Source organism: Sporothrix brasiliensis (genome assembly GCF_000820605.1).
Source record: "Sporothrix brasiliensis 5110 chromosome Unknown Cont18, whole genome shotgun sequence".
Classification (NCBI taxonomy): Eukaryota; Fungi; Ascomycota; class Sordariomycetes; order Ophiostomatales; family Ophiostomataceae; genus Sporothrix; species Sporothrix brasiliensis.
The window spans coordinates 1,949,084-2,192,889 of NW_024467137.1; the positions used below are offsets into that span (position 1 = coordinate 1,949,084).

General features: G+C 54.0%; 55 protein-coding genes across 55 annotated transcripts; 30 read left to right on the forward strand and 25 right to left on the reverse strand.

The window, feature by feature from the left end:
• Positions 1-560: 560 nt before the first annotated feature.
• Positions 561-803, forward strand: SPBR_02147 (uncharacterized protein; the record flags this gene model as incomplete). Its single annotated transcript, XM_040760454.1, has 1 exon — positions 561-803. The coding sequence occupies one exon, from the start codon at positions 561-563 to the stop codon at positions 801-803; it is 243 nt and encodes an 80-aa protein (XP_040619537.1).
• A 900-nt stretch (positions 804-1,703) lies between these two features.
• On the forward strand, positions 1,704-3,137 carry SPBR_01685 (ATP-dependent RNA helicase UAP56/SUB2; the record flags this gene model as incomplete). The annotated part of the gene is made up of 3 exons (XM_040759995.1): positions 1,704-1,746; positions 1,953-2,363; positions 2,440-3,137. The coding sequence occupies 3 exons, from the start codon at positions 1,704-1,706 to the stop codon at positions 3,135-3,137; spliced, it is 1,152 nt and encodes a 383-aa protein (XP_040619538.1).
• Positions 3,138-13,193: 10,056 nt separating this feature from the next.
• SPBR_01373 (g1 s-specific cyclin) lies at positions 13,194-15,641 on the forward strand (the record flags this gene model as incomplete). The annotated part of the gene is made up of 2 exons (XM_040759684.1): positions 13,194-13,656; positions 13,795-15,641. The coding sequence occupies 2 exons, from the start codon at positions 13,194-13,196 to the stop codon at positions 15,639-15,641; spliced, it is 2,310 nt and encodes a 769-aa protein (XP_040619539.1).
• Positions 15,642-18,520: 2,879 nt separating this feature from the next.
• On the reverse strand, positions 18,521-20,454 carry SPBR_01494 (uncharacterized protein; the record flags this gene model as incomplete). The annotated part of the gene is made up of 2 exons (XM_040759804.1): positions 18,521-19,810; positions 19,894-20,454. 2 exons carry the CDS (start codon positions 20,452-20,454, stop codon positions 18,521-18,523), a joined length of 1,851 nt encoding a protein of 616 aa, XP_040619540.1.
• An 823-nt stretch (positions 20,455-21,277) lies between these two features.
• On the forward strand, positions 21,278-23,166 carry SPBR_01510 (inner membrane magnesium transporter MRS2, mitochondrial precursor; the record flags this gene model as incomplete). Its single annotated transcript, XM_040759820.1, has 2 exons — positions 21,278-22,632; positions 22,722-23,166. The coding sequence occupies 2 exons, from the start codon at positions 21,278-21,280 to the stop codon at positions 23,164-23,166; spliced, it is 1,800 nt and encodes a 599-aa protein (XP_040619541.1).
• Positions 23,167-24,381: 1,215 nt separating this feature from the next.
• On the forward strand, positions 24,382-24,742 carry SPBR_09099 (uncharacterized protein; the record flags this gene model as incomplete). The annotated part of the gene is made up of 3 exons (XM_040767225.1): positions 24,382-24,402; positions 24,475-24,582; positions 24,665-24,742. 3 exons carry the CDS (start codon positions 24,382-24,384, stop codon positions 24,740-24,742), a joined length of 207 nt encoding a protein of 68 aa, XP_040619542.1.
• A 416-nt stretch (positions 24,743-25,158) lies between these two features.
• SPBR_01288 (DNA excision repair protein ERCC-4) lies at positions 25,159-28,152 on the reverse strand (the record flags this gene model as incomplete). The annotated part of the gene is made up of 1 exon (XM_040759599.1): positions 25,159-28,152. One exon carries the CDS (start codon positions 28,150-28,152, stop codon positions 25,159-25,161), a length of 2,994 nt encoding a protein of 997 aa, XP_040619543.1.
• Positions 28,153-28,705: 553 nt separating this feature from the next.
• On the forward strand, positions 28,706-29,008 carry SPBR_02140 (uncharacterized protein; the record flags this gene model as incomplete). The annotated part of the gene is made up of 2 exons (XM_040760447.1): positions 28,706-28,765; positions 28,838-29,008. 2 exons carry the CDS (start codon positions 28,706-28,708, stop codon positions 29,006-29,008), a joined length of 231 nt encoding a protein of 76 aa, XP_040619544.1.
• Positions 29,009-30,111: 1,103 nt separating this feature from the next.
• On the forward strand, positions 30,112-32,299 carry SPBR_01422 (actin associated protein; the record flags this gene model as incomplete). Its single annotated transcript, XM_040759733.1, has 3 exons — positions 30,112-30,321; positions 30,416-32,192; positions 32,268-32,299. 3 exons carry the CDS (start codon positions 30,112-30,114, stop codon positions 32,297-32,299), a joined length of 2,019 nt encoding a protein of 672 aa, XP_040619545.1.
• Positions 32,300-32,840: 541 nt separating this feature from the next.
• SPBR_01243 (uncharacterized protein) lies at positions 32,841-36,420 on the reverse strand (the record flags this gene model as incomplete). Its single annotated transcript, XM_040759554.1, has 4 exons — positions 32,841-34,005; positions 34,079-34,340; positions 34,515-36,128; positions 36,201-36,420. The coding sequence occupies 4 exons, from the start codon at positions 36,418-36,420 to the stop codon at positions 32,841-32,843; spliced, it is 3,261 nt and encodes a 1,086-aa protein (XP_040619546.1).
• Positions 36,421-37,012: 592 nt separating this feature from the next.
• On the forward strand, positions 37,013-37,851 carry SPBR_01973 (uncharacterized protein; the record flags this gene model as incomplete). The annotated part of the gene is made up of 2 exons (XM_040760282.1): positions 37,013-37,235; positions 37,301-37,851. 2 exons carry the CDS (start codon positions 37,013-37,015, stop codon positions 37,849-37,851), a joined length of 774 nt encoding a protein of 257 aa, XP_040619547.1.
• A 528-nt stretch (positions 37,852-38,379) lies between these two features.
• On the forward strand, positions 38,380-38,792 carry SPBR_02112 (mitotic-spindle organizing protein associated with a ring of gamma-tubulin 1; the record flags this gene model as incomplete). The annotated part of the gene is made up of 3 exons (XM_040760421.1): positions 38,380-38,457; positions 38,542-38,619; positions 38,721-38,792. The coding sequence occupies 3 exons, from the start codon at positions 38,380-38,382 to the stop codon at positions 38,790-38,792; spliced, it is 228 nt and encodes a 75-aa protein (XP_040619548.1).
• A 1,214-nt stretch (positions 38,793-40,006) lies between these two features.
• Positions 40,007-42,431, reverse strand: SPBR_01378 (chy and ring finger domain protein; the record flags this gene model as incomplete). Its single annotated transcript, XM_040759689.1, has 3 exons — positions 40,007-41,026; positions 41,103-42,062; positions 42,126-42,431. The coding sequence occupies 3 exons, from the start codon at positions 42,429-42,431 to the stop codon at positions 40,007-40,009; spliced, it is 2,286 nt and encodes a 761-aa protein (XP_040619549.1).
• A 3,077-nt stretch (positions 42,432-45,508) lies between these two features.
• Positions 45,509-48,153, forward strand: SPBR_01344 (dolichyl-phosphate-mannose-protein mannosyltransferase; the record flags this gene model as incomplete). The annotated part of the gene is made up of 5 exons (XM_040759655.1): positions 45,509-45,799; positions 45,990-46,174; positions 46,253-46,344; positions 46,415-46,659; positions 46,750-48,153. The coding sequence occupies 5 exons, from the start codon at positions 45,509-45,511 to the stop codon at positions 48,151-48,153; spliced, it is 2,217 nt and encodes a 738-aa protein (XP_040619550.1).
• An 890-nt stretch (positions 48,154-49,043) lies between these two features.
• Positions 49,044-50,345, reverse strand: SPBR_01747 (uncharacterized protein; the record flags this gene model as incomplete). The annotated part of the gene is made up of 2 exons (XM_040760057.1): positions 49,044-50,070; positions 50,296-50,345. 2 exons carry the CDS (start codon positions 50,343-50,345, stop codon positions 49,044-49,046), a joined length of 1,077 nt encoding a protein of 358 aa, XP_040619551.1.
• Positions 50,346-51,955: 1,610 nt separating this feature from the next.
• SPBR_09074 (uncharacterized protein) lies at positions 51,956-54,609 on the forward strand (the record flags this gene model as incomplete). Its single annotated transcript, XM_040767200.1, has 2 exons — positions 51,956-51,968; positions 52,076-54,609. The coding sequence occupies 2 exons, from the start codon at positions 51,956-51,958 to the stop codon at positions 54,607-54,609; spliced, it is 2,547 nt and encodes an 848-aa protein (XP_040619552.1).
• Positions 54,610-56,667: 2,058 nt separating this feature from the next.
• Positions 56,668-57,654, forward strand: SPBR_01899 (uncharacterized protein; the record flags this gene model as incomplete). Its single annotated transcript, XM_040760209.1, has 2 exons — positions 56,668-56,709; positions 56,797-57,654. 2 exons carry the CDS (start codon positions 56,668-56,670, stop codon positions 57,652-57,654), a joined length of 900 nt encoding a protein of 299 aa, XP_040619553.1.
• Positions 57,655-58,005: 351 nt separating this feature from the next.
• On the reverse strand, positions 58,006-58,944 carry SPBR_01927 (uncharacterized protein; the record flags this gene model as incomplete). The annotated part of the gene is made up of 2 exons (XM_040760237.1): positions 58,006-58,193; positions 58,254-58,944. The coding sequence occupies 2 exons, from the start codon at positions 58,942-58,944 to the stop codon at positions 58,006-58,008; spliced, it is 879 nt and encodes a 292-aa protein (XP_040619554.1).
• Positions 58,945-59,449: 505 nt separating this feature from the next.
• Positions 59,450-60,940, reverse strand: SPBR_01660 (uncharacterized protein; the record flags this gene model as incomplete). Its single annotated transcript, XM_040759970.1, has 3 exons — positions 59,450-60,583; positions 60,670-60,753; positions 60,836-60,940. 3 exons carry the CDS (start codon positions 60,938-60,940, stop codon positions 59,450-59,452), a joined length of 1,323 nt encoding a protein of 440 aa, XP_040619555.1.
• A 2,178-nt stretch (positions 60,941-63,118) lies between these two features.
• SPBR_02118 (uncharacterized protein) lies at positions 63,119-63,517 on the reverse strand (the record flags this gene model as incomplete). The annotated part of the gene is made up of 1 exon (XM_040760427.1): positions 63,119-63,517. The coding sequence occupies one exon, from the start codon at positions 63,515-63,517 to the stop codon at positions 63,119-63,121; it is 399 nt and encodes a 132-aa protein (XP_040619556.1).
• Positions 63,518-68,048: 4,531 nt separating this feature from the next.
• Positions 68,049-70,175, forward strand: SPBR_01438 (long-chain acyl-CoA synthetase; the record flags this gene model as incomplete). The annotated part of the gene is made up of 1 exon (XM_040759749.1): positions 68,049-70,175. The coding sequence occupies one exon, from the start codon at positions 68,049-68,051 to the stop codon at positions 70,173-70,175; it is 2,127 nt and encodes a 708-aa protein (XP_040619557.1).
• A 2,218-nt stretch (positions 70,176-72,393) lies between these two features.
• Positions 72,394-76,963, forward strand: SPBR_01211 (uncharacterized protein; the record flags this gene model as incomplete). The annotated part of the gene is made up of 3 exons (XM_040759522.1): positions 72,394-73,197; positions 73,346-73,423; positions 73,478-76,963. The coding sequence occupies 3 exons, from the start codon at positions 72,394-72,396 to the stop codon at positions 76,961-76,963; spliced, it is 4,368 nt and encodes a 1,455-aa protein (XP_040619558.1).
• Positions 76,964-93,624: 16,661 nt separating this feature from the next.
• SPBR_01249 (H+-transporting ATPase) lies at positions 93,625-97,104 on the forward strand (the record flags this gene model as incomplete). Its single annotated transcript, XM_040759560.1, has 4 exons — positions 93,625-93,944; positions 94,038-94,128; positions 94,658-96,989; positions 97,058-97,104. The coding sequence occupies 4 exons, from the start codon at positions 93,625-93,627 to the stop codon at positions 97,102-97,104; spliced, it is 2,790 nt and encodes a 929-aa protein (XP_040619559.1).
• An 891-nt stretch (positions 97,105-97,995) lies between these two features.
• SPBR_01828 (uncharacterized protein) lies at positions 97,996-99,146 on the forward strand (the record flags this gene model as incomplete). Its single annotated transcript, XM_040760138.1, has 3 exons — positions 97,996-98,032; positions 98,109-98,819; positions 99,094-99,146. 3 exons carry the CDS (start codon positions 97,996-97,998, stop codon positions 99,144-99,146), a joined length of 801 nt encoding a protein of 266 aa, XP_040619560.1.
• A 274-nt stretch (positions 99,147-99,420) lies between these two features.
• SPBR_01799 (uncharacterized protein) lies at positions 99,421-100,623 on the forward strand (the record flags this gene model as incomplete). The annotated part of the gene is made up of 1 exon (XM_040760109.1): positions 99,421-100,623. One exon carries the CDS (start codon positions 99,421-99,423, stop codon positions 100,621-100,623), a length of 1,203 nt encoding a protein of 400 aa, XP_040619561.1.
• Positions 100,624-101,556: 933 nt separating this feature from the next.
• On the reverse strand, positions 101,557-102,634 carry SPBR_01859 (DNA replication protein YHM2; the record flags this gene model as incomplete). Its single annotated transcript, XM_040760169.1, has 2 exons — positions 101,557-102,284; positions 102,412-102,634. 2 exons carry the CDS (start codon positions 102,632-102,634, stop codon positions 101,557-101,559), a joined length of 951 nt encoding a protein of 316 aa, XP_040619562.1.
• Positions 102,635-105,776: 3,142 nt separating this feature from the next.
• On the reverse strand, positions 105,777-107,433 carry SPBR_01597 (citrate synthase; the record flags this gene model as incomplete). Its single annotated transcript, XM_040759907.1, has 3 exons — positions 105,777-107,013; positions 107,125-107,189; positions 107,314-107,433. The coding sequence occupies 3 exons, from the start codon at positions 107,431-107,433 to the stop codon at positions 105,777-105,779; spliced, it is 1,422 nt and encodes a 473-aa protein (XP_040619563.1).
• Positions 107,434-110,040: 2,607 nt separating this feature from the next.
• Positions 110,041-112,912, forward strand: SPBR_01311 (protein NRD1; the record flags this gene model as incomplete). The annotated part of the gene is made up of 4 exons (XM_040759622.1): positions 110,041-110,160; positions 110,284-110,529; positions 111,060-111,159; positions 111,240-112,912. 4 exons carry the CDS (start codon positions 110,041-110,043, stop codon positions 112,910-112,912), a joined length of 2,139 nt encoding a protein of 712 aa, XP_040619564.1.
• Positions 112,913-114,046: 1,134 nt separating this feature from the next.
• Positions 114,047-119,481, reverse strand: SPBR_01188 (membrane-tethered transcription factor; the record flags this gene model as incomplete). The annotated part of the gene is made up of 3 exons (XM_040759499.1): positions 114,047-114,313; positions 114,405-118,382; positions 118,462-119,481. 3 exons carry the CDS (start codon positions 119,479-119,481, stop codon positions 114,047-114,049), a joined length of 5,265 nt encoding a protein of 1,754 aa, XP_040619565.1.
• Positions 119,482-122,635: 3,154 nt separating this feature from the next.
• Positions 122,636-124,633, reverse strand: SPBR_01467 (uncharacterized protein; the record flags this gene model as incomplete). Its single annotated transcript, XM_040759777.1, has 2 exons — positions 122,636-124,469; positions 124,527-124,633. 2 exons carry the CDS (start codon positions 124,631-124,633, stop codon positions 122,636-122,638), a joined length of 1,941 nt encoding a protein of 646 aa, XP_040619566.1.
• A 1,435-nt stretch (positions 124,634-126,068) lies between these two features.
• SPBR_01724 (ribonuclease HI) lies at positions 126,069-127,429 on the reverse strand (the record flags this gene model as incomplete). The annotated part of the gene is made up of 3 exons (XM_040760034.1): positions 126,069-126,429; positions 126,518-127,058; positions 127,147-127,429. The coding sequence occupies 3 exons, from the start codon at positions 127,427-127,429 to the stop codon at positions 126,069-126,071; spliced, it is 1,185 nt and encodes a 394-aa protein (XP_040619567.1).
• A 2,012-nt stretch (positions 127,430-129,441) lies between these two features.
• SPBR_01525 (uncharacterized protein) lies at positions 129,442-131,299 on the reverse strand (the record flags this gene model as incomplete). Its single annotated transcript, XM_040759835.1, has 2 exons — positions 129,442-130,804; positions 130,899-131,299. The coding sequence occupies 2 exons, from the start codon at positions 131,297-131,299 to the stop codon at positions 129,442-129,444; spliced, it is 1,764 nt and encodes a 587-aa protein (XP_040619568.1).
• Positions 131,300-137,981: 6,682 nt separating this feature from the next.
• On the forward strand, positions 137,982-139,823 carry SPBR_01533 (6-phosphofructo-2-kinase; the record flags this gene model as incomplete). Its single annotated transcript, XM_040759843.1, has 3 exons — positions 137,982-138,641; positions 138,727-138,888; positions 139,092-139,823. 3 exons carry the CDS (start codon positions 137,982-137,984, stop codon positions 139,821-139,823), a joined length of 1,554 nt encoding a protein of 517 aa, XP_040619569.1.
• Positions 139,824-140,891: 1,068 nt separating this feature from the next.
• SPBR_01379 (uncharacterized protein) lies at positions 140,892-143,315 on the forward strand (the record flags this gene model as incomplete). Its single annotated transcript, XM_040759690.1, has 1 exon — positions 140,892-143,315. The coding sequence occupies one exon, from the start codon at positions 140,892-140,894 to the stop codon at positions 143,313-143,315; it is 2,424 nt and encodes an 807-aa protein (XP_040619570.1).
• Positions 143,316-143,573: 258 nt separating this feature from the next.
• SPBR_01769 (uncharacterized protein) lies at positions 143,574-144,830 on the reverse strand (the record flags this gene model as incomplete). Its single annotated transcript, XM_040760079.1, has 1 exon — positions 143,574-144,830. One exon carries the CDS (start codon positions 144,828-144,830, stop codon positions 143,574-143,576), a length of 1,257 nt encoding a protein of 418 aa, XP_040619571.1.
• A 1,250-nt stretch (positions 144,831-146,080) lies between these two features.
• Positions 146,081-148,185, reverse strand: SPBR_01442 (c6 zinc finger domain containing protein; the record flags this gene model as incomplete). The annotated part of the gene is made up of 2 exons (XM_040759753.1): positions 146,081-147,166; positions 147,271-148,185. The coding sequence occupies 2 exons, from the start codon at positions 148,183-148,185 to the stop codon at positions 146,081-146,083; spliced, it is 2,001 nt and encodes a 666-aa protein (XP_040619572.1).
• A 14,066-nt stretch (positions 148,186-162,251) lies between these two features.
• Positions 162,252-163,538, forward strand: SPBR_01753 (uncharacterized protein; the record flags this gene model as incomplete). Its single annotated transcript, XM_040760063.1, has 1 exon — positions 162,252-163,538. One exon carries the CDS (start codon positions 162,252-162,254, stop codon positions 163,536-163,538), a length of 1,287 nt encoding a protein of 428 aa, XP_040619573.1.
• Positions 163,539-164,735: 1,197 nt separating this feature from the next.
• On the reverse strand, positions 164,736-165,782 carry SPBR_01871 (aldo-keto reductase (AKR); the record flags this gene model as incomplete). Its single annotated transcript, XM_040760181.1, has 1 exon — positions 164,736-165,782. The coding sequence occupies one exon, from the start codon at positions 165,780-165,782 to the stop codon at positions 164,736-164,738; it is 1,047 nt and encodes a 348-aa protein (XP_040619574.1).
• A 746-nt stretch (positions 165,783-166,528) lies between these two features.
• On the forward strand, positions 166,529-167,831 carry SPBR_01746 (dimeric dihydrodiol dehydrogenase; the record flags this gene model as incomplete). The annotated part of the gene is made up of 2 exons (XM_040760056.1): positions 166,529-166,583; positions 166,675-167,831. The coding sequence occupies 2 exons, from the start codon at positions 166,529-166,531 to the stop codon at positions 167,829-167,831; spliced, it is 1,212 nt and encodes a 403-aa protein (XP_040619575.1).
• Positions 167,832-170,183: 2,352 nt separating this feature from the next.
• SPBR_01866 (uncharacterized protein) lies at positions 170,184-171,239 on the forward strand (the record flags this gene model as incomplete). Its single annotated transcript, XM_040760176.1, has 1 exon — positions 170,184-171,239. The coding sequence occupies one exon, from the start codon at positions 170,184-170,186 to the stop codon at positions 171,237-171,239; it is 1,056 nt and encodes a 351-aa protein (XP_040619576.1).
• A 2,011-nt stretch (positions 171,240-173,250) lies between these two features.
• On the reverse strand, positions 173,251-174,498 carry SPBR_01773 (myb DNA-binding protein domain containing protein; the record flags this gene model as incomplete). The annotated part of the gene is made up of 2 exons (XM_040760083.1): positions 173,251-174,208; positions 174,269-174,498. 2 exons carry the CDS (start codon positions 174,496-174,498, stop codon positions 173,251-173,253), a joined length of 1,188 nt encoding a protein of 395 aa, XP_040619577.1.
• A 13,657-nt stretch (positions 174,499-188,155) lies between these two features.
• On the forward strand, positions 188,156-188,989 carry SPBR_01975 (cell polarity protein; the record flags this gene model as incomplete). Its single annotated transcript, XM_040760284.1, has 1 exon — positions 188,156-188,989. One exon carries the CDS (start codon positions 188,156-188,158, stop codon positions 188,987-188,989), a length of 834 nt encoding a protein of 277 aa, XP_040619578.1.
• Positions 188,990-193,338: 4,349 nt separating this feature from the next.
• On the forward strand, positions 193,339-195,212 carry SPBR_01517 (ring finger domain protein; the record flags this gene model as incomplete). Its single annotated transcript, XM_040759827.1, has 3 exons — positions 193,339-193,599; positions 193,696-194,678; positions 194,831-195,212. 3 exons carry the CDS (start codon positions 193,339-193,341, stop codon positions 195,210-195,212), a joined length of 1,626 nt encoding a protein of 541 aa, XP_040619579.1.
• Positions 195,213-196,400: 1,188 nt separating this feature from the next.
• On the reverse strand, positions 196,401-199,376 carry SPBR_01290 (mRNA cleavage factor complex component; the record flags this gene model as incomplete). Its single annotated transcript, XM_040759601.1, has 5 exons — positions 196,401-197,346; positions 197,492-197,729; positions 197,790-198,525; positions 198,651-199,127; positions 199,209-199,376. The coding sequence occupies 5 exons, from the start codon at positions 199,374-199,376 to the stop codon at positions 196,401-196,403; spliced, it is 2,565 nt and encodes an 854-aa protein (XP_040619580.1).
• Positions 199,377-201,088: 1,712 nt separating this feature from the next.
• Positions 201,089-202,150, reverse strand: SPBR_01862 (uncharacterized protein; the record flags this gene model as incomplete). The annotated part of the gene is made up of 1 exon (XM_040760172.1): positions 201,089-202,150. The coding sequence occupies one exon, from the start codon at positions 202,148-202,150 to the stop codon at positions 201,089-201,091; it is 1,062 nt and encodes a 353-aa protein (XP_040619581.1).
• Positions 202,151-205,324: 3,174 nt separating this feature from the next.
• SPBR_02138 (serf family protein) lies at positions 205,325-205,634 on the forward strand (the record flags this gene model as incomplete). Its single annotated transcript, XM_040760445.1, has 2 exons — positions 205,325-205,387; positions 205,455-205,634. The coding sequence occupies 2 exons, from the start codon at positions 205,325-205,327 to the stop codon at positions 205,632-205,634; spliced, it is 243 nt and encodes an 80-aa protein (XP_040619582.1).
• Positions 205,635-206,601: 967 nt separating this feature from the next.
• Positions 206,602-207,836, reverse strand: SPBR_01782 (uncharacterized protein; the record flags this gene model as incomplete). The annotated part of the gene is made up of 2 exons (XM_040760092.1): positions 206,602-207,065; positions 207,131-207,836. 2 exons carry the CDS (start codon positions 207,834-207,836, stop codon positions 206,602-206,604), a joined length of 1,170 nt encoding a protein of 389 aa, XP_040619583.1.
• A 3,316-nt stretch (positions 207,837-211,152) lies between these two features.
• On the reverse strand, positions 211,153-212,646 carry SPBR_01659 (uncharacterized protein; the record flags this gene model as incomplete). The annotated part of the gene is made up of 4 exons (XM_040759969.1): positions 211,153-211,373; positions 211,880-212,007; positions 212,409-212,482; positions 212,557-212,646. 4 exons carry the CDS (start codon positions 212,644-212,646, stop codon positions 211,153-211,155), a joined length of 513 nt encoding a protein of 170 aa, XP_040619584.1.
• Positions 212,647-213,887: 1,241 nt separating this feature from the next.
• SPBR_01488 (ribitol kinase) lies at positions 213,888-215,838 on the forward strand (the record flags this gene model as incomplete). The annotated part of the gene is made up of 3 exons (XM_040759798.1): positions 213,888-213,902; positions 213,994-214,707; positions 214,798-215,838. 3 exons carry the CDS (start codon positions 213,888-213,890, stop codon positions 215,836-215,838), a joined length of 1,770 nt encoding a protein of 589 aa, XP_040619585.1.
• A 661-nt stretch (positions 215,839-216,499) lies between these two features.
• Positions 216,500-220,029, forward strand: SPBR_01246 (nuclear pore complex protein Nup93; the record flags this gene model as incomplete). The annotated part of the gene is made up of 2 exons (XM_040759557.1): positions 216,500-219,640; positions 219,709-220,029. 2 exons carry the CDS (start codon positions 216,500-216,502, stop codon positions 220,027-220,029), a joined length of 3,462 nt encoding a protein of 1,153 aa, XP_040619586.1.
• Positions 220,030-220,616: 587 nt separating this feature from the next.
• On the forward strand, positions 220,617-221,162 carry SPBR_02076 (uncharacterized protein; the record flags this gene model as incomplete). Its single annotated transcript, XM_040760385.1, has 2 exons — positions 220,617-220,920; positions 221,017-221,162. 2 exons carry the CDS (start codon positions 220,617-220,619, stop codon positions 221,160-221,162), a joined length of 450 nt encoding a protein of 149 aa, XP_040619587.1.
• A 512-nt stretch (positions 221,163-221,674) lies between these two features.
• On the forward strand, positions 221,675-222,028 carry SPBR_02132 (uncharacterized protein; the record flags this gene model as incomplete). The annotated part of the gene is made up of 2 exons (XM_040760439.1): positions 221,675-221,738; positions 221,877-222,028. The coding sequence occupies 2 exons, from the start codon at positions 221,675-221,677 to the stop codon at positions 222,026-222,028; spliced, it is 216 nt and encodes a 71-aa protein (XP_040619588.1).
• Positions 222,029-222,822: 794 nt separating this feature from the next.
• SPBR_01449 (uncharacterized protein) lies at positions 222,823-224,895 on the reverse strand (the record flags this gene model as incomplete). Its single annotated transcript, XM_040759760.1, has 1 exon — positions 222,823-224,895. One exon carries the CDS (start codon positions 224,893-224,895, stop codon positions 222,823-222,825), a length of 2,073 nt encoding a protein of 690 aa, XP_040619589.1.
• Positions 224,896-227,210: 2,315 nt separating this feature from the next.
• Positions 227,211-229,126, reverse strand: SPBR_01505 (sexual development activator; the record flags this gene model as incomplete). The annotated part of the gene is made up of 2 exons (XM_040759815.1): positions 227,211-228,874; positions 228,985-229,126. 2 exons carry the CDS (start codon positions 229,124-229,126, stop codon positions 227,211-227,213), a joined length of 1,806 nt encoding a protein of 601 aa, XP_040619590.1.
• A 12,874-nt stretch (positions 229,127-242,000) lies between these two features.
• Positions 242,001-242,909, reverse strand: SPBR_01941 (uncharacterized protein; the record flags this gene model as incomplete). The annotated part of the gene is made up of 1 exon (XM_040760251.1): positions 242,001-242,909. The coding sequence occupies one exon, from the start codon at positions 242,907-242,909 to the stop codon at positions 242,001-242,003; it is 909 nt and encodes a 302-aa protein (XP_040619591.1).
• Positions 242,910-243,806: the final 897 nt, after the last annotated feature.

Below are 243,806 nucleotides of genomic sequence, written 5' to 3' on the forward strand. Positions count from 1 at the left end.
TCGTAAGATCACGTGAAATTATCACGTGACCAAGTGGCAAAACTCAACTCGGTCTGGGCTGAACGGGGAGGAACAACTCTCCGGAAGGGGATAATTTATTTATCCGGCCCAAGCCTCCTTGTTGTCGCCCCCTTACCTTTGCGCCGCGTTGTAGCCTCTGCTCCGTCCTTGTCTTCTTGTTTTTCTGGCTCTCCCGCTTTCAGCCTTCGCTCAGTTTCTTTCTCCCTCAACAACATATCACGACTCGTTTGTTGCCACCCAACACCTTTCCTGTATTTCCATTGTCTATTTGCTTTCTGCACTGGTTTCGTCTATCTACCAACGGTTCTTTCGACTCAATTCACCTCTCTCCAGCATCTGCGTTTTGCGACAGCTGTCACATATTTCGTGTTTTGAGCTTTGTTCACCTTCAAAACAGCTTTTCGACCTTACTTGTCAACTTTCACGCCTCGCCCCCCACGACGCAGTAAACGGTTGTTTTCAGTTCCGTTTGCTCTTTTTTCGTTCACGAACACGTTGCAACTTGTATTCTCCCGTTTCTCACGCAAACAACAGCCAAGATGTCTGCCGAAGAGGACTTCATCGACTACTCGGACGACGAGCTTAACAACACCACCGCCCCCAAGAAGGCTGCTGCCGACGCCGACGCGCCGGAGTCCGCTGCCGATTCTGGTAACAACGCCACAGCCAAGAACGGCAGTTATGTCGGCATCTACTCGACCACGTTCCGTGACTTTTTGCTCAAGCCAGAGCTGATCCGCGCCACCGCCGACTGCGGTTTCGAACATCCTTCGGATGGTTAGTCCTTGCTCCTCAAGAACGAGAGGCACAATTAATATCCCAGCATTTTATTTTCTTTCTTTCTTCGCTCCACACACTTCTTTTGGCTTCCCTCATCACCCACTTCCGTTTCTTTGCGGCCGTGTTCCCCTACGAGAAAAGAGATTCGGAGCGCTCCGTCCATCGTCGCAAAGCAAAAGCAAGATACGCACAAGATCAAGAGAGAGGATTAAGGGGGGAGACTCCAAGGCACTGGATGCCATGGCACACACGAGAACGGGACGCAAGTCCCAAGTATCTAAGGAGGATCCGAGGAGAACGCGGTAATAGCTTCTCTTTCGGTGACCCGAGCAACGGACAAGCCAATGACGGTGGCCATTTGTCCAATTTGTAATCGGAACGGCCACAATCGCTCGTCGATCGGTATCTTAAGGGCTGAAATGTGCCTTTGATGACCGCGGATGCATCGGCTTCTACGTCAGGAAAAGAAGTTTCGAACCTTCGACATTTGACACAACGAGCGCGTCTACCCACTGGAGCGTGAGCCAGCGGGCGGTTCGGTTTGCTCACATGCGGAGCAGAGCGACGGTGTGGACATTGACAAGGACCTGCAGCTGGTAGGGAAAAGTCTCGTTGCGTCGCAGGCTGGTCTCGGTCGTGATGGCCGAGGCCAGCTCCACGCAACTACTTGCAGAAATGCGAACTACCGAAGACCGAACCTCCAGACTCTAGCACGGAAGCGAAACACCTACATCCTTGTCGCGCTGCTCCCTTCCCCTCCGTGAAACGAGGGTGGGTGACTCCACGCGTACATGATGTACGAGCGAACGCCAGATACAAGATTCTATCCCCGAGCACGAGAGTTCTCGGGGGAGACTTTTGTACTTGGACGGCCGCATAAACCCATCCGACCGCTGGCCCTTATGCGTTACATAAATTTGGATTCTGATGTTGGCTCCCTCGAAAGTGTTGCTGAAGGCGACCAGCACTGCCCTTTCGTCTTTGCTTCGCTGGTGGACGGACCTCTTTTCTCTCACTCTCATTTTTGTCCCCCCTCCCCCTCGATTTTCTTTTACCGATTTCGTCTACGATTTCACACAGCATCTGCGTCCAATTTGATTCCCTACTTTCAAAAACAAGCAATTCTGACATCCGAACGCCCCACTCTACAGTCCAGCAAACCTGCATTCCCCAGGCCCTTATTGGTGGTGACATCATCTGCCAGGCCAAGTCTGGTTCCGGTAAGACAGCCATTTTCGTGCTGTCTACCCTGCAGCAGATCGAGCCCGTCGACGGCGAGTGCTCGGTTCTCGTCCTGTGCCACACGCGCGAGCTGGCTTTCCAGATCCGCAACGAGTACAACCGCTTCTCCAAGTACATGCCCGAGGTCCGCACCAGCGTCTTCTACGGCGGTACCAAGGTCACCGAGGACATTGCGATTCTCCGCAGCCCGGAGACGCACCCCCACATTGTTGTCGGCACCCCCGGTCGTTTGAACGCCCTTGTTCGCGATAAGCACCTGCGTCTCGGCAGCGTCCGGATGTTCGTGCTCGACGAGTGCGACAAGATGCTGGAAGGAGTTGGTATGTTTATTCCCCTCTCTATCTCCAAGATGAACGTATTTGAAAACAAGATGTTAACCCTTCACCTGCGTTAAAGAGATGCGCCGTGATGTCCAGGACATTTTCCGCGCCACTCCCCGCCAGAAGCAGGTCATGATGTTCTCGGCCACTCTGTCCCAGGAGATCCTGCCCATCTGCCGCAAGTTCCTGCAGAATCCCACGGAGCACCTTGTTGAGGATCACGTCGAGCTGGCCCTTGACGGCGTGCGGCAGTTCCATATTTTCCTGCCGGAGGACAAGAAGATCCGCAAGCTTGTGGACATTCTTGACCAGCTGGACATCAACCAGGTCATGGTCTTCGTCAAGAGCCGTGGCCGCGCCGAGCAGCTGTCCAAGGTGCTGGAGAAGTTCAACTTCCCCACCTGCTACATCCACGGTGATATGAAGCAGGAGGAGCGTGACGCCGTTTACAAGAAGTTCAAGAAAGGCGACACCCTGCGTGTCTGCGTTGCCACTGACATTTTCGGCCGTGGTGTCGACTTTGAGCGCATCAACCTGGCCATCAACTACGACATGCCCAAGGAGGTCGCCACGTACCAGCACCGTGTCGGTCGTGCTGGTCGTTTCGGTACCAACGGCGCCGGTATTTCGTTCCTCAGCACTGAGGAGGACAAGGAGAGCTTCAAGGCTGTTGAGGAGTACTTCAAGAAGACCTTCCCTGAGTACCCCGAGGAGGGCCTTAAGCTCAAGGACGGCGGCAACACTGCTGGCGCTGAGGAGGCTGCTGCGAATTAAGTCGGCATGATGGAAGGACCAGACGCTGTAGTAGGTTGTTGAGAGTTGATGGCTCTGGGACATTGCTTTCGCAAGTGATGCTACCGAGCCTCGTCTCGATGGTCTTTTCTACGTGCGCGTCGTTTCTTTTGCGGTGCTTGATTTATGTTCGGCCCTGTTTCTGTGCCCGTTTGCTGTTTCTTCTACCCGTTGTCGCATGTGTTTTCGCTTGTATTTTTTTTTTTTTTTTTAAATTCTCTCTGTCTCTGGGTTTTTATCTCAAGTCGTGTGGAAGGCGCAAAAAAAAAACCGATTTCTCTCGGATTACGGAAGCCTAAAGAAAGTCGGTATTTTATGGTTGCTCTTAAGTTTAGCTAAGTTTTTTATTGAATTTAGTGGAAGGCCGTGCTTGGGGATTGGTATGTACGTCGTGATCTGTCATATTCCCTCGACGTTTGTATTTATCTCTTTTTTCGCCCATCATGTATGACATAGAACACAACTTGAAATTTCCTCGACCTTCCAAGATGATGGCATGTAACAAGCAACAATATGGCAGTGGCTATTTATGTGCTTGAATTAAGATGACGCCGCAAATGTAAACAGAAACACATCTCAGTGGTACTTGATAAATATTGCGTTTGTTGGGCTTCTGTGGTCTCCTGGCAAGGTGGGATCTCTAGTCTTTGTTTTGTGGTTATTAAACGTCCAGTGCAACTCACAGTTTGTTTAAATTAATCGTCAAAATATCGAAGCGTCAAAATCAAAATTTAATACTTTTATATAGCGAATCTCTCTCGACCAGAAATTCCAACCCAAAAAAAAAACCTACAAGATATACGGGTTAAAAAAACCACCACTACAACGTGACAGTCTTTCTAGATGTAGTATGCAGCTGAAAGCTCCCCGTTCGTCGATATCCACTTGGTTGGTGACAGGAAGCTGTTGACTTTGCTTACAAGGTTTAGTAGAGATAGGATAGGCGATGCCGTCTGATCTTGAATCAAAACACGGGACAGAATGTGCATCGAAGCTATTCTCATATTGTCGTCTACAAACACATTGGCTTTTCACTCCTTTATAGCTGGCCGTATTTGTATATGTGAGGCTCGCCTTGAAAGACCAGCACATTCCAACCACGATAGCCACGATATCTAGGCTTATTCGTAATGAGGCTTACCGTGTTGTCCCGGTCAGTGAAGAGAGCAGTTTTTACTTTACGAGCATATTTGTTTTATCCTCGCGTGGGACACGTTGAGACCGAATGACCATAAAGTCATGGCTGCTGTGGTAACTTACTCATGGAACTTCCTGTTTAGATACCAGTGCGCCTCTCCCATTAACTGCATTAGTGGCCCGAGTCTCTCAATGCCCCTTCCCCAGATGGTCGCACAACTCTCAAAGAACAATTCGAAGAGTAAGTATATCCTTATGAACTGAGAGTAGCTTCATCTTGTTTTACGTGGCCTGTTTGGATCATGGCAGCGAACAAAACGCGGCGACAAGGAAGACGCCGTTTCTGAAAGCCTCTCCACATTGGGCATTGACGCCCTGCATATGGAGTGCGTACGACCTGTCCTGCCCAGTAGTGCGTATTACGTGGGGACCTAGAGCGAACTTGTCAGGCGAACAATGGGGCGATCGTGGAAAACCGAGCACAGCTGTGTTTCGAATCACCAGCGAGAGGCAGCACCTGTCAACAGCGCGAGTTTCAGGGTGCCGGGCGAAATCGGGCATTGAAGGTAAACAAAGATAGTCACCGAGGGAAAAAGACTGGGGAAAAGCGGCGAGACTGATGGTGGCTGGACTTTCCTCCAAAGGTTGTTAAAATGAGTCAGCCTACGAGATATTATTTGTATTTTTGCTCCTTCCCTGACACCGGTTGTCGCGTTGTTTCGTGGCCCAGTCTCGTGATTTTGGACCCGATCTCGTGAGCGTCAGATCCTATTTTCGGCCCACGGGTTGAGATTCGCTCTGGCAGAAAGAAGAGCACCGAAGAGACCCAAAGGACGGCGAGTCATGTCATCCTGACACTCAACCCTACTCCCCATATCCGTAGTCGGCGACGGACAATCACGGCGTGCACGGATCTAGCTCACTGCGCAAAGCGTTGCGACAGAAGACCAGAAAGCACGAGAAAGAGTTAAGATTACGCTGGCGACACGAGAGTTCGGTATGGCCGTTGGCGTCACTTGCGGCTCTGGTCTCGCCTCGCGAATATTGTCTTGCTTTCTCTCTAACTTTTTCTCCTTTTTTGATTTTATCCCTGGCCTTATGGCCTCGTTTTGCCCGAAATAGGAATTCAAAACTTTTTTTTTCTTCTTCTTTTTTTTTTTTTTTCTAATAAAAAAAATCGCTTCCTCACTGCTACAGCTGCACCAATCATTTGGTGTGCGCAGTCTTCTTTGGCCGTTGCGTTGTATTCGGCCTCGGTCGCTGCCTTGTCTGGTTTTCTCACGCTATTCTGGCTGTGGCTGGCTCTGGTTGGCCCTGGCTAGAACAGTCTGGATGTGGGCTGCTCGATGGACCAGGCTGTGCTTGCCTCTGACTGACCCCCCGAGTTGCCTAATTTAGGCTCTGGAGGCCCAGGCCAGGCCCCTAGCAACCCTCCCATGCCTCACTGACCTCGATGGTGTCTTCTCCACCAAGGTTGCTGAACTCAAGGCCTGGCGCTTGTGGTTGTTCAACGGCGTGCGCGAGACACGAAACCAAAGCCAAGAATTTCTGTCATTCCGCGCGGCCTAACAAAACGAATTGGGGGGCAGTGAATTTTTTTTTGACTCATACTGTCCTTTACCTCTTTGATCCCGCAATCCCCATCTCTTCTGACCGACGTAAATGCGCCGGTCTCGTCGTCGCCGGACGTTTTCCTCATCGGGATCGCCTTTTTTCCTGCTACATTTGTGGCTTAATTCCGTTGTTTGGTGATTCGGTTGGCTGTCTGATGCTTGTCAGCCTGTGCCGTGACCCTTCCTTGTTTATGAAAACATGTGGCGTACATCGTCCTCCAAGCGGCCCGTTTTTCAGGCCTGCTGGCCCACGCGTGACGTGCAGAACATCACCTTTCACTGGTGACGACTGGTAACGCGCCGTGAACGAGCTCGAGCGATCAGGCCCCCGTGTTCAATCCTTTAAGGATCCGTGTGTGTGAACACATTCACAACTCGAGCTACTGGCTAGTAGCTGGCAAACGAAGACACCGAGCCGTCCGGTTATAACGCACAGTGAAATAAGCCATGACAGGATGTTAAATGTACTGTAAGATACATATAATTATGTGTTTATAATGGTGTAACAAGACAGTCCATAATATAATTAGCACAGTACAGGTACAGGTGTCCCCTTATTGTTTGAGCAATCTCGAATTAACGTTTCCCTCTTCCTTTCATAGGGGGTTACGAACAGCCATCATTGCCTTCTCGTCTCTGAACGCCTTGCTGTGATCTATGCTCGATTATTGTGCAAGTGGTTTTGCCTTAATTCTGTTTATCCATACCGATATAGAGTATACACCACTCTATGGCTGATTCCGCTCTTCCCGTGCGATTTTGTGTCTACCACGTGAAGAAGAGACAACAAGGAGGGAGACCGTGAACTTCATGCACAATGGCTGCTTTCCATTTCCTTCCAGAAGGAGGTGGGGACTCATGCCCGCCTATGATATAGTGTCCTGCGTGTCTGCCTAGTCTGAAATATACTCCGTCCAGCACTATCGCTTTCGTAAGACGCAACATCCGGAGCACCACGGATTGCATTGCGAACCTTGCAAGACTAAAACAATTTTGGCAATACGCGGAGGGAGACGACAAGGAGTGGACGATGGGATGCACCGTACCCAGGAGCGTCTGTAAGACGGCCAAACAATGTTGTTGCTAAAACGCGACGCTCATGTCTAGTCTCTCGCCCGGAATCAAAACGGCGTGCAGCATAGGTGGTATCTTACATTGTGTATGGTGTCCAAGACAATGGACATGAATACTGAACACAACGGACCACTGAGTAAAAGCGGGGCGGCAAATGACTCTCGACGAATCGTTCCCGATTCAGAACAATCGACCTTGTGCGCGGAAAAGAGTGACGGCTTTTGTGCAAAAAATGAAGCGGAAAAGATGGTGTGCAGGGTTTCGTGCTTTTGTGTCGAGTGGTCGTGATGGTGTGGTGGTGAGCCTTGGTGTGTATGAGACGCTACGGCAGGGCGTAGTTCGGGGGCCAACCCTGAACCCTCTGGCGACTGCGGTTGACAGCTGGCACGCTATATGGCATGAATGATGTGTTTACCGGCATGACTATTTTCTTGCCGGTGAGATTAAATTTAGACATTTTTGGGGCTTTTGACCGATAATTGTGGTGCTTTGAAGGGTTGTGATTTGATGTCTGTTCTTGAGACGAGACCACGGACCTTGATCACCAACAAGTGGAGAGCCAGAGAAAGAACCAGAGACGATATTTGAAAGTCTTTGTTGCGCTTGGCAATTGGTCGCCTGGACTCGGGGCACAGCTTTTCTCACAGTGCTGGGATGTTTTCAGCTCACTCCTTTTGTCCTTCTGTCATGTAAGGTGCGGTCATCTTGTGCAACCGACCTGTTGTTGTGGCCCCGTGGTAAGCCTAGTAGACCGGTGTCTCCTCAACCAGCTCTGGCGAAGCAAAACAAAAAAGAGTGGCGCATCATCGATCTCTATGTTGTATTTCGTACACTTTCTCAGTCTTCCCTTTTGGTATTTTTGGATATTTAGTCCAAACCTTATTTTGTTTTTGTCTCCAACGCCGGATGCCGACGCAACACTATTGCGTCTGGAAGGTGGCGAGTCCAGCTGGGACTATTGTGAAGGCTTGCGTCTAAACAGGCAGAGGCAGGGCAACCAGGCAGGACAGAGGGCTGTGAACCACACCTCTTCTGGTCGTTCACCCCCTCATTCTGTGCTACTCATGCTGTTGTTGCATTAGATGTCTGACGGGCGTATCTGTGTGTCCTACTGGATCTTCTTTTTTGTACTGTCTTGATCCTCGTTGGATTCACTCATTGCCCGGAATTAGATAGCAACGACGCACAGAATCCTGTGTGGGGCCAGGCTCACTGAGAGGACAAAGTGTGAATGGCCGCTCGCAAGGCAGCCGTAGGCGTTTGAATATGCGGATATGTCGTCTCCCGTGACATCCCTGCTGACCGACAGTTGCGCTGTTTATTTTTCGGCTTCGTGTTGTTTCAATCTTCCTTCCTTTTTCACGGTTGGCCCTTGCTGTGTTTGTTGGTCTTCATTTCACGGGTGCATATCTACCCACTCGTCCACTCTTTACACTTTGGGCACGCAGGCGTCATTTGGCCTGCAAAAAAACGGTCCCCCACCCCCTGCTTGTACTCGACCAAGAGACCCATAACAACAAGGCGAGGGCGGTCAGGCCGTGCGAGGTGTCCGATATCGACGATGCTGATGGAGACAAAACCTTAAGTGAATTAGAGACAATAAATATCATCCAAAGCCGCAGCATCCTCAAGATCCAGGTCATATGAGAATCCTCAGAGGGGATGGTAGAAATATCGGAAGCGGTGTCAACAAGGCAGCAAGGCAGCAGCTGCTGAGGAGGGGTTGTGCATCGGCAGTGCTGGACTAAGACGCTTTACAGTAAGAGGCTTTCCAGTGAAACTGAACCGATGCGAAATAAAAGGTGTGGCCCCGATTGCCGGGAGAAAAGAGACATCGGCCTAAGGAAAGAACGACTGCACGCATTCGTTCCGAAATATCACTCCTTCCTCGCCTTCACTGGTCATGCCAAAAGAGGAAGGACTGCGAAGACGGGGCATTCTTGGGCGCCGGTTTGAGCAGGAGGTGGGGCTAGGCCTGTGAAGAGGGTCCTTCTCGATGGCTCCGTTTTCTGGTCTCCAGACCGCAACATCATCTGTGTTTGTCGCTGTCGCATCGTGACGAGGCTTATTGATTCTCGGGATGGCACTGATGCGGCAGACAAAATGTTCCCGTCGCTGGTCGCCTCGTCCTCCTTCTCGCCTGTTGCTTCCATATCGCAAATAGTAACATGTGTTCCTGTGGTATTGAACACAATAAAATGCTCTCCCACCTTTTCATACCGTTGTCTGTTGAAACCCTGCCCTCCATGCTCTCCGAAAGTGGTGCTGGGCAGGCTGTTTTCGTTGGCTGTGGGAACAAGTTGCAGCAATGGGCTGCGGCCCATTGCTGCGGCAGGAGAACATGCCGCACGAGGATTGGTCTGGGCGGCCCACCGCTGGTCGTTAGGTGTTAGGTGGGCAGCGGTTTGGTGCTGGTGGTCGTCGAAACGACGCTCTTTCCTTCCTGTTTTCTGCTCCTTCCATGCGTCTGCCTGCACCTATCTGCACCTATGTGCATCTATGTGCATCTGTCTGCATCTGTCTGCATCCGCCTGCATACTCTTTGCATGTTTTCCCATAGCGCTTGCTCCGTAATTTTGGGTACGTGTTTGTTGTTCATGGCTGTTGATGTGCAAACCGTGTGGCTTGAATCGGCCAGTCGAGGTGGCCTGCGTGTTGTGGGTTGCTCTGGTTTGTCCCTCATCGTTCCTCGCATCTCACTAAAACTGGAAATTGCCCTCTCTCTCCCCTTCATCTTTCTCTTCTTTTTCTCTATTTCGTTGTTTTGCTTCTTCCGGTCCATCTTCAACAGGTTCCATCTCCTCACGCCCCGGCTTCCTCCTCGACATAAACGCAGCAATCTTTGGATTCATCAACTAGAGTTGAAACGAGAAAATCGCGACGTTCTGGGCTTCTCCAGATACTCTGTTTTTTTGTCCTCTCTTGTTAAAGATACTATTAGTTGCCTACCTATCTCGATATCGGCCACACCTTCCTGTTTTATACCCATTCACTATTCTGCTTGCCTTCGTGTTTTCTGGACAACCGTCTCAACGACAGCCTTGTCCGCCGACCTATCGATTTCTCTTTATTGATTTTTATTCGCGAGGCATTCGCTTGCACCTGCGACAAAATTATACCTCTGCCTGCTTTCGTCAGAGACGTGGCACAGAAACTCGACACTATTTGTTTACTCCACAACATAAAACAACAAAATACACGTCTCATTTTCCATCTCTCCATGGCCCGCTAGGCCCAAGTTCGTCCCGATTCTTTCGACGCCCAATCTCGTCTTGGCCGCCGAACTTGTCACCATCGTATAAACGAGAAAACAACACAAAATCCACATACAGCAGTACACCAACTGAATGAGTTCAGCACATCCCAATAGATAGCTGATCTTCTAACCATTTACGTTTTGAAAATCTAAAATCGACCCGGAAGAGTACGTTTATTTGCTTTCCTTAACAGCCATTTTCTGTCTTGTCCCATTTCTCGTCATTCCGCCGTTATCTTGCCGACTATTTTTGGTCTCCATGCTTGGTCTTCTGTTCCCCATTTTTTCCCATCGTGACTCTCCCTCCATACTCGCCTCGCCGTTCCTCAAGCACTGCCCGAATCACCTGGCGCGGCGCGATTACTCCAACTGGTATCGCTCAGACGAGGCAAATGCGTGACGAGTCTATTGCGCATTTTGTTTTCACTTCTGCAATATAGAGTGAAAGGCGGTTTTGCCCTTTCCCTTACTCGGTCTTTCCTATTGGCTTCGCCACTTGCTCATTGCGCACCTTTGGACGACCCCTACATCCCCAAATGATTTCGCCTCCGCCACCCATTTACAGCGCTCTTACCTCGCTGGATCCCCCTCCGTTCATTGCAAGTGGGATGTGCCCCAATCTCCCTGTTGCCACCTGGCACCTGGCACCTGACAGGCATTAGGTGACTCTTTTCGCCATCTCTCGGCTGGATGCGCTTCGTTGGCCTCTTCGTGACAATTCGAATTGCTCTGTTCGTCCTTGCCCTGTTGCCTTTACTCATCTGGATCCATCTTCCCTCGTGAACCGCCAGCACATTCAGCGAGACTGGTCAGTTGGGCCAGTCGCAGTCTGCCTCTCTGCCTACCTGCCCGCTCAATTGTCTAGGTTTGGCCTGTCAGCTGGCAACGACAAAGTCGAATGGATGGAAGGAACAATCTGACTCGTCGTTGCTGTTGGATTATGACCAAATCGAGTAACAGCAGCAAACTGTTTCTTTTCTGTCGTCGTTCATTCGTCTCCTCTCCTTTTGGTGTACCAAATAATTCGCACTTTCCCAAACCCAAACCGCCAGAAACACTCCCGTCGCACCCCCTCTCTAACTTCTGCCTCCTCTTCTGCCTGTATTGTCCCCCTGCCTGTTCCTGCCCTGCCTGCACTGCCTGCGGCGCCTGCCTGTTTCCCTTGTTCAACTCTGTTTGTGGGGTACTTCGCCGCCTCGCCACTCGCCCCCCAGGTTAGGCTTCCGCGCACACAAAATACGGACCCACCCAAAGTACCCTTCCATCTCTCTGACACAACGCACACACACCACGCGCACTTTCCCCCCTAATCCCTCTTCTAATTCCTTCTTGCCCCTTTACGGCGTAGTCTCTCGTTTTCTGTTGTCCTGTTCGCCTGTTCCCTGCACTCTGGAGCCACGAAAGTCATTCGCGCCACCCCCTGTTACCCACTTTTTCCTCTTTCTCTGCCACACTCGCTCTTTCCTCGTCCTTGCGACACACCCCCTCAACGCCCCCAGCCATTTCCGCTTTCCCTGTCCAGCCTCAGCCAAGGACAAGCCAACAACGCGGCGGCAATAAGCGGGTTGCTCTTTCTTTCGTTCTTCGCCACTCTCTCGCTCCCTCCTTTCCATCCAAGGGCAATTCTGTCCACACTTGGGCGAAAGAGTCATCGCAAAAACCCCATCGCAGGCCGCAAAGCGACACCACAAGACATATACTCACATCCACGCTCCTTTGCGCGCGCGTTGTTCTCTTTAGGTTTCCGGTTTTCGCTCGTCATCGTCGAACCTGTCCTTTTCGCACAACGAAAAGAGTCATAGGCCTCCTCGAAGCTCCTCTCTCCTTTTACAGTTTCGCTTTGTTTATCACGACCGACTCTCCGCTCCCTTCGTCTTGTCTTTGCTTTGGTATTCCTTTTTTGTCCACTTGTTTCCTTTTGACTCTTTCTCCATTCCCGACATATCTTCATCTTTTGCCCCTTCCCCTCCTGCTTCGCCTCCAGCAGCCGCCTTCACAGACGCATTCCAACAGGCTTCCGTCGTCTTCATTCGCATCACGACACGATCGATCGGACGACCATCAACGCAGCCCGTACCTGCAGCCATCGTGCATAACCGTCCACTTCGGATCTCGCTCGACATCAGTCCCCCCTACACCTTTGTAACTCGTTTTGTTCACCAAATCCATCAAGACATGTGTTCCTACCTGGCTCACTTGTGAACGCACGTCTTTCCAGTCTGCATTCACAAAACCTCCACGTCTTGTTTTGCCAACTCGCCCGTCTCTTGCTCCCTGGTCTCCTCTTTGTTTCTTCTCCCCCATGGTCCTTGACTTGTTCGTCGAGTCATAATTACTCACAGCCGACTATATCCATCGTCGTTGTTCCTCCCCGTTTGCCTCCTTCGTCCTAGGTTGTCTGCCTTGTCACGAAGCAGTCACCACCTCACCTTCACCTTTTCTTCATCCATCCCCCTCTCCCCTCCATCACACCCTTCCCACCTATATTATATCCTTCATCCAACGATGATCGCTGCGAGATACTCTCTTGCCCCAGTCGCTTGCCTCGTCCTGATTGTGTCGACCTTTGCCGGTCTGATTGTTCGTGAAGACTCCTCCATCTAGAGCAGTTTTCATTTATTCCTTTACTCCCCCCTTCTTCCCCGACGTCCCTTTCCACTCCGAGCGATATCCTCGACAGCCATCCGAGAGACACCGCCCGCAGAAGAGAGAACTACGAGAAAAGCGCGAGATTCAGGTTTACGAACAAATCTACGGCTCCCAACGGTTAACACTTCTCGACTCCCGGTAGCGACTGGAGGCTTTCACTTCCATGCGCCATTACTCCACCACACGTATTTCAACAACCATCACTCTTCATTACCTGAAAACACCACCAATAGCTTTCATTTCGTTACAATAATACTCTGACCCGGATCTTCTCCACCAACCGCCCCTCCCCCCACAGACTCCCTGAAGATGCAGGACGACGACGAACATGGTTCGCCTCTCGCCCTCCACCACCTCCGCCTAAGCCACGCCACTTCCACCCTTCCCTACTGTTCGACCTCGGTCGCAGCGTGTGCGTCAGCCTCGCAGTCCTCTGTTTGGTCCCATGGCTCCTCCGACTCTTTGTCGCAGAGCATTATCGACGACGTCTCGTTCGATTGTCTGTCGACGATCTCTTCACAAACATCTGTCAGCAGTCATGGCAGTGTATGCCTGAGCAGCCAGCAAGGAGCCGATGCGAAGCTTGCGGCCGCCCGTACTTGGCAGACCCAGCAGCAGCAACTCCAGCGCTTGCAGCAGCAGCAGCAGCAGACCGCCCCTGTCGCTGCCTCGCTACGGCAGCACCCGCGCCGGTCCAGCGTTGCCCCGGCCGTTGTGCCCTCTCTCCTTCGCCAGTCTGAACGCAGAACTACATTTGTTGACCATCTTGTCGGTGAGTACTTATTTGCACTTTTTTTCTTCAGTCATATACGCGATGGCCGTTTTGTTAGATGGCGTTTGTTTCTCTTTTTTGTCTCGCCGCACTCTGTTCCTGTTCTTGATTGCTTAAATTTCCCTCCCTTCTGTTCAGATGCGTCCACCCAGATCGTCCAGGCCATTTGGCCTCTGTCGTCGGTTATCGGACGTGGCGAGAGCGTCAACAGCTCGAGCAACAGCAGCTACTTGCTGCCACTGCGCACCTTCATCCAGGAGACGCTGCGCCGCTCGCGCGCCAGCTACTCTACTCTGCAGGTCGCCCTGTACTACCTTCTCCTGATCAAGCCTCGCTTGCCCAGCCACAACTTTACCATGGAGCAGTCAACCGACAGCCACGCCTGCCGCGCGTTGCAGTGTGGTCGCCGCATGTTCCTGGCCGCGCTTATTCTCGCGTCCAAGTACCTGCAGGACCGCAACTACTCGGCCCGTGCCTGGAGCAAGATCTCTGGTCTCAGCACGGCCGAGATCAACCAGAACGAGACCGCGTTCCTGCATGCTGTTAACTGGCGCCTGCACATCACCAACGAAGTCTACAACAAGTGGATCGAATGTGTCAACCGCTTTAACTCGCCGCAACTGCCTCCCTCCCCAGGCCCTGCCGTGGTCGACGGGTTCGAGCGCAAGTGCTTTGAGTTTCGTATCCTTATCCAGAAGCTGTCGCCGGATCTTGAGAACCTTGATGAGCTCTGCGGTCCGTCAACACCTGTTGTTGTTCGCCGCAGCAGCTCGTGCCAAATCGTCGGTGGTGCTCTGTCGCCCGTGTCGATGTGCTCGTCGCCCGAGGCCAGTGCCGACAGCCCGCTTCCTTCGACTGAGACCACCCCACTCGCTACGAAGTTTAGCGGTGCTATGTCTGGTGTTGTCAACAACAACGGTGTCGTCGCCCCGGCCCTGGGTCTCTTGCCTACGCCGAAGCTGGTCCCACCTCAAGCCGGTATCTTCAACTGCACCTCCGCGCCCGTTGCCTCCGCTCCCTCTGCTGCTCAGATGCTCTCTGGTAACCGCTCTTCAATGTGCTTTGCTGTTGCCCAGGCCTCGTCGGCGAGCTCTGCTCAGTTCCTCGACCGCTGGCCTCCTGCGCTGCCCACGTCGTCCACGTCGCCTGTCGGTTGCAATCTGACGCGCCGCTCCTCCCTCGCCAACTCGGTCTCCACGGCTTCGTCGCCCGAATCCATGATCTCGGACTCGTCTCTCGTCTCTCGTGCTTCTTCTGTTGCCTCGTCTTGGTCTCTGATGAATGCGCCGGGTGGCCAGCTTCCCAAGCTGGACACTCAGGCGCGGCACCGGTTTCTCAAGCACCAGATCAGCAGCAGCAGCCTACGTGAGAAAAGCTGCTTCGGTCTGAGAGCGGCGGGCAACATTCCTGCCGTGGTTCCCGAGGACTACGAGGTGAGTGACGACTGCAGCTCTGCCGTTTTCGCCTCTCCCGAGACGATGACCTACACTGGACCCGTTGGCAGTGACGCTCTCGGCGCACGCCGGTCGAGCGAGGTGGACGCGACGGATGCCGCTCGTGCCCTGGCGGATCTGCAGCAGCAGTCCTTCACCGTGGACAACGACAGCAGCAAGCCCCGTGCGGGCCTCAAGAGAAGTCGCCCCGTTTCTGGCGATGCGACTTACCTGCAGGACAATGTCCGCGACCTCCTCCGCGGAAGTCTACCCAACGACACCAGCAATTGTGGCCTCGAGGCGATGGTTGTTGGCCACCCTGCCAATGCTCAGGTTCCGCAACATCAGCTGCTGTCTGTGGCTCCTTCGGATCTGGACATCCAGGCTGCATCCCGTGCGTCTGCCCTGACTGGTAGCCGGAAGCGGTTCTGCCGCACCACGTCGGCCGACATCGCGCCGACTGCGAACACCATTTCATACGGTATGGATCTGCAGCATCCATCCATGAGTGGACTTTGTGGTCCCGGCATGTGGCAGGGAATCTTGAACTAGAAAGCCAACTGTTTCTTTGGTGGTCTTGATTTCGTTGCAAGCTTCTGAAACACCCCTTCGCCTTTCGCCTGTACAAACATTCACAAAACGCAACATTCATATATGATCACACGACCCAGGAAAGAACTAAGAACGCTCACTCTCCAGACATGGGATCCGCATAGGCGCAGAAGCATGCTTTAGAATCTTGTCGGTTCTTGTAAGGAGAGTTGGCCTCCTTTTTTTGATCCTGCTCCCGCAATGATTTGCGTTTCTGTCTTTTCTCTTGTGCCTCTACAGTTTCCTTTTTCTCCAATTTTTTGTTCCTGGGCTTGCCCAAAAAGAACCGAAAAAGCGCATTCTGCATTTGAAGGAGCGAATCCACCCAACGCGCGTTTTGTCATTCCCTATGTGGGTTTGCTTTTTGCTCCATTACTTTTTTGTTTTATTCCTCCATCCGTCCCTCGTATACCGTCTCTTACCTCTTATACCTCTACTTTCCTTTGTCTCGTTTGCTCTCATTTTTTTCACCATGCATTGTGGTCTCGGATCAGCACCACCCAAACGGACAATTTTTATGGGAACAAATTTTCGGGAGGTCAGGCTTCTTCTATTTCCAAGGGTTAATCTTATTCTTTCCTTTGTCTCTTACATTGCGTTGCTTTACTGTTTTTGTTGCCTTTGCTTATGCGTTTCTGTGGGATCGATATGGGACGTATGAACTGGGAGGGGCGGTGTTTTTACTTTATTTCCTTTCATATTCGGTGTCGAATGGGGACGATGGAGTCGGGTACGCGAGATGATGAGCGACGGCATTAGCCGATCGATGAGAGTTCCGGAGATGCCTCGCTTCCAGCCAACTACCGCCACACCTCCACGCCAATCGACCACCGGTACATACAGGTCTTTATCCCGCTTTTATCCTCGAACACTTTTGGCGGTGACGGCCTTTGGCTCGGATGACGGGAAGGGGGCTCCGAAGATCCAAGTAAGAAAGCAGGCAGCGTCGACTGTTTTTGCTTCCTGGGGACGCAAGAGAAACATGCCACAAAAGAAGCATAACAACATGCTATCTTATTGTAGATGCGCAGTCGGAACGGGAAGGAAGACAGAAGGAAAAGGGTGCAGAGGGCGGAAGAGGGCGAACAAGAGAAGGGACCGTCCATGCATGGGCTCTCGACTGTCGAAGAGCATGAGCAGCTTTGCTTAGGGACGTGAATCTCCTCATCCAAGGCTTGCTTTGCTTCAGATGGTCGCAAAAACAAAAGAGGCTCCCTCTTTCGTGTTGCTGCTGCTCTCCTTTTTCGAGATCTGCTTCGCGTTTGTACTACTACTACTACTTCTTCTATTACTTGTCTTACTTCACTGCGTTTGTTGCGTCTTTCCCACGCATAAACGTAGGTAAACAAACCGTACCAAGTCTATTTTATATTGAGTTCATAATTTCTTCTTACGTTCAGTTCCTTTTTCTTGCCTTTTGTTTATTGAGGCCATTCGAGTGGTTTGGCTTGTTGATATAGAGCTATCTTGCTGGGTGCTAACGGACAAAGTGTCTTGAGAAGTTGGATTTTTTAATTGGTCAGCAATGTCCTCTGGACGACACTATTGGCATCTTCTGACAGGGGGATGGTCAACGGCGGAAGCAAAGCGGCTCTGATCTCCGTTTTCTCGTCTTTTACAACGCAGAAACTGCCCATCAGAGGTAGGAGCTAGGCAGGCGTCTCCACAATCTCGCGATGCACTGCATGCCACGGAAGTGGGAAAGGAGCAGGCCTGGCGCTGCGCTGCCTAACACCTTCTGCACACGCCCCGTTCTGTTCCTCCCAGTCGGCTGCAAAGGGTTAGAGTTCGGCTTCAGTGCGAGTCGTGGCAGTGTTTCTACTCCAAAGAGGGGTGAGATACTGGCCGTATGGCGCAACTTGGTTGTGGATCGCGAATACAAGTCGTCCAACTCATCCTGCGTGGCGGTACGACTCACGCGAGACCAGGACTGCCTATTTCATAGACTACAGGTCACAACCTACCTAGGCATCTGTCCCATGTATACTCGAATGAGTAGTAAAGCTGTGAGTGCAGAATGGTTTTTTTTTGGGGGGGGGGGGGGGTTACGTTGTGATCGATTTCAGACAGGCAGAAGTCTTCCTAACCTGGAGGACACAATGCGCGACAATCGCGTGCTCACATCCTCCCACAGCATGATGGGACATCAACCCATGGGCAAATTTGATCTAGTGATGAGAGGGTACTCCTTGGATATATCAGTGCAACGTATGTTCACTCGCCCGTCTACAAAAAGAGAGGTTTTCACTAGAGTCAACCATCGTCCCACTGCTTGCACAAAATGTAGAAAAATGAGGTACGATGGAAAGCAGTTTGTTTCTTTCAAAGAGCACAGGATCGCTCCGTATTTCGAAGTAAATGAATCATTGTGATAGTATGCAAGGGCGTGTGAGGGCGTGCGAGGGCGTGTGGAACGTTCCCCTCACGCATTCTCCCCGCATGAGTCAACACGGCGTCATCTTCGGAGGAAGGGTGTGAAGATGGCTTTCCAATCGTGCATGGTTGGGTAATCTGTGGATCCAAAGAAACTATTGCAAAAGTATTAAACGTATTACATATTTCAGTTTTGTTGGTGCCTGTTGTGCCTGACGTCGGGTGTTTTGGGCCGACGGCCTAATAAATAAGGACCCGACTGAGCAGGCTATCGAGCGAGGCTGCAGCCTTGCGAACGCCCCCTGGTAGTCTCCACGACGTGCCTTGCAGTGCATTGCAGTATGCCAAACAACGTTCCCAAAACTAGGGTATACGACGGTATAACTAGCTGACGTTATATAAACCATATAAACCATATAAAACACTAAAATCTTCTAAAGGCCGCCAAAGTGATACCTCGCAGGAGATTAGAACTTCATGTTGAAATATTCAGGCATAATCTCAAGGAAGGACCGTTTGTTGTTTGCTGGGACGAGAAAAGCAATGCGCTGCAGAGTCAGGTATGTGAGCGACTTCCGATACGCTAAACCACCGGACACACCGCGGGCTGTCGCCATTGCAACGGCGGATTCAAAGATATGATGGGGCATCTGGCGGTAGAAGACACCCAGAGAGTAGAACAGGCCGAGGATCCCGGACACAAGCGTGTCGACGCTGTACTGGAGCCGGATGGTCCTCTCATTCGGACTAGCGCTGACGTGTTCGCAGGCGGAGACCACTTCTTCTCCCTCCTCGTAGGTATCCCATTCGTTCGGCAGTACGTCCACTTCGAGCAAGTTCTGGAAGCCCTGCAGCGTCAGCTCCCAGCTGTCGTTCCTTTGCAGCTTGCCACCAGCAAAGACAATCCATGAGAGCAAGTCAAATGTCGCACGCAAGCGATCCCGCAGAGCCTTGCGGCCCTCGCGAGTCTGGTTTTGGCTGGCCGGATAGGGCCCGCCGCCAAGCAACAGCCACTCGGGAATCTGCGTTTTCCCGAGGCTGGGGCTACGCATCAGGGCCGGCGCAACAGTCATGCGGAAACCTATGAAAGCAATGCCATCCATGGGCCGTTCGGGAGCACCCACACCACGGTCTTCAAAATAAGAGGCCAGGAGTGTAGAAGGTGTCTCATCGGGCTTCGGATCGAAGATATCTGAGACATACATGCTTTCGAGAAAGTAGAACTGGTCCATCGCAAAGCAAGCATGGGCAGATACAAGAGGCCCCGGGCTCTTCGTCTCAGGCGTCTTCACGTCCTGTTCATCTTCTTCATCGTGGCCTTGGTTGGCTTGGTTGCGACTTTCTTGCTCGCATTCGACAGCCTGTTCGTCGCAGCCGAGATCGGAATATTCATCAGAACTCCATCCCGGGCTTCGATCTTCGCCTTCATGAGAGGATTCTTCGTCATCGTCGTCGTCATCGTCGTTTAATTCCTCGTCTTCGGCACCTTCTTCGTATTCGTCTTCGCCATCATCAAGGGTCTCAGAGCCCCTATCAAGCATCCGTGTGCTGACAATGTGTTCTGTGGGATGTTCTCTGACAAGAGCATCAAAGTCGTTCATGTTGAGGACAAATTCCGCTGCAGCGTCTCGCTCTGGCTCTTCCGAAAACGGAATGGGAGTATGGAGATATTTCTTATTTCTATTCTTTTGCAGCCAGACCTGCATAGACTCGACCAAGTGGTCCATTTTCATCCAAGGGCTGTTCAAAACTGCCGTCTGGGGAAAGGGGGTTCGAACACGTTAGCCGTCACGAAAGCCCAGACAAAAGTTGAAGAACAAACAACAAAGCACTCTCTCACCATCAGGGCCGGATCGATGAGCCGGGCCTCGGCTCGTCTGGCCGCATTGTGCTTTTTCAGCGGCCGCTTGTATCGCTTCGGCGTCAAGGTCAGGTTCCACTGCGGCTCAAACGCAGCGAGCATGAGGTCACGCAGCGTGTAACGACTCGAGAGCATCCATCCAAGGCGTGGGCTGGCACGCGGAAGATTGAAGTTCATGGAGTAGAAGAAGATGCGCTCAACGACCTCGAGTGGAAACCGCTGGTCCATCGGCACCGACCTTTTGGTCCGGGCCCGACGCGCTGCATTCGAGGTTGACAGGGACGACGCACGCCCCGACGTCTTCTGCGAGGCCGGGGACGACGCCCGAGACCGCTTGAGCGGTGACGAGGGTGACGAAGACAGCGTCAACCCGGCAGTCGCAGCGGCCGTCTCCGAGTCGCTGTTCGGATGGCCCGACGACGAGGCGCTGCCATTGCTGGCATTAGAGCGGTTGCTCTTGCGCTTGCCCCGCATGCGGATCGGAGTGAGCTTCAGGGCTGACGACTGCGTCTTCTTGTGGGTGTCCATGTGGGAGTCCATTGCGAATTGTGGTGCTTTGAGGAAGGCTGACGGATGATAAATAGTGATGAAAAATGCGTGAAGCGAGGAGTTGGAAGAATTCGGAGAGATAGGAAACCTGGGCGCACGACCGTGGGCTGCGGCTTCCTTTTTAGATGACGTCCATGGTGATACGTTTCCAAAGTCACTGTACGTGAAGGGAAGGCGCATCCGGCCAACTGGTTGTTTTGCGCAGTATCTGACTCCGTGCAAGTGCCCGGATGCTGTTCTAGTATTACTCGATGCGCAGGAACTGGAGGTTGCTAATTGCCTAAACAGGGCAAGCGCGAAGCAGCACTTACTCTGCCAGCCTGTTGGGTGCTGTTATATGCTGTAGGTATTACGCTTCCATTGTGTCGTTGGTTGGTGGGGGCAGTTGGGATACACTAAGGCAAGGGCCGCCTCCAGTGGTCAGAGGAGCGTGAAAAATCTGCCAGCCGCCACCAAAGCCGCCACAACGGCGCGGGTCCTCTGTGCCTTCAGTGCCTCGGCGCCTTGGTTCGTTCCCTGTATCTTACGGAGCACAACGGCCATGGAAATCGCGCCAAATCGGAAAAAGTTGGATCGTGATAGCAAACAAGCCAGTTTCGCCTGGCCTCGACGCCAACCTACCTGTTGAGCGACCAACTGACACGACGCGAGCGACGGCTGCGACGGGATTACAAACACTAAAGAAAGCGGCCAAAGAAGAAGAGGGATCTTACAAACAGGTACCAAAAGAATATCTCGACATCCGTGCGACAGCATCGCTTTGACTTGACCACGTCGATACAGCGAGAGACACGTTGGTTCCTCGCCAGGCACAATGTTGGCGTCACCGATGCGCCTGCAGCCTGCGCCGTCGGCGGGTCTCTTACGGTTCCTGCGGCACCAGTCGGAGCTTTTGTTTGTGACCGACGGCAGCAGTCACGGCGGCAGCAACAGCAGGAAACGGCCGTCACGAGTGCCGTCGGCGAGCAGAAAGAACAGCACCACGCACTGTGTCAGTGAGACGGCTGTTCCTGTTCTGCAAGCGTCCCTCATAGACCTCGACACCCTCATCCCCAAGACGCTACGCGCACGATGGCGGCCGACGACGACGCCCGTTCCGCCCGTTCCTCGCAAGCCTTTGAACAAGACGGCGCTGTTGGCGACACCCTTTTCTACATCACAAGCCGTCCAGGCTTTCCCATGGCGGCGCTCCGACAAACGACAGAAGCGGGCCGTTGGATCGCCAGTGGCCCGTGCGTCGTGGTACGACCGGGTCATGGACTGGCACTGGGCCTGGCATTGGCGCAACAGCGGGGCCAGAGATTGCGCGGACACGCAGGTGGGCGGGAGCGCAGGCGGCCGTCGGAGTTCTCTGCTGCCGGGTGACTTGCCCGACCACGGTGCCGGGGCCGAGTTTGCGTCGGTCATGTTCAATGCGCGGCGGCTGCAGACGGCCAAGGCAGCTTTGGAGCCGCGGCTGCGGTGCACGGAGGTGGACGAGTACGGCGAGGTCATTCTCGTGGACGGCGAGTTCAAGAAGACGGAGTTGATTGCCAAGTACGGGCTGCTGCCGCGGGATCTGCGCAAGATCGACTCGTCGAACCTGCCGCACATTCTCGTGCGCCCGGCCGCCATCCTGCTCAACCTGCTGCACCTCAAGGTCCTCATCAAGGCCGACCGCGTGCTGCTGTTTGATGTCTACGGCTCCAAGACGTCGTACCCGCAGTCGGCCTTCATGTACGACCTGCAGGGCCGGCTGCAGCAAAAACAGGCACCGGGTGCGGCGGGCGGGCTGCCGTACGAGTTCCGCGCGCTGGAGGCCGTGCTGCTGTCTGTGACCTCGGAGCTGGAAGCCGACTTTGACACGGTGCGGGAGCCCATCCTGCGTATTCTGAGCGAGCTCGAGGCCGACATTACGCGCGACAAGCTGCGCGTGCTGTTGGTGTTGTCGAAAAAGGTCAGCACGTTTGAGCAAAAGGCCAAGCTGGTGCGCGATGCCATCGAAGAGCTGCTCGAGGCCGACGACGATCTGGCCGCCATGTACCTGACGGAGAAGAAGCACGACCTGTTCCGGGGCGAGGACGACCACACGGAGGTAGAGATGCTGCTGGAGTCGTACCACAAGATCTGCGACGAAGTGGCGCAAGAGGCCGGCAGCCTGGTCTCGAGCATCCGAAACACCGAAGAGATGTAAGGACGACCCTGCTAACCCCCGCTGGCTATATCCATCTGTCATCTGTCGCACCCATGACTCTTTTCACGCACACATTGCTAACCAGCCACAGTGTCCGTGCCATTCTCGATGCCAACCGCAACGCCCTGATGCTGCTCGATCTCAAGTTCAGCATCGGCACACTCGGCCTCGCCATGGGTACCTTCCTTGCGGGACTCTACGGCATGAACCTCGAGAACTTTATCGAGGAGACCAACTGGGGCTTCGGCTCCGTCACCGGCATCTCGTTTGCCTTTTCGCTGCTCGTCTGCTGGTATGGCCTTGTGAAGCTGCGCAAGGTGCAGCGCGTCAAGATGCACGGACCCTCCACCGCCAGCGGCAGTGGAGGCGCCGCCATGACCACTGCTGACTGGGCCAATTCGTTTGCAGCCCTGCCACCCGGCGTCACGTCCGCAGGCTTCGCCAATGCGCCGTTGGACGCCCGGAGCCGCGAGCGGTTGCGGCGCCTGGGCATGGTTCGCGAGGCGCTTATGCGGAAGAAGTACTATTAGAGCACACTGCACGAACCAACAACACCCCATGTCTTGTTACCACCAACCCCCTCACATATCTTACTAAATGTCTGTACGCTGTACGATAGACGGCGGCCGAGGAACGGCCCATAGCTCATAGCTTGGTCGCAAGCTAGACTCACCATTATCCAAATAGACTCCTTTCTTTTACATATGACCTCTTTCGTAATGTCCATGGTACCCTGGCATACTCTGTACGAAACACAAAGCACGGTCCCGAGCGTCCCTAGATTGCCATCGTAATTATTTCAATCGCCGATCCCTTCCTCTTTCTTGTGCCTAGTCCTTCACGTGTTCGATCCGTCTCTTGCCCTTCTGGCCCTGTGGTTACTCCACATGTTCATAGTCCGTTACCTGCAACGGCCATTATCAACCATGACGCGTGGTGAAAGTGGAATCCTCGTTGGCTCGAAATAGAAGGATGCGAAGGCGTTAAACTCTCCCATGTTTGGATAATGCCCTTCTAACCTCCGCATCAGCCTTGTCAAATGGCCAAAGGCACACGGCTGCATTCCGTCGGTGGTTGCTTGAACGGCAAAAAAGGCAAGCTTCTTGTGCCTTGATCCTGGATATGGCTGCAGTAGTGACATCACCATTCTCAACCACAGGCGCTTGATTGGGGGCATGGACAGGTCTCGCCAGCATTCGACCCCACAAATAAGGACTGGCGCATAAGAGAACCCTGCCGATTAGCGCTCATAAAAAAAAAAAAAATGGCAAAATACGACGTTGAGGAAAAAAAATGGCATGGAAGGAGCAAAGCTTCCTTTTCTTCGGGGATCCAGTGCCTTCTGCCACCCTATCGCGGGCCTTGCCTCGCGCAGGTTGGTCCGCTCCTTCCCACATCTGTGGCTGTTACCCCTGCTTGAAAGCTTTTCTTGCAGGGCGGATGACGTCACGGCTCGCTCTTTCTGTTGCAAAAGGCTCCAAATGACACGAACTGGAAAAATGAGCAGGTGCTGGGTCCCTTTGCGCCTTCCGTTGCGCGATGCAATTCAAAATAAAGCAGGAGCTCGATTTGAATAAATTCTCCGACATCTGCTCTCTCGTTGGCTTTCATCTTGTTCTCTTCTGTCTCTTCAGAATCACAACAACAAACCTTTCGCTACCACCACTTACACGAAAAATACAACAAGCACGCTACCATTGCACACACACAAACTCACACAAAACCTATACTACCAAACCGTCAACATGGGTTGTGTCCTCTCCTGTGTATGTTGACGCCGCTTCTTCGCGCTTCTTCTTGGAGTATTTAATTTTCTCTTTGCTAATGTGCCCCTATAGATCGAAGGCATTTGCCAGGCCATTGGATCCGTCCTGATAGGCATCGCTAATGCCATTGGCGCAATCATCATGTTCATTGTTGACGGTGTCATCGCCGTCTTTGATATTGTAAGTCGCCTCGCAGCCGCGTCTTTTTTTGAAACAATGGCTAGTCACAAAAGAAATGTCACGCTAACAAGCTTGTCTGCAGATTATCGGCTGCCTGACGTGCCAGGGCTGCCGCGGCCGAGGCTTGCGCAGACGACGCCGCGTCCACAGTGCGGTCTAAGGGGGCCGTGAGTCGGCTCGACGACGAATGACGAGCAACGACCGCACATCGACCTGGAACGGAACGTTGCGAAGCATTCGCCGCTCGTCTAGGGGGGAGAAGGGGGGTTGCATTTTCATTTGATCACGGACTCGGCCACTTCTTCTGTTTCTTTTTGTCTTATGTTTTTACGATGCGTTTCGACTTGTCCCACGGACCAACGACCCCCAATATTCCACAAAACCACCACATCGATACCCATCCACATATAGCTTATCTTTTTTGCATTAGTTTGCTAGATTCATCAGAAAACTGTTGCTCTGATTTAGGCGCTTCACTCTAATAAATACAACCCCACATACGCAAATCTCTGGATATCTATTTTGTGACCGAAGTGAGGATGGAAACAAAAACTACGAACGAGTATCGCGCAGCTTTTACCCAGCCTCTTCGATAATGTCCTTTTTAAAGAACTCGGAAATCTGCCGAGCCGATTCTTTACCGACTATGGGCTCGAGTTCCGGTGCGTCCATGGCTGCAATGGCCGCGATGCTTTCCGTTTCCATCACCAGTGTACGAAGATTCGCCGGTGTAACACCCGGGACGGCCGCCAGCATTTCTTGGGGCTCAAGATTGAAGGGTTGGTCGTCGGCACGTGCGTGTGGGTCGAGACCGGCACGCACGGCCGCTACCGGATCGGGCTCGGCTTCGTGCGACTTGAGCCGCTCAAAGATCTCGGCTGTCTCATAGGGCGACGACGCCCACAAAATACGCAATCGCGGGAATGCTAGCGTCAGAAGCACAATCTTGCTCTGCAAGTCGTTGGCGTTTTGTGGGTTGGGGATCACGCTCGAGCCCGACGACGACGATGAGGCCAAGTCGGCAAACGGCTCGAGCGTGAACGATTTGTTCATGTCAAACTCAATCAGCAGCATGGGATCGCGGTAGTGTTGGAACATGGTCTCGCACTGTGTGTAGAGGCGGCCGTCACGGAACGACGAGATGAGATCGCTAATGGACTTGCGCTCGACGCAGATATGGTCCGAAAGCACGTAGTCGCCCACAGTCAGCATGCACGGCACAACGGCCATGTTGCGCCCGTGCAGCAGCGAGGGCAGCGACGAACGAAACTCGCGGACATCCACAACGACGCGCGGTTGTGTCGTCGCTGCCGTGGTGAGCCGGCCGCCACCGGCAATACGTGTATTGACTGTCCGTAAAAAGGACTCCTGGGGGTCGTCCGCGTTGGAGATGTTGTGTGATGCCGTCGTTGTGAGGGTCACCGCCATGGAGGCGCGCTCCTTGATCAGTTTCGTGAACGCGTCTTTTTCACGGCGCACGGCGGAAAGGTACTTTTGCTCTTCGACGGAACCGCCATAGTACATAAAGTAGGTACGTACGCTGCGGTCGTTGTGTGACGATCGGTAGACCTCGATGCGCCGGATGAACGCCGCATCTGGCTCGTACATGATGATGTACCGCGGCTTGACTTCTTCTAGTACGTGCTCGTCCTGGTCGCCGTCGTAGGCGTGGATCACCACAAGGTCGCTCATGTCGTACATCTGATAGAAGTCGTCCATGTCTTCCAGTGGATCGGCCAACGCCGCCAGAATGTCGGCTTTTTGTTGAGCCGCTGCAATTTCCGCATCTGTATTGATGCCGCCATCAGTGCTTGTTCCCGGCGTAGACCCTGCCTCTGCGGCATGGATCTCGGCCATCAACTCAGCGACCTCGTTGGGCTTCTCAAAATACTGTGCGACGCTGCCGTTGGCGGCTCGTCCTCCAGATACGGACGCAGAGGCGATGGCCGATGCCGTGTTGGCTTGGCCCATGCCGCTGCCACCACCACGCACACGCCGACGCTTGTTGGCCGGCGCATTGCTTCGGACCGCACCCGCAGGGCGTCCCGTGCGCGGGTCGATGGCGCCGCTCAACGCCTTCTGGTTCTCTGCAAAGAGCGTCGCATTGACGTTTGCAAATTCGCTCTTCCACTTCAAATAGTTGCGCAGTTTGCGGCGCATCATAAACGCGCCTGACGGCCGGTCTTCTTCAGCGTCAAAAAATTCTTCTACTCTCGATTCGGTGCGCGGCCGCACGTGCATGGTCTGCAAGAAATCGCGCAACTGGCGGCATGTGTCAACGTCGCCGCACATGATCAGGATGGTGCCGTTGGAGTCGTCGCGTGGTACGCTTGCGTGGTACAGATCGCGGTCAATCTCCTCAAGAATATCACCCAATACGCTCCACTTGGGCTGCTCCTCGAGGACAGGGCGTAGAGTGTTGCTGCTGCTGGTGTTGTTTCCGTCAAGGCCGCTCATGCCATTGCTGCTCTTGAAATTATGCTTGCCTGTGTAGACTCGTCGCTTGGCCGTGTCAAAGATGGTCTGGGCAGCATCGAGGAAGAGCCACGGTGACTGCGACTGGCGCGTGGATCCAGGGGGCGGCGAGTGCGCCGCATGAATCGTGTCAAGGCGCTGCAAAAATGCGACTGCGTCACACTCGACGATCGACTGCAGCATGCCGCGCAGGACCGTGAGATCGCCGACAATCTGCTTGCTCTTCCAGCTGACACGGTGCCAGTTGGGGTCGAGCTGACGGCGCACCATCACGTCGAAATTCTTGAGCAGCGCGCTGTCGAGATTCCAGTCTTCCATGTCGAGGCCTGTGTTGGATTTTTTCAGCTCGTGAATGCTGACCTCGACGCACTCGAGAATCGCGTTTTGAATGTCGCGCATGCTGTCGGTCATGGCAACCTCAAACTCCACGACCTCGGCGCGCTTCTTGCCCTCGAGGGCCGTGGCAACGGTGACGTGGAACCGGGGCCAGAGGGACGCTTTCCGCAAGAACAAATTGCGCATCATGGTGGCCAGCGGTGCAAAGCCCGTTGCAAACGCCTCCGGGTTGTCTGAGAAGGCCTTGAGGAAGCCGACCTTGTTCTTCTGGCGGTAGATGCGGAGAATAAAGGCCTCCAGAGACGTGGCCACGACACGGTCCGCATGCAGCACGACCACACCCGTAATGGCGGTCGGGTTGAGCAGGCTCGTCAGCAGGTCGACAACGAGGATGCGCGACGTGACGCTGAAAATGCCGCCGGCCGCGTACATCTTCTCGCGCGCGCCGACCGTTGTAAAGTCCGTGTTGACAACGGTCAAGCCCCGCGCGCGAGGTGCCATGCTGATGGCCGCGTGCTCGGCCAATGCCTCGCCGATCCATCCATTCTCACGGTCGTCGGCATTGACAACGAGCACCAGGTTGTTGCCCGCGGCATCGTACGAGTGCAGCAGGTTGGTGACGAGGCGCATGAGGCCCAGCCCCCGTGCTAGCACGACGAGCTCATCGTCGGTGCGCAGTTCCTGAAAAAGATTCTGCTGGTACGCCAGCGGCAGCGACAACTTCACCGGCTGCGGCGCGCTCGACGAAGACGACGACATGCGGGGCGCCAGTGCTGTGTCGTCATGGCGTGGCGAGTGTGGTCTTGATGGTGTAATTCAAGGTGCGCGTGTGGGTGGCCTACCGCTTGCGTCACAGGGTGCACCCAAACAAGAATTCTGAATGCGGCAGTGCGAAGACTTGGCCAAGCTGGAAGAGCATCGATCGAGAACACGCAAGTTATGACGATTCGTGAGACAGGACTTGCTCTAGGCAGGAGGCGCAACTCGCCTTCCTCGCGAAGTCACGTGCCACTATGGAGAAATACTTTAAATGCACACGAGCAGTTTAGGCCTCCCAAACCGGCCGCACCTTCCCGTTATGATGCTCTGACAGGACCAACCCACCTGCGTAAGTGGGACGACGTCATCGTTTTCGGCAGGAGCTCGTCAGCCATATATAGATGGCAGCCTCTGTCTCTAGGCATCAAGATTCTTGTCTATAACAACAAACAAAAAAGACAAGACGCGATAGACATGAGACTTGAAGATCAGCAACAACATTGCAAACACACAAACCATCAAATACCTATCTCTACAACTGAATCCATTTACAATGTCGAACTCCTCCAACTCTGAGCCCAAGTTCTCCACGCAGGTGGAAGATCCCTCCAAGGTGAGAAAATCTGCGGCACCGGCAGACCGCTCTCGTTGCCTCATTCTATCCGCTCCTGCTAACCAACGCCAGCCCGACGCCCCCAAGCACCAGCACGGACTCTTCGAGGCGGCCAAGGACAAGTTCTCGGCCCACCAGGCCAACCCCGGCCCGGTCTTGCTGAACAGTGCTGGCGGCGTACCGCAGGAGGGCACAAAGGAGGAGAGACGGGCAAAGGCGGAGGCGCTGAACAAGGACAATTAGACGGGAGGCCACGATAGAGCCGCCAAAGACACCTATTCTTGGAACAATTGAAATCTTTCTACAGTTGAAACGTCTCCATCAACGTCGTGCGATGGCGTAATTACGTAGTTTTACAGCGGTGCTGTCCCTACTTTACAGAGGGGTGCCCCTGAGCACTGTGCCAGAGGCTCAAAGTGGCGCCAGTAAGAGCGCATGTTGGTGGCTGCCACTTCAGCTCGCGTCGCTGGGCTGTCTCGTGTGTCCGTCGCCCTTGCCTTCTATGAAACACGGAAAGAGTGGCGCAAAAGGTTGTCTTACTGATTCCGGAAACCGAATGCCGCGCAATTGAAGCAGCTACGATGGACTGTTCATGTTTTGTAGGGGCTGTTTGTTCCTCATTCCCTCGACTTCGTGCATTTGCACTTTCCTTGTCGCTAAGTGCCATCTGCCTCCTGCCTACTTTGTAGGCTACGACGAACACACTTGCACAGCTGCGGTCACCCTCACAGCCCGCTGTAGCCACAGCTCAGGCGCTTACCCAAGTGAGCGTAGCGCCAGAGGACATGGTCGTTTGTGCACCGCCCAGCGAACAGCCCAGCAGCCCAGCAAGCCCAGCAAAGGAAGGTGCCCGACAGAAGCCCAGCGAATCCGAGTGCGTAGCCAAATCTTGCCATTCATTGGCCGTTGGATTCCATCCCTCCTTCCATTTCTTCACCCTGCCTCACGCCTTCCATATCGGTCTGCCAGCCGCCCTCATTGCACGCATCGGGCTCTTTATCCCTTTTCCACTGACTCTCGTTCCCTGTTCACCCTCACGTCTTGTTTCCCAAATCGACTGCCCACGCATGCTGCTGATCTCGGCGGCCACGACCTCGAGACATTGCCGCCCGACCTAGCCAGCACGCCAGGCGCCATCCCCATTTACTGTTGCGTCGCTCGCTCCTTTACCCGTCTGCCTGCCTCATATTATCGCCCGCCTGCTCATTTGCCCAAAAGGGGCATCTCGATTTCTCGGTAGTCCGACGCCGCGTGCTGTCGAGGTCTTTCATGTTTACTGTTTTACGGTCTGATAGCAACGACCGGCCGACGCTCTTCCTCCAATTCCCCCGTCCCCCGTACCCACCATGCCGTCGGTCCTGAGCGAAGCCGACAAGGAGACCGTCAAGCGCTTCGTGCCCAAGGCAAACAACAAGATCCAAGCCGTCGCCGTCGCCAAGCTCTACATTGCCTTTCCCAACCGCCAAAAATGGACGGACACCGGTCTGCAGGGCGCTGCCGTGCTCTGCAACGACCTCGTCGGCAACACATTCTGGATTAAGATGGTGGACATCTCCGTACGTCTCCCTCGTGATCTCCCCCTATCCTTCCTCCTCCCCCTTGCATTTGCTCTCTCTCCCCTGCGTCTTCGTCTTTGGCTAACCCGTGCAGTCCGGAAACCGTGGTGTAATCTGGGACCAGGAAATCTACGACACGTGGAACTACAACCAGGACCGTGTCTTCTTCCACACCTTTGAGCTGGAGGACTGCCTCGCGGGGCTGTCTTTTGCCGATGAGAAGGAGGCCAAGCAATTCAAAAAGAAGATGGACGACCGCGAGAAGAACGCCAGCAAGGCCACGCGTGCCATGCCTTTCGGTGGCGCCGCTCCCGCAACGACAGGTGGTCACAAGCATTCGCGACTCGGCGGCATTTTCGGCGGCCACCGCCACTCATCTGCACCAACACCACCCGAATCTCCGCGGAGCTACGGACCGGGCCAAGGCTCTGGATTCGGCCACGGCCGGTCAGGTAGTATCAACAGCGGCCGCGGCCCGACGCCGCCGTCTGAGTTTGCGACTCTCGACGCCTTCGACCCCAACTGGCGCGAACACTTTGGCGACGACTTGCGGGCCAAGGGTCTCACCGACGAGTTCATACGCGACAACCAGGACTTCATCGTCGACTTCTTGCGACAACAGTCTGCACCGGCACCGGCAGCGCCAGCGCCAGCAGCATCAGCGCCTCCTCCACAAGCGGCGGCCCCGCCGCCTCCGCCACCTCCGTCGGCTGCACCCTCTACTGCAGTTGCTGCAGCAACTGCTGCTGTTGCGGCGTCTAGTGGGCCAGGCATGCGTGCACCACCACCGCCTCCTCCCGGAGGTGGTGTGAGTGGTGGTGCGGCAGCAGCCAAACGGGCAGGAGGCCAGCCGCCTCCACCACCTGCGCCTCGCCGGTATGGTGCCAAAACTGACCCAACGCCCGCCGCGCCGCCACCGCCACCCGAACCCCCCCGTGAGCCGTCCCCGCCGCGGCCCAAATACGCTGTGCCACCGGCCCTCGCCGATGCCGGTAAGTTCGCGCATTCGAGGATGCCGCCGCAACAGCAGAGCCGTCCCGTGCCAACCACACCGGGCCCCCCGCCGCCACCGCGCCCTCCAAAAACGGCCATCGACGACGACGACAACGGCAACGGTGGACGCCGGTTTGGTGTGCCTCCACCCTTCAATGGCCAGCGCAACGTTCCCCCGCCTCCAGCCAGCCGCAACTCTGGCTCCCCCGCCCCGCCCTTACCAGCACGCGAATCTGCACCACCACCAGCGCCACCACGGCCCCCAGTTGGAGGTGCCCCTCCCCTTCCGCCTTCCAACACGCGCCCTGTCCCCATGCAGCCGCCACCGCCGCCTGCTCGGAACTCTGGTCCCTCGGCGGCACCTCCACCACCACCACCTCCTCCGCCTCACCCCAACGGTGGCATGAGCGGTGTTCCTCCGCCGCCACCACCACCACCTCCTCCTCCTGCTCACCCCAACGGTGGCATGAGCGGTGTCCCACCACCACCCCCTCCACCCCCGCCTCCAGGTGGCTCTGGTGGACCTCCTCCACCTCCTCCTCCGCCGCCACCGCCTGGTGGTATGGGCGGCCCGCCTCCACCTCCTGGACCACCTCCGCCGCCGTCTGGTGGTGGACCGCCCCTGCCGAAGCCTGGCCAAGACAGGTCTGCAGTGCTGGCGGGTATCCAGAATGCAGGTGGCATTCAGGCACTGAAGAAGGTGGACAAGAGTCAGATTCGCGATCGCAGTGAAGCACAAGTGGGCGGGCGCAGTGCAGACAGCGGCCCGGCTGGTAGTGGGATGCCACCGGCTGGTGCTGGTGGCGGCGGCAACGTTGCAGGCTCGCTGGCCCTGATGGCGGAGCTGCAGAAACGCAAGGAGAAAGTCAGCAAGAGTGGTATGTTTTGTTCCCTTCCATTCGTTTTGTGCTCTCCACACAAGTACCTGTCAGACCCTTTCTAACAAAGCGCAGATAATGAAGAGTCGGACGACGAGTGGGATTAGGAGGGCCGTGTTCGTAAGCCTGGGCTTTGTGCTGAGCGTGCCATGAGATGGACCACGCCATATTGACACGCCAATAAATCTGCGCCTGTCCAGGTCTCTCGTGGCCTAGCCCCTTATTTTGGATATTGGATAGGAAAAAGTTGGGCCAGAGACGTACGAAGGAAGAAAGGCACAGATGGCCTACTGGACACATGTGTCGAACACAAAATTGCATTCATATGAACAATCGTACATTGACTGCAACGTCTTATCGAGTATGGCTTAAAGCTGAGCCATTATAACCGTTGTATTCTCAACGGATTAGTCTCGACAGCCTCGAACTGTTACGGTCTCTCATTTTTTTTCTTTTATTTTTATTGGTTTTGCTAAACAGAGAGACTTTTCCGGCTTACACGTTTTGCTTCGTGTCGGATAAAGCGACAGTTTTTCTTTCACCGTTTCTTATGAACCAATCAACTTTTTGGACGTCGGTCACTTTACTTTTCCCATGGTATTTCGTACAGTATAGTATATACATGCAATATAAGCCGGCACACTGGACTCACTTGAACCCGCGTGCCACTTTGGGCTTTTTCTTTTTCTTGGGCCGCTGACTCAACGGTCCTCCTCTGTGGATGGTAGGCTGCGACGACGGCAGCACCCGGCCCGACATTATGGTGTGGTGCATCTGGCTCTGGCTCTGGCCGGGAATGACCTGGCTCGACACGATCTGGCTTGGCAAAATCTGGCTGCTAGGCTGAATGCGCGGCACGGCGGGCGACGACATGCTGCTTCCTCCCAGACCGCCGCCTAACATCAGCAACCGGTCGCGGTCCCGCATGGCCCGTTTTTCCATCCGCCTGCGCCGCCGCTCCTGGGCCTCTTGCGCCCGGCGGCGTAACTCTTCCTCGGCCTCACCTGCCGCTCCCAAGGGCACCCACTGGAACTGCTCTGGGTCGCTGCCGAGCTGCCAGTGCGACAACAAGCGCAGCTCGCCTTCTTTGCGTGCCGGCTCCGACCGAATGGACTTGGCGTACTGACGCAAGCGTGCCACAACAGGATCTTCTTGCGCCTCCTCCATCGGCGCTTGCCCATTGCTGTCCGCCTCCGCCTCGTCGCCACCCTCGAGTGATGGTAGGATACCACCAACACCGCCGCCGCTGCCACCGCCACTGCCTCTACCGTCGTCTTGCGACGAAGACGGGAGCCAGGCTGGAATTCCGCCGCGAGCAGACGACGGTGGTTCCCGCAGCTGTGACAGCGCCGGCGACGACGGAAGAAAGTGGTTGCGGAAGCGCGACTCGGCGTCGGACCGGGGAAAGTGAGCCGAGTAGGGCGTTGAAGCGGAGCTGAGTCCGCCGTCCTCAAACCCTGGCGTGGTTCTCGCGCTGCCGGCCATGGCCATCTGGCGTGGCATAACGACCATGCTGATCTGCGAGAAGAACAGCTGCACAGTCGCAAAGGCCAAAAGACCCTGACGGCGTGCATCGGCACTGTTATGACCCTGGCCGTCACCCACCTTGTCAATCAGGCAGAGCCCTGCCATTGTGTCGTACAGGGTCGATGCGCCGCCGTTTCGGACGTCTCCTTCTGGCAACTGGTTCGAAATGGACACGCGGCTATCTTCAATCGGCCCAATCTCGACGTCTGCGAGCTGCCGCGTCCAAGAGTAATCGGTGAGATCAGCCCCGTACTCTAGGATGTAGTCGTAGTTGGAAATATTGAGCCTATCAGTGTTAGCATGATGGAGAGGACTGAAAGACAAATCCTGGTCGGTATATGATTGAGTTTCACACATACAATGTCGTGTAGGCAAAGCCTCCATGCTCAGTGGCAATGTCGAGAATCTGCCGAATAATGTCCAGCGGCGATGGGTTCTGAAACCCCCGGACCATGTCGGTCGCCTCGTAAGCCGACTTTGCAGCTTTGTCCATGTGTCTGTTCAGGAGATTGAAGAGTCGAGCCATGTTATACACCTCGACGGGTCGGCCAGAGCGGCCGCCCATGTAAGAAGCGCTCCCTGCGGCCAGTCCCCGCTGGCCATTCTGGCCGATCAAAGGACCTGTGCCGAGCAGGTGTTCTTCAATCCCATCGGAGACTACAAAACTTTTTCGAAGATATCTGGAGCCGGCCTTCCACCTCTTTTCGATCTTGCCCTGTCGTTCCGAGTGTCTCCTTTTTAAAACAGGAGGGAAAGGAGCCAACTTCACAGGCTTGGGTCCCGACGAGCTCACACAGAGAGACGACCAGAGACTCAGGTCGGCACCCAGTGTCAGTATCTGCAAAACAGTCACGCCCTTCTGTGCGTATTCGCATCCGATCGGTCCAATGTGTTTCGGGTTGGTCCCGCGTATTTGGACGGTTTTAGGGAGCAAAACCATCGTCTGCTGGCCGAGAAGGCGGGATTTTGTCTTGTCGCCATGCGGCCCAAAGGGTGGACGGGCCAGCTGAAAGACCTGTTGCTGGAATGTCGACTCCTCTCCATCCGAGGACTGCTGAAACCAGAAAACGGCTACCTCGGGGTGCTTCATAGAATATACCAGTGTGACTGCCACATCGTTGCCCTGATACGACTCGGCCTTGGCCACAGATATCTTTAACGTTTTATCGTCTGGTCCTCGCAAATGGGGGCAGGAAAGTAGGAGGAGAGGCTGCGTCAGCTTTGGCGATTTTGACGTCTTTGATAGCGTCGACGAGACTCTCGACGCTCGTGCAGCTTGAAGGGGTGAGAGGTCGAGCCAAAAGACATTGGTCGTCGTCAAGACAAAAACATGGGCCGTGTTGACTGGCGACACCTGGATATCGAGGACAATATCCACACCGATACTGTGCACTGCGTTGAACGTGCGCAAGACACCGTCCGGCTTTTCGACGGCGGTAATACTGACAGACGTTGCATTGCTGACCAGGAGCGTGTTTGACTGGGGCGCATCCTCGTCGATTTTCGGCAGCCAAAGAATTCTGTGCAGATGACCAAGATCTTGAGCGACAACCGGCGGCCCTCCAGCAGGACCATGAGAAACGGTGCCCCTTGCGTGCAAAAACGGCAGCAAACCCGTTTTGCGTGTATGTCTGCTGCCCGTGATGTTCCAAATTGTCCACTGTCCGCCCTCGTCGATAATGGCAATCTGCGGCGGATTCGTCTCGGTGGCCGGGTTGAATGCCACGTCGCAGTGGGCGCGGCCACCGGTCTTACTAGTCGGAATGCGGATAAACGGGTCCGCTGTAATGTACGTCAGGCCGCGCACATCGTCATCGCAAGCACAATGCTTATTCTGGACGGGGACGCCGTGCAGCGTCGGCTGGAAGATGATGGTCTCGGCCGCTGTCTGGACGAGAATCCACCTCAGCGGCCGCTTTGCATTGTTGTTTTTCCCATGGACGTAGTAGGTGCTGCCCGCGGTGAACTTTATCTGGTTGATCGTCAGGGCGTTGTCGCACCAGTGGCCTTCGTCCTCGGGATCGATGTTGGTCAGCCTCATTGTTGCGCTTCCGTCGGTGCTCCAGCCCCAGTCCTCCGCCTGGGCCTGCACGATGCGCAGGGCATGGCCCGACTGGCCCGTGGGCATGGCCAGTGCAGGGCGGGCGACAGGTTCGCGGCCGCTCATGTCTGTGATCTCGCCATACGAGAGAAGCGGCAGTCTTGTCCGAGGCGACTGGTAGAGCTCAGATTCCAGAGCCTCCTGGAGAAAACCGGCATACAGCGGCCCCGCCATTCCTTCCAGAGCCTCGGGGGCATCGACAAGAAGCTTGTTCAGATACGAATTTGGCGCTGTCCGGATACTAGAGGTGTCTACCGCCGTTGGCGGATACCACTGCTGGAAACGAGCAACTTCTTGAAATGTGTGCACTAGCTTTGGTGAGCAAGCGGCCCGGGGAAGACAAAAAACGAAAGCCACCAAGCCATATGGTATCAGCTTACCTGATCTGGGAAACCGGTTCGTTAGCAGCTTGCCAATGGCTGCCTTTCTGTCTTCGGCGTCGACATCGTCATCATGGCCGTTGTCGTGATTGTTGGAAGAGACATAGGTCAGACGGCCGAGGTGGCCAAACACCAAGTGATTGGCACGGTGGTCGCGTACAAGACTGGTAGGCAGGACCTTTGCACCCGCAGGCTGCCCAGGCCGGTGCCTCTCAGCCATCTGGGTGGGAGTGCGGCGTATTCACAAAAGTCTGAGGCGATAATGTCATATTTTGATGGGCTTGCGAGTCGTGGCTTGTAGCAAGTGCGTAACGAGCCGAGTGCGGTCAATATTGGTCAATTATGTGAAGCAAGTTGAGAGCACACGAGAAATGAGAAATGACACCAGTATCCAAGATTGAATGCGGGCAAAGCTGTCGTGCATGACCCGTTTCTTCAAGCCCAAAAGTCTAAGCTTCGTTTTGCTGGTGAAGTGAAGCTGGGACGCTAGACGCTGAAATGTGGGTCTACTGTCGCTGGATGCGGCAGGAAAAATAAGACGCCGCACTGCGCCTGCCAAAATCACCAGAGCGACAGGCCCTAGTCCCAAAGAAGAAATACAGTATAAACAATGGCGCGCAGCGGCAGAATCGCGAGACTCGATTTCACCGGTGCAAACTGCAAAGCAATCAACACGGCGCACGACGACACGCGACGCCCAGATATCGCGACAATTGAACGTCCTTTCCTTGCTCTCGCGGCGTTGTCAAATACAATACGACCTACAAATCGCCATACATACCGACAACAACCGCAACCCTATACCCCTCACAATGTCGACGACATTCGAGCCGTCCATGTCGACGAGCCGGCAGACGACGGCGACGACAGGGCCGTCCATGGCGGACCAGCTGCCGAGCATCGATTTTGGTTTTGATGCGCTGCGTGAGCGCATGGCACGCTTCACAGTCCGCTTCGACGGCTTCATCGAGCAGGGGCGCAAGCGGGTGCTCGAGGAGCGCAACCAGTTCCGGATGAACGTGGCAGAACTACAGGGTACGTGTTTGGAGTCTGTGGGCGGGCGACAACGAGATGCCTGCACAGAACTAACGCAATTGCAGAGGACGAACGAATGCGCAAGCGGGACGTCGAGATTGTGCAGCTCAAGTCCAACAGCCTCCAGCAGACCATGGCCAAGGAGAAACAAGAGAAGCAGGAGATGGAGGCGGCCATCGCCACGCTCGAAAGCCAACGCGACCGCCAGGAAGCCGAGCGGGACGCCCTCGCGCGCCAGGTCGCCGACACGCAGCGGGCCATCGATGCCAAGATCGCCGCCCAGCAGGCTCGCGCCCGGCAGCGCGAGGCACAGGCGCGGTTCAACGTGCCCGAACTCGACTTTTGGGTCACCAATCTGTGCCTCACCATGGAGGGCGCCGGAAACGATGACCGCCTGCGCTTCGTATACACACACATTGATGACCAGGACTGGGCGCGTGAGGCGTGGTTCGAGCTGGATACGGCGCAGCGCGACTACGCCGTACGGCACTGCCGGCCGAAACTGGAGCGCGAAAAGGTCGACCGGCTGCTCGAGCGTGTCAACGAGACGCGGGAGCTGGTGGTGCTGCTCAAAGGCATGCGGGAGCTGTTTGTCGAAGCGATGAAGTCTGTGTAGACTGGAGACGACAAGAGCGCGAGTGCAAGAGGCCAAATGGCGGCCAAAGGGCCCTCTCTGGCATAATGACATTGGAAGGGATTGGGTCACTGTACTACGGACTGGACGAACGGGCGCAGACAAGGCGTTTTTGGTTCTTTTGGATACCTCTGGTTTCATGTTTTTGTTTCTACTTTCCGGAATGTATAACGAGCCATGCAATTTCTGTGTCTTTTTCCAAACGTTGAAATCCAGCGAGGCAGATGGGTTAAAGACTCAAAGCTGACAGCCATGATTATTATTTGCTTGAAAAAAACAAGAAATGTTACTGGGATCCAAGGCGACCAGTACTCGAAGTCATACTCCCTACTTTGCGCCCTGCACGACGATGTGGGGCGCGCGTGTGTGGCAGGAAACCTCATGCGCAGCGTCGCGCCTGCCTTCTCCCCGCATCGCGCTAAAGTCAATCTCCAATCCGTTCACAACACACAACCTCAACTTTTACAACGTCCAACAAACACACAACTCCGCAACTATCTCAGCGACAACATGCCCGCCGACCACACTGAAAAACAGGCGGCCGCCCAGGCTGCCGTCGACATCCTTCACGAGATGTCCACCATCCTTGTTCGTGCCCAAGCGACGCTCTTTGCCGCCGTTTCGCCAATCCGCCGTTTCGCGCTTTTTGCTGACTGTTTTCTGCCCAAATAGAATTGCCAGCTGGACCGCCGCACGCTGTCAATCTGCATCTCCATGATCGAGAATGGCGTCAGTCCCGTTGCCCTAGCAGTATGTATTTTCCCTCGCCACCGTCTTGTCCATAAAATGAGCGTGTCCGGCACGAAAATGAGCGCGTCCAACACGCTAACTATACCGTTCCTCCACATAAGAGAGCTGTGATGAAGCTGCGCGAGACAGGCCAGCAGGTGGAACAATACATGGCGACGCAACAGAACCGATAGATTGCTGGTGACATAGTTACGACGACGAGACCGTGCCGGAATGGCGTACCGACAGCATACAATACGACGAAACGAGAACACGATTGAACGAAAACAAAACACTTCAGCATGCGCACGGGAATAAAGGCAAAATGGTCAAAGCATCAAAGACGATGGACCCCGTACTCCAACAAGACATAGACAGGGATGCCGTCGGTTCGTATATGGACTGGCGACTGGGAGCAGGAAACGCGTGCTTAAACAGGACCGTCTGTATTGACATATGGAACGGGCTTCTGGCTGCAGGCCCATGATACCGTCTGGACAGACTTCTAGGTGGCATCGCTTTGAATAAGGGACAACATGGCATGAGAGGCCGCGCTGTAGCCTGCAAGGACACATCGACATACCTGTCAACACCACGTCGCAAGCGACCGTCTTCGACGATTTCGAAGTAAATGTCTTTCAGTATGATGCAACACGAGGATAAAAGTGTGAAGATAAACAATGCATAACATTATGCTGCCACTATACGATGTAACAAATTTGAAAGACACCAGAAACAGGAAGCCCTTTCGGTTAAGCAAAAGAAACAACGAATATCCTTGTCACAATCGCATGTGTCCCATTGTCCAAGTTTGTTGAAAGCTGCAAAGAATCGTGCCTAGACAAAACAAGCATATGAAAATAGACAGAATGAAACGGCTAAAACAGGCCCGTCGGACCTCAAATTTCCTTGCTATGCATATATGTGTATCGTCTGCGTGTTTGTGCCATGCGTGAAAATACCCAAAAGTCTCGCTGTAAGCTATATATGTTCCTTGTCCCACGCGCCGTATAAATGCAGAAGCAAAACAGAACAAAAGAAGGAACAGCAAATAGAAAAACGAAAATTTTGTATCATGCCTCATGCGTCGTTGTCAAAAGTCGTGGTTTGTAGTATCCAGTCTATATCATGCAAGTACTCCATTATGTCTGCATGCATGTACCGTTGCCGAAAATGTCCAAGTGTGGTTTTGGGGAGACAAGGATGACCAAAGTGGATTTCCTTGGTTTTGTTGGGAGTCTCTTCGGTCCGAGCATGATGACAATTGTCAAAACACGACAATTCATTTTTTTCAACGAAAAATTCCCGTTCTGTATTTTGTAATCAGTTGCGTTGAGAAACGGGAGGTTGACCTTACGTACTACTGCGTCGAAGAGGTGGCACAATAGTCAACTGGGAGGGGATAACACTATCGGTGCCCAAACAGCTGGATCGGCTCCTCGTCATCATCGTCATCCTCTTCCTCGTCTTCGTCGTTGTTTTCATCTTCGTCGTCGTCGTCGTCATCGTCGTCGTCTTCATCGTCATCGTTGTCGGCGTCTGAGTCGTCCTTTTTGCCACCACCGAAATATGGACTGACTTTGCGTCTCCCCCATGATAAGGCAGCATGGCGGTCAAAAAGGCCAAGGATGTCACCGTCCTCCATGTCAGACGACTGCTGGTAGTCGTCCTCATCACCTTCCAACTGAAAGCCCTCTTCGGAGTAGCCGGGAGGTGCAGTGGCAAGAACGGGCGCCCGCGTAGGCGATGTCATAAAGGCCGGCGAGGCGGACCGGAAAGACATCAGCGGTGGGGATCTAGGATGGGCGAGGGCTATGCCGCTGTCTGGCCGTGGACTTGACGACAATGGTGTCGACGGGACAGAAGGCGCTGGTTGTAGTGCGCTGTGAGCCGCAATCCCCAGCTGGGAACCAACGGCGGTGCTGCCCTCTGTCGCTGCCTTTCCTGCCGCATCCGAGGCATCTTCGGGCGCGCTCTGGCCCGTCTCAGCAGCAGCGTTCTGCCCGTTGTGTGTTGCTGGTAGGTTGAGCAAGAGAAGCTCAACGGTGTTGTAGGAGAGGCAGACCTCGCATCGCAGGCCACCCCAGTGGTAGGTGGTGGATGTTTTTGCCTCGCAGTCGTTGCACAAAATGACAGCGCGCGTGTTGGCATATTCCTCGGGCATTGGTTGTTCTTCCAGGTGCTTGTCAAGCCGGCGGAACATGCTTTCCATGTTCTCGACGCTCTTGTTGCAGATGGGACACTTGTACGACCGCTTGATGTACTCGGCGCGGCAGTCGTCGTGGATCATGTGGCCACACTTCATTGTGACAACCTTTTTGTGCGTCGTGAAAATGTACTCGCCGCAGATGGGGCAGTCGCAGTCCATGACACCTTCTCGGCAGCGGTGCGACTCTTCTTGGTTGATTGCAATGCACGAACCACATTTCTTAGACAGATAGTTAGGAACAACAACATATACAATAAAGTAGTACGAAAAAGAAATCGACACGACATAAACATACCTTGCAGTGGAAAAAGTCCTTGCCTAGACCTTCACCGACACGGCAGATGCCGCAGTCGTTGCAGTGATAGATGCTCTTGTCCGGGTCGTCGTTCCACAGCTTGCAGATGCTGCAAAAGTAGCGGGCAGCCGACTCACCGCAGTTGGCACATACATCACCGGCTCGTTGTGCATGGCCGCAGAGCATGCATAGCATATGCTTTGTGTCACGGCGTGGCAAGACGTGTTCTTCGGCGTCATTGTGGCACAGCCGGCAGGTATACCAGCGCTCGCACGCATCACACTGCAGCTTCACATTCCGGCGGTAGTGCTCACAGCCCAGCAGCTGCCTTCCCTCCTCATCACGCGCAATTCCGTCGCCTGTCACATTCGCATCCGGTACGTAGGTCGGCCGTATATCGTCTTCGGTCAGACTAAATGTCTGCGTCTGTGGCAGTGGTGTTCCGTGGGAGTACGCAGCATGCCAAAACTTGAGGGACTCGAGCGGGCCAAATGATGCGGGCGCTTCGTCCCGGATCGAAGCTGCAGTAGCCGGGGGGCTTGATGGTGTCACAGGCCGCAGTGGAAACGCGGGTTTTCTCGAGCGCTGGTAGCTTTCCATCAACAGGCTGTGCATCATCTTCGCTTTGTCCTCTGCGGCAATGTCGCGCGACTGCACCGCCAGGATGCGCCGCCGCAAGGCCTGCATGCCGTCGTCTTCAGGCAGTTCTATATTCCCATAGAACCCCGTCGGCAGGGAGGCCGGGGTACCCATCCCAAGCGACCCTTGGCCAGCTCCACCAGTATGCTCCCCAGCCCCGTCCGCCACGTTCAGCAACCCAAAGGGGTCTTCAAGCCCGATCTCGGCTGCATTGCTGCGTCGATGCGCGTGTTGTCCTTGAGGTGCTGAGGTTGACAGTGCAGCCACGGCGGTGCCCGATCCAGACACCAGTTGGTCTTCCTGATCTTGTTCCTGCTGTGTCTGCAACGAAGTCGTACGGCTGTGTCGAAGAAATGTATTTTGAGAACGAAACGATGATGGTACCGGGCTTTCGGCAGCAGAAGTGTTCGCGGAGGGACTCGAAGTAAAGGTGCGTGCGGAAGCAAAAAGTCGTGACAGTCCAGACGGGCCTTGAGCGGTTGTCTGGCCGCCTAACGCCCCGCCAGCCTGCTGCGGCCCTTGTGACGGCCCGACAATCTCATCGTCGTCAAGTGTCGACGAATCTAGATCGGACGACCCGAGCGGCTGGTCGAGCGGCGTTTCGGGCCCCGGGGAGTTGAAGTTGGACGAGAGTCGGCGTGCTTGGCGCAAGACGGGATTAATGATGTAGTCAGGAACAAGAGAGGGCATTGGGCCAAAATAAAAAAGGAGCAGCTATGCCGATAACGATGTCTTGTTGACAACAAAAATGGTGGGGCGACTATGGCGCTGAGATGAAAACCAAAGTGGCAATATGTCGTACGTTGATGGACGAATCACAAGCCCAAAACAGACGAGACAAAAGAGGACGAGAGGTGTCTAATAAGGAGCCAAGGGTAGAGGCAGAGAGCGCAACAGAGGCATGTTTTGTTGAGAGTCACAGAGGTAGAGGTCCAACGGGAACGGGAATCGTGAGCAACGGCAGGCGATCAAATGGGACCTGCACCAGAAATGGCAGTGGCCAAAAGACGAAGGAGCAGGGATGGGGCGGACGGAACGGTGGGGGCTGTCTGGCCGTCTGTGGGGCAGGTGCGCGCGAAGTATCCGGCTGCACGTGCCCAACACTTTACGGCAGTGGCAGTTCTGTCATTCTGCTGGTGTCCCCAAGCTTTGGGCTATTTTGTTGACCCTTCAGAGGGTCTAGCCGCAAACAGCGCCAATAACAGCAGTTTGTGCTGACAATTCCAGATCTAGCCGAGACCACAACTACAATCAATCATATTGGACCAACCCCCGGATGATGGCATGGCGAGGCTATTTGCACATGAAATACAGCCGGGAAAGGGAGCACCAACCTAGACTGGCTTTCGAATCGCCTCGCGGTTTGGGGATTCCCAAACAAAGTCCTCATTCGCTGCATTCATAACGAGATATCGCTCAATTCCTCCATATGGAATGACAGTATAGGGGGATGGACACGACTGCTGGATATGATATCAAAGTAAGAATGTGCATTTTCACGGTTAATCGTGGCAAGCTTTCTGTCGATCCTCAGGCCCAGCCACATCTTAATAGAACAGATAGAGTATGTCCTTGTGCCTACCTGCAAAGAAGGGTTCAAAAGATGCATTCGAACAGCAAAATGGGTGCCAAATACAGAATAAGCCGCGGGTTAATTGGAGCCCTGACAAGGCTTACGTAGCCGACCACGTATTCCTGGCCCAAGTGCAGCCTCGACGGGAGGGCGATCAACTGTGCCGGGGTGCAGTCTCAGCAGTTTCCCCAGAGCTAGCGGCGGCAATCACGTTGCGGCCTGGGTCTGGCCGTGGTCAACAGACTTGGAAAGCTTGGCTGCCCGATTGCTTGTTCTGCCCGTCTGTGTCGTCCACTCGATGCTGCCTCGGTGATCAACACATTGCCCGTCGTTGGTTGTTGTTTGGGCGGGAAATGTATTTTTGTACGTCGTACGGGTTTCTTCCTTGTATTGTGTGTAGTTGATCGGGGATCCATCTTCAATAATGCGTGAACATATATTTTGTTTTTAGGTCATGAACGCAAAACATGAAACGGAAAGCCTTCTCGGACGATATTGTAATGTTAGTGAAGCCCGAATTACGGCGCCGATTGAACCGGACAACGCAACTAGAGCTGCGAACGCAGAAGGCTGAGCCCAGGGTGAAAGCAGCCCCTGACGCCGTCGATATTGTGTGTGTGTTTCAAAACACATCGTTCCGTTATCAGCGCGAGTTCACAGATCTTCTTTGCATGGGTGTCGTCAACAGACAAACCACGTCTCATTGCCTCTGTTCCACCGTATAATTTCGTAGTACGATACTTTATCTCGTGTGGGGGTGTTGCGTTTGAAGCAGTTTCTTAATATGTCACATTATGGCTCTTCCATGAAAACACACAACGATAAAACCCGGAATTGCTTCTCTAATATTTCGACGCCGCAATGTCGTTCGTCCCTTTTTTCCTTGTCATTGCTCCAACTGTCCCTTTTTCTGCTGCTCGATCCGGCCATGTGGATCCTGCCTAGAAACTAACACTTGTCTCTTCGCTGCGCTTCAGCTCTCCTGCAAGACCCGCATATGGTGGAAGCTTCTCACTGACTGTTGCATGTGATTGGCCTACCTAGTTCTGCAGTCCCCCAGCATCCCAGAAGTGTTGGCTGCGTTTTTGGAGCTGGCCGGGCCTGCAGCACCCCTGCCGCACACAGCCCACCGCCACGGTTTGCAGCAGACGGGTCCTGGCTGCAGGGTATCAAGCCCGGTTTCTACGCGTTGGACTGGGCACGAACGGCGCTGAAAATAGCGGCCCTGAATCGCGCTACAAGTAAGGCCAGGCACGGTTTTCGGCGTCTTTTGGCGTCTAGTTATCAGCTGTTGTGCATTGCTCTGCCGCTCCCACCAAATCCTGGTGCTCTCGCAGCCAATTCGATCAATACGAAAAGGACACCTCTGCTCATTGTCCCACCCACACAGCCGCCATCCCTTTTCCATGTTTGCTCTGCCGCGCTGGTCTACTGTTTTACGCGTGCAAACAGAGCTCCCTTCCTTCCTATTCCGTATTCCGTCGTAGACTTTCTCCAGAACTTGCCAGCATGTGGTGCTCTCGTCGCTCGCACTGCCAACCACAATTGCACACCCCCTCCCCGTCTGCCCTGTCATCACGACGCCGTTGTTGTAAATTGGTTTCGGCGTTCATAGGGACTTTATGAAATTGGTGCCTATCGCCAGAAAATCTCCTGTTCTTTCCACTGTCTTGTCTGCAACTCCCTATTTTGACATCATCAGCCCATTGCCCTTTCCTTTCTCGTGGGACTTTCAATGTCTCCTGTACGCTAGAGGAGCTCTTTCCTTCTGGACCTGTCCCTCTACCCCTTGCGCCACCCCATACCCCTGCCTCCTATTTGGCTCTATCCATAAACGTGTTTTTAACTTCATAGGCTTTTTCTCTCCTTCCCTGCCTTGTTCTGATTCTCGTCGCGAGAACCACCCCCTTTCCTTTTCCTCTCTTCTTCGTTCCCTTCACGACCATCTTGTTTCGATTCTTTCATTCGCTCATTTCTTTTTTGGTTCTCTTCTTCTTACTTCGTGTTCACACGAGGCTCTGTTGTTTCTTACCCTTCTCCATTTCTTTTCTTCCTCCCCCCTCCCCTCCCGTCGATCGCACAGCTGCGCGGAGGCCTTACCGTCCCATTTGTACTTTTCGATTCGACCTCCTCTCGACATCGTTCTCTCCGCGCCTACTAGTCACATACTCGAACGTCGTCTCTCCTCGGCACGATGGCTGGAAACAAGGCCGCTGTGGCCGCTTCCGGCGCCCAGCCCTCCAACACAGACACCCTCCGTCAACGTGCGGCGGTTGCCGACCCGTCCGTCACGACGCCCGCAGCTGTTGTCGAGACTGATAACAAGAAGAACGTGGCCAGGAAGACCCAGTCGCCCTCCATCTGGCAACTGATTGGGGATTGGGAGGTCGTCTGGGCCCCTATTATCTTCACAGCCGTCGCCCTCTTCACGCGCCTCTACAAAATTGGCCTCTCGAACATCGTCACCTGGGACGAGGCACAGCAAGTTCTCCCCATTTCGCTTCTTGTTGCTTTTCTTTCCAATTTGACGCCTGGGGCGGCATGAGAAGCGCCCATCAATATCACCTCCAATGGGTGTTCGGATGGGCCTGAACCAGAGAGGACAAGTTTGCTAACCTCTTCATTTTTTCTTGTTCCACTACAGCTTTGGCAAGTTCGGCTCTCACTACCTCCAGCGCACGTTCTACTTCGATGTGCACCCTCCTCTCGGCAAGCTTCTCGTCGGTTTGTCTGGCTACATCGCGGGCTACAATGGCACTTTTGAGTTTAAGTCGGGCGAGACTTTTCCGCCTGAGATTGACTATTGGACCATGCGTGCTTTTAATGCCATGTTTGGTATCTTCCTTGTTCCCATGGCCTAGTATGTCCAAAGTCCCCCCAGATACCTTGTTGCGCAAAGGATGATAGGTGTCTTATTTACTGACTATCCGACGCACAGCTTCACCGCCCGCGAGCTGAAGTTCTCGCGCCCTGCTGTTTGGCTCGTCACCCTCATGATTCTGTGCGAGAACAGCTACACGACCATCTCCCGTACGGCCACGCTCGCCCGTCTTCTCTCCTTGCTCATGAGCAAATCGATGGTACTAATATTGTGGCATAGGCTTCATCCTTCTTGACTCCATGCTCCTGTGCGGCACTGTGTCGACGGTCCTGTGCTGGGCCAAGTTCCACCGCACCCAAGACAAGAGCTTCAGCCCGGAGTGGTTCTTCTGGCTGACCATGACCGGTCTCAGCATCGGCTGCGTCACTAGTGTCAAGCTTGTCGGCCTCTTCGTGACCGCCATGGTTGGTCTGTACACCGCTGAGGACCTGTGGAACAAGTTTGGCGACATCAAGATCAAGCCGGTACGCCTCGCATCCACCGGACACGCAATCCATCATATGAGTCGCCATGGGCCAATATGCCAATACAGTATCTAACTAGCTTCTTTACAGACTGTCCTCGCCGCACACGTCGCTGCGCGTGTTGGAGGACTGATCGTCCTGCCCTTCCTTGTTTACCTGGCCAGCTTTTACGTCCACTTTGCTGTCCTGACCCGCACCGGCCCTGGCGATGCGCAGATGAGCTCTCTCTTCCAGGCCAACCTGGAGGGCACTGAGGTCGGCAAGAACAGCCCGCTCGAGGTTGCCTATGGTTCGCGTGTGACCTTGAAGAATATGGGCTACGGTGGTGGTCTCCTGCACTCCCACGTCCAGACCTACCCCGAGGGCTCTGGCCAGCAGCAAATCACCTGCTACCACCACAAGGATTCCAACAACGACTGGTTCTTCTACCCGACCCGCGAGGAGCCCAACTGGGAGAACGACGAGGAGCCCAAGTTCATTAGCGACAACACCGTCGTCCGCCTCATCCACGCCCAGACCGGCCGCAACTTGCACTCGCACGAGATTTCGGCTCCGGTCACCAAGGCCGACAAGGAAGTGTCCTGCTACGGCAACCTGACAGTTGGCGATGCTAAGGACTATTGGAAGATTGAGGTTCTTGACGACGTCGCATCGCGCGACCGGTCGAAGATCCGCACCCTGACGACCTCGTTCCGCCTGAAGCACACTGTCATGGGCTGCTACCTTCGCGCCGGCAACACCAACCTTCCCCAGTGGGGTTTCAGACAGATCGAGGTTACGTGCGCCAAGGACACCAGCCCGAGAGACACCTATACGCACTGGAATGTCGAGGCCCACTGGAACGAGAAGCTGCCTGCTGGCAACCCCGGCGTCTACAAGTCGCCGTTCCTTCGTGACTTTGTCCACCTGAACGTGGCTATGATGACGAGCAACAATGCTCTCGTTCCCGACCCGGACAAGCAGGACGACCTTGCCTCGCAGTGGTGGCAGTGGCCCATCCTTAACGTCGGTCTGCGTATGTGCGGCTGGGACGATAAGATCGTCAAGTACTTCCTGCTCGGCAACCCTCTTGTCTACTGGGGCTCGACGGCCGGCCTTGGTGTCTTTGCCGCTCTCGTTGCCTGGTACACCATCCGGTGGCAGCGTGGCTACACCGAGCTGTCCCAGGATGACATTGACCACATCCACTATGCCGGTATTTACCCGGTCATTGGCTGGTTCCTGCACTATCTGCCGTTCGTCATCATGGCTCGTGTCACTTATGTGCATCATTACTACCCGGCTCTGTACTTTGCGGTGCTCACGTTCGGCTTCCTGACCGACTGGTTCCTCAAGAACCGCATTGCGGCGATCCGCTACGCGGCGTTTGGTGTCCTCTACGCGGCCACGATCGGTCTCTACATCTACTTCATCCCCATCTGCTGGGGTATGGTCGGCCCCAACGCCCAGTACCGCTACATGAAGTGGTTCGACACCTGGAGAATCTCGGACTAAACGGATCACGTCGGTATCGAACCCCAGCACGCTCATCTTATTTATTATGCATCCCGGTCACAGCCAAATCAAGCAATGCCAGGCATACTCGGATTGTCTGAAACACATGAATCTTGTCCCTATGTTCAAGTGCGGCCTATGTTCAAGTGCGGTTACAGCTTATCGGCTTGTTCAATTAGGCGACTCGCTGAAGAAATAATGTCACGCCGGTATAAAGACGCACAAACACGAAAACCATCTGCTACCAAAAATGGAGACATGGATAGAGGATTAACACGTAGCTTTTAAAAAGAGACGGGGGCCTCGGGCGGGAGTTCTGGCTACATTTTTGGGATTATTTTTTTCGCGTAGGGGAAGGACGCATATTCTTCTCCTGCCTTCCAACTTTTCTTTTCCTTTATCGTCTCCCCTTTTCATTGAGCAAAAACAACAATGACGGACACACAACTCACACCCAGCACCTCTTACTGTTTACTATGTAATACAATATGATTTCATTTGTCGTTTCTTCTTTCCTTAGCTCCTGTTTTATGCCGTTTATTGCGAGCATATCGTTTTTTATTTGTTGGGTTTTTTTTAGAGAGCTTGTCGCACCCAAACAGCAGCGTCAAGTACAAAATTAACTACACATGACTCAGTACATCACACAGAGTGGCATATGCTTAGAATATAAAGTACCAGATTATAAGCGACAAGTATATGCGCAGCTTTAGCACCGAAATCTTTGATATTTGCTAAAGAGCCTATTGATAATAAAACCATGATATCGTAGTGGTACAAAACTTGTGTACAAAAGGGACAAAGTGTAAAATGTATTAAGGTCAATGCTTACAGAGCATGGAAAAGAGCAACGCTTGCATGAATATTACGATGGACTAGAAACATTCCCGTCAACAACAGCGGTTGGACTTGCCGTATGCGCCGTTGTCGAGACGCAGCGGCCGGCCCCCGCCTGCAGAGGCCGCCGCAGCCGCCGCCGCACCAGGTCCTTTGACACCCGACCGCCGGTCGTTGAGATCGTACCGCCCGGCCTGGATGTTGTGGTAAATGCGGTCGGCCACACGCAAAAAGGCGTGCTCCACGTTTTCGCCGCTCTTGGCACTCGTTTCCACGTATTCGAGCACGCCGTTGCGTCGGGCCCACTCTTCGGCCTCTTCGCGGGTCACCTGCCGCTGGTTCCCGTCGCCTTCGGCGGCCGAAGCGTCAGTCGACGCCAAATCGGCCTTGTTGCCCACGAGCACCACGACAATGTCCGGGTCGGCAATCTGGCGCAGGTCGTCGAGCCAGTCCTTGACGTGCAAGAATGTCTGCTTGCGCGAGAGGTCAAAGACGAGGAGCGCGCCGGAGGCGCCGCGAAAGTACGACCGGGTGACGGACTTGTACGTCTCCTGGCCGGCGGTGTCCCAGAGCGAGAGCTTCATGTGTTTTTGCGGCTCGGCAGGCTTGGCACGTGGCGGGTCGGGGAGGCCGCCATCGAGAGTGCTGGCTGATATTGTGGACGGGACGGGCCCGCCAGACGAGTTGAGAGAGTTGGGTGTGGATGTACCAGGTGTCGTTGCGGAGGAGGATGCAGTGGCCGCCGCTGCTGCTGCTGGCAGATACGCACGGCTATGGGGCGGCCCGACGGGCACAATGCGGCTGCCAAACTCGACGCCAATGGTGACGTCGTGGTGGGTGACAAAGCGGCCTTCGCAGAGGCGGATGGTCAAGCTGCTTTTACCACAGCCCGAGTCGCCGATGCACACGAGTTTGGCAATGTAGTCCCATTGCGGCGGTGGGGACGACGACATGGGGAGGTAGGACGACGAGGAGAGGAGGAGAAGAGTGTGTTGGTTGATCTTGGAGAGCTGAGAGAAGCTCGAGTTGGGATTCGGCGTAAGCTGCAGAAAGGCTGGGAACAACAGACGGCCGGTATCGCTGGAAAGGTAAGGGAATGTGGAGGATCTTCGCACAAAGAATGGGATGGAGTTGGTCAAAAGACGAAAACGAGAGTTGTTGGTTGCCAAGGGAAAGAGAATACACGTTAATAGAATGGTCAGGGGAGCAAAATGCGTTTGGAAACTGTTGGGAGAAGACGCCGTCGTCCCGTATCTTGGGATGGCAGAATTGGCAACTGGCAGGCGGCAGGCCGTCGCCTCTCACGTGGGCTCTAAGATGAAGCCGGCTCTCTCCCCATTGCTCGGGTGGGTCATGCTGGCAAGGTGGGTCGCCGCCTTACTTTCAGTGTGTCGCTCCTTCCCTTTCCTCCGCCGCTAGGAATGCCAGAATGCTGTCCGAATGACCCAGCGGTTTGCTAAAGTGGGGCCTGGCGTGTCTGGCGCTAGCTCTCTGGAGGCGCCGCATTTTGGTTGATTGATGTTTGATAACGCCAGCGGCCTGTGAAAGACGGCATCATTCTCGTTCTCTTTGTGTCATCCTCCCATTGTTCCGGGATCCAGATGTGGGCACGCTGGCAAGAGACACTCTCTGACACTCCCTTTTGCCTCTGATCTTATGGCTCTATGTCTCGGGTTGTGACCTCTGGCCCATATTTCGTTTCTTCTCCTTGCCCTCGTTCTTTTCAGTGCCAGAAAACGCTGCCTGCAGGCTGCCGTGCAAACCCAATAGGCAAAGCGAATGAACTGATAGAGGCACCTGGCGATATCCATGTATGTCCTATTAGGCACACGACAATTCACCAGCGGTGTAGTGGCTGATCCTCCGTCGCTCTTTCCTCCCGCGCAGAGTCATGGCCTGTGACTTCACTTTCAGCGCAATCCAGTAATGCTATCCACTGTATCGTAGGGGCCCCACAGCAGCCAGGCCGCAGCAGTGCCGTTGCACAAGTGCAGCTGGCACTGAGTCGGTCCAGAAGGAACAACGGCAACCACTCATTTCGCGGGTGGCGCTACTGCCGCCAGGGTTTCTCATGCTGTCTGCCTCATCTGGGGCCAGGCCGTCCACAATGAGCGGTGGCTGTCGATTGTGACTGCCTTTTCTTCTTTCCTTCTCGAGCCTCCTCGGTTCTGTCTCTCTTTCCGTTTTTACTCTTCCCGACCCCTTGGTATCTTTCTCTCAGTTCACTGTTATTTTGCACATTTCTATGCCTCGTTTTCTCCTTTCCAAGCTGCCAGCCTCTGACGCCTTTCCACGCAGCGTATCGCTCGCCACCACCGAAGCATTGTATCTAGAACCTCAAAGAACGGCCGGCCACCGCATCACTAGTACGGCCTCGCGCCAGGCCTACCACACTTCCGTCATCGGTGGCTGACTTGCCCTTCACTTCTGTGCGCCCTTGTTTCCAGCTTGCCAGTCCCCCATTTTCCCGACCTGCCCTTGGCCTCCTCGCACACGTCACTGCTTATTCCACGCGCAGTATTTCCGTTTAGCGATACCACTATTCTTACGCATCTGCTCCCCTCCTGGTGCTGAGGGCTCCTGCTGAGGCAGCTTCCCTTCTGAACCGCCACATACCGCAACTACACCACTTTTGTATCGCCTAATTCCAACAACCGTTGAAGCAGCACACTTTGCTGCAATAGTCTCGTGCATCTTTCACGTCGCAACCTACGTGACCTCACCATTCGACTTGGTCACAGGTCCTCTCGACTCTGTGTATGCCAATCACCGACATTATCTCTATAAGCCTCTCCTATCGCGCAACATCAACAGCTATTGAAACCTACGACCGATAACGAAAACCAACGACGCTCGAGTTTCGCCCACCGTAATTTACATCAGGGAAAAGCATCTGACACAAGATCAGGCTTCGGACGTTGGCGCTTTTCCCTGCAGGGGACGCTCTGGGGGAGGAAACGTCGCGATGTTTTCGGAATGTGAGTTGTCTCGGGGCGTTTCGGTAGTCTCGATAACGACCTACCACAAGAGAAAACGTCGGAAGCTTTGCCCTACGCAGTGACTAACTTGACGTCTCATCTATCAGATGCCTCTCGATTCCTGGCACAGTCCCAGTCACGACTGTCTAACTTCGGCCAAGCGGCCGGTGACGACACCGGCAGCAACACTGGTGGCGACACATCGAATCGGCAAGCAGGAGACTGGCCATCCCGCAACAACAGATCATATGGACGATCGTTTTTAGGTCGCGGATTCGGTGGTGGGGGTGGAGGCGGTACAGGAGCCTCGGGGAACCCATACCAGTCCTCTGGCTCACGGTTTGGCCAGCTCAACTTTGCCTCTCGGTACTCGACCGCGGCCCAGGATGCGCCTCTGTTTCACGAGGTGGAGGAGGAGGAGGAAGGCGTTGATGACGACGATGAGGTCGAGCGTGACAGAGAGGCTGCTGATCTGTATGCACTTCAGCGGTCACGACGGGTGTTCGCAGCCAGCCGGTTAGAAGAAAGCACAGGTACAGACAACGAGCTGAGTAACGCGTCACTGCGTGACAGCAAAGACGACGACGGCCGCCATCGATTGAGCAACAGCGGACGGAGAACCAGGGCAGCAGCAACCAGTAACGCACAAGACGGCGACGATGCCTTTATGTCAAACAAAACGAAGGGAGTCCGCGAGTCCAGGATACAAAGCAGCTGGAACGAGAATCGGACCTTCCACCGGCCAGGACGCGATGCCACGGCAAACGAGGAGGATTCCGGCGGCTACAATCCCGACCTCCAGGAGAGCCGCGGTAAGATGGTGGATATCGGACTGGAATCGACGATTGCAGAGAGCGAACCTCCCTTGGATCTGACTGTCGAAGCTCCCCGCGAAGACGACGACAATCCGGTACCAGCGTTTCAAAAGTTTGCAGCAGCCAAGGGCTCCGGTCGCTTTGGCTTCCGTCGGGGCTCAACGAACGAGTCCGAGCTGGGCCTTTTGCGAGACGGCGCTGGTGGTGGTGCCGACAGCGAGGCCAATTTCGGCCCTGGAGATCCTGTTAGCAGTAGCGTCTTGCAGCAGGCGGTCACAGGAGGTGCGCCCTCGTCCGACATGGAGCTGTTCCGGCACGACCCATTCTTTGCCTGGATCTACCTCATTGCCCTGGCGTCTCTATTCGCGACGTTTGTCCTCGTCTACTTACATACCTCGGGTCCTACGGGCGGCGAGAAGCAACCGTGGGGCGACACCATCTACACGACACTGCTCTCGTCAATTCACCTCCTGGCCGTTGACACCCTCGTTGCCGTCATCGTCTCCCTCGTATGGCTCGCCGCCCTCCGATCGTTCGCCCGCTACATGGTCGGCCTCATTATTGTTGCCGTCCCCGTGATCCTCATCGCCTTCAGCATATACCCTCTTGTGTCCAGCTACCAAGGCGCCAAGACGGGAAGCTCCGGTTTTCAGGACACAGTCATGCGTTGGGCGTCGATTGTGCCTGGTGTATCCGCAGTTGTCTGGCTGTATCTTGTGTGGAAGGGCCGGTCGGCTCTGCGGTCGTCCATTGACATTCTTGAGTTTTCCAGCCGCATCCTGGCGGCCAACTCTGCTCTTGTTCTTGTCGGCATGGGCTGCCTCATGCTTATTGTCTTCTGGACGTGGGCGTGGCTGGCCATGTTTACGCGGGTCTTCCTGGGCGGCTCCTTCTCCAGCAAGCTGTCTCGGTTCATCATCAGCACGTCGAGCTGGTGGCTTGGTGTTTACTTTGTGCTCATGTACATCTGGACCCTGTCTGTCATCTCGGGCGTGCAGCGTGCTACCACGGGTGCCACCGTGTCCCAGTGGTACTTCCATCGCAATGTGCAGCCTGCGCCGTCCTCCAACGAAGTCGTGTCGGCGGCCCTCCACCACGCGATGACGACCATCTTCGGCTCCATCTGCCTGTCGACGTTGCTCGCCCTCGCCGTTCGGCTCCCTCTCCTCGTGCTCCCGGTCCGGCTCGCAAACGGTCTCGGCCTATTCTTCTATTCGTTCATCCCGACGCCCATCGCCGCACTCACGAACCCCCTTACGCTTACCTATGGTGCCATCCACTCCCAAAACCTGACCGCGGCGTCGCAGGGACTTACCCAGCTAGCGTTCCTGTCACCCGAGGCACCCACCACCACTCTGACGCCGCGCATGTTCCAGGCTCGGCAACGCCGTAAGAGGTATGGCGGAGTCGGTTCGACGGCGCCACTGCTCCCCTACCGGCTGGCCAAGCTTCTGCTGCATGCCACGCGCTTCATTATGGCGACGGCTCTCGGCTTTGCCGGCTGGGTCATTACGGCGCGGCAGCTGCGCGTTGCGCTTCCCGACGGTGCCGGCGGCAGTGTCCGGGGCAGTGCGTATGCCTACGTGGTCGGCTTGGTCGCCAGTTTTATCGGCTGGGGCGTCCTCGGCGCCATGGAGGGCATTCTGAGTGGTATTGTGGATGCCGTGGTGATTTGCTACGGCAGCGAGACGCGCATGTCGAACAATGCCGGTGTTGGCGCCGGTGGCGGCGGCTACTGCATGGAGGCGGCGTACTTGTTTGGCGGCCGCGGCGACGGGGGTGTAGAAGAGGACGACTTCCACCGCACCAACCGCGAAGTGTATTAGACTAGGTGAATGGGTGTGCATTCGCGGTCTTGACTCTTCCTTTTTTTTTGTTTTCTTTTGTTTTTATTCTTTCGTCACTATATGCGCTGGCAGTTTCGGGGGCAGCATTAAGCTGGTGTTGGCCTATTGTTTATTTTGCTTTCCTTTTGGTTTTTGGTATAGCATACCTTGTTTATTATACGTTTGGTATTAGTTTTCATATGCTTCGGTCCCATAGTCAGTCAGGCTTGTGAGGCTAAAAAGGTTTCGATGAAAGTCATTAAATCATGCTCCCATGTGCTTTCTTTCGTTTTCCTTCCCGTTTCTCTCGTTTTTCTCTCAAGAGACTACTCATATAAACTTATTCTATTGAAGTTCCGTAGACTTAACCGGGTACCAAGGTTTCAATTATTTCTCATGATGGTTTCTCAGCCACGTCTCTCGACTCCACTTACGCCCTCAGGTCATCCCGAATGCCTGGATATAGCCAACGGCATGCCAAAGCCAAGCACATATAAGCATTTTTGTGTTTATTGTAAGTTGTACCTCGTTCAGTGGCCATATCTGTCTGCATCGAGTGATCCGAAAGCCGCGTGGCCATAGCTTGGCAATGTCAAACGGAGCGCTCCACAACAAAAGCATGCCAGATGTGACTGAGAGCTCATTGTGTCGAAATAACCGTAAATGTAGTCGAAAGCGTGTCTATTCAGAGGCGAAACGAATGACAAAAGATATATGTACACGACAGACGGCTGCCTCCCGACCATCCCCACACTAGGACAAGCGAGGCGCAGCAGATGGCGTTGTATTATTCCATACCCACGTAATTACCATACACGTACATTCGTACGCCGTGGGCCGCAGGCCACAGCGGAAAGCCTGGACGGACAACAGTATCCTCTGAGAGTGATCCCAACTCACTTCACATCTCTTCAGAGCTCCAAGACTCGAGCCAAGTCATTGATGAAGCCGTTTTCCAGCCAAATGGGACAGTCCGCAATCTCTTGGCGAAGACGCAACCCCCCCTCCTGGTCGTTTTTGTTTGGGTCTATCTTTGCAGCGTGAAATAAAATAAACCCCTCTCTTTTTCGATAGTTGTACTGTCTTTATTTTGCCATTTTCCTCCGTTTCTGGAATCTCATTCCTTGCGGTTACAGCAAGGGCCGCTCCATTCGCCAAAGAGAAGCCACAGTACCGTCCAATGAAGCAAGTAGTCGCCAGAGGCAACGTTCTACGCCTCCATGACATAAATACGGCGTATTTGAATGGCAAACCCATCCCAAAGGTCGATCGGGGAATACAGTGGACAATGTACTACAACGTAGCGGACGATGTACGAAATATTACTCCATAATTAGTGGGACCTTCTGTATTCACAAGGAAACTGTCGCTGCCCCTCACTCTGCGACTTTGCTCAGACACTTTGGAGTACTAAGCGGGAGGCCGTCGGCTCTTTGCCCCTCCTCGGGTGCCTCGTTCACTCTTTCCTGCTGACTTCTGCCCTCCTGCTCCAGCGTCATGAACACGCCAAAGCCCCCGCAAAGAGTAGGTTCTGTACTCGCCTTTGGTAGTGTACTGAAAAGAGGAAGCAGCAAACAATGTGTTTCCACAACCTTCCTTTGTATACTTCTAATAGGCAACTTCCCCAGCATCAAATGAGATACCGTACCTGCCTTCGGTTCAGATGAAACTAGGTGAACTAGGCCCTGCTCGGCACCAGCTGCAGTGTCTCATGCTTTAGGCGATCCCCTCCTTCTCCCGCCGATTCGCGCTTCATGTCCTAGTTGCCAAACCTTATACAAGCCCTGTATACCCTGCTTTTAGCGCTCTGTCGAAGATCTGACAGCAAGCCAACCCACCTCTGCTTCCTCGTCCCGGTTGCGCTTTCCCTCTAATGCTTTCCGTATAACTACCCGTTTTCCCCAACCATCGTCATCACCGCCTTCTTTCCTGATTTCTTTACTTTCTCCTCTTCTCTTCCTTTGCCCCTTTATTTCCTTCCCCGGCCCCAAGAGCTTCTTCGAGCTTACTTTTCTACCGTCTTCAAGTATCCGTGACATACCGTCGATTGCTCTTGATATGGCGGACTTCGACGCCCCGAGTGGGCCTCCGCCGCCAAAAGTACCTGACGGCTGGGTCGTCCGATGGAACGACCAATATAAAGAATGGTAGGGTCACCAGTTCTCTTCTAGGAATAGTGCCGCACAGCGACGCGTTTGCGCCAGTTCGCTAAAGCTGATTCATCGCAACAGGTTCTATGTCAATACGGTCACCAAAAAGTCCCAGTGGGATAAGCCCACCGCGCCCGCGACGGCTGGCGGCGACGAACCAGACGGACCTCCTCCCAGTTACTCTGCCGGCTCCGGTCCCGCCCCGTCAGACTCCAAGAAGAACCCCTTCCTTAGCCACGACAGCGACGGCGACCGGAAAGACCGCCGCTCGCCGGTTGGCCAGGAGGCCGAAGACGAGCGTCTGGCGCGCCAGCTCCAGCAGGAAGAGAACCAGCGCGCTGTGGCCGGCGGCGGCAGCCCGAACCTGTCCACCGCTGGCCCCGGTGGCAGTGTCAGCGGCGGTGACGGCCCCTCGGGCCAACGCGGTCTGCTTGGCAAGCTCTTCAACAAGAACAAGACGTCATCCTCAAATTACGGCGGCAACAACAACGGCGGCGGCGGCTACCCCGGCGAGGGCTACGGGCCCACCGGCTATGCCAACACGCCACCCCCTCCGCAACAGGGCTACGGCGGCGGATACGGCGGATATGGCGGAGGCCCCGGATATGGTGCCCCACAAGGCGGCTACTATGGCGGCGGCCCGCCTCAAGGTTACTATGGTGGCCCGCCGCAGGGCTACTACGGTGGTCCGCCGCAAGGCTACTACGGCGGCGGTGGCTACCCGCAGCAGCAGAGACCGCAGCGCCAGGGCTTAGGCACAGCCGGTGCTGCCGCGCTCGGTGTTGGTGGTGGTCTGTTGGGCGGCATGCTGCTGGGCGAGGCGATTGATGGCGGCGACGGTGGAGACGGTGGCGGAGACGATGGTGGAGGCGACGACGGTGGCGGAGACTTTTAAGACTGTGTAGCTTGGGGGCGACAACAGCACCTGTTGCCGTGACGTGATAATGGCAAGAGGGGTTTTGGAGAGCCAGGATCGTGGTCCATAATGACACGGCAGAGGAGGATGCGATGCGAACCATGCATGATACAGTTGTTCAAGTTCATTTATGCCCACCCCTTGCAGACGATCAGTCTCCATGATATGTTTTTATGATATAGTTACCAATTGCATTTTTTTTCCTTCTCATCATTATGTGTTGTTTACCCGCCTGCAAGAAAACTATTCTAATCTATCTCACCTCGTATGCAAGACATACGACATCCCAAAGTAAGTGGAAACTGCTGCGGGCCCCCGTGTCTTCTCATTTTATTTCCGAGGAGCACCGCCACCTCCCGGCTTCTTGTCGCTCTTGCCGCTGCCAGCCAAAAAGGCCGCCATGTCAAAGTTGGCGCCGGGGGGAGCCTGACGGCCGCCACCGCCGCCGCCGCCCAGAAGGCTGTTCATCGGGTTCGACTTTTGCCGCTCCTCAAACTCGGCGCGCATCTCAGGGTCCACTGTTGGATTCTGTTAGTATACGGCGCGTCAATCGTATGACTGGGGCGGAGGAAACCTACTCTGGTCCATCATGTACGGCATGCCGACCATCATGACCAGCGCCACAATCGCCATCAGAATCATCGGGTTTTTGAGCAGGCTCAGAACGTCAAACGAGCTGCGCTCCGAGTAGTACGACTTGGTCTGCAGCACGGTCGGTGCCACGAGGAACGTCGGGCCCGTGTTGGTCAGAGCCACGCCGTCGTGGGCGCCGGCGCCTCCCACCTTGACCGGCAGCACCCGCTGCACCACCTCGCCCTGGTTCGCCCAGTCGTTGCCCCGGTACGTCTCGGTGATGCGCGTCACCAGCAGGCGGGAGTCGGCCTTGGCAGCGCCTGTCGCGGCCGGGTCGGCCTCCTCTTCGACGTCCACCCGCAGCGGGCTAAAGATGTGCGTCGCGCAGTGTACCTCGCCCAAGTAGGAGCCGGCCGTCACGTTGCTAAAGACAAGCTTGCCGCCCGCCGTAATGGGCGCTGACACGTACTGGCGGCCATCGCCGGACTCAAGCGTGGCACGCGTCCAGCCGGGGATGCTCGACAGCAGCGCAACGGCAGCCGACTCCTTTTCTTGTTCTTGGACGCGGCTCGGCACGCCGATCTGGAAGGTAATGGAGGTAGACGGCGGAGGCGAGACGGCGGAAGAGGCGGAAGCGACAGCCGTCGTTGCAGCTACGAGCAGCTGAACCAGCGAAAGGGTTGAGAACGGTCGCATGGTGTCGGTTTGTTGTGCAATGGGAGGGAGGGCGTCGACAGAGAGGGAGGCGTTGATGTCGATGGATGTCCGTGACTATTCCAAAAGACATCAATTGGGAAAAGGAGAGCTTGTTCGATAGTGGCCCCTTGTTTAATGCTTACGTACTTTCTGTGTGGGGTGAGGCAACCACTGAAAGTAGCCTGTAATTACAGCACTTGAATCACTATAGCGTACACGAAACAAATGAACGCTTTGTTTGCTTCACTCTGGCAGTTGCGTCATATTAAACCCGTCGTTCTCAGCACCCAGATGGCTCACATTGTCCCAAGTTCTCCATCATTCCTAATGGAAGGGGGTATTTCTTCAAGATTTCATCTAACGGCAAACAAAGTCATAACCTAATAGCGCTGGCATGAATATTCCATCCCCTCAGCATGGCGATAAAACTCTCCCAAATACAAGCATTGGCCCGCTCTTCTTTGCACCTTTTTATATACGGCCCAAGTCTGGCTTGTCATGTGCCTTATGCTGACGCCTCAGCAGGGGCGCCAGACGCCTTCTTGAAGGCCTGCTCAAAGTCGGCAATAATGTCGTCAATGTGCTCGGTACCGACCGAGATGCGGATCAGGTCCTCAGTGACGCCCGAGGCGACGCGCTCCTTCTCCGACAGCTGCTCGTGCGTGGTGGTCCAAGGGTGGATGGCCAGGGTCTTGGAGTCGCCGACGTTGGCCAGGTTGGACACCAGCTTCAGGTTGTCGACAACGGCACTGCCGTCCTTGGCAGCCGAAGCCTTGACACCGAAGCTCAGCACACCACCGTTACCGCGCTTCAGGTACTTCGTGGCCAGCGCATGCGACGGGTGGCTCGCCAGGCCAGGGTACGAGACCCAGCTGACGTAGGGGCTCTTCTCAAGGTGCTCGGCCAGCTTCTGGGCGTTGTAGGCGTGGCGCTCGGCGCGCAGGCTCAGGGTCTCGATACCGAGGATCAGCTGCTGGGCAGCAAAGGGGTTCAGGGCCGGGCCGAAGTCGCGCAGCAGCTCAACGCGGACACGAATAGCAAACGAGATGGGGCCAAACGTCTCCCAGAACTTGAGGCCGTGGTAGCCCTCCGAAGGCTCGACGAACTGGGGGAAGCGATCGCCGTGCTTGCCCCAGTCAAACTTGCCGCTGTCAACGACAATTCCGCCAATGGTGGTGCCGTGGCCGCCGATCCACTTGGTGGCCGAGTGCAAGACAATGTCGGCACCGTGGTCAATGGGGCGCACAAAGTAGCCGCCGGCGCCAAAGGTGTTGTCGACAACGACGGGGACGCCCTTGGCGTGGGCCAGCTCGGCAATCTTCTCAAAATCGGGCACGTTGTAGCGGGGGTTGCCGATGCTCTCAATGTACACGGCCTTGGTCTTGTCATCAATGGCGGCGGCCAAGTCCTCGGGGCTGTCTCCCGTCACGAACTTGGTCTGGATGCCCAGGCGCCCGAAGGCGACCTTGAACTGGTTGTATGTGCCGCCGTATAGGTTGGAGGTGGAGACAATGTTGTCGCCGGAATGCGCCAGAGCGGCAATGGCCAGGAACTGGGCAGCCTGGCCGGAAGAGGCAGCCACGGCCGCGACACCGCCCTCAAGAGCAGCAATGCGCTTCTCGAAGACATCGACAGTCGGCTGTGCACGAGGGAGTATGTTAGCAAGCGCATGTTGTCGAGATATTCCGTGAGACCGAGCACTCCTCCAGACGACCAAAGACTCACGTTCATGATACGGCTGTAGATGTTGCCGAACTCCTTCAGGCCGAACAGCCGCGCACCGTGGGCCGAGTCATTGAAGACGTAGCTCTACCGGGAAGCAGAAGAGTTAGCTTGTAAGCCATTACGGCCGGCAAAAACCACCCGAGAGTTCCTGATGCTCGAGGCCTACCGTGGTGGCATAAATGGGCACAGCGCGCGAGTTGGTGGCCGGATCGGGCTCCTGGCCAGCATGCAGCTGGAGGGTCTCGAAGTGCTGCGACAGGTTCTCAGGCATCGTGAATGCGGGGTGGAGGGAGGTAGGCCGAAGAGGTGTCTTGGGGTGGTGGTGGAATCAAAGGTGGTGTTGGAGAGAGGAGGTGGACGAAGAAAGAGAAGAGGAAGAGAAAAGGATCTCTAAAATGTTTGGGGAAGGAAAGCTCTTTAGATTCCTTTCTTTCCTTTTCCCGCGAGTCTAAACAAAACATCCTCTGCCCATTGTGACTTCCTTTCCTCCCTCACAACCTCAGTCGCTCTTTCCCCATCCCCCTCCCCCTCTTTTTGGCACCTGTGTGTCCGCTAACGATGACCTAAGATTTCATCTTACGTTGTGCCTTTTCGGGCCAACAAAGTGCTGGCTTGCCCTGTCGCATCCCGCTTCGCCTTTTCTCTATTTTGCTGCCGTCGTTCGATTTTGCTGGCGTTTTTAGAAGTGATTTGGACTAGCAAGGTGAGTTGCGACGTCTTGTCTTTCCTAGTGCATTGCCTATTTTGGACAGCACGAGTGGGGTGACGGCAAGCACGCAATCGCAAAGCCGCGCCTCGCCGCCAATAAGAGACAGGATTTTCAACTCTTTGTGGAGTTTGGACACTCGACAGGCAGGAGCTCGCCAGATCAAAGTGCCTCAAAACCACCCAAATGCACCCAATAGTGGGCAGGAACGATGGACTTGCTAGGACCACATAGCGAACCACGACAGAAGGATGAGCAGAATTGCGGAAGACGGGGCTGATGTTTCGCCATTTTGACAACAGGTTGTCCTGTCTTGGGTGCATCTTGCACTTCAATTTCGCTTGTTATGCATTTATTTGTCTGCTGGCCTGCGATCGGCGCCCAGACAAAAGTGCGGCTATTCGATGTTCGGTCACGAAATTCGATGCTAGCCCAACGCCGCGGCGCGCCTTCCCCGTCCTCCATGCTACGGCTGTCGGCCGACCAGACCACAATCGCCGACCTAAATCGCACCTTCTCTTTTTGAAAACCTGCAATTATCCCGACTACAGATGCCTGTTGCTCGCACTTTCCTCCATTGTCGTCCAAAGTCAAGCAATTGCGACATTGAGTGCCTTCTTGCTTGGTGCACTTCTCTTCTTACACCATAATCACGGGTCGGCATGAGCCCTGCTAGCACCTGCGGAACGAACCTCCAAGAAGAACAAATATCGCAGTGCCGCACATCGTACTATGCCTCACACGTGTCAATGCTGGTAAGCCAGGGCAGGGCGCCGTTAGCAGAGAATCTGCCCGACCGTGTCTGTTTCGCGAAGTAGGTAAATATAAGAAACGAAGACGAACAAACTACTCCGGTCATGTTGCCCATTTGGAGATGTCCTACGATGCAGCAAACCGAAGACATCTTCCCCTCCATTGCCAATGTGTCCCCTCCTTCACTTACACGTAAATTCCACAGCTAGCGGTGCCGATCCCGGGCTTGGCTGGCTTAGAGCTCGTCGACTGTAAGTCATAGTTTGACCCGGACCCTGGACAGCCGGAAGGCTCCATTCAGGTTGCGCCAGCTCCCCCTGCATCGATTCAATGTGTACGACATATTTTCAACCAGGTGCCGTCAGCGGCTGGCCAATCGAGATGGGCATCTTGACTAGGCGATCTACGTAAGCGTGTGCGGAAGTGCCTTCATTGTTGTCAAAGTTGTATATTGTATAAAACGTCCAAATGTAAAGAGTCACATAACCACAAACCCAACCAAAATGGGGACATGATGAAACGATTGTATGCAACAATGACGAAACAAAATTCCTTTAACCGTCGCGCCAGACCAATTCCCTTCTCTCCGTAAGAACATATGAAAATGTCAAGTTTAAACAGTAGGTGTAAAGAAATAAAGAAAACGTGAAAGTGAGTGGTGGAAAGAGAAACTGAGAGAACCTATCTCACCCTCATCAAAGGCTGAGACATCATCTCGACGCCTTTTTCCATGCACAAATGTCGTCCCAGCCGAGCCCCAAACCCAGCACAGCTGTGGTCTTTGCAACCGAGCCCGTTTGGTTGTTGTTTTTTGGCCGGGTCTGCGCCGCCCGAGTTGTGAACCGGTCCCATCCTCGCTCTCTTCAGACAGCCCCTAGCCGCTACCAAATACGAAGGGTCGGTCGTCTTTACAATATGTCGTCGATCTTGAGGGGACGAGAGCCATTGAGAGCGCCGGAAAGCTACCGGTATATCGGATGTCCCGATTGCTTATGCCCGGCTCGCGGCATCCTTCATCTCGGCGGCGTACATGCCTTGGGTACGCGGGTTCGGCTTGCGGGCACCGCCGCGGAACTTGGCGAGGGCCATCAGCACGGCACTGGACGTCCAGGCACCGAACGAGAGCGCCGAAAAGGCCGTGGCGGCACGGGCCGAACCGCAGACGTTGCCGCGGCAAAAGAGCAGGCCGTTGAGGAAGACGGCGAGGGCAATGAAACCGCCAAAGTATAGCACGCTGTTGAGGGCATCGATGCCAATGGCCACGTACGGCATGTAGGCGCGGGGGGCAAAGCGCGAGACGCCCTCGTTGTAGGCCAGCGATAGGATTGAGATGACCGGTACGGCGACAAGGAAGTTAACCTGCGTGGGCGAGGCAGTCCGGGTGTCCATGGTGTACCAGTTGACGACTGAGAGAAGGGTAGTTAGTAAACTTTGATACGCGTATCCCGCGTTCTATTATGAAATATGCCTTCCGTCGTACAACCACAGCCATCACGACCATTCTCCTTTATAAAGAAGATTCTTCTGTCTTGGAACATATCTCCGTGGTTTTTGTATTATTTCCCCCGGATGTTGTATTATTTCCCCCGGATGTTGTATTATTTCCCCCGGATGTTGTATTATTTCCCCCGGATGTTGTATTATTTCCCCCGGATGACAACGTACCATAAGCGGAAAGACCGAGAACAATCAGAGAAAAGATGAGCTGCTGCGCGCGCAGGATGAGGACCCAGTTGAAAGCCATTGCGATAAGTGGTCGATATTTCGGTGGTGAATAAACGGTGGTGGAAGTTAAATGATATTTAAGGAGAGTCGAGAAATAAAAGACCGGCTTTTGATAAATAACAAAGTGCAACTGGTGCGCTGAAAGAGAGAAATGTAGAGAATAAATGAAGGCGTTGTCGAAATAAAAACCAAAATAGAGAGATCACAAGATCAAAAAGAGAAAGAAAAAGTACAGGAAAGAGTAAAGAAAAAAGGAAAGAAAGCAGAATGAGAATGAGGGATGGGCGACGCGGGGGAGAAAGAATAGAAAAGAACAAATGGGGAGGGCAAAGAAGCCGGGACAGAAAGACGGGATGTTGGCGGTGTCGGGGCAAGACCATCAAAACTGAGGCGTCCGCGGTCGATTGTCATGCGTTCAAAGTACCAAGATAAAGGAGAAACATGCCAGGGCTAGGACCAGACGAGGGATACTAAAACAGAATTACAAAATAAACACCCAGATACCACAACGGGGTGGGATTCGTGTGGTACGCGGCCGTGGAGTTCCCTGTCTTCTTCTCCCGTCGCTGAATTCTCTTGCTTCAGCGTACATATACAAGAACTAGCATTCTCACTCCCACAACCTGATACACGAGAGGGATTTCTCACTCGCCTGCAGTTCGAGAAAGTGAATCTCTCAAAACCCTTCCAGGGACACTTCTGGTAGCATCTCGTTCCCAAACTGCTGCTCGCATGCGGCGACGTTTGCCCTAGAATACTACTGTGCTTTGAATGCCGTACGTCGTATCCGCGCTCTGCACGGAGTACACCTTGTCATATGACTGTGCATCCGAATTTGGCCCCTCTCGTCCCTCACCAAAATGAGAAATGCTCTCAAATTAATTCACCAGTTTCAACCCTCTGCTCGCACTCTATCCTCTGCAAACTCAGTAATCTGCCTTGATCTACTTCGCCACATACTTTCATCCGGACGTGAGAAATAGAGAGGCCAAGGCAGGGGGCTCCAGATCGTCATCATGCGGCCACGCGATCTGAAGCCGACCTGAAACGCGAGGTCAGAGCCCACTCGGCAAGTTTTGGAACACGGCAGCCGCGCTTTGCAACAGTGATTGGAGGAGACAAAATTGGAGGAAAAGCTGCTCCGAAAAAGGTATACAATCTTGTGGCAAGCAAAATATAAAAATAAAAATAAAATAAAATAAAACCTTTCGTCATGACCGTGGTGATTGATTGAACATCTATTGAACCGATCACGTGATATCGATTTCACGAATTGCGACGGTGACTGACAGCCCTCCTTTCATTCGATTTGAGAAAGCCCTTGGCCAACGTTCTGTAGACCAAAAAGAAAAGCACAATGTTCTTCCGAATCTCTGACCCTCGTCATGGTAAGGCCCTTTGGTCCCCAAGACGCTCTGAAATGAAACAACGCAGAGCATCAGGCACCGTAGGCCCTGTGCTTGGTTCACTTGATTACCGGTCTCGTGCCAAGATGAAGGAAGGCGAAATAAGAACAAAAGAACGATGGCAAACCGGCGGTCGCGGCCTCAGACGTGCTCTTGCCGTATCTTGCGCCACAGCACAAAACGCCCAGAAGCTTCAGGGCAGGTCTTGGCCACTTGGCTGTTTCCTGTTGCCAGAGCCTTGCTCCACCAGGTTCCAGACTCGGATCTCAAAACTCAAAACTCAGATCTCTGCAACGATACGATGCTTGCAATAGGCTGGGGAATCAGAACACAAAGGAGTAACGAAACTTTCCTGTAAAGCGATCACCAGTTGCCGATTTATCTTCCGGTCATGACATGGCTGAGAAAACAGACAAGAAACGAGGCCGAGTGGCCAAGATGAACCCAAACAGCGGCCAGTGCGGCTTTGCACGGCACAAACAGTCTCCTCTGGCAGGCCGTTACGTACCCGACTTGGCCAAAACGTTACAAACGTCTTGGTCCTCTTCGAATTTGTTGCGAGGCCGGGAAGTTGAAAAGAGCATCTCGGGAGAAGAGAATGGTACATAGAGCTTGAAAACAATATAAAAGACGGCAAAGAAGCAAGGAATCAAGGTTCTGGGAATTGGGGAAGCAGAAAAGCAGGAGATATAAAACAAACAGAAGTCGGCTACGGAGATTTGGCCAACGTCTGGCACGTGTCTCATCACATGACAAAAGAACATGGAAATTCCGCTGTTTAATCAGAGTGCTGACAGGCGGACTGTCCTTCCAAGATGTGAATGACAGTGCGGTACTTGGCAATTGAGAAGCGAATTGCGGCAAGACACGACGCACGGCATGACTGTATCTTCACACTTCATTCGCTCAAGCCATAACAGTCCTTTTTGTTGGCTAAGTTCGTCCCGTCGAAAGATCATGATGAAGTTGTCTCGCTCTGTGCCTCGCAAGACGTGGAGCGCGTCTTGTCGGTCGGTTTGTATGTCGTATAACATACGTCATTGAGATTACTGGAACGTTTTCTTTCACATCTGTCTCTTTGTATACGGACCTGCGGAGAAAGGGTACGTGACCATTTGGGCATGGTTTGTTAACAGGCACGACTAGCTGCATATTCTGTACTCTGTGCCTTTCTCTCAGGCATTCACATGTCACCCACCAACCAATCTGCAGGGTCACAATGAGATGGATCCACATTGAGAGTCGCCGTATCTGGAATTGGGCGAACACATGCACTAGCACCGCTTTAGGCCAGATCTCCGCCACCAACAGCCTGGGGTAAGGTCTGGTGGTTTCCGCACATGCACTCTCCGCACTCCAAAGGCCTGTAGAAAAAGATTTTACGAGATTTGAAAAGGACCGCTCAGGGATTTAGACAACGTACAAAAGCCCGAAAGCGCGAGAGTTTGGGGACCGTCGCCGTTTTCGAGAACGGAGACGAGGGTCGTCCCTCGTTCCTCCCCTCCGAATTCTCCAGACATTCTCGGCAGGTGGCAACAAGGAAGACAGGATTGCGGCGACAGGCAAGAGCGAGGGACGGGTATCTGGAAAAGAGGAATCGCCGACGGACTCCATGTCAGTGAGCCAGTCAGAATCGACAGAATGCAGCGCAAGGCGGACCACTGTGGAGCAACATGTATCTTACTTGTATTGTCGCCTGTAGCGACACTAGCTGCGCAACCCCAGGTGCCGAGGGCCTCGGAATCCTCTACTGTGTACACGATCTCGCCGCCCCTTTTCTTCCCCCAAAAAATTGGAGAAACCAATCTCGACAGTGCCCAAAGCCTTCAAAATGGCACGCACAATTGTCTCCGGTGGCCGAGTCTTTTTTGTGTGGACTGTTGCGTTGTTTTCGTTTCCCGGGTCGGTCTCGGTGATTTTTGCGAATATTTATTATGGGCATCCTCGGTCTGTCCAACCAACAACACGGCAGGAAGAGACAGCAACTAGAGCTCGCAAGAGCAGACTCGACTCGTGCAGGACCCGGCGCCCTGGATCGTGCCGCTGCTGAGTAGTGGTTGCCACACTCAATCCACAACCCGTCACCACGAACCAGGTCCAGCACTCCCGCTTACAGTTCTTGGCTTGGTTGTCTCTTGTCTCGCTCGTGGACTCCTCAAATTTCGTATTGTAAGATAATTCTCCCGCGACCTGGGGCAACGAAGGCGATAGAGCGGTGGAAGTAGGAAGCAAACAGTGGTGTTCAGTTTTAAACGACGTGGGGAAAGCGAGGCATGAAAGCTAGCTGTGAATTTCCAAATGTCGTTACGCCCCGAGCCCCCGGACCTGTCAGTGGCTACTTCCTCCTTTTTTGACTTGTGCGTCGATTGCTCCTTCTTGCAAACGATTTGGCTTGTGCCTCTAGCTCCTTCCTGTCTACTCCGTACTTCTCCGCCTTCCCCCTCAGTTTCTGGGCACTCCACTTTGCCTTCATAGTCTCCTCCTCCTCCCTTTTGCTTCCTCTTCTTTTTTCTCTCTTTTAATTCTTAGTTTCCTTTCTTCTCCTCCCCTTTCTCCGGACCATCACCTTGTTCTGCTGCGACCAAACCACCCTCAATCTTTTGTCGCTCGCACGTCTTCCTTCTTTTTGCTCTTGTTCTCCCCTCACGCTCACGGCACCTCCACAGCCGTGCATAACCTCCCGCGTCTTGTCCGTCAGCAAAACTTCAGCCTCGCGCTCTCTCCACACCGTCTCACGTACCATCTCACTTCTTTTTCTTTCCGCCGTGTAATCAAACGATAACGCCGCCATGTCTCCTTCAGACGTCGCTGCCGCGATCGCGAAGCTCTCGCCGCCCCCACCTCCCGGCGCCCCGTACGCCGTCCCTGTCCCCAACAGCGCCACGCCCAACCGCTCGCCTGTGTACAGAAACTGGCGCTTCCGCGACTCGCCACTGCTCGAGACCCTCGACGCCAGCGTCGAGACCTTGCACGATGCCTTTGAGGAGTCCGTCAAGTACCGTGGCAACAAGCAGTTCCTTGGTTGGCGTCCGTGGAACCCGGCCACCAAGACATACGAGGATAAATTCGTCTGGATGACGTACAACGAAGCTGCGGAGCGCCGCAAGAACCTCGGTGCCGGTCTGGTCGAGATCCACAAGACGGCTGGCGTCACGGCCGACAAGTACCCCGTGGGCATCTGGTGCCAGAACCGCCCCGAGTGGCAGCTCACAGACCTTGCTGCCATGTCCCAAAGCCTGTTTAACGTGTCGCTCTACGACACCCTTGGCCCCGACACGAGCCAGTACATTATCAACCACTGCGAGCTCAACTGCATCGTCGCCTCGCTGACCCACATCCCTGCCCTGCTGAAGCTCGCGCCCCGTGTCCCGTCACTCAAGATTATTGTGTCGATCGACGCGCTCGACGCCGGCGAGCCCGCGGGCCTCTCCAAGGGCGCCCTGCTCGCCAACATGGCCAGCGAGCACGGCATCAAGATCTACTCGTTGGCCGAGGTGGAGGAGATCGGCCTCCGCTCGGGCCGCGCCATGCGCCCGCCCACCAAGAATGACACGACCACCATCAACTACACCTCTGGCACGACCGGCGACCCCAAGGGCGTGGTGCTGACGCACCGCAGCATGCTGGCGGCCATTTCGTGCTCGCGCGCCTCGGGCTTCATGTCCCCCAACGACACGCACATCTCGTACCTGCCGCTTGCGCATATTTACGGCCGCATGTGCGACTGGTCTGCGATTGCCATGGGCGCCCGCATTGGCTACTTCCGCGGCGACATTACCGGTCTTGTGGACGACATGAAGCTGCTGCGGCCCACGGGCTTGTTCTCGGTGCCCCGCCTGTACAACAAGTTCAACTCGGCGATCCGCACTGCGACGGTCGAGGCGGAGGGCTTCCGGGGTGCGCTCTCGCGGCGTGCCGTCGATGCCAAGCTGGCCAACATGCGCCTGCCGCCCGGCAAGGCCACAAACTACCACGCGCTGTACGACCGCATCTGGTCGCCCAAGGTGCGCAAAGCGGTCGGCCTGGACCGTGCTGTGTCGATGGTGTCGGGCAGTGCCCAGCTCGACCCGGATGTGCAGACATTCCTGCGCGCGGCGTTCGGCAACAACTTTTTGCAGGGTTTCGGTATGACGGAGACGTGCGCCGTCGGTTCCGTGCAGACGCGTGGCGACATGACGACGGGCAACATTGGCGGCCCGCAGGGCGGCTGCGAGTTCTGCATCGAGTCGGTGCCGGATCTGGAGTACACGGTGGACGACAAGCCGAACCCGCGCGGTGAGCTGCTGGTACGCGGCCCGATCCTGTTCAGCGAGTACTTCAAGAACCCCGAGGAGACGGCCCGCGTTGTGGATGCGCAGACGGGCTGGTTCCACACGGGCGACATTGTGGAGGTCAACGCGATGGGCCTGTTCAGCATCATCGACCGCAAGAAGAACGTGCTGAAGCTGGCGCAGGGCGAGTACGTGTCGCCGGAGCGGATCGAGAACGTGTACCTGGGCGCGTGCCCGCTGTTGGCGACGGCGTTTGTGCACGGCGACCCGATCGAGGCGGCCCTTGTGGCGGTGTTTGGCGTGGATCCGGAGGCCTTCGCGCCGTTTGCCAGCAAGGTGCTGGGCGGCGACAAGACCTCGATTGCGGCTACGGACCGGGAGGCGCTGAAGAAGGCGGCGCAGGATCACCGGGTGCGTGCCGCGGTGCAGGCCATCATGGACGGCATTGGCAAGAAGCACAAGTTCAACGGATTCGAAAAGGTCCGCAACGTGTACCTGGACATTGAGCCGTTCACGGTGGAGAACGATCTGCTGACGCCGACGCTCAAGCTGAAGCGTCCGCAGGCGGCGCGGGCGTTCCGCAAGGAGCTCGACCAGTTGTACGCCGAGTTGCGCGAACAGACCACGTCCAAGCCGAAGCTGTAAGGATGGCGTCTGCTGGGTCGTGGGGGTGGAAAATGGAGCGTTGTAGGCTGGGATTGATCTATATCGCTTGCGGTCGATCGTCAGCGGCGATATGTAATGTTTTTTTTTTTTTTTTCGGTGAGGGCTGAGTTCATTTTCTCATATACGTCTTTGTGTACATTTATATTGCCTTCTTGTCATTTTGGATTTATTTTGTCAGAAAAACACAAACCTATTGTGGAGTTAATTCAAATGTAAATCGCAAGTTGAAATCAAAAAGAAAATGGGAGTGACCAAGACATCAATGTTGGAACAAGGGGGAATAAATAAATAACAAACCTGAGAATAGACACATCCATCGCCAAACCTCACGCCAGACCTGCTACGATACAAACCTTGACGGTCAGGAAAGCAGAGTGGTCACAATGGTGGACAGTAACGGTACGGGTGGTAACGGCACCTGTGTCCATGATACATATCGCCCGTCCCTTTATCGTTATGCCTGACTATGGGGATCTTGTTCAAGAGAGACAAGCGGGATAAATATAAAGAGAGATAGTTGAAGATGAAAAGTTAGCGAAGAGACAGAAGCCGAAGAAGAAAAAGACAAAATAACGATGTAGACCCTGAGACACTGAAACGATCCCACGAGAGGCAGGACGTTTTTCTTATATCGTAACGACTGGTCCCTCTTGCCAAGCCCTTCGGGGTATTTCTTCCGTCTGATCTCAAATCCAGGACTCTCCCCATCACACTGGCAAACGAGCTTATATGAGTAATACGACCAAGTACGGCTTACTCCGTACGTCGTAACAGACTACCGAACCGCCGCATATTACAATACCCGTACTTTCGGCGTAAGTGTAACGTTTCGAAGGGCACATCTTCTGGGCGCTTCGTATTCCGCGTGTCGTGAGACGTTGTTCTCATAGGCCCTCGTAGGCGCTGTAATCAGCACTAGAGCCATACAGCCTGCCTTTGCGGTTGCTAGCTCTTATGTATTACTATCTCATCTGGGGCCTCCACCAATATCATCCTGTATTACCATGTCGTTCCACAATCACCCTGTATACTTGATGTTGTCTCGATTTCGTCCGAGGTGTGATACAGTCGGTTTTGAGACAAACAGTGCGCTGGCAGCGTGTGTTCGCATGTTTTTAATCACACGGTTATGGGGTATTCTAAGGCTGTTCATTAGGGGACTGGCGGTGTTGGGGAAGTTGAAGTTGGGGCCCTGTGCGTTCGATTTACAGCGTCTAGCTAGCATATCAGGCAAACCGTTTAGCGCTCAGCGGTCAATACGGTGCTAGTGTCACAATTGTTCGTCCCCTCCTCTAACATGACTTAAAGTGAAAGCGATAAAGTAAACTGGCACTTTAAGAAAAGGTCACCTGATCACATTGGCTAATTCAGACCTATTGTTTTGTCTGCTTACAGACGCTCAAACGTAAAACGAAAGTTGGACTATACTCTGGAGGTCCGGTTCGAATGGTAAAAAGTGTTCGTCCGATATGTGGCCCAGCCTTCGTTCTACTTTAACAAAAAGCAGTGTTAGAGAAGTAAACGAGAACATATATCGAAACCACCACGTTTTTTACGCCGAAATGCTCGTTGCTACCTTGTTATGTCCACTTACGACGAAAGCTTGCCAGAATTCACCTTGGCCTTAACATTTTGGGATTTCAAATTATTTCTTATTACAGGCCAATACAGCGCTAATCAAATCAAGGACCAATTACACTTAGCATCTATGCCACAAATGCAGAAGCCAAACAGACGACTTGATACGTGGATTTCCAAGTCTATCTAAGCTCTCTTTATAAATGACTTAATTCATTACAGAGCAGTCAGATATCATGGTTTTAATAATTTAATACTCTTTTTTAAATAAACCTAACCTTTAAAATACAAAACTTTACGTTAGCATTTCTCAGTTATTAAAAAGTTGTAAAATTATATATTAAATTAACGTTTGATCGGACTTTTGTTATTGCGTCCCGGTTCCACTTTAATAAGCCGGCTGCGATGGTAGCGTCTTCGAAATAATGTCGATTACGGCAGAGTACGTCGTTTTATATCACATTTACTTTACTCGAGCACCTTAATGGGTTTCCGACGTGCTTTAAACGGGCATTACTACAACTTCAGCGACACAACCTAAACGCGACAGGAGCTATATTGCGGGCGGGCCAAAACCCTCGACCCGCCCCTTGTATGAGTCGTCTGGTTGTCGTTGACAATGGCGTGGCCAAACCACGCATCAAACAGTCAACAGATTAACACCCATGGCAACATCAATGGCAACATCAATGGCAATAGCGCGGGCAATAACGCGGGCAACAGCACTGGAAAAACCAATGGCAATGGTGCCTTTCATAGCAGGCAAACCAGCGAAAGCCGCATCACCAACGGCATAGCTTTGGCCGCGGAGCTCGCTGGGTCCGCCGCCATAACCAGCCCGCCTTCCAGCCAGCTGTCTGTCGACAGCAGTTCCGGACGGCCGGCTTTCAAAAACCCGTTGGGCGCTTGGAAGTCGCCATCACCGCCGGCGAAACGTCAGAAGACGACGGGGCATACTGGGTCAGCAGCGGCAGCGGCAGCGGCAGCACCAACACCTATTTCGGCCTCGGTAGGAGTTGGAGGCGGCCTCCAGGCCCCTTCGTCACAACCATTTTCCCAGTCATCCCCTCTATCACTCCCGCCAAAGTCGCCACAGCCATTGTTGCACAAGCTAAAGAGCCCAGGCACGTTTTCGCCCGGCCAGCCGACGCCGGGCGCGACGTCAACACCGGCACGTGCCCCGGCGCAAACGCCAATACGGCCGCCAGTGCGGCCCGTGGACTCGGCGAGCACTGCGGCCAAACGACGCATCTCTGCCCCCGTCAAAGTGCGGGAAGCTGCAGAGAACAACCGGATTGTTCTCATCATTGATAGCGACGACGATGACGATGACAACGATCGTGTCGGCGCCAGAAACACAGGCCCGACTCCTGTCCCGGTTCCGGTCGTTCCTACCGCTCAGGCGAGTGCCCTGCCAAAACACGTGCGTCTCCTTTGCCCTTTGTTTGTTTGTGTTCGTCACGTTATTCACTTTATGTACTCTCGTGGTTGTCGCTCCTTCCTCGACACGTTTCCATATACCGCGTTTTGTTTGTCATCTTTCCTTTTTAACATTTACTAACGCGTCTTAGCCTTTAAACCCTCCCGTCACGCCCATACCTCTTCCTCTTTACGGCCGTCTGTCAGGCTCGCCAAGCGTAACCAAAGCGGTAGGTGCGAGGCCAAACGTCCCGCCGAGAGTTACGCCCATCGCGCCTCCCCAGTTCATAATGCACACGGCGAACGCAATTACCTCGCGGCCAAAAAGCCCATTTGAACCCACCCCTGTCAAACGACGTCCATCGGACGACAGTATCATCAACATCAACGACAGACTTCACATCACCCCCCAAGCACGGCCAGCGGCAAGCCAGGGGGCCTCTTTCCCCCCCGCAACGCCTATACTAGTGACGCCCGCGAGGCCTGTCACGACGACTGGCCCAACAACGTACGGGGCGCCAGCACCGGCCCCGCCGCCGTCTGCCATTGCAGCCTACGTCCCGTCGGACATTGCCAGCCCTGTCATCCACCGCCATGAGCCACGTTCGACGAGGAAGCCCATCGAGGAGCACCTCGAGCCGGCCGTCAACGTCGACATAACACCGGTAAAGTCGAACACGCCAATGCTAGTGTCTCGGAAGCAGTCGAAAGGCCAACGCAAAGGCCAGCAACCAAAGACGCACCAGCACTTTGTTCGCTACGCCCACCTGACTCACCGCCCCTACCTGCGCTCATCCCACCGCCGCTTCGTGGCACAAAACTACCACGAACTACCGAACCTGCTTGGCTTGCCTCTGACTACCCAACAAAGAGGACTATCCGCCGCCGCCGTCGCCGATCCTTCTCCTTTTCAGTCTCCTTCTCCATCCGTTGTCATTCACGTTGATTTCTTACCAGATGAAATCCACCATCTGCTCGACGTCGTCCGCTTCGTCCACACCAACGCCGGCATGGGCGTGGGCGTGGGCGTGGGCAGGTCGTCAAAACAATCCGTTGGCCAGAAACACTCGTCTGCGGAGCGAGAGCTGAAGAGTTTGTTGCGCCGCCAGCCACCCGAGTTTGAACAGCTCGTTGTAAACAGCACCACGCCTGCTCGCCTTCCAGGACGTAGTCAAAAGGACATCTTCAGCTTTCTGATCGATGCCCGTGCTGGCAGCATCAACTATAACGACGGTAACAGTGGAAGTGTCAGTAGCAGCGGTAGCTACAGCAGCAACAAGAGCCGAAGCAGTCTCTTCAACGCAGAGGCACTGGCTCCGGCTCTGGGCGGACCGTCCGCAATAGTCATGAAACGCAGCGACCGTGCTGCCTACTCACTACAGGAAGCACGGGCGGAGCGCGCCACAAAGCTCAATACATTCATTATGATGCGTGAAGTGGCCGGCCAGCGGCCCGTCCAAGGCCGCTCGCGCCAGCTACTCAACTTTACCAACGCAGTCCGCACCGTCCGCGAGGACGGCTTACGCCTGAGAAACGAGTGGACTAACCTCGCCGGTGACGTCACGACTGTCTCGTGGACCTCAAAAGACGCCTTCATCTGCGGCACCACCACCCACATGGACGAGCGAAACCACCAATACAACCGCCAGGGCAACCTTGCTCTGGGCTCAGTCAGCGCTGGTACCCTCCGTGGCTACCCGGACCACCGCATCGTCCGAACCCGTGCCATTACGACTTTAACAAACCCGACGAACCCGACGCAACAACAACAGTCCGGCGCCGACGATCCGTGGCTATACACCTCCGTCGTCTCGTCCGACTACGATGCCACCCACGATTTGGCCTTCACATCCGGCTTCGACAACAACGTAATCGTGTGGAAGGTGAGCAAGGACGGTACCTCCATGGCCCGCCAGGGCGTCTGGCGGCACGAGGGCAAGGTCAACTTCGTCGTTGCCTCCAGCGGTATACACTGTCTTGTGGCCACCGCCGCCGACGTCCCCGTCCAAGCCGTGCGCGTCTACCGCCTGCCTAGCGTGCAGGAGCGCATGCAAGGCAACCGCCAAATCTCCTATAAGATGTTCTCGTGCTCGCGCATCGTTGACCTCGAGGGCCGCCCCGTCCTCACCGACAAGTGGGCCTACTTCCCTGCCGCGATCCGCTGGGGTCTGTCCGAAACTACACGCCACCTGCTGCTGGTCGGCTACTCCCCCCGCGGCCTCGACATCAACGCCGAGGACGATGACATTCCTGAAGATCGCCGGAATTCGGGCGAGCTCTGTCTGTGGGACGGCCTAACAGGCGAGCCCTGGCGCATCCTCGGCGCCAGCTCCCAAAACGTCTTTGAGGTCGCCTGGCACCCCACCCAGGCCTGCTTCGTCGCCGCCACCGCGCCCACCGTGCACCAGGCTCTCGAGCAAAACGCCCGCACCCAGATCCGCATTTTCCGGCTGTCTGTCAACAGTGAGTATGGCGGGCGCGCCTACAGCGAGGTCCAGACGCTCGACTGCTACGCCGATGACATCAACGAGCTGGCCCTACGGCCCAACAGTTTTGGTTTCCTGTACGTCGCCGCCGGCTGCACCAACGGCCACACCTATGTCTGGGACACGTCGCAGGGCGACTACCCCATCTACGACCTAGGCCACGACGCGTGCATCGAAGAGCAGGCGGGCGAAAAGATCTCCGTCGAGGACACCGGCGTCAAGTTTGTTGCCTGGGGCGAGACCCCAGACCGGCTGTACACGGGCTCGTCGGACGGGGCAGTCAAAGTGTGGAACATTCGCACACATGGCGGCTCGCGACTCTCGCCGGCTGTGCGCAACCTCTTGCAGTGCCCGGCACCCGTCTCGTTTGGCGCCTTCTCGCCCGACAAGTCCAAGCTTGCCATTGGCGACGCCAGTGGCCGCGTCTCCCTCCTGTCCGTCGAAGACGGTGTGGAGGAGGACGACGAGGACGGCAGTTTCTTGAGTGACGAAGAAGAACAAGAAGACGATTTTGCTGGGACAAAGAAGACGCCCCAAGCTGCCCGTGTCAATGGTAACCTCCAGCACAGCCATCCTGCCCATCTCGCGTTCAAGCACCACCCGCCTGAAGTCATACGCCATGCGACTCCTCCGCCACCATCATCGCCTCCGCCGACCGCGGGGCAAAACCCCCTACAGCAGACACCACCATCTGCCGCCGCTATCACTTCCACTGCCACTACCACTGCCACTGCCACTGCTGCCAATGGCGATGAAGAAGACGAAAACGTTGCCATTGCGACATCCCGGGCTTTTCTGTCCTCGGGGCAACTTGTCATCGTGCCCGACCCCACCGTTGGCGCCGTCAAGGGCCCGAACTACGCCGACACCAATCTGTTTTGTACCGAGTACCACCAGGACAAACGGCCCGAGCTGCCCTTGCTGGCCGAGTACGAGCGCGTCCAGCAGGAAAACCAGCCACGCGCCAACACGTCCCCCTCCCGGCAGCGAGCCTTGCGCAGTGTCTATCCGGACGTGGCGCCTGCCACCATATTCGGTTCCTCTGCCTCCGGCGTGTCCGTCCTCGGTGCTCCAGACCCATTGCAGGCCCTGCAGCGACAAAATACCATCCGTCGTGTCCAGGTGCTGCACGCCAGAAATATAGCGTGCGACCTTGACGTCAACAGCCTGCCCGTCGAGACCCGCGAAGCCCTTGAGCTGGCGGACCGCGCCGCGCTGCTTCACATTGATGACGACGACTACGACTACGGCTTTGACTACGAAGAGGTGCCGGACACTGTTTGATGCGTGTGATGCGTGCCACGATATCGCATTCTATGTAACAATACGCCTATGCTTTTACCGTTTATATCTATACCCATTTCCGTTGCAATTCTTTCGGTTCTTTCTCTCTGTTTTGTTTTCTTGCACATAAATGATAATATGCCTTACGATAGCCATTGCATTTCGTCGATAAAAAATTCAAAAAGTGAACATCCAAAACACCTCCCGTTTTCGTCTGACAACCTTGCCTTTGTGGGGTGACAAATGACAACCCTTTCCTCGCACTGTCTTTCTTCTAACCTGTAGCCCGAGCCATTTCTTGGCCATGGTAGTCACTCTGGTAACCAGCCAACTACAGGCATGCCCTGTGAATCAAGGCAGCAGTGGTGGCTTTGCCCGTTGAAGGTAGGGGTGTACTGATGTACTGATGTACTGATGTGCTGGATGTAAGACACGCCGCAAGTTGTGCAAGCCTTGGCTGTGTGACCACGACGAACAGTGAAAGGTATGATGAGACTGACGCGATACGATGGGATCTTGGGGGGAGGAAAGGTTGTTGGCAAAGGACGTGACAAATTATCAACAGTCATCCGTACGGTTTCATGCTGTCGTTCTTCTTGGCTGCGTGACGTTTCCTCTGACGAGGGTATCCATCCCCTTGGCTGTCTCGCCGTCTCTCATTTGCTGTTGGGCGGATCGGACACGTCCCGACACGAGAGGAGGGCCTTGTCCTTGCATGGGGTAGGTGCCAAGGAATGTCATATACCTGAAATACGTTTTCGTCCCAAAACATGTGTGATCCTTTCTGGAAGCCACCTGGGAACGCTCTGGCTGCATCCGTACAATGGTCAACAACATGTCTTGCTTTACAGACAGGCTAGCAAATACGACTACCGGGGCGTCTGACGTGTAGGAAAAAGAACAACGTATCAGGCCGTCGCTTGGGTCGTGTCGGGTCGATCTCTGTCCGACTCACACGGCGGTCCTCCGGCCTGCCAGGTATTTGGCGCGACGGATTGTGCCCTCGTTGTGGCCCCACGGCCAGCGCATGTGCCCCCATGCCAAATGACCGTCGGTTCTCTTTATCAGCAGTTCTTTGCCCGTGTTGTGTAGATCGTCTATTCCGTGTGTCTATTTACAGCACATGACAAAACGGTTCGCCGTGCCCCAGCCTCTTTCCCCCCTCTTTCCCACATCTTCCCCTTTCTCCCCCTGTCTTGGCGTTGATGATTTACATCTTGGGTTGTCTTGTCCCTGACGAGCCATTGTTGTGACAAAACAAAGAAAGGGATACAAACGACAAGAGTAAGATCAATTTAGCTTCTTGTGTCGACTTGCATACGCCAAGACGATAACAAATGTAGAGGCAGAGAGGTCTCGCCCGAGTACAGATAGTACCACCGTCAGAGGGCGGAAATGCAGTCTTGGCTCGTCGATCATTTTTCTTTTCTCACTACCCAGCCTTGCCTTGCCTCGCGAGTGCCGGTCACCAATGGCGCCGGCCTGTTGAATAAAATGAAAACAACGGGGACGCAGGCACAGCCTCGTTTTGTTTTCATGGCCGTGCTCCTGCTTCGTCTTGTCTCGGTCTCCCTTATGCCCTTGCCCTTTCTTGATATTCTTTATTTTGTTCCACCTCTTATCTATGGACAGTCTGTCATTTGTGTTCTCGTTTTGTAAAACATAGACGAACGGCTTGATGTTCCGACGTCGTAGATGTCATCATTTCACGAGATCATCCCCTTCGGCCTTGGTATCTCTGTCATTCGTCTGCCAAGTCTCCGTGTTTGAGCGTCTAGACGTTCTTCTTCGTGGATAAATACACACATATATATAATGTATAATTATTTGTTTGTTTATTGTTTGTTTTTATGTGATTTTGTCGCGTTCAATATTTAAACATATTCGCAGCAAATATTTATGGCGGGATATTCTTGAAGATGACATAAAATAATCACAAAAATTAAAGGTCGATTTATAACCAAAATGCCATCAAAACCATAACTAGCTGTGTCACTGTAGATTCCCGGCGCTCCAGGATGAACATTGCGGTATGAGGTATTACACGTGTATATGAAACAACACCCGTGAACCGGAAAATCAACAGGTGATGTCCCTTTTCTTTTCTACCGTGCCGAGATTCACAACCTGTACTTCGTACGGATGGAAACGGCTGGTCCCTCCCCTTTCCTCCTCCCTTGGCCGGAGTGGTACTTCACAGTGAATATCATTTTATTTCTCCGCACAACGTACAACAGCCGGAGAAAAAAAAAGCAAGGCTGGGACTATACAATCTGACAGGCACCCTATTGGCTGCTGTGCTTTCTGACATACCCTGGTATTTCTAGCATATTATGCCGAGAAGGATACGCACGCAAAACATGGCAGCCAATATCCAATATCCCCTATTACTGGGTATTCTTGGCGACGTCCATCATTGCCTCTGTGAAGTGAGAGACAGGCGATCTGTTTAATATTTACTTCCCTCTTGTTGTGCCTGGTCACATCAATGGCACCTGGGTTAGAAGCTGCTGTCTGCTGCACACGTCCACCGACGCGTACGCTCCTGTAATTTGCTCTGTAAAGCGTTACGATACCCTGTGCGCACTTGAAATCTCACAAATATAGCACGGATGGCACCGTGCTCTCTGTATGGGTGAATGCACCACTACGTAGAACATACCGTCTTACAACAAGAGTGTTACGGGATATTCCCGCAGGGAAGGACATGGACGGACGCCAACGTGCCAATAGGTTGGTCCAGGTGTCGCATCCCTTGTCGTGAGCACGTCCTCTATGGAAATACAGAGTAACACGTCGTACACTCAGGCTCAAACCCTCGAACCGTTTCCATATGAACATCGACAGCAAAGTTGTACGTACGCTCACTCTTAGGCAGCTTATCAGGATCCTCGAGCCCCCGGTTCGTAGATAGATATTATCTTGGCACCGTTTCTCCCTTGTTTGTTTCAACTGGGTGCACGGCTCTGTTTATCATCCGCACACAGTGTTTGATCCCTCCATTCAGTTCGGATGAAAGAAGTTCTCTCTGATTTGCCCGTTGGGGAAAGGAAAAGAAAGAAGAAAACGTCCTGTGCACACAGACAACCAACAAGGCCACCGTTTCAAATGCGTGGACTTGGGCCGAGCTGATATTGGACGGCTGTTTCATGAAACAAAAATTAGTCAATAACACGGTAGTTTTACAATAGTACAACATACTTGTAGACGGTTTTCTTCCTAGCACTCCTAACCCAGTTGCAGCCCACTCCGAGTGCGCCCATGGTATGGTTACTGACCCCCTGCCTGCTTTCATTTTGCAGTCTCGCACACGTTCAGTGTTGTGTTTGCTCGAAGCTGAAAAGACGCCATGGCTAAATAAGGACAACAGAGGCTTGGCAGACGCAACCTACCGAGTTTAGGGCGGTTTTGGATCGCAAAGGTAAACAACATCCAAGCCAAGGGCACTTCCTGAGAAGACCGCCATCGTTCGATATGACGATGCGCGTTCCTCACAGACAGAGAAAGCCCAAACGAGGCAAGGCGGCTCGCTGCATTTCTCAGACATCATACCACGGGAACGTCATGTGAATGGGACCTGTCTGAGATGATGAGTGCTCATCCTAGCCATCCACAGATATCCGTAGCCATCCGTGGTCAAAACACATATTCTTGCTATCTGTAGTTACGATGTTTCATGGCTCGACTTGTCCTTATCACGTTTCGATAATGCCACTTCCAGGAATAGACGCAGTGCCACATAGTCATCAACGTCGCACGCGCTTCTTGCTTCCCTTTTCTCTTCTAACCTCCACCTCTTCGCGGCTGTCCTGATTTATTTGTTTTTCAGCCAGTCTCTTTATTACTGCCCCCCGCCGCAGTAGCTTCTGCACCTCTGAAAGGTACCCTTTGGCTCCAGCTTCAAAGCTTCGTTCCGTCCAGAGGAGCTTCGCGCAGGGAAACGACAAAGTGGAGCGACAAGACCCGGTTTCATTCTTTCCTGATGTGGCATGGCTTGGCGCGCTTTTGAATTTCGAAACATTTCGGTAAATTATTTCGTGCTTGTTTTCTTCAATACCATCGCCATTTCTGCTCGAGGACCCCGTTTTCTTTCGTAGCTTGGAAACTTGGACCTAGAGAGCAACTGCAAACCGGCCCTTTGCAGCACCGACAGTGCATAAGTATTGCGGATCTCGAGGAGATTGCTTGTGGACAGTAGGCGGAGCGCAGTTTGGAGACGCCTATTGATGACGACCTACGCGGTCCTGAGAAGCAAGAAGAAACGAGGTAGAAAAGACGTTCAAGCAGGTGACGCGAGACGCGTCAATACCACCAAGTCGCCAAGTCGCAGAGGGCCACAGTGACAAGATGCGCTGGACAAGGGTCTGTCCCCTGTCAGCTACGATGCTATGGAACGCGGTTTGATCGAAATTGACGAGAAATGATCCGCGCGCTGGCGATCGACCGCCCGTTCCTCCGCTGGTCTGAGCGTTCTTTATTTGGCTTGTGTTGTTCTCCCATTTGCCATCTTTTGTTGCACTCAATTGCCGGGGGCTTGCCAAGCAGTTTTCAATTGGACCGGGCGCATCAGGCAGTTGAATCGCAAAGTTTTGATATGGACTGAGTTTGACAGTGAAACGGAACAATTGGGCTGACGATTGTGGATTATCGACATAGCTCAGGCTGGGTTGCTCTTGCCCCGTGTGCTCCTGCCTTCTCTACGATCCGCCGTACATGCCGAAAATGGTCTTGAGAATTACGACGTGGAGAGCAAGCGAAGCGAGGCAGGCACAAGAGACGGAAAGAACGGACGTGGTTGACAGCAAAACTACAAAGTACCATGGTCCCACCAAAACGGCTCAAGAAACAGGCACAGGAGCATACTTTTATTTCGAAACAAGTCGTCCAGAGAGGCCCAATTTTCAGGACCTCTTGTCTATACTCCGTACATCGTCTGGACAAAAAAATGGTCGTGTGCCCCTACTGACCGTCCTGCACGAAGCGTTCATGTGCGGCAAAGTGAAAGCATTGCTCTTGCCGTCCCGTCTTTTCCCACCTCTGTACCCTCCCTTCTTCTTTTTGGTGCCGGTCTGGTCTTGCTGACCGCCAGAGCAGCGCCTTCCTCCCCACACGCCTGCTGCTTGGCCCATGGCCGTTCCTTCATCATCGAAAAGGAAATCCGCGCAAGCATCACGTTACTCTTTCCCTCGCTCTTTCTCCGTCTTGTCGGGTCGACGTGACCGTACGACATACAAAGCACAGCCAAGCACTGCACCACAGAAGCTAACAACAGCCGGTCTTCCCGTTTTGCTTACTAGCGCCAAACAATGATTTGGTTTTTCGTCATTTTATTTGTACAAAGTATGTTGTGTTGTTTTGTTATCGTCGCCCCACTTCCATTTGCGCCGAGGCGCCTATTGGTGCGCGCAGCTCAAACCAAAACAAGAAAGAACTCTCAAGGCGGAAAGTCCGTGGGAAGGCAAGTGCGGCAGGCGCAACGGACGGAAAGAGAGCGCTGAAAGGGAAATTGCCGAAGCACGTCTTTCGCACTGTATGCATTTTACAGGTCTTATCTGATTTTATGGGGCACACTTGCGCTGTATTTCATTACCCAGGCCCGTCAGGCTAACTGCCAGATGCGATACGGAGTACCCATAACTACTGGCGTACTCCTTAATCCCTCTCTTTCTCTCGCTGTATTTATTTGGCTGGGCTTAGTTGGCCGCTCCTAGCAGGAAGGCGCATCCTCTGAACAGGCAGGAGCGACAATCTCCATGGAAGTGTCGGCTCGCCTAGTGCCGTTTAGTCGAGTCTTTTCTCTCGGTCGTTTCTTCTTGTCGGCGCCGGCGCGCAAAACATGGCGCCTTTTGGGAATTTCTTTTCTTCCCTTTTTTTTATAAAGAAAAAACGGGGCGTCTGGGCATTCTTCTCTTCTGTTTCTCCGGGACGCTGCCCCACAAGGAGCCTTTTAACTCACTGCACCGTTTTACTGGCCGACGCCTACTTCGGTGTTCGCTCTCTTTCGCTTCGTTTTTCTCTGCCTCGTTTTCTTGTTTCTCTTCCCTTTTTTGAGCAGCATCATTTTGCCTTTTGCAGTGTAGCCACCACTTTGTACATTTTCGATGCCGCTGGACTCGGCCATACCTCGTTTTTTTATGTGGAACACTTCGGCGCACTTCTTTAGAAATCTTCAGAACTCGTCCTCTGCCTGTCGCGGTCCCGGTTCAGGGTCCTTTGTTGTCGAGAGGCACATGGTGACCCCTGCCCAGGGCATTTCCTAACTGTGTCGTTAGCGAAAGGGCCGTGTTCCGACGGGAACTACAGGTGGCGGGCTTTCTCCGTGCTCCGTTGCTGGCTCAAAATAGCGCCGCTTCCGTGACGAAGCGATTCTGTTGTGGCCATCTTCTATGAACGAGGTCGTCTTTTCCTGTTCTTCGCTCTAGATGCCGACGGCATTGACACCACAGGGTTGTCGCCTGAAATTTCAGACCTCATCATGGGCAAAAGGGAGACAACAAAACGACGCTGACTGGACACGCGAGGCATTTCCGAAATAGAAAACGTATTACTCCGTAGAAAGACTACCCTCGCAAACTCACACACTCTGGACGACGGGTTTGTAACTTCGCTGACGGGGCCTGTATCCTCTTTTTCTTTGTCCCCGTTTCGAGATGTCCTGCTATATAAGACTCCATAGCAGACTCGGTAAAATAAGGATAGGTCATAAAATGAAAAAGGAGGGACTCATACGATTTAGTTGAGGGGGCACTGAGACACGAGAAGGCACAGAAAAAAAGCTCCTGCTGCGCATTCCTGGCTGCTCAACTTGAGTCTGCCGCGTCTTCCATCTCCGACCACACGTCGTCTTCTCTGCAAGTCCTCTTTGACTGTCCACGCCTTGTCCAATCCTAAAAGACTCGTTTGTATGCGCTACATATCGACATGGGGCCATAGTATCTTACATGTACTGCCGTGCAGGTTGCATTAGACACTAACGATCGTGCACAGGGCCACAGAAAAACAGGAGTAGAGCCTTCCAAAGACCCCTACTACGAATCAGCTGCAAAATGTGTTGAGCATTTTCCGATCCATTTTACGATGCACTGTGGCAATTATACCAAAAAAGGAAGCAGCTTTGTGCATGCTATTGTACGACATCGTTAACAACGCGCTTGGTCCAACGGCAGTTTGACGCACTCATCCCAGTTCGTGATATTGGGGAGTCCAAAGTTCAAATGCATGTTTCCATGGAGATGCTTTGCTTTTTTCTGTGCTGCATATCGACATCTCCGGCGTATGAGTACGATGGCTTGACTCAAGTCACTCGTATTGATTATATTTTCGTCATGTCCGCATTATTATATCTGGGTCCGCTGCCTGTTTTGTAAACGAGATTGTCTCTGGCGTAATTCCAATCCTCGTGAGCGGATTGGCGATCATTGCAGACCCCAGGGAAAAGAACCAAATCAAATAGTACGAAATGATGATTACGAAATGTAGGTTGATTTGTATGAGTACTCCGTAGGAACCGGAGGGGCGGTAGAGCCTTGATTCGCTCGTTGACCAAGGACTGCTGCCGGTATAGAATTCACATTTGCCGTCGAAAGAATGGCGAGGCAAGGACAAGCCCGTGAACATTATTCGTTTCTCCTCGTTCGTAATTTTTCCTCTTTTTGCCTTTCGATGTAAGTAAGGCCGAACGTGAACAGTGATGGGCCGAGTCGACGGGTGCGTCTTGGGCCTCGACAAACGAAGAAGGAAATAAAGGGGGAACCACTTCGCGTCTCGCCGTCTCGCCGCTTTCCCGACCGTCCGTTCTGTTTGTTCTTTTTTCTCGGTTTATGTCTGCCAAGACTTATGGAAGCCAGCGAAGAAGCACGTTAGAACAATTTTTGGTCGATAAAGTACCAATGTATTATGGAGAATTTAGCCCAGAATAGGTAAGATACAAACGGACACTGTGAACCAACTTGACAAAGCAACATACCTCCTGATCTTGAACAACACGGGAAGGCGGTCAGCGTCGTTCGGGGTGGCGAAAGGTAAAGATCTGTTTTCTGTTTCGACGAACTGCCGGTGGCGTCTCGTTATTAGATTTTGTCGAGAGGCTGCCCCTTCCTTTTTCTGGATACGCGGCCATTTGAAGCTTCTTTTTCGACAGAGCATTTTATGTGGAATCTCCCATATGCCATGCAGCACGCCGAGTCAGGTTGAATCTGCGCTGTAGTTATACTGCTATCTCGTTTCCCTTTTATTTGTCTTGACTTTTCACTGGAGAAAAGGGAGAGGCCGGTAAACAGCAGCTTGCATCACCAAACTGCCCTGCACAAAAGAGGTTCAGCAAGGTAAAAGGCGCAATACCACAGCATCTCCGGTAAATAAAGGGGGACGCAACAAACGGCACAAGCGGCCCACCTGAGGCGATATGCAGCCCTGGGCAGTTTGCCCGTGAGTGCCGCGTCTTTCCTCGGCCGCGAACGCGTGGAAATCTAGCGTTTATCGACCGGCGGTAAGAAGAGCCTAGCGAGCCTAGCTGTAGACCCTGGGGCAGACCCTAAATGTTGACACTGACTCCTCTGGGGGGGTTCCGGGTTCCGGCACAGGTTGCAAAGGCGCTGTAAAAAGGAAAGTTTCCAATTATTATGGGCTGCGATAAACTCGCCTCGCGCTTTCCGTCCTCGGCGGCACAACATGCATTTGCGGCGACACCGAGCCCGCTATTTTGTTCCATTTTGCCGCCTGTGTGCTTCTTTCCCCTTGTAACAATCCGGCCATTGACCGCTTTTTTCCTTTCTAGGACTTTGCTTTGCACACTTCGAATTGCCATTTCTGGAAAGGGCCTGTCGATTAAATCGCCCACGGAAGTCGGAGACTAACAAGTAAGGGCGAGCGACTACCGGGTACAAATAGCTTGATGTACGAAATACTATCTCAAGATACAACTAGAAGGGAGACATGCTGGCACCCATTCTGCCAGTCCTGTCATCGTCCCCGACGGATGAGTAGCGAACATATAAGTCTGCTAGACAATGCTGTCAGCTACGTCCCTGGAGTAAGAACAGAACCGTTTGTCAGAGACAGTTCAGCGCCAGTGCTGGACCACATCGTCCATGCAACCCCCGTATAAGCCGCTTGCCTTGCAGTACCAGTACTTTATGTTGACGGCAGAGAGAGCCAGCGTTCGCCAATGTGCCTGTCCGATATGGTGTAGACGGGATTGTGCCATTGCTGGCACGTAAGTCCCTCAACTCGCTTACACGTGGTTGATACGACTCCACGTTGCCTTGTTGTTCGAGTCAGTAAGCCCAGTGTACCTTGGGTGTGTAGATGAAAACGAATCACGGCCGGTGCACTTTTTGTCCACATCGCAGTGATTCTTTGGCCACCTCTCCTTTCTGTCATGTCGCCGTGGGCAGATGCGCCTTTCCTACGAAGTATGCCAGCTTGACCGCGGTTTGGGAAAAGGAAAAGACGGATCAGCAGCACAACAGTAACTTCCGGCTTGACGTATTCATAGTGTGGCAGGCGCCAGACTGGTTTCCAGCAAAGCACTGGGCCCGGGTACGTCGGATGGCTGCATTTTGACATTGGCTGGGGCCCACTGTCAGTAACTGGCGGAGGAGAAATGAGGACATACTTCGTAGGAAAATATTAGTGGGGATGTCTGGTGAGGGAAAAGCTTTTTTTGTTTTTGCGGCTCGCCCCCTGTACGACTCAATGGGTCCGACCATTTTCCCTCACCGTATTGAGGCGATTAGCGGCTGAGGCCCATGACGTATCTCCACCAGGGGAGGAAAGTCGATGTCCACTTGCCGCAACCGGACAGTGTACTGTTTATTACGGCCACACTCCTTTCCCAGCCACCATGATTAGTTACCCCTGGTAAACGAGCTGCTGCACATCATTCTTTGCTCGATAAAATGAACGAAAATATGGGTATTCTCCGTAAAATACTGGGGTGCGGTATTGACAGAATAGACGTCGGTGGGCGAATTGTTGATTGTCTTGACGGTCTGTGGGGGGGGGTCGAATGTCTTCAGCCTTCCGCTTGTCTCTTAAAAAAAGGAAATAACAAAAAAAGGCTCACACAACGTCTGCCATTGACCAACGAACGGTCGCCGCGGGCTTCTCCTGGCTTCCATCTTCTCCAACGGCAGCAGTCCCGAGATAAATCTGGGGCCTCGCTTCGTCCCTGCTCCATTCATCCAACCCTCCATGCTCTTCTAGACACGGCTGGCCCTGGGCCTGCCCGGCGAGCTGCCCGGCCTCGTGCGCCCGGCCTCGTGCTTTCTTTTTCCTGTTTGAGAAAGTGAGCAAATGCAAGCCATGGCCAATCACCGTCATCGACTGTGTTGCTTTTCTCGTGGATCTGTTGGACTGCGTCGTTCGATCACGAGTGACCACAATGTGCATTCGCTCGCTGTATAATCTAATTTCAAGTAAAATACAGGGTAAGCCACAGATTAATAACATAAATTGATCAATATTTGAACAGACAGTTGCGGGTTTCCCCGGGTGGTCTTATATTAAAGCCGTGGTTTTGTGTTGCTTTTCAGATAATATTTTTCTCTTCAAAATGACATCGAAATTAATACATTAAAACAAAATAAAGCACAGGAAAAGAAAAAGAAAAAGAAAACAAACATCAATTCCACGGAGAACACCTCACTCGACATCCAGCCCGGTCTATTGTCGTCGACGAGTTATTTATCACTGCTCCCGGTCTGATGGAGACACATACAACGCCGTACTCGCCACAGCCCGCAAACGCCGCCCAACCCCAAAATAGACATTGACCACATGACACGGGTCTGGGGAAGGAGCGGGAGGGGAAACGTAAAAATATAAGAACCAAAGCGTTCACCGACGCCCGGCGAGCCTTTTTTGTAAATCTACGTTTTGACAGTCGTCGTTTTGCCCATAAAGCGGTGAGGGACGTGGTCGGGCAATCGTGAAAAGAATGTTGGCGTCTCCGCGTTGTCCGCCAACTACGAGTCCATAATGCCTCATGATGATGACTACCAAACGTCACGTTGCGCGTCGTACATCCAGGGTCGTCTTCGAATGCCGGAATCGGACAGGAAGGAGGCTGGGCGGCCAGCGAAACGGCCCGGCAGTGACGAATCGACCGCCGATGGACAAGGCCAGTGTAGGAGCCAAAGGGCTCTGAAGGCGAAGGTTGTACGTGTTGTACGTGAGCAAACGGCCAATCACTGGAGGCCCAGAAGACCCCATTCCCGCAAGAGTGGCGTTCCGCGGAGTTTCGAGGACGATCTGCAGACGTGCGAGAATACATGGTCAAGAACACATACGAACCAGACTGCCAGAGCCACAAGAGGAATAAAAAGCGGCACTGTGGGTTGGCAACATCAACAACCGCTCTCGGTTTTCGCGCTGTCAAGCGGGAAGCTGCAGGGACGACGGGTTCCAGCGGCCCTCAACGATTCACTACTGCAACCTAGTTTTCACTGGCCTCGCTAGCTGGAGACGGCTCCAATCTGTACGACGTATTGTTCCTCCCCAGTAATGCGGGACAGGCCACCTTGAACCCTGCAACAGGATGGGAAAGACGGCTGCAAAGATATCTTTTACCTATCTCACAACAAATCGACTTTGAAACGAGAGATATACTCAGTACAATAGTAAGATACAGTGCGGGCTGCCCCCAGCAACGCACGGCCTCACTCCCGGATCGTTTTGGCCAAGACTTTGAGAGTTGGCAGATTGTGCATCGCACTTTACGATGGAATACGATGCGAACAGATGTGTTCTTGGCAGGTCTTGGAGGATGTGGCACGTCGCAGAAAGAAAGCAAAGGTCCAGACAGCGCCTCTTTTAAGAACACGGGCGAGGCGAGCGCAAACAAGACCGAAACCATCAAAGAGAGAATGAAAACAAAAACAACCAAATAGGAATAAAAGTGAACAGAAGAACTAGCTCCTACACGATGCCAGGCCAAGAAGTCTTGGTAGAGAGTAGCAGCCATGGTGGGCCAGTCAAAGTCCGTTATCCGTGCATGCTACAATACGGGCGATGAGGACTGGGAACCTTAAACAGAGGATGAAAGCAAAGACTGGAGAGATCAGAGCAAAAAAGTGGCAGTGTGAGAAGAGAGTCAAAGCGACAAAAAGTGGAGAAAAGGGGGCGGGGAGGTTGGAAAGCAAAGCACCTGCGCGTCCGGCCGACTTTACGTGGAGGAGGGTGGAAATAAACAGGATGTGTTCGACAAAGAAGGAAAGAGAGCTACACAGCGAATCACAGGGCTCGATTGGCAGGATTTGGCTGGTGGTGTTTCCCTGTTTCTCGCGATGCCGATTTCCCATGGGGCCTGGGGACCTTGGGCCTCGTACGGAGGTTGGTCCTGCTAATTTTCTATCAATGGTCCGCGGGCCACTTTCTCGCAATACGACCACATGGAGCATGCACGATGGCTGCGATCTGTCACTCTCTCTTGCGACTTCGCATACCGCCTGCGGGCGCGATCGCCTACGAGACACGAGAGATGGAGTGGGGATTACGAATTGGGCGAGGCAGTCTCACGACCACTGCATTGCCCAGAGACGAAGACGAGGCCATCGTAGCACTGGCAAGAAACAGGGCAAGTACCACGACGGAGAGCGTGAAAGTGAGCCGACAAAGAGGAAAAAATGGCCACGGAAATCGGCCAAACCATGTACTAGAAATGTGCAGCAGCACGGCAGCGCCGAAGGTTCCGATTTACAGCCAATGACTACTCTCCGGATTCTGCCAATAATGTCTAATGGTTCCCGCCAATTAGCTGTCTGAAATGCTGTGCTTGTCAATTGTTGCGCCCCGTAAAGACACTGGAATTGCTGGACGAGACGACTCTGGCAGCACTTGCCCTCGTACTGTCCACTACGCAATTGGGCGGCAACCACTGCGATCTTTCACTGACGCAATTGGAATTGCGTGGACGTAAAATTACAGCGATGTCTGGCCGGATCAGGAAAGCGCCGCCCAGGCGCGCGAGTGCTGGTGAATCGGGCTTGGACAGGCTTGGACTTCTTAGGCGGTCGGGGGGCGGTACCGCAGACGACAACGGCAGCCTGTATTCTCCGTCGCCTATCGATTCCCTGGCGGCGATACAATCTTGCACGCCTGCATCGCCATCGAGCAACATGCATGCATCTCTTGCACATTCTCGTCCGGTACAGTTCGGGGACTGCTGGCTTTGATTTCCAGTGCCAATTCACGCAAGTGTCGTTCCTTCTCCATCTACATCGAAGCACAGGCGCTCGGCCTGTCCAGAGGCAGGAGCGACGGGGACAGTGACCGAAGCCGATAACAGCAGTGGCCCATTAAAAAAAATCGAAACACGACACATAATAAGGGCATAATAATCCAATCATAAATCCCGCAACTGGGAGACTGCAACTTGTGAGAGAAACGAGCGAGAGGACCAGCACAAAATGGGAACGGTACGAGGGTGGACCTGCGCTACCAAGTACCTGACTGATGCGAGATGAGGTCGTCTGGGGGAGAATGTGGGTGGGGCAGGTACACGGAGACTAGTTGAGATTAATGTAACTAACTCGTGCCGGCGAGCCATCCTTTTTTGTTATGGTTCTCAGTTTTGGCTGCCGGGTACGACGTAGCTTGGGAGGAACAGCGCAACAGTGCGAATCTCGAGGCTACCGCACACATACTGTAATCGCGAGGCCCCATCCTTTTACTCTTGTTAATCCTGGCGCACTCGCGAGAAAAAACGGCACGATACAAAAGAAGAAAAATCAAAACAAACCAAAATAAAGCTCGGAAAGACCAACACTGTGAGTGTGCACGTTGTGATACCTGTGCGACAACAACTACAGGCCCTGAATGTAGCCAACGTCCTGTAAGAAAAGTATGCGACACACAGCGTGAAGCCTGAGCGGTATGGGCTTGCGGACCAGATACGAGATCCAATGAAATGGACGCGTCTGCTGACAATTCTGCGCCGCGGCGCGCGGAGACAGCCAAACGTGCTTTGTTTGCATGCAACTCCACCAATGCCGGCCACTCCTGCCCGGGCGGCGGAGGTCGTACTGAAAGTTGCACCGGTCTTGATTATACAGGCGCATGTGTGCGAGCGATGCTCATACGAGGCGCCGCTTTCACAATGTATTTCGATTGCAGTTGCGCTTGCCCGCCGCTCTTCCTGGCCTCTGATCTCTTCCCGTTCCTGCTCCGTCACCGGGCCATATGCCCGTTCCTTTCAGACATTTCAGCGCCGTACACCCTTCTTGTTCCGGCGAATGCACAAAATCGTTGCTCTCAGAAGCCCTCCCCGTAAGTCTGGCCAAGTCACCGCGGTGTGTATTTGTGTTGCCTTTTCCGTCTAAAACAGATGGCAAAAGAGAGGTATACTCCGCACGCCGTATCTCAAGCGGCACTGACACACAAACCAGTGGGAACCAACACATGTCAAGCCTAATCGAGTTAGTTCTCGTGCGTGTTGTCACAGTTGGGATCGGTACAGTTGAACACAGAGCATACCTCTGCGGCAATGAAAGTACAGTGCCGTGTTCCGTGTTCCGCCCTTGGTGCTAAAAGAGTGCCGTTTAGGCCCTTCCCGTATTCTGGGACAAAGAAAAAGGATACATCGTATGAGAGGCGTTGCGACGCAGCCGAGTGAGCCCGCCCAACACTGAGAACTGAGGCGCTTCCCACGAATAGCTTGCTCTCTCCCGTGTCCGTGACATTCGCGACGATCGCCCGTCCTATTGTGATGAGTGAGCCAGGTCGGTGCACATGGCCTGGCCCAGCCCAAAACCAATCGCGCCTTTTGCCGCAGTCACAGCACGCATTTGCTGGGCGTAGATCTCCCACATTTGGCTACTTGTTGTGGCCTGTTGTGTGTATTATTATGCCCCAGGGGAGGGCAGACTATTGTTAGTATGCTCGTAGACTGATTTGTAGAATGCCAGATGGCTCAACAAGGACTGTCAAAACAAATGCCAATGCCAGAGAGAGTCGCTGTCCAGAGTCGTCCAGAGTCGCCCAGTTGCTTTTCTTTTCATTTTCTCTCGTCGCTGTCCCCTCTTCCTTTTAAAACCAGCCTCCTTCCTCTCGTTCTTCTTTGCTCTTTCTTTCAACAACGGCGAACGATATCGACTCGACTTCGACTAATTCGGTGTTCGTGAGGTGCGACATTTCCCTCTTCCCCCCCTACAGTCTCCCCCGCAACTTTCTTTTGTTCTGTTATCCCCCCTTAATATCTGCTTTCGCGTTTCCTTCGGTTTCCTCTTTAATACCTTCCGACTCCCGGTTTCCCCGGTTCGATACGCGCGGTTTCATACGATAATAAGCTTTTACTGGTAGGTGGATATGCAGCGTTTTTTTCGGAGGTTGCTCCTGGACGCAGGGCGACCGACGGCAGAGAAGCAAGCGGAGAGGGCCGGTTGAACAGCACCAGCTCCAGCACCACTACTGTCCGTCCACCACTTTGGCTGCAAGTGAGCCAGTTCGCACGATCGCTTGCGCTCGGTTCCCCAGCATCTCCTCCGTGTGGCCTCAGCGCCTGTCGAGACTCACTTTTCGAACGGGCAGGTACTCGCACAACCAGGAACCATATCATACAGTCATCCACCAACAGGACAAAACCATCAAGTGATCAAAACACGGCCCAAACCACATAATCGCTGGTTGCAAAGCACCCATGGCGCCCAAATACAGCGTCAACAAAGCACGCATTCCTCCATCCTCCGGCGCTTCCAGCGCTGTTTCCCACATATCGGAACGTCCCAATTTCGCCTGTACCCACTGGTGCTTATTAGCTCATCAAAACAGACCTCCATTTTTGGCTCTTTTCTCTCTTTGCAGTGGTCCTCTTGTCCCAGCGCCAGTGGGCTCCACTTGCTGTATCTTACACTGCACGCCTTTTACCCCCGCGTTCTTCCGGCCCTAGTGAGCCAGCCGCAAAAAAAAAAAAAAAAAAGCCCCAAAAAAATAGAATGGCCCCGAAAAGAATAGCGACCGAAAAAGGGCCAGCGCTGTCACCCCCCCAAAAAACACTCACGCCCATTACCACGCACTGTTTCCAGCACTGTGTGCCTCACACACCCCCGTCCATCGGTCCATCGTCCCTTCCCTGTATCCATGTCCCCCCCAAGGCCCGTGGCCCATGTTCCTACTTCCCTACCCTGCCAGCCTGCTCACCTTTCGCCATCCCGACATTTCGCCTTCGCCTTTTCTCTCTTCTCGTCTCTTCGTCTCTGTCGATGAGCTAGCAGTGCTAGGTTTTCCTCTCACCCCCCACACAGTAGCACTACGACTCGGAGCGCGAGCACAGAAATAACGCGCGCCGCGGTCGTTTCCACTCGTTTTCTCTTTTTCTCTTTTTCTCTAGCCTTATTATATATCCTTTACCCAGACTTTCATTTCTTCGTCTCTTTCCCTTCACCTCTCTTCTCTTCTTCTTTCTTCCCTTTTCTTTTCTTCTTCCCACACATCCCCCCATCCCTGTTTGCGTTCTCCCATCTCTCGCGCAAAAAAGCTTCATCCCGCTTCTGGGATTCCCTCCCCCCTTCCCCTTCCCCTTTTTTTAAGCCGTGGCTTGTCCTTGAGCTGCAAGACGGACGCGTCGTATTTTCGAAGCCTCCAGTTTTCTCACAATATCTCTATCATCGTATAGACAGCTCAACACCACACCCTTTTTTCTCTCCCACAACCCACCATCAACAATGGCGGAGTCAACATCTGCGGCGCCCGCGCTGCACACCGACATCCCCGGCGGTAACTTTGACGAGAAGGCCGGTGCCGGCGACGCCGCCCCTGCCGCTGCCGCTCCCCCGGTCAAGCCCAAGGTCGAGGAGGAGGAGGAAGATGAGGACATCGATGCCCTGATTGAGGACCTCGAGTCCCACGACGGCCACGGCGCCGACGAAGATGACGAAGAGGAGGAGTCCAACGTCCACGGTGGCCGCGTCATCCCCGAGGACATGCTCCAGACCGACACCCGCATTGGTCTGACGGACCACGAGGTTGTTGCTCGCCGTCGCAAGTAAGTTTCAGCCGCTGGGATTGCGCAGAACCAACATCTCGGTTTCGCACTACGTCTTTGCAAGACCCGAGTTACTGACAAGCCCCCTTTCAGGTACGGTCTGAACCAGATGAAGGAGGAGAAGGAGAACCTGATTCTCAAGTTCTTGGGCTACTTTGTTGGTCCTATCCAGTTCGTCATGGAGGTACGTTTTTTGTTCTTATTCTTTTTTTCCGTGTCGACACGCTACGTTTGTGCCTTCAAATGTCCCTTTTCATTTTTGCATGTTTTGTTATTCGCCTTCTGGTTTGTTTTGGTTGCCGATTTTCTGCGCGGTCGCATTTTTTGGGCTATCTCCAAAAATCGCGCACTACAAAAAACGGGTTTTAGCTACTCCGATTGGGGCAGCTGCATGCGCCTGCATGGCGTTGCAGCCAGTGGGAGTCCGCCAATTCCTGTTTTGCCCCCGCCTTTGCTTGGAGCTCCCCCATGTCGCTGATTGCCCTGTCCCGTGTCTGAAAGCTTGCTTATCCACTTGCTTTCCGACGCAAGGGAGGAGTGGGAGTGTGTTTGTTTCGACGGCTTGGGATGTTTCCAGCGGCAAAACATTTTTGTCGATCCAAACGCACATCCCCATCCACATGGCATCTCACCGGCATCACCGGCATCACCGGCATCACCGGTATCTCATCAACGTCCAAGGGCGAAATGCTGACAATTTTTGCTTCTCCTAGGCTGCCGCTGTCCTGGCTGCCGGTCTTGAGGACTGGGTCGATTTCGGTGTCATTATTGCCTTGCTGCTGCTCAACGCTGCTGTCGGTTTCGTTCAGGAGTTCCAGGCCGGTTCCATTGTCGACGAGCTCAAGAAGACCCTGGCCCTGAAGGCTGTTGTCCTCCGTGACGGCACCCTGAAGGAGATTGAGGCCCCCGAGGTCGTTCCCGGTGATATTCTCCAGGTTGAGGAGGGCACCATCATTCCCGCCGACGGTCGCATCGTTACCGAAGATGCTTTCCTGCAGGTTGATCAGTCCGCCATCACTGGTGAGTCTCTCGCTGTCGACAAGCACAAGAGCGACCAGTGCTACGCTTCGTCCGCCGTCAAGCGTGGTGAGGCCTTTGTCGTCGTTACTGCCACTGGTGACAACACCTTTGTCGGTCGCGCTGCCGCCCTCGTCAATGCCGCCTCGTCCGGCACCGGTCACTTCACGGAGGTGCTCAACGGCATCGGTACCGTTCTGCTGGTTCTGGTCATCTTCACCAACCTGATCGTCTGGGTGTCGTCGTTCTACCGCTCCAACCCCATTGTCACGATTCTCGAGTACACCCTGGCCATCACCATCATTGGTGTCCCCGTCGGTCTGCCCGCTGTCGTCACCACCACTATGGCTGTCGGTGCTGCCTACCTTGCTCGCAAGAAGGCCATCGTCCAGAAGCTGTCCGCCATCGAGTCCCTGGCTGGTGTCGAGATTCTGTGCTCTGACAAGACCGGTACCCTGACCAAGAACAAGCTCTCCCTGTCTGAGCCCTACACCGTCGCCGGTGTCGAGCCTGAGGACCTGATGCTCACTGCCTGCCTGGCTGCCTCGCGCAAGAAGAAGGGTATTGATGCCATTGACAAGGCTTTCCTCAAGTCCCTGCGCTACTACCCCCGTGCCAAGAGCGTTCTGTCCAAGTACAAGGTCATCAACTTCTTCCCCTTCGACCCCGTCAGCAAGAAGGTTACCGCCATTGTCGAGTCCCCCCAGGGCGAGCGCATCACCTGCGTGAAGGGTGCTCCTCTGTTCGTTCTCAAGACCGTCGAGGAGGACCACCCCATCCCCGAGGAGGTCGACCAGGCCTACAAGAACAAGGTCGCTGAGTTTGCTACCCGTGGTTTCCGTTCGCTCGGTGTTGCCCGCAAGCGTGGTGAGGGCGCCTGGGAGATCCTCGGCATTATGCCCTGCTCTGACCCCCCGCGTCACGATACCGCCCGCACCATCAACGAGGCCAAGTCCCTGGGTCTGTCCATCAAGATGCTTACTGGTGATGCCGTCGGCATTGCCCGCGAGACTTCCCGCCAGCTGGGTCTTGGTACCAACGTCTACAACGCTGAGCGCCTGGGTCTGGGCGGCGGCGGTGACATGCCCGGCTCTGAGGTTTACGATTTCGTCGAGGCTGCCGATGGTTTCGCCGAGGTGTTCCCCCAGCACAAGTACAATGTCGTCGAGATCCTGCAGCAGCGTGGCTACCTCGTTGCCATGACTGGTGACGGTGTCAACGATGCGCCCTCGCTGAAGAAGGCGGATACCGGTATTGCTGTCGAGGGTGCCTCTGACGCTGCCCGCTCCGCTGCCGACATTGTTTTCCTTGCCCCCGGTCTTGGTGCCATTATCGATGCTCTCAAGACCTCCCGCCAGATTTTCCACCGCATGTACGCCTACGTTGTCTACCGTATCGCCCTGTCCATCCACCTGGAGATCTACCTTGGTCTGTGGATTGCCATCCTCAACCGTTCGCTGAACATTGAGCTGGTCGTCTTCATTGCCATCTTCGCTGATGTTGCCACCCTTGCTATTGCCTACGACAACGCGCCCTTCTCCAAGACCCCCGTCAAGTGGAACCTTCCCAAGCTCTGGGGTATGTCCGTCCTGCTTGGTGTCGTCCTGGCTGTCGGTACCTGGATCACGGTCACGACCATGTACGCGCACGGCCCCAACGGCGGTATTGTCCAGAACTTTGGTAACCTGGATGAGGTCGTCTTCCTTGAGGTCTCCCTGACGGAGAACTGGCTGATCTTCATCACTCGTGCCAACGGTCCCTTCTGGTCGTCGATCCCCTCGTGGCAGCTGACCGGCGCCATCCTGGTCGTCGACCTGCTGGCCACCTTCTTCACCCTGTTCGGTTTCTTCCAGCACGGCCAGCAGACCTCTATTGTCGCTGTTGTCCGTATCTGGATCTTCTCTTTCGGTGTCTTCTGCATCATGGGTGGTGTTTACTACCTGCTCCAGGACAGCGTTGGTTTCGACAACCTGATGCACGGCAAGAGCCCCAAGGGCAACCAGAAGCAGCGGTCGCTCGAGGACTTTGGTATGTCGTCTTTCTCCGTTTTTCTTTCACACTTGCGTTTCTGTTCCTTGACTAACATCTTTTCCCAGTCGTGTCTCTGCAGCGTGTCTCCACCCAGCACGAGAAGTCGCAGTAAACTGCTACGCCTTCCGTGCTGGTCTAAACCACCAACACCCTGGCCACCTCTGCACCCGTTCATTTTTGTGTGGAGGTTATGGAGGCTTCCTATGTAATAAGGATCTTTCATGCTTCTTTTGTGTGTCTTGACACTAACCCCCTCGATGGGGGGACGGCATTTGCGCGAGGCTGGTCTTCACTACACACATCCCTTCCTCGTCCCCTACGGTGGGAGAATATAAATAGAGAGGATCGGAGAGCAAGGCAGAGCCCCCTACGCAGGTTGCTTATTCCCTCTTTTCGCTGAGAGCCAGTCTCTAAACACGTCAAACGTTTTTTCTTTTCTTTGTGTTATACATTTTCTGATCTGAAGAGGGAAGAGATGAGGCCCATACCCCCTGACGAGACTCTTTTAGACGGGACTAATTAATAAAATCGTAAAATTGGATGACATTCACTGCGTGATGTGTTGAAGTATGATTCGATTCTATGATTGATTACTAACTCACCTGTATTTTTACCTTGGACATTGTGTATATTAGACACTGTAATGCGCTGTCTGGATACGTGTTTCGGCGTGTGTTTTAGTGCTTTTGGAAATATCACGTGATGCTATAGACTACTGCTAAAGCCGACCGCTATATTTTGCAATATGCCAGTGTTGGCCCAGCGGTTGAGTCTTTCTCGTTCTGTTGAAAATGGCACTTGCCTTTAGACGATGTACATGGAAGGTTAAAACATATCTTGGCTCCGTCTTGGTTCGTGTTGTTCGAGACGTATTATTTCTTACGTTGTCCAAGATATAGAACCACATCCTCTGCAGAGTTCTGTTGCCGGCCGTTCGATATGACTTGAAGTGGCTCTCGACGGCCAAGACGACCAAGCGCCGCCTGCACTGTCGTCGATCACCATGCCGGCTCCCTTTGCATTTCCCGGTCACTATTGGGGTGAGTCTCGCCGATACCGAATTTTAAGTGTTTATGGCCGCTTGACATCAAAGATTGCTGACACTGACCGGCTTAGATGAGGCCAGAGGCAAATTTTTTAAGATTGAAGCAACCGGCACAGCTCCAGAGGGCGCAGCTTGGTCTCAGGAGCAGGTGCAATTTCAGCAGGTCCGGGAGAAGTACGTCGAGCAACGTCGCCGCCGGCATGAAGGCAGCGAAGGACGCTTGCATGGACGCGGGGGGAAATGGCCCAAACGGCAAAAGGGCCGACGTTTTGAAGAGTCCAAGCGTGGCGAGTCGACACGCGGGTCGCTCACGCGGCAGCCGCCAGATGCAATATACGATTTCCTTGCACGACACAGCACCGGTGATGACGAAGTCGACGATGCTGTGTATGTGGAAGAGAAGAAGCGTCTCTTTATCCGGGACCCTCTTCTTGCTCACGAGGCGGCCGTGACTGGGCTTCCTTGCAGTGCTACGGCCAGCGACGGCCGCACATTTGGTCAAACACATGCGACTACTGCAACGTCCATCTTTGCTCGCGAGTTGCAGTTCAAGGGCGCCGTACCGGTTCTAAACGAGGCCAGTGGCATGTTGATTGAGGTTGATAATTTTAACCGGTTGTCGCGACATGCGTGGGCAACTCTTGGAACCAACCCGGAGCGGAGAATGGCCCGGCCGTTCTCTGCGGCCATAGGTCAGCCTCCGGTCCTGGCTGCGACAAAAATCAGAGCGATGTACGTGCACGGCAACGAGCAACCTCCAGGCCTGGGCATTGTCTATACAGGTCAGTTTACAAAAAGAAAAAAGAATAAAAATAAGAATAAAAACGGCCCCCTGGTGCGCTTCCGTGGCTGCGTTGCTAATATCACCACAGACTATTCCACTGGCAACAATAGCACGATCAAGGGACAGTATGTCATGGTCGACGAGAACGAAAGGTGTGTTGTATATCTTGAACAGAACCGAGACCCAAGGTGCTGCTTTTAGGTGTTGCTACTAAATGTTCTTTTTTCTGATAGCGTTGTGAGTTCCTGGCCAACGCGGTCCCCGTTCGGCAGATATGCCGCGCATGAACGCACATGCCCCGAAGGCATACGGGCGACAGGTATAACGACTATTGGATTCCACGAGGCCTCTCAAAACTTGATTGTCACCTCTTGTACCCCACACCTCCAGTGGGAAGCGGAGGCTCCTGTTCTGCAGTTTTTTAAGCCGGATATCAGAGACGAAACTTCGCTCTCCGACGATGTCACCTGGCAACTCGGCCCAGACAGCCTTCCCAGTGAGTCCAGGCAACGCGCTGAGGCGGACCCTTGTACACGCCGACTTTATTTATCTCCACCATTTATTCTAACTGGGCTATTTTGTCTTTGTAACTAGATATCATGACGCCGACACGTTCACTGCCACTGAATACCAACAAACCTGTTTTCAAGATCTTTGGCAAGCGTACTGTCGATTCCGTGTACGCCTGTTCTCCGTCGCCTCGAGGCCACGATGCACTGTGCCTGGTTGGGACAGGAGATGGCTTGCGCGCCATCGACATTGAAACCGTCACACGCCTTACTGACGTTAACGTGCGCTATTTTATACCTCCTCCTGCAAATCACAATGATCGAGTACATATTCCGATAGATGGTGACGACATACGCTGCTTCCCACCAAATGGGCTGTTCATGCATCGGCAAAGACATCTGGGGACAGTCACTTCGAGCCAGAGGCGACCAGAACGATCCCAACCAAGCCTAATCACCTGCGTGGACTTTGTCAACAACCACCCGCGCCTTGCCGTGGCTGGCGGTCGCAACCCAGTGCCGTGGATTGTGGACTTGCGTGAGCCGTCGTGGCGCCCATTTGGCACGAATGCCAATGCACTCGGCAATAGCCCAAATGCTGTCGCACACATCCGCTCCGTTGGCGAATACCACGTGGTTGCTGCTGGCCTATGGGACGCCATGGTCATGTACGACTTGCGGTATTTAAAGACGCCAAGAAGCAGCAGTGGCAGGACGTCACTTGTTGACAGAAAGCGTGCCGGAAGTCCAGCTGCCGAGCCATTGTTCCGCTACTCTGACTACTACAACCACGGCCGACTCATGGGCATTGGCTTCGACGTGGACACCAATCTGGGCATTGTTGCTGCCGCGGAAGATCACAAGTCGACGGCCTCGGGACTCCAAGGCGGGCTGGGGCTCTTTTCCTTGTGGAATGGCGAGCGTCTGCACGCGCCAGGTCTCTGGCGCGTGCAACACCACCCAAGCGATATTGACCGCGTCTACAGGCCCACGCCGGACAATGTGAATCAACGGTTGAGTTTGGGCCAGAGTATTTCGATGGAGGAAACGGAGGAAGCGCGAGCGCCCTTTACAGTTGTGGGCGACAGCGACGTCCACCCTGATACTCGAGTCACACGGGGTGGTTACAAGCACACACGGCCGCACATTGCGGCCCTAAGCTTTGCTTCCCTGCCGCACGAAGGCACGAGTCTCTTTGTCGGTGTGGATGCCCGGGTCCAGAAGTACTCGATCCGTCGCGGCAGAGAGGACGTTTTTTACGGCGAGGATGAAGAAGACAAGAGGACGACATGAATGGAAAACAAAAAACGTCGATCTGGGTCGTTGTGTCTTTCTGCTTTTGTTTGGTTTCCATATACTACATGTAGAGCATAGTTTTTGCGCGGCGTATTCGGATTGTGTTTATTGGTTTTCGACTTGAGTTGACGATTGAAAGCAATTGTGTCTTGCAGGTGAAGCGGAATGATGTGATGGTTTGGTTGCGGGCTTCATCCGAGATATATTACTGGAGGCAACGGCTGGGCAGAGGGCCGATTGATGGATAGACAATATTAATGTATAATGATACCGGGTTCCAAGAAGTGTAGTGATTTGTAAAACCAAGAATATTAAACAAGTCTATAAAGTTATCAAGAATACTTTTTCTATATATCACACCGCCGTACCCTTTGGCCACCCATTTCCGTTTGGTTTTCCGGTTTGAAGCTGGTGGTGCTTTTGAACGTCAGAAACAAGTAAAAGTCTGTGATGAAATTTTCTTTCCTTTTCATAATTCTCCTCTCCTTTCCTTAGGCCCTTGGGACATTTACAGTCTTTCAGTTCCCTCTGCAAGCTGGCGATATAAAACAAGAAACACAATAGCAAAAATGGCACAAATGCTCAAAAGTCGCTGGCGCGCCTGGTATTAAACGCTGATATGGTTTTTGTTTGTGGAGGTTGGTTTGCGACACTCGCCCCGATGACTTTCTCTCCACTCATTTGCCTCGGGTATCATGTCCTCTTCATCTGTCTGTGTTTTTCTTCTCGTTTTCTCTTCGGTACGGTCGTGCCTCGCCTACGTTTTTACGTAGGTGGATGTTGTTGGATGGCGACGACTAAGGAACGTAAAAGGAGCAAAGTCAGATTGGCGTCAAAAACAAGAGATTTGTAGTGCGGCAAGTCAGGATGAGATTGTGCGCGTGGAAGAGACTCGGTGCGTGCGGCGTGTGGCGTGCGGCCCTGGGTTGCTTAGTGCTTCGCAGTGACCTTCTCACCGGTCAGCTTCTCGACGTAGGTCTTCGCCATGTCACCCATGGCCACCATGCAGATGGTCTGCCAGATGCCGAGACCAATGCGCGGGGTCAGGCCACGATACAGGCCGCGGATGCCGTTGGTGTCGTAAATGTACTTGAAGGTGTTGCCGACGGTCATCTTCTTGGGGCGGTTGGGGTCGTCCTTCTTGGACTGCATCTCGACACGGATGACCTCGATGGGCTGGTTCCAAGCAGACAGACCGCCACCCAGAGAGCTGGCCAGGATCTTCTCCCAGGCGGCCAGCTTCTCGGTTTCGTTCTTGCCGGAGACTTTGCGGATGCCCTGCTCAGCCAGACGCGACAGGCCAAAGCGCGAACCCCAGTTGGTCATCTGGCGAATGGCGACGGCGTTGACACCACGGTTGATACCGCGAATACCCTCGCGGCGGTAGATGTCCATAAACGTGGCCCAGGTGCCCTGGGTAGCCTGACCGGCGGCGGCAGCCTTGCTCTTGGTGATCTCAACCGTCTTCATGCACGTGCAGAAGCCCATGGTAGCATAGGCCTGCGCGACACCACCAGCGACGCCACCGGCAATACCACCGACGAACTCGGAGCCGCCAGCGGCGCGGGCGTAGTACTCGGCCTCGGAGGCGACGAAGAGAAGGACGGCGCCCTTGGTGGAAGCCTCAATCCATGCCCAGGGGATCAGACCTTGGTAGACTGTGAAAGGCGGGAAGAAAAAATGAGTGTCAGCGCTGACAATTGGCATGTGACACAGGGCGCGAGAGCACAGAAAACGAAGCAAATTGCGATCAAAACACAAAAGAAGAACAAAAAGAATACGTACAGCCAAGAATACCACCACGGCTCCAGATGCGGCCGATAGCAGAGGCGAAGCGGTCACCACGGTGGGCGGCCATGGTGGTCTTGGTCACCTCGAGCGGCTGGCCCAGGGTGGTGACCTCGAACAGGTTGAGGCCGGCGCCGAGAAGCAAGTTAGAGAACTTGATAGGCTTCTTCTCAAGCTTCTGCGGGGCCGCGGGAGCGGCAACAATGGATGCGGACGACATGGTGAATGTTTGAAGGGAGGGGAGAAAGCGCAAAGTTTGAAAAACGTCGAGGAAGTTGTTTCGAACAATCGTGATGTTCAAAACAAGACGGGCCTGACCAAGGCAAGAGGGCGCTTCTTTGCTAATTTGGGGGGGGGGGGGAGTAAAGTTTGGGGTAGCGGAGACGCTGCTTCTGATGCTGGTAGCGGGTCGGACTATCCTACGACCGAGGATATATGATATATGGCTAGGGAAGGAAAGCGCTGGAGAGTGGACGCGGTTGTTGGAGCTTGAGGGCTTTTTGGGCGACCCTGGGTGATTGGTGGTGAAAAAAGGCCTTGCGAATCAGGGTCAGATCGTTATCGTTCGGAATTTCGTGGGGGACGAGGGGCCGTCTCTGGGCAGTTGATGATAAGCCGAGGAAGAAACGGAGCTGCTGAGTGCTGGGGCAGAGTTCATGTTAGCGGTGTGGGGTGGACAGTAATACTCAGTAAACAGGAGAACAGGTGGTGGTGGGATAAGCCAGTGAGATGTTAGGTCGTGGCGACAGAAGGTCCGCAGGCGATATCATTAGCACGTGTCACCGAACGTCGCTGGGACCCTGCGGTGTCATCTCTTCTGATGACTAGGAACAATCCGCGGCTTCCAAGGGGCAAAGACAGGGCGACGAATTTTAGTTCCGTGGCGGAGGCCCAATCAGAAGTAACGGGGAGCACAAGAAGTAAGCTTTCTGAGCCATCAAACACGAAATCCGTAAGGATAAGCAGAGCCCAGTGCCTAAGTGGCGCTCCAAACAAGCCTCGAATGGTCCTGGTGAAGGGCTGCACTCTGAAGACCGACAATAGAATAGAGATGCGGAGGTGATCGAGCGGAGAGGGCTGTTGCGACGGAGAGATCTCTGCAATGTCCAACGGCCCCTCGCCTTGTTGGAGAAGAGAGCAGCCAGCAGACGAGCTCGGCCGTTGCGGGTAGGGCATCGCTATGGGATTCCGTTTGGCAGCCTTTGGCATGCTGCCGACGTGCTTTTGCCAACGAAGGAAAGGGAAGGGAATGAGAGGAAAACTGCCCAGAGAGTGGCTGACAAGACGGCCCAAAGAGAGAGCGACACTTACAAACTTGGAGGAGCCCAGGCGATGCTAGGTAGCTCGTGCGATGCTGTTCGAAAGGGTAATGTATGTCCGTTTCGGAAGAAGCAGATGGGGGAATTGCAAGTGTGCAGGTTGCAGGTTACGGACAGGCGCGATGTGAAGTAAGAACAGAAGGAAACCGAGAATGTTGTGAGGCTTATGGGGAAGATTGGAATGTCTGACGACTGAATAAAAGACGGTGAGACACTGGATAGAAGGGGTCGAAAAAAAGGGGGAAGGAGGCATCCCCTTTACTTTCGTTCTTTCTGTCTGGCCGAGACCGAGTGCAAAAGTCCTACAAGTTAACACGGGAAGGCGCGATCCAAAGGAGGCAACAAGCTGGCTGCGTAAATTGTTCGCTCTATTCTTTGCATTGCTCCTTCTCTTGTCTGTGTTAAGGTCTTTCCTCTTTTGATGGCAAACCGTCTCTTTTACGAATATCGCAGGGAGAAGGAACGCACTTGCCACGAATGGGACGAGCATTGTGTCACAAATTGTAAGTTTACGGTGTGAAAGATGCTGGGCGGTTGGCACAACCCAAATCGACGGCACCAGTTCAGTTGCTTGGCTGGCCCATTGGGGTAAAGACACCGAGGGTGGCCAAAAAAGCGTGGAAAAGCGTTGCTTCGTTTGTTGGGTTGCTGGACAAACTTAGCTTTACAGTGGGAAACCGGGAAAGTTCTACGTATACGTACCTTCCGTGGCTTCCCTTTTAGTGTCCCGTCTTTGGCACCTGCCCCGCCTTTTTTACCCAACAAACGTCACTTTCGAACGTACTTCGTCCTGTTCCCCAATAAAAAGTTAGGGATGCGACTGGCACGTTGTCCTCAACAGCAACGACAGCCTCGTAACTCATGTTTCCAACCCCGAAAACAGAACAGACCTGGGAATTTTGTGCACTCAAATCAGGACGGTGGCGTTGCAGTAGGCACACTGCCAAGGCGTCCATGACAAAGGTGCGACATTCGCAAGGACAGACGTGCTTCTTGTGTCTTAACTAAGTTGTAGTTGTGGATGGGCCGAGTTTGTCACCTCCATTGGCCCTGGTGTGCATTTGATCCAGCCATCAACTGCTCAAGGTTTTGTTGAGGTACCCAAAAGCTAGGGCTTTTGCTTTTGGAGCTTCATGGCGTCGCCGTACGGACTTTTCACCATTCTGTCTTGCTTGGACTTGTGGACGGCAGACCAAGACCTTCTCCGCACCCAAAAATAAAACGGCTGGCAAAGCTGCTTGTCGAATTGGCCGTGGAGTACATTGTCATTTACGGATGTATATTTGGGGTAAACTCGTTTTTTTGGGTTTGTGTGTTTTCGTCTTGCATTCCGAAGGCGCAAAGCACAAAAGCTGCAGCCCTCTCCGTGGCCTACCGTTCTTTGCGTCTTACGACTCCGGAGCGACGATCAGTTACGTGACCCCTTTGAACGGACTACTTCATATTTGTGTGTAGATTCGCAAATGATTTTAATTTGCACAGGCACTCTGAAACCTACGGCACTGGGTTCTTCTTGACGCTGCATCGTCATTGGTTCTGAGTAATAGAATGGTTGTGAAGAAAGTTGAGATTGGTAAATTCTGGGCCAGAGAAATCAATGTCCATCGGAGGGGAAACACAAAAGGTAAGAAAATGTGAGCGCGACATCCGTGAACAGGTCCCGTAGGGTATGTACTCCATACCGTCCCCTCCCGTTTCCGTCGTCCATTCATCACAAGTGTCTATTCTAGTCTAGAAAAGGAGAGGGTAAAAAATTACAATTTAAGCTTTTCCGCCCAGGTATCACCAGAACATGCCACAAAGGACATGCGCCGGCCAACAACAGACGGACCTCCCTTCGGGCACATACAAGGGGGGAGATACATGCGAAGACAGAACCCTGGGCGCACACGCGCCCGCACGCCCGCGTGTGCCACCAAATACACACAAAAACACCCCTGCATCAAACGTGGATTCTTTCCCCCGTATGATCACACCGACAATTTAAACTCGCTATTTTTTTGTGAAATATAAGCCAAAAAAAACACAAAGAGAGACAGTGCTCTACAGCTTCTTGACGAGCTCAATGTACTTCTCGGTGGAGAAGGACTTGGGGCGCTCAATGGGGGCACCGACGGCGCGGTCGATGATCAGCTGGGGCAGCACGCCCAGGGCGCGAGACACACCGAACAGGACGGTGTAGTAGCTCGACTCGGTCAGGCCGTAGTACTGCAGCAGAACACCCGAGTGGGCGTCGACGTTGGGGTAGGGGTTCTTGGTCTTGCCGTGCTCGGTCAGGACGCCGGGGGCGATCTTGTAGACCTGGCTGACCAGCTTGAACAAGGGGTCCTCGGGCATCTTGGCCAGGGCGAACTCGCGCTGGGCGGTGTAGCGGGGGTCCGTCTTGCGCAGGACGGCGTGGCCGTAGCCAGGCACGACGCGGCCGCTGTTGAGCGTCGACCACAGGTACTCGGTGATCTTGGCGTCGCTGATGTCGCCGCCAATCGACTTCTGCATCTCCTGCAGCCAGTTCAGCACCTCCTGGTTGGCCAGGCCGTGCAGGGGACCGGCCAGGCCGTTGAGGCCGGCGGCCAGGGACAAAAAGGGCGAGCTCAGGGCGCTGCCGACCAGGTGGGTGGTGTGGGCCGAGACGTTGCCGCCCTCGTGGTCGGAGTGGATGGTCAGGTACAGGCGCAGCATCTCGACAAAGTCGGCGTTGCCGCCGAAGCCGAGCTGGTTGGCAAAGTTGTAGCCGTAGTCCTTGTCCTTCTCAACAGCGGCAACCTTGGCGCCCTTGAAGACGTTCTGGTAGATGCGGGCGGCAATGGTGGGCAGCTTGGCAATCAGGTCCATCGAGTCCTCGTAGGTGTAGCCCCAGTACTCCTTCTTGTTGATGCCCTTGGCGTAGGCCTTGGCGAACGACGACGTCTGCTCGAGGGCGGTGACGGCCAGCGACAGCTGGGCCATGGGGTGCAGGTCCGTGGGGCAGCGGTCGATCAGCTCCTCGACGAACTTGGGCACATCCGAGCGGGCAGCCCACTCGGCCGACAGGTCGCGCACCTGCTGCTCGGTCGGGACCTCGCCGGTCAGCAGCAGCCAGAAGAGACCCTCAGGCAGGGGCTCGGTGCCACCGGGGGCCTTGGGGAGGACCTCACGGCACTCGGGGATGGTCTTGCCGCGGAAGCGGATACCCTCCTGGGCGTCCAGGACGGAGCCCTCCCAGACGAGGGCCTTGATGCCGCGGGCACCGCCATAGACCTGGTCGAGGGTGACCTGGTCGATGACCTTGGAGCCGCTCTCCCTAGACAGCCATTGTCAGTAGGTGTAAGTGTGTGTGTGTGTGTGTTTGCGTATAAATTTCGCGGGCTTTACAAGCATCCGGCGCGATGCGAGCGACAAAGGAGACACGTACTTGCGGAGGGCCTTGATCTCCTCGATCTTGCCGGGTAGCAGCTCGGCAAAGCGCTCCTTCAGGGTCTGTATTTTGGAATCTCGGTCAGCCGTTTTTCGTTTTCTCGCAGCCGTCGGCACCCAATTGTCACCGACGACCGGCCATGGGCACCAATGCGCCCGTCGGAACCGCCGACCATTGCCAACGTACCTGGGCCTTGGCGGAGTAGCAGCGAGCGGCGTTGAAGGCCGTGGAGCGGGCGCCGAAAGCGGAAGACGCCCGGAGGGAAGTGCGGAAAGCACTTGAGCTCAGGCGCATAGCGGAAGCCATTGTGACGGTTGTGTGTTTGTTTGTTGTGAGGGTAAAAGAGGAGGTGTTGGTTCGTGAGAGGAGGGAGGGAGGGAAAAGAGAGCAAGCTTCAAAGCAAGAGGTCGAGGGATAAAAGGGAAGCGGCAGGTTTTTAGGCCACTTTTTTTTTGTCCAGCACGGGAAAGTGCTGGAAACGCTAGGGAAAAGGGGATACTCGGAAGGTGGAGGGGCGTGAACTGTTGTGTTGTTCCTGCCAGGCCCGGGCCTGAGTAGTATAGACAGCAGGAACAAGGCAAGGAAGGGACGGCTGGCCCAGAGCGTCGTTGGGTCAAGAATCAGAAGAGAAAAAAAAAATTCAACACGAAAACACCCCCCCCCCACCTGTCGCTCATAATGAACGACACTGCAACACACAAAAAGGCCGCAAGTGTTGTAGCTCTGTCGCAGAGGTGAGTGGTAAAATAAAATAAAAATGGGGCCTGGCCTTTCCGGACTTCAGGGGACACGCTAAGGAGCAAAAGAGAGGGGCGTAAAAGTTAGCATAGGGACTGGAAAAGAGAATGACGGCGCCTGTAGCCACTGAAAAGCCATCGACGGACACTACTTTGGACGAGCAGCCGCTATGAGCGACTGTCAACACAACGGATGGCAGGAGCGAAGTAGCGAATCGCGCTGCCAGACAAAGCGCGAGCCCTATCCATCTTTCCGATTTCTTCAGTGTTTTCCGTGTTAGTCGCAGCTTCCCCGAATCCCCGGCCACGAATCCATGTGTCTTGTATCACGATGGGCTTTCCACGACTGCCCTCTCTGGACTGTCCGTGGTCAGGTGGCGCGGGAGGAAGGCGCCAGCTTCGGACCAGGGAGCGAGTTGCGGAGCATCTACGGAGCCGAGTTTGCTGTGATTGTCAAGATGGTTATTCAACTACTACCCACACACCCACTCCACCCGTATGTCCTTTCGCATGCGAGACAAGTCTTTACACTTCACGGTTCCGGGAAAACGCAACATGGCAATCAAGTACTACTACGCAAATTGCCCCTGAAAGCGCTGGCTGGCGGTCGTTATTGGAGGGCCAATAGGCCGTGTCCGCGCCATTCGGCTCGCGACAATGGCACCAGCGATGGTGAGTGTCACCGGGTAGGCATTGACGTCAGACGACTTGCAATCGTGTGTGCTGTTCTTCAAAAGTTTCTGCTGCTTTATAGCTTCTCTGCCACGCCTTCGAGAAGAGGATGCCATAAGGCAAGAGCAAGGCAACAAGCAAACCGAGCACTTCGTCGTAGTGAAGATACCCGTACTGTAGCTGGCAGTGGGTCTCTTCAGTTCCTCGCTGGCATTGCAGGCGTTATTCAACACACCCACTCGCAGGCCAGCGTTCGGCTGCGATGCGAATAGCCTCGCGAAAGCCGAGTTAGTCGCATTCGGACGTAAGGCAACGGCAAACCTAAAAGATGACTAATCGAGAAATAAAGTCACGTGATTTAACTGGCAGTCTGCCGGCATGAAAGGTTTTCTTCCCCCGCCACCTTCTCTGTTTGCTGTTGCTCAGCCCGAAAACTCTCCCTCTTCCCAAACACTTTTTTGCCATCGCCATCACGCCTCTCCGTCTTTTTCATCAACAACCATCGACAACCATCGGCAACTGTCTGCGACACTGTAATAGCGATAATTTCTACTTTGTCTTGCGTATTTAGATCCTCTCAGTGGTCATTTTGAACGTTGTCGGCCATCCGCATCGCCCTCTGTAGGCCTGCTATTTTGAGAAGCACCAGTTTTCCCCCTTTTCTTCTCCCTTTTGCCTCCCACGTTTTCACCCTCAGTATTCCATCATCACACCCATCGGTCTCTGTCATCGTTGTTGGTCTCGACATCGGCCAGAACGTCTAGAACTAAATCAGCCCGACTCAAATAACGTACCAGCGTCGACGGCCCCAGGCAACATCCGTTTTGCTCTCGTGGCCCGCGCAACTTGACGACGTAACTGGCAGCACAATTTGCTCCATAAGCCTGATCATCGCCAACGACAATCTAGCTTCTGCCACTTGTTGGCTGCTTTGACATTTTGGGCAAGCAGCTTTGGCACTGCATCTCTGTGGCCCCCGTACAATTCTAGCTGTGTTGCTTTGTACCGCTGAACAGACAAAAATTGGCCAGAGGCCAAGAGGTGCATCTTGGCGTTTTGCTACTAGCTCCGCTACAGTAAACTGCATTCTGAGGGCCTGTAACCGGGCTTGGCCAGGATCCGTGAGAAACAGGAGAAACGAGTGGCATCTGTGCACTGGCACCTCGCAGCGAACTATTTGCGCATTAGAGAGACGGGGCGTTGGACACGGCGACTTCAAAAGCCATAAATCATTGGGACAAAGAATCCCCCCGAGCGTTATTACGAAGACAAAATTCTTGAGACCTGTATCCTCGACGTCTACCGACCGAGTTGAGAAAGGCTCCCGAGGCTCAGATCGACCTCGCGTATATTCTCACCGCCAGCCGTTTGCTGCACGTATCTGCATTAGGCAGACCTGCAGACTACGGCCGGGCGTTTGACGCTGTCTGCCAACGACGACAGCCACCCCCCACGCCCACAGCTACACCTACCTTTACAGAACCCACACCCACGTCACCGAGCCATGGCATCACCAGTGGCCGAGCTCGAGGCTGGCCTGCAGGCCATGCAGGGCCTCAAGCCGCCGGGCGTCTCTGGGTCACGCATCACATCCCTGACGGCACTGTGTGTCGCCAACGTCCAGGTAATTCTATTCCAGCCGTCTTGTGTCTTATGCAGTCATGCTTATGAACGCTTTTTATGACTTTGTCTTTGCCTTGTCACCGCTCCAGTTACTGACACATACTTTTTTGTTCGTCTTGTCCAGTCCGAATCCGTCCTCATCCAAAAGCTATACACACACTTCAAGAAGACGCCGGGCACGCACAAGCTCGGCGTGCTCTATGTCGTAGATTCTGTAACCCGCAAGTGGTTGGACCAGGCCCGGCAGCAGGGCCAGGCCGTCAACGGGTCTGCCCCGGACGGCACCTATGCTGCAGGCGTGAATAGAGTAACCGAGCTGATTCCGGTGCTGATGACCGACATCCTGTCGACAGCCCCAGCTGACCAGAAGGTAAGCCCATTGAGACGTCACAGTTTTGATATTTACAACGTCGTCCATGACACAGCAAATGGACGGGGACGAGATAACAGAGAGACATGAGAAAAGACGCGACGAGGAGTAGCTTCGTCCAGTAACTGGCAAACGACCACAGAGACCACAGGGCCCGTTGCTCCGTTTGCTGCTGCCCACAGATGGCTATTGATTGCATCCTGCTGTCGAGGACAGATGGTTGCAAATGTAAACTGCATCTGCAGCTTGCCGAGACGACAAACGTACTACTTGCTGCGTTTGCTGTCGTATTCCTCTTTTTGCTCGCCATTCGTCTGGCGAGATGGCGAGATAGCTTGCCTGTTCGCACTCGCATCCCGTCTCGTGTCTCTAGTGCCGTCTCTCACGCGTATTGCATTTCGTGCGTCGTATTTTGACGTATTTTCTCACACATTTCTGTCTGCCTTTGTGCTTCGTATTTTGTTTCGCCGCTTTTGTTTTGGTCCTTTTTCCTCGTTCACATACTCACATTCGCCCGTCGTTGCGTGTAGGACAAAATCAAGAAGCTCGTCGATATCTGGGAAAAGGGCCAGACGTTCTCTCCCCAGCTGATTGAATCTTTCAAGGAGAAGCTCAATGCTTCAGCATCCAGTAGGTCGCCTCCCGTTTGCAGCTCACCACGTCCTTACCTCGTACGAGCGACGACCTAACGCATCCGTTTGCTTTTATAGATGTCTCAACGACGCCGCCGGGTAGCCCGCCTCCCAATGTCCTGACCCAAGGCGCCGCCAAACCTGCAGCGCCTGCTGGTCCTCCGGCCCTTCCACCGAACATTATGGAGACTCTCGCCAACTTGGCCAAGCAGAGCTCATCTGCCGCGGCACCGCTGCCCGCGACGGCCACGCCGCCGACACTGGCAGCTCCCTTTGGCCAGCAGCAGCAACAGCCGCCGGCTCAGCCACCACAACAGTATGGCCAGCAGCCCCCTCCTTTCCAGATGCCCCCGGCACAGCAGCAGCAACAGCAGACCCCGTTTCCGGGCCCGTATGGTGCTTCCGGCGCTCTCCCCGGTGCAACCGCCCCCAACTCCCAACTGCCGCCAGCCCTCGCCGGTTTGGCCGGCCTCATTGGCGCCGCGTCTCAGCAGCAGCCGCATCAACCACCGCCGCCACAGCCGCAGCCGCAGCCTGGCGCTGCGCCCAACGTTCAGCAGAATCTGATGTTTATCCAGGCTCTCCTGGCTCAGGGCCTTTCTCTGGACCAGATCTCGGGCATCTTGGCCCAGGTTGGTAACGGCGCACCCGCCACCGGTGGCCCTCCCTCGCTCGTCCCATCAGCTATTGCGGCCGCCGCTGCCGCTGCAGGCGCGGGCGGTGCTGCACAGGCTGCGCCGCAGTGGCCCCCAAACAACTATGGCGGGCGCTCTCCTGGCCGTGGTCGGTCTCGGTCTCGCTCGCCTGGCAGACACTGGGATGGGCGTAGTTCGCCGCGTGGACGCGACCACCATGGGCACGGCGGCGGCCGTGACTACCGTCAGCGCTCGCCTCCTGGTGGTGGTCGGCGCAGCCCGCGCAACCCCGAGCCCCCTTCGCCCGGCTCCAAGTTTGTCGAGCACGACCCGTCCCTGCCCGAGAATACGATCCGTGTGCTGAGCCGGACGCTCTTTGTTGGTGGCGTCAATATCCCGGAGTCGGAGCTGCGTGCTATTTTCACCCGCTTTGGTGACGTCCAGACCTGCATTGTCAACAAGGAGAAGCGCCACGCTTTTGTCAAGATGTACACGCGCGCTGACGCCGAGGCCGCAAAAGACGGCATGGAGCATTCCCGCGGCGCCGATGACCTCGGCCTGCGCACGCGCTGGGGCGTCGGTTTCGGCCCTCGCGACTGCAGCGATTACTCCAAGGGTGTCAGCATCATCCCGATCACGAAGCTCACCGAGGCCGACCGCAAGTGGCTCCTGACCGCCCCCTGGGGTGGCAGTGGCGGCCGCCCGATCGCTACTGGCCTCGTCGTCGAAGAGCCCGACATTGAGATTGGTGCCGGCGTATCGTCCAAAGCCATCAGCCGCCGCATGCAGACCGACCGCGGCGGCGTCAACGGCCCGCGCTCCACCCGTCGTGAGGAGGAAATGGCCAACGCTAACTCCGTGCCCATCAACCCGCGGGGTGGCCGGCGTGGTGACTACCGCGGCGATAGAAACGATCGCGGTAGTTACGACCGTCGTGGCAACGGCAGCGGTGCTGGTGACGAGCTGAACTATGGCGGCGGCGGCGGCCCGGGCGACAGCAAAATCAACAATGGCAACGGCGCGGCACCACCAGCTGGCTTTCCCTTTGGCCTGACCATGGGAGCCAACGGCATGCCTGTCTTCCCGCCTGGCTTCCAGTTCCCTGCGCCCGAGTAAACACTATTCGTTTTGCGGGGTTTCTTTTCTTTTCGTCATTCTCATTGTATTTTGCTCTCTCTCTGTTTGTGGCAGCATGACGCCCTCGTAACATGTTGAGCCTTCTGTTTTGTGTTTCGTTTTGCTTGAAGGACCGTTCAAGTTTTATCAGTGGGAGGATTGAGGAGTTTCAGTCGCTTCTCCTATAAGAGAGGACTGCATTGTACTTGTTTCTTCAACGTCATTGGTGGGAGGATTCCGGAGTACAAAATAAAATGGCATCTGGACAGAAGAGCAAGGAATATCTTGTTTATGGCGGTTGTCTGGATTTGTGGATCGCTAGCTTATTGTTTTATTTACATAATTAATTCTACGTACGAAAACTATACATGAGATTTCTCAATGTGGTCTTGACTTTACGATGTAAAGGCTTGAATTGTCCTATTACCACTATGATACTCAAAACTCGTAACGAGACCCGGATTGATTCTCATTCACACTGTCACGGGCTTTCTCACGGCAAGCAATAAATTTTCATGAAAATTCCATGGAATAAATGAGATCAACACCATGGCATGAGCTTGACTCATACAGAGTAGTTAAAGTCAAGTTTGAAGATACCAAACAGTGCATTGTACCAAGAGCACACAAGACTCGTACCAGCACAAAAAATAAAAAATAAAAAATAAAAATAAAGTGAGAAAAAGGCAACAAGCCTTTTCTTCGTTGATATTTAAAAGAATCTAGCCCGATAGAATAGTAATAATAAAAATGAAAATGAGGGCCCTGATCTTCAACCTTCTGCCTCAATACAAGAGAATAAAATAAAACCCCAAAAACAGTGCACAAAATAGAGTCGTACGTACTACATACAGCCGACGCCGCTGGGCCAAAATCAAGGGAGTTCACAAACGAAAGGTGAAAAAAAAGACAAGCAACAAAGCGTAAGAAAGTTAAAAATCAACTGCGCAAAGCAAAATCAAGACCAGGATGAGCGACCATGTAGTTATCCATTTCCCAAGAAAAAACAAGTGAAAAGATGAAGAATAGTGATGCAGTCGTGAAAGAGGAAGAATGTGTAGGCAGGGGTGATAAAACAAATATTGTAGAAATAGATCGGCAGACCTGCGGTGGAGTCGAAACATGCCAACGAGATTATACGACGATGCCGTGGATCCCTCCGAGGACGTCTTGTGCGTCATTGTTGGGAATCGCGGCCATAGCGGGAGGGTCAGGTAATATTTGCTTATCGCCAGCTACATTGTCTTTGTCTTTGTTGCTGTTGTCAACATTCGTGCTGGTAGGACGGATAGGGTTGCTGAGGCTGGTTGCGTACGGCACGTTGAAGGTGACAGATGGGAAAAAGTCCCAAGCACGGGCGCCAGAGAGCCACAGAAGCAGTACGCCGAGGAGGATCGGAATCTGTTGTTAGAATGTTAGTAGAGTGTCTAGGCTGAATAATGTAATGGCCAAGCGAAGACCCCAAAAGAGTAAAAGACATAAGAATACGTACCCAGACAGTGTACAGGAACGTGTCAGAACTCAGGCCCTTGCGCTTCTCCTTATGAACGCGCCGGAAGTTCTCTTGCTGTTCCTTGGTAATCTGGTGCTTGCGGCCGATCTGGAGAACAGGCGTCGAAGCCAGGCACTCTTCGTCGTCGTCAATCTCCCCACCGTTGTCTTCGATCTGCGTGGTGGTGGCAGTCTTGGCGGCAGCGGCCTGCTGCTTGAGTTCTTCGACTTGCTGGTTGTCGTACAGCGCTGCGCACTTAGTGTCGGCTTCAGCCTCGGCCGCTGCGGCGGCTGCCGTTGCCTGTTTCGTGTCCATAGCGCCACTATTTTGCGGGAAGATCTCCTCGTAGGCAGGTGGCGGTGCCGAGCCAGTCATGCGCGACGACAGATCCCACCAGCGGCCTTCAAATTCTTTGGTGCCCGGTGCACCACCAGCCTCCGAGTTACCTGACGAGTTGGGCCGCGAGCCCATGGCACCGCTGATGTTGATGTTCGGAACCAGCGATGAGATGCGCTGGAAAGCCGCCGAGTTGAGGTAGGCCTGGTAGTAGTCGGGCAGCGGGTTGTTGGGGATCTGCGGGATCTGGGCTATGAGCTGCTGGAAGTGTGCTGACAGCTGTTCCTTGAAGGCAGACACGGCAGCGGCCGCCGGAGATGCCAGTGCCGCGGGGACATTGTCTCCTCTGGCAGCCGCATCTGCAGCTGCATTTGACGCCGCGAGGGGGTCGGGACTTGTGTCACGGACGCCGCGTCGGCCATGGATGCTCAGAGAGCCCCGCGACATGACACGTGAGCCAGGCCGCATATCGAGCCATTCCACGTCGCCTTCTTGCTCATTACTGGCCTCGTCGTCACCAGAGGCGGCATATGACGAGGAATCCACCTCGGCACGGCTGCTGTCTTCCGAGTCGCCCGTCTCCACCTCTTCACCAGCGCCAGATGCACGGCGGCGGATCGTCGACATGCTCATGGGCTCCCACAGAGACCGTAGCGAAGCCGCGCTGTTAGTGCGGCTGTGAAGGGAGCCGCCGCTGCGCGACCGGGCGTGGCGCTCAAACCGCTTAATGGCACGAAGCACCTCGCGTGAGGCTGTGACCTCCGACGCCGTCAGGCCGGACAGCGTGCGCATCGTCGGGTCGGCACCGGCATGGATCAGGCGGCGCACAATCTCGGGCTGGTTGTTGAGGGCGGCCAGGTGCAGGGGGGTGTAGCCGCCGTTGTCACGGACATCGGGGTTGGCGCCGCGGGCGAGCAGGCCAGCCACAAACCGGTGCATACCAAGAACGCAGGCCAGGTGCAGCATGCTGTGGCCAGTGGTGCGGCGCTGCATATTCAGGCGCGTCTGGTTAGACGAGTCGTCAAGGTCGATCAGTTCCAAAACCTTGAGCAGATGCGTCTCAAAGTTGGGACCACCGGTGCTGGAAGCCAGGTCCGCCACATTGCCCGAGACGCCGCGGGTGCTGCCGGCACTACTGCCACCACTGGTTCCGCCACCGGATGTACCCCAGGTCGATGTCTCGCTGCCGATGATCCGTCGGGCCACGTCCTGCGCATCCTCAATCTTCCCAGTCATCTTCCTAGATAAGACAGTAAGAGCGGCGCGTAAAAGTTGTTGTTCGTCATCGTCAAGATACTTGAATGTGATGCGCTGCTGATTGGCAGCGAACGGCTGAGCCGAACCACGCTGGTTTGACTGGCGCAGCGTGACGGGAACATGGCCGGCAATAGACGATGGCGGCACAAGACACACCAAAGAGCTCTCACCCCAGAACGTTGTTGTCGTTGCGCGCTGGTCACCGAACATGACATCGAGACCCTGGTAGAACGAGCTTCCCAAGATTGTGACCTCGATGCCACCAGATTTGGGGCCCTCGGCCGGGATGATCTTGTGCACAACCGGCTGCGAAGTCGGTGTCGTATCGGTCTGAGGTAGCGACATAGGCAGCGAGAAAAGCCCGTTCTGGAACTGCTGGGAGAACTGTGCTTGGTTCAACTGCTGTTGTAATTGCTGCTGCTGCTGTTGGAAGAGCTGCTGCTGGAACATGTGCATGGGACCCCGGAGGCCGTTAGGGCTCGGAGCGCGACTCGGGTGGGCTGAAGTTGGTGCTGAGAACATGGGCGTCTGCGAGAGACCGATGTTGTCGAAGCTTCCCGACCGGTTGCCATTGATATACGCGGCTGTCTGGTCGGTGTGGCTGTTCGGTGTCAACGGGCCGGTTGGCATCGGATCCGCGTTCATCGGGACGATTCCAGCAAGGCTGTCAATATCGGGGTCGCCCGAGCCACCGGCACGGAGAGCCATGTCGACAGCCGCAGCCATTGTATCAGGCACAAATCCGGACGGCGGTGACAAGAACGTAGAATTGTTGGAGAATTGTGCCACCGGCGACGTAGAAGAGGCAGCATGACGGCTTCCCGAGTCGGACACGTGTTGCTGGGTGGGCTGTTGTGGTTGGGGGGACGTCTCGATACGGGTCATGGCAAGCCCCGATGGCACCTTTGCGGCGCCCGGAGCGCCAGGGACGCCAGCGCTCGACTTCCGCTTTTTGGCTGAGTGACCCTTGAGCCCATCCGGCGAGGCTGGTCTCGAGAGCGCCCGGGCCATCGCCGCTACCGAAGAAGAGGCGGCGGCAGCGGCCGCAACCGCAGCCGAGGTGTATGAGTTTGCATTGGAGCTGCTTGCCTTGTCGATTTCTGGAGCCGAGAATGTAACCGATCCGCGTTTAAGTGCAGAGGGGTCGGAGGACGACTGGGAGGTGCGATTGCTCTTGCCAGTCTTGGTAGCAGCTTTTGTGCCGGATGCGTGTGCAACTGTTGTGGCAGAAGAAGTCTTCGATGTGTCTGCAACATCGCCAGCCGAGGCATCACCGTCTACGACTGAGGGCGCTGCCGAGGCGCTTCCAGCAGATGCAGCAGTTGGTGTCTTGTGATCGTCGGTAATCATAATGGACCGCGAGATCGTCTGCGCCAAAACCTGGCCGCGGCAATCTTTCAACGTGAAGATCACCTGGAAGCCAGCTTTTTCGCCGTGGTGCCGGCAGTAACATGTAATGCGCATTGGGATGACAATGGCGGCATTTTCACTCTGCGGGCCCATGTTCGTGGCCGCCGTGGGGTGCTGCCAGTCCTTGATCTCGTTCGTGTTGAAAATAATGATGCGCCGATGCTCGTCACGGCTCCAGCCCTCATCGTCTTCTGGCTTCTTGGACTTCTTACGGTTGGCGCGTTTTCGCTCTCTCTGGATGCAGCCGCTGCAGATCCAGACTTCACCACCGTCCGCCGGACGGCAGTCGTCACCGCCCTCGCCACTGGCGTCATCACTGGGTCGCGCCTGAGGGCCATACGTAGAGGCGGCAGCACGCTCAAGGGCACGTTGCCGGTTGGCCTCGTTCGCCATGGCGCTCGTACAAACGACCATGGTGTGCAGCTCAAGTGTGTCGGGTGAGTGCTCCGGTGCATTTTTCGCGAGCAGCTTGGGTTTCGAGATGGTGTGGGGTGGTAGGTGGAGCTTTGTGACGTCCGGTGGCAAGGAGGACAGCAGAATCGTGACGGGAATCTGTGTCTCAACGCGTGACTTGTGTGGCTCAATACCGACGGAGAATCGAAGCGGTTGTCGCTGGTTGTTCAACGGTGCTGCTGCTGCTGTTGCAGCGGCCGGGCCTTGTTGGAACACTGGCATCTGTGCTGCTACGTTGTTCAGAAGCTGCTGCTGTTGAGGGACATTCCCTTGCCAACCTGACGTCGGGCTCGCGGGCATACTGTCCGGGAACAGGAAGTTGGACGCCATCTGAATCGGATCGGCGCCACCGTTTCCCAAAAATCCAAATCGAAAATCGTTGGAATCAATTGGCGACTGCGAGGATTGCATAAATGCCGTTGGCGACGGGCCCTGGCCGAAAACGAAGTTGGAGACGGGTGAAACTTCACGCGACGCGGCCGTGTTGAGGTTGTTCATAGACTGGCTTAGAGAATATTGCTGCTGCTGTGTTAGAAAGCAACCGAAGTTGTGCATGAGCAAATTCTAGACAGGGAGATAAGCGTTGGTAGCATAAACTTACCGATGCTGCCTTGTTGTGCCCCTTGCGGCGCTGTTCTGTGGCACTGTCGGTGGGCGCTTGGCCAAACATGGCCACCGCCGAAGAAAATAGCTGCGGCGTGTTGAAGGCGGGGATCGTCAGGTCGTCGGGAGTCGGGCTACTCGTTGCGCTCACGAATTCCAGAGGAGAGGGCCCGCCGCTGTACGGGCTCAAGTCCGAGCCGACGGTTGGTTCTGTCTTGAGACTGGCGCGGAGACCGGCAGCTGCTTCCTGGTTTAACGCGTCCTCGGCACCACCGAATCCTGGGGTATTCTGGATGGATTTGGGGTCGATCGTGGCAAAGCCGTCGCTCTCTGTGTTCATAGACTGGTTATGGTCGTCCTCGTCGTCGTCTTGGTCGTCGTCCAGACGCAGGTAATCTCGGAAACTCCAGTTCTGTTGTGTGCTGTCGCCAAGGTCGTCACCTGCACGCAGCCCCTCATCCGTCATCATAATGTCGTCTCCGACAGATGCTGTTTGCTGTTGGTGCAACCGCGCTGCAGGATTTGGTACTGCGGCGCCCGCGGGGCGGCTGGGGTTGGACGAGGCCTTCGTTACGGTGAAGCCCTTTGACGACCGCCCACGGCTCTTTTTTGCTGGTGTTCCGCCAGCAAGGCTGGACAAGGCCGTCAAGGATGTTTGTTTGGAAGAAGAGATATCGGAGGACGAGTCCTGGAAAGAGGACAAAAGGGACTCGGGAGAGGAGATGGATTGCTGTTGTGACAGCGCCAGCGATGGGTCGTCTGCCAAAAGCCGGTCTTTGCCGATGCCTGGTTTGCCGGAGCCGGGGCCGCCGGCGGTGGCAGAGTCGAAACCCCGAGATTTATGTGCTTGCGGATTCTGGTTCCCGCCTACTTGATGGATGTGATGAATCTGGTTGTGAGGGTTCTGGATGAAGTCGACGGTCAAGGCGGGCGGGGAATCACCCATCCACTCAGAGTGGACGGCGTAATCGCCGGGAGAGGCGGCGAGGGCTTCGAAGGACGTGTCCTGGTCAGACATGTCCTCTGATCTGACGAGGATGTACGGAGGGTCGGGAGGGGGCAGACGGCCTTCGGGTGGGCGGTCAGAGCGATATTTTGTCGCCCAGATCCCGAATCTCGACTGCTGGGTCGCAGTGCCGGCCGATCTCGCCAAAAAAGGGACACGGTGGTCCTAATTGAAACGGTACACAATTTGCCGTCCGCGCCGGGCCGTTGCAACGTGTTGAAGTTCGGATGGGCGGCGTTGTGGGCGTTCGACGGGCTGGAGACGTCAGGGGAAAATCCGTTGGGAATTTGGCGATTGCCAATGGATGACGTTGATTCTGTGCCTATCGGGGCAGAACAGCAGGGTCGTGACGGGCCCAACGATGCTGCCTGGCGGTGGGAACGTCGCCCAATTTGAAGGTGAAACGGAAAATATGGTACCTGGCTTCCGATGGCCTGTTGTGTCGTTGAGCGCTGGAGTGAACGTTTGATGTGTCGTCCCAATCGATTGCAGCCAAAGGCACAGTATTTGACTCGAATGTGGAGGAGAGAAGGAGCGAGAAGTGGGGACGGGGAAGGAGGCTGTCGAAAAAAAAGAGCGTACAAAACAAACGAGAAAAAGGCCAAGCGACGCTTAAGAAAAACAAGTGCGTTGGCAGTGTCAGAGGAGGAGGCTATTTGGAAATCCGGAGTCGTGAGAGTGAAAGAAATTTGCCCGTCGTACGTGATCCGAGTCGGGGCCTTCCTAATTTTTCGCCGTCGTCGCAATGCCGCCCAAACTGCAGGCAGTAGTAATTTTACAGCTGGTCAAGGCAGGAACGATGCTATGGCCTCGTTTCTGGACGCTGGGGAAAGAGCGAGTGGCGGAGGGGAGGAATGAACCAACGAGACATTTTTTGGGAAAGACCGCAAAGCGTGGTTAAAGAGGAAAGGGCGGTCGCGCTGAGGGTCACCGGACGGTGATTGGCCTGTCAAGCCTTGTGGGTCCATAAAAAAAGAGGCCAAGACGCCACAAGAGGGAGACTGAGGTATCTGCCCCTATTATGCTGGTGAACTAATAGTGCGGACTATGTTGACATTAGAGAACAGAGGGGGGAGGGTGTCATTGGTACGTTCACCATGCTAATATGGCATGGCTCTCGGGAAAAGGCTACGGGGTTGAACTTGCTGGTCCCAAGTCGCCCCCTCTTCTGGGCAGGCCTAATGGTAAGTTACTCCGTAAAACCAGATATTCTTTGAGGGTGGTGGCGCTGAAAAGGGTTTAGTGCTGGCGGTAAAACTGTAAAACTGGTTATGTCCCAACGCTTTTGACAGGGCCGCGTCCGCTGTCAACAGGTGACTTCTTTTCCCAGGCTGCCTACGGAACGCCCCGTGTCGTTGATGATGACCACAACCCAGTGGGGAAGGGGAAAGCCAAAGAGGGACTTGGTATGTTTGAAGAGTCGACGGTGGCCTTTTCTTATCGTGGAAGCGTGTTCAGGGCTGGCGGTGGGATCATCTGTTCATTTCGTCCTCCAACAGCGGGCTGCACGGAGGGACCTGCTCGGGACGGAAGGGAGAGGAACAATACAGAATCGGAGCAAAGAACACTTCAGAGGACAGCGTAGCTAAAACGACAAGGCAGCAGGCATGGGCACCTGTCATGATACACGTGCATGTCTTATATTTGGCATGTCGTTGCATTTTGGCACACGTACCGAGGACTCCGATGACAAAAGCCTCTCATACAGAAGAACATACGCCGATGGCATTCTTAAAAGTGGACTGAACGATGGAGGCAAATGGTTATTGGCAGTCTTGTTGTTGGCAATGTTTGGCACTTCGGTCCCGATGCGTAAGGGCTGGTCACAAGGGCGATACCAAAGGAAGTGTGTGGTATATCTCACACAAACTGCCTTTTGAACCCTCACGAAAGGCTCGAAGAATGTGAGACAATGCCCTGATGCAAGGGCACAACCAAAAACTTTTTTCAATCTCGCTTTCTTGAATCACATTGCCCAGTCGTTAGAGCATTCCAAGCTACTGTCCCTAAGGGGTTCTTCAAAAGTCGACAGGCCGCTTGGGAGGATATGCAGGGAAAAGGGTCCATCAGCAACAAAGACGCCTCAGATATCTCAGAGACACACGAAATTAAGTGCCACCGTCGACCCAGGTCATTTTTTTTACTTTTTTTTTTTTTTTTTTTTTTTTTTTTTTTTTTTCAAGAAGGCGTTTATATTAGTCAAAGAGGGCGTTGCAAACTGGCTCTGGTCCATACGGGGGCTATGACGGAGGATCGCGGCTAGATAACACGCAGACACTTCCTGCGCACCCGTTGCCTGGCTTGGAAATGCTATCTTCCGGGGCTGACTTTCGAGGTTCGCTTCGTGGTCGGCCCCTCTTTGTGAGACTATCGGACAGGACTCCGTACGACAAGGTGACGATTACTTAACATAAGATACTCTTCAGGTTGGAGAACGGAGTGGGCCAGCTTGAAAGCATGGAGTGGCCTTCTTGCAAAGTGGCTCTGTCGTTAACACCAGCATCCCCAACGTAACGCACGTCTCATGCGGGAAGAAAAGACGTGCGACACAAGCTGCAGCTCAACCACAAAACAAAACTTGGCAAATGGGGCATGGACAATTGACCCAATTGAATCGCAGACAAAGAAGATGCACCGACAATCGCCTAAAGTCCCGTAGGTTGCTTCGCCAATGTGATAGTTATCAAGACTTACGAAGGGGAATACGATAAGGCTGCTCGCTTAAAACAGGAAGGAAAGTACAGCCCGGAAGCGTGTGAGTGGTGGGAGTATTACTGTTTATAACCAAAACAATAGCTTGTAGATTGATCTCGTCTAGATGGAAAAAGTACACAAAAAAACCAAAAAGGACGAGACCCAAAGTATCTGAAGCGAAAACGACGGGAATAGAAAGATGCAAATACGACCCCGGAATAGAAAGACGATGCAGTACAAATAGAGCTTGGTCCGCAGAAAGGAGCCGCCTTGGTACTCGATGCTGATGCTTTCGCAATTAACTGACCGATGCATATCAAGACAGCCGACTTCGCCCGAAATGAGCTCTTTTTCTTCTGGCCGTTTTTACTAAACATCCCCTCGACATCCTTAATATACACATATTTGGCTTGCAGATTGTCAAGGTGAGCCGGCAAGCAACACGGACACCGGCATGTTCGCCTTTACGGAGTTACACGTAAGGCGGTTCGTCTGGAAAGCGAATGGTCCGATTCGGGGGCGGAGGAGGCGCCGCTGACAGGGCCAAGGGACGAGGCGACGGTGAGTTGGAATGGTTGTCGGTAGGCTCGCCGCCGCCGTTCTCAGGTCCCACGTACACCGGGCGCCGGATAGGGCTGCTGCTTCCACTTGAATCAACAGGGATTTCGTGAATGATGGAACCGCCAATACGGTAGATCTGCCGAGAGCCCGGATTACCACCACTCGGAAGCGAAGAGGAGCTGCCCATTATCTGCTTGTCGACATCCGTATCCCCGCTACCGCCGTTGTGCCGAGCTTGGTCGCCATTGGGCTGTACGTCGGGCAGCGCTGAAACCTGAGCATCTGCCGGCGATTCACCACCATCGGCTCCGCGAGGTTGGATAGACATAGTGTTGACACGGCTGCCAATTCGGAAGGCAGGTAGCGAGGGACCGTTCCGCACACGCCGACCGGTAAGGACCCCGTCGTTGTTGCCAAGAGACGCAGACGACGGGGACGATGGGAGGGCGCGGCTGAATGTGCGCGGTAAATAGAAACCCAGCTTGCCGAGTGGGACGCTCAGGCCGTGTACGACAATGCTGACGATCGACAAGAACCACACGACAGAAGTGGCGGTCTCCCCGAGAGTAGCAACATCGGGGCGGAGCTTAGCAGGGTTATCGGTGCCGTCATCAAGACTGCGGGGCGACAGCTTCTCGAGAAAGTCCAGCGTGATGTAAAGATAAAAGATGGCCGAAACGCCCACTGGGCCAAAGAAACCGACAAAGATGCCCTGGCGCCATTCTTGAATCTGCGGGATGTACTTGTGGATGGCCATGATCCAGGGAAGGCGACGTAGCAGCAGCATGAGAATGCCGAGCGCAACCAGGCGAGGTAGCGGCACAGGGCCGTTTAGGAACGACGACCAAGGACAAACGGCACCATACCACATGAAGATGGTCACGTTGAGCAGCATATCGATCGTCGGCTGCAGAGAATCGTCTTTCGTCTCGAGGCGGAACCAATCGTCCCAGGTAAAGATGTTGCCAGCGATGAAACAGGCCAGCACGTCGTCGCTTCCGATAAGACCGCATGTGCCGACAATGAACAGGGCCAACGAGATGGCAAAAACAAGAAAGCTCTCGCGGTCCACAAACTTACGCTGCTCTGCCCAGTGCAGCAACTCCTTTGCGACGTATCCGACCACGGCGCCATAGACGATGCTCAAAAGAATGGTGTATCCGAGCGTTTCGCCGAACCACAGGCCAATGGCTTTGCCGGCACCGCCTTCAGGCACCGGAAACTCGGGAGTCGCATCGAAACCAATGTACTGGATCAGGTACAGGGCGAAGAAGAGGAAAGGGTAGCCCAGGCCATCGTTGGCGCCAGACTCGGCGATAATGATGTGTTGGAGCTCCACGGGGACGTTTTGGTCGGCGAACCGGCCTTTGACAATAACGTTGGACAGAATTGGGTCCGTCGGGGTTGCGCACGAACCGATAGCCAGCGCGTGCAGAAACGACAGACGAGGCGTAACAAGGCCCCAGATAAGCAGGCTGGTCGCGAGCCACATGACCGTCATGATGGGGAGAAGAAGCCAGGTCAGCGGCCGCCAGTGACGCTGCAGGTACCTGCTGGGCAGCTGCACACCGGCGAGAACAAGCTGCACGCCCAACACCAGCCGCGAGAAGTAGAGGGTCGCCGAATCGAGATTGGCTTGCGAACCGGCATACTCGAGAGGCCGAATAAGATTGGCGCCCGACGGAGAGAAGGCCACGCCAGCGAGAAGGGAAATCACTACAGGCGGGTTAACGTTCAGGCCAGAACTTCACTTATAATACCTTCCCGACTCTTCGCTTGGAAAGAACCTACAAGCTTCAGACAGGTAGAACTTCTCTTTGCAGAGATAAGAGACCAGCCCAAACAAGGAAACCCATCCTCCGAGGACGCTGACCACAATGTTGAAGTCTGTCAAAGCCAAAGTCGGCATGACGATGGTAGTGGCTTCGGACGACCGGGCGTATAGATACTGTAAATGCAGTGGAAATACAGGGCAAAGATAAAGTAGGATAGACGGTGTTAAGCGTATGTCGAAGATTATGTCACGCCCGAGTCGTCCTTGCTCATGCGAATCAGCAGCAACGGCGCAAGGCCAGGAGCGGCCGGGAGAGCAGGGCCCGCGGCGAAAATTGTCGGATACCGGGGTCGGCCAGTGTGCCGACTAGGTCTTGGAGGGCGCGTGAATCGTGAAAGGTGGAGTTCGCAACCCGGAGCTGGTAGATCCGGGGTCGGAGGATTGACACCCGTGGCAAAGGAAGGCACGGGGGACACGGCTCGTGTTATTGAATCATGGGGGCGGTTGTAGACGATGGATGCGTTTTCCGCAGAAAACTCCAGAATTCCCGGTGAAGCCTCGTCTCTAGAGCGAGAGAGGCCGTTGGAGCGGGTGGTGCTTGATTCGAAGAGAAGATGATGCAAACAGGGAGCGTGGGTCACGTAATTGGGATCGAAATGCTGTCGATGTCAAGATACCAATGATGATGATAGCAACGTAACGGTCGAACCTTGCACAAGACGCAAGATATAAACACAGACGCAGAGTAGCTGCAGTGCGAAAACAGCCAGGCGAGGGGGTGGATGTGTTGCTCGACAAAGTGTGACTCTATGCAGCCGGTTGATTGGCCAGGAATTATGCTGTGATGCAGTTGGTGATCGGAGACAAAGGAAATACTTGCTGAGGGCAAACGCAAGCGCAAACGACGTCGGAGCGAGGCGCAGTCAGGATACAGATAAGACGAAGATTGGCTTCAAACGGTGACGAACGGTCTGTAGGAAGAAGAGGTTTGCAAAAGCAGGCTTTCAGCAGCAAGAAAACTTTAAGGGGGAAAGTCGGCTCTAAGTAAAAATAAGCTAATGTCAAGATACTTGGCAAGTGCACGCCTAAGAGTGGGCAGAGGGGCTCTTGCCGTCGGTTGTAAGATACAAAGTACCCTGGCCACTGCACACTAACGGAGGAGGAGTTCCACTTTTTCCGTCCACAGTCAACCCCGGGGAAGGTGCGAAGGCAAAGAGAACGACTGTCGAGGGAAGTACGATCAGCCTTGCAATTATTGTGGGAAGAGATACAGTTGCACATGGTATAGAGAATACAAAAGGCACGTAGTGTCTTGTTTGGTGATCGATTTAGCGAGTAAGATACAGGGGCATGCTCAAACGAAGCAAATTGAAAATGCAATAACGCCGGCAGCAATGCAGAATTCAAAGCAGTAATAAATACAGCTGTAGATAGGACTGGAAAGCACACGGTGTACGATGTAAAAGCAGGTCAAAACGACGTCCAACATCCAACCCAAACAAACGCCTCTCAGATAAACAACAGGTGGACCATGGTGTACAAACTCCCAACCAGCTGAGACAATGCCGGGTCATGTCTGCTGGCGTGCTCCCTGAACGGCCAGCATGTCGGCCGCCACATTTCCAGAGTCCGAACTGTGGCCCTTGACCCACCGGAACATGGTCATCGTTCCGGACTTGTCGCGGGTATCAATAAACGTCCGTACAGCCTTGATGAGGTCCTGGTTCATGACCGGATCGCCGCCGCGTGTCTTCCATCCGTTGCTTGCCCAGCTCTTGTACCACACGCTGACGCAATTGATCGAGTACGTGCTGTCGGAGAAAATACGCACCGGCTGCGTCACTGGCACCAATTGGAGGGCGCGGAGGATGGCCGTCAACTCAGCACGCTGGTTTGTCTGCATCGGGCCTTTCAGCCGTTCCGAGATGTTCCTGTACAACGAGCGGTTGGGTGAGCACAAACAAAGATCAGTCTTGCGGTTTTGTCAGATTGGCGGGTAAAATATGGCGAGTAAAATACCTCTTGTCACCGGGTCCAAAGAAAACGCCGACGCCTGCTGAGGCGCCATTCTTGCCATTGCCTAAGCTGCTGCCATCGGTGTAAATGTCCAGGACGGCTGTCGAGCTCGCAGGGGCCGCGTTGTTGCCCGGCTTCGAACGCTTTGTCGCCGGCTGCAGGATCTGTGCCGCGTCTTCTTCTTCATCGTCGTCCTCGTCCTCGTCCTCGTCCTCGTCCTCGTCTTCATCTTCGTTGCCCTCATATTGGGCATTTGCATTAGCGGCTGTGCCGCTGCCCATACCACGCATAGCCTGGCGGGTTTCCTCGTTGGCGTACATGCGGATGTAGTCCGCCGCCTCTTGTCGCGTAGGGAACTTCTTGTACTTGGGTCCCTTGGCTCCTACAATGGCCTTCGATGCCTCCGACCAGTCTGTATAGATACCGGGATATTTGCCGATCGCAACAGCGTAGAATCGCGGCTCGCCCTTGTCCTTAGCGCCGCCTTCGGGATTGAGTCCCGCAACGAACGCGGCGGCCTGTTCTCGAGTAACAAAGCTTTTGTCTGTACGAAATGGGCCGGATACGTCAGCAGTCAAGCATGGAAGAAAAAGAACAAGAGATATGGGACGAAGTGATCGGCAGCGACTCACACTGTGCTCCCTTGAAGCCAGCAATCTGGGCCTGGCATTCGTGCCATGTCAGGTAGATCCCCGGCCGTGCGCCTGCGCGGACGGCATAGAACTTTTGGGCATTCTTATCGTCCTGCTTCCGCTTCCGCCCTGCGGCAGCCTTGGGGGTGGGTGCCGTCGGCATCGAGCGCGCTGGGGCAACGATTGAGGGAATGGGGACGGGTGTCGTGGAGCCGCCGGTGATGGCAAAGGTGGAAGCGGCGGCGGTCGAGGATGCCTTGCTCTTGCGGCCCGCAGAAGGCATTCTCCGGGCAACAAGACCTCTGCCTCCAGCAGACGCAGGGCGAGCAGTAGCAGTAACAGCTGTTTGGGTGTACAGGAGGCCGATGTAGCCGGAGTGTAGCCGAGCGCGTGCGCCAGTGGTAGCCAAAGCCGCAGAGAGTGTAGGGCGGCTGCGAAACACGCTGCTAGCTGCTGCTGCCACTGTTGCTGCGTTGGTTGCTGTTTGCTGTCAGCGTCACCGTAGCTGTCGTATCTATTCGTCCGAGTGTTGAGAGCCTCGTGATGCTTGCAGCGGCAATCCAGTAAAGGGCGGCAGGACCCGAGCTGGCCAAACCCCCAAACTCGCCTGCAACAGTGAAATAGCTGAGCCGCTATGGAAATGGCGTGTAATTGGGAAAATCGCTTGTAAGAGCTTGCGTGGAACGTCGCTGTGGATCATTCGCCGTTGGCTGTCGATTTGGGCAGCTGAGGGAAGCAAGTTCGCTTCGTATTTACGTCTGGATGGATTTCGTTACTGGAATTTTTAAGCGGATATTTGCGAGGAGCCTGAAGCTATGGCGTTGGGGTTGGTCGTCTGGGTTTATCGCCTGGCTACTTTCGCCGTCATATGTCGGATCGTGGAACGAGACATGCGAAACAGAGTCGTCAAAACGCCACCGTAAATACAGAGGGAACAAGTGAAGGTAATCGCAAGGCTAGATCATGGGCAGAGCGAGAGGAGGGGGGGTTATATAAAGGATTCCATAGGATATGCCGCAAACGAAAGAAAGAGGAGAAAGCGAGTGTCTACCAAAGTAGTATAGTGACCGGGAGGGGGGGGTTTCCAAAACGAGATGGGAGGGTGGAAAGGAGGAGGAGTGGTGGTGCATGTGAGAGGAGGTGGAAGAAAATAAAAAAAAAGGGGGGGGGGTGGTTAAAACAGGCCTGGAAGCTGAAAGGGCATACTTCCTAGCCTGTCAATGGTAGGTGAGTTGATCACTAGTTGCTCATTGGTAAGGGCGGGAGGGCCAGGAGACGGATGTGGAAGGAACAAGAGAGGGGGGGGGTCCTTGCCCTGGCTTAAGGCGCTTTGCCCTGGAGGTCCATCCAAACCGTGCCCGGGCGTTGGGTGTATGTTTCCGTTCTTTCCTCCGTCTCCCACCTCGTCACCCATCACTTTTCCTTTTCCCTAACACGTCCGACATTTGCCCCCTCCTGCACACAGTCCGTGAAGCTAGTCAGAAAAGGACAAAATCTGAGCTTCATCAAGCGATGAAATCAAACGTCAAGTTCCGGTACCTGCTGTTCCGGCGCCTGAAATAGGGTGCTCATGGGGAGTTGGCAGTGCGGTTTGCCCTACCTGCTCAAACCAAAGTTCCTCAACGATATGGGTGACTACGTTCACGAGTCTAGAGTGCCTGTCAGTCTTTGTCTAGATTCTGCACGCCGCTCCATTTGTCTTATGCAGGACGCTGGATGTAGAATATCCTCACAAGTTTTGTTTTCAGTATTGTGCACGTGACACTCACATGACGATGCTCCATGTGTGGCCATCCAAAGTTTGGTCGTCTCACAGCATCCCTTGTACAATCATATCGCGTATTGGATGGATCATCATTTTTGGCACTACAAACTATGATTCAGGCATATATCATTTGATTAAAGCTTTCAGTATCTATGGCATCTCATTTCGCATCGCTTGAAAAGAATGCAGGTCATTTCTCCACAACCAACTGTCTAAACCGTACCAGCTGAACAATGACTGCCTTTTTGCCTTGAACGCCAAAACCCCCCGGATAAAGACAATTGGACTCTTCTCTTCGGATACAAAGCGTCTGATGAGACAGGGACTTAATAAAACAAAGCAGGGACCAATAACGAACGCCACTTCGCAATAAGAACATCCTTCACTTGTAAATGGTAAGCAAAGGGAAAGAAAACCAAGAGGAAATGAATGACAATTGCAGCGCAAGAACTTCGCAACAAGTAAGAAAATAGACGTCGCTCATCATAAACGCCATAGCCGGGGCTGCACCGCGGCCTCTGGCCGTGCTATTATGCATGCGTCGTGGGCGCCATGTTCAGGGGCTTGCAGGTGCAATGAGCCTCCCACTCCCAAGCCAAAAAGCTCCAGTTTAGCTCACGCCGCCAGAAGAGGCCAAGACCATGGGTGCTTCCGCCTGCGCCATCCATATCCGTGCCAGTGTGGGTATCGGTCGAATAGGGCACGTCGGGTGTCGAGCTGGGCACCAAGGTTCGGTCTTCGGCGCTGAGTCCACCGGTCAGAGGCATGCGGTTGGCAAAGACGACCTTGCCCATACGGGAATGGAGAATCGCCATCGAGCACATAGTGCAGGGCTCATGCGTGACGTAGAGCTCAAGGCCATGGCACAGATAGCCGTCCGGTGTCGGGTGTTCTTCCATAAAGACGCGTTCCTCCTCTTCCAGCAGCGGCTTATCCTTGAATACCTCAAACTCCAATCGCTGCCGATGGCCGGCGTGCCCTCGGTCACGACCGCGACTCAGCCGGTCTCGCACACGATCCTGTACTTCGTTATGCACCTGACATACGACTACGTCCTCGGTGGCTGCCGGAGGTGTTACTTCCATGCTGTCAACGCTGCTCTCGGCGTTGTGGATAACACCATTGTCGCTGGTCGGAACCACCACGGGCGGCACGGACGCACTTTTCGACGGTGGCTCGTTCTCGTTGGTGGTGGTGGTGGTGGTGGTGACGCTAGCATTGCTTGACACACTCTTTCTTCTCTGGCTCTTTTTCTCGGCGCGAACCAGCTTCTGGGCCACCATGCTGATGGCACGGAGGACAGCATGGGCCATCGGGTTGCCCGTCTTGGACGACTTGTGCTGGTGTTGCCAGCGGGCATCGCCGGCAACGGCCACCAGACGCGGTCCATCGTCTCCACGGTAGACGATACAGGCACCCATGGCTTCACCAAGGCCGGTTTCCTTTGACTTGACTGCCATTTCGTTCGCCAGGGCCATCCAGATCGGGGCGTCGTCCGCAATCTCATCGGTAGCCCGGATCACCAGGCTAGGATGTGGTCCCAGAGGGTTGTTCTTTCGGTACATGGTTGGCCAGAACTGGCTGGTCCACAAAGCGGCTTGGATTTGTGATGTTGGGGCCAGGAGCGGTACTGGGATGGATGCAATGAAGACGCCTTCTTCGAACCCGTCCACCTTGGACAATGCCTCTGCCATTTCTTTTTGCGATAGAGTGGCTTCCAGGCCCAGAAGAACATACACCCAATTCGACTTGCCTGTGTGGATCTGTTTGCTCGCAGCCGTGTCGTTCATGAACTGGGTCTTGAGGTGTGCCGGAAGATCCATAGGCTTCGCACACCGCCGCAAATGAGGCATGCCCTTAACAATTTCCTCAGGAAGCAGGTCGCGTAGGAGGCTAAATCGTAAAACGCGAGTTAGGAATGTCTATTTGGCAGACTACAAAATAACAGACAAACAAGAGACAGCCGTTGGAATGGGAATGCACCTACTTGATGACTGCACTTGTAGAGCGGATGGGCGTCCGGGTTATCAGAACTTGTCCGCACTGGTGATCGTCACGCAGCTCAAGAGTCGTTTTGAGTGGGATTAGGACGCCATCTTCAATGTGCTCCGGAATGAGGCTCTTAGTGACGGGCTCCTGGCCCTCAATAATCTCGCTCAGTTTCGCGCGGCAGTTCATTTTAGCAAGCTCAAACTTTTTGGCAGTGTCGACAACGGGCTCCGTTTGCTTTTTATGAGGTTTCGCAGTGTCTGTGTCCGCTTCAGTATCAGTCTCAGCACCGGTGCTTCCGTCTCTCTTTCGCTTCCGGCCGTCACCGGCGCCGATTCTATTCACGTCGTCGTCTCCGTGCCCCCCCTTTTCGATATGCTTGCTCTGCTTTTCCAGCATTCACAAGTCGGGGAAAGAAGAGCAGCCCAGGCAGGCGAGTCAGAGAAGCGAAGTAATGAAAGAAAGATTGAAATGGCACCTTAAAGGCAACCGACAAGAAAAAGGAAGGGAAGAAGCAGATGAGAGTTCAAAATAGCGACACCCAGTCAAGGTGGTCGGCCTGGAGATGATGGCCACACGCACGCAGTGTTCAGGATGAAGAAAGGATCGCCGAGAAAGAGTTCCTAAATCTTGGACATGGCGGTTGCCTCTTGGCTCAGACTTGTGGGATACTTTCGTGGGCCGTTGACGTTGTCGGCAGGGCCAGCTGACACAGACTAGGCGGTAACCCAAACGCTGAGGCAGCAGGTGCCAACGATGTAGTTGTAGCAGGAACCGGAAGGATCAAACTGCGTACGACGTAATTAGAGGAAAGATGAAAAGATGGTGACGAGCGTGCCTTCTTTCCGTTCCGGTATGTGATAAAATCTGGGTGGCTTCCAGTTCTAAATCTCACTGCTATCGGTGGATTTTTTTTGGCCGTGTAGAAGCGTTGACCGGGGAAATCGCAGGTCACGCCTTGTTATGTGTAAATAATGCATGAGAGAGTGCAAGAGTGGAAGGAGCGATAGTGCATGAGGTCGATTCAGTCAGGAAGGTGCGAGTGACAGAAGGCATCAAAAGGAGAAGGAGCATTCGCTGTGAACCTCGTCACAATGAATTTTTTCCGACCATTGGTAGCTTTGCGCAAAGCAGAAATAAAAGTGGGTCATATCAACCTGGCAGCAAACACAACATCCTTCCTGCGCATTCGGCGGTCGAGTAATAAGGTTGCCCTTTGTTACACACGATTTAGAATCATGATACGATATGGCGCTCATATTGGAATTGCCTTGGATGCTCTGTGGTGACTACTATCTTGAAGTTCGGTTAAATAAGAGCCGAATGAAAGTCTCAGCCTCGACCCTCTACGCTGAATTTAAGACTTACCAATTATTTTAGCGCGTGTCAACGCGAGGCTGAGGCCGTCGATCTTAGGTTGCATTTGTTCATGCGACTCATGTCTGTCGGTTTGCTCAGCAAACCTCCTTACGAGAGCCTTCCGCGTAACATAAATACTAGAGTTTCTGTGGTCTGGTAAGGCTATCTGCCTTTCACGTGCATAATTTCAAGTAGATCTTCATATTGTTGTTGAAAAAAAAATCCTCGAGTGAGCCAAGCTTCACAGTTTTGTTATCTCGGTCTCTTCTATCATTCCCCCTCTGTCTCTTTACCTGAGTATTAGGAAATGCATCCTATAAATAAAAACATCCTACTGTGGTTATGCAGCCTGGGCCAGACTCAAACCTTGTGCCTGATTTTAAAGCAACTTTCTGAGGATGTCATTCCGGGTTTGACAATTTAATATGGTACAAATTCCCGAGCTTGTCTTGGCTCCACGACGCAAGGATCTGCTGAGTGGCCTTTTCTTCCTAAGCGAGCAAAGTAATATGTCTCTTAGGCTTATGCTGAGCACTTTGTGCTACTTTGGAGGTATCCGAAGTGGGAAACCTGAGCACTCTTTTGCCAAGGGGATCTCCGGCAGACTGATACGGAGGCATGCGGCATGTTTGCAGGATGCCCAGTACATGTGCTGCAGCGCTTCGATTGTAAAAAGACTTGTGCTGCATGTTTGCAAACCTACCTTATCAGCAAAGTAAGGCGAACGGCCGTAGCATGGTGGGACCACTGCAAGGCTTGGCTGGTATCTCTTTGACATATGGGGATACCAAACCAACGGGGGCAAATGGCGAGTGGAAAAGGCCGAACTGGGATATTTATGAAATGTGATGGCGTGGGAAACAGTATGCATGGTGCCTTGCCGGTTTATGTAGCATAACTCACCAGACCTATGGCTAGCTTCGAAAAGCCCACGTTCGGGGCTACAATAAGCCAGCTATTGGCTCATGTCACCACGTATGATGCATATCTCTGTGCGACAAAATAAGTGCAGTCTGAGCGGTGCCTATCGTGAGACGCCTGCGATCTCCATCAGGCGGGCCGAGCTTTCAAAAGGGTGGTGTGTACTGTTTGTGGAACACTACACAATCTCTTGCATGATCTGCCTGTTCATGTGATTGTGGGCGCTCTTTCAGTTGGTTGGAATGCGACCTGGCTCGTCTTGTAAGCTGCAACGTGCCCCAAAAGGGCCTCTATCATTTAAACTAGAAGCGATATCCGGGCTGCCAAGCATAGTTTGTATCACTTCTTTATTCCACGCATTTGTGCAGGTGTGTTTAAATGGGGAGTTACCCAGCGTAATGTAACACAGGTAGCTCCAGAAGAGGAGTCTGACGAGCGGCGTGGGGGCACTGACCGGAACTGAATATCACGTATGGATGGAGGAGGGAGAGGCAAAGCTCATGCAATGTTCCTATCGCATTCACAGCATTCGCGTTGCCTCTCGCCAAAAGCACCTTCATGCCACCTATCACCTTCGCATCCAACACGGACATGAAAAGTTACGTCTCATTCATCACCGCCTGTCGTTCAAGGGAAAGAAAATGGGATAATGCTGAACGGATGTGTCGGAAAGCGCCCCAAAAGGCCGCACAAAACGACGAAAATATGGCTGAGGCTTGGCCGTATATACAAATGTCCCTTGTTCGCCGGTACTAAGCAGGCCATCTTGTGCTCACCTGCTGCGCGACTTCAGTTTGTTGAAAGCAGTGCGGTACAACATATATCGCCGTCTTAGATGGTGCAAACAGTCGTCACCATGATTATCCTTCTCGCCCAAGTTTAGAAGCTCGCTTGCCTGGGGCGGATCGCCAAGAATTGTAAGTTATCTTACTTCGCAATGGAAGAGGCATTTGAGGCGGGCTTCCCGGAGATCCGAGAACGAGGGCTCACTGAAGCTGTCGCGTGCTGGCGTAGGACTTTCTCCGCGCAATTCGGACAAGCGACGTTGTAACTAAGCCACCATTTGGGAAACGCGGCGCACGCCAGGGCGTCGCGACGCACCGATACAGCACTTGCCCCGAACAAAACTCCGGTGACACCTGCGGGAGCATAATGGCAGCCTGTGAGGAATAGCAACAGCTTCAGATGCAAGTGGGCTCGCGTCCCCTGTGGAACAAATACCAGCGGGTGGACTTCGATTGCCCAGTATCACTTTGTCGGTTCATCCTGATTCATAATATTGCTATTTCCCCAATCGGCAGTGGTACTTAGGTGTTATGTGGTTCCTGCTTTGTCTTCCCAGTTCTTGCCCGGGGCCACCTTCCCAACTTCGTATCTTACAGAAGGTGCAGCATTTCCTACAGCGGCAGGTCCTCTTCGCACGTTTTTAGGTACGTTGTCTCTAGACGGCGGGCGTTCTTTCCTTGACTTGGCTAGGCCAGCACCTTTCTCCTCTTTTGTGCCTTTTCTTGTCGTTTTGGGCAGTCGTTGCCCATCTCTTGCCGACCGCTTAGCCTTCCATCAAAACGAAGCCCCTCCATCTTTCACTCTGTTCTTCTTTCACACTTCCTTCCATACCTCTGTGACCTTCCTCCTTAGCGGCCCTCGCGGCCCTCGCGGCCCTAAATGTCTCGTCCAAAAAGGCGCTAGTTGATTTAGCCTTTCCCAACAAGCAGAAAAGAGCGATCGCGCCCTCCGAACTTCGCAGGTGTCTGTGAATTTTAGCCACGGAGCAAGTTGTCCCGTTGGAGCATCTGCCGCTTGTCGCTGGCAGAACCCTGAGGAGGGGGAATAGAAGAGGTTGAGACGCCAATCCTCCCCCTGTCTCCAATTCTCCGCATCACTCACCACACCTCCGGCACCACTGACGCACAGAAGCGCCGACGGACAACAGACACCGAAACAGCGAAACTGAAAGAGAGTAGTGGTCCACTCAGGGAAGCTAAAGGCATTCTACCGTCCGACGTACGTCGTATTTTTCAGTGTAAATATACTGTGTGAGCTTGGCGGGGAAACTGCCACTTCTGTCTTCTTTCGTGAAACGCCGTTCACGGCAGGTGCGAACCAAGTGGGAGGCAAGTTTCTCCAAAGCTAAATTGTGAGGTGAGGTTAAAAAAAAAAAAAAGATTAAGGGGAGCGAGCGCTTCGCATTACGGTGAAAGGACTTTTGTAATCTAGTGTGACACCCATTTCTCACGGGGCTTTTGTCAGAAGGCGTTATTTGCGAGATTGCCGCAAAGGTTGCTTCTACGCTGATTCCTGATCTTTTCTGGGCAGGTCTGCCGTCTTGCCAATATCTGCCCGTTGCTATTTCCCGTTCTGTTCTCATTGCGACGTCCGATCTTGCCTTCTTTGTCTGTTGTGTCTTGGTTTTATACTGGGCACCTTCCCTCAACCGTCCCTGCAAATTCGAAGTCACCTCTGCTGCGCAACGCTCTTGCCAAAAATTCAGAAGTCCTTCCTCGCTACCCCAACAAAACCGCCCAAAGGAGAACATGAGACACTGCGAATAACACACGCGAAACCCACGACAAAGACGACCATCAGCCGAAACCATCAGTCTCACTGCCCGACACTGAACGAAAAGAAGTGTCCAGCGGCAGAAAGACCAACAGTTGCGGTTATCCGGACTTTAATTCCTCTCTTGCCTCTTTCCGTATCCCTCTCGCATTGATCGGCCTCTGTCCTGCATACTTTCCCTTTGCGTCGCCTGGCGAAACCGGCAACCGACTTTTGGGGAAGTGGCGCACTTGCCTTTTCTCTCTTCTTTCTCTTTCCCTCCCAGTAATCAGCCAAACAGTCCTTGTCAAGGCAGGAACGAGGGTATGTATCTCGCCTTCTGTCTTTCCTTCTCAACCAACTTTGCCTGTTTTTTTTCAACCATCTTCCCTGCTGGACATCCTAATTGTCACTCCCTCTTTTTCTCTTCTTACATCATTCTCTCACGTCTTGGATTTTTATGTCCCCCCCCCCCCTGCCGCCCTCATTCGTCCCCTCTATCGCAGGCCAATCGCCTCATGCGCGAATACCAAGTACACAACTCCAATACCTAATACTAATGCTTGTCGCTTGCCCAAGCCCTTAGCACCATTTAAAACCGGCTTCCCCCCCACTGGACGTTGCATCCACTGAGCCACTGTTCCTGCCGCCCGCTCGGATCAGACTCCACTGCAAGCAGCTCTCCATTACGACCGCCCCACCCACGCCCGTGGCCTTGTGTGTCGATACGCCTCTCAGGCGCACATCACGCCCAGACAACTCAACATTCCTCCGCCACAGCGCTCTTCATTTCGCTGAATTGCACCGACTCTCCAGCACTAGCAAAAGTTCAGCGGAGACTTGCATGGACCAGTGCCAAATGCGCTCCTAACCAGTTGACAAAAAGGATTGACAAAAAAAATCTCTGGGAGACGACCAACGACGCGATAGAAAGCTAGGTCGAGCTACCACATCGACTCCAGGGCCCACGCTCCCGGCCGCTGCGGCGGCTGACGTCCCTGAACTTCCGCGGACAGTCTTTGTTCGGATTTGAGGCCAGGAGAAGGCCCATCTCTCCACCACCTAGGTGCCATCCAGTATTTCCTGTGACTCAGCCTTGGGGCGTCGCACGCTGTCTTTGCGCTGGCTCTATGGCGGCCACATTTTCAGCTCCTCCTTTTGTCTCTGACCAGACAGGCCAGAATCAGAATACAGGTTCGCAAGACCACTTTGTTTATTTCTTCTCTTCTTCTCCTAATATTCTCTCTCCCCTTCCGGTCTCCCCTTTCATTCCTCCATTTCACCAATCGACTCATCTTACGCTGTAGTTGTCCCCAACATCCATTCACAGCCCGTTTGTCCCCAACGAGCAAAGTCCTGTCGTACTCTTGGCCTTTCGTCTTACAGGGGCAGGCGCGTCTGCATCTCACTCTTGACATATAACCCACCTTGCCCGCGTCGCCTCATTGCCACAGATCTTCAAGCTACACCGCACACCTTGTACTTTCAACCACGATTCCTGCGTCGCACTTGTGCCTTTTTATCGCTTCCGAAAACCCAGTCTGCTGACTTGCGCGCCGTCGACTCTCGCTTTGTCGACTTTCAGACCAACTTCGCAGAAAACAATCCCAGCAATCCTCGCTGGCAAAGCTTGTCATGAGCACGCATCTAGCTTCAGCTACGAACTCAACTTCCTCCGCTTCCTCGTCTCCGAAACTTCGGCAAACAGAACACCCACCAATTCCTCCACCTCACGGACAAGATGGCCATCTTCTACCTCCTCCACAGGCCTCTCTCGCCCATGCGCTGAAGTCCCTGAACAACGGCACCACCGACTCGCTCCCACCACCAAGCAACATTAATGGTACCGCTGGACCTCCAACCAGCAGGCCAAACATCCCACATTATGAATCACCCTACGCACGGAGCAATGCCTCGACCGCTCCTGGGTCACCGAGAATGTATGTGCCAACAGCCTCGTTTCATGGGAACAGTCCACTTCACACCCATACCTTGTTTACGTCACCCTGTTTTTATTTCTTCCCACACACGCTGCTCGCAAAGCAAATGTTCGCACCCCTGTGGTGTTCTATTGTGCCAACTTAACGTCGACTGTGGAGTGCTTCTGGGGAGGCGTTGTAAAAAACAACCCTGCGTACGACGACCCGCACCCAGCGTTTTATTTCCTGCTGACACACTACGTCATAGTCCTCCGCTGAGACAGAACTCGGGCAGCCACACGCCGCGAGTCCGGCCACATGCGACGTCCTTGAACATCCCGGGCATGACCCGGTCCAAGGTCTCGCCCGATGGCCGCATCCCCGACCGTGATGTTGCCGCGAAGCTGGTCATCATCATGGTCGGCTTGCCTGCACGAGGTAAATCGTACATTACAAAGAAGATTCAGCGATACCTTTCATGGCAGCAGCACAACACGCGCATTTTCAACGTTGGAAATCGGAGACGCATTGCCGCCGGAGTTATGCCTCCATCTTCTTCCTCGCCCAGAGGCAGGTCGCTGCCTACCTCCCAGCACCGCCAGTCGCTCCTCAACCCTAACGGACAGGCGGATGGCCCCGTTCAGGAGGCTGCGTCGATTTTGTTAAATGGCACTCATGCTGTTCAAATCGAGGAGCCCACGACGTTCGATCTCAACGGCTCTACCGAAACTGCAGGCACTCAAGGCGACCAGCAAAACCACATGGACCAGTCCGCCAAGTTCTTTGATCCGAAAAACGAGACTGCATCCAAGATTCGGGAACAGGTCGCTCTGGAGACTCTCGACGAGCTCATTGACTATCTGCTCAACGGAAACGGATCTGTTGGTGTCTTGGATGCCACAAATAGCACCATTCATCGGCGGACGCTTTTGGTTGATCGCATCAAACAGCGGGAGCCTAAACTGAACATTCTGTTTATTGAGAGCATCTGCAACGACGAAAATGTGAGTTGTGCGAATTGTTTCCGACCAAAAAAAAAAAAAAAAAAAAAAAAATCGCAACGGACTACTAACAGTGGTACCCTTTCAGTTGTTGGAGGCAAATATGCGTCTCAAGCTCTCGGGCCCTGACTACAAGAACAAGGACCCTGTGCAGTCTCTCGAAGACTTCAAGGCCCGTGTCAAGGCCTACGAGAGTGCATACGAGCCAGTCGGTGAATACGAGGAAAAGCACGACTGGCAATACATTCAGGTAAGCCAATCATCCACAACCTATGATCTTTCGCGAAGTACCCTTCTTGACTAACACCAGTGCCACTTGCTAAATAGATCATTGATGTGGGACGAAAAATTGTCCACCACCGCCTCAGAGGCTTCTTGGCCAGCGGCATTGCGTCCTACTTGACAACGTTCAATTTGTCTCCAAGACAAATTTGGATCACAAGACACGGCCAGAGCCTGGATAATGTCGCAGGCAAGCTCGGTGGTAACTCGGATCTCACCGAACGAGGCCATTATTACGGGATGGCGCTGTACAACTTTATCACGGCAAAACGGAAAGAATGGGTCGTGGAACAGGAAACTAAAATTGCCCGCGCCTCTTTCCCACCGCAGCCTGGAGATCACACGCCCCCATATCCCGAGTTCAATCAAGACCTTGAGGAAAAGAACTTTTGCGTCTGGACGTCAATGCTGAAGCGCAGCGGAGAAACGGCCGAGTACTTTGAGGCCGACGACGATTATGATGTCAAGGCGTGGGAGATGCTCAACGAACTGAATGCTGGCACGTTCGAGGGCATGACATATGAAGAGATTGCGACAAAGCACCCGGACGAGTACGAAAAGCGTCAGCACGACAAGCTGCAATACATCTACCCAGGTGTCGGTGGCGAAGGGTATTTACAAGTCATCAACCGGCTGCGCGATATGGTTCGGGAGGTCGAACGTGTCTCAGACCACGTTTTGATTATCAGCCACCGCTCTGTGTGCCGCGTCTTGATGGCCTATTTCATGGATCTTACGCGCGAGGACATCGCGGACCTTGATGTCCCTCTGGGGATGCTTTTCGCCATTCACCCAAAGCCATATGGTATTGAGTTCCACGCGTATCGTTACAACGAGCCCCAGGGCTGGTTTGATGAGGTCCGGGACTACAAGCCACAGAAAACGCTTGACCGAAACAACTGAACTCAAGCTTGGCCCTCAAGCGACCATTTACCAGCACCGCCCCATCACGACACGCCAACCACAACGCAAACACCAAGCTTGTGCTCATCACTTGTATGAGCTATGCATTTTATGAAAACGTCCCACATAACACGACATGCTGGCAAGCAATGCTCAAATTTTGCCTTTGCTTTCCAACGTCTCTTACCTCCGTTTTAACCTATCTTGCTTTTTTTTTGCTACTTATTGCAGCCTTTTTGTTTGTTTCTTCTGTATTTGCCTTTCAAAGTTTTACCGGTGTTCTGTTAGGAGAGTTCTACGGTTATGGGGATTTTGCTTAATATTACAGCTCAAAGCTATGGACAGCAACAACACAGGCGCAAACGGCGTTCATAGGCTGTCTCAAATGCAAACGACAATACAATTTTTTGGACATCAGACATACCTAATTGTACTTCGGATTTGAAATGATTAGGAAACTTTTGGACGCCAAGTCTTGGCAGCTTGGGCCCACAGATGCATCCTGCGTATAATACTGACCAAGACTTAGACGTGGCTGGGCTTGCTAACGGCAATAACCTGAGCTCTCCAAGGCTAGTCCCGATCGGCACAACTGAGAGGCCAGCAAAAATGAGGGCCAAAGCTTAAAAACATTGAAAGAACAGGGCAACACATCTAAGCAACAAGCCAAGACCGTTCGACCATACACCGGCGTTTTTGTTCTTTTTCCTTTATAACGGGGTCTAGAAGCAGTCTCTTTTTTACATCTCTCGCCTTTTAGTTTTTTTCCATACTTCGAGGCACCCGACGGTCTTTCTTCCGACGCCATTTCCACACCAGGGCTTTCGTCTCGCATCTACGCGTTTTGCACGGCGTAGATTGCGATACGAGCGCCAAGACCAAAATTTGCCAATCCAGACTGCGGAACACGAAAAACAACAACGACAACAACAACGACAACAACAACTTCCACCGAAAAACGGCAAACGGCGCCGCTTGTCGTTGTCTTTAGCTCGAGGAACGAGTCCAATCGTAGCACAACCGCCTCCCCAGCTTCCACGAATCATTCGCCCTTCTTTCGGGCACACAATGAGCAGCGGAGACGGCCCACATGGCGACTCTTCGACGCCGTCGCCAACGTTGGGCGTAAACGCACCACCCTCGTCCCTGGCGGCCGAAGCATCGACACCAGCCGCTGCGGTTCCCGATTCCGTCCCCGCCAGTCGCACGACATCGCACAATGGCGGCGACAGGCACACGCGCCGTCGGGGGCCCAGGCCTGGACGCCGCCGCAAGCCCCAGGAGTTTCTTATGGCGGACGGGCGGCGCGTGCTGGTGGCGCTGCCCGAAGACGTGGACGCGCTGCGCGACAAGTATGCGGGCGTGATGCGTGAAGCCGCGCAGGACGGTGGCGAGGGCGCCCCGCAGGTCGAGGTGGTCGTGCATGGCTCGCAGGAACACAAGCAGTACTTGGAGGAGTGCCAGGCGCACCACCGGTCCCAGCGCGACACGCTCAGGGCCAAGTACGGGCCCGAGATGCTAGCGGAGTGGGACCGCGTCACGGCCGACTTCAACAACGTGTCGACGGAGCTCGAGAAACTGGCAGACCACTCCGCGAGCCTGGGCCACAACTTTTCCAAGTTTGGATACAGCGCGACGCTGCGGACGTTTGGCGGTGACGAGGGCCACGGCGGCGGCGGCGGTGGTGGTGGTCACGGAGGTCCAAGTGGCAGCAGCAGTCGCCGGGGCAGCGAGGTGGGCTCGAGCGCCGACAGCGTCGCCTCGGGCACGGACGACGACGACGACGACGATAGCGGCAGCGGCGGCGACGACGGTGGCAAGAGCGGCGTGCCGGTGTGGCATAACCAGAACAACGGCCAAATCATGCAGCTGTTCAAGCGGCCCATCGTCAAACAGTATTTCCACCGCGGGCTGCTCTGGCGGGCGAGCGAGGAGACGTCGGTGCAGAGTTTCGAGCTGTTCTTTGACCTGCTCTACGTCGGTATCATTGCGGTCAACGGTGACCACGCAGCTGAGTCGGCCGACGGGTTCGAGCTGCTGCGTTTCCTGGTGACGTTCTGCCTAAGCTGGAAGATCTGGAGCGACGTGACGCAGCTTGTCAGTTGGTTCTCGACCAACGACGTGGTGCAGCGCGTGGAGATTCTGTTCTTGTTTGCGTGCCTGCTGGGCGTCACGGTCAACATGGTGCAGACCTTCTACGGCTGGGGCTCCTCGGGCGAGGCGGGCAGCGCATCGACTGCTGAGCCGGCGGCCGGCGGCAGTGCTGGCGAGCACAGCCTGCTGTTCCGGCGCGAGGAACCAGCGACGGCAAGCACGAGCGAGGCCTTCTTGGCCGACACGTACCCGGCGCTGGCTGCATACTATGTGACGGCGCGGCTGTTCATGGGGCTGTACTGCTTTGTGACGGGTCTTCTCGTGCCGCTGGTGCAGGGTACAATGTTCTGCCAGGTGGCGCTGATTGTGATCGGGGCGGCGCTGTGGATTGCGAGCATCCATTTGTCGATGCCGGTGCGGCTGGCGTGCGTGTTCGTGGCACTGGCGTTTGACCTGTTTGGTGGCAGCTTCGTGGTCGGCCTCTTCCGGTACGCCAACAGCCACAGCAAAACGCGGCTGGGGCGGTACCTAACCACCAAGGTATTTGACTTTTACCCGGCGATGAACATTGAGCACAAGGTCGAGCGGACCAATGCGTTTATTTCGCTGGTGCTGGGCTACTCGGTGGTCGGGGTGCTGTACCAGAACAGCCACGGCTATGGCGTCAATGCGTTTTTGGGCAAAGCCGTGCTGGGACTGGTGCAGGCCTTCATCTTCAACTGGATCTACTTTGACATTGACTCCACCAACATCCACGTGCACGCGATCCGGCGGCGGGCCGAGACGGCGTACATTTGGCAGTACGCGCACTTGCTGTTCACGCTGGCGTTTATCCTGTCGTCGGCGGCGCTGACGCGGTTTGTGGTGGCGACGGATGTCGACAACGCGTCGCTTGACTCGCTGACGGAGATGTACCAGGCGCGGTCGTCGCCGGAGCTGTCGCTGGGGCTGCGACTGTACTACAGCACGGGTCTGGGCGTGTCACTGTTTTCCATGACGCTGATCGCGCTGTGCCACCAGCACAAGATCCCGCCGACGGCGCGACTGCCCAAGTGGGCGCGAATGGCGAACCGGCTGGCGGTGTCGGCAATCTTCTGCGCGCTGCCGGCGGCACAGACGCTGTCGTCGCTGTCGGTGATGTCGATTGCAACGGGGCTGATTGCGTGGGTGCTGATTGTGGAGATTTACGGGCAGTCGTGTGTGGGGGACCGTCTGTTTGAGACGCGGGAGGCCGGCGATTACACGGCGCGGTGCAGCCAGCGGCGGCTGCGGAAAGCGCTGCGGGACGCGGAGCGGGAGCGCCAAAAGGATGTGGAGGACGGCGGTCGCGACCAGCCGCAAATTGATGTCAATGTGCTGACACAGGGCCAAAAGCACGGCGCAATCTATATGGAGTAAGGAAGATTTTTATTTTTATTTATTTATTTATTTTTGATTATGTTTTTACTTTCTATAGTAAACAATGTAGGGGCAATTGGTATCATCTTTGGGAATATATCCCAGGTAAGTCTAAAGCGCAAAAGAGAAGTCTAATCGTACATAAGAAATAGAAAGAAATAGAACAAAAGACAAAACAAAGAAACACAGGAATTGCAACAGACATGTCCGGGTTCGTATCCCACCCCGGCCTTCCAACCCTCAAAAGGCAGCGCCAGCCTAAACGACGGCGGCGATCTCTGCTTCTCTGCGACGGTCAAGCTCCTTCTTTAACATGCTAATGCAGCTCGCGACGGCGAGAGTGACGACCATGTCGCGGTTGGTCTGGCCATCCAAGTCATGCGGCGGCGCCGTCTTGACGTCGCCAAACTCTGCTTCCTTGGCAACCGACAACCACTCGTGCAGGTCGATCTGCAGGCGACCGCCGTTGCCGGCACCGTGCTTACTGGTGCCAGGCGTGCGCAGGGCGTTGCTGCGGATCAAGCGCGCCACGGGGCGGCGGACTTCGCGGGGCTTGCCAACAGAGGTGCTGCTGCTGGCGCCGCCGCCGCCGTTGTTGTTGTTGTTGTTGATCGAACCAAAGACCTGCGTGACACGCTCGAGGATCATGAGGCTGTTGATGGTGTTGTGCTTGATGATATCCTTGTCGTTGGGCGACGCGCCATCATCGGCGGCGGCGGCGTCGATAAACTCTTGGGACAGAGCCTTGCGCTCGTCGCGGGTCGCGTAGCGCCACTCAAAGGTGCCGAGGCGCGAGCGCAGGACGCGGACGCGGTTGAAGATGGACTTGCCCGTGAACTCAAAATGGTCCCACGCGGTGGCGTCGTCGTCCACGGATAGGGAAGCGTGGTTGGGATCGAACAGGGCAATGCGCGGCGGGCGGCCCGGGCCGACCCGGTAGACGGTTGTGCTCAGGACGCGGTGCTCGCCGGTACTGCCGCTGCCGCTGCCATGCGGCGGATCGTAGCTGCCGCCGGCAACGAGCGTGCACGAGTTGGAGCTGCGTTTCTCGCGGAGCGAGATGAAGACGGGCGGCCGGCTGTACATGGCGGTGCCGTCGTCGCTGTTGACCATGTAGACGTTGATCGGATCAGGGCGCGACATCCGGGCAAAATCGGAGCTCATAGACTTGCCCTGTGTGTCGAGCTGCAGCTCCAGCGTGGGATGGAGGGCGACGCCCTCAAACGACATGCTTGGCGCGACGCTCTTGGCGCGAGCACTGGACGCGGTCCCGTCGAGCTCATCGTAGGCGGGTGGGTTGTCGCCCTGCGCGCCAATGTCGTCGCCGTTGCTGCTGTTGCTGTCGCTGTCGCTGTCGGCGTCGCCGCCGCCCGCGTGCTTCTCGTAGGGAGGCACGGTCTCGGTCTGGGCGAGAGTCGACAGAGACTCGGAGCTGCGCTTGTGGCTGCGGTGGAGGAACGAGAACCGATGACGCTTCTCGTCGCTCGCGGCGGCCGATGGGACAAGGCTGGCCATTGTGGGACGCGCGGTGGAGGATCGAGGATGTTGGGGTGGGTGCTCGATCCAAGAAATGTGAACAAGATTTTGCGGTGTAGATTGAGTGCTGTGTTGTCGTTGTATTGATGTTGTCGACAATGAATATCTCCAACTCTAAAGCCGGGGCTCACACCCTCTTTATAAGCTCGGCGGTCGACAGCCTTCTTCGTTCCATGGATCCCAGCGTCGTGGAGATCGTTGGTTCATTCGAGTCAATGCAAAAGCTTCTAGACCGTTTCGAGCACAGCAGCGCGCACTCCGACACTCAAACGGCAATGACAAACGCCCGACAGACTCGACGAAGTGCCTTTGTGCGTCCTGCCATGCTGAGACCTCCCTGCCTATCTGGGCCCAAAGCGGCGCCCATTCGACTCAGCCTTGCATGGTGCCTTGAAGCAGTGTAGAACGAACGAACGTCACAGAGCGCCCCGTGGAACCTGATTGGGTTAGTTCGGATCACTCTTTTCCTTTTCCAGCCATTGCAGGCCGTTCAATGCGAGAAATACGATTGGGGAGCAGGCTAGCCAAGTAAAATTTGTTAGTGGACGTCTCAGGACGTTATGTGGCTGTGCGGTCATCGCCACTGGGACGTCTGCGCCTCGTCAGTTAGTACGGGGTCTCGGTGTTTAGTTTTATGGCTAATGGCTGCGCTCACGATGTCCCTATGCCTCGCCAAAATGTTTAAGGCATGTCGTACTTTAACTTGTGACGAGTTCATTTTTTCAAAAAGAAAATAATAATAATAATAATAATAATAATAAAGAGGAAATCCCCTATTCTGTAAAGGAAATTATGGAGAGTTCATGCCATTCATTTTAAGAATAAGAATTGTCAACTAAATCACGAGTAAATGAACAAAAAGTACTTTTTTGGTCTTGTGAAATACATAAACGGAACATTTATATCATATTACTATTAGCCACAGTGACAAAGTCCTTATAGTTCAATTTGACTACTATCAAGATGCATCCCATACGTAGTCCACCAACAGACACGCGCTGTAGCCCGGGACTTAGATCGACGTCTGCTGGGGATCGATATCAAACTCATTTGACCGGCTTAAGCTCACACATGGGCCATTCTATACCCGTGAAGAGAGTGTTGGAGAGCGCAGGCAGTAAATCGTAACATGTTTCATTTGCGGTTATGGCCCGTCGTACATCATAGAAGCGTGCTACACATCCAAACAAAGAGATCAAACAAACGGATCAAACAATACGCCACAAAAGTTATCGCTGCTTGCCAAACGCACCCAGGTCCCGGTCCAGTTCCGACTCGACCCACATCGGCCACTTGTTGTAGGCCAGGTACTCGGGCTCCACCTGTCGGTTGAGGTGCTTCAGCCACCGGATGATGCCCGGGTCCATGGAGCCGTCCACGTCCTTGACGCCGTCGACCTCAATGGACGGCACAGGCTTCCCCGCCGACCGTCCCTCGGCGCTCTCCATCCGCGACAGAGCCGTCGACACGACCTCCTCCTTGGAGGTGATGCGCGCCATGATCTGTTTGAGCGCAATCCAGTGCGTCGCCAACAGCACAAACACCTGCTTGTCGAGGTCGATGACCTGGCGGAACTGCTCGTGCGGCAGCTGCATCCACCATGCATAGTGCCGCGTCATGGCCGAGTACGCCTCCATGGGCGACACCAGCAGCGCCTCGGCCATCTCCACCACCAGCTTCTGGTACGTCGTTGCCATGCTGTCGCCGGCGCAAAGCGGTGCAAGGTTTTGGCAGGCCGCAAGCGCCGCCATGCTCCACTGCCGGTCAATGGCCGACATGGGCTCGATCGCCGGCCGCAGCAGCTCGGCCTGGTCGTTGTTCAGCAGGTTGCGGAACATGATGCGTGCGCCCTTGAGGTACATCTGGATCGCGACCACAATGATGCCGCGGATAAACGTCATGTACTCGGCCATGCCGTCGTCGAGCGCCACCGACTGGAACGTCAGCGCAAAGCACGTCGCCATCAGCGCGTTGCCCTCCTCGAACATCGGCGTGCCGGGTGCGCTGGAGCCGCCGTGCAAGTCCCAGGGCTCGCCCGAGCTCGACCCGGACTGTCGTCGCGCCCCGCCGCCTTTCCCGCTACTCTCCTCACCCGTGCTGTGCGGCGACGCGGACCCGGAGCCGCTGCGCTCGCCCCCGGCCGGCTGTGACTGTGCGGCACCGGAATTGGGCCACTTCGGGACGGCAGCCAGCGTCCGCTTGATCGACCGGATGGCCTTGAGACGGTGGTCCATCGCGGCAGTCACGAGGCTGGGGTCGTCCCGCATGAGATCCGAAGCGGCCATGCCGAGCAGCGCGTGCATCAAATAATCGTACTGTATTGTTAGTATACGACAAAAAAAGAAAAAAAAAAAAAAAAAAAAAAAAAAAAAAAAAAAAAAAAAAAAACGAAGAAATAGAAGGGAAAATGGCAACACACCGAATGTGAAAGGCAGGGAATCTCGTGCGTCCAGAGCGAGTGGTTCCCGAGGGGGTGGTGCGGGCTGCAGTGCAGCAAAAAGTGCTGGAAGAAGCGCATGTCCTGCAGGCTGAAGAGCGGAATCTGGTGCTGTGGCTGGTGGTTGACGAGCGGCGCCACGGGGTACTCGCACTGCAGTCCCGTCTTGAGGCAGTGGCCACAGGCTGGCCGCGTCTCCTGGCACTTGATGCGGCGGCGCTTGCAGTTGAAGCAGCCACGCCGCGACTTGGTGTGACCGCGGCGCTCGAGACGTTTGTTGTGGCTGCTGTTGCTGGCGGCTTCGCTGCCGCTCAGGTTGCCCTGCATGTGGTGATGGTGCTGCTGCTGCTGCTGCTGCTGCGGCTGATGGCGGTGGTGGGCGTGGGAGTGGTTGTTGCTGGCGAGGACCAATGTCTTGCCGGTCACCGACGGTGCCGAGATGGACAAGTTCCTTGCGTCGGGCGACGTGGTTCCCGGCACCAGCGGCATGGGCGAGAGGCGGCCCGGTGTGGTGGAAGCCGTACTCGCGCTGCCGCGCGGCAACATTGTGGAGCCGGTCGATGCGGCTGCCGTTGTCGATGATGCTGACGAGCCCAGGTGGAACGCGTGGGGGGTGGAGAAGTGCATGTCTTGGTCGACGACGTCAAAGCCGCCATGGCTGTGGCTGCGCAGACCACCGTCGCCCACGGTGCCTGGTGACGGAACGATATGTTGACGTCGTAGTTGCTGGTCCCTTTGTTGCTGTTGTTGCTGCTGCTGCTGCTGTTGCTGTTGAGGGATATTGCCCATAACATCGCCTGGCGCCTGCATGAAGCCGTAAAAGTCAAAATCGGGGGCCGGAAGCTCCGCGTCGGCGGCGGCTTCCGGCTCGTCAAACATCAGGTGGCCGTAGTCCATGCTGGTTCCGGATACTGTGCGACTATGACGCGGTGGCGACACGAAGAGGTGAGGCGGCGTAGGCAACAAGGACGGAGGGGTAAGGTATGCGAAATCCATCAATAAAGGGGCTGAGGAGAGAGTGGTGTCGTTGGAGGTGAGAGGTGAGGTCCGGGACGAAGATGCTGATGGAAGGGGGAAACTCGTTGGAGAAAAGCTCGTTGGAGAATGAAGGAAGTAAGGTTGCCTTGTGGGCAGCCTCAGAGTGGGGAGGATTGGAATAAAGAAGGTCAAGATGAGGAAATGCAAAGCCAAGAGTGCGAGGTCAAAATAGACGACAAGAATGGTAAGAACGGGCAGTTGGCTGATCGGCAAGAACGTCCGTCCCACGGTGTGCACGTCTGTTCTTTCTGTTTTCGACTTGTCTTCTTTTGCCCGGGCATAAGATGGTGGGCAGGGAAGGTACGAATGTAGAATGTCGTAGCGGGCAAGAACGGCGCTACCAAAGCCGCCCTGGTGGTGGTCGAGGCTCAGGTTGGTCCGCCGTTGGGACTGGAGCCGGCGGGCACCCCTTTTCGCATGCGTTCGCGTCGCAAGGTAGCACTTCTTGGTATCTTGCCTCTGGGCACACGCTTGGATACAGCCGTGACGGAACGCCCTGCGAGAAACATTCAATGCGGGCTTGGCTAGAGTGTAGACGGTTTTTGGTGGCCTAGGTTGTGACGTCTGAGACGATACCTGGATACCTGGATACTGGATACTGGATACCTGGATAGAGCTGAAGAGAGAGTGGATTGTCAGATGTCGGCTCGAACTTGGGCACTTGAATGCTGGGAGCCGAGGACCGAAAGATGGAAAGATGGATTTATGAATGGCGACGTTGCCGGAGAGTGTCGTGAATTTTATGTCGCTCCTTCTTGTTTTATGTCGCTTCGTTCTACGCAGCGACTTCCCACACTTGTTCTCAAAATAACACAGTTGAATCGCACAGGTTGCGCTGCGCAGGGCAGGAGCGATCGCGAGCGATACACATGTGCTCAGCCTCGCCCGGGACTGATGCGGCTCGGTGTCTCCTTGGCCATGGGGTCTCCTGTCCCTTTCTCCAGCGCGCTTGAGGCCCTATAGCACCCCCTCCAAGAGCCGCACCCGAGCCCCCAAATGTGAGACGGCCCTTTGGCAGTTCGGGGGCTATGCAGGTGGGCTGGGCCTGCAGGCCGTTGGCGCACTACGACTTTAAATTAGTGGGTTCTTGCCTTTTATGTGGTTCTAGCGGGCCTATGTGGAGTGGGGACTATACAGAACTATGGTACGTCTTCTTTCGCGTCATTCTTTCAACCTTTCCTATGTCTCATTGTTCTGTGCGCGGGACGATCGTCCCTCGGGTGCTATGGTGGCACGTTTGGTTGGGTCTGGTGCTTTCTCGCTGCGCGGTTGAGATAAAAACGAAAACGCAACGTCGCAATTTCCCTGTTTTGTGCCTCGTGTTTTTGTTTCCCACGGGTGGTGACTCTTTCCGCCTATGCCTTGTCACGGTCCCTCGTCCCTTCCCTTCTCCTGAACGCCAGTGCCGGCGCGAAGGAACTTATGAGGACGACGGAAGGGAAAGGGGAAGGAAGGGGACGTCAGGGGCTCGTCGGCGGAAGGAGTCAAGGAGGAAGAAAAAGAATGTGGTAAACTGGTAACGGTTTCTCCACATTTCGTTCGTAGATACGACGTAATATTCCGTACCTCCTGCAATTTGGTGCCATTTGGTGCCATTTGGCGCATTTTCGTTCATTTTTGGTGGCTGTTTTAAGCTTATCCCAGAGACCTCCTGACACTTCTCTCATTGCATTTTTGTTTTCGCCCTCACTCACGCCCGTTTACTTCTCCTGGCTCGCCCGGGATGGCTTCCGTTGGCGTTCCCGCAGTTCCAACTCATTTCTGGCGTCTCTTCGAACATGGTTCGCCGCACCTCAGAGTCGAAGCACTGAGCGCAATGCGGCCTGGCTGATGCTTGGCATGCGCTAATTGGACGACAGGCAACATTCTCTTTACTGAGTAGCGTTTTTTGGGTCGCTTCTGGTTGTATTTCGTATTAGCTGTCGTTTTAGCTGAAGATCGGCGCTGCAAAGGGGCTGACCAGGGAAGAAGACGGTTGCCTAGGGCTGACAGAATGCAGAACCGTTGCTTCATTCTCGCCCTGTAGTGCGAAAATCTGCCTTGAAGGGAAGTTCCAGATGCCCAACACTGGGTTGCGACAGACAGAGAGAGGACAGACGTTTATCTCGCAATTGTCCCGAGTCTTTTCATTGTGTGATACATTGAGACGCAGCAAGATCTGCTGGACGCACGAGTCAAGGAAGGGGCGCTGGAGACAATGTTAAAATAGGAAGGAGGCGATGCGATGCGATGCACGATAAACGAGCAATCGGACAGGCAAGAAAGAGGCAGGAAGGGTTGCTGGCCTGCTCCTTCCTGGCCAAGGCCCAAGCAAGGCCCAGAACGAAGCCCCGTCCAAAACCCCGCAACTTGGTAGCGCATCAACCAAAATGTGACGATGCCAACGGCCACGCCGAACAACAACGTTAGTCAATCCAAGCCAGCGATGCCTCCACCCTCCACCCCTGCTCCAGCCCAAATGTACTTATCTTACCTTATCTCGACGGTGTACATGAAGGTGCTGGCAACCCTTTTCATCACACAGAAGGCAGCGAAGGCGATCGACACCGGCGCAGCACTTCGCTTCATCCCCTATTTGTTTGCGATCGCCAGATGTTTCGCACAGACTCGCACGAATGAGAGATGTCTCGATGCCCAGCACTCTTTGAGTGCTGTGTACTTCGTATGACCTCTTTGTCGGTCGGCTGTTAATACGAGTAACCTGGTCCATGCTCCAGCTTCTCCCACTGTGCCGGCCGGCAAGACCCAAAGGCCAAAGTTGGCCAACCTGGACAAGAACGCCAACGAAGACGAGCGACAACGCGCTCCCCAATGGTCGTCTCGTCCCCCCGTCCTTCATCTCCTCTCGTTCTTACTCTAGGGCCACCCCGCCGGCCGTTCTCCGCTGTATCTATAAGTGCCACATAGACCACATGCTCGCGGTAAGTTTCTAAAAACGGTACTAAGTATTTTGTACTTTTAGTTATTTCAAATACTGGTAAGATATCGTTTCGTGGAGCGCGCTCCTCGCAGCCTACAGCGGTATGCCAAGTTATCTTGCATGACAATCAACACTTCTCATCGACGACGTCTTGCTTCGGCTCCTCATATCGTCTACGGCGTACGGTTCACGAGCACGTGCCCTCACAGAATACTGATTCACGATGTTGTGTTTGTGCTTGGCCGAAACGCCCACGCTCAGGCCGGAGGAGCAGAAAACAATTAATGACGACACATTTCTTGGGCCATCCTTTTCTGCCTTACCAGGCGATTTCGGCTGACTTGGCGGAACAGCAGAGAACCAATCGAGGGCCGCCGCCAGCAGCCGCCAACAGGTACAATCCAAATGGGAAAACGAAACAGTGTGATCCATGGTCCAAGGGTTTGTTGCACCACGCATCACACCCTACCGCGACTTGAATGTTTGTCTGCGTCACCGTTTCAAGCATCTTTTGGAGTACGGAAGTGGATGCAACAGGGATCTTCGTCCTTTCTTTGCAGCACTGTGAAAGTCACTCTCTTGGATCGGCAGCTCCTGCGGTTTCCTTCCGCCCTTGCCATGAACACTGTTGGACGGCTGGCAAACATTGTCACTTCGGGTTGGGACAGCCCGACTCTTGGGTTGCGTCTGCGCGTCAAAACCTGCCTGTGCTGGCGCCCCTGTTCCACCCCTCTGACGACTCAGACCACCCTTCCGTGGTCGGCGATCTCACCTCTCGCGTTGTCGGCCCCTGTCACGCCCTTTCCCGTGGAACTTGTACGCCGCGGAGTACGGATGTTTGGACCAACAATTTTTAATCACTATCCTACCGAGCACGTTGGGTCGGCGTGTCGGCCGTTTTGATTGGACAAAAGCTAGCCATTCCCTCTCAAGGCCGACCATCTCGAACCCGAAAAAAAAAAAAAAAAAGGACCCTACGGCGTTTATTCAATGTACATGTACGCTGCAGGGGGCCCTAGAAAGGGGCAGCGTGATGATTGATCCTTGCCGTGCCCGCGAGAACAAAACAGCCAACAGGGGGAGCTGTCGAAAAGCGCGAATGTGCTCGGTATCACATCTTGGAATGGGCGAGAGTGAGAGTTGGAAGGACAGGAGCCACAAAAGCAATAAAGGAGCCCTCGAAAATCTACGGGGGGCTTCAAGAGCAGTGGAAAGGAAAATGGGAAAAAGAACGGAGCAAAGAAGAAGAAGAATCCTTCGCTTCCTGTGTGCTCTGGCTGGCTCCTTGTTGACAACTGACGTCGGCATACTGTGCCGCGTTGCCAAAGGATCGTACCTGCTTCCCTCTCTGCGATGCGCATCCATCAGTTCTTTTGTCAAGAACGATCGGGGCCCTCCGTGACCATAAATAGGTCGTGGTAGCGTGGCAGCGTGCCAGGGACATAAATAGGAGTGCCAAATGGTGAAACGGGAGAGGGCAGTGAGATTGAGAGCTGTCCAGTATCAGATGTACGGATACGCATTTTGCGAAAGGGACCCAATGTCCATGTCTCTACGCTGCGCCTCACCCATTTCCTCTTCAAATGCTGCAGATTCTTCATCATTTTGCAATATCACGATACCTACTTTGTCTTCTTTTTTTGCACTTTCGATCTCAGGTCTATCTGTGACTCGCTTTTCTGTTCTTCCTCGTGTCGTTGAATTGGATGTGCTGCGCCTTCTATCTAGCCAGCCACATACACAGAGAGAGACAAGGTATGGCGTGATTGCGTCACTTGAGGTAAATGGTATGGTTGTCTGACCACGACGAGCTCCTAGGACAATGATGTTTTGACGGGGAGACGGTCATGTCGTCTCACGTATTCGGCGAACCTGCATCACTCGATGCGTAGGCATATTGTGCTATTTTAAAACCTCGAGACTTTCTGTTCTTGGCTTTGACGCCAGAATTCAGAACATGTGCTTCTGGAACAGGTAGCCAGAGTACGATATGCTTGTTTGAGCTCGTGAATGTGCAGCAAAATTGAAGGATAGCATCCTCTGGACGGAAACAATATGAAAGCTCAAGAGCTGCTGGAGAGTTGAGACGACTCCGTGGCGTGTAGAGCGGCAGCGATCGAGTGGTTATTGTCATCGGGCGCCTAGAAAACGAAGAGCTGAGAAGAGATCTGATACCCGCGGTTTGACCCATGGTGACGTCGGGCATGGATGGCGGAAGGGCGAGACATGACTGAAGACAGAAGTGATGAGGCGAACCGACGTGACCTGGACACTGACGTTGAAGGACGTATGATGTGAATAAGAGGAGGCTCGAAGCTGTCTGTTTCCATTTTGTAGGTCGATCTTGGCATGCTCTGGATGATTATTGCTTTCTCACGATTTGGCGATGATGGCCTCTGGCGCCACTTTGCACAGGTACCTTTTGTTCTCGTGTCAGTATGACTTCCATTTGTCTACTCTTGATAGGGAATGGAATATGTAATGAACGTTACCTGCCTATGGCATGATGATGCATTAATGCTATAACGGACTGTATCGCAGCTTGTCGCATGGACAGGTTGACAATGAAGGCGTGCAGTAGATTTGTATTGCATGTTCCGACATTTCCTTGGGATGCGCTGCACTGCAGAAACGGGCGCGCTATGATTACCGTGAATGACACGCACGAGAGCAATGTTCAAACTCTCGTCTGGCAGAAGCTGGCGTGTGTTTTCTTTTCTTTTTTGTCGAGAACTTTTGTCACGAACTTGGAGTGGACCGTTGTGTTGGTCCATCTGAGGATAGATCTTCACAACAGGAGACATGTTGGGAGTATCGTCTCGTACTCTGGTCGTCTGAAAATGCAATGGCCTCGGTTCTTTTGTTTCTCGATCTAAACTTTTGTAATTAATGTTCGTACTGTCCCGAGCCAAGACGCGATATCTGCCGTTGGGGGGTACATACCACACTACAATTGCGATGCCATCTTGCAATGCAAGATATGCTCATTAGAAGGAGCTGCACACCTGTGAATGGAGAACAAACGGAGAGGAGAAGCAAAATATGAAGCTTCAGAGGCAGAGAGAGTAAAGATTTCACAGCACATAATTTTTGTTTCAAAACATAGCACAGCAGGATCCTGGATGCTGGCCTGTCATTGTATGGCCACACGCAACGAATTGAAACATTTAATCACTCTAGATAGATGATTCTGTTGTGACCTCTTCTTGTCTGTTTCCACCAGTAAACTGAGCCTTCGACTATGTCGTGTTTTATCCATGTAGGTAGAGCCACGTAGCCACGGCTCGTCGGTTGTTTGCCCTCTCATCCATCTCCGGAACAACGATCCCCTGATCTAGAGCGTCTTGCTCCTCAGAGGATATGAAGCCGGTTTTAGGGAGCTGGAATCCGGCCTTTTGACTTCCTTTCAAGCTACGCAGAGTTATTCTATATTCTTTGTCACGTCTTAATCTCATGTCCAAGAAACAGTGCCCCCCATCACGAAATAACCCATGGCGATGCCGGCTAGACATCTTGAATATAATTTATGGGGATGGGCGTGTCCCCCAAGGGTAGCTCTAGTGCCAGGCTTGACTGGATAGGGCAGTGTGTGATGCTATCATTTAACTACTGTTTGTTTGTTTACTGCGAATTCCTGGTCTGGATGGCATGGGGCTGATTTCCTGTGCGATGTAAATTGGCGGCAAGGTTCTCTCGAGACTACGAGGACGATCGACTCGTACAAAGCTCCAAATGACGACTTTCGGAACCACGCATCACCTCAAGACGACTTGTCGTGCCTATTTTCGCCCCTCGTTCATCCTGTTTTGTCCTTTGGCAACTGTGCATTGCTTTCCGCGCGCCTTTTGCTCGTCTTGTGCTTATGTACTATTGCCGCCACATAATCTTCTTTAGGTCATGGTAGACGCGAGATGGCACGTCTATACGGACAAAAGGACAGCGGAGAAAAGGGATGTGTGTTATGCGAAAATCAAGGAAAGAGAAACCCGGGGGGAATTGGACACTGTGATATTTTGCTCTCGTCCCCCGAATAAATTGACTTCTGCTCCCAGGCATACGCGGCATCAAATATCTGGCTCGCGGTCACTTAGCTGCCCAAATCCTTAACACAGGTGCGACAAGATACCTCAGCATATCGTACACTTACAATAGTGGATGGCTGCACGAATATTTGGTACTCGTTCGTCGTGGCCTCTTAATATTGACCTGTCCGGCGTCGTACGTCGAATTTTGCGGCACCCGAGCTCAGGAAGACCAAACTGTTCAGTATTTCCACGAGGGTACACGATAACTTTATCGTGGTGAAACAGAAATGCAGATGAATGTTATTCCTCCGCGCCACCTCTCTGACGTGGTCAGTTGGACACGATCCTCGCTCAAAATGCGGCTTGTCGCCAATATTCCGGTGTGTTGGAACTAACGCGGGCCCTGAGGTTCGTATTCAAAAGCCGGTTTTTGCACGTCGAATTAATCGACATGTTGTTCTACTAGATCTTCCCTCTGGCCTGCACGTCGCAATCATCCCCGTTCTTTGCCCAACCGGACTTAACACTGGCGCCTTGAACAGCTCCTCCCTGTGCTCGTATTTTGGACAAGCGTTTTATGAGGTGCAGTGGTACAGTGGCCATCCTCGTCTGGGCTTTTCGAGCCAATGCACAAAGCGCAGAGAAACACGAACTTTCTCGACATGCCGCATGCGTTCACACGGCGAAAACGTGACACGGGCAATATGCTGTCCGGCGTATTACGTCGGGCCATCCGGCTCAATTAATCCCAGCACAATATGTAGTTGCAGTGCAGCTCGGGGGTACTCGATACGACTGACAACCAATGAGCCAGCCACATCGTCTCTCCCTGTGCTTCCATCCCTGCAGCGGCCAACATTTTTTGACCTCCCCATCCCTCCTGCCTGCCTTGGCTATTTTGTGCCTCCCGTACCCGAAAATTAATCTAGTCGATGTTTTTCGTTCTATTTTCAAAATCCGGGTCTGGGGACCAAGGAAGAAGAGAAAAATAAGGACGCGCAGCTAAATCGTAGACGTCCAGAAAGCCAAAGGCCCAAAACGTAAGGAGTTCAGAATATGCCATAAATAAACACCTCGCGACGGCACTGCAAGCCCGCGAAGATCCATACTTTCCATGCTCTTGATCTCTGCTACTCTTCGTACCGTGCGAGCGGGCATTCGATGTGGTGACATATCGGTTGGTTGGTCCGGTTGGGAAGAGAGGCGCACGGCAATGGTGCAACGCCATAAACAGGTTTGGCAAAAGGGGAAAAGATGACTTTCAGTGGGCGATGTGGGCAGTGCAGTTGAGACACGGACAACTGGCCAGAAGCCAGGCCGGCCTGGACTGTTGGTGACTGCCCGTAGGGTCAGATTCAGGCAATGATAGGCAGAAGGAGGAATGGGAGATCGTCCCCGAACCCATCGGAAAGCCAAGCTTTTTCGCATCGTGGAATATGTCAATCCAGACCGTGCAGCCGCCACGGGAGACTGCCAAAAGGAGTCAGAAACGAAAGTTCAGGTAGGGTCTGGAACAGGGCACAACAACCCGTCAGAGTGGGAAGGTAATTTCGCTTGTGGTTTCAAGGTACAAATCGCAGTGAACGCGTCTGCGTAGCGGCCGAAGTGGATGACATCGTCGTGACAGTGTGAGGGGCGAGTGGAAATCGGCACTGCTTCTTGCACAAAACGCAAGGGTCGTCAGGTCGTCAGGTCGATTGGCTGCTGGCCACGACAGCGAATCTGATCTGCATTTTCACAAAAAACAACAAAATACTGACGCCAGAAGAGAGCATACGTCCGTAGAAACAGAGAAGAGAACAAAGATGAGCACGTGAAAATACGACACGAAAAAGAAACGACAAAGAGGATAAGGCCCACCGAACCAGGGGTTACATGTGCAGGGGACGTCTCAGAAAACGAACCTGCTGGCGACGAAACAGAAAAATTGTGAGGCAAGAGGGGACGGTTGACAGCATCCGTCGACCGCAGACAAAGCAACACTCCAAAGGTCAGTGGACGCAAAAAAAGGAAAGCCAAGACAGGAGTCGTGCGTCAGGGGAATGGTGCAGTTGACCAAATAGGCCAATCGGCTGCGCGACAAGAATCCGTCCGACCAAGGGTTTGCAGCTTGCTGCAAGGAACCAGGAACAAGGACCGGTGGCATAGTGATGGCTTACTCCGTACGTACACCACCGGAGAGAAAGTCAACCATGTCGAGCATGCGCAGCCACAAAGAAAGCCACTGCGAAAAGGACCGTGTTGCACGACATACTCCGTACTCCATGTAGCGAAAAGAACGCCAAAGACGGTGGACGCCAGCCCCAAGGCCGAAGGCCCGCCGCTACAGCTGCAGCCAAGAGAGGCACAGGAAAGAAAACGAAGAGGCATGCAAGCCCGTGATTTTGCTGGGTGGCTTTTTGTCGGCCTGGACTGCCCCGCCTCGATGCACCGTCGTTCTGGGTTGGCCGAAAGAAAAGCGCGCAGGCCGGGATCCGCAAACATGCACAAGGCAGCAGGGCAAAACGACGGTCTCGGCGGAGGAGGAAAAGAGGAGAAAGGAGGCAAGAGAAAAAACACCCCCTGGCATCACGCCAACAAAGACCATTCTCGCCAGGCTCTGGCTCTGGATGACAGGTTTCTAGGCTGGCCAGCCTTCACGACAGGGGTTGGGAGGATCCAGCGACCCGCTGTAGGAAGGATGACAAAGAGAAGAGAGGCAGAAAAGGAAAACAAAAAGAAGAAGAGGAGTACGACATATGCCCAGACTGTTCCTTGTTTGCGCCTCTTTGTTGTTTTCGCTGTCCGTCTCGGTGTCGATTCATATAAGAGTCTTTCTCTTTGTAGACTTCGGCATGCTCTGTCCTGCAGCTCCCATTCTGAGAATGCCACGCTCCAAAGCTCGCATATGACAAGAAAGAAGCTGCACATGCTTTTCTTCCATTTAAACTCGCCGACGTGCATCTTCATTGACGTAGTGGTACCTACGTGTGCCCGCCCTTGCAACAACGGGCCTTGTTGTTGACTTAGCCTGTACAAGTACATGTTTCGTCTGCCGCGTATAGTATGCTCATAATAGACACACCAGGTTGACGACGCCGGCCCGCCGAGCACAATCTGCGAAAGATACCTTGCCTAGCCATGTATTTTGCTATGGTCTGGGGACGCCGACGCAATCTTGAAAAACCTGCGTGGCGATAACTTGCTTGTTTGTTTTTCTCGATCTCTTGTTTGACTGCGTGTGGGTTGGCCCAGTCTGGTGATTTTGCAAATCGATTCACCAGTCCCAATCAGGCTCTGTTTGTTGGCGCGAACCTTGCGACGGTTGTCGTTACCCACGCCATCTCTTCATTTCGCTGTTATTTGCAGGAGTGTTGGTATTTCTGCAAGGGTCTTGAGCCTGGCCTCGTAAGCCGCCGCGACCTCTGATGCCGGCTTTATTTGTTGTGAGGTCTCGATGGTCGGAAATTGTAACTTGCTCTCTGCTAGGCACCGGCGTGGACGCATGCCAGTCTTTGAAGGCTGGGGTAAAGGTGCTGTGTTGTATCGAACGGGCCTGGGGCTGATGATGACCGGCCAGGGGTTTAGGTCGGTTGGAGGATGGGCTGCCCAGCCAGTCTGACCCATTGGCTTCTTGCTCGATGTTTCGTCCGAAGAAGTAGTCTTGACGAGACAGGGGAAAGGGAAATAAAGGAGCGGCGACGATGAAACAAAGAAACAACAAATCAAATCGGAACAAAGAACAAGCGCCGGAGGAAGAAGGAGAGAGGAAACAGAAAAAAGAGATGAAAAAAGCAAACACAAGATTCAGTCAGTCGGACCCTGGAACAGATCGTAGGCGGAAAACACCGAAGACCAGGGAAGCAGGAAACATAAACAAGCAGCAGAAATATCGGGCGATACTTGCGAGGCCGTTGGTAGGAAAATAGGCCCTGTTTCGCAGAAACAGCCAAAAATACTTTGTAAGCGTGAGATACTCGAAGCCAGCGCCAAGTGAAGCACGGCGGCGTGCTTCCACCACCAATCACCGACCCAGTGTCTTTCCCACCCGGCGACTCTCAAATATCTGCTGCTGCAAGACACAGACCAGTGCACAAGCTGGGCAAAATGCTGAGCATGTCGAGCCGCGCGGCATTTTCTTTTTCTCGAATCTGCACTCGGTTTTCAGTACGACATAATATTTTCCACTTCCACAAGCTGGAATTACCCCGGTCCACCGTCACGACTCTGCATCTTTTTATTCAGGCCAGCGTCGTTCATTGCCAACGACGACGCCGGCGGCCACGCTATGTACGTCGAAAAGCGGTCCAGCGACGGACCCAACTCTCGCGCCGTTGATGTCGACCGTTGGCATCACCTTTCAGCCAGTGGCCCGACTGGGTTGCAATAGCGGCACTAAAAGGTACATGTGATGGGTTAGACGACGGACGACAGGCTTCGGACAACACCAACGACAATACCATTACCTGATCGGTGCGTGTTTTTGCCGCGGGCCAAAGAAAGACAACGCCATGTGTACGTGGCGACGTGGCCCGTCGGCAGAGGTGTTCTAGGGGCTTGGCAGCATGCATGTACTTTACCAACGACGGCGATGTGTTCCAGCGCCGCTAGCTGACCGAGCAGGGGTGACGAGCCTGCGAGCCTGGCCAGCGGAGAAGTCGTGAGAATGGGGGCGGCTTGTGCTCTTCGTCTCTGCATCTGTTGTGTTTGTGTCTGCCGTTGTGGGAGTCGGTCTGTGTGAGGCGGCCCCTGAAACAGCAGAAACGCACGCTAGTAGGGGTTAATGTCAAAACGGGAAGGAAGGGCAAGTGGGGGCTGGGCAGTAAACAAAAAGGGTCATGGTACTTGATCTGTCCCTTGACAGGGCAGCAGCTGCTTGTACCTTTTCTCGTGCTGGGGCCCGCTCTGCTCTGACGGCGCTATATTTTTGCACGCCGCCCGTCACATACAGCGAGCTGACCGGCCTACGCAGTAGTGTCCTTCCCCGTCCCAAATAGCGCCGCCCAAGAACTTGCAAAACACGCTAACACTGCGACGACATTCCGGACGGGGCGCCTAACTGGGAAAGAGAGGCCAGAGCGGGTCGCCGGTGTCTTTTCGACTTTTCTGTGTCGTATTTTTCAGGTCCAGACCGACCAGTGGCTACGGATCCTAGCATGTGGAGAGCCTACCATAAGAGCCTGGGTAAAAGGATGTACAAACGTGACTCTAGGAAAGGAAGCCACTGCGCAGAGCGAAACACACTTTGGGTGTAAAAGACGCAAACGAAGTGAGCGGTGAACGCAGAGGACAGAGGTCGATTTGGGGCCCGTTGGGGCTTCCCGTTGTGGCCAGTGACATACGAGGTGCTCTTTCCTGGTTCGTGAATATCGCGATAGGGTTGTCAGAAGCCGAGAAGGTGCAAGCGGCCGGCTAATACGTGGGTTCGACGGTGATTCTAAGAACCTGTTCTTTCTGTCAATAAAGGCCGAGACGTGGCAGGTGGGGCTGGAGAATGGACGAACTTTTACGGAGTCGATAGGAAAGAAGGGACGACCAGACGTGTTTCGCCCCTCAGGGGCTTTCGGAATTGGTGTGAAGGAAAACAAACGACCATAGGACATGCCCCACTTTGGCCCGTGGTACCTGGATTGGTACCTGGATTGGTACCTGGATCGCTCTTGCCTCGACTCTTTTCCCCTGACACTACACAGAATCATCGTGGGATATTACTTTCTCAATAAACAAAGGAAGGCGGGCATGTAGAAAATGTACAAACTATTTACGGCTATTTAGACGCCCCTCACTGCGAGTACCAACATGGTCCAACACCGCAGCACATGCGGTTCTATTGACAACGTCCCTCAATTAACCGGGGACGGTGGTACCTGAACAGAAGACAGGCCCATGAGGAAAGAACAACCGTGAGGGTGCATTCGTATGGAAAGGTTGCATAACTCAGCAGAGCAGAAATAGCAGTACCACCAAGGCCCTGGCAGGCTCACCTTGGGGAAGGTACCTGAATGCGGTGCTGCCCCACAGCACTGTATCTTGCCCTGGCTGTCGTACTTCGTAAGACCACACGAACCGCACTCGCCCTTTTTGGCCAGGCTCCCTGCGCTCCTACTCTCTCCCTTTTTGGCAACAACCGTACTTCGTACAAGGTGGGGTGTGTGTTGTTTGTGCGGCCGCTCCTACTCCTTCTGGCTGGACCACGTTCCTGCATTTTCGCCGCCCTCATATTTTCTCGTCCTTTTCTCTTCGTTTCGACTTCCTTTCACTCCTTTTTTCTTCTTCTCTTTTCTTCTCTTTTTCAGTCCACACCCTGTCCTCTGTTTAACCTTTTTCTTTTCTTTCTCACACCCCCAACGCGTTCAGTCGTTGCTGTCTTTCCTTTCTCACATCCAGGTTTCGCAAGCCGTTCCGCTCTCTTTTCATATATCCTCTCTCGGTCGCCAGTCTCGACCTTTTTCGACCTTTTCTCTCCTCTCCTCCCTTCTTGCTTCTTGTCTCTTCTGCTGTGTCCTTCAGGCCAGTTCGTTGCCAAAGCAAGCATCCAGACAACAACTCACGCTCCTTTTCTCTCGGAGACCGCAACGTCGACAAGCAACCACCTCAGCACGCATCACTCTTTCTGCGTCTTTGATAGACTGCGTCTCTCTGTTCCATTCTTTTTTTCAAACGCACCGACAGGCTTCAAACCGATTCACATTCTCTTCACCTAGCTTCAGCATCAGCTTTTCCAGCATCTTGTTTTGTGTGTGTCCACGACTGGTTCAACTTGACATATTTCCACTGTTTCGATACGACACAATCTTTTTTGTTAGAACAATCATTTAACGACGCATCCGACAAAGGCCGTTCCACAACAAAGAACGACGAGACACGAAAGGATCCAGAAAGACAATAAATACAGAAGTCTGTCAATTTTATTCTCAGGGATCTACTTCAGTTTCAAGAATTCCCGTCGCCAGACTTTCTCACAACGCCAAAACTTTTCTCACGCAAAAACCCTTATCAACATGATGAACACCAAGATCGTTGCCCTCGTGGCGTCTCTTCTCGCCCAACAGGCCGTCGCGCTCAATGCCCACCGTCACGCTCACAACCAGTACCACGCCAAGAAGGCCGTTGAGTACGTGAACGATGTCGTGACTGTCACCGACTGGACCATCGTCACCGTTTACGAGGACGGCTCCCCGGCCCACACGACTACCACGGCGCCCAAGGCCATCTACAAGGGTGCTCACACGGAGAGGCTTACGTCGACTTCGACGTCTGCTAAGAAGACATCTTCGACGAAGAAGACGAGCTCCACTCATTCGACGTCTTCGTCCTCATCTTCGTCCTCTACCTCGTCCTCGTCTTCGTCTTCGTCGTCGACGTCGATTGCGACGCCGACGACTCTCGTCACCTCCACCAAGGTGTCTTCCTCGTCTACCTCGACGAGCTCGATCTCGTCTGCCAAGGTCCAGGCTGCGGCTGCTCAGGCTCAGCTCCCTACCACCAGCATTGTCGCTGCCGTTGTCCCGACGACTTCGTCAAAGTCGTCTTCTTCTGCTGCTGTCGTTCCCACCACCGTCCCGTCTTCGTCTTCCGCCGGTCGGGGTGCTCGTGGTCTTGCCTACAACTCTGGTGACCTTCTGACTCCTCTCCTGGGCTCTGGCACCAAGTGCTCGTGGTCTTACAACTGGGGTCAGATCGCCGACGTTTCGGCCCCTGAGTCTCTCGAGTTCGTGCCCATGCTCTGGAGCCCCACGCACTCTGACGGTTGGAGTGACAACGCTGCGGCTGCTATCGCCAAGGGGGCCACCAGCCTTCTGAGCTTCAACGAGTGCGATAATGTTGGCCAGTGCAACATGGACCCCGCCAGCGCTGCGTCTGCTCACATTGAATTGATGAACCCCTTCTCTGGCAAGGCGCGCATCGGCACGCCTGCCATCACCAACAGCAACATTCCGGGTGAGGGTATCGACTGGTTGAAGTCCTTTGTCTCGGCATGCAACGGCCAGTGCGCCTTCGACTTCTGCGCCGCTCACTGGTACAGCCCCCCAGACCCCTCTGACTTCCTCAACCACCTTGTGGCTGTCCATGAAGCCTGCGGCAAGCCTGTCTGGATCACCGAGTTCGCCCCTACTGGTAGCGATGAGGAGATCAGCGCTTTCCTCGCGACCGTCATGAAGGCCATGGATACTGACCCGACTTACTCTTTCGTCGAGCGCTATTCGTACTTCATGGCCGCCACTGGCTCGCTGCTGTCGTCCTCGACGACCCTCAGCTCGTACGGCTCGACTTTTGCTTACGAGTAAGCAAAAGAGGACGTCCTACAACATTATTCAAGGGTTTTCGGCTTAGGCGCGAGCGCAGGTCGCGCGGACGCATTGCCCTGGGAATGAGATTTACATTTGATACCCTTATTTCCATTCGTTGTATTCAAACTTGGGGAACCGAATCTGGATCTTCTGCGTTCTTTTGAACACTTCCCCCTCATTTGTTCAATCTTTTTCATGTTCGAATTTTCGTTTCTTTTTTTCATTTGATCAATCTATTGAGATTTTGAAAACCCTCTTTTCTCTTTCACCTTTGTCCAATTTTCTTTTTCATTTCTTTGTAAATATTTATAGAACACAACAGCTTGGTTGAACTAGGGTCCGGTCTGAAAACAACCAGTTATTCTTTTCTTTTTTCAACCCTCTTCTGCGTGGACTCGTGGATTAAAACATCAAGGCACTTTTGTAACGTTTGCACGCGAAAATGGCCATAGGGTCTTGAATCGGGTCTTGAACAATACAAACAAAACCTACCACGGACAAAATCAAGAAGTGCTCAAATCTATGTCGCAATGTGAGTGAGGCTTGAAATTTAAAGTCGCTGACAACGGCATAACGCCAATCAACATTGACGGGAGTGCCGCAATCTCGTCGATCAGAAATGTATCTACCCAGGATTCTGCGCAATATTACGAGTTTCAACTCGAATCGAAACGATCCCCATTGCGATCCCTTATTCTGAAACATGGGGGTGAGAACGTCAAAAATATTGCCCGCAAAGAAAACTACTATTTGTGTGAGTACTTGCTCGAGTTCAAAGATACATCCCTTGAGGCAAACAGGATTACTATCGACAATCTGCCCATTGTTTTCTTGGCACGCCGTTTTCGAAATTTCTCGCTGATATCCCTTTCTTGGGGCTTTGCGATTTGAAACGTCTTTGTCTGTTTTTGCTCTGGGGAACCAACAGCGTGAACCATGAACTAGTCCACACACCCAACCTGATCTACTACTAGGCAACTCACCGCCAAATACGACTTTTCAACGTCATTGTTTAAACTTAATCCTACAGTGCTACAAGACACCTTCATTGCCAACCAGTCACCCGTTTGGTGTATTTTCAGGCAGTATACGACAATACGTCGTGTCGTGGAGCCATTAAATTGTGTCGTCAAAAGCATGGGCTACATAAAAGCACAATGGTGAATCAAAACGATCTGATCAATGATCCTTGCCTCATCTCCCTCTCTCAATGGTCTCCCTCAGACGCGCCACAGCCGCCTCCCACGGCGCCTTTCCCTCTGGGCTTTGCGACCACGCCGCAACCTGTTCCAGCCCCGCCAGATCGGCCGCCATATGCGTAGCCGACGTCGTGCCGTCGAGAATCACGATAGGGCAGGCTGTATCGTCGCTGCTGCCACGACCAAGTCCAAGCGCCACCAGGCTATAAAAGGCCACCTCCGGAGCCACACCGGCTGCCGCAGCGACGGCCTGTACGCCCGAGTCAACCTGCCCATTGTGCAGCGTAGGATTTGCCGTCAGCGTCCAGAAGGACTGGTAGACGATGCGGCGGTCCGGGTGTCCGCAAAATCGCCGGAGGCCCACGTCGTAGGGGTCGGCAGAGTGGCGGTAGTTGTGGAGCCGGTTCTGCACGACCACCGGGCGGAGCGTGTCCGCCGAGACGCCCGCGGCGGCGGCCACGTCCTCGGCGACGGACAGGACCTCCTCCAGTTCCTCGAGCCCTGCGTTGCTGATCCCCAGCGAACGGATCCGGTGCGGCACGTATGTCTGCAAGACCGTCCACACGGCCAACGTGTCCTCCCGCGTGTCCATGGGCGAGTGCAGCACAAGGCAGTCGAGATAGCTCGTCTCCTTCGGGTTGTTGCTACCTGAGGCGTCCAGCTGTGGATCCGGTAGTGGAAAGGTAAAGTTTCGCAACGAGGACTCCACGGACGCGCGGACCTGGTCGGCGATGGGCGCTGCCGGGTCGTAGGGCGGCGCGTTGGGGCCCGCAAGATCCTGGCCGCCGGGTGCCGTGAACTTGGTCTGGATGTACAGATCGCTCCGCGACGCGACGACGCCGCTGGCCAGGGCGCGGCGCACGCCCTCCGCGACCAGATCCTCTCGATAGTGCCGAGGCTGAGCGGCGGTGTCGATGGCGCGGAACCCGGCCTGGATCGCCTGAAAGACGAGGTCCGCGGTGCGCTCGCGCTTCCACGCGGTGCCGTAAACGAGGCGCGGGATGCGAGTCCGGCCGCCGCGGGTCGTCACATAGCTGGCCATGTGGTTGAAGTATTGGTGCCAAAGCAACGCGGGCCTAGAGTATTGTGTACGCAGCCCTATGAGCTGGGAGTGGTGGGAACTGGTGGGTCGGCGTCTTGGACGTAGAGTTATGTGGCATCACTTGCGCGTCAGCTTTAGTTGAGATCTCGGCCAATGACGTCGTATTTAGGGCCTACGAATTGCTGCCGATATGGCATAAATGACATACAAAACGGGGAAGGTGCTTCCGGCTCCGTGGTCGATAGTGCTTTCCAATAGTTGGAGCTCTGCGCCACCCCACTCACTGCATCAATTTTTCTGTGTCTGTCTTCTGCGTAGTTGGATAGCACCGAAAGCTACGTAGCGGTAGCCTCTCTCCTCTCTACCTCTGTAGCGTCTTTGCGAATTGGTTTGTCAAGCTTAGCGTGAGTGATGTCAGTCTGAGGACAGTCCATTGGATTTTGTGGTGCCGTTGTCGCTGAATATGTAACGTTCAGAATCAGGAAAGAGGGGCAAGAGCGCCCGCATTTTGCTAGATCAAGATATACGAAGTAGCCACTGTAGGAAAGAAAAAAACGGGGGGAAATAACTTGGATGGCAGCTTCCCCACCAGCGTGCGGAGTTGCTTCTTTCGTACCTGCTTTCGTCACCATATTTAAATTCCTCGACGTCCTAATCTCCCGTTGTAAACAGGACGACTCGGAGACCACCATCCAACAACGTACCAAACGAACATCAAACGCTGACTACATCCTCATCTAAACACAATGGCTCCCTACACGCTCAAGTGGGGCATCCTGGCCACTGGCGGCATCGCTCAGAGTAAGGATCACCCAATTTCTGGGTGCTCCGCCCCTCGCCTCTTTTCTGTTCCGGGACAAGGCAATTGATTGCTGACACTGGATGCCAACAGCCTTCTCCAAGGACCTGCTGGCCGACCCGTCGGCTCGCGGCACGGACGATGTGCGCCACGAGATTGTCGCTGCCGCGTCGTCGTCCTCGGCCGCGCGTGCGGCCGAGTTCCTCAAGGAGGTCGGTGCGGGCGCCGACGCCAAGGCGTACGGCTCGTACGCCGAGCTCGTTGTCGACCCCAACGTCGACATTGTCTACGTCGCGACGCCGCACAGCCACCACTTCCAGAACACCATGCTGGCGCTCGAGGCCGGCAACAAGCATGTGCTGTGCGAGAAGGCGTTCACCGTGACGGCCGCACAGGCCCGCAAGCTGGTGGCGACGGCGCGCGCCAAGAACCTGTTCCTCATGGAGGCGGTCTGGACGCGCTACTTCCCGCTCAGTATCCAGGTCCGCGAGCTGGTCAAGTCGGGCGCCATCGGCACCGTGTACCGCGTCGTGGCCGACAATTCGTTCAACTCCAACGCCGACAGCTCGGCGGCGTCCGTTCTCACGTTTCCCGACGACAACCGCATGGTCAGCCTCGACCTGGCGGGCGGCGCGCTGCTCGACCTGGGCATCTACTCGCTGACCTGGCTCTTCCAGATCCTGTACCACCTGCAGTCGGAGGACGAGGCCAACAAGGAGGCGCCGCAGGTGGTGGCAGCGATGAACAAGTACGCACGTACCGGCGCCGATGAGTCGACGACACTGGTGCTGCAGTTCCCCGGCCACCGCAGCCAGGGCATCGGCATGACCTCGTTGCGCGTTGCCACGGGGGTGGGCTCGAAGCAGCAGAGCGCCCCGGCGATCCTGATCCAGGGCTCGGACGGCGAGATCCAGGTGCAGGGCCCGGCGTTCAAGCCTCTCGCGTACCGGGTGATTAAGAAGTCGGACGAGACGAATGCGTCCGAGGTGCCGTGGATCGACGTGCCGATTCCAGAGGACAAGCGGCCGGGTTCCAAGTGGGCTGGTCACGGCATGTTCTGGGAGGCCGACGAGGCGGCTCGGTGCCTGCGGGACGGCAAAAAGGAGAGCGCCACGCTGCCGCTGTCAGAGAGCATTGTCATCATGGAGACGATGGAGGAAGCTCTGCGGCAGGGAGGCGTCGTGTACCCTGAGTTGATCACCACGGATGTCTACGACAAGAACAGTCCACTCAACACTGGCAAGGCTTAAACCTGGTGGCGGCGACGTGCACATTACGTACATATAAGGAAGAATATACGCAAAACATTGTACAAAAACACCACTGATCGGAAAACCATATCAAACGCGACCGAGATTCGTCACCTCTGGGTATTGCGTCAAGTGTTTGCGCGAGGAACTGGAATCGAAATCCAACGTGTTCCCAGCCTTTTGCACCAGTGTCAGGGACGACATTGAAGTCGGGTACGACTGAGAGCAGGCTGGCCATCAAAAACAATGCAAAATTTCCGATCGCTGGTTCCTGCCGCTCCCGTTTCCGTTGCATTGGTATGACGAAATATTGTTTGCACGTCTGCAATATAAATACAGACTACGTCATATTCGAGCCCTGCGGCGCAGGTCATATCCATGTGCTGTGTTCTGTGATCTGCCGTCTGCGGTCTGTGTATGTCTACGTATGATATGCGTGTGAATTGTATCAGAGGTATTGCCATGTGCTGTGCCCGAAAACCAGAAACTTGCGGTTTCTGGGTCGCGCACTTGCTCTCCCGAATGTGATGGCCAGAAAAGGAAATGGCTACGAGGGAAGATATTACGCGAAGCACGAGGCACAGGGACCAGGTCAGGCCTTTCCTGCCTGCTGCATGACGTATATTTGCGACTGCGATTTGCGACGACGAAAACGAGTGGCACGGCTCCGGCAGGAAACGATCCGTCCTGTTTCAACCCCGAAACCCGGTTCTTACGTTTTGGCTGTTACTCAGCCCGTTTTCGCCCTTCCGTCTCACGTAATTCGTTCGTCACCTCCCAATTCCAAAATTGTTCGATGCGTCTTCCATAAGCCTCAATGCAAAACGTGGGTCAGCTGGCTGGGTTTCACGCTGGGAAGGTTGGAGCAAATGTGCCTTCCCGAACAACGTAATCCTAATGCATGGAAAGGAAATTTCAAAAGGTGTTCAAGGAACTGTCAACGACAGTCCTTCCTTCTCATGCCACATCGCGCTAACAACGCGATGTTCTGTGAGCACTGTACCAAAACAGAGGTGGAAACAACCACGGGAAACAGCTGTGTTTTTGGAGCCGCATACTCATTGCTTTGCGACGTCTTTCGTTTATAATCGTCTTTTTTCGACTCTTGGTCCTCTATTCCTCGTAGCACAGAACACGTCAGAGGCGTCCGCCTGAGCTGAGACACGTTTTGCGTCCCGAAAGGCGTCTTGAGCTGGCGGTGGTGGCTGTACAGAGTATGACCGTGCATGAACTGTACGAGAAATACTCTCATCTCGGAACATGTACGTCGAAGAAGAAACACGAATCTCGATCGCGGCCGCAGTTGCGTTATGCCCACTGCAATATGGCACACACAGACCGAGAACCCAAATACGAAGTATTACACTGCGATGCTGTTCTTTGGTACAGCGGCGCGCCTTCCCGCAGAAGGCCAGGCCCGCTGAGGAGCAGTGGAGGAAGGAGCATCCCGTTGGCCGTTACAAAACGCGGACACTGCGATTGGAGGGTTCCACTTTTCTCCTGCTGGGGGTCTGGAATTTATTTGGGCCCCGTTTGGGGCCTCGCCTCTCTGCTAGCGGCTTTTCACCGTCCACAGTTTACCTGGTTTTGCGTTTTGATGAAAACGGAAGCGGTTGAACGTGGCAGCGGTTATCATCGACGACGAACGACACATAGACACGAACGCCGCCAGTCCCCCTGAACACATGGATCTGATGACTGTTCGTGCATGAACACACGGACAAGGCTGTGTTATTTTGCTCGGCACAACCGATCGCAGCACGTCGCTGCTTGGAGTTGGCCTTGTTTTCGAGCTGTTTTCGCCATCTCCGAGACGAGCTGGTCCTTGCGCCCTCTCTTCTCCCCTGTTTCTCATTTCTCATTTTTCATTTATTTTGTGTCAGCAAATGCGTGGAAGCAGACATCCAAGCGACGGTCCCATTGCCTAATCGAGGCGGACGACAAACTCGCATTGACGACCGAAGAAACTGAAATCTCCGGGAACGGCCCTGGACAGGAAAAGAGGCAACGCGACCGGCGAATGTGAGGCGTTGCGAGGCTCGCTTCAAAATCATCCCAAGGATTGTGCCTAGTCGTTGTTCGTAGGCCAGAGCACGCAACCAGTAACAGGCAGGCAAAGCAAACCACGAAACGCCGGAACATCGTCACCAGGGGCTGGGAACGGACCACTCTCGAGCACGTTTTTTTATTATTATTTTATCACGCGCTGTTATTTACTATCACCACCCCATCGTCGTCACACTAAACGCACTCGACGCTCAGGCAAAACAGCTATCCTCAAGCGGCGAACCCGGCCCAGCACCAAGAATGCAACCCAGCGAAGGGGCAGGAAACAAAGGCATAGCAGAAAGTATGCGACCGTCAAACCCGGTCGATCTTGAGGCCAGCGTGGACGACGCCTCGCTTTATGAACAGACGCACGTTCACGAAGTGTACGATGCCATTGCAGACCATTTCTCAGCCACCCGCTATTCGCCCTGGCCGTTGGTAGCCCAGTTTCTTGCCCGCCAGCCGGCTGGCTCCATCGGTCTCGACGTCGGCTGTGGCAACGGCAAGTACCTGAGTGGTGCGTCCAGCGCACCGCCGCCGTCGTCATTGCCACCACCGATTCCTGGCACACCCCAGCGCTTCATCCTGGGGAGTGATCGGAGCGCCGCCCTAGCCGCGTTGGCGTACGAGAAACACGCCCACCACCGCGTAGGTGCTGATGTGCTGCTGGCCGACTCCCTGGCACTGCCCTTTCGTGACGGCTGTGCGGATTTCATCATCTGCATAGCCGTGGTGCACCACCTGTCGACGCGGAAACGGCGCCAGGCCGCTGTGAAAGAGCTGCTACGGTGTGTGCGGCAGCGAGACGTGCAGCAGGACCCGGTGCAGCAGCCAGAACCGCAGCAGCGACAGCCGCAGCCGCCGGCACCAAGTTCCACGACTCCCGGCACCCCTGCCCCCTCTTTTTTGCCCCCCTCGCCCTCCCCCACCGCACCGTCCTCGACGGCCTCCTCTGCTTCGCCCTCACTCTCAGCCTCTCGGTCCGGCCGTGTGCTCATCTACGTATGGGCCCTGGAGCAGGCGACGAGTCGACGAGGTTGGACCGCAGGCGGCGAGCAGGACCTACTTGTGCCGTGGGTCAAGACGATGCGGGATAAGAACCAGAGCAAGGTCAAGGGTAAGGGCGGCAAGAAGATGCACGAGGAGAAGGAGCAGCAGGCAGGGGTCGACAACAAAGACGAACAAGGGGTAACGACGGATCGAGAGGCCCAACAGCCCCATGTGCCGCCGACGTTCCACCGCTACTATCATCTCTACAAACAGGGCGAACTGGAGGACGACGTGGCAGCCGCTGGCGGCCACGTAGTAGCGTGCGGGTATGAAAAGGACAACTGGTGGGTGGTGGCCGATCCCTTATGACACTTGGGCTAGATGCCCCCCCCCCCCCTTTATCCTGTTCTGGTGCAGGGCATGACGGGTGGGAGTGAATGGTGGGCTGTGGTTCGTTGTTATGCCTTGGCAACAAGATTATATCACTGTGTCTCAATGCAGGACAAATGTGCAAATAAAGTGCAACCAGCCTGCATAGACCGACGGCATTGCATGGTTCTAGGAACAGGATACGAAAGCGGACGCAAAAAATAATAATAATAATAATAAAACAGCAAGGAGGCACGAGGAAGCATACGATACAACACAATAAAGACCACAGAGCAGGCGTGCGGCCGACATGGCGATATTCAAATACCGTATTATTTGTGTGCACCTGCAAACGGTCGAATAGTTATGCAGAAGCCAGGAGTTTCAGAACATGTATATTTTCACCAAAAAAGCAAATATGCTCCGTCTCGAGAACCCAACAGGACAGGACAGCAAACATATGCCTTCACACACCCCTATATCTGACTGCGATATAGCTCTCTTGTCAACAGATCAACTCGATTATTACGCTTTTTGTTGTCTACTGAGTCCCCCTTTTTTATTTGTCTTCTTTTCGTTTAGTTCCTCTTGCTCATGCATATTCCTTCATATTCTTTTTGTTTCCGCAGTAGCTGTTGTCCATTTTCTTCCTACACCGTCACTTGCTTCTTTTTTTTTTTCGCTACGGCTCGTGGTATCTTTTCATATTTTTCAGCCTTACTAGTACCTGGAGTTTAAGTGGTTGGAGAAGAGTGAGGGGGCATGGCGGCGTTCAGCTTTTGATGTTTAATGCTTTCTTTTTGGATTTTCTGTTTTACGCACATACCCTGTCCTAAACCGAACGCACGGCGCAATTTTGTCAGCTTCATCCCACCCAAAAATTTTAGTTGTGCAGAGGTGTTTTGCTAGAATGGTTGCCTGATACTCAAGACTGCATTCCTGAACTCATTTTCCCGCTCGCTGTGTTCTTTAAAAATGAAACAAGAAAACAAAAGAAAGGCGGAAAAGGGACAGACAGTCGCTCAGCTGAAAATAGCTGCAAGACAAGGCTGAATCCCAGCAGTATGCTATCATGTACGCAAGAGGAAATGAATAAACGCTCCTTGGTTTTCTTTTTTGTTATGCTCGGGATAAATCGTTATACGCTGGTCGAAAACTAAAACGAGATGTACTAGCAATGTAGACGACACGTCTCGAACAAATAATTGGAACAGCAGGGGATATAAAAAACGCTATAATAGGATGAAATGTATCGGCAGTCGTCGGCCGTCCTTCCAGGATGCCAGTATCATAATGAAAACAAAGTAGGAGAAAAACAGTAGCAAGGTTAATGCAAAGGCCGTTGGAACATAATCGTCACTTCGCCTCCAATACAGAACCACAGTACTGAGAAAGAAAGTATCTTGGCCGCTAACAAAACAACGGAAAACGAAGGGGAATAAGAAAGGAAGTCGATGAAGGTCGAGGGCAGAGAAATCAAACGCAAATAAGAACAAGACTGCAAAAGAAACAAAAAAGAAAACAAAGCAACTTAAGAAAACAATACCTGGAAATGTAGACCGCTTCTAGAGCCCGCCCCCGAACACCTATTCACACACCTGCCATGTATATGACATTCGTTTTTGTGTATGCACCCCAAATCCTGTTCGCTATCAGAAGGCCCCGACCTTTATCTTTCACCCCCCTGACTCCAGCTCATGCCCTGCTTTTGCTCTAGATAAAGATAGACAGAGTAAAAGAGAAAGGACAAAACAAAACAGCAGAAACAAATGACACTGTACTTCCTGGCGCACGCCCTTGGGCTCTGTGACGGAGAGATGATGGAAACGCACGTCTATGGCCGATTTCGCAATAAACAAAACAGACCCATGCAATTGGCCAGATGTTGCGCCTGTATCCTTGCCATATTGTTGTGGTCCCAAACGAGTTGAGATGAAAAACAAGAGACGAAACAAAAAGAAACGAGAAGGAAAAGTGAAATGAAAATCGTCAAGTCATTAATCGCTTGCTTTCACCCTCTGTGAATGCCACTGTCAGGGGGGCCTCCACCCCGGCCATCGTCGTACCGGGGCGACTGGAGGTATCGTCTGCGGTGATCGCGTGGCTCAAAGTTGGGACTAGCACGGCGCTTCCCAGCAGCCCCAGCGGACGTCGGAGGCTCCGGGCCTGGGCCAGCCCAATAGCCTCCTGTCGTATAACCGGACAAGCCATGACCAGAGCCTGGCCCGGGGCTGTCCGTATTGCTTGGAGCAGGGCTGGCTCCAAGGGAATAGGCTGGCGTGCTGTATGGGCTGACCCCAGTCGTAATCTCCGCAAAACTGGGCAACGTGCCGCTGCCGCCTGATCGTTCTTGTTGCTGCAAAGGGGGCGGTCCAACACCTGTTTGAATTGGCGGCAGTCCGGGACCCGCATGTTGTTGTTGTTGTTGTTGTGGATGGTGTTGGTGGTAATGATACATGGCGTTGGCAGGATCAGATGGCCCGCCGCCAAACGAACCACCACCACGGACTGGTGTGCCGCCTCGTTCGCGCCGCCCAGACGACCCAAAGCCGCGACCCGAGCTGCTGCTGCTCCCTCCGAAGCCGGTGACAAGGCGGTCGGCATGTATGGACATGGGTGGAGGTGGCGGTAAGGGTATTGAAGGGTTGCCACCGCTACCGCGTCCATACCGAGGTGAAGGCGCACCGCTGCTGATGCTACCCCCGGCACTGCCCGTGTCTGTTCGGAAACCGCCCTGTGAGTGGTGATGAGCGATGGCTAGCGGATGTTGCTGGTAGGACATCTGAGACGGCGACTGGTGGTGGTGTCCAGGAGTGGATGTTTCGACAGTGGTTGCCGTCAGGGAGAAAGGAGTAACACCTGCCCGCCGCGCCATGTCAGCCTCTCCTAGTTGCCAATGCATGGCCTCTGCTGCACGCCAGGGCACCTGCATCTCTTCAGCCACTTTCGCCCACATGTCGGGTTTGAATCTAAAACTCCGCGGTTAGTTCGTGTCTGTAAGCCCACAATATTCCCATTTTCCGGCTCACCTTTCGTAGAGCCTTGCCAGCTTGTTCTTCCTCTCTTCGTCCCACTCGCTCCGCCGTTCGAGATAGTTCTGGTAATGTAGTCTGCAGCTGATGGCACTGCGTCCGGGTAGCCGTTTCGAGATGTCTTCCCATTTCATGCCGCTGCCTCGCAGCTCGATGATCAATGCGTCCTCTTCTGCCGACCATTTGCTCTGCTTCTTCGCGGGGCTGTCTATTGTGTAAGGTGGCATGCTTCGCTTTGCTATTCTAGCCGCGGACAGACCTGGCCCCCCCTTCGGTGGTGCGGTTTGACCAGTAAAGGAGGGGAGTGGAGCTGGAGGAAGTGAGACTTGTACCGCTTCTGCTGTTGTCGCCGGAACTGATACTGTGAAAGGAGGAAAAGGGTGGCTTCCCGGAGCCGAGGCTGGCGACGGTGTAGACGAGACTGCGGAGGCCGACTGAAAGGACTGCGGAGGCGGAAGCGAAGAGGATCGTGGCTGGTCTTGGTTTGCTTGAAAGAGGTACTGCACAGGTAGCAGCGCAGATGGCACTTGAGACTGTTGCTGGTCTCGTTGTCGCTGTGATGGAGGCAGTGGTGTCTGCTCCTGTGTTTGCTGTGGTTCGTTCTGTTGTTGGGATGGCGACACGCGAGACTCTTTAGAGTCGGAACGTTGGAGAAGGGAAGTGATATCCACGGTGGCTGTCTCTGCTCGGGGAATGGCACTGGATGGCCGAGAACACGAGTCCTGACGATGGGGCGGCGGGCACCCGCCACCGCCTTCTGGATGATCGAGCGTGGACAAGCGCTCGTGGTCTGCGCTGCTTGCTAGGTGGAAGTTCGGACGACTCTGTCGATGTAGAGTATCAGAGTACCAAAGATGTGTATCCTTTGGTTCGTTACTGTTTCTTCCAGCCCAAAGTCTCGGCGACCTGCTCGAGCGACACTCTGGCTGGTGCTGGTGAAGCGAAAAGCCAGATAGCCTGGGCCGCTGGCTGCGTCCACCGTCGACGGCAACGTCGTCCGCTTGAAAAGATACGGCGAGAGCCAACGCGGCGGTATGCTATTATCGCTGTCTTTGTGAATATTGTCGCTGTCCGCTGCGTTGTAGTGATTTCTGACAGGCGAGACGTATTGTTTCGGATAGGCAGCCTGTCCCGCTGAACTATTTTGAGACTTCTAGAACTATGCAACTATACATAGAAGCCGTGCCGAGGGTCTCGCACGGTATAGCAGAGCCGTGTTGATGATTCGAAAGTGGAAAGAGGAGTTACGATAGAAGCTGTGCGAGTGTCTGCCGTGGTAAAGAGTGGTAATTGCTCCAGGGTCTCGACACGGCAAAATTGAATATTGAAAGTGCTGTAGTTGGGGGGGAAGGATAAGATAATTACGGGAGGGCTTTGTTAAGTATTTGTAAAGAGGGGGGAGTAATGAATGCAGTGTTTGAATTTTTAGTGAAAGGTACCCTCCGCGCTCGTCCAGTCGTGTTGGCAAAGACGGTGTACTCTATTAAGAGACGAGAATGTTGACATGGCCTCTTGATTGGTGCTGCCCTTTTAGTTTCTCTCTGCCAATCGAGAGCAATAATAGGCAACTGTTGTCGAGAGTGTTAAGACCGACTATCGTCTAGTCGTCCCCTTGATGATGTTGCTGAGAGGTACTTGTTCGATGATGTATTCGTGTAGTTTTGTTTGTGGAGGTACCAGGTAAGAGAGCGTAAGTAGTTCGAAGAGTTCGACCGAGTCGATAGCCAAGGACAAGGAGAGAAAGCTCGACGATGCAGTCGAGTGGCTTGAACAGCCAAAGGAAGAAACGGAGAAAGGACAAGAGATTGGAGAATTAAAGATTAATGTGACTTTATAATTAATGAATTTGGATATGTTAGAATTGTGAGATGACGAGAGGAGGGAGAGCAAGAATGGAAAGTAAACGGAACGCGATAATGGGCGTCTGAGAGAGTTCTTAAATTTTAAAAAGAAAAGTTTGAACTTGAAAGCCAGCAAAGTTGGGATGTTGAGGTATGTATGTCTGCGAGATGGGGAAAGGGGAGGGGGGTGGAAAAGTTTTCTTGGGATAATAAACTAGAGGGGGTGAAGGTAGCAGCCTGAGGGTGCCAGACGATCTCTGGTCATACTGTGTCGTAGGGGGGATCTTGGAAACAGTGCTGTTGAAAACTCAAATAAGTGGAAAGAGAAGAGCCACCAGATTGCGTCCTCTTGCGTTGTGTACGGAGTAGACGATGGTGTATATTTGGTACCTGGATGCCCGTTGGGCTGCTTGCCAGGGTCAGGAACAAGACCATGCAACGAAAGACAGGGGGAGGGGGTAGCTTATGGGTGCCAAGAAGGAAACAAAAGCGCGTATATGTGTCTTAAGCAGAAGAGACAGGAGAGACAATGTTTAAGCGGTCATAGATATTAGGACCTGGTAAGATTCCTTCGTCTCGAGTGCTGAGGCCATTCCCTGGCAATATGGTGCCCTATAATAGGCTCGTCTATGACTGACCTGCACTGAGAGTGTGATATGCTGGGTTGAAAAGGCAAGTGTTCAGAGGGCACAAGTACCATTGCCGAGACGTTTGTTTGCAACGGCCATTCTCGGTACTTGGACAGAATGGGCATCTTGTCGTCACACCCAGGGGGGACGGGGAGACTAGGCTGTAGTGGGATCGGGGCCTAGATAAAGTTAGGGTTCCCACTCTAGGACGAATGCCGTTTCGACCATTCACCGTTTTCGTACGATGACGTTACAGCTTGCTTCCAGGGCAAAGAGATAAACAAAGTCGTTTGTTTCAAAGAAAGCTTGCACAGTGGGAGAGACGGAATTTGACGTTGAGATCGACTTGGCAGGCTTTGGTGTACTGCCCAATTCGGCAGCCTCGCTGGCACGACTGTCTATGATATGGTCTTGTTGCTCGTAGTCAGCTCTTTTCCTCCTTGTGCTTCTATCTTGCTTTAACTGTCAAAAGAGGACGAGGCTTCGAATAATCGAGGAGGGAACTCACGGCGAAGGCGATGGCGCAAAGGAGTGGAAGGGTATTACCCATAAAACTATATGGTAGCCGAGTTAAGTGCATCGAGAACCACCATCTTAGAACCGCTAATATCCATACACCTTGCCCGAGAGCTGGACCAAAGCGTTGTCTTTCTGGAAAGCGCAATCTCCTTTTTTAGGATTTTGTCTGTGCAGCCCAACTCTTTTTGCAAGCGAATAGCTCCGAAATGGAACGCAATGGGCTTTGCCCACCATCAACAAATAATGCATTAAAAACGGTTACAAAGAACTCACTAATGAGACGATCTGTTGTAACGGTGCAAAACCAGTAGAGTAAGCAAGAAATAGCAGTAACATGAAATAAATATCATAAAACGAGTGGATTTGTATGCAGAAAAGAAAGGACAGAATGGTTGACTTTTCAATGCTGGTGTAATAACATGGACACGAAAAGGCCAAGGACTTTCGGGGCTGTAAAGAGAGCGGCCGAGCGTGCCATTGTGACTCGCTTAGGGGAGGGAAAGAGAAGCGAGAACAAAGCCCCAACATGTGGAAAGTGTGAAGTGAACAATACAAAAAAGAAACTGAAAAGAAAGTCGACGACAAACAGTAGCCACATTGGGTACTGCCGCGGCCTCAAGTACAACTGGGCCCCACACTGTTCAAAAAAAAAAAAAAAAAAAAAAAAAAAAAAAAAAAAAAAAACTAACAATGGTCGACGGACGGCGAAGGGGGTGAGGTGTGGGTGGGTAAATGGGCATGAAGGTTGGGGCAGCCACGGCGATCGGAAACCGGGGTTCTGAAGTCGAAAGCAGTGATGCCATTAAGAACGAGAGGCGGCGAGAACTCGAACAAGGTTTATGTGTGCACTTGTGTGAACAGCCCTTGGCGAGGGCAGAGGCAAACCTCCGCATCCTGTTCGCATGACTTAGAAACCTGTCCCTTGTTCATCCTTCGGCTCGGTGTCCTTGTGCTTTGGATGTGGTGTGCTTCGTACACGTGCAACTATAGTGTGCTTCGAGCAACTTTGAGGCAAGATGTACTGCTGCAGCCCAACTGAAAATACTTCTTCGATTTGGAAGAAAAGAGAAGCATGCACTTAAATGGACAAATGGTTTGGGTGCGAACAAGGACGAGACGAGGATGTGGGAATGGAAACACTAACCATGACAGGGTTCAGGGGTTCAGGGGCATTTAGGTCGAAAATCAGAGAAGGCACGGCAAGAAACTTAAGACAAATGGAACATTGCAGGAGAGCAAAAACATTGAAAAAATTGAAAAATAAAGAAAAGACAAAAAAATAAGAAAAGAAAGAAAGTCAATGCATCACGATCTTAGCAAAATTAACCGTAAACTGGCAAGGACCGCCTTAGGGGGTTGAAGTACTGGAACCCACTGTGTGCATGGATTGGAAGAGGACGGATAAAGTCATAGAGTGTAATAACCAACAGAGCACCAACAAAGCCGTCGATTGTGTATGTGCTGTATATCGGCCAAAGAGGCTGAGAGGATGCAATTGCATATCAAAGCATCAGACGCCGAAGGCTGCCGGAAGGGAGGGTGGTAGGGGTGACTGTCGACAAGGGTATGTCACTGGAAAGGACAACGCAGGGTGCATTTCTGTTGTAGCCAGTCGGACAATTCAGAAAACCAGGAACCGGGGTCCACAGTCATCTGCGAACAGACTCATACGGTTCGGCTTGCGTATGCATGTCCAATACGACATTCATACGGAGCACTGATGGGATTTGGAAGCAGAAGGGGGTCAGTCTGGGCGTCGAAAGCGACGCTGCGTGTTGAAGCAAAACAGGCACGACGCAAAAACGGGCAACATAGACCTAATGGCAAAAAAAACCGAGAGATCCACGATGTGCCGAGTGACACGTCGCAACATTGAAGGATAAAGGCAATGGTGCAACCGCTCCGAATAAAGACGAAGCAAGACGAGACGATGTCGAGAACGCCGACACAGGAAAACGATGCAGACCGGATATTGCCAGAACTTCCCAAACAGAGACGCATAAAGAACAGCAAGTCGGCAAAAGCAGCATGCGAAATAGACTCGATCTTTGTGAAAAGGCATGCAGGGGCGGGAAGGGGAAGATCTTCATTGCTACCTTTGCATTGCTGGTTCAGCTCAGTGTGAAACCGATTCGCCGAATGCCTGGATACTGGAGATACCAAGAAACCGAGATGTGTTAGGACGGGGTCACGACTCAAGAAACAGAAAGAGGCCTGAGAAGGCCTGCGAGACTCGCATCTGCATTCGCACGGCCGCTTTTGGCACAGTCGCCGTTAGACGGGTGATCTGTTCTTTCTTGGGTGGTTTTGGCTCTCGTCGCTGGGTTTGTTTTGTTGCCCTTTGCGTGTGTGCTGCTGGAAATGGGGTCGACTCCATGTGCCATGCCTGGACCAGTCCTCCCCTTTCGTGCCAGTCAGAACCATACTCGAACTTGTTGTGGTTGGCAGCCCGATTCGTCAAGTAAACAGAGGTCCTAGTACGCTGTGAAATGAGGGGGGGGGAAACAAAGAGGGATGGAGATATGGAGGTTTGGAAGCGACCTGGTCTGCGGAGAATATTGGTCCTCAAGTAAGATACGACGTCCGATGTTCGTTTTAGGAAACAGCTCGAAGAACAAAGAAGGAAAGAGGCGTGGCCGTTTTCTCCATTTAGGGAGGGAAGGAGAGAAAGCTGTTCCGTCATTGCAGTTTCCCCAACTGTTGTGGGCCTTCATGTAAGTCCCCGTGTAAGGCAAGAAGCTTCAGCCACTGATGCTCGCACCACTCCCCGGTTGAAACCAGGAAGGTAATTAAGGAAGCCGTGCTAGGGCCACGTGAGCGCCTGTGTCGTTGTTGACCTGTCCAATTTGAGATTTACGGGGCTACTCCTTCTCTTCTTGGCGAACGAACATGAACGACAAGAGGTCCCCTGGCGCATTCGTAGTGGAAGTCGCGACCAGCAGTGCTGCCATCGCGCCTTCCTCGGTCGAGTCGTTCTTGCCACTGTCACACTTGTTAATCAACGCCCGTCACTCCTCTCTTTCACGAACACCCCCATCGATCTTTCCTTCCTTCTCGGCCCATCCGGCTCCCGGCAGGTGCTGTCCTTGCATCTACCTCTTTTGACAACTTTCTGATACCCAAACTTGCCTGCCTTGGGCGGTTTCCCCTTGTCGTGAGCATGTTCGCCGGCATCCTCCTTCCGTCTGCTGTTCCTCGTACGACGTTTAATTTATTCCATTTGTCGTTCTCGTTCCTGCCTCCCCGTTACCTTGCTGCCCATCCTTCATGACTTGGCAAACTGGACAACCTCTTGTCAAATCCCTGTTCGTAGTTCGCCTTAAACTCCGCCTCATTTTGCTTCCTCATTTCATACCCGACGCCGTTAATGCCTGCACACGATCGCAAGCCACACATCTTTTCCTGCACCGCCCGAAACGCCCTTGCCAGCCTATGATTTGTATTTGCGTTGACTCTCCTGTTTATGACCTACAAGGAACTGATTCCCCTGACCAGCCCAATCACTGTTGTTTTCCCGCTCGCCTCGATTGTCGCCTCGATGCGTCGCCGTCAATCCCTGCCACCACGCGCCCACTACCGATCGTGGGCCTGGCCTCTGCCAAATTTGGATGTGAATGCGAGAAGAATTTAGCACCCGCAACGGGCCCAGGTCAACCCTGTTCCAGCCTCAAAACCCCAGCCCCAGCGCAGAAGACATGCGTTGGAAAGGCAGAACAACGCTGGAGCGAAGAACGGGACCGGGAGAAGAGTTCATTCGAAGCCACGCTAGGCAGTACGTACGTTCATGCCAAGCATAACCCTAAATCCTCGTTGGCACCATACAGAAGATGCTTTGCTCAAGGACGCAAATATGTATTTGACGAAGCCACAAGGCGACCATCGCTAACTTCCGCTAACTTCAGGTTGTTAGGCAGAGAAAATATGCCGCCTTCATCGCGTTTCAACCGCTCTCACACCAAAAGGGTGATCAACAAGGGTTACGAAATAAATGATGTGCAACTCAAATCATGGCATGTCTAGCCAGGCCACAATGCATTGAACTCTGGCACATAATGGGCAACAGGCTGCCGGCGTCCGACATGGCAGAAAGAGCAGGAAGATAGGAGCCGGGTGCCGACACATCCCAGAGGCGATTCCGTGCCTGCGTTCTGCACAGAACAGTTGCCAGTACCTTGCCCTTCCCAGGTGGTCTGCGATGCAACACGGTGAGATTGATGAACGTTGTGAACTGCTTCGAGGCGCTTGCTGATCGAACAGGGCCCGCCAGCCGAGCCAGATGTCTGTGCGTCTCCTGACCCCAGCACTTTTAGGCGTTGTTTCTTGCGCCAGAGGCTCATGCCATGGTACTCGCACTTCCGTACGATTTTCTGCGGCTGTCTTATTCTCAATCCCACATCACGCAAGGCGCGTGTGACAAAAAACGACTTTGTCCAGTCATCGGTTAACATGCTGGTTAATTCTTTTGGTTGCGGGGCTGAACCAGGCATCCATCGACTGACAATTCGCATGCCGGGCCTGAAAGAGGCACAACGTACAACAGACAACGACCAACCAAGAAATGCGGAAACCCGTTAAGGGACCAGAAAGCTGTGATGTTCGGGAGCAATGCCTACTAAAACACATGTTGCGGGAAAAGAGTAACATGAGAAAAACAATTCCATTAATCCGCCTGGTTGAACCATCAGGTCATCCATCCCTCATGCCAAGCAAAACAGCAGACCAAACCTAGCCGAACCAACACTCGACCGAATGGGAATTTTTGGTTCGCCAGTGGTCAATTGGTTCCGCCTAGTGTTTGTTTACCTGGCTTTCCATGTTTGGTGTCCTATGAATCAACCCGCGACGGAGATCCGGCACTGTGGTTGAGCACGTAAGGACGCCGGAACAAAAACATGTTTGGTTGGAAAAGTCACGAAACAATGGCGATAGGAGAGGCCGGGTCAGACGGTTATCGCTTTATTACCCTGTCGTCACTTACACGCATATGATCAGACTTTTGGTCCCTCTCTACGGCTCCTCCAGTTCAACCCAGCAAATGCGAGATATAGAAGAGGGCAAACCGGCGGTCAGGTGCGAGGTACAGTGGGTCGGCTTTCTCTCCCAAATAGCGGAAACAATCGCAGGAGCAAAATTATCTCCACGTCCTCGATACTCTCCGTTCGGCTCTCATAAGCCGTCCTCTCTGGGTACCATCTGAAGCCGACCGCCATATTGCCCGACCGCTCATTTATACCTTAGCTATAGGTTGTATGTCCTGGCAAAATTGGCGTCTTGTCCTTACACCCTCTTCTTGAGGCGGTCTAGTTTAGCGGTGACACCTGTCATTCTGCCAGCAGCTCTGCCAGCCAGTCCGGGTTGTGGCCGATGGATGACCACACTTTCCACTTTGTGCGCTCTCCTTTCGCCCCATGAACCATCATCGTCCTCGTCGAACGACAGGTTGCCTGTCTCGGAGTCCTCCGTGCCTCATTCTGTCCCAACTCGGTATTGCTCTGCGCTCTTTAATGCGAGTGATTTGGCAAGCGTCCAGATCAAAGCACCCCTCTTTTCTCGGAATAAATCTCTAGCGGTGCAACCTAATTTGTTGAAGAAACTCACATGTCTCCAAACCCTCTGCATTTAAATACGCCACCGCCTAATGGATGTTACAAGCGGCCCCCCACCTTCAGGATACGTATAGCTGCTTTGTGTTGGCAGTTGCTTCTCTGGCTTGCCCAGCACTAACTATGGCAGAATGATGAGCAGTTCACAACTCCCTTATGAACATGAACCTACACTCATGGGAAATTCCTGTGGGCCTCAGGTGACCTATGTGGAGAAAACACGGGCGTGTTGAAGTTGTTAATACTGTGCGACAGCCCAGACACAACAAGCTGAAGCCAAGAGGGCCGCCAGTGGCCACATGTGAAGGGTATGGCAATGCCCTCCCCAACAGCATAGACCATGAGTCGAGGTGAAGATTGTGGAAAAAACCTAGACCATGCAGCTCCTCCGGTTCCCAACTACCTCTGCGATTGCCACCTCCCCCTCCCTCCCCTCTCCCCCAACACTGTCTACCCTGTGTCAATATGATAGTTGGGCAAACTCACCATGACCTCCCAGTCGGTGAAAAGGTCCGGGATTGGGCGATAAAGTATGGTCATCAGCGACAGCAATTCAGGCCAAGATACACGCAAGACAGTGCACGATTCATGACTGCGTTGGTTCCCCGTCTGTGCCTGACGAGGCAAAAGTTGGTTGCCTCTCAGGTACCGACATGACGCTTTCGTTCCCCCACATCCTGGTCACTTGAGTGACAGCACATGTACATCGTATGAGTTTTTATGTATTCCAATCCGCGAACAGGCAGTTACTTAGGTAACTAATGCGGGCCTAATTGATAGGACACAACGGAGGTGTCCACATTGCACCGTCTAAGCGCCCTTCATGATCCATTTGTCGTTTTCTTTGTGTTTTTTTTGTCTCGTTTTCATTTTGTTTTCTATCTACGTCCTTTCCCTTCTAACACCACTTACATGTTTGGTGGTCTCTCTCCGTCGGGCTTCGAGCCATTTAACCAACCAACGTCGGGGCATCAGGGATTGCATCGGTTGACAAAATGGGGTTTTGTAAATATTGCATTGGTCAGCTTGAAAGCTATAGGAACAGAGCAGCACAAAATAGCTGCTGTATTATGCAAGCATGTTATTGATTACATTGTTGTGTGGCGCGGAAAGAGTGTACATTGTAACCGAGAAAACGGAGCCGAGCAAGGTGAAGCAGCAACATGAGAAAGCTAACCAGCTCGTAAAACCGCACGTCTAGTATCGTGAGGTTACGAGGTTTCAAAAAGAGACTGCTCTAGCGAGAGGCCGCGAGTGATTGGGGGTTTTATTTTATCCGCTCGGAAAGGAATATGAGACACTTGATAATACATAAAGTTCACGAAAAAGAAATAAGACGGCGAGACGATAGTACTATTGTCGGGTAAATGCCAGGCAATGAACTCCGTCTGAAAGGAAAGAAGCGAGAAACAGTGAAGATGGGACGATTGATACGAGTTCGGCTGCAACCTCGCCTGTTTCTGTTTTTAGAATAACCCGCCGGGAGCCAATACTTTAACCTTGTCCTCGACCAGGTGGCAGCAATTCTACTGTTCCTTTTATTGGTTTCTTAGAAGGTGACTGTTATTCATTTTGCTCCTACTTCCTATCCTGGGCCTTGTCTATATAAAACAAGCTGGAAATTGTGGGGACAGGCATATAAGATGAAGCAAACATAAAATAAATATGGTGATGGCGAGAACAAACGCAGCATCAAGGTACTAGGCGTGATATCTCTACCGGACGTCTGCAGTCCCCCAGTTGTCTCAAGCAAGCGAAATAAGTATGACAAGAAAGCCACCTGGGTGAATTGACATTGGAGATACCCTCCATTTGTCGTTGACACTTTTATTTTATTATCTATTCCATTCACGGGTCGAAAAGTCCACTATACGACCGCTTGGATGCTTCCCGCTGCCGGATGTTACTGTAGCAGTCGCAATGTCTTGAGTAGACGAATCACGGCGCAAAGAATGGCCAAGAAAATGAACACAAACGCAGGCGACCAGTAGGGACAGTGAGCGAGGGATTTACAACTCCATCACGGGCCGTCTGCGGGGAGGAAATGGACGATGCAGGCGATGTCCGCGAGGTGTCATAAAGTTAAAATAAGAAAGTTGCCGTGGAAATGCCGGATTTTAGCCTTTCTTTGCCGGCATCCTCCGTTGACATGCACAGCTTGACAAACATGATAGGGCCTGTTTCTATTTTATGCAATTTTCGGAACGTCTCTTGTGTGGTTTTCTTTTTTGCTTTCGTTTGTTCTGTTTTGTATACTCGGGTCAACGGAAAGCCTTTTCATTCGACCTGGACGGATGACGAAAAAATACGCACGTGTAGCATTGAAGTGCTTGCATGCTTCTTCTGTTGAGCCTGTTTATGCTTCCCCTGAAATAATCAAAGAGAGAAATCGAGCCAGGCTTTGCGACAACTTGCTTTTATTTGGTAGTTAATGGGCATACAGTGAGAGTGACTAGGAATTTATAGAACACAGCTGTGTCCATTGTAGTAAGGCTCCAAGACAAGTGAGCTTTTGAATACATGTGAACCGCAAAAAAGAAGCCAAAAATCATTTGATTCTTGGTGACACCGTTTGTCCACATAAAATGCTGTGATATATGGACAGAGGCACAGGATATCCATACGGCGGTCCGAGAAGTTCTTTATATTATTTGTTTACATCTGAGCCGTTTTCGATGGCATCACCATGCTCACCGATCCTAGTTCTGATCGCTGCTCGTTTCAATCTGCCAGCACATGTAGTCGTCGGTCAAAACAAGGAGCAGGGTTGTCAGTTCGCGGTTGTGCCCTCTATTTTGCATTCATGTTCTTTGTGTTTGCTGTCGTGCTTGGAGAGGACAAATCGACCTCGTATCGTTCTGAGATACGACCTCGCCGAGGTACCGTTCCCGCAAGGCAAACATTTTGTCTTCTCCACCTACGTACACCGAAGCAAAACATAAAGCTACCACAGCACATGTGGTGTACCAACGGCGTTGGCTTCAAAACAAAGGGTGGGGGCCACCTTTATTTTCTTGCTCTTGTGCGGGTATATCAGACCAACGTCTCTGCCAGTCCGGAAGCCATCACGAAATAGTTGTTTGTAGCTAACCGCTCCCGTTTCCGTCTCCGTCTGCGTCTCCGTTTCTGCAATGCAAATCACTTGTCATTCCGCCCGAACTGCGTCGAGGCGAGTTGCTCCTATTTAGTCTATCGTATCTCACATTCCACCATGAAGCGGTGCTCTCGGCATATACTTTACTCCACGTGGCTTGCATAGCGCAAACTCTCCTTTCCGAAGCTCACCATGTGCGCCACTCTACTTGACCACCCTTTCTGGGAAGAAAGAATGAAAAAAAAAAAAAAAACTCTCCACTACGACCTTAAAGACCAAGACAAACTGTGGATGCTGTACTACTCGGGCTCAGCTCCCCTCACGTTACGATATACGGCGCGCAATCCGCCGATTGCTGAGGGAGATACAAGTTAGCCCACGGGAGCACTGCCGGAATCTGTGCCGCGTCAGTCAGAACGTCCAAAAGAGCCATACAATATACAATACGACATGGTCCGCTTCATCATTCGTACAAGGCTGGGGTGGACACACGTTTTGATTGTACATCTTGCCTCGGGGGACGGAAGCCTTTGTTTTATATTAACTCGACTCTGTCTCTCGTATTTTTTATTTTTTATTTTTTATTTTTTATTTTTTTCGTACAGTTCAGTCCGTTTGTGGGGATTTGTTTGCACAGATCCTTTCCCAGACCAGAGTGCGTATCCCACTTGCGACCAACGAGCTGGGTTGTTCGAGGAGCTCATTCAACACCCAGTACGAAAGAAGCAGAGGTGCATCAACCTTGTCTGCTTGTGTAACCACAGCATCGAGCCACTGGAGACACACATCCCACACACGCAACGATCCTTTCTCGGCCACCCCTTCTATCCCCGTCTCGCCTAGGTTTTGTTGCGTTGTCCCTACGTGTGTACGTTCGCTGCCCTCATCTTTGTCCCCCAACCCATGCCCACTGACCCACTTGTGCAAACGCTCTTCATTTTTCAACGCATGTCTTGAACAGGGCGCACCGTGCTCAGTCTGTCATGCTACCGTATGGTCCTCTTGACTCCTCGTCCTGCCGTACATCCTGCTTCACCATTCTCTGATACATCTTACCTCCCGGATAGCCGCTATGTCGTGCATCTGCCAGGAAGCGGGCTTTGCCTTTCATGGCGGCTTTCTTTCTTTTTGCTCCCTTATTTTTCTTTTCTTTTCTTTTCCTTATTAATTTCTTAACTTTCTTTGCACTCTTTGTATCCCTAGGACTGTACACCAATGGACTGAAGTCACGAACCCAGCAACTCTGCAAGTATCGGGAAGACGTTTGCACGGCTTCGCACTCGAACAAATCCATTGTCGTCCCTTGTTGGCAGACCTCTTTTCGTCCGTCGCGGCTTTGTCCTCTGCGTTCTCACTGACTTCACCTCATTTTTGTGCAGCCACCCGGACCACGTCACCTCATCCCGTTCCCCGATCCCGTACAACATTGACCCTCTGGAACAAACGGAGAACCCTGTTCGTGCGTCACTCGATCTTTTCCTAGTACGTTTGGCCGTAGGACAGAATGTGGGACGGTTGGCCTGGCTTTCCGTTCTTGCGTTGTCAGCGTTTGAGCTAATAATAAGAGAAAAAGAACTATTTCTATTCAGAATCTTGATTCAATGGGAACGAAGCGAAGCCTGGGTTTGTTTTAACTTCTTTTATTGCAACAAAAATTCTGATCAAGAAAACAGTACTGAAAGATTAGACTTTTATTTTCACTTTACTTGCTTTCGATGAAACAGTTACAAAAGCCACTACGACCGCAATATTGCACAGATTTGTAAAATGTATAAAGTATCTATACAAGATTAAAAACTCACAATTCCACCCATTTTGTCGGCATGTCGTGAAAATATACAAAAGTACGCTGCCACTCGCAAGGCTGAGAATGGCAATTGTCTTGGGGGTGTGTGCTGGGTTGTTCCTTCCCAGCCAATCAATTGAGCCGGACTGCCTCCCCAGTTTTTATTCTGGTGCCTTCCACTTGCCCCTGACTACTCCATCCATAGTGGCGGTAGCTGCACATCGCCATCTAGCGGCTCTACAGAGGCAGCTTTTTAACCTCAAGCTTCGCCATATTACAAACCAACACTTTTCAAGTATCACGGCGCAACGTTTCAAGGCAGCCCATTGTCGTTGCACCTGTCACAGCCTGTCGATTTGACCTCTTCCACCACGTCCACCACATACACCCTACTCCACCAATACTCGTCAACATGGCCGACGTCCCGATGCTCGTCATCTCCGACACGGCATCGTCGGAGCGCCGCATCACGCCCAGCTGGACCATTTCGACGCTCAAGGCGAAGCTCGAGCACATTACGGGCGTGCCGCCGTCGGCACAGACGCTGTTTCTGGCACCGGCTGCCGTGCCGGGCGCCACCTCGTCTGCGGGCCCTGCGCAAAGAACGCCCATTGCGGCAGCGGACGAGGATGCCACACAGCTGGCCCAGTTCGCCCTGAGCCCCTATGCCGAGCTGCACGTCGTGGACACGCGCCCGCCGGGCCAGCGGCCCAACTACACCGACACGTCGGCCGTGGAAAAGTACGTGCTGCCGGCCGAGGCCTATGCCGCCAAGGCGGACAGCGTGCTGGCGTGGAAAAAGGCCCAGAAGCTCGGTCGCTTCGACCCCGATGCGCCCGAGCACGCGCGCGCGCGCATCGCCGCCTTTGCAGCCGAGGCCGAGGCGCGCGGCATTGCCGTGGGCAAGCGCTGCCGCGTGGGCGGCGACGACACGCGGCGCGGCGTGGTGCAGTACGTGGGGGACGTGCCGGAGATTGGCGCGGCGGCGGCGGCGGCCATTGTGGCGAACCCGAGCGCAAGCGAGCAGGCCGCGCTTGGCGCCGCGGGCACGTGGGTGGGCGTGGAGCTGGACGAGCCCGTGGGCGGCAAGAACGACGGCAGCATTGGCGGAACGCGGTACTGGGGCGCGGAGCCGAAAGCGGGCGCGCCGGTTCAGAAGAAGGGGGTGTTTGTGCGGCCGGAGCGCGTAGAGGTGGGCAGCGAGTTTGGCCCGCTGGACGACCTGGACGACATGGAGGAGATTTAGACGGGACATGGGAGGAGATTGGGGTGTTGGTGGGGACGTCTACAATGTATGTGCTTCCGGCGGCGCCGGGTGTTGGTGTCTGTCTCATCACCAGGGCATCAACTTTTCATGATACCATTTCTCCTTGGCTGGAAAATCCGAGAGATTGATCGCAATGGGCGCCGTTTATGTAGAAATCGATCAAAACTACGAACATCCGGTTGGTCAACACAGTACAGTATCACTTTGTCGATGGTAGAGATGGCAAACGGGTGGACGGTCGGCGAGCAACAGTACGATCGTATCCACGTCCTGGTCCTGGCTGTCGGAGAAAAAGAAAAACAGAACGTTCATCAGGGTATATCATGGCAAATCAGACAGAACGTTGCCTGTAAACATTGATCATCAACGCTGCATGGTGTCTTGCTTACTGCGACGCTTATTGTATTGGTAGTTGTTGACAGCTCAGCGATTTTGAGTCCAGAGGCAAGGAAGTGCAAGGCTGGGGGCCAGAACAGAGTGGTCTCTGACGGCGGCGCATTATTTCGGATGTTCAGAACCTTATATGTCGATGAGGGCGTAGAGACGAGAGGGTCGAGACGTCCGATCGGCAACGACAGGATGCCATGGTAGGCGGCGATGGAACGGAAACAAGATACGAGATATGGAAGCAGTCTTGGCCGGACGTATTCTGCTCTCCTCTTCTGTTTTACACTGCTACGACGCTCTGATGGACATCACTCGACACGACCAAAGACCGGGCCTATCCGGTGCAGGGATTTGATGCGCGATGCTTCCAGAACCTGGTCGACCTCTTTTTCTGCAAATCCAGCCGTCATCGTCGCCCAACGCTGGGCATGTCAAACACGAATGTTTTATGCACGCAAAGCGGCAGTCAAAGCGTCTATTCGGTTGCTGGCTGTCAGAATGGCAAGAAGAAAAAAAGCGGCGGGAAAAAAACGAAAACACGGCACGCAGCCGGTAGAGTCGTAGGCAAAGGAGGCGTACCAGGTTGTGGGCTTCATGTTTTGCTCCCTTTTGTTGGTCCTGTCGGAGCCCTATCGCCCTTGTCGCTCCCCACCTCCCCATACTTTTTGCTGCATTTGACTGCCGTCTTGCACGAGATTCAACAGGAAATACTCCTACTATGGAGCTTGTTTCTCGCCATTGGCACATCATTTTTCAGGGCTTCTTTCTCAGATTGAGATGTACTTCTTTCTCTTTATAAGTCACCCATGCAGCCATGCTCCTCGATCTGTCTCAAGCTAGTCCCTTCAGGTATCGTCTATTCTCTCGTTTCTTCTCGAAAGCCGCTGTACGGGTTGGCTGCCCTCTCTCCTTGCTGTCTTTTCATCAATCTGCTGCCCCATTTGGGGGGCAGCAGATTGAATGGCCCACCCCCCGGAAGTTTAGCATCTGAAACCGTGCACATCACGAAGCCCACTCCTACGTTGTCTCTTCCTTTCTGCATTCTTTTCCCCCTCCCGGTGGCGATCATCTAGGCGGCTCGGGGAAAACAGGGGAAAGAAATCAGGAAAGAAAGGCACATAAATCCCCCCCGAAGCACGGAAGCCCGGCAAAACGAGGCATCCAAGCGATAAGCGGCATGACAACCTCCATTCTGTGTATTGCGAATCGAGCAACTCTGGTTTCTCATCACCTTTTACCACCTCTGGTTAATCCCTGTCTGATCAATGCAGTTTCCTAGGCGCTGTGGCACCCCACGATGACGACGACAGAGACAGTGAGAGTCGCCAATTGTCTGTTTCAAAGCCTTTTCTGGGCGAGATCACACGCCCCTGTTTTTTTCTTCTTTTCTTTATTTTCTCTCTCTCCTTTACGACGTGTTGTCGCGGAGCACATGTAGCGTAGGGTGCCTTCACCCCTGCTGTCTTTCCCATGCAACCTTTTCCATGTCCATGATGAGAGTTTCTCAGATCGGTGATACCAGGAGCAGCGCTAGTACACCTGGTTGCACACACATCCATGCAGCCTCTTGTTGTACACAAAACCACGTTGACCGTTTTGCCAAGGTAATTCCCCGGCACTCGCCCTTTGACGAGGTCGGCACGCCGTATTTCTTTGTGAGATAAAACATACTCTGAACGACGACAGACTCACGAGAATCGAATGCACTCTCCACGGATGATCCGGGCAGAACATCGCACAAGACGACACCTTGACAGTCTGACCGGACGCTCACTCGTGTACTTGCTGGACAAATAGGGACATACCTTCTCGTTCAATCACGCGGCGCGACATGACACTGTGTGAGCGCACGCGACACACCGACCAAACGATCAGCGGGTGGGCTGACGGACAGCTGGCTTGTCGTTTGCCGCAAGGACGGAGAGAAACGCACGGGAAACGAAATGCCCCGACGCTTCGTTTCTCGCTCTCGTCTGTCGATTTCGCTGCTGACGTTTGTCGCCCAACGGATGTTCCCAATGCCGGGGCGACCAGGCCAAGCAAGGCTAGGTCGGGGCGCTGCGGAATCGTGGAAGCATTGGCTGGAATCATAACCGACACACGCAGCCTGTCAAGTCCCTCGCGTGTGGGTGTGGTGGTGGAAACCAAACGGAACGGGCGGAAGCCAATGTCAGCCTTTGTTGTGGCATGCTGTGTTGGGACTATGAGGAATCCCCTAATACTACGCCTTACTTCCCAAATGCGCAGCGGGCTCGCCGCACTGGCCGCTGTTAATTTGGCCCCTCCCGCAGCCGACTACCGCGTTATCGATAAGCGAGTGCGCAGAATGCACTATAAATTGACGCCGACAGGGTCTCGTATGACGCCGTACAGTTGGGTGTGTATGGAATCTTAGGGGGCGCAGCTGGGCGCTCAGAATTGTGGCCTTTCGATTGGCCCCTTGGCGCTTTCTTGTCTTGGGAAGTGGAGCCTGGGTTGGGGGTTCCTTCCCCCAGAGTGCACATTCAACGACAAAGCGGATTTCTGGCTCATGTCACCCGCTTTAACAAAGCAGAGGCGCTAAAACAGCGCAACGTCTCAGACGGCGTGTCGCAGATCGCCCAAACCCAGACTTTCGTCTTTTCTTTTCTGCTGTCTTCTTCGCTTTCTGTTGCGTTTGCCTGTGCTTTGTAGGGCGCGTGTTGGCCGCCATCATCTGTAAAACTGTGTAAAACTGTCTCAAAGAAATCCTCTAGTCGCTAGCCGGTGGCGGCAAGACCGTTGGTTCTGGCCCCGTTGGCGTGGGTCGTTCCTGCCATTCGGTGTTCCCCGCTACGAAATCGATACGACGTACTTCGTAGAGGTGAGAAGAGATAGCGGCGCATCGATTGCACTTTCCTTGTTTGTCCCCAGTGCGGAGAAGGAGACAAAGTGCGCGCGTGTGGACGACGTCTGCTCCACAACCCCCGTCGTGCCGCTCTTTCCATTCTTTGTCCCCTCTTGGCCTCTTGCCCTTGCCCTCTTGCCCTCTTGTATATCGCCATATCGTCGACCTCCGGCCTCTTTTCTGGCCTTTTCCCTCTCCCAACGCAAGTCCACGTAATCCTGCGCATCGTTGCCGACACCCCGATCGTCCGTCCTTCTCGTGCTGCTACCGACTCTTGCAACCCCCTGGTCGGCCCTGGCACGTCCACGCTTGGCGCCCTGCCTGCGTTTGTGCTTTGCGCATACTCTGTGGAGGACGATCAAGGGACTCTACCCAAGAAACTCGGATAAGCACAAAACACCCAAGCACTCGACCACTCAACCACTCAACCACAAACTCGCAGGAGCAGCAAAGGCACCGGCCACATCTGTTCTGTCATCGGCACGGGGCTATGTGACAAACCCGGTGCCTCAACTGCGCACATCTGTCCTTCCTCTCCTTCCCTTCGCCTCATCTCCCATCTGCTGTCTCTCATTACCTCATCCAGGCCCTCTGTTCCGTCTGAAGCAATTGATTCCACCCTCGATTCCAACCCCGTCGTGTGCTCTGCCCCCTGGCTGGTGCTGTCTCCACACACTCTTCTTGTCCTCTTTCTCAGTTTTCTCAAATCACTGTACTTCTCCCGCTCCGTCCCATTATTTGCGTTTTCTTTTTTTCTTTCCTTATAAGCTCGTCAAACATCTCATCCACGTCTCATCCCGCCTCCTCCCTTCTCTTTCGTTTTATAAACATAAACATCTGCAACCTATTCTCGACATAGTTCGACATCCCGACGACGTCTTGACATCTCCCCATCTCAACATCTCGACATCTCATCAACCTCAAAAAACAGACATCTATCGTTGATACTCACCAACATCTGCTCACGCGATCGAGAGGCTCCTGGTCGTAGACCCGCTCTCTCTACTCCAGCGGCGACGTCGACCGTCGTTAGCGCGGACATCCTCAACTCCCTCTCTCAAACACACTAGCCGACATGAGAGGCACATCATCAAAAATGCCCTCCTGGAAATGGTTGCTGACAGCAACCTCGGCCACTATCTCGGCCGTGGCCGCCGACATCAACTCCTCCTCTGACGCCACCATCTTCTCCATGGACTCCGTGCCCGAATGGCAACAGTCCTCAGCCATGTCCCTTCAGGTGTCCGATCCAGACGCCGACATCCTGCCAATATCATTTACAGTTGTGCCCTTAACTGCCGTTTTGGGCCTGAACCAGTCACAGGAGACGCGAGGTGTAAGTTGACCGCAACAATGACAGACGCTACCCACTGAATTTTGCACCGGGTACGGTGCGTCACACAACTCTCATACTAACAACAAATATATCTAGTCTGTGAATATCAGAGGCAGCCTGATCGAGGCCACAGAATCCAACTATGCCAACATCTCAGGGTCGAACCAAATTGCCTACCTCAACTGTGACAACACGACAAACTCATTTATCGACGCCAACCGCATATTCAACGCCCTCATGGGCAACCTGCCTGCGGCCATCCTGCTTTACAGCCAGGTCGGCAACTGCTGCGGCCTTACCGGTTCGAACCTGGCTTACCAGACCATTTTCACCATGGTGGACATGGGAGAGGCCGCCCAGGCCCTCAACATCACGAACAACGGCGACGGTGTGGCCCAGGCTTTTATCAGCGGCAATACCACATCCACAGACGGTGGAGGTGGTGGCGGCAGCGGCAGCAACTCTGCCGTCGCCATGAGCATCCTGTATAGTATTACGGGCCTCATCACCCTGCTCTTCCTCGTCATCATTGCCACCGGCGCCGTCCGCGCCCACCGCAACCCCGAGCGCTACGGCCCGCGCAGTGGATACGGCGGACGCCCGCGCCAGAGTCGCGCCAAGGGCCTGGCTCGTGCGATGCTCGAGACTCTGCCGATAGTAAAGTTTGGCGACGATACGCCCGCTAAGCCTGATCCGAGCATCGAGCTCGAAAGCTCGCCCGAATCCGTCCACAGCCGCAACCCCAATGATGTTCAGGCCCATCACCTCTCGACGATCCCCGAAGACGAAGTGTCACAGCCTAAGACCACGGGCGTGCTCGGATCTGCGCCTGGCGTGAACGCTGGGCCCGGCTCGTCTGCCGCCGTCGGCGCTGCCGCTGGTACTGCGAACGCCGCCACTGCCTCCAAGGACGTTGGCAAGGCTGCTGAGGGCGAGTATGGCGACCACCTCGGCTGCTCCATCTGCACAGAAGATTTTGAGGTCGGCGAAGACGTCCGTGTTCTGCCTTGCAACCACAAGTATCACCCTACCTGTGTCGACCCGTGGCTGATCAACGTGTCCGGCACGTGCCCACTCTGGTACGTTACTCGGCTATATTTGTCTCCCCATTCTCAAATTAAAACGCAGCCCACGCCCAAGTGTAACCTCTGTGGTGGACACCCTGTGGCTGCTGGTCTTACTTCATTGGTACATGTATACTGACACTCTATTTTTGTTTTTGTTTTTATAGTCGCCTGGATCTCCGTCCCAACGACGGCGAGACCGATGCGTCCACTGTTGACGGCGAGGCGCCCATGCCTCCGCCCCTCAATGCTGACGCCGGTGCTGCCGAGTCTCCCAACGATGCCACGGCTACCGGCAATCGCCGCCGCGCAACGCGTATCTTTGACCTCCACCGCCTTCGCCACGCCACAGGCGAGGAGCGTATCGAGGCGCTCCGCCGCTTCCGTATAGAGAACCAGGCCGAGAACAGTGCCGATGGCAGCGCCGCGGCCACTGCCAACTCGGGAAACGGCGACGAGACCAACCGCGAGAGACTAGCGAAGCGTCTTCGCGACAAGTTCCGCATCCGGACACGGGCTCAGGAGCCGAGCTCGTCGAGCAGCAACTAATTTCATAACGGGCGACGACAAGCCACCACCACCCTTAACTCTTAATACAATCTACCCTCTCTTTACCATCTCATATACCATCTCGTTTGTACGCATATCCACCTTCATACATCCGACGACGACGCCCTATACCCATCGTTTTCTTCATTGGTGTCTGCCTTAAAGACGCCTCCTTCTCATCGTAGCTATAACTCCTTGTTTTCACCTTGTTGCCTATTGTCTCTTTATAAACGGACTTCAAAATAGTTTGGCGGTGTTCTTTTGCGGGGGGTTATTTTTGCATTCTGCGCTCTGATCTCTTGTGTTTTCTGCTGCGCCGGTTATAACCACGATATATTGGGACGGTATACTCTTATTCGGGTTTTATTTTTTTTTCTTCTAAATGATGCAAATGCTATGATGCCCTTTTTTCCTTATTTCGTGCCACTCCTATATTTACAATGTGCTCCTAAAACATGCTCGACGAATCCTTGGCGCAGAAATACTTGATCCGGGCATATTTACACCCCCTTTGTTTGCTATCCTTCTTACATACTGTAGAACCTGTGGAGATTGTTAAAAAACAGAGCGCGGGGAAGAACGGCCTGTTACAAGTTTCTGGATTACGGCGTATTGTTCTAGATGTGTTCTTTGTGCGGCGGTTATTTTGGGACGAAGCCCGGCCGCGAAGAAGAGAGACGCGGGTCGCCTTTGCAGTGGCTGCTGGAAGGTTGGCCTTGTTCCAGACAATTGTCTCGAAACGGGACGAGGCAAAAGGGCGGAGATGATGGGAACAGTTGGGTAAAATAGAGACGTTTTCGGGTACAAAACCAGTCAAGATCCATGCCACGTTGTGCAATTCCAAAAATAGTTCAAAAGTCAGGTTCATATTAGCACTGTGCTTAATCTGTATGCCTTCCCCATCTTATATATATGTATGCTTTGAGTAATAAGAAATTGCATGCAATTGCAATCCCGCAAGATCTTCGTAAAGAATGACATACACAAAAAAACACAAAATGAAGAAACCCGAAAACGGGCTGACAAAAACTGAGCAAGGGAAAGAAGAACACCGGCCCATTGTTATCAGACAACGGGCAATGCAAAATAATGATCCATGGCTCGCTACGGCGCGCGCAAATTAGGACAGGAAAAAGCCGCTGCGGAATAAAATGCAACAAAAAATAGGTGTAGTAAACCGCTGACGGTTTAATACGGCAAGGCGTTAAGGTCCACCTCGGGCTCATCGCTGTTGTTGTCCTTGTGGGCACCGCCACGGTGCTTCCCACTATTGCGGCCGAACCGTCCACCGCCGCCACCGCCCTCGCCCGATGCGGAACCGCCAATGCCACCGCCGCCAATATCGGGGTCGACACGGTCCAGATCCGGTGGCCGACGGGGGTTGCTACCTCCACCCGCACCACCCATACCGCCGCGCTTCTTCTTGCGGCCACCACCGCTTGCAGCACTACCACCACGGGCTCCATTTTTGCCTCCTCGGTGGTTGCCATTGCCGTTACCGTGGAAGTTGGCGCCGTCATCGGCCTTGCGCTTTCCGAGAACTGCGTTAGGGCCATTATGTCCGTGCTGGTGGCGGTTTCGGTCGGCTGCAGGTCCTGTCGGGATGGGTTTCGTAATGACCGGCCCGTTACCGCCGGCCATCAGGGCTGAATGGGCAGCAGCAGCTGGATGGTCACGGTTGTTGTCGCTCCGCGTCGCCTCGGCGTGGCAGCTGGCATGGTAGACCCGCGAACCGATCCGGACGGCATCGATCCAGACCCACTCCTGCGCCTCATCGAGCCACTTCATCTCGAACTTCTCCTGGCAGATGGGGCAGGTCTGGTTGGTGTTGGCGCTGCCCGTAGGGACAGGGATCCATTGCAGCTTGGCACCTGCAGCACCGGCACCGCCACCAGCAGCACCAGAGCCTGCTACCCGGCCACCACTGCCACCGGCTGCACCGCTGCCGTTGGCCCCATGGTGGTCGACGCCGTCCGAGTCGATCGTCTCACGAGAGTGGATCCAGTCCGCCTGGTCGACGTACCAACTGCGGTGCTGCCCACGTTTCTCGGCTTCGACAATACGCTGGTGGACACGGAAGTGCCAGTCCATGTGAGCTGTCTTGGCTGCACGGCCAGCCTCGTCGGTACGGAATCTACGCCCGCACTGAGTGCAAGGAGGGCCAAGGTTTTCATACATCAAAGGCAGAAGGTGAGGACGGAATCTATAGAGCGCGAAGGGTCGGTTAGTAGACATTCTGCACTCAATTACAGCAACGCCTAAAGTGGGCGAGGGCTTACTGTTTAAGAGACGAGGACTGGAACGAAATTTCGTTCTGAATCTCGCGTAACGGGTCACGGGGAGCAGCGACGGCGTTGTTCCGGATGGACGCAATGATATTGGCCAAACCCGGAACATTCAGGCCAGCTGGGGGTAGAGGTGGCTGCGTCGGGGGCTGGAAAGGGGCATTCTGAGCAGGTGTCTGCTGTTGGAGGATTCCAGCTTTTCTAAGCATATCCACCAAAGCCAACGGGTTGGCTGTGTTGGTTGGGGCAGCTGGAGCAGGGGCAGGCGCCATTTGCTGCTGGGATAGCACACCTTGAAGCAGCTGTGCTAGCTGCGGTGTACTTGGAGGTACGTATGGTGCCTGTGCCTGTGGCGGCGGTGGCGGCAGCTGTTGGTGCTGCTGCTGCTGTGGTTGAGACGGCTGTTGTTGCCGCGCGGCAAGGATCGCAGCAAGCGCACCCTTCCCAAGAAGGCCGTCGATTGACATACCACCGGCAGGTGTCGGTTGTGGCGGAGGCGGCGCCGGGGTTTGTGCAGGAGGTGTAGAGCCCGCAGCTGCCATAGACCGAGCAGCGGCTAAAGCAGCCAATACGGCGGCTGGCAAGGGCGGGTTGCCACCCGGCGCAGATGCGGGTGCTCCTGCTGCTGATGCCACCGGCGGGGCCTGGAAAAGAGGATAGTTGGCTGCCGGCGGCGTCGGCGCTAAGCCGATGCCGGCCTTTAGATGGGCAGGCAAATTTACGGCGAGGGCATCAATTTGATTTCTTACTAGGACGAGCTTGTCGTGCTCGAGGCCTTGGCTCTTTAGGATGGTCTGTAGATCCAGCAGCGCCTTTAACCTCCCTGCCACGCCGACATCATACGACTTTTCTGTAAACTCTGTCTTGGTTGCCTGGATCAACCGTTCGACATCTTCATTCAGCGACTCTAAGCTTATCCTTGAAGGAGTGGCAGGAGGGGCATAAGGATTCTGGAACGGCGGTTGCTGTTGCTGTGGCTGCTGTGGTGGTGGTTGGAACGGACCGCCCGCTGTTGCGTATGCAGGCGGCTGTGGTGTTGTTTGTGTTGTTTGATTCGGTGGCTAGTTGACAGCAACAAGTGTTAGACGCTACGGACGAGTTACAACAAGCGGGAAGGACTGGTCTGTCCCGCCCCGAACTGATTTGTACTTACTGGGTGGAAGGGGTACGACTGTTGCGGCGGTTGCTGTTCTTGCGGGAGGGGCTGTTGCTGGCCGTACGGGCCTTGTGGAGGGTAGCCTGGACGGCCACTGGGTCCCGGTGGTGTTGGCGTCTCGCGATAAGGAGTGGCACTGTTTGGGCGTCCACGGCCGAGCAACTGCTGCTCGCTACGTATGTGTTCGTGCTGGGCTTGCAGCGCCGATGTTCTCGCCTTAATAAGGGCATTCTCGATCGGACGGGTGGTCTCTGGGCTGAACACAGGCCGGGGGTCGACGGATCCGGGCACTGGTTCCTTCCACGTCTTGAGCATCTCGTCCATCTTGCGTCGCGTACCATTATCGACAGAGGCGTAGGCGTCCATGAAAGTCGAATAAAGACCGCGGCCAAAGTAGATCGTGTAGGGGGTGCCAACGTTCTTGACGATGGAGTCGAGGAGGTAGAGGGCTGGCAACTTTCGTTGAGGAGCAACCTGATACGAGGATGGTTAGAATATAGAGCAGCCGGCGGCATAACAATGGGTTACATGCGACTGCAAAACAAGTCGGCGTACCTTCTTAATGTGTTCCTGAAGCACTTCCGAGATGCCGTGTGCGTACTCGGTGTTCTCCCGGGCGATGACAGTCAGCGTGGTGATCTCGACCCGCGAGTTCATCGTCAGTTCGCTGAGAGCATCCCGGAAGTCCGAGGCAACGCCCTCCGACTGGTCTTCGTACGACATGACGTTGACAAGACAAGCGCGACAGAGATGTACGTTCTTTTGTCAGCTTGGTTTTCGTTATCCCTCCCGTCCTATGCCTTTGTTTTGGTGCGTTTGCAACCTCGCAAGGTCGTGCTTAATCACGCACGGCCAGATGGGTGGCAACCGTCGTTTTTCTTGAGACCAAAGCTGTATGTGTGTTTTGCGAGACTCTTAAGCCCAGATGCAAAGCGTTTGGTTTCCACGGCTGATGGAACCAGGCCAACGGAAAGGGCCACAAGGCCAAACACAATTAGAAGCGAAAGATAGAACTCGAGCAGAATCACAAGAGTCGCCAGCATCAACGATAGCGTGTGCGAGCTCGTGTTCAGCGCGGTCTGTCTCTGGATTTCTGACCGAGCACCTGGGTCACTTTGCACTTGATGAAAAGAAACGTGGACACGGGGAAACACGATGGCCAAATCAAATGGTCAGCAGGAATACCGGTGACGCCTAGTTTCCAAGAAAACGCGCACACTCCGTCGTCTGTTCCCCACGACAGACGGCTGTCAAAGCAAGATGCAAGGACTGATGGAAAGGATGATGGAAAAGTCGAGCGTCAAATGGAATCAATACGGAGACGGTGGGCGATGCAGAAAGTTGGCGATGGAGTGTCGCGAATCAGCAAGTTGTCAAGTTGTGGTGACAAGGCGCGCGAGCCGCGAAAGACGAAAAGGGAATCGAAAAATAGCAAAAGAAAGAAAAAAGAAAAGAAGAAAACGACGGAAGGCTTTTGTTCACGAATTGACGCCCGCTGCTCGCGGCGAACGAAGACGCGCGCAAGACGACGAGCGAGAGAGAGAGATAGGAGAGAAATGAAGCAAAATCGAGGAAGAGGCTTGGATTCTTCCAGAATTGGCTCCTTGTCTCCTTCCCCTGTGTTCCCCTTCCTTCCTGTTTAATTTTTTACGAGACCTCCCTCGTTTCCTTCTCTTGCAGCCGGCTGAGCGATTTGTTTGTCCTTGATTCCTTTCGTTGACGTTGGGAAGGAACGAAACGGTGGTTGTCAAAAGGACAAAATTGGAAACAGGGAAGGAGAGAAGGGGGAAGGAAAGAAAGTGGGAGTTGCAAGGGAGGAGCGACGGAGAGCTGGCAAAATAGGAAAGCAGTGTGCCTCGTGGCGCTTTCTGGTGGCGCTTTCTGGTGGCGTCAGAATCTAAACGGTTATGTAATACAAATAGTCACGTGTTTTAAGCTGCCATTTGATAATGCAGGGTTCAGGCGCAAATAGCCGAATTAGGCATTGTTGGCCCACTAACACGAATTTGCTGGGCTTTTGCTGGGATACATAAAGTAAATTGTCACTCCTTTAGCACAATTTTTATTTTTGAAATTGTTCAATTATAAGTAAAATCCAAGTGAACATACGTATTATGGTGGACAGGAGAAATAAACCAGAAACGCCCGTCGACACGTCGACCATGCAGTCCGCGTTGCTTTGTACGGAGTAGGGTATCTCCCTGAAAGAATAAAGGTAAAAAAAGAAAGAGGTAGAAACGGGATGGACAAAGGGAAATGCATGACACCAAACGAAAGAAGATCAACAAAGGCAAAGGCACAAACGCCAGTGAACGCCCCGTGAGCCATATGTAAAGGACATTGGCAGTTGACAAAGGAAATTCTAATATGGGTGGGAAACCGAAAAAAAGAGACAGCAGACAGCAGAGGGCCGTCCTGGCCAGCAGGACAGAAACCTAGAACCGCGACATGTTGGCAACGCTGTAATGGCTGCTCATGGCAGGGTGCTGCGCCGTGGGCGGGCGGCGGATCTCGGGTATGATGGGGCTGGAGCGGTCCTCGTGGTACTCGCTGCGGGCGTCGTGATCACGGTCGTGATCGCGGTCGTTGTCATCGACAACCGTAGCGGCGTCGTTGGTGTGGCTGTAGTAGTCACCGCCTCCCATACCCACACTGGCGCCTTGGTTGGCAATACCGGCCGTCTCGTCGTCGTAGTTGCCAACAGGCAGCGGGTGACTAATCTGGATCTTCTTGCCAGCAAGACCGCCTTGGCCGTGGGCCAGAAACGGACTCTTCTTGAAGACCTGGGTCATGCGCTTGAAGCGGTTGACAGGCGGGTTATTGGCTGCCGCGCTCTCTTCGTCGCCCAGGCTGCTTCCACTGCTGCCATACGTCATCTCCTCCTTGTTGTAGCGGCGGGTGTTGCTGCGGGAGATGTTTGACGAGGTGGCGGCGTAGTAGTCGGCAGGGTTGCCGCTGCCAATACCAGAGCCAAGCTTGCCGCCGTCGGCGAGGTTGCCGTCAGCGCGGATCATGCGGGCTGTCAGGCCGGATGGGCCGTCGCGGAAGATTATGGTGGCCACAAAGTTGAAGAAGCCAAAGGTCAGCGACAGGATGCCGGCGGCCATGATGAGGCGCCACAGGGGCAGGCCTATGTTCTTGATGCTGAAGACGGGCTTGTTGAGGTTGCCGAGCATATCACAGCCGAGAACGACCATAGCGAGACCGAGCCAAAGGAAGCCGTGACGGTCAGAGAAGGCGGGCCAAGAGCGCTCAAAATAGCGCTTGAGAAAGCCCCACTGGATCTCGGTGAGAATGAGGAAGATGGCGATCGAGGAGGTGAAGACGTGGGTGATGGCGTCGAAAAAGAAGAACTGGCCGGTGACGCCCGAGATGACAATCATGACCCAGCTGGCGGCGACGATGGCGATCAGAGCGATAATATTGCAGGGACGCAGGACATTGAGAGCCCTGTAGCCAATGCCACGCAGCTTGGTGTTTCCGGAAAGGTTGAACATGGCGTCGTTTTGGAGACGTTTGTCGGTCGTGAGTGTAGAGAAGATTGGGCGTTGATGTATTGTTCTTGCTGCTGTCGTTCAGATCGGGCTAGCAGAGCTGGGGATTCGTGCGGATTGGAGGTTGATAATTGCAGTTTGAGAAAGGAAAAGGAGAGAAGAAAGAAGGAGGTGTCAAGATATAGTAAAAGAGCCAGCTTTTGCGTGAAAGTATGCAAGAGGAGTTATGTGCACCGGTCCAGATGGCAAACGACGAGAGAAGTAGGTGAACAAGAAAGCAAAGAAACGAACAGAACGATGAATCGTAAATAGAAGAGAGCAAAAAGGCCAAGAAACAAAGGCACGGGGAGGTGATAAGTGAACAATGGCTTTCTTGTCGTTTTAGGTTGACGCAGTCACCATTATCAACAAGAAATCAAAGGCGAGGCGGTGAAAGAGAGGGCGACAGGAAAAGAAAAGCACAAAAGAAATGAACCGTGGCGACAGGCAAGAAATGTTTGAAGCTGGCCAAGCGAAACAAGAAAAATGAGAGGACGAGGGTGTTTGAAGCCCTTTAATACGATCCTGCGATTGTTCGTGGACGTTGAATGTCGTTTTGTGGAGACCTTTCGGGGACGCTGTGAATGGGACGATTTGGTGGGGAAGGAACGTGGGAAGGGAAAGAGCGAGCTGCGCGCTTGCATCGAGCGCTGCTCAAACGAACTCCGGCAAACCGACGACAGCCAAAGAAACGACGAGAAAATGAGGCCAAAAAGGAGCGAAAGAAGACAACAAGCTGACGAGATTGGAAGACGAAGAGAGATTCAGGGTTGCAAAAGGGAAACAAGTTCTGTCGATGTCCTCTGTTGTCCTCGACTTGTTTCGCATTTTCAGGCCGTGCTGGCCAATGAATATTTTAACGCTGGTCAAGGCCGAACACACCTGGCCAGGGCCAGGGCCTGGAAGGACTGGCCCTCTGCTCTGAGGGCTCTGCTCTTTGATTTGTCTTACCTTTCTGTCAGTCCTGCTCGATTCCAGTTCTTCTGGTATGAATGGATCTCGCCCTCACTTTGGCGGGTGTTTGCGGCCTGAGACGAGACTGGGGGCCTTGAGGGACAAACGCCATCGTCTCGGAGAAGGAACACCTTCTTTCCTGCTCTCATTCTTCTCCTCTTCCAAATTCTGATTTTTCCTATTCCGAGCCTGGCCTCATAGTCGCGTCACTGTGTCACGCGCCGGGTACGCTTTGGGAGTCATGCCTTGCAGCATATGTAGATGCATTCGCAGTCACTGTTGCCGCCACCATCCAGTCACAGTCGTTGCGTGGATGCATAACCACAGCGCAACCTGGGTCATACGCCCCTTGCTGTCCAGTGTGTCCCTGGGTTTCTACTCTTTGTACGCGTCTCTCTATGTGTTTCTTGCCTTCAGCCGGACCAGCGACACCAACTACCTTGCCACCACAACCAGAGAGCAAGTGACGAGGCTACTGCGTGCTTCCCGGTCTTGGGATGATAGACAGAGCAGAGCGATTGACCGTCGGTGTGATCGCTGGCAAAAGGACGGGAAACATACCCTCCCATGTACGATGCCATGTAAATCGCGGTACAATTGTAGTAGTGCAAGTCCAGACGAGGCACTGCAACCGAGGATCGACTGGGAGAAGGAGCGATGGAAGGTGGCTAGGCAAGGGAAGGAGCAGGCGAGAAGCCCAACGGCCTTCGGCCTTCCACGCATGAAAACGATGCGTCGCTGTCCAATCGTCCCACGAGGAACCTGCATGCCGCTTTCTTGGCATCGGTATCAAGAGGGCGAGACGTGCGCGTGGAAGAAGTCCAAGGCTAAAATAAAAGTGTCGTGTGGAAGCAGATCGTCGCCCTCAGAGTCGTCGTTGGCGCGGCCTCGATTGGCTCCCAGGGCTGTTTACAGTGTTTCAGGTCTGTTGGGCTGTTTGGGAGGGGAAAAGTGGAGACCTTCGGTTTCGGTTTGTGTGAAGAGTGTAAAACAACAACAGCGCCAGCACACTTGGGCATAAGACTCAGCCAACGCGCCGACGTAGCCCGAATATGCGATGCAAAGCACATTGTAAGATTATGACCGCCTCTTCTTTGCGTACAGCGCATTCATGCTGTTGCTTTGCACAGCCATCCTTTCACCACCCGAAAACGTACACAAATACAAGTGACGCTTAAACTGTATGGCACCTGCCTCACTTGCCGCCATGACCGGGAAGGAAGGCGCACAGGAGCACGGAGAGAATACGAAGTAGAGGCCCGTCAAATGTGCTGCCAAACGTTACTCGGAGCCTCATCTGTTGATTCTGCTCGCTCATGGATTCTGTTCTAATCGCTTATTTACCTCATATGTCGGAAGAATAGAAGACGAAAATGGGCGCTGCATAACGTGCACGAGGCCAAAATGGAAGCGCCGAGCGCGTCTACAAGGCCGGCAGTCGGTGTCTGTACTCCACTGACATGAACAACGGCAATTCACATGTAACGTGTGTATGTCGTATCCTACAAGACGATAGGCTCACCTTGAAAGACGAGCTGGAAATTGGGCAAGGACAGAGGTATCAGGCGTTGGACATGGGCGGGCCGAACAAACAGCAGGCCGCCTGTCGAGGCCACCACCGGCGGCTATCGTCCACAGCCGCCGTCTCTTTGCTATATCGTGTCCTATTTTAGTCCGGGCCCTCGAGGACAGCTCGTGGAAAAGACGAAGCAGAATCGATGGCTTGCTGACGAGTGGTTGGCGAGCTGTCGTTGATAGAACGTTGTAAAGGACAAATGGCTCCTATCGGTTGCACGTGCCTCATTTTTAGCATATCGCTTTAGTGGCGCCAGCCCAGACATCTGCGTAGCCCGCAATGATAGAGGCCCCACCGCCTGTTGTCGCAAACCCCACCTGACCATTCTCGTTGCCTCACTGTTACGACAGTAATTAATTCGTACTCCGTACAAAAAGGCCAAAATAGCATCAACGCGGCCGGCGCCTCTCGCGCCTTTTTTCGGGCCTCGCATTTTTTGCCGCCTTTTCTCCTTCGTTACCTCTTCCTCCCTCACCTACACTTCCGTCGAGTGGACACGCGCTCGCTACGCTCACGCCCGCACACCATCGCTTAGTCCTTTATCTTTTTCGACCCCTTTCCTCTTTTTTTTCGGTTTTCGTCAGACCAACCCGACGGCCACTTTCACCATGGCTCGCGGCAACCAGCGGGACAAGGCCCGCGAGAAGAACCTCAAGGCTCAGGCCGGCCAGGTACGTTCGAGCTCAGACTACATGGGGGTGGCAGAACAGGTTTCTAACCATGGCTCTCTCGTTGCAGAAGAAGGCCAACACCAAGAGCGGCACCGAGATGCAGCGCGACCGCGACGAGCTGGCAAAGAAGATGCGTGAGAAGCAGGCAGCTGGTGAGGACTCCGTTTTTTTGTTTCCTTTTCTGGCGGCAAGCCGAGGAGGGGGTGACGTCGTTGAGGGCCGTTGGCTACTTGAAGACTCAAACTGACACACGTGTTCCCGTTTCTTAGCTGATGCTCGGAAAGCGGCCGAGGCTGGGGCCAAAAAATAACCTGGGGCGCATACGAACACGGAGCATGGGGACTCGAGGACAGGAGACGTTTGGATCGAAAGCCCGTTGTCCTTTTACTTCCGTTTTGATTGCCTCCGAATGGCCGGGCATACACGGACTCTACGGTATTGAGAGCCTGTGTATTGGGCCGCTTTGGTGGCACATCATGACGAGCTGGACATCAGGTAACGCCGGAGGACTTCGTTCTCGGTGAAGACTGCCTCGAACGCTCTTCCAAGTTCTGCTCCTAAAGCGTTCCTGACGTGACTTGGTCCTTTTTTATATGGAGTCCTGCTACCCTTTGAGGAACTTGCGTTGCGTTTGGCGTTCTTTTTTTTATATTACCTTTTTTTGTGTATATCCTCTACCGATCAACACGAACAGCGGCATGGGTGGATTGCACAAGATTTCTCTTGGTATAGACTACATATATAGCGAATCGATACGAAACTGTACACCTTCGACTTTACACTGCACTCCAAACATACTATACATCGGCGTTGCTTTGCTTTACATCTTTATCAACTTTGGGCATTGAAGAAACCGTTTTCATGTTTTTTTTTGGCTGTTGCGAAAATGGGTAAAGTTTTTTATGGAAAAAAGGTGTCCTATTAAGTCCATCCAGAAAAAAAAATACGAACCAGTCATATGTACCTTTTCATCCGGGAAACAAGCCCCATAAGGGAAGATTTTTGAGACAAAGATGAAGAGGAAAAGGGAAGAGAAAAGTCAGGGTAAGTAAAACACGAGAGGAGAAAACTGGAGAATAGAAAACAACATGAAAAAGGAGTCCAGAAACATAGCCTTTGCGGCTCTCTCACAAGCGACGAAAACAAGACGCAATGGTTGTCAAAAGGGTAACAAATGAAGACGACGCACAACACGCCTACACGTGGAGACGCATTTATGCGACCACGGCAGTCGACGGCAGGGAGCCACCGAAACCACCAAAGGCACCGACACCCTGTGCCTGGACAGCCGGGAATGAGCCAGCAGCGCACATGACAGCGCACGAGCAGGAGCCGTCAGCGTTAATACTGCCGGTGCCCGTGGTCAGACCGGTGCCGCTCGAGCCGACAGCAGCAGCCGTGTTGGTCGCAGCCGTGCCGCCCAGCGTAGCAGTCAGAGAGTCGGCGGCAGCCAAGGCCGAGGTGGTGGTGCCAGAGGCGACAGTGGTACCGCTGCCGCTACCAGCAGCAGCGCCACCAGCGGCGGCGCCGCCACCATTACCGGTAATGGCACTGCCAGTGCCAGTTCCGTTCTGGGAAATGGCCATCTGCTGGAACATGGCCTGTGTCTTTGCGGCAGTGGGGTTGATGGAGAAGGTCATGCCCTTACCGCAGTGACCTTTCTGGCGGCAGTAGAACCCTGTTTTATTGGTTAGTTCGGGTTGGAAAAAGGAGTATGCGGACAAAAGCGGGCTCAAGACATACACAGAGGAGTGTCGACCATGACCTGAAGGGCGACCTGCGGCGGTGGGTTGACAGAGTTGTTGGCGTTGGGCTGGAAACCAGAGTCCATGCCGCCGGCGAGCAGCTCGCAAGGGGTGGCAAAGGCAGACTGGGAGACGGTGTGGTTCTGGCTCAGGAACGTGAAGATGACCATGTCGCCGACATTGGCGACGATGCTGCTGGGCTCGTACGCCAGACCCTTGGGGCCACCGACTGTGACCGTGTGCGTTGCGCCAGCACCGCCAGCGACAGCCGTCGCACCAGTAGCGGTGGTTCCAGTGCCACCACCGGCAGCAGCCACAGTCGTCTCTGCCGGGGCACCAGCAACACCACCAGCACCAGCCGTCACCGTCTGTGTGACTGTCGAGACGGCGTTGATGGTAGTGGTGGGCACACCACCACCACCGTTGACCCAGATGACGACGATCTCGCTCAGGGAACCCAAGACCAAACCAGCTTCGGCGAGCAGCGCGGCGTCGGCGTTGACGACCTGGCTGCTGCCGACGCCGCCGACGCCGCCGACACTGCCGACACTGCCGACACCAGCAACATCACGAGAGGGGTGAGGTCCACCCTTGTTGTTGTTGTCGGCGTTCTTGGGATCGCGGCGGACAGGGTAGACGTTGTGGACGGCCTTTGCGAGCGCCACGGGGGCAATCGCCAAGCTTAATGCTGCGGAGAACTTCATTGTGACGGTTGACAAGAGAGAGAAGTGAGAAAAAAAGACTAGCTTTTGGCGCCGAAAAAGACTCCTCGAATATGAAATTTTCTGTTTTTGTGTCGTAGGACTTTCTCAAAAAGTTTCCTCTAGGGATTTCCGAATGGTGGTGCTTGAACGAAAGGTATAATCTGGATGTCGAGCCTGCTCGTTAATAGGACGAGAGAAGTGAAATGAACGCAGGAAAAGAAAAGAATGGAACGTCTTGTCCGAAGGTTGACAAAATTTACGAAGACGAGAAACAGGTATAAGAAACAAAAAAGAGGAAAGGAAAGAAGGAGAGAAAAGGGGAAGAAGGGAAGAAGGGAAGAGAGGAAAGAAAAGGGAAAACAAGACGAGAGAAGGGAAGGGGGAGTACATAAAAAGAAAAGTCTTGGCTTGATCCTGTCTCCGAGTTCCGTTCTCCTCTCTCTGTTTGTGTATAAGTGGAAACCCACATCCCATCCATGCACGTTATCTGGGCGTGGTATGGGAAGCTCAGAAGAGGAGACGATCCCAGGCCGGGGTGTTGCTGTGCACGGAGTATGCAGCGTTTCTTTTTACTGACCAGCTTGTTCCTCTGTTTTCTTCGAGGGTCTGTTCTTCATCGACTGCCTTTGATTCCCTGCTGGCCATCCCCTCTCCGCCACCCTCGTAAGCTCGTAAGGGGCGTAGCATACGCATCACGGAGTCGGCGGGGCTTGACGGCGGAGGGACTGAGTGCAGGAAATGGCGTGACTGGGGCGAGGAGACAAAGGGGCCGCTCTGAAGATGCGTGGCTCTCAGAGAGGGTCGTTGAGAGCTGCATCACCCCCTCGAGCCTCACCAGAATTTCGAAACAGATGGCCGTGCATCATCCGGCCAAGGGGTGTTCCCTGCCACGGTCGGGCCCAGGTGTCTCCGGACAGTATGCAAGCACGAGAGGCAGGGCTCTTGGGACGTCGTGACGAGGCTCTGCTGGAGATGCCCAGAGCTGGGAAAGGATGCAGACTCGACGGAAAATTAGAGTAATGGGTCGGAAAGGGAGGGTTGCAATGCAGGCTTGGGTTCAAACAGTGTCTGTTTCCTGGGAAGGAAGGGTCTGGAGGTCCGTGTTAGGAAGTTGCGTGTGAGAAAGCGACGGCCACTAACACAGGAAGGTGCTGGCCGCTGGCAAGAGAGCTTCGCAGGACCAGTTCCTGGGCTAGCGCGGGGGCTTGTGTTTTATGGTTGTTGTGGCAGATCTGTCTCGGATCGTGTTTTGGCATTTGTCGCTACGGGGAATGGTGACAGGGGTCAGTGTCTGGTCGGTCTGGGTCGTCCTTTCCTTTGCACCTGTCGAAAGCAGCCCGCTTCCGCTTTGGCCGTTTCCGCAGCCAAAGAGACTGGCACCAGAGACAGTTCGCTCTTTCCTACGAAATAATTGTTATGAAATACCGACTTCGTAATATCTACACAACCTAAAATAGGCAAAAATGCAAGAAGGGAGGCGCGACCGACTTGTCAAGTGTCGTCTGGACTCTGCAAGCTTCAAGGCCCTATCTTCATAAGACGGATGATGCTGAGAGATGTAGAACATGTTGTCTATTGATCATTTCTCTTGAGACAGTTCTTTTCTTTTGTTTGTTTTGTGAAATTTATTTCTTCTGCTTCTATGGACTCTGCGATGGGTCCTCTTGGAAGCCAATGGGACTGTGTCATTTGTTTAACACTCCGCATAGAAAGTCGCGGCCAGAGACAAAAGAAGCAAGAGCAAGGAGAACCGCAGCAAGGATGTATTTTCTTCTTCTTTTCTTTCTGGACTAATTATCTCAAACGAGCCCCAGGAGTTGCTGCGTATGAGTCGCATTTCTACACTTTGGGCGGATGCTGTCATCCCAAATGCGGTTGCTGGCCGGCGCTATTCGACGCTACGACCTCGCCTACCCCAGCGGGCCCTAAACTTTAGAGGCCCCTAGACTGCCCCTAATTACGGCACTTCCCACCTCCTGTAACCGCTCTGCTTCACCGGCGGCTTTGGAATACAAAATGCAAGGTAAGAAAGGCCCAATTATGAATTTTCCGTCCACCTCCTCTTTATTCCTACCTTTTTTCTTAAACAGTATTTGCCGCCTCAGCCACCCGGCAGAGACTCTTTCCAGACTGCTCTTCAAGCACTATTAACAAGCGCACAGTCCTGTCACTGTCAAGCCTGGTCTGGTCTGGTTTGGCGTTGTCTTTTTGGGCAGGGGTCCTGTCATCGCAAAACAGAAAGAAAAAAAAATAGAACATGAGGCTCCTCATCCAGTGCAACTGCATCGTCTGGTCATGAACCTTGGCCTTGCCCCTGAATGCTCCGAGTCGAGTTTTCTGTTTATGTGAAAGGAACGCTCACGATTCTTGTATGTCGTACTTTGTAATTTCCTCAGAACCTGACTCCTCTTGGCCGTTTATCTGTGAGATGGAATTATTGTTATTCTTGGCTTGACGGCATCTGGGCATTTGCAAAGGTACGAACGCATGGGAGTATGAGGACCGGAAGGCGGAGAGTTGAACACAGCGACTTTAGGGAATTCGGAAAGAAAGTAAATCTTCCAGGTGTTTGTCTTTGACAAGAGTTGCTATGTCGTACATGAGACGGAGAATAAAAAAGCAGATAAATGAAGCCTATGAGGCAAAACGTAAGGATGCTATGGAACCCGAGAATGCTGCGTACTTCCGTATGTCGCTATACGGAGTTGAAAACTGCTAGAGAACACTGAAGAGACAGCTGCTCTACAAGAAGAGCTGGAATGGTCAAAAGTTTGAATGCAAAAGACTGAAATGGAAAAGGCCCGGGCGCATCCAAATCCGCCCTCGCGTTCCGCCTCCTGGAAACAAGATGTGTATCAGGTCGCCTGTTGCGTGTGCTACTGGGATTCTGCAGGCAACAAATATTCCTTTCATTTTGTGTTCGCCCATGCCTCTCACATTTTCCTTGGCAAGGCTTGTCGTCGATCAGGAGACATGGCTGGAGTGCACCCTCCTTCCAGAGTCCGCACTCGGCGTACGCCTAGTTTGACTTGTTACTTTGTAATATGGCCGTTGCCATCTGATTCACCCGCTTTTGTTCATTGTTCCTACCATAGCATCTTTTGTTTTCTAGTTCTGGCGGGCGTGCATGTGTTTTACCAAACATCTCTGCAATTTCTTCTCGGAAGCTGGGTGCTTGTCGTGATCCGGAATTGCAGTTGCATCACAAGCGAGGGGGGGACGCAAGGCGATGCCCCATAGAGTGCCATTTTGTGATCACAGCATTGTATTTCTCTCAAGTTCGCTGGCTAGCTAGCTCCACTCGAAATTCGTCTGGTCATTGCTGCATCTCTTGGTCCTTTTCAAGGCCCACTTCGACGCCATCTGCTGCTTGTCCGGTCTGTGCTTTTTCAACTCTGTTCGATGGCTGCAGCCCTGAATGCTGTTGCTGCTGCTCCTTCACGGCTTGTTGTTGGCCCTCATATAGGCCGGTGTAGTAGCCGGCGTAGTACCAAGACATGAGCAGCTTTTTCAAACCTTCGTCCGCTTTTATAAGACCTATTAGTAGATGCGACGGGCACGGATACCGGAATAGAGAGGCGGGAAAAATGAACATACTTCCTCCCAAGACGGTTTGCGGTGGTAGGAGGGCAGAAGCTGGCGGCTGGTAATGTGCCAAGAATGTCAGCCAAAGAACTCATCAAAAGCATAAACAAAAGTAAAAAAAAAAAAAAAAAAAAAAGTAATAACAATGGGGTGGGGGCCCATAGTATCGAAACAATGAACGGTTAACAAAAAAGAAAGAAAAAATAGTAGCAGAAATGCTTGTCGTGGACCCTTTCCGCTCTCTCGTCGTCGGGATCGACGGTGGGATCGCCTTCATCCGCTCAGCACCAGACCGCTCGACTGGCTGGGCAAAAAAAAGAGGGGAATGATGAATGGAGCAGTAATGTATAAGGTTAGGTTGGACAGTACCGTGTTTGATGCAGGTGCGGCGAACGTATGGCCTTTCGTTCCAGCTGATGCTGATGCTTGCGCAGGCCTCGGGACTGATGAGGCTGCACCGCCCATCACCTCGCCCGGAACTGTGGCACCCTCGTCGTCCGCCACCATCACACCGTCCGGGCCCTGTGCTCCTTCTCGGACGGCACTGCGGGTTGTTTCAGGCTTGGCGTCCCGACTTGTTTGTGACCTGTGTTGTTTGGTTGCAGATATGTTAGCAAGGACTGTACGAAAGTAGAAAATAGGAAGTAGAAAATAGAACGAGAGAATCAAGTTAAGAGGACAATGCGGCAACAAGAAACATGTGGCGTTTTGTTTCGCCAAGGATGTGACACAGTGGCGAGAGGGAGAGAAGAAAGGAGAAAAAGTAGAGATTTAGTGGTTGGACCTCCGAGGACCGAAGATGAAACAAGTTTGGCCTTTCATTGCCACCTTTGCTCCCGCCGTCTCTCATGTGTGTGCTGGTCCAAACGGATCTCAAGATTCTTCGTAGTGCAAACAGGTTTTGTTTCTTCTAAACAACTTCTGGCCATAAAATCGCGTGACATTTGTGGTGTTCCGCTTCATGACTTTGATAATGTATCAACTTACCGCGGCGGATCATTTCCGAGAATCGCCTGCAGGTCGCCAACAGTGCCTCCACGCGCCCGGACGTCGTGGAAGATCTGAGGTGCCCAAGTCAGTGATGGTGGTCGAGACGTAGTGAGGCATATGGAGATGTGACTGATGGGCAACGCACCTTGTAATCGCCAACGACACGGTCCCACGAATTGGCGATGGCCGCGTCTTCCCACGGCGAGCTGTCTTGCGCAGGTGCAGCTCCTGTCATGGCCACAAAAAGCTGTATACGGCGCGTTGGGTGTGGCCGAGTCGTCGCGTAATGTGTGGCGTGAGTTACAAACGATGTGTGTTGTAAAGACGCGATGATGAAAGCTGTTTCGAGGCATGAGATGAGGTTGAGATGCAGGGTCCCAACGAGACGCTAGTGGACTTATTTCTTGTCTAGGCGCGCCTGCCTTCTCAGTGGACTCGGTTTCTCATAGTGGGCCGCTCTCACAAATCTGCAGCCATCCTGCCATCCAATTCACACACGACCTGCATTCATCATGTAGATCATTGAAGACTCCTCTCCTCGTTCTAGGATGATCTGAGTTGCTAGGCTGACGCTCGTTTAACAAGGATCAGACATCCTACAGCCAAGTCACCACAAAGCGCTGCCCGGAGCCAAATCTTCCAGCCATGGCCATAATCGCCGGACTTGATCCGGATGAGATACACCAGTTGGCACATTTGACCCATTTGACCAAGTGACCAAAATGCCCACAAAATCCTTTGGAGCTACCGCATGTCGTTCGCAGCAGTGCCCAGCATGCGTTCCGTAATTAAGTGTCAGTACGCAGCTGTCACCGAGCCCCGCAACAGTGCACAGTAGCCCGGAGACGGCGGCTTCTCCAGGGAGGGATTTGCGTGCTCTAGACGGGTCTGGCCAGGAAGGAGCAGCTCCAGAGCTGGCTTCGGTAGCACCTGTCCCGTTTAACCTCTGTGCCTCTCCCCTCTTCTCCTCTCTAAATCGCGGGGACGAGCAGGGAAAGCGCGATCCAGTGAGCAGACGGGTGAGGAGACGCAGAGACACGCAACCGACCCGCCGCCGCTGCCCAGCCGCTTGGGAATGAAGGAGCCGCCAAAAGGACTTGCTTCATTGAGTAGCCCCGCACGCAAGCGATGCGATAGCGGGCCCCTTCCTTATGACCACAAAGACAGGAAGGAACCATGCTACACTCTCACCCGGCGGCCGGTGTTCCGCGCTATATTTTACAGCGATGTACGAAATATGGTCATGAGGAGCGTAGTAAAATGGGGGAAGGTGCCAGGGACAAGGGACGAAGCACGGAGGCAGCGCCGTAAAAAGGACAAGAAGCGCAGGATCCTGAACGCGAGTCCTCCGTAAGCGGCGAGTACGGTGGGATTTCTATTTCCAAGAGGCACTCTGGCCCGTTGCCTTCGCTTCCATTGTGCTATTGTTCTTCCTACTCTCTTTCTCCCGTGAGGAGCATGCACAGTCGAGGCAACATGAGCGCAGGCGAGGTATGTTGAGTCTGCATCGCGCCAGATTGTGTGATTCTCTGACAGATAAGAAAGGCACACAAGCATGAATCCATACTGACCATCCCGCTAGGATTACTACATTGGCGTCGATGTCGGCACAGGATCGGCACGGGCGTGTGTGATCAACGCGGCCGGCGAGATCAAGGGCCTGGCGTCTGAGGACATCCGGCTGTGGAAGGCTTCGTACGGCATCGACGAGATTCACTATGAGCAGTCGACGACAGACATTTGGCGGCACATCTGCGGCTCCGTCCGGTCAGCCGTGGCCGAGGCAGGCATTGAGGCCGGCGCCATCCGCGGCATCGGCTTCGACGCCACGTGTTCGCTCGCCGTCTTCAGCCACGACACCGACGAGCCCATTACCGTGACCAAGTCCGGCCTGCACCAGACGTCCGGGGACGAGGATCACCGCAACATCATCCTGTGGCTCGACCACCGCGCCCTCGCCGAGACGGACGCGATCAACGCCACCGGCCACAACCTGCTGCGCTACGTCGGCGGCACCATGAACGTCGAGATGGAGATGCCCAAGGTGCTGTGGCTCAAGAACCATATGCCCGCCGATGTCTTTGCGCGCTGCAAATTCTACGACCTTGCCGATGCCTTGACGCACCTGGCCACCGGAAACGAGACCCGCAGCTTCTGCAGTACCGTGTGCAAGCAAGGCTTCGTGCCGGTCGGCGTCGACGGCAGCGTCAAGGGGTGGCAAGAAGACTTTTACCAAGCCGTCGGCCTTGGCGAGTTGGCCGAGGACAACTTTAAGCGCGTCGGCGGCGTCAACGGGGTGGTTAGCCTTCTTGGTGTTTTTTTTTTTTGTTTGTTGCTTTGCTTGCCGTCCACATGACATTTGCTAACCTCCTGGTCTCCCATGCAGAACGGCCACTATCTAAGTGCTGGCGAGCTTGTCGGCCCGCTGTCCGCCAAGGCAGCCGCTGAGCTCGGCCTGGAGGCGGGCATCGCGGTCGGCAGCGGCGTCATCGACGCATACGCCGGTTGGATCGGCACCGTCGGCGCACCCGTCGATCTGGGCGACAAGGCCAACGACGTCAGCCAGGCCTTTACGCGACTGGCCGCCGTCGCCGGAACATCGACCTGCCACCTGGCCATGTCGCGCAGCGCTGTCTTTGTCGACGGCGTCTGGGGCCCCTACCGCGACGTCATGCTGCCTGACTTTTGGATGGCCGAGGGCGGGCAGTCGGCCACGGGCGAGCTGATCCGCCACGTCGTCGAGACGCACCCGGCGTTTGCAGAGGTCAGCGCTACCAGCGCCGAGTCTCAGACGAACATCTACGAGTACCTCAACAACCGCCTACGCGCGCTCGCGTCCGAGGCTGGTAGTCCCGCCGTCGGACACCTCACGCGCCACCTCTTCTTCTACGGTGATCTCTGGGGCAACCGCTCGCCCTTGGCCGACCCGCACATGCGCGGCGCCCTCGTCGGCATGAGCAGCACCGACAACTTGGCCGACGGCCTCGCCCTGCTCTACTACGCTGCGCTCGAGTTCATCGCCTTGCAAACGCGCCAGATTGTCGACACCATGAACGCCGCCGGCCACGAGCTGCGCAGCGTCTTCATGTCCGGCAGCCAGTGCCGCAACGACCTGCTCGTCAGCCTCATCGCCACCGCGTGCGGTCTGCCCGTCGTGATCCCGCGCTACGACAACGCCGCCGTCGTGCACGGCGCGGCCATGCTGGGCGCCAAAGCTGCCAGCGGTGGCGCCGACAAGGGAGCCACCGAGCCCCTGTGGACGATCATGTCGCGCATGACCCAGGCAGGGCGCGTCGTGCATCCCTCTGGCAACGTCAGGGAGGTGAAGCTGTTGCAGGCCAAGTACGAGGTAATGCTGGATCAGCTCAAGACGCAGCGGGAGTACCGCAGCAAGGTGGACGCTGCTGTGGCGGGATGGACGAAGTGAAGGTCAAACATAAGAGAAACGCAGTCTTGGCCTTGGATACGATGTAATGAGCATGCACGTGGTAATTGTAATGTAAAAAGAAGAAAGTGAAAATGCCGAATACAGTGCTGCGGGTGAATGCCAATCGTCGCTTCCCGGTGTGAATGAACCAGCGTTTCGCTGTGCCTGAATCTGCGTTTGTTGGTTGCACTTTGCTTGACAGGGCGCTACTTCCTAATTGGCTGATGGTGGCTGCTCCTTTCTGTGGAAGGACCCACAGAAGGCAAGCACCACCCAAAGCCCAAGCAACCAGGAAGCTATGCTCAATAAATTTTAATCCAAAATAAATCCAATAAAAAACGCGAAAGCAAAGGCCATCAAAAGAGAGGCTCACCACCTCATAAAACCGACGCCTTTTGTTGCTTCAAAGGTGCAGCAGGCCACCCACCGCCCCTTCTCAACACGCAACCCCCGGACGGCCGGGCATCTCCACGACTGCAATCCTTCCTTGCATCCGTCATATAAGTGCTCGCATACTTTCGCACCCGGATTGACGCGTGTTTACCTCCTTTTCACAAGCGGCCAGCCGTCAACAAACAATATCAACGTGCAGCTTGGCCTCGACTTCCACCAACCTTATCTCCCTCCTCTCCTGCTGTCCGGCATCGGATAAACCTCCACAATGTCGCTGTTTGGCGCCCCCAAGCCCGCGGCATCGGCCCCATCGTTTGGTGGCTCCCTCTTCAGCGGGTCGACGGCCGTTGGAAGCCCTTCGACGCCAGCTGCCCTCGGCGGTTCGACTACCCCTGCAGCCGGTACAGCTCGCCCGTCTGCCTTTGGCGGCAGCGTCTGGGGCAACAAGCCGCTGGGTGCCTCGACAACCCAGGCCACAGGTGGCTTTGGTGCGTCGACAGCCACCGCCGCCGCCAGCAGCAACAACAATATCAACAGCGGCAGCCTTGCTGGCAGCATCAATAATGCCGCTCGCCCGACAACTGGTGCCTACTTCGACAGCCTGCTCGCCAAGAGCAAGAAGCGCACCGATGGCGAGGCCGACTCCATTGCCGATGGTTCAAGCTCCGACCTGCCCAGCCTGCACCTTGGCCTCGGCGACCTGCGTCAGAAGCTGCGCAAGCTTGGTCCCCGCGGTGCTCCTGGTGCCCCTGGTGCTGTTGGTGGCGCTGCGCCGCTTCAGGACGGCAAGGCACACTACGTTTTGGCCGCGTCAGGTGTCGATCCGGGTGCGGCCGTCCGGGACCTGGGAAACTTTGGCATCTTCTCGGCCTCGCGGTCGACTGCCGCGGCCGGTGGCGCAGCTTCCATTGCGCCTGGCACTGGTGGCCAGTCCGGCGTCGGTGCTGGCTTCGCCAGGGGAGCCTCGGAGGTTGACGTCGACACCTATCTGACCAACCTGCAGACGAAGACGACCCTCAGCATGATTGCCGACGGCCTCGAGCGGTCGGTGCGCGACTTTGACAGCTTCCTCGAAGACAACGTTACGTCCGAGTGGGAGGCCCAGCGCAAGCGCATCTACGAGCACTTTGGCATCAAGACGCGGGACGACGTTGTCCCCGGCACGTCGGGGACTCCGCGCTACGGCACGCCCGATATTGTTGGCGGCCCAGGCGCCAGCACAGGTGGCTTTGGCCGCCGGCGGAGCCGTCAGCAGCAGCCCACACAGCCATCCAAGGCGGGGACGACGGGCGGTGCTGGTGGCAGCGTCTTTGGCCGGTCGCGGATGAACAAGTCCGTCATTGGCTCTGCGAGCCGCATCGGCGCCCACGCCTCGGAGTTTTCCGACGTCGAGACTGCCAATGCCAGCAACAATGCGGCAAGTGGCGGCGCGGGTGCGAGCGGCCCTGGTTCGCTTGATGACCGCTACACAAGAGAGAAGCAGGGCCGGCTTGCTGAAACTGTGCACCGCCTCAACGACAGCCGCATCGAGTCTGCGCCGTTCCCCATTCTTAGCGAGATGGTTGCTGTCGAGACGAGCATTGGCGGTGACCGCCAGGCCGCGCTCGTGATCGAGGCATTCCGCGCCCTGTCGCAGATTGTCGGCGAGGACCCCGAGTCCGTCAACCAGCCACATTTGACACGCGGAGCACCAGGGCCCCGTCCACGCACATTCGCGCGGGCATACTTGGATCCTAACCCCAATAGCGCCGGGGCCGTCTCCATCCGCCAGCGCATCCTCTCTGGCGCTAACCGGTTCCTCGAGACGAAGTTTTTCCAGGAATTGGAGGGCCAGATCGCCAAGTTCCCCCAGGAGGCGAGCCTGGGCGGCCGTCCCGATGTGGTCAGCAAGATTAAGGCGTACATCCGTGTACGGGCGGCGCAGAAGATGTTGGTCCCCGATAACGTGGACTTGCAGCAGGTGCAGGGCGAGTATGTGTGGGCGGTCATCTTCTACCTCCTGCGGTCGGGCCACGTCACCGAGGCGGCGCAGTACGTCAACGACAACCAGACGCAAATCCGTGGCATCGACCGTGTGTTTGCCAGCTACATCAACAGTTACGCGTCCAGTGAAGACCGCCGCCTCAAGCGCCCCATGCAAGAGCGCTGCAACAGCGACTACAACCAGCGCGCGCGCAATGCCCCCGAGGGCTCTGTCGACCCTTTCCGCATGGCCTGCTACAAGGTCATTGGCCGCTGCGACATGGGCAACCGCAACCTCGACAATCTGCAAACGGACGTCCACGACTGGATCTGGCTGCAGTTCAACCTGGCGCGCGAGGGCGACCGCATCTCCGAGCTGGCCAACGAGACGTACGGCCTTGCCGAGCTTCAGGAGACGATCCGCGAGATCGGCCAGAAGCACTTTGCCAAGAACGCACCCGGCGTGGCCGGCGGCCCGTATGCCATGTACTTTTACCTGCAGGTGCTCGCAGGCCTGTTCGAGCCGGCCATTGCCTACCTCTACTCCTTCTCGTACATCGACGCCGTGCACTTCGCCGTGGCCCTTGAGTACTACGGCCTGTTGCGTACGCCCGACGCCAGCCTCGCCGCCGCGAACGAGTTGCTGAGCCACAGCACCCGCGGCCAGCCGCAGATCAACTTTGCGCGCATGATCGGCTACTACACGCGCGACTTCCGTGCCGCGAACGCGTCGGCGGCCGTGGACTACCTTATCCTCATCTGCCTGGGCGACGACGACGTGAACGACAAGGCGCCAGCATCTTCGTCGTCGCAGCAGGTGGCCAAGTCCAAAGAGCAGTCCGCTGCTTCTGCGCTCTGCTACGAGGCCCTCCGCGAGCTGGTCCTCGAGACCCGCGAGTTCAGCAAGCTGATCGGTGACATCCGGCCCGACGGCACGCGCATCCGTGGCCTGATCGAGGAGCGCGGCACGCTCATTGCGCTCGACCGTGAGCAGGACTTTGTCAAGGCCATCACGCTGCAAGCGGCACGTGACGCCGACGACGGCGGCCGCACCACCGATGCCGTGCTTCTGTACCATCTGGCCGGCGACTACGACACTGTCGTTGTGATTGTCAGCCGCGCGCTGAGCGAGGCTATTGCCCTCGAGATTGGCGAGGAGCCTATGCGCCTGGTGCCGGTCAAGCCGCGGGTGGACAAGGACAAGTCGGCCAGCTCGACCACGGCCGCAAGCACTCCAGCAGCGTCCCAGCAGCCCGGCAGCAGCCTGAGCCTGGCGTCCATCGATGACCCCATCGAGCTCGCCCGGACGATGATGACCATGTACGAGCGCGACAACATGTTCCGTCGCCGCATCCGCGAGGAGACCCGCATTGCCTGCGGTGTGCTTCTGCAGATGAGCGAGATCAAGGGCCTGGTTGAGGCCCGCAAATGGCCGCAGTGCCTTGATGTATGTTGCAGCGAACCCCCTCCCACTCCCACTCCTTATGAGATGAGACTGACCGCCGACCATTCCAGAAAATTCGCGACCTGGGCATTCTTCCCCTGCAGGCGGGCGGCGATCCGGGCATCATCCGCAGCTTTGCCGCCCGCTTCTCGAGTCTGGCCCAGCCGGTGGCCATCAACGTGCCCAACCTGCTCATGTGGACGATCCTGTGCTGCACGCAGCAGCGCGAGCGTCTGCTCGGTGGCCAGTTCAGCGGCAACGAGTCGGCGTCACGGCGTCTGGCCGACGATCTCAAGCAGATCTGCGTCGACCTCACAGCCTACACCAGCCAGCTGCGGTACCGCTTCCCGCCGTACCTGCACGAGGCTCTGGCCCGAGCGTCTGCTGACTAGTCGAGGAAATAGTCTGGAAAGGTGTTTTGCTGTCTTGTGGCTACTATGGGTCCAAACTGTGGTTTGTTTGGATGACGCTTTTATTTGGCTGTTTTGTTTGCATGTATTTCTGTTACTTTCCATTTTGCACAAGCTTTCTACTTTTGTTTTAGTTGGCCGCAGGAGGCTGCTTGGAACGCACCTGCCTCGCCATGGATTTAGATACAAATACGAACCGAACGATCGCAGCTTCCCTGAAGCTGGCGATAAAAGCCAGTCAGCGGCTCTTTCCTTCGAATCATAAAGCGCTCCGCCGCCCTTTCCTACCTCGTCCATCTTGCCTTGGGCTGCCTCACTCCTTCCGTCCCAGCTTCATTACGATTTGGGGACAGAATGTCAACATGAGGTGCTTCTGTCCTTTTTGGCCAAGCTCATTTCCTTGCCATCAACATCACCAAACGCCATCACTACCCCATACATTGCAACATTACAACTCTGTCATCCGTACGCCATCTATTTTTCTTCGGTCCAACTACACATACGGTGCATCGATACAATTGTTTACTAGTTACATCAGTTTCTTTCTTCCTCATTAACACCAGGCGGCCATGGCAACAAAAAGCCCCAGAGATATTCGTGCGCTGCGTCGGACGAGTCGTTTGGGGAGCAGCCACGGGAATGACGAGGGCATCACGTCGACAGTGCAGGTGAGCCCGCGGCGCACCACTGGGCAGCTCCGTTTGCCGACCCCTGCAGCGTCGACGACGAAACGCCGCGTGAAGAGGACGACGGCGGCGAGCCGGAGGTCCAAGTCCAAGAGACCGGCCAAGAGCAGTGCTAGGAACTGCACCGAGAGTGATGCGAGCCTTGATCCAAGCAGCCACGACCATGAAAGCTTTTCGCCCACAGACTGTGCGTACTGCAGCCCAACAACGGACCTTACCAGATGCCTCCACAACCGAGGCAAGCCGCGACCCCCAAAGTCACCCGGTTCTTTCCTTGGTCCAGATGTCGTCTTGCAGTCTGTCGAGACCGCCCGCAAGAACGTCGATGCTCCCATGAGTGGACGCCAAATCGGCAACGAGAAACAACGGCACAACGTCGATAATATTGTCAGCATTCTGTCCAAGACAAAGGGTACGAGAGATCATTGAAGTGGTATCTATAATTGCCCACTTGCGATGCTACCAAAGCGCTTTTATGTACTAATGACCAACGAACAACAACAGAGAAAGACCAGGCTTCCTGCATCATTTCAAAGCCTTTTGTAAACATACTACCCAAACCTGTCCCTTCGACAGATCCCCACAGCGATGTCGATGCAGAGATGGTATCTCCCTCTTGCACTTGTCTACCGAGTCATCAGGTACCTCAGCAAACGCCTAGCCACCCGGCCCTTCAGCCATCCCAGGACCCTCACGTACGCTTTGTCAATACATTCCCTGACTCATACACTTCCGGAGGTACTATCAATGCTTCCGGAAGTACGGCCAAGTGGAAAAAGAAGCTCGCTTTGTGTGAACCGCTCGTGATACCCCAGTTCCGTCCTCCGACCCCATATCCTACAATCGTGCCGGGTTCGCCCTCTTCCAACTCGCCACAGAGCCCCAGGCCAATGGCCATGCCAAGTCTTTCCAGGCACTCATACTTTCCCGACAAATCCGCCATGTCTACTACGCCGGGAGTGTTTGCCTCATCACAGCTGCAATACCCTACGCCGACAAGTCTTCGTATGCAGCACAGTTACCAACTCAAAGACTTGTCGACCTCTGTTGGAGCAAATAGTATGTACTCAGTGCCATCTTCGGCTAACACCATATCCTGGTACGGCTCTGAGAGGAGCGTCGTATCCGATGAATACCCCACAGGGCCCCAGAACACGACCATGTGGTCCGAAAATAGCGGGCAGGGCAAGCCGTTGAGCGTGCCCGAAGTCTATTTGCAGCCTCCGACGCCCATACTGCGGGCGAGAGAACTGCCAGACTATACCAAGTTTCCTCCTCCAGCGTCATTCATGTGAGGTAACGGTTGAGGCTCCTTGGTTTGTAATGGTGAGCATAGAATGTTCAGGTCAAGTTGGACGGCGTTTAGACCAGGGACAGGAGTGGTACACAGTAAGAATAGCATTCATATGCGGTCATTTTTAGATAGACAAGCACAAGAGGAAAGAACACGAGTTGTTTCGAAAGAAAGGTGACAGTCCCAGCTTGCATTCATCGTCCCCTTCTAGATAAACTTTTTAGATTAAGCAAAGCAAAGCAACAGTTTCATTCCCAAAAGCTTGAAGCATTAGACAATCATTGCTAGCCGTCCCACTCTTTGTAGTAACTCCGCCCTTTCTTTATATCTTCGCCAAAATATGATCCCAAAGTCAAGTGTGGTTGGTACTGAAATTGATCAAGAACAACAAAAACATCAGCATCAAAATTGCAAAATATGAACATCAACCTCCACGTGGCTATTTGCTATAATGCATGGCCTCGCGCTGCCTTTTCCGTCTTCCCCCATTTCATTGTTCTGCATCGTTTCTCATATCGAAATAAAAGACGTCGTCGTTTCGTATTGGCGGTAGTTGCACCAGACGTGGCTCATGATCGTGTGTCGTTCGTCAGACAATAGAAAGCAGAAACTTCATGCACAGGCAAGAAAGATCGAAGCAGAATCCAACTAGAGAAAGATAGAAACGAAAACAACAAAACAAAAACAGCAAAACAAGAACAACAAAACAAGAAGCATAGAACACAGACGAAAAACTTGCAAAATATCAAAGCAAAATGGCAAACTCCTACAAGTACCCTGCCTCTGCAAAACTGATTAGTCCTGCCAAATTGGCACCTGGTTCTCGGTGTCCTCTTCGCGGAACAAAAGACTCTTGCCGTTGATCTGGGGCTTGCTTCTAGCATTGGCTGACAACATGGGTGCCGCGGTGACCTCAACAACCTGTGCTTGCATGGGCCGCCGTACACGGACGCGCTGCGGGTAGTGGAAGCTAATAGGCGGTTCCGGGCGCTCTGTTTGCTTTCGGGGCTGCGACTGTTGCAGCTGCTTCTTTTGAGAGGACGACGGTGAGAGGGTCGTCAGAGCGGCACGCCCGTTATCACTGCTGTTTCTGAGGCCACCACCACGGCTAGCGGTGGTAGGGCTGAGTGCGTCCATAGGACGGTGGCTGTGAGTCGATGGTTCTGGGCGGAGAGTATCGTCATTCCGCTTCTCCTTTTGTGCCCGGCTGCGATCATCGTCGAGGATCATGGCATCACCGGTGGTGCGGCCTTGACGGTCCTGGTGCACTACAGCAGCCGCGGTCTGCGAGCGTCTCTTTCTCTGCGTCTCCTGAGGTGCCTCTGAACGACATCCAGAGGGCTTGACTGCAGACTTGTGGTTATAGAAGCTGCTGCGTTCCTCTTCCGAGCTAGCGGTCCGGCTTGTTTCCTTGCGCTTCTTAGACACAATACGCTTATCGCCGCCAGTAGCCACGGCTGCAGCAGCAGACACAGGGAGAGGCGGAAGAGGCTGGTGAACCCGAACAGGTGCCTGCCCAGACTTGCTCCGGGTGATCCGCGTCGTTGATGCTGCAGAGTCATATGCACTGTAGTCGAAAGAGGGCTGCTTGCAGATCGTCTCGTAGTACTCTGCTTCCGCAGCGGCAGCCGCCGCGGCAGCAGCCTTGTGCATGCTCCGAAGGCTGCGTACACTGCCGTCCTGTCCCGGTGTCGAACGGATCGAAGGCGCCTTACGCAACTTCTTGCTGATCTTCCGCGGACTGTTGCGGGTAGGCGACCCCGAGGTGACATCGGTGCTAGAGCGGACGGCAGAGCCGGTGGGCTTTTCAACTGCAGCGTCATGACGGCCGTCAACATCCTCGCCTTCATCGGCAGGAGCGCGGACACGTTTTGTACCGCGCGGTGTGAGGGTAATGGTAGCAGTGCCAGCTGGAGACGGCGCAACAGGCGACAGTGGGGTCCCGTTGATCCACGGTGCCGACTTGGGCGGCGGCGGAGGCGGTGGAGGCGGGCGGGTCGGGCATGCAGCGTGTACTTCCGTGCCAATAGGAGCACCGCTATCCGTGCCGTTGCTGGTGCCACCGCGGCTAGTAAGGCCCTGGCGCGTCGCGGGAATCGCCCGCTTGCTGAAGAACCCAGACTGCATGAGCTGCTGGTAGTTGGCCATCACCTCTTCCGGCGAAAGTCGGTCGCCACTTGGCATGTCACCAGGCAGGGTAGCCGTGGCAGGCGTTGGGCCCCTTGCTTGCATGTGGTCTTGATGCTGCTGCTGCTGCAGCTCCTGCTCCTGCTCACGCTTCTTGGCCATGTCGGCCTCGACTGTGCTGCGTGTGCGGCGGTGCAGACGCTTCGTCACGCCGTCCCAGATGGGCCCCAGGAAGCTCCGAGGGCGGCGCAGGCTGCTGCTAGTGCTCGCCGTCGTAGAACTGGTGACCGCGGTATCCGCTGTGTCTGTCGATGTTATTGAGGCAGACGTGCCTGCCGAGGCAGTGGCGCTGTTGGATGAGCGGAAAGCGGAAAGCGACGGGCGAGCCATTTGCAGGGAGCGGCGGGTGCTTGTTTGGTACTCGCGGTGGGCATACGGATCCTCTCGGCCACCGTCGCCCCGATCACGAGATCGGGAGCGCGTGCGGCTGCCACGGTCATTGCTGCCACCAATACCTCCTAGGTAGGAGACGGGCGGTGCACGACTCGCACGGTCGTTCATGGAGCCTTCGACAAACCGCGAAGTGTGCGGACGCTGTTGCTGCTGGCTCGGTCGTTGTTGTGGCTGCAGTTGTTGCAGTTGTTGCAGTTGTAGCTCATCGAGATAGCTTGCGCTGCTCGTCCCTGAAAAGGAGGACGGCCGGGGAGCCGTAACCACATCGGCCTCGGTTAGGGCGGCCATTTGTATTCAGTAAATGTATAGGAGTGTATGGGAGTGTGTGTTGAGTTCAGGATGCTCGTCAAGGTAAGGTTTTCGGGCTGGTTTTGAGTATGCTTCTTATGGTATCGTAATTTGGACGAGAAACCATAAACAATTGTTGGAGTAGTAGACAAGAGTGAAAAGGTCCTTGAACGGATTTGGAGTGTAGCTCGTCGAGATCGGCAGAACGAAGAACGAGCGAAGGAAGAGAGAAGCGCAGTAATAAAGGTTAAAAACACAGGAGACGATAGAAGAGACGGAAACGAACGCCAATGTTTATTTGGGGTTCGTTGGAGTTCGTTGTTCGCTCCTTCCCAGGTCTCCAATACCAAAACCAAATGGGGCAGGACTGGATTGCGGGTAATCTTCTTTGCTCACGGATCGCACTTTCCCTGCCTTGTTGGCGTAGCTGCCTGTCTTACGTCGCAATGTCGTCTCGTCCGTTCTTTGCGTGCAGTTTCCCTAACAGGAATGCAGGCGTGTTTGTGTGCTCGAAATGGGAAGCTGTGGCATTTCCAATTTGTTTGGCTGGCGTCAGTCCAGTTTCCTTTTCTGTCTGGTTGTTTTTGGAGGGTCTAAGCGGCGATTGTTTACTTTTGCCCCGTTTAAAGCTCAAAGCCTGCGGGCCGGGCAACGAGCAACCGCTCCTCATTCCAAAGGCCGCTAAGCATTTTTGGGGAGACGCCTGGTCTGAAACATGAGCTCCAACCTAATTTTGGCAGCGGGTTGCAGTGGCGCCGTCCAGAGGGTGCATGGGACGCGATGACCTCCACGTGACTTGAGAAATCCCACTTTACTACCGAGTTTTGAACGACGTGACAAAAGCCTGTGATTTGATGAGGGCTGTGAAATGCATGCAAGCTGCAGACGCATGGGTCTCGTTTCTTTTTGCTGTTTTCATTTCGTTTCTGACCTGCATTGCAGTGTTCATTTATTGTTGGTGTCAGTTTTCATTCAATTTCGCTGTGCACCCTTTGCAGGCGTCGGCCTCCAGAGCGAGCATGCTTTGCTTTCGTTGCCGGATCAATAACCGTCCACAACATATTTGGCGTTGTCCCTCACTTTGCTCATGCATGCACTGCTTGCAACAACTATGTGTTGGAGCTAGGATGTTCCCAGGACGAAAATCTAGCTGTGGCTCGTAGTCTAGTATGGCCGAGCCTGGTGCCGTGTAGACGATAATATTGGCGATGGTATGAGGACCGAAAAACTGCACTGAAGAATTGCTTGAGCGCAAGTCGCTTTCTATATCTGTGCAAAAAAACCAGAGCTACCCGGCTAGGAAAAAGACACATGAGCCACAGTCCGTTGTTTCTGCCGTAGTTGCCGTTGCCGTTGCCGTTGCCTTACGGCCCTCTTGCGGGAAAGCCACGACTGATACGGGGTCACACACTGTGCAGTTCTCATACATAACGCGAAAGAGCGTGTTTGGAACACATAGCCCGTAGGATATCAAATATACCAAAATAGATTCAATTGTTTATATAGCTAACCAGAACGTTCCACGAGTGTTGGAACAAAAAAATGTTGAGGAAAATTATTCACGTACAGAACTCTCCTTGTCCCCAGTTTGCATGAGACAGAAAACGAGACAGGAAAAGAAACAGTTAGGGGGATCAAGAAATCAATAAAAGCAAAAACCAATATGAAAATGAGAATTGAAATGCAAAAATTGACATAAATGGTAATGAGAGATCGCACAAGATAGGACAATGGACATACAAGTAACGACAAAAAGACAAAGCAGATCAAAAATGTTCAATACCAAGCCTAAGAAATCCTTCCCAAAACGCCGTTCAAAGAAGAAAAAAACGTGTAAGACGAAATAAAAGGCCGAAAAATAAACAAAGTTTAATCCCGAATCCAGTCTTCGAGTCTTAAAGCGCTGTTTCGCGTGTAGGGAGAATAGAACGAACAGAGACAAAAATGAAGGAACGAATGAAAATGAAAAGAAAAAAAAAAACAGCAAAAAAATAAGAAAAACATGTCTGCGGGGGTGGTGGGTGCTGTCCGTGTTCTTGTCAAAAAGCAAAAATGAGTAAGAAATCGACGCCCGAGGCCTCTCCATCCGATTTGTACAATGCCCAGAATACCAGACACCAAGACACCCTTCACCCAACCCGTGGTAATGTGGTAAATCCGTAGGATGAATCTGCATCCAAATAAGAATGTGAATGGACGCCATTGATTGGGGCCATCATCAACCACCTCGACCAAAACCAAGTAGTGCCAAGAAGGGTCACTCCAAGTTTATAATGAAATGACCAAAAGGACTCGAAATCTCTTTCCTCCTTTCTTTACCGGGTGACCTCGCCGTGTGCCGTCCAGACGGAACCGTCGGCACGCTTCCACCAGAGCTGCTCATACTCGTGCTCGCGCGGGGGCTCAACCTGCCGAGCGTGATTCTTGACAGCGGTGTTGGCTGCATATGCCTCGGCCACAGGGTCCAAGTTGTTGTACTGGCCATAAGACCGCTTCTTCTGCAAAGCTGGCGCCGACGGAGCCGACTGGCTCGCAGGTCCAGACGAATGCGCGAGAACAGGCTGTGGGAGAAGCAGCTGGCTAAGCGAGGGGACGCGGTCGCTGTTGGGAGACGTGGTGTGGTTGTGGCTGCTGGGCGGCGGCGGTGGTGGTGCTTGACGCTTCTCGTCCTGGAAGGAGATCATCTCGCTGAGAGACGGCAAAGTCAGGGTCTTGGACTCGGCAGGAGAGATCATGCGGCTGTCCGACCGATGATCGTCGGCGGGCTCGATCGCCAGAGGCGCAGGCGTGTACTTGCTCGAGACGCGGCTGTGGTAGTCAAACGACTCGCGCTTGGGCGATGGTGCAGGAGCAGCCGCAGGCGGAGGTGCCGTCGTGTAGTGCTGAGACGTTGGGCGGTCCTGGTAGTACGAGTGGGAGGAGTTGGGAGGCGGGGACGCAGTGTTGACATGAGACGGCGACGGAGACGGGGCAGAGAAGGACGAGGTGGAGTGGTGTTGGGCGTGCTGAGGCGGTTGCTGCGGTTGTTGCGGCTGCGATGGCTGCGCGTACGAGTGCGTTGGTGTGGAGTAGGTCGTCGGCGATGGAGGAACCGATGAGGGCTGTGCAAAGGCGTTGGGCTGGTTGCCACCGAACCGCAGGTGGGCGCTGTTGGTCGTGTGCGGGCCACCAGAGCTGGCGCCGAAGCCTGGAGGCATTGACGGGCCGGACTGCGGTGACGGGGCAGCACTGTGGTGGTAGTCGGTCATAGATGGGCGGCGCGGGGCATGGTTGGCGTCGGGGACGAAAGGCGTGCGGCTAACGCTCTCGGTGCTCATGGAGCGGGCGCGGTAGTCGGCAACAACCTCGGGCGTTTGTGTGCGGTGGCGACGAACGTATTCCTCCTTGGCAAGAGCGTCGCCGCTGCTGCTGGCAACACCGGACGTAGACGACTTGCCCTCGCGGCGGCGCATGCGCACATCACGACGGATGCGGACGCGGCAGCCCTGCTCGGCGACAGTGCGTGACAGAGCAGTGCTCTCGGTGAGACCAGGGAACTTCTTGGCGCTGAAAACCATGAAGTCGTTGGACTTGACCTCCATGCGCCAGTCGAAGGACTCGGGCGTGTGGGCAGCACCATCTGGGTTCTCCTTGTCGAGATCGGCAAACTCCTTCGTCTGCTCGAACAGGTTGAAGGTGAGGCGGTAGCGGCCCTCATGGCGGACAGACAGATCGGGGAATAGGAAGTAGCCGGCCTCCTTCGGACGGTCGAGGTACGCCATGCCAGAGACAGGCATGCCGGTCAAAACAGGCGGGGTGGCGGCCGAGGGCGGTTGCAGACGGCCATGGGCAATGACGCGAGCGTGCTCGAGAGTGGCGAAGAGGAAGAAGTTGGCGTTGTAGGTGAAAGTGATGTCTTTGGCATGCTCCATGGAGGGGCCCTCGAAGATACGGAGTTCGACAACGGGAGGCGGGTCAACTGGGCGACGGTCGGCAGAAGCTGTGTGGTTGTTAGCGGTTTACATTCAGCATTCAAAATCCAAACCTTTGCGTTGCCCGTGGCTTTCGTCTAAACGCGACATTGTCGTCCTGCCGTGCATGCGTACTCACATTTAGGACCAGCACCGCAGGCGCGAGCACGCTCGGGCTGCTGAATGACCTCGAGATGGTACCAGAGGCGACGGCCACCACGGGTCGTGCGGTCAACAATGACCGCCTCCGGGTGGCCGGCAGCGATGGCCGGGGCGACCATTGTGGGAGGAATTATGCTGGGTTTGTGGAAGAGTAAATGCGGAATGTGTGTTCAATGAGCGCGTGTCTTGTTTACTTTCATTCGTGTGAGTAAAGTAATATCGTCGGATGTCGATGGCGATCGTTCGTGTGGACGCTTCTCGTTTCGATTGCTTCCACGTTGTTTCTCGCAATGTAAACAACAAAGCTCTACTTCGAATGTCTATAGAGAACCTATTGTCAATGTGCAAACCGTGAGACAACGGCCGGTTTGCCTCTTTTTTGTTGTTGTTGGCGTGAAAGGCAAAAACGATAGGAAAAAGAAAAGACAGAAAATAAGAGAGATCGAGGAAGAGGAGAGGAAAGAGAGCAAAAGGACGATGGGGGTAGGAGAGTTGAAGAAGGAGTTGGGGGCGTGTAGGTAAGGAAAGTGAGAGGGAGGACAGCCTGGGAGAGGGCAAGAGAGTGAAAGAGCGAAGGAGGCCAGCGCTTGCCTTTTCCTGGGAACGAGCCGTGGAGGGTAGGTGCTCCTTTCGTTTCTTGGTACGCTAGCGTTTCTATGAATGGAGTCCGGTCGCAGTCTCGCAGTGTCGGTCGATGGTTCGTTGGTCGCTAGTGTGGAAAGGGTGGGTGTGGATATGCTTTATGGCAGGGGGCGGGGCGTGATAGGGCCCCGGGGGCCAAAAAGGGGGCGTGAAAGGGAGAATTTCCTGAACAGGCACCTCGTAGGTGTGAACATATTAACACGGGGCGAGGCTCCTTCCACATACATCGTAATTACACGGCACTGTGAAGGCAGGGGAAGGTGCGTATCGTGAAATAGAAGGCGCGTCTTGACGTTCTGAATACTAGGAAAGAACGACGCAGATTCGCAGCAATGAGCTGGAAGAGATTCTTTGGTCTTGTATGGCTGGTGGAAGCCAGCCAAACAAAGAGGGAGCAGAGACAGATGAGCGGACTGGGGACGCGCGACCCCAGAACCAGATCCAGGCCTGTGGGCTGGACTGTTGCAACCACTGAACACTGGTTGTTGGGCGAGTTGTTATTGGAGGACATACGCCGACAGGAGCGGAGAGCCAGAGCGCAGTGACCAGGTGAGAAGCAAGACCAATGCCCGAAAAGAACGACAGCAGGGAAGGAGCCACCGCCTACTTCGTTCTCAGTGGAAGAGAAAGTAGGGGTGAGCTAAGGTGCGGGGGTGTGGGCTTTGCAGATGCAGGGGGTGTGGACAAAATCTGGCCTGTGTTAAACCTGTGCAGGACGGGCAATTGTAATGCAACAGAGGAAAAGGAAGGAGCCCGGTCATCGCCAGTCAGAGAGAACTATTGGCATCGCCTTCTACGATCATATTTAAACGAAAGAAAACAAAGACAAAGATACGAGCCGAAGACGCTGTAGCGCATGATGACGACCAGGCATAAAGGACGAGCCCAACAGACAACGGCGGCAACGGCGAGAGCGTAGGCGAGGGGGACAAGTCGCTACAAAATTGAAACGTTGCCAGAGGACAATGGGTAAGGACAGCTGTGACGTGCGGATGCGACCCGAACGTCCTGTTTTTGGGCACACAGAGCACACATATACCCAGGCGATATCTCGAGACTCAGGAGAACCGAAATGACGCTTTGTGAGAGTGCCCACACAACCAGAGCCCCCGAGGCTGAAGGGAAGCGAGCCCGTCCCAAATTTCAACATTTCAGTAACTTCGTAAATTCAGCAGGGAGCACCAAAGTGAAAGTGATCGTCGAATGAGGCCATAATAAGATACAAGGGACAAAAACAAAACACTAGGGTATGTGGGTGAGAAGGACCGGAGATATTGGAACAAAAAAAGATGGCTGAAAGAATCGAGCCAGGCGCAGAGAGGATGCTCGTAAAACGCCCCGTACAAAGAGAGATGCTCTAGCCAGTGCGAGACATGGGCCTTGCAGGTGACCAATACCGTGTGCCTCTTGCAGCAATTGCAACACACGCCAGTCTGTTTTGGGACTAGTGCTTGTCTTGCTTTGTGGCCCTGGACGGGTCCGCCGACATGTTGTTGGACAGCAGGTGCCAAGCGAAGGGAGCAGCGCATAACAAGTGGATCAAATGTGGGGCCCTCTGGGAGCAGTTGAACAGTGCGATGCTGCAGCGAGGAGAGGAACAAAGGCGACGAAACATGTTGATGGTCGGTTTGAGCAGCTTAGTGTAATCTTTGTCAGATGCATCCTGGAACGGTACCCGGTTGCTTGCACAGAGGCTGCATGCACGACGTACGGGGGCACGAAGCATGTCGTACTTTGCTTTGTATGACGAAAATCGAGCATTGAAATGCGAGGAGGCGGGCGTGAGAAACGTGAAATTACAGGTGAATTTACAATGCAATACTCCGTACAGGTAGACACACTCACCCGTCCAGACACGTCCAGCGAAATAAACAGCATTTGTGCGTGGTGGATGGGGCTGTTCTGATCGGGGACTTTTTCAATAAGATGCGGTCGAGATGCAATATGATCGCTCCTTCCCTCCTTTCAAAGCACATTTTCGCTTTACTTCATATTTCCTTTTAATTCAAAATGGGCCCGTGCCTTTTGACCTGGAATGTCCCAGTCCCAGAGCGACGGAGACCAACATACATTGCGGAAGAGGGTGAAAGGATCGTCTACTTGGCTTTTGTGCGTCCTGCGTGCGAGGATTGGAATGAACAAAGCGTCTGCAAACCCGACGCCGTGGCAAGCTGGTAGCACAAAACAATAGTCCATGTACGCGTATTATACGAAAGAAGAAAGAATGAAAAGAGGTGAAATGAAAAGAAATCCGAAATAGGAGAGGGGCGCCGAACCGAGATGAAGACATCCGCAAAAATTGTTCAGAGTAAGGCGTGTTTCTGTTTTGGGTTTGTGCAACTGTCAGAGCTGGCGAAGCGAGGGCCGAAAAAAGATCAGTGGGAAGCTTCGGAGTGCGAGGAGAGAAAAAAGAAAGAAAAGAAAAGAAACCATGTGAGCGGCCGGTCCTGGAATAAATGAGAACTGACAGAAAAGACGCCCAAAAACACGCGACGAGGATACATAAGCTTGAAAGCTGACGGCCTCTCCCAGGGAAACGAGCAGCCAGAAACAGCTCTGGGATCGACCAATAGGCCCCTCTCTTCTTACAACGGAGAATGTACAAATTCAGGCAAGAGCGCCCTCGCCGGGCTGGAGCAGTGACAAGGGGCCTGGACCTGGGGGCTCTCCGGTCTAAGCAGGCCTCGCCAAACCCCTTTTAGTTAGGCTGCGGGCAATCATTGGAGATGTTAATGGCTGCAGGGGAAGAAGGGGAGAAAATGGTCTCGATGGTGTTTGTTACGGGCGAGGTGGACCGAAAAGTTCTGCAATGCCGAGGAACCGTTGGCAGCCCGAAGAAGGCCGCGCACGGAGCATTGCATATTTTACGGTGCCGACGAATGGGAAGGGGGGAATGCCAGCGCCGTTGACAAGGACAATATGGAAATTAACGTCAGAGATGGGAGGGGGACGTTGCAACCGTTGCGTTCGTTTGGCTTGCGTGTTGTATGGAGGATGAGACGACCGTTGCGAGGCGGAGGGTAAGCAGGGGAAACGAAAGAACTACGACGTGCAACGGCGCTGGTCGAATTCGGACAAGACCACAAAGCTCGAACTGACATGACATATTGCGGAGTCTGTCGTCGACGCAACTTGTGTTTGGAAAAGCACCTTACCAGCATGAGGATCAAAAGTGTATTGCGATGTGGCGATGTTGGCCAGACCTGTTCATATGTCTGTTGGCGCTATATTTGTTACGAGCAGCTGTTTTCGTCGTAGTTTTTTTTATTTTATTTTGTTCAAGTTCCCCTATCCAAGGCAGTGGAATTTTGTCATTCAATCGTCGGGCTGTCAAAATCGCACTATGTATGTCGAATGTATGTCGTATTACGTGTATTATGTCTATGTTGCATTGTCTGTTGGCTGTTGTTTCTTAGAACCAGCAGGCCGTCGCTTTCTTGGAACTCAAAGGAGTTGGTGAAGACGAAAGAACAGACCCCGTCGATCAAGAGCAACGCCTTTTGCTTTTTTTTTTTTTTGCTTTTTTTCTGTCGCTCTATGTTCTTCCAGTCTTCTAGACAAAGCCACAAGCGAACGATGGAGGCTAAGCAGACACGCAATTCTTGTCACATTCTGTTATTCTGCAACGGTCCTAGATCCTTCCCGTGAACGACTGTCTTTTTCCCTCTCCTTCTTTGACCTGTCATTTTCATAAATTCCTCAACCCCCCACCCACCAAAAGATGCACGTCTGTGGCTCGGATGTGAAGCGAAAGTAGAAAGTACAGACTACGAAGTGAAAAGTGCTCAACATATCCACACGAGAGAGCCCATGGCTCAACCTTTCTGGAGACCCAAACAAGAAGGCCCCTCCCCCTCCACCCAGGCACTGCACAGAAACAAGACGACAGGCTTGCAGATAACCAGAAACAGGAGCGACCGGGCGACGTTTGGAAACAAGGAGGATGCACAAGATCGTCGTCAGAAATCCTGGTGAGAGCTGGAGTACCTGCGTCGCACGTCGTATGTTGTGTGCAGAAACGCTATCTTGTTTCTTGACTTGGAATTTTTCTCGGCTTTGGTCTACAACACCCTTCCCGCCAATACCACCCAACACGGGGTGAACTTCGTACGGAGTGAGACTTGGTGGCCTCAGTCTCAATGACACTCTGACATGCGAGACAACGACAAGCTTGGACACCTCGAGGCTATCGGCACAGTGCACTTTCGTCAAGTTGGGCCATGCTCCTTTTGGCATGTCCCCGGCCTCGCTGCTTTTCATTGGCCTATCTGAACATTCCCAAAAAGGCTCTCAGCTCTCGTCCCCTCGCTTGCAATCCGCTCCTCTCTTAACGGTGTCAGGGTGTCAATGTCAGTGGTGCGCCACTGTCATGCCATGCCATGTGTCGCAGCGAACCCCTTGCTTGCGGCCACACCGCTTCAAAGTATTTTCAACTGTATATCGAAGCGATTACGATGCTCTTCTGTTTGAGTCGCGTTCTCCTGTTCAGTCTCCACTTGAATAGATATATGGAGGACATGATATGTTACCTTCCAAGAGTCTCGTTTTTTCTAGTGTTTTGGACCCTGTTTGGGCGCTCTCGCGGTTGATCGCTGCGCCTTCATTCATATCTTTTTTTTTTTTTTCTCCTTTTATTTCCTTTTATTTCCTTTATTTACGACGAGTGATTAGTACCAACAGAGGCGCGCAGAATCGCTCCAGAAACAGAAAGGCGCGCTTTGACTAGTGCCCTTTTTTGAGTAGCATGCTCTCCCGCGCTATCCCGCGAGCCAAGCGAGAAGCGACACGGCCGAGATGGACAGGCAGACCCCAAATGAGGGGTCCTGTAACCGCTGGAGCGGATGCTGTAGGAGCCAAATAACCCGCCACAGAGGCCAGGACACCATCTTCTGGAGGAGGGGGGCGAACAGGGTGATGACGGCAGTGCGGCATGTTAGTGGACAAGGAACGCTAGCTGTCAATCAAAACAAGATGGCAAGACGCCCCGGGGCTTTGTCATGTGGAGCCGACTAGAAAAGTACGAACTATTGGAAACCGACCAAGTACTTACATGTATGTACTACCGCCAGCCACATCCCAGCAGAAAGGTACAAAGGAAACCGAGGACGTGGTGAACTCGGAGAAACGAGTGTGCAAAAAAAAGAGGGGCGTTCCTTCCCAGTTGTGGTCAAAGCAAAAGCCCACTCGCCCTTCTTCCATACGAAAGTCCTTTGATTTTCGTTTCGGCCGTTAAGCCTGGAACAAAAGCACGGAGCGACAACGGGCGACAAAAGAAAGGAAGACAAAAGTACGCGGCATATGGCGCAAGAAAACACGCGGGAAACCCGTACCAGCGCACGAGGAGCAAGAACCCAAGAGCGTTAAGATACAAAAGATGCCGTAAAATATCCATCCTACAAGGCGCTAGGAAGGGTGGCTCGGTGGGTGGCCTTGCAATTGTAGGGTCTCCCAAACACCCCGGCTTGGTCCTTCCCCCGGCACCGCGCGCCTTGCCCCAGCAGCATGGGAGAGGGAAGCGAGGGAAGGAAGCAACCAGCAAAGGGCAGAGTGAGCAGCTGTTGGAGAGTCACTAGCCACGTTCTGACGTTCCTTCCCTCTCTCTCACAATGTCCAGTGGCTCCAAAAGGAAGGAATTATGGGCCACGACAAAACACCAAACGCCACTGCGGCCCCGCTCTGTAGTAGAGTACGAAGTAGTGAGAATACGACGCTGTTGCAAGCCATTCATTACGGAGTTGTATTGTATCTTAGGAGGGGAATGCAGAGTATCGTGACTGCTGAAGGGGGGCAAAAGCCGGTGAATGAAGGATGAACCAACAGTGGAGAGGGGTGCCTGCTACTCTGGGCACCCACGCTAGAAGACAGTGTGCACAGTGGGAAAGAGCGAGAGAGGGCCCAGAAGCTGCACTCCAGCAAGCTCCGTCCAATGAGAAGGAGCAATCCGTCGCTATTCCCAAAAGAGAAATTGGCCGTCCAGACTTGGATAAGGACGATAAACAAAAGTCAAGCGAAACGACAAGCGACGACTAGCGAACCGATGGCCATGAACACGAAGAACGACGAAGCGCAAAAATGGAGAAAAGACGATGCGGAAGGGCGAAAACAACGCGGCGGGGCGTGCCAGCGAATACGGCCAACGAGCATGACAAAATACGTCCGCAAAAGGCAACATACGACGCCAAATCCCGAGAGCAGTTCCACACAACCGAAAGTCAAACCAAGATATGCTTTTGCCACCCAGAAGGACGCAGTCTCGCAGTCAGGAGTGCAACAGATGGGCAGATGGACAGTCAGACAGACAGTGTGACTGTCAGAGAAGTGGGGCGAGGCGAGAGGATCAACAAAATTGGAGGACCACAATTCACCGTCGTCGACATGCTGGAAGGGGAAACTGGCCGCAAAAAAAGGAAAGAAAACTAACGGATGAGCATTCTCCAATTTCCTGTGCCCCTTCGGTCTCTCGGTGAGGCTCTCGTTCAACGGTCGTTCGTCCTCGTACGTTTTCCACTCAGCAAAACTGACAGGTCAAATTGGCTTTATTCAGTCTACATGTGCGGGACTACAACGGTGGGAGAAGGTTGCCATCTGTTGCTCTCTCCAAGGAAGACCAAATGTTTTGATGCGGCCCGGGACGGCCTTGGACAAGACCTTAAAAGTCAACAGATGACGTGAAAAGGGAGAACAACCGCGTTTCTGCAAGGGGAGACATCTGTTTCCTTGTCCCCTCCCTGTAGCCTCTCAGGGTCTACTCAAAATCCTTCATGGCTTTCTGGTCCTTTGACCGGGCCGGAAAGCATAAACGCTCCGTCCGGGCGGCTTGTACGCCGTGCATGTACGGCGTGCATCGATCATGTTGTCGCCTTTCCATCGGTTTCTCTACTTTTAAAGACACGGCCAAGAGAGTCGCATGTCAGGAGCATACACATTCGGGTCTGGAAGAACTCGACTGAAGACAAAGGCCGCAGTGTTGAGCCGAGTCGACTTGCTAACCTTGTTTCGTCACTTTTCTCCATATTTTTTTTTTCTGTTTTCCTCTCTTTATTCTCCTTCTGCTTTTGCTTTGCCCGTCAAACAGTCCGTGCCCTTTGCATGTCATGATGTCTCCTCTAGGACATGCGGACGCACTCCCTTGCAGCTGCTCGACCGTTTGAGACATTAATCTGCGCACCTGTGGGGGCTGAAAGGCGACCCACGATACTGCCAACAAAGTATTCCGTACGAAGTACAGCAAGTGCAACAATTTATATCTGTGTGAATTTGCTGCTTTTGTATGTCGTACTCCGCATACTGTTGTGCTTTCATCCACTTCCCACCTGCGTCAACTCGGTCGAGTCCACCCTTTTCTTCTTCTTTTCGTTGTCTTCTTCCACTTACCCCTCTGAATGCCTCCACGTAGGCCTGGTTCGTTTCCATTTTCCGAGCGGAAAAAAAGAAAAGAAAAAAGTTAAGAAACGGCCGCTTCTCTTGGCTCGTACGACGTGCGCTGCCTTGCTTCGTGGCCTGTCTTGATTTACTTCCCCTATCACGACTCAGCGGTACACTTGTTGGAAGTCGCGCGGCTCTTGTGGCTCCCCTGAAGTAAAAAAGTCGTTGATCTGCCACCTTTTGGCCCCCATGTTACCTTTGCAGAACAAGCTTACTCGTATGTCGTACAGAGAAGAGAGGAGTACTAGAAGTCCCCACCCAGATCCAACACGACAAAATATCACATCCGACGAAAAGTGTGAGACTCTCGACGGATGTCAACTCCGCGTAGCCGGTTCTCGATTCCAGCCCTTTGCAACAAGCCACCAGCTGCAGACTGACAGGGCGGTATCCGTTCCAGAGATGGTGGCTCTCAATACAAAAATCAGTCAGTTGTCTCATTTTCTGGAACCTGGTGGCGTGAGAACGGTCTGAGGACGGCCTGAGGCCCTTCCTTCGTATAACATGTCCTGGTTCTAGGGCGCACGACGGTCCCATCACTACGTCCTGGTACACAGCCTATGCATCATGTCGGTCTTGGTCGGTATCGGCACGCTTTTACGTGTTTATGCACTTCAATGCGTTGTGCACGGTGGGCAGTCGGCATTTCGAATCATGGCTCTAACACCACCGAGGCCGTCACCAAAACAAGACATGTTGGGCGACAAGGAAGTCAAAGACAGTAACTGCATCATAAGGTGCCTGTTAGAGTTGTTGCAATATATCAATATACTCAGAGCGATGAAAAAATGCGAATTCATGAGAGCCTTATGAAAGGACGTGGCCACCAACTCACCAAGCTTTCGTTCATCAACGTCGCTTCACCTTCACAGACGCTGGTTTTATTCCCGTTGCTCTATACACTGCTGATTCTCTTCCGCTCGTGTGCTTCGAATCCTTTCCATGCTCTCCCCGTAATCATATGCGCAACTCTCACATCTACCCGCACATCGACCCTCCAAACTCTTGTCCCGTTTGGTTGAGACTTTCTGGGACCGAACACGCCACGATTCAACCCGAAGGATGGCTAGCAATCTATTTTCTCATCTTCTTCCCGTCTTGCAAGTGCGCCCGTCGCCCATATGCCGTGCTCTTGTTGGATCTCGACGCAAAATTATACAAAATTATACACACCCCTTCTGTCCATCCCGCGTCTCGCATGCCTGCTCGACACGCTTCACATCCCTCTCCCGTCCGCCTTTTAGTCTTATTTACCTTTCTCCCATGTGGCAGACCTGCAACCTTGCCGTCTTCTGGAACGCTCTGGGCAATCTCCAACCGTCACTTCCTTTCTGTGTCTCCCTCAGTTCACGTCTTCGTACTCATCGTCGTGACTAGGAGACCAATAGCACGTGGGCATCCATGTTCTCGTCACATACCAGAATTGTGATTATACGCCTCACCTGTGTGATTGTTTGATGTTTTGTAATTTCATTTTATTTTTATTTTTTATTTTTTTTTTATTTAGCCTGGCTGCTTTCCCAGTGCTTCTCGAGACAGAAATCCCGTGGCTCCGTCTTTTGGGACTCAGAGACGTCTAGTTCCCCTTTCTTTCATCCTGACGTTGACGTGCGTCCCGCATCCAGCGACTATATTCTCGGAATCGACCTGCCGAGCGCGGTTGCCGGCAGAATAAAATTATGTGCCCATGAAAAGATACATTTCTGGCCTGCCATCGTTAGCCATAAGAACCATACGAGTTCCATCGGGACACGTCTTGTTGAGATTGCCTCGTCATGTGACTGTAGACGGCAATACCTCGTCGAGAATGGCTGTTTGATATACTCACACACCTCGCATTGCCTGTTACATGCGAGCGTGCTTATTTCCAATTGCTATAAGAATATCCCAAGTCCCAGTGCCCGGTCGGATATATGCATGAAGCTATACATGAAGGTATAGTAATGGGTTGCATTGCAGTTTTGTCAATTTGAGACGGTGGAGAGAGGTGAGGAGAGGCTAGTTTTTCATTTTCCTGATTTTCTGTTATTTACATTGTTGTTTGATTTCTATTTATTATTTTCTTTTTTTCCACGATATCGATGTACTTTTTGGAGCACATAACTATGTAGGAATAAATATTACATTAAAAAAAAAGAAGAACAACAACCAATGCACCTTTATAAAGTTATCTGCTGCACGCCAATTTTACTTTCTCATGTCCCGTCAAACTCACGTCACCTTTCCATCTACGCCCTTCTTACTTGCTCGGCTTATTTATTTTTACCCAGTTTTGCCGTGTCCCTGTCCCCTGCCCCTGGTTTCTCTTCTTTCTGGCCACGGATCGGGATGGATTTTCTCCATCAACCGCATCGCGAGGACATAACACAAAAAAACGGGAATGCACTCTATGTCGAGCAATGTATCCCGTCCTTTGGGCACACAACAGGGGCTTGACAGGACGCGGACGGGCAAACAACCGGTGGGTGAGCGGGTGTGGCGTTTTGGAGTTTTGGATTCTGGATCTTGGATCCTCTCGGCGATGTTTCCGGTCCCGAGAAAAAACCCAACAAAAACTGCGAATCCGTCCACCAAATCACACGCCCCAAAGCGACATCGAATCTTTCACACGGCTGACAAATATTCCAGTCTCTGTCCCTTTTATTTATCACTCTCGTCTTACACCTCGTACGGCAAGCTCTGCCTAAAGTGCATTTTGGGGCCCTACATCCTGTGGACGTTCGACCAGGCTCGAGGGAGGCCTGGCCTGTTTTCCTGCCGTGTGTGAAGTGATGGGTGTGGTGACACACTCTATCCTTCTTCGCTGATGAATATTGCGTCCCGCCACCCATTTTTCGCCCCCCCCCCCCCCCCTCAAGCCACCGACGCACCCTTATGCCTTATACTCTGTGGGCTTTCTCCGTCGCACGCCCGGGGTTACATAGAGCAATTCATTTATTTGCTGTCTCTCCAATGCCCGATAAAGTGAGAGGAGAAAGGAACACGGCCACAACCAGGCCCCTGGTCCTCGCGCTCTATTCCTCTCCATCTTTGTAGGTATTATCCCACAGCACATAAATTAAGTTTTCGAGAAAAAAAAAGTGTCCCGTCAAAGCATTTCGGCAGATTGTGAAGATGCATGTGGTACCCCAAAAAGGTCAACTGGTTTGCAGGTCTGTTTGGCCTTTGCCAGCCCAGTATTCGTCTGTTTCCAGGGTATTTCTTTTTTAACCGGGGTATCAAAAGAAAATGTAAAACAAAAAGGAGGCCAAACTACGATGAAAGACTGGTCTGGCCCCAAACATGACAAAAAAATGATGTGTCTGACGGACATAATCCTCGGTATGGAAGTGAGGTTGGTGTAAGGTGACATTGCCGGAGACACCTCTTTGGTTTGGTAGAGCTGGGGTGGTATCGAATAGCGGTTGCCGGAGAAGAAAAACAAAAAGGGCAGTGTTGGATATCATCCACGTGTGTGTTTGATGACCCGGAGGAGAGGACAAAAAGACAGAGAAGCTGGGGCCGGACGCATATTTTCGTTCAAAGGAGATGAGACTGTTAGAGACCGCAATTAATAAAGATCCAAGCAGAGACCGCGTTGAAATGTCTCTACTAACTTTAGCTTTATCTTTTGCTCCTGGAGCCGAAGAGAACGGACGACGTATCCGTCACCACGACGATGTCGATCCTACCGGACTTTGCAACACGACCCAGCCCGGTGTGTCGCTTTTCTGGCTGTTGATGTGGGAAGACGCACATCCTGAAAAGCTGCTTGAAAGTGCCGTGACAGCCCAAGCTTGAGCTGTCACCTTTTATCCAAGCGCCCCGATCGAAACCGTGGCGTTTCCACAAGTGAATGGGACGTTCGAAATGAAACAAAAGGAAACGATCTAGGTGCAGCCTATCATTAGCCGGGCGTCTCGCCTTTCGTCTGGTCACAGCTTCAGGGGTCCAAGCCCACCGGCATCCCTCGGCCGTGCATTCGACGACCGGGCTCCAGATGGGTGGTGGGGTGTATGGGTATCTGCCCTGGGACGACGATTTTACGGTCCTCTCAATGTTGCTGTAGAACACAGAGTGTTTGTTTACTTTGTTGTATTTTCCACGACGTTTTCAGACCCTGGGAGGTTTGAGGTTTTCAAGCCACGCGAACAACCTACTCCTGCTACTGCAGGCACAAGCACTCGTACTGGTGTGGCCACTTGCAAGGAAGGCTGAGGATGTACCGCGTTGAGTCCGACCTGGCATATCCTGAGAAGAAAACGGCATTAGAGTTCCAAGCCAGTCGACAAGCGTATCGAGGCTACGAAAACGTCGCAACGAAAGCCAGAGACCATATAAGGAACGCCGTACGTTCTACAGCCCTGGCATTGATCACATCAACAGACACGACGTTGGCACCTAGCGCCGAGTCCTCTTATGACAAATTATACGGCGTGACCGCTTGCCATGGGAGAGCTTCACTTTCTGGTAATGAATGTTTTTAACTAAATTTCAAATTACATAGTCATCTGCATGTGCATCCGCCACTCATTATACATTACTAGCACCGACGTTGTGTAAGCCAAGGCCGAGCTGCTTAAGCTGTGAGTTGTTAGGGCAGAAGTGAAGCAGGACGAGGTGGCCCTCGGTGTGCTTCATACTTCTTGGGGCCTCGAAATATCTGATCATCAGAACGAGTGAAACCAACAATTGGGGTATATCCAAAAAAAAAGCTAACAATAAAAGAGACGAGATCCGAAATCATCAAGACGAAGCAAATCGGAGAGAGTGGTTGTCAAGTGTGGCGGACTGACGGAGCTCACAGGCATCATCCGGCTGACGTGACGTTTTGAATTTGTGCAGTGTAGAATCAGGGTCCGGCATCGGGTACACTTGAGGGCGCATCATGGGACAAGACACCCCGATGAGATTGGTTTGCCAAGACACATGCATCGGTACATCTTCTTACGCAGTCACGGCGGGCTCCGGAGCAACGACACCGGGACCACCGGCCGGAGTGGCAGTGGCGGGAGCAGCAGCGGCAGCCTGCTCCTTCTCCGGGAAGTGGCCACCGGCCACGGGTACGCGGCCGTACTGGGTAAAGGCAATGTTGAGGCCGCTGTAGTCCCAGTTGCGGGACAGGACGAGGGTGGCAAAGGCCAGGACGGGCAGCAGCAGCGCGTCGAGGATGCCGTACCAGATGAAGCTCGGCGTCACGCCGATGCGGTTGCCGCCGTCGCTGAGGCCGTAGGCAAGCGGGTAGAGCAGCCACAGCAGGTTGAGCCAGCCCGACAGCATGTTGAAGTCGCGGGCGACGCCGACGCGCACGGCCGAGCGGCGGCCGTCGAGCAGCCACTGGCTGACGGCGAGCAGGATCCAGGCAAAGGTGCCAAAGGCATAGAAGCCCCACTTGTAGTTGGAGGTCGTGAAGGCGCCGACCAGGTAGGCCACGACCCAGATCCAGCTGAGGAAGATCTGGTAGACAATGGTGGCCCAGGGAAGGCCGGACACGAGGCCCAGCGACAGGATGGCGGCGGGGAAGGCCACGACCCAGTTGATGTAGTGGGCAAAGAAGACCTGGCGGGAGAGGCCACGGCTCTCCTGGTTGACCGTCCGGACGACCACGAAGCCCAGGTCGGAGGCCATGGCGAAGTAGGTGACGACGCCGACGAACAGGCCGATGCTGTAGACGTAGTGGAAGACGCGCTCACCGGCGCGGGCCGCAAAAGACAGGGCGAAGACGGCGAGGAACGACGCCAGGTAGACGGCAAAGACGGCCCACAGCCAGTCGGACCCGTGGACCGAGAGGTGCTCGTCGCCGGCGGGCGGATTGATGTTCAGCGCATCGTTGGAGCGGAGCTGGATGACGGCCATTGTGGAGTGGTGTGTGGTGCAAGGAGCAAGGAGTAGCGTGAAGTGAGCAGCGTGAAGTGAGCAGTGCGCTTGAGTGCTATCAGTATGATGTGATGGTGATAGTTTTATATTGAAGAAGATGTTGTGGATGGTTGGGCACAGTTAGACCCAAGTGGTACGACTCTGAGGCAGGACTGCAGAGATGCGCGTGCGGATGGTGGTGAGACGAGAGGAGAGAACGAAGACGTATCATCACCAGCTCGCCCGGGGAGACAATGAGGTTCTTATAGAGAATGGGCCGGGCAGAGGAAAGGATAAAGAAACAAAAGGAGGGGGCGTCCAAGCCGCAGATAGTAGTTGTTGGCGCACCTGCCGTGTAGGTGTGTGGCATCAGTCACTTCGAGGGCAGGAGCGTGCGAGCGAAGGAGCGTGCGAGCGAAGGAGCGAGTGAGTGACTTAGGAGGGCATGTGTCGGGAAGGCGCGATGGGGGACAGCATGAGGCGCCACGAAAGGGAAAGAGCAGCAGACAGGAGAATCGTAAATCAGAAAATCAGAAAATCATAACCCGAGGCAGGCCGAGTGGCCGAGGCCGCACCCAGGCCATTTGTTTTGTTGCTCATCGGCTTTTGCCCTCCTCTCCCAAATACAACTCATCAGACCTCCCGCCGCCTCCGAGACGTCCGCTGATTGACGACTCACGGGACAACAACAGACGAACAGACGATCATCGTCTCTCCCTGGCCAGCCCATCCAATACTACCAACCTCGGAGTGCGTGCTCTCTCCTACGGATGCTTGCCAATTTGTTCATATATCGTCCCAGGTGCCTTCAAATCACGCGATATCAGGACGAGGTCCGTGTGTACATTCCCAGATTCCCTATTGTTTTTCGTCCTCGCGGCCTTGGAAAGGCTACAG